Below are 275,354 nucleotides of genomic sequence, written 5' to 3'. Positions count from 1 at the left end.
ATAAAAATCGTGCTTTTTCCCTCATTACACATCCCATGCGAGCTTGTAATGATAAAACCTGATCCAAATCACACATTGCAGCTCAATGTTCAGTGAGGACAGGGCGTTTTTAGGTCGAAATGTACAAAAAAACATCCTCTCGCTCTGAAACGGCTGTTTTGCTCTCCACCACATTAACTGTCAGACTGGCCGAATTAGACCGATTCTGCCTCTTTCTTGCCTCTACATATGAAGAACAGGGTGCTTGTGAGCATATTGTGAAGTTTCAAGCAGGTAGCTGGCTTGGAACGGGACCGGTGGGGCAGAGCAATCCTAGCGGCTCGCCCGAGCAGTGGAAGCCGGCGAGGGTGCGCGTTCGGCCGGATGAATGGGGCGGTGTCAGGGCCCCTCTCGTGGAGGACAAAAATCATGCTTTTTCCCTCATTACACATCCCATGCGAGCTTGTAATGATAAAACCTGATCCAAATCACACATTGCAGCTCAATATTCAGTGAGGACAGGGCGTTTTTAAGTCGAAATGTGCAAAAAAGCATCCTCTCGCTCTGAAACGGCTGTTTTGCTCTCCACCACATTAACTGTCAGACTGGCCGAATTAGACCGATTCTGCCTCTTTCTTGCCTCTACATGTGAAGAACAGGGTGCTTGTGAGCATATTGTGCAGTTTCAAGCAGGTAGCTGGCTTGGAACGGGACCGGTGGGGCAGAGCAATCCGAGCGGCTCGCCCGATAAGTGGAAGCCGGCGAGGGTGCGCGTTCGGCCGGATGAATGGGGCGGTGTCAGGGCCCCTCTCGTGGAGGATAAAAATCATGCTTTTTCCCTCATTACACATCCCATGCGAGCTTGTAATGATAAAACCTGATCCAAATCACACATTGCAGCTCAATATTCAGTGAGGACATGGCGTTTTTAAGTCGAAATGTGCAAAAAAGCATCCTCTCGCTCTGAAACGGCTGTTTTGCTCTCCACCACATTAACTGTCAGACTGGCCGAATTAGACCGATTCTGCCTCTTTCTTGCCTCTACATGTAAAGAACAGGGTGCTTGTGAGCATATTGTGCAGTTTCAAGCAGGTAGCTGGCTTGGAACGGGACCGGTGGGGCAGAGCAATCCTAGCGGCTCGCCCGAGCAGTGGAAGCCGGCGAGGGTGCGCGTTCGGCCGGATGAATGGGGCGGTGTCAGGGCCCCTCTCGTGGAGGATAAAAATCGTGCTTTTTCCCTCATTACACATCCCATGCGAGCTTGTAATGATAAAACCTGATCCAAATCACACATTGCAGCTCAATGTTCAGTGAGGACAGGGCGTTTTTAGGTCGAAATGTGCAAAAAAGCATCCTCTCGCTCTGAAACGGCTGTTTTGCTCTCCACCACATTAACTGTCAGACTGGCCGAATTAGACCGATTCTGCCTCTTTCTTGCCTCTACATATGAAGAACAGGGTGCTTGTGAGCATATTGTGCAGTTTCAAGCAGGTAGCTGGCTTGGAACGGGACCGGTGGGGCAGAGCAATCCTAGCGGCTCGCCCGAGCAGTGGAAGCCGGCGAGGGTGCGCGTTCGGCCGGATGAATGGGGCGGTGTCAGGGCCCCTCTCGTGGAGGACAAAAATCATGCTTTTTCCCTCATTACACATCCCATGCGAGCTTGTAATGATAAAACCTGATCCAAATCACACATTGCAGCTCAATATTCAGTGAGGACATGGCGTTTTTAAGTCGAAATGTGCAAAAAAGCATCCTCTCGCTCTGAAACGGCTGTTTTGCTCTCCACCACATTAACTGTCAGACTGGCCGAATTAGACCGATTCTGCCTCTTTCTTGCCTCTAAATGTAAAGAACAGGGTGCTTGTGAGCATATTGTGCAGTTTCAAGCAGGTAGCTGGCTTGGAACGGGACCGGTGGGGCAGAGCAATCCTAGCGGCTCGCCCGAGCAGTGGAAGCCGGCGAGGGTGCGCGTTCGGCCGGATGAATGGGGCGGTGTCAGGGCCCCTCTCGTGGAGGACAAAAATCGTGCTTTTTCCCTCATTACACATCCCATGCGAGCTTGTAATGATAAAACCTGATCCAAATCACACATTGCAGCTCAGTATTGAGTGAGGACAGGGCGTTTTCATTCGGGATGTAAAAAAAGCGTTATCTTGCTCTGAAACGACTGTTTTGCTGTCCACAACATTAACGTGCGAGATCATGCTTTTTCCCTCACTACACATCCCATGCGAGCTTGTAATGATAAAACCTGATCCAAATCACACATTGCAGCTAAATATTAATGGAGGGCATGGCGTTTTCAGTCCTAATGTAAAAAAAGCGTTCTCTCGCTCTGAAACGACTGTTTTGCTGTCCACCACATTAACGTGTCAGACTGGCAGAATTAGACCAGTTCTGCCTCTTCCTTGCCTCTACATGTGAAGAACAGGGTGGTTGTGAGCAGATTGTGCAGTTTCAAGCCAACACAGTCTCACACCTTGTCGTCACATGCTGCCGTTTGGTCATTTAGCCCTGACGTCCTAAGCCGACGTCTAGGGGGCCCCCTCTTCGTCGCTTGACGCCGTAGAGGTTCATCCGATAGATTTGAATGCAAATCCCTCATCTTTGTATTTGACGGAAAAGGGGTTAGCCATCCAGCGGTTTGCCTGCGCTGGAAATATGTTTTTTGGCGATTGATTTTGTGTTACAAATGTGTATTTTGCAGTACCGTACGGCGGGCGCATATGCTGAACAATCATTGGTGCGGTGAACATTTTCGTGGGGCAGAAACCCTTGTCTTCGCTACCACGGTTTTTTTTTTTTTTTTTAAAAAGTATACATTAAAATGACATAATTACTGGAGTTACATGACTGCATATTTGCTGTAGGCTTAAAACATGCCTTAATTTAGGTGGGATATTTTGTCGATAGTATTTCAATTTACAATGGCTATTTAGTGTGCCTACTTTTTCCTTACCTTTTTTTTTTTTTTTTTTTACTTGTCTCTGCGATCTCATTTTCAACCTGCGACGCATAGCAACCGTTGCTATGGGTAAACAAAACCAGCAGACTCTGCCCTAGAATTCTGTGTTCTGTCTGGTCCAGTTTGCTCACTTATCTAATATTTTGTTGTGTAGTTGGGTTTTGTAACTGCAACTCAAAACACAGACTGTCCTCCTCAACAGAACGACCACAGTTGTCGTTTTTCCTGCACCCAAATTAAGACCCAGTGTTACGTTTGGGTGTGACTAGCCGCGCTAGTGCCCTCTAGTGGCATCGTAATAAGCAGGCTGAAAGCTGTTTTAATTCCGGCTCTATAGCTGTTAATACGTCACTTTATTAAGTTTTAATATTTTTTCATGCTAGAAAGTAATGCTGCAGATCCCCAATATGTGATCAGTTTATCCAAATAACGCCCGGTTGGAAGTTTGCTCCGATGTTTTCGGAGAAGTGAAGCGCCACCTGTGGAACAGGAGCAGCGAGTCATCTCAGAGACGAACGGCCGGCCTCCTGATGTGATCCGCCGGTCAACCTCCGTCGTCACCCTCAAAGTGAATGCTAGTAATGCCTTATTATTCAATGCATTCGTTAAACCTGGTGCATTTTGAACAGTATTATTAAAAGAAGACTTATAGTGACGTAGTTGGACTCATTCCAATCCTGTCTATAGCTGTCCGCCGTGGATTGGCTGCGTTCGGTTTCTGCCGCTCAACCAAGCTACAGCAAAGCTTCATAATATTTTCAAATAAACGACTCAAATGCAGTGTTGTGTGTCATTTCTTAACTTAAAGCAACTATAATCTCTGCCGTTACAAGTTCGGCTGTAGTAAATATTTCATGTGTTCAGCAGATAAACCAATCCAAACCCTGCCTACTGTAAGCCTATTTAAGCGGGAGAACCAAACTGCATTGCTGTTTGGCGTAAATCTATATTGCGCGGTTCTAAACACATCCTAAATAAACTCTCTTTACTTTTTCTTAACATATATCGACTTAAAGCAACGACATCGCTAGTTCGGCAATACTAGATATTCGATGTAATCAGTATATATATCTTTTTAAAACCCTATTTTAACATATGTTTGAAAACTGAAAAAACTACAAATATCACGTGACTTGGTATCAAGCTACATGTCGCAGCTCAAGGGATTTGTAGTTTCTACCACGATTAGTGATTTCCTTGAATAGGAGGTTATAAATAATAAAATGAATATATAGCCGGGGGTTTAAGGGTGTGGGAAACACATTTCTTACCAGAATTTAAGCATATAATTGTCAAGTGGGTGAAAAGATACCATTTTGGACAGCACTCCCACATTCTGTCTGTATCCACTAGGTATAGTCACACAGGCACAAAAGGCAGAGTTCATAAGCTTTCTAGAACACTTTGTCCTATGTCTATAGCCCCTTTTGATGCAGAATTACAGCCCTTCAGAACTTCTCAGAAGTCAAGGTTCAAAGGTCAATAGTTCAAAGAAGGAGCCATTTACAATCCCCTAACTAACATATGCTATTCCCCAGGTTGAGCCCTTTCCAATGATATCTTTATTATAGTCCTACAACAAAGTATGGATTTTCACATTTCATGGACACAGCTGTGCACAGGCTTAGATTCAGAGAGCCTTTTGAGGGCTCAGCCCATGAAATAAGGATTTATTATAATTTTTTTAAATAACAGTGAGAAAAATCATGTAAGGTAATCATATCTGACAGATTTACAACTGAATTAGTAATTTATATTGTATCTGCTCATTTGTTTTTGCCAATTAATTAAGTCCACCAGACATCTTGAACCCGTGTGTAAACTAACATCACAACAGCTATTTGTCAAGGGACTTTGAGTAAATCAGTTACACATACCGTTGTTATGATGTCCAATAGGTCATTTCTGACACCTGTGTGTTTCAATGAAAAAACAGCATCTCAACAAAACACTAATGAGGATATGCGACAGGGGCATTCCTTGATTTCAGAATATTGTAACTTCTATCCTCACCTATAGTGTAACTACAGATTCACGACTTATGCCTTTAACAATAAATGTTAATCAAAACTAAATCAATTCTTAGTAATTAACAAGCAATATAAGCACAGCTGATGGATGAGAATGTACTTCTTGATAACATGGGCTTGTCTTTTATGCTGGCTAAGCCACTGTATTGGGTGTGATTGGATGAATTTGTTTGTTAACCCCTCACCCTTTTTTAGTGAAAACAAACCTATTCAGGCTGCTAATTTATAAACTGTTAACAATCATGAAACTGAATTGAATGGAAATGAACACAGACAGAGACAGGTGGCAGGTATTTTATTTTAAAACATTACCAGACATTAACATTTATCATTCGTGTAGCCTGCCTCCTCAAAGATCAAGCAAAACAGATCATAAAGCAGTTATATCAAAGAATATATAACTGATTTTCACTCTTATCATCAATTTAATACCAGTCTGAATCAAACATTAAAAATTAATTATTAAAAAATAAACATGTCTATACTTGAACATTTTTGATTCCCACAGTATGGCATAATCCTCTGTCAGTCTCCATAACCGTCATACAACACAGCAACAATAACAAACAATACAACACAGCCACAACAACAAAATCAATATGACACAGTAACAGTCTATTTCAGGATGTTAGCTTTGAATGTTGTCTTTTGGCTCCCAGGAGTTTTTCCACTTTGTCCCACTGCAAGACAGACAGACAGACAGCATTAAGTATTACTGTTAAATTGTTTGAAAATTACTGGAAAATGTACAGTTTCCAGTGACACATTGATTCCTCAGTTATGCAGGCATTTTGTAATACCTGGTAAAATGATCCACATTCTGTATGTGTATGCAACAGCCTATATTTGAAGATAACGCGATAAATTAGTGTAGCCAAGTTAGATAAAAAAGTGCATTATGTAACACAGTATGCATGTAGTACACAACGTACGTACTATGTAGTCAGGCACCTACAAGATACAAACATGTCATGTTTTCAATTTGCAGTATAACTTTACTCATAATGCTTCTAACATCAGAAATATAATGTACTGCAGAAACTTATGTCAGAATTTAGTTTCCCAACACAAATCACAGAAGTTGTTCCTTCGTGAAATTGAGGGTCTAAGGACAGAGGATGTCACATACTGTATAGATTGTAAACCCCCTGGGACAAATTGAATTGATTTGATTTTGGGCTATATAAATAAAATTAGATTTGACTTTAAGTCCTTTTGATGCTGGATGACATCAGCAAAACTGTCTAATCAAGGGGCTACCTGTCTGTTTAACTTCATGTTTACCCCTTATTTTCCAGTCAGTATCTTACTATTATATGCATGTTATGTTCCTTTGTAGAAATCATGGCCAATCAAACAGTGATGCAGGCTATGGGTTAAGAGAAGGCCGGAATGAGACTGTTCTCACTGAAACAGTTTGACAGGTATACATATAGTGATAATAAAATTACTGATGACACACTTTTAAATGATCCAATGATCACTTTGAGCTACTCACCCTCAAACGTAACAGTGAGTCGTAATTTGGGTGCACGCAAAACGACAACTGTGACCGCAGTGTCGATATTTACTCGACCGCTCGGGGTCGCTTAAGTTTGAAACGTAACATGAGGTCGTAACTCGCAGTTCTACACACGACTCATCTGGTCGTTTTTTTTCGAGGAGGACAGTCTCAAATGAACAGAGACAGGTGGCAGGTATTTTATTTCAAAACATTACCAGACATTAACATTTATCATTCATGTAGCCTGCCTCCTCAAAGATCAAGCAAAACAGATCATAAAGAAGTTACATCAAAGACATATAATAACTGATTTTCACTTGTCATCAATTAAATACCAGTCTGAATCAAACAAAAATTAATTAAAAAAGAAACATGTCTATACTTGAACATTTTTGATTTCCACAATATGGCATAATCCCCTGTCAGTCTCCATAACTGCCATACAACACAGCAACAATAACAAAATCAATATGACACAGTAACGGCCTATTTCAGGATGTTGGCTTTGAATGTTGTCTTTTGGCTCCCAGGAGTTTTTCCACTTTGTCCTACTGCAAGACAGATAGACAGTATTAAGTAACCTTAAGGACAGGTTCGTTTTACTCAAGGCAAGAGACACATTTCACTTGTGAAGGAATTATGTATATACTTTATTACAAAAATGGTCTAAAACGCACAGTAAAAACACCATTCACTCAGGGGAAACTAACGGGAAAAAAATGGATGCTGAGGCTCCTGGTGTGTTGGAGCTAAGGGCTGGGACGGAGACACCCAACTAAAACAATAAGCACCCAGACACTCGTGCTAATCGCCCACACATGCACACACAAAATCGGTGAAGAGACCCAGAACCAAGGGGAGCACAGCACACCAAACGGGGGGAGCACAGCACACCAAACGGGGGGATCCCACCACCAGACCACCAGCGCCACCTCAGCAGACCTCAGCAACTAAAGAAGAAAAACAGGGAAATCAGTGGGGTTGCACTAACACACAAACATAACAAAAACACCCAAACTCTAATCAAACAGGCAGTTGGCAAACAATATCAATCAATAACCAAAACAAAAATACAAACGGTCAATTGCCAGGTCCAGAAAGGAATAATGAAAAAAAAACAAAGGAATCCACCAAACAGAATATCAAAATTAAAGAAAAATAACAAATCCAATAAACAGGCGGAATAAACTGAGTCAACTATAGAAAGAAAACAAAATAATCGAACATAAAGGGGACTTCACCCCACTATCAACCATTAAATGTGAATCTCCTTGATGCACGAAACGATCTACGGCCGAGCCGCCCAACGGGCAGCTAAACGCCAGGAGAGACAATAGAAAAGCAGCGAAAATGATGCAATACATAAAGCACAGCATCAAGCCAATAATAGTAAAGCAGCAAAGCAAAACAGCAGCGGTCCCCCGTAGCTCGTAACGATGTGTAGCGTGATTAGCGTCACACGGCCCTGTCAGCTGATGCTGACGTCACCCGTTCCCGAGATCCACGTTGACCACGGGGATCTGCGGACCCAATAAATCGGTTAATGATAGCTAGCATAGGTGTACCAAAGTGGTAAAGGTCAAGGGGCTACATACCAGTTAGCAGGGTTGGCTAGTCATAACACACCGCAGGGAGAAGAGCGTGCTGCACAGCTACCATCTACCTGTGATCATATGATAATTAGCTGCCGCTAACTAGCAGCAATCAACTGTGCAGAGAGAGTGAGACGCTCACCACCGAAGGCCGTTTAAGTAGCACACACACAGGAGTACAGGAGGCACCCAATCAGACGCTCTGCACGAGGCAGAAGTTCCGAACCGGAAATGACGTACCCAGTCGGGGAGCAGCGAGAGAACTGGCGGCGGGGAAGGGGATCACCCGTTTTATAGGTCTGTGCGCCCCCACTGGTTGGTTGTATTAATGTCAATTAAAACCCACAGATCTCTATACTGCTACACAGGCATTTTGTAATACCTGGTAAAATGATCCACATTCTGTTTTTGTATACAACAGCCTATATCTGAAGATATAGGAAGACGCGATAAGTTAGTGTAGCCAAGTTAGATAAAAAAAAAAATTTAAAAAAAGTTCATTATGTAACACAGTATGCATGTAGTACACAACGTGCATACTATGTAGTCAGGCACCTACAAGGTACAAACATGTCATGTTTTCAATTTGCAGTATAACATTACTCATAATGTTTCTAACATCAGAAATATAATGTAGCTACTGCAGAAACCTGTCAGAATTTGGTTTCCCTACACAAATCATACTAGTTGCTCCTTAGCGAAATTTAGGGTCTAAGGACAGAGGATGTCCCGCTTCCAGTAATATCTGGCCCGCCAGATGACATTGAAAATCTGATTTGAAAGAAAAAAGTTTTAAAATTATTTACTATCACAAAAACGACAATTCCATAGAGAATTCAGACCTTTTATTTAGAAAAGATAAAAAATAAAATAAAAGCGTAATTTTCTTGATTCAGGGCGCACACCGGCTTGTGGTGGGAACGTGGGACATATGCGCTCTTGAAATTACAGAGCAAAAAAGGAAAAAGCGAAAAAAGAAATTACTGTTTAAATAAAATAAAGCAACAATGAATATGACTAATAAAAACGGTAATGACAAGCTTAAAAGATTACTCACTTAATGGGACAACTGGCATCTCCCTTCAGTCACGATCTTTTGGATGTGACTTTCACCCGCAAGCAGTTATTCCAGATTTTTGTGCTTCAGGCGATCCCTCTCGTGCGTCTTAATGGCATTCATCGTAGAAAAGGTGACTTGTAGGTGGAGGGAAACATCGTCAGCACATAAAAGGCGAGTTTCTTGACCCATCTGTACTCATCTGAGCATGTCATCCAAAAGTCATCCACTGATTGAAATCAATAAGCTCCAGCTGAAATACGGCCTCACAAACTGCGGTCAAGTGCGGTCGTTCACAGAAAGCGAGTCAAGCCAGCCGCGTTCGGATTTTTCTTGCGCGTATATTTGTTTACTTACAAATATGCCGGGACAGGCCAAAATGCGAAATGCACACAAAAATTAATGAATAAATACAAGCTTTTTCATAACGCAGCCATAAGGTGGAGCTAAAGCAGTAACACCAATAACAGTCTGTAGCAAATTGAAGTTACTTTATTTTAAACGAATGACTTTCTTAAATTACTTTTTGTTCAAGATATAATAGTAGCCTATAGATGGGGGAAAACGTTTTGTTAAGGAGAAAAAAAACAGCATGTTTGAAACGAAGCACAGTTCGTTACCCGTAAATATTGCACATGGGTAATTTGCACAACAATAACTTGAGTTTTTGAAATAACTGCACATTGCACTGTAGTCACGATAGCACTTTATTTGCTAGATTTGCACAGTACATTTTGCACATTGCGGTACAGATACGTAAATTACTTTATTGAATGTTTAAAGAATTTTTAAGTAACCTCGTGGCCACGGGTGGTTACGTGCCGTCGGGCGGGTGCAAGGGTGCACACTCGGCTCAGCCTGCAAGAGAGGGAAGTTAAGCGCTGACAAAATTATGCATATATATATATATATATATATATATATATATTGGAAATAGTAAACGATAAGCGTGCAAATGTAATTTTAAAGACTTGTGGTGCATATTGTTAAGTGGTAAAGGTGCAATCAGTAGGGGTGTGACGCTCGAAGCTGACGTTTCGAAACAGGGTCGAGCTTCCGAAACGCAAGTGTTTCGAAAAGTGTTTCGAAGTGTGGTTCAAAACGCCCATGTCACGTGACCATGGCTAAGTGAGGCTTCGTGGTGTTTCAAACTGGTTTCACCTGGTGGCACACTTGCCGAGCCGAGTAATTAGCCAAGTCCCACAATGCTTAAAAGTCATTCAAACACATCCTATCTTCGTGGGTTTTTTGTGAGGAGAGAGATTTTGAGAGATAACGACATATAGAGACTCCAAAACAAGAAACAGATTAAATGCCAAGACGGCAGAACAACTGTTATTCTTAAATAAAAATTTATGTTGAACCCGATTAGTCTAACCTGCTTCATTCATTTATCCTTTATTTCCCTACAACATGTTCCCAAAAAAAAAAAAAAAAAAGCCTGGGCCATAAGCATACATTTTAAAACCACTGTAACATTTTTCTTGAGTATATCCCAAAGGATATTATACTATGAAACTGAAATAAAACATCTGTAACTGGCAGTACATTTCACTGTGCATTGTACTATGTATTACTGTGCATGTGACAAATAAAACCTATCTATATGTATAAAATGCTCAATTTACTCTAGGGATAAACTAGTTCAGACATTTTAAGCATCAGCAGTGAATCGAACCTCGGCCGTTTAGGCCGCGTGCATGTGAGTTAACCACTGAACCACCTGGCGGTTGACGAAACATCGCGTTCCATGTCGGTTATTTATATTCTTTGTCTGAAGCGGTTGTGCTTCATGGTCAAAGTGTGATGTTAGCAAAACAGGCCACTAGATGTCACCATGGAGTTACGTGTGTCGGATTGTTTCGAAGCCGCGACACAATTCCGGCGCAATTGCTTCGAACGTTTCGTTGTTTCAGAAAGCCTCGTTCTGCCCATCCCTAGCAATCAGGTGCAATAGCGAAATAAGCGAGTTGTTTGTGTTAACACTTACATGTCCAGTCCGTGTCCTCTCCAGAGTGCGCCGCCAAAAGAGTCCACCGGGCGCACAGGCACGGTCATATACGTTCCGGGAGAGACCAAGCGGCAGGACAGGAAGTGGGGGATTTTTAATTTTGGTGTTTATTTCTATATTTTGTATTTATATTTATATATGTGTATTTGGGTCAGAATGGCAGCAAATATTATTTATTGTAAATATTATGGATTATTGACAGGGGGAATATTTTGTCATTGGTAAGACAGCAAATTGATAATATTTTAACTTACCTCTGAATGGATGAGTCCAATGATTAAAGCCGGAGACACAGTACATAAGGCGCCATTTACAATCTGTCTGGATTGTAGGTCTGATCTCACTGGATATATGCCATGCTTGTTTGTTGCTGCCATGTTGCGTTTGGGTTTAAATAAATGCAACGGAAACTGAGAAACCGGAGTCTGCTACGTTTCTCGGCATCATCCAGCCGCTCAAGGGTCATCCATTTCACAATGTTTCTGATTGATGTGATGTTTTGGCCCGCCATTCAGTTGCTCGGAAAAAAATTGGCCCCAGGCCAAACTTACTTGCCGACCCCTGGTCTAGGATTTTTAACAGGTGGGTTACAGATCTCTGAGTCACTACTAAACCAGATTGGATGCATTTCAAATGCATGAATTTGTATCCAAGGGATGTGTAATGAGGGGAAAACCATTATTTTTATCCTCCACGAGAGGGGGCCTGCGGCCGTCCAATTGGCTGAACGCCCACTCTCGTGGAGGATAAAAATAATGGTATTTCCCTCATTACACATCCCATTCGAGCTTATTATAATAAAACCTGATCCAAATCATATATTGCAGTTCAATATTAAGTGAAGAACGGGCGTTTTCAGTCAAAATGCAAAAAAAAAAAAGCTTCCTCTCGGCCTGAGCTTCTTTTTTCTCTCATTAAAGTTACCAACGTTCTCCTCATGGCTTCAGACAGTGGACTTGTCTCTATACTTGTTCTGCTAGATCTCATTTTAGTTTGAGAGCCACATCTCAAGCGGGCCGGACCAGTAAGATAATAACCTGTTCCTCTCTCTGCACAGTTGATTGCTGCTAGTTAGCGGCAGCTAATTATCATATGATCACAGGTAGATGCCGGTAGCTGTGCAGCACGCTCTTGTCCTCTCCCTGCGGTGTGTTATGACTAGTCAACCCTGCTAACTGGTATGTAGCCCCTTGACCTTTCCCACTTTGGTACACCTGTGCTAGCTATCATTAACCGATTTATTAGGTCTTGCTGGGGAACGGGTGACGTCAGCATCAGCTGACAGGGTCGTGTGACGCTAATCGCGCTACACATCCTTACGAGCTACGGGGGACCGCTGCTGTTTTGCTTTGCTGCTTTACTATTATTAGCTTTATGCTGTGCTTTATGCATTGCATCATTTTCGCTGCTTTTACATTGTCTCTCCTGGTGTTTAGTTATTATTGTTTGTTATTGTTTTAGTTGGGTGTCTCCGCCCCAGCCCTTAGCTCCAACACATCGGTAAGCCTCAGCATCCATTTTTTTCCCATTAGTTTCCCCTGAGTGAATGGTGTTTTTACTGTGTGTTTTAGACCATTTTTGTAATAAAGTATATACATAATTCCTTCACAAGTGAAATGTGTCTCTTGCCTTGAGTAAACCGAACCTGTGTGTCCTTAAGGTGGCTGGGACTCAAAACTACTTCCTTGCGCGAAATTCCCCAGGTGGCGTTGTCGGTGACTGTTCTCTCCATGATAATATAACCATACACAGACTTCTCTATAACTCCCCCGACCACAAAACTGAGGAATCAATGAGTGATTGGAAATTGTACATTTTCCAATCATTTTCAAACAATTTAACAATAATACTTAATACTGTCTATCTATCTGTCTTGCAGTGGGACAAAGTGGAAAAATTCCTGGGAGCCAAAAGACAACATTCAAAGCTAACATCCTGAAATAGACTGTTACTGTGTCATTGATTTTGTTATTGTTGCTGTGTTGTATGGCAGTTATGGAGACTGACAGGGGATTATGCCATATTGTGGAAATCAAAAATGTTCAAGTATAGACATGTTTCTTTTTTAATTAATTTTTATTGTTTGATTCAGACTGGTATTTAATTGATGACAAGTGAAAATCAGTTATTATATATTCTTTGATATAACTTCTTTATGATCCGTTTTGCTTGATCTTTGAGGAGGCAGGCTACATGAATGATAAATGTTAATGTCTGGTAATGTTTTTGAAATAAAATACCTGCCACCTGTCTCTGTCTGTGTTCATTTCCATTCAGTTTAGTTTCATGATTGTTTACGGTTAAATTAACAGCCTGAATAGGTTTGTCTTCACTAAGAAAAGGTGAGGGGTTAACAGACAATTTCATCCAATCACACCCATTACAGTAGCTTAGCCAGCATAAAAGACAAGCCCATGTCATCGGGAAGTACATTCTTACCCATCAGCTGAATGTTTGTGCTTATATTGCTTGTAAATCAATCAGAATTGATTTAGTTTGATCAACATTTATTGTTAAAGGCATAAGCCGTGAATCTGTAGTTACACTATAGGTGAGAACAGAAGTTACAATATTCTGAAATCAAGGAATGCCCCTGTCGCATATCCTCATTAGTGTTTTGTGATGCTGTTTTTTCATTGAAACACACAGATGTCAGAAATTACCTATAGGACATCATAACAAAGGTATGCGTGTCATACAGGTTCAAGATGTCTGGTGGAATTAATTAACTGGCAAAAACAAATGAGCAGATACAATATAAATGACTAATTCAGTTGTAAAAATGTCAGATATGATTACCTTACATGATTTTTCTCATTGTAATTTAAAAAAAAAAAATTTAAAAAAATCCTTATTTCATGGGCTGAGCCTGCAAAAGGCTCTCTGAATCTAAGCCTGAGCATAGCTGTGTCCATGAAATGTGAAAATCCATATTATGTTGTAGGACTATAATAAATAATCATTGGAAAGGTCTCAACCTGGGGAATAGCATGTCTGAAAAATCTGTAAACTAGGTGTATCCTTATGTCGCTGATTCACTGAACATCAGATGTTGGGTGCACATTTAAACACAGGATCCGGACAGAGTTCCAAGTTCCAATAGTTTATTTTGATGAAGTTTAACAGTTGTTTGTTGGTGATGAATGGTAAAGCTGAATGGTAGAGGTGGATGATAAAGGTGGATGATTTTGTCAATACAAAAAATAATAAAGGAAATATTATAAATCTAGAGAGTATCAAATATATTATAAGAAATTAGGTTGTCTTTACACTTGCATCAGTAATGCATCCACAATCACCTTTTTCTACCGGTAAAGGATTAAACTTAGGAATCTATTATCATGAAACACAAACAATGAATAAATCAAACAATATGCAATATCAACCAAATGAATATCAGAAAGGTGAAAGCCCATACAACTCATATCCAGTATCTCTTTGTTCTCGTGGGATGGTTTGGAGGGAAAAGAAAGGGGTCAAAGGGCTGAAGGGCCGGATTATATAAGGTAGGGGGGTGTGGTCCAGGTAGGTGTGGTCAGTGATGAGGTGGGGACTTGGGATTTAACAATAGGCGTGTTCGACTTCATGCAGATCTGTGCAGATCTGACTTGACGTGATGCATGCTGGGTTGTTCATGCTCATAGACCTCGAATATGATTGGTTAAAATTAACTTGTTCAACCCAGCATGCATCACGTCAAGTCAGATCTGCACAGATCTGCATGAAGTCGAACACGCCTAATGTCAGTTAGGGGATTGTAAATGCCTCCTTCTTTGAACTATTGACCTTTGAACCCTGACTTCTGAGAAGTTCTGAAGGGCTGTAATTCTGCATCAAAAGGGGCTATAGACATAGGACAAAGTGTTCTAGAAAGCTTATGAACTCAGCTGTGTGACTATACCGAGTGGATATAGACAGAAAGTGGGGGCACTGTTCAAGATGGTAAACATATATTTTCACCCACTTGACAATTATATACTTAACTTCCGGTCACAGAAATGTGTTTCCCACACCCTTAAACCCCCGGCTATGTATTATTCATTTTATTATTTATAACCTCCTATTCTAGGAAATCACTAATCGTTGTAGAAACTACAAATCCCTTGAGCTGCGACATGTAGCTTGATACCAAGTCACGTGATATTTGTAGTTTTTCAGTTTTCAAACACATGTTAAAATAGGGTTGTAAAAAAGATATATATACTGATTACATCAAATATCTAGTACTGCCGAACTAGCGATGACATTGCTTTAAACTGATATATGTTAAGAAAAAGTAACGATAGTTTATTTAAGATGTGTTTAGAACCGCCCAATATTTACGCCAAAAAGCAATACAGTTTGGTTCTCTGGCTTTATAGAACAGTAGATAGGGTTAGGATTGGTTTATCTGATCTGATTAATATGAAATATTAACTACAGCCGAACTTGTAATGGCAGTGATTATAGTTGCTTTCAGTTAAGAAAGGACACACAACACTGCATTTGAGTCGTTTATTTGAAAATATTATGACGCTTTGCTGGAGCTTGGTTGAGCAGCAGAAACCGAACGCAGACAATCCACGGCAGACAGCTATAGACAGGAATCGAATGAGTCCAACTACGTCACCAGGCCTTCTGTCGATCTCATAAGCCTTCTTTTAATAATACAGTTTAAAATGTGCCAGGTTTAACGAATGCATTGAGTAACACGGCATTAGTAGCATTCACTTTGAGGGTGTGGGTAGTATTTTCACACTAATCGGCTCGTTTTCTACCCCGGGATGACGACGGAGGTTGACCGGCCGATCACCTCAGGAGGCCGGCGGCTCGTCTCTGAGATGACCCGCCGCCCCCGGTTCCACAGGTGGCGCTTCACTTCTCCGAAAACGTCCGAGCAAACTTCCAAACAGGCGTTATTTGAATAAACTGATCACATATTCGGGATCTACACGGTTACTTTCTCGCATGAAAAAATATTAAAACTTAATTAAGTGACGTATCAACAGCTCTAGAGCGTGAATTAAAACAGCGCGGCGAGTCACCCTCAAATGTAATTTCGGTGCATGCAAAATGACAACTGTGACCGGAGTGTCGATATTTACTCGACCGCTAGAGGTCGCTTAACTTTGAAACGTAACATGAGGTTAGAATTCACCGCTTGTACATACGACTCATGTGGTCGTTTTTTCGAGGAGGACAGTCTCTAATGTGGTGTGGACAGAAAAATAGACGCTCAGGCAGAGAGAGAGCTTTTCTTGCATTTTCACTGAAAACGCCCGTTCTTCACTTAATATTGAACTGCAACATAGGATTTGGATCAGGTGTTATTATAATAAGCTCGAATGGGTTGTGTAATGAGGGAAAAACCATTATTTTTATCCTCCACGAGAGGGGGCCTGCGGCCGTCCAATTGATCCGGCTGAACGCGCACTCTCGTGGAGGATAAAAATAATGGTTTTTCCCTCATTACACATATTCGATGTAATCAGTATATCTTTTTTACAACCCTATTTTAACATGTGTTTGAAAACCGAAAAACTACAAATATCACGTGACTTGGTATCAAGCGACATGTCGCAGCTCAAGGGATTTGTAGTTTCTACAACGATTAGTGATTTCCTAGAATAGGAGGTTATAAATAATAAAATGAATACATAGCCGGGGGTTTAAGGGTGTGGGAAACACATTTCTGTGACCAGAAGTTAAGTATATAATTGTCAAGTGGGTGAAAAGATATGTTTACCATTTTGAACAGCGCCCCCACTCTCTGTCTATATCCACTCGGTATAGTCACACAGCTGAGTTCATAAGTTTTCTACAGCACTTTGTCCCATGTCTATAGCCCCTTTTGATGCAGAATTACAGCCCTTCAGAACTTCTCAGAAGTCAGGGTTCAAAGGTCAATAGTTCAAAGAAGGAGCCATTTACAATCCCCTAACTAACATATGCTATTCCCCAGGTTGAGCCCTTTCCAGTGATATCTTTATTATAGTCCTACAACAAAGTATGGATTTTCACATTTCATGGACACAGCTGTGCACAGGCTTAGATTCAGAGAGCCTTTTGAGGGCTCAGCCCATGAAATAAGGATTTATTATTTTTATTTTTTTAAATAACAGTGAGAAAAATCATGTAAGGTAATCATATCTGACAGATTTACAACTGAATTAGTAATTTATATTGTATCTGCTCATTTGTTTTTGCCAATTAATTAAGTCCACCAGACATCTTGAACCCGTGTGTAAACTAACATCACAACAGCTATTTGTCAAGGGACTTTGAGTAAATCAGTTACACATACCGTTGTTATGATGTCCAATAGGTCATTTCTGACACCTGTGTGTTTCAATGAAAAAACAGCATCTCAACAAAACACTAATGAGGATATGCGACAGGGGCATTCCTTGATTTCAGAATATTGTAACTTCTATCCTCACCTATAGTGTAACTACAGATTCACGACTTATGCCTTTAACAATAAATGTTAATCAAAACTAAATCAATTCTTAGTAATTAACAAGCAATATAAGCACAGCTGATGGATGAGAATGTACTTCTTGATAACATGGGCTTGTCTTTTATGCTGGCTAAGCCACTGTATTGGGTGTGATTGGATGAAGTTGTTTGTTAACCCCTCACCCTTTTTTAGTGAAAACAAACCTATTCAGGCTGCTAATTTATAAACTGTTAACAATCATGAAACTGAATTGAATGGAAATGAACACAGACAGAGACAGGTGGCAGGTATTTTATTTTAAAACATTACCAGACATTAACATTTATCATTCGTGTAGCCTGCCTCCTCAAAGATCAAGCAAAACAGATCATAAAGCAGTTATATCAAAGAATATATAACTGATTTTCACTCTTGTCATCAATTAAATACCAGTCTGAATCAAACATTAAAAATTAATTATTAAAAAATAAACATGTCTATACTTGAACATTTTTGATTCCCACAGTATGGCATAATCCTCTGTCAGTCTCCATAACCGTCATACAACACAGCAACAATAACAAACAATACAACACAGCCACAACAACAAAATCAATATGACACAGTAACAGTCTATTTCGGGATGTTAGCTTTGAATGTTGTCTTTTGGCTCCCAGGAGTTTTTCCACTTTGTCCCACTGCAAGACAGACAGACAGACAGCATTAAGTATTACTGTTAAATTGTTTGAAAATTACTGGAAAATGTACAGTTTCCAGTGACACATTGATTCCTCAGTTATGCAGGCATTTTGTAATACCTGGTAAAATGATCCACATTCTGTATGTGTATGCAACAGCCTATATTTGAAGATAACGCGATAAATTAGTGTAGCCAAGTTAGATAAAAAAGTGCATTATGTAACACAGTATGCATGTAGTACACAACGTACGTACTATGTAGTCAGGCACCTACAAGATACAAACATGTCATGTTTTCAATTTGCAGTATAACTTTACTCATAATGCTTCTAACATCAGAAATATAATGTACTGCAGAAACTTATGTCAGAATTTAGTTTCCCAACACAAATCACAGAAGTTGTTCCTTCGTGAAATTGAGGGTCTAAGGACAGAGGATGTCACATACTGTATAGATTGTAAACCCCCTGGGACAAATTGAATTGATTTGATTTTGGGCTATATAAATAAAATTAGATTTGACTTTAAGTCCTTTTGATGCTGGATGACATCAGCAAAACTGTCTAATCAAGGGGCTACCTGTCTGTTTAACTTCATGTTTACCCCTTATTTTCCAGTCAGTATCTTACTATTATATGCATGTTATGTTCCTTTGTAGAAATCATGGCCAATCAAACAGTGATGCAGGCTATGGGTTAAGAGAAGGCCGGAATGAGACTGTTCTCACTGAAACAGTTTGACAGGTATACATATAGTGATAATAAAATTACTGATGACACACTTTTAAATGATCCAATGATCACTTTGAGCTACTCACCCTCAAACGTAACAGTGAGTCGTAATTTGGGTGCACGCAAAACGACAACTGTGACCGCAGTGTCGATATTTACTCGACCGCTCGGGGTCGCTTAAGTTTGAAACGTAACATGAGGTCGTAACTCGCAGTTCTACACACGACTCATCTGGTCGTTTTTTTTCGAGGAGGACAGTCTCAAATGAACAGAGACAGGTGGCAGGTATTTTATTTCAAAACATTACCAGACATTAACATTTATCATTCATGTAGCCTGCCTCCTCAAAGATCAAGCAAAACAGATCATAAAGAAGTTACATCAAAGACATATAATAACTGATTTTCACTTGTCATCAATTAAATACCAGTCTGAATCAAACAAAAATTAATTAAAAAAGAAACATGTCTATACTTGAACATTTTTGATTTCCACAATATGGCATAATCCCCTGTCAGTCTCCATAACTGCCATACAACACAGCAACAATAACAAAATCAATATGACACAGTAACGGTCTATTTCAGGATGTTGGCTTTGAATGTTGTCTTTTGGCTCCCAGGAGTTTTTCCACTTTGTCCTACTGCAAGACAGATAGACAGTATTAAGTAACCTTAAGGACAGGTTCGTTTTACTCAAGGCAAGAGACACATTTCACTTGTGAAGGAATTATGTATATACTTTATTACAAAAATGGTCTAAAACGCACAGTAAAAACACCATTCACTCAGGGGAAACTAACGGGAAAAAAATGGATGCTGAGGCTCCTGGTGTGTTGGAGCTAAGGGCTGGGACGGAGACACCCAACTAAAACAATAAGCACCCAGACACTCGTGCTAATCGCCCACACATGCACACACAAAATCGGTGAAGAGACCCAGAACCAAGGGGAGCACAGCACACCAAACGGGGGGAGCACAGCACACCAAACGGGGGGATCCCACCACCAGACCACCAGCGCCACCTCAGCAGACCTCAGCAACTAAAGAAGAAAAACAGGGAAATCAGTGGGGTTGCACTAACACACAAACATAACAAAAACACCCAAACTCTAATCAAACAGGCAGTTGGCAAACAATATCAATCAATAACCAAAACAAAAATACAAACGGTCAATTGCCAGGTCCAGAAAGGAATAATGAAAAAAAACAAAGGAATCCACCAAACAGAATATCAAAATTAAAGAAAAACAACAAATCCAATAAACAGGCGGAATAAACTGAGTCAACTATAGAAAGAAAACAAAATAATCTAACATAAAGGGGACTTCACCCCACTATCAACCATTAAATGTGAATCTCCTTGATGCACGAAACGATCTACGGCCGAGCCGCCCAACGGGCAGCTAAACGCCAGGAGAGACAATAGAAAAGCAGCGAAAATGATGCAATACATAAAGCACAGCATCAAGCCAATAATAGTAAAGCAGCAAAGCAAAACAGCAGCGGTCCCCCGTAGCTCGTAACGATGTGTAGCGTGATTAGCGTCACACGGCCCTGTCAGCTGATGCTGACGTCACCCGTTCCCGAGATCCACGTTGACCACGGGGATCTGCGGACCCAATAAATCGGTTAATGATAGCTAGCATAGGTGTACCAAAGTGGTAAAGGTCAAGGGGCTACATACCAGTTAGCAGGGTTGGCTAGTCATAACACACCGCAGGGAGAAGAGCGTGCTGCACAGCTACCATCTACCTGTGATCATATGATAATTAGCTGCCGCTAACTAGCAGCAATCAACTGTGCAGAGAGAGAGAGACGCTCACCACCGAAGGCCGTTTAAGTAGCACACACACAGGAGTACAGGAGGCACCCAATCAGACGCTCTGCCCGAGGCAGAAGTTCCGAACCGGCGATGACGTACCCAGTCGGGGAGCAGCGAGAGAACTGGCGGCGGGGAAGGGGATCACCCGTTTTATAGGTCTGTGCGCCCCCACTGGTTGGATGTATTAATGTCAATTAAAACCCACAGATCTCTATACTGCTACACAGGCATTTTGTAATACCTGGTAAAATGATCCACATTCTGTTTTTGTATACAACAGCCTATATCTGAAGATATAGGAAGACGCGATAAGTTAGTGTAGCCAAGTTAGATAAAAAAAAAAAAATAAAATAAAAGTGCATTATGTAACACAGTATGCATGTAGTACACAACGTGCATACTATGTAGTCAGGCACCTACAAGGTACAAACATGTCATGTTTTCAATTTGCAGTATAACATTACTCATAATGTTTCTAACATCAGAAATATAATGTAGCTACTGCAGAAACCTGTCAGAACAAATCATACTAGTTGTTCCTTAGCGAAATTTAGGGTCTAAGGACAGAGGATGTCCCGCTTCCAGTAATATCTGGCCCGCCAGATGACATTGAAAATCTGATTTGAAAGAAAAAAGTTTTAAAATTATTTACTATCACAAAAACGACAATTCCATAGAGAATTCAGACCTTTTATTTAGAAAAGATAAAAAATAAAATAAAAGCGTAATTTTCTTGATTCAGGGCGCACACCGGCTTGTGGTGGGAACGTGGGACCTATGCGCTCTTGAAATTACAGAGCAAAAAAGGAAAAAGCGAAAAAAGAAATTACTGTTTAAATAAAATAAAGCAACAATGAATATGACTAATAAAAACGGTAATGACAAGCTTAAAAGATTACTCACTTAATGGGACAACTGGCATCTCCCTTCAGTCACGATCTTTTGGATGTGACTTTCACCCGCAAGCAGTTATTCCAGATTTTTGTGCTTCAGGCGATCCCTCTCGTGCGTCTTAATGGCATTCATCGTAGAAAAGGTGACTTGTAGGTGGAGGGAAACATCGTCAGCACATAAAAGGCGAGTTTCTTGACCCATCTGTACTCATCTGAGCATGTCATCCAAAAGTCATCCACTGATTGAAATCAATAAGCTCCAGCTGAAATACGGCCTCACAAACTGCGGTCAAGTGCGGTCGTTCACAGAAAGCGAGTAAAGCGAGTCAAGCCAGCCGCGTTCGGATTTTTCTTGCGCGTATATTTGTTTACTTACAAATATGCCGGGACAGGCCAAAATGCGAAATGCACACAAAAATTAATGAATAAATACAAGCTTTTTCATAACGCAGCCATAAGGTGGAGCTAAAGCAGTAACACCAATAACAGTCTGTAGCAAATTGAAGTTACTTTATTTTAAACGAATGACTTTCTTAAATTACTTTTTGTTCAAGATATAATAGTAGCCTATAGATGGGGGAAAACGTTTTGTTAAGGAGAAAAAAAACAGCATGTTTGAAACGAAGCACAGTTCGTTACCCGTAAATATTGCACATGGGTAATTTGCACAACAATAACTTGAGTTTTTGAAATAACTGCACATTGCACTGTAGTCACGATAGCACTTTATTTGCTAGATTTGCACAGTACATTTTGCACATTGCGGTACAGATACGTAAATTACTTTATTGAATGTTTAAAGAATTTTTAAGTAACCTCGTGGCCACGGGTGGTTACGTGCCGTCGGGCGGGTGCAAGGGTGCACACTCGGCTCAGCCTGCAAGAGAGGGAAGTTAAGCGCTGACAAAATTATGCATATATATATATATATATATATATATATATTTATATTGGAAATAGTAAACGATAAGCGTGCAAATGTAATTTTAAAGACTTGTGGTGCATATTGTTAAGTGGTAAAGGTGCAATCAGTAGGGGTGTGACGCTCGAAGCTGACGTTTCGAAACAGGGTCGAGCTTCCGAAACGCAAGTGTTTCGAAAAGTGTTTCGAAGTGTGGTTCAAAACGCCCATGTCACGTGACCATGGCTAAGTGAGGCTTCGTGGTGTTTCAAACTGGTTTCACCTGGTGGCACACTTGCCGAGCCGAGTAATTAGCCAAGTCCCACAATGCTTAAAAGTCATTCAAACACATCCTATCTTCGTGGGTTTTTTGTGAGGAGAGAGATTTTGAGAGATAACGACATATAGAGACTCCAAAACAAGAAACAGATTAAATGCCAAGACGGCAGAACAACTGTTATTCTTAAATAAAAATTTATGTTGAACCCGATTAGTCTAACCTGCTTCATTCATTTATCCTTTATTTCCCTACAACATGTTCCCAAAAAAAAAAAAAAAAAGCCTGGGCCATAAGCATACATTTTAAAACCACTGTAACATTTTTACAGTTTGCATTTACATTTGCACGCTTATCGTTTACTATTGGAAATAGTAAACGATAAGCGTGCAAATGTAATTTTAAAGACTTGTGGTGCATATTGTTAAGTGGTAAAGGTGCAATCAGTAGGGGTGTGACGCTCGAAGCTGACGTTTCGAAACAGGGTCGAGCTTCCGAAACGCAAGTGTTTCGAAAAGTGTTTCGAAGTGTGGTTCAAAACGCCCATGTCACGTGACCATGGCTAAGTGAGGCTTCGTGGTGTTTCAAACTGGTTTCACCTGGTGGCACACTTGCCGAGCCGAGTAATTAGCCAAGTCCCACAATGCTTAAAAGTCATTCAAACACATCCTATCTTCGTGGGTTTTTTGTGAGGAGAGAGATTTTGAGAGATAACGACATATAGAGACTCCAAAACAAGAAACAGATTAAATGCCAAGACGGCAGAACAACTGTTATTCTTAAATAAAAATTTATGTTGAACCCGATTAGTCTAACCTGCTTCATTCATTTATCCTTTATTTCCCTACAACATGTTCCCAAAAAAAAAAAAAAAAAAAGCCTGGGCCATAAGCATACATTTTAAAACCACTGTAACATTTTTCTTGAGTATATCCCAAAGGATATTATACTATGAAACTGAAATAAAACATCTGTAACTGGCAGTACATTTCACTGTGCATTGTACTATGTATTACTGTGCATGTGACAAATAAAACCTATCTATATGTATAAAATGCTCAATTTACTCTAGGGATAAACTAGTTCAGACATTTTAAGCATCAGCAGTGAATCGAACCTCGGCCGTTTAGGCCGCGTGCATGTGAGTTAACCACTGAACCACCTGGCGGTTGACGAAACATCGCGTTCCATGTCGGTTATTTATATTCTTTGTCTGAAGCGGTTGTGCTTCATGGTCAAAGTGTGATGTTAGCAAAACAGGCCACTAGATGTCACCATGGAGTTACGTGTGTCGGATTGTTTCGAAGCCGCGACACAATTCCGGCGCAATTGCTTCGAACGTTTCGTTGTTTCAGAAAGCCTCGTTCTGCCCATCCCTAGCAATCAGGTGCAATAGCGAAATAAGCGAGTTGTTTGTGTTAACACTTACATGTCCAGTCCGTGTCCTCTCCAGAGTGCGCCGCCAAAAGAGTCCACCGGGCGCACAGGCACGGTCATATACGTTCCGGGAGAGACCAAGCGGCAGGACAGGAAGTGGGGGATTTTTAATTTTGGTGTTTATTTCTATATTTTGTATTTATATTTATATATGTGTATTTGGGTCAGAATGGCAGCAAATATTATTTATTGTAAATATTATGGATTATTAACAGGGGGAATATTTTGTCATTGGTAAGACAGCAAATTGATAATATTTTAACTTACCTCTGAATGGATGAGTCCAATGATTAAAGCCGGAGACACAGTACATAAGGCGCCATTTACAATCTGTCTGGATTGTAGGTCTGATCTCACTGGATATATGCCATGCTTGTTTGTTGCTGCCATGTTGCGTTTGGGTTTAAATAAATGCAACGGAAACTGAGAAACCGGAGTCTGCTACGTTTCTCGGCATCATCCAGCCGCTCAAGGGTCATCCATTTCACAATGTTTCTGATTGATGTGATGTTTTGGCCCGCCATTCAGTTGCTCGGAAAAAAATTGGCCCCAGGCCAAACTTACTTGCCGACCCCTGGTCTAGGATTTTTAACAGGTGGGTTACAGATCTCTGAGTCACTACTAAACCAGATTGGATGCATTTCAAATGCATGAATTTGTATCCAAGGGATGTGTAATGAGGGGAAAACCATTATTTTTATCCTCCACGAGAGGGGGCCTGCGGCCGTCCAATTGGCTGAACGCCCACTCTCGTGGAGGATAAAAATAATGGTATTTCCCTCATTACACATCCCATTCGAGCTTATTATAATAAAACCTGATCCAAATCATATATTGCAGTTCAATATTAAGTGAAGAACGGGCGTTTTCAGTCAAAATGCCCGTTCTTCACATTAAAGTTACCAACGTTCTCCTCATGGCTTCAGACAGTGGACTTGTCTCTATACTTGTTCTGCTAGATCTCATTTTAGTTTGAGAGCCACATCTCAAGCGGGCCGGACCAGTAAGATAATAACCTGTTCCTCTCTCTGCACAGTTGATTGCTGCTAGTTAGCGGCAGCTAATTATCATATGATCACAGGTAGATGCCGGTAGCTGTGCAGCACGCTCTTGTCCTCTCCCTGCGGTGTGTTATGACTAGTCAACCCTGCTAACTGGTATGTAGCCCCTTGACCTTTCCCACTTTGGTACACCTGTGCTAGCTATCATTAACCGATTTATTAGGTCTTGCTGGGGAACGGGTGACGTCAGCATCAGCTGACAGGGTCGTGTGACGCTAATCGCGCTACACATCCTTACGAGCTACGGGGGACCGCTGCTGTTTTGCTTTGCTGCTTTACTATTATTAGCTTTATGCTGTGCTTTATGCATTGCATCATTTTCGCTGCTTTTACATTGTCTCTCCTGGTGTTTAGTTATTATTGTTTGTTATTGTTTTAGTTGGGTGTCTCCGCCCCAGCCCTTAGCTCCAACACATCGGTAAGCCTCAGCATCCATTTTTTTCCCATTAGTTTCCCCTGAGTGAATGGTGTTTTTACTGTGTGTTTTAGACCATTTTTGTAATAAAGTATATACATAATTCCTTCACAAGTGAAATGTGTCTCTTGCCTTGAGTAAACCGAACCTGTGTGTCCTTAAGGTGGCTGGGACTCAAAACTACTTCCTTGCGCGAAATTCCCCAGGTGGCGTTGTCGGTGACTGTTCTCTCCATGATAATATAACCATACACAGACTTCTCTATAACTCCCCCGACCACAAAACTGAGGAATCAATGAGTGATTGGAAATTGTACATTTTCCAATCATTTTCAAACAATTTAACAATAATACTTAATACTGTCTATCTATCTGTCTTGCAGTGGGACAAAGTGGAAAAATTCCTGGGAGCCAAAAGACAACATTCAAAGCTAACATCCTGAAATAGACTGTTACTGTGTCATTGATTTTGTTATTGTTGCTGTGTTGTATGGCAGTTATGGAGACTGACAGGGGATTATGCCATATTGTGGAAATCAAAAATGTTCAAGTATAGACATGTTTCTTTTTTAATTAATTTTTATTGTTTGATTCAGACTGGTATTTAATTGATGACAAGTGAAAATCAGTTATTATATATTCTTTGATATAACTTCTTTATGATCCGTTTTGCTTGATCTTTGAGGAGGCAGGCTACATGAATGATAAATGTTAATGTCTGGTAATGTTTTTGAAATAAAATACCTGCCACCTGTCTCTGTCTGTGTTCATTTCCATTCAGTTTAGTTTCATGATTGTTTACGGTTAAATTAACAGCCTGAATAGGTTTGTCTTCACTAAGAAAAGGTGAGGGGTTAACAGACAATTTCATCCAATCACACCCATTACAGTAGCTTAGCCAGCATAAAAGACAAGCCCATGTCATCGGGAAGTACATTCTTACCCATCAGCTGAATGTTTGTGCTTATATTGCTTGTAAATCAATCAGAATTGATTTAGTTTGATCAACATTTATTGTTAAAGGCATAAGCCGTGAATCTGTAGTTACACTATAGGTGAGAACAGAAGTTACAATATTCTGAAATCAAGGAATGCCCCTGTCGCATATCCTCATTAGTGTTTTGTGATGCTGTTTTTTCATTGAAACACACAGATGTCAGAAATTACCTATAGGACATCATAACAAAGGTATGCGTGTCATACAGGTTCAAGATGTCTGGTGGAATTAATTAACTGGCAAAAACAAATGAGCAGATACAATATAAATGACTAATTCAGTTGTAAAAATGTCAGATATGATTACCTTACATGATTTTTCTCATTGTAATTTAAAAAAAAAAAATTTAAAAAAATCCTTATTTCATGGGCTGAGCCTGCAAAAGGCTCTCTGAATCTAAGCCTGAGCATAGCTGTGTCCATGAAATTTGAAAATCCATATTATGTTGTAGGACTATAATAAATAATCATTGGAAAGGTCTCAACCTGGGGAATAGCATGTCTGAAAAATCTGTAAACTAGGTGTATCCTTATGTCGCTGATTCACTGAACATCAGATGTTGGGTGCACATTTAAACACAGGATCCGGACAGAGTTCCAAGTTCCAATAGTTTATTTTGATGAAGTTTAACAGTTGTTTGTTGGTGATGAATGGTAAAGCTGAATGGTAGAGGTGGATGATAAAGGTGGATGATTTTGTCAATACAAAAAATAATAAAGGAAATATTATAAATCTAGAGAGTATCAAATATATTATAAGAAATTAGGTTGTCTTTACACTTGCATCAGTAATGCATCCACAATCACCTTTTTCTACCGGTAAAGGATTAAACTTAGGAATCTATTATCATGAAACACAAACAATGAATAAATCAAACAATATGCAATATCAACCAAATGAATATCAGAAAGGTGAAAGCCCATACAACTCACATCCAGTATCTCTTTGTTCTCGTGGGATGGTTTGGAGGGAAAAGAAAGGGGTCAAAGGGCTGAAGGGCCGGATTATATAAGGTAGGGGGGTGTGGTCCAGGTAGGTGTGGTCAGTGATGAGGTGGGGACTTGGGATTTAACAATAGGCGTGTTCGACTTCATGCAGATCTGTGCAGATCTGACTTGACGTGATGCATGCTGGGTTGTTCATGCTCATAGACCTCGAATATGATTGGTTAAAATTAACTTGTTCAACCCAGCATGCATCGCGTCAAGTCAGATCTGCACAGATCTGCATGAAGTCGAACACGCCTAATGTCAGTTAGGGGATTGTAAATGCCTCCTTCTTTGAACTATTGACCTTTGAACCCTGACTTCTGAGAAGTTCTGAAGGGCTGTAATTCTGCATCAAAAGGGGCTATAGACATAGGACAAAGTGTTCTAGAAAGCTTATGAACTCAGCTGTGTGACTATACCGAGTGGATATAGACAGAAAGTGGGGGCACTGTTCAAGATGGTAAACATATATTTTCACCCACTTGACAATTATATACTTAACTTCCGGTCACAGAAATGTGTTTCCCACACCCTTAAACCCCCGGCTATGTATTATTCATTTTATTATTTATAACCTCCTATTCTAGGAAATCACTAATCGTTGTAGAAACTACAAATCCCTTGAGCTGCGACATGTAGCTTGATACCAAGTCACGTGATATTTGTAGTTTTTCAGTTTTCAAACACATGTTAAAATAGGGTTGTAAAAAAGATATATATACTGATTACATCAAATATCTAGTACTGCCGAACTAGCGATGACATTGCTTTAAACTGATATATGTTAAGAAAAAGTAACGATAGTTTATTTAAGATGTGTTTAGAACCGCCCAATATTTACGCCAAAAAGCAATACAGTTTGGTTCTCTGGCTTTATAGAACAGTAGATAGGGTTAGGATTGGTTTATCTGATCTGATTAATATGAAATATTAACTACAGCCGAACTTGTAATGGCAGTGATTATAGTTGCTTTCAGTTAAGAAAGGACACACAACACTGCATTTGAGTCGTTTATTTGAAAATATTATGACGCTTTGCTGGAGCTTGGTTGAGCAGCAGAAACCGAACGCAGACAATCCACGGCAGACAGCTATAGACAGGAATCGAATGAGTCCAACTACGTCACCAGGCCTTCTGTCGATCTCATAAGCCTTCTTTTAATAATACAGTTTAAAATGTGCCAGGTTTAACGAATGCATTGAGTAACACGGCATTAGTAGCATTCACTTTGAGGGTGTGGGTAGTATTTTCACACTAATCGGCTCGTTTTCTACCCCGGGATGACGACGGAGGTTGACCGGCCGATCACCTCAGGAGGCCGGCGGCTCGTCTCTGAGATGACCCGCCGCCCCCGGTTCCACAGGTGGCGCTTCACTTCTCCGAAAACGTCCGAGCAAACTTCCAAACAGGCGTTATTTGAATAAACTGATCACATATTCGGGATCTACACGGTTACTTTCTCGCATGAAAAAATATTAAAACTTAATTAAGTGACGTATCAACAGCTCTAGAGCGTGAATTAAAACAGCGCGGCGAGTCACCCTCAAATGTAATTTCGGTGCATGCAAAATGACAACTGTGACCGGAGTGTCGATATTTACTCGACCGCTAGAGGTCGCTTAACTTTGAAACGTAACATGAGGTTAGAATTCACCGCTTGTACATACGACTCATGTGGTCGTTTTTTCGAGGAGGACAGTCTCTAATGTGGTGTGGACAGAAAAATAGACGCTCAGGCAGAGAGAGAGCTTTTCTTGCATTTTCACTGAAAACGCCCGTTCTTCACTTAATATTGAACTGCAACATAGGATTTGGATCAGGTGTTATTATAATAAGCTCGAATGGGTTGTGTAATGAGGGAAAAACCATTATTTTTATCCTCCACGAGAGGGGGCCTGCGGCCGTCCAATTGATCCGGCTGAACGCGCACTCTCGTGGAGGATAAAAATAATGGTTTTTCCCTCATTACACATATTCGATGTAATCAGTATATCTTTTTTACAACCCTATTTTAACATGTGTTTGAAAACCGAAAAACTACAAATATCACGTGACTTGGTATCAAGCGACATGTCGCAGCTCAAGGGATTTGTAGTTTCTACAACGATTAGTGATTTCCTAGAATAGGAGGTTATAAATAATAAAATGAATACATAGCCGGGGGTTTAAGGGTGTGGGAAACACATTTCTGTGACCAGAAGTTAAGTATATAATTGTCAAGTGGGTGAAAAGATATGTTTACCATTTTGAACAGCGCCCCCACTCTCTGTCTATATCCACTCGGTATAGTCACACAGCTGAGTTCATAAGTTTTCTACAGCACTTTGTCCCATGTCTATAGCCCCTTTTGATGCAGAATTACAGCCCTTCAGAACTTCTCAGAAGTCAGGGTTCAAAGGTCAATAGTTCAAAGAAGGAGCCATTTACAATCCCCTAACTAACATATGCTATTCCCCAGGTTGAGCCCTTTCCAGTGATATCTTTATTATAGTCCTACAACAAAGTATGGATTTTCACATTTCATGGACACAGCTGTGCACAGGCTTAGATTCAGAGAGCCTTTTGAGGGCTCAGCCCATGAAATAAGGATTTATTATTTTTATTTTTTTAAATAACAGTGAGAAAAATCATGTAAGGTAATCATATCTGACAGATTTACAACTGAATTAGTAATTTATATTGTATCTGCTCATTTGTTTTTGCCAATTAATTAAGTCCACCAGACATCTTGAACCCGTGTGTAAACTAACATCACAACAGCTATTTGTCAAGGGACTTTGAGTAAATCAGTTACACATACCGTTGTTATGATGTCCAATAGGTCATTTCTGACACCTGTGTGTTTCAATGAAAAAACAGCATCTCAACAAAACACTAATGAGGATATGCGAAAGGGGCATTCCTTGATTTCAGAATATTGTAACTTCTATCCTCACCTATAGTGTAACTACAGATTCACGACTTATGCCTTTAACAATAAATGTTAATCAAAACTAAATCAATTCTTAGTAATTAACAAGCAATATAAGCACAGCTGATGGATGAGAATGTACTTCTTGATAACATGGGCTTGTCTTTTATGCTGGCTAAGCCACTGTATTGGGTGTGATTGGATGAAGTTGTTTGTTAACCCCTCACCCTTTTTTAGTGAAAACAAACCTATTCAGGCTGCTAATTTATAAACTGTTAACAATCATGAAACTGAATTGAATGGAAATGAACACAGACAGAGACAGGTGGCAGGTATTTTATTTTAAAACATTACCAGACATTAACATTTATCATTCGTGTAGCCTGCCTCCTCAAAGATCAAGCAAAACAGATCATAAAGCAGTTATATCAAAGAATATATAACTGATTTTCACTCTTGTCATCAATTAAATACCAGTCTGAATCAAACATTAAAAATTAATTATTAAAAAATAAACATGTCTATACTTGAACATTTTTGATTCCCACAGTATGGCATAATCCTCTGTCAGTCTCCATAACCGTCATACAACACAGCAACAATAACAAACAATACAACACAGCCACAACAACAAAATCAATATGACACAGTAACAGTCTATTTCAGGATGTTAGCTTTGAATGTTGTCTTTTGGCTCCCAGGAGTTTTTCCACTTTGTCCCACTGCAAGACAGACAGACAGACAGCATTAAGTATTACTGTTAAATTGTTTGAAAATTACTGGAAAATGTACAGTTTCCAGTGACACACTGATTCCTCAGTTATGCAGGCATTTTGTAATACCTGGTAAAATGATCCACATTCTGTATGTGTATGCAACAGCCTATATTTGAAGATAACGCGATAAATTAGTGTAGCCAAGTTAGATAAAAAAGTGCATTATGTAACACAGTATGCATGTAGTACACAACGTACGTACTATGTAGTCAGGCACCTACAAGATACAAACATGTCATGTTTTCAATTTGCAGTATAACTTTACTCATAATGCTTCTAACATCAGAAATATAATGTACTGCAGAAACTTATGTCAGAATTTAGTTTCCCAACACAAATCACAGAAGTTGTTCCTTCGTGAAATTGAGGGTCTAAGGACAGAGGATGTCACATACTGTATAGATTGTAAACCCCCTGGGACAAATTGAATTGATTTGATTTTGGGCTATATAAATAAAATTAGATTTGACTTTAAGTCCTTTTGATGCTGGATGACATCAGCAAAACTGTCTAATCAAGGGGCTACCTGTCTGTTTAACTTCATGTTTACCCCTTATTTTCCAGTCAGTATCTTACTATTATATGCATGTTATGTTCCTTTGTAGAAATCATGGCCAATCAAACAGTGATGCAGGCTATGGGTTAAGAGAAGGCCGGAATGAGACTGTTCTCACTGAAACAGTTTGACAGGTATACATATAGTGATAATAAAATTACTGATGACACACTTTTAAATGATCCAATGATCACTTTGAGCTACTCACCCTCAAACGTAACAGTGAGTCGTAATTTGGGTGCACGCAAAACGACAACTGTGACCGCAGTGTCGATATTTACTCGACCGCTCGGGGTCGCTTAAGTTTGAAACGTAACATGAGGTCGTAACTCGCAGTTCTACACACGACTCATCTGGTCGTTTTTTTTCGAGGAGGACAGTCTCAAATGAACAGAGACAGGTGGCAGGTATTTTATTTCAAAACATTACCAGACATTAACATTTATCATTCATGTAGCCTGCCTCCTCAAAGATCAAGCAAAACAGATCATAAAGAAGTTACATCAAAGACATATAATAACTGATTTTCACTTGTCATCAATTAAATACCAGTCTGAATCAAACAAAAATTAATTAAAAAAGAAACATGTCTATACTTGAACATTTTTGATTTCCACAATATGGCATAATCCCCTGTCAGTCTCCATAACTGCCATACAACACAGCAACAATAACAAAATCAATATGACACAGTAACGGTCTATTTCAGGATGTTGGCTTTGAATGTCGTCTTTTGGCTCCCAGGAGTTTTTCCACTTTGTCCTACTGCAAGACAGATAGACAGTATTAAGTAACCTTAAGGACAGGTTCGTTTTACTCAAGGCAAGAGACACATTTCACTTGTGAAGGAATTATGTATATACTTTATTACAAAAATGGTCTAAAACGCACAGTGAAAACACCATTCACTCAGGGGAAACTAACGGGAAAAAAATGGATGCTGAGGCTCCTGGTGTGTTGGAGCTAAGGGCTGGGACGGAGACACCCAACTAAAACAATAAGCACCCAGACACTCGTGCTAATCGCCCACACATGCACACACAAAATCGGTGAAGAGACCCAGAACCAAGGGGAGCACAGCACACCAAACGGGGGGAGCACAGCACACCAAACGGGGGGATCCCACCACCAGACCACCAGCGCCACCTCAGCAGACCTCAGCAACTAAAGAAGAAAAACAGGGAAATCAGTGGGGTTGCACTAACACACAAACATAACAAAAACACCCAAACTCTAATCAAACAGGCAGTTGGCAAACAATATCAATCAATAACCAAAACAAAAATACAAACGGTCAATTGCCAGGTCCAGAAAGGAATAATGAAAAAAAACAAAGGAATCCACCAAACAGAATATCAAAATTAAAGAAAAACAACAAATCCAATAAACAGGCGGAATAAACTGAGTCAACTATAGAAAGAAAACAAAATAATCGAACATAAAGGGGACTTCACCCCACTATCAACCATTAAATGTGAATCTCCTTGATGCACGAAACGATCTACGGCCGAGCCGCCCAACGGGCAGCTAAACACCAGGAGAGACAATAGAAAAGCAGCGAAAATGATGCAATACATAAAGCACAGCATCAAGCCAATAATAGTAAAGCAGCAAAGCAAAACAGCAGCGGTCCCCCGTAGCTCGTAACGATGTGTAGCGTGATTAGCGTCACACGGCCCTGTCAGCTGATGCTGACGTCACCCGTTCCCGAGATCCACGTTGACCACGGGGATCTGCGGACCCAATAAATCGGTTAATGATAGCTAGCATAGGTGTACCAAAGTGGTAAAGGTCAAGGGGCTACATACCAGTTAGCAGGGTTGGCTAGTCATAACACACCGCAGGGAGAAGAGCGTGCTGCACAGCTACCATCTACCTGTGATCATATGATAATTAGCTGCCGCTAACTAGCAGCAATCAACTGTGCAGAGAGAGAGAGACGCTCACCACCGAAGGCCGTTTAAGTAGCACACACACAGGAGTACAGGAGGCACCCAATCAGACGCTCTGCCCGAGGCAGAAGTTCCGAACCGGAAATGACGTACCCAGTCGGGGAGCAGCGAGAGAACTGGCGGCGGGGAAGGGGATCACCCGTTTTATAGGTCTGTGCGCCCCCACTGGTTGGATGTATTAATGTCAATTAAAACCCACAGATCTCTATACTGCTACACAGGCATTTTGTAATACCTGGTAAAATGATCCACATTCTGTTTTTGTATACAACAGCCTATATCTGAAGATATAGGAAGACGCGATAAGTTAGTGTAGCCAAGTTAGATAAAAAAAAATAAAAAATAAAAGTGCATTATGTAACACAGTATGCATGTAGTACACAACGTGCATACTATGTAGTCAGGCACCTACAAGGTACAAACATGTCATGTTTTCAATTTGCAGTATAACATTACTCATAATGTTTCTAACATCAGAAATATAATGTAGCTACTGCAGAAACCTGTCAGAATTTGGTTTCCCTACACAAATCATACTAGTTGTTCCTTAGCGAAATTTAGGGTCTAAGGACAGAGGATGTCCCGCTTCCAGTAATATCTGGCCCGCCAGATGACATTGAAAATCTGATTTGAAAGAAAAAAGTTTTAAAATTATTTACTATCACAAAAACGACAATTCCATAGAGAATTCAGACCTTTTATTTAGAAAAGATAAAAAATAAAATAAAAGCGTAATTTTCTTGATTCAGGGCGCACACCGGCTTGTGGTGGGAACGTGGGACATATGCGCTCTTGAAATTACAGAGCAAAAAAGGAAAAAGCGAAAAAAGAAATTACTGTTTAAATAAAATAAAGCAACAATGAATATGACTAATAAAAACGGTAATGACAAGCTTAAAAGATTACTCACTTAATGGGACAACTGGCATCTCCCTTCAGTCACGATCTTTTGGATGTGACTTTCACCCGCAAGCAGTTATTCCAGATTTTTGTGCTTCAGGCGATCCCTCTCGTGCGTCTTAATGGCATTCATCGTAGAAAAGGTGACTTGTAGGTGGAGGGAAACATCGTCAGCACATAAAAGGCGAGTTTCTTGACCCATCTGTACTCATCTGAGCATGTCATCCAAAAGTCATCCACTGATTGAAATCAATAAGCTCCAGCTGAAATACGGCCTCACAAACTGCGGTCAAGTGCGGTCGTTCACAGAAAGCGAGTCAAGCCAGCCGCGTTCGGATTTTTCTTGCGCGTATATTTGTTTACTTACAAATATGCCGGGACAGGCCAAAATGCGAAATGCACACAAAAATTAATGAATAAATACAAGCTTTTTCATAACGCAGCCATAAGGTGGAGCTAAAGCAGTAACACCAATAACAGTCTGTAGCAAATTGAAGTTACTTTATTTTAAACGAATGACTTTCTTAAATTACTTTTTGTTCAAGATATAATAGTAGCCTATAGATGGGGGAAAACGTTTTGTTAAGGAGAAAAAAAACAGCATGTTTGAAACGAAGCACAGTTCGTTACCCGTAAATATTGCACATGGGTAATTTGCACAACAATAACTTGAGTTTTTGAAATAACTGCACATTGCACTGTAGTCACGATAGCACTTTATTTGCTAGATTTGCACAGTACATTTTGCACATTGCGGTACAGATACGTAAATTACTTTATTGAATGTTTAAAGAATTTTTAAGTAACCTCGTGGCCACGGGTGGTTACGTGCCGTCGGGCGGGTGCAAGGGTGCACACTCGGCTCAGCCTGCAAGAGAGGGAAGTTAAGCGCTGACAAAATTATGCATATATATATATATATATATATATATATTGGAAATAGTAAACGATAAGCGTGCAAATGTAATTTTAAAGACTTGTGGTGCATATTGTTAAGTGGTAAAGGTGCAATCAGTAGGGGTGTGACGCTCGAAGCTGACGTTTCGAAACAGGGTCGAGCTTCCGAAACGCAAGTGTTTCGAAAAGTGTTTCGAAGTGTGGTTCAAAACGCCCATGTCACGTGACCATGGCTAAGTGAGGCTTCGTGGTGTTTCAAACTGGTTTCACCTGGTGGCACACTTGCCGAGCCGAGTAATTAGCCAAGTCCCACAATGCTTAAAAGTCATTCAAACACATCCTATCTTCGTGGGTTTTTTGTGAGGAGAGAGATTTTGAGAGATAACGACATATAGAGACTCCAAAACAAGAAACAGATTAAATGCCAAGACGGCAGAACAACTGTTATTCTTAAATAAAAATTTATGTTGAACCCGATTAGTCTAACCTGCTTCATTCATTTATCCTTTATTTCCCTACAACATGTTCCCAAAAAAAAAAAAAAAAAGCCTGGGCCATAAGCATACATTTTAAAACCACTGTAACATTTTTCTTGAGTATATCCCAAAGGATATTATACTATGAAACTGAAATAAAACATCTGTAACTGGCAGTACATTTCACTGTGCATTGTACTATGTATTACTGTGCATGTGACAAATAAAACCTATCTATATGTATAAAATGCTCAATTTACTCTAGGGATAAACTAGTTCAGACATTTTAAGCATCAGCAGTGAATCGAACCTCGGCCGTTTAGGCCGCGTGCATGTGAGTTAACCACTGAACCACCTGGCGGTTGACGAAACATCGCGTTCCATGTCGGTTATTTATATTCTTTGTCTGAAGCGGTTGTGCTTCATGGTCAAAGTGTGATGTTAGCAAAACAGGCCACTAGATGTCACCATGGAGTTACGTGTGTCGGATTGTTTCGAAGCCGCGACACAATTCCGGCGCAATTGCTTCGAACGTTTCGTTGTTTCAGAAAGCCTCGTTCTGCCCATCCCTAGCAATCAGGTGCAATAGCGAAATAAGCGAGTTGTTTGTGTTAACACTTACATGTCCAGTCCGTGTCCTCTCCAGAGTGCGCCGCCAAAAGAGTCCACCGGGCGCACAGGCACGGTCATATACGTTCCGGGAGAGACCAAGCGGCAGGACAGGAAGTGGGGGATTTTTAATTTTGGTGTTTATTTCTATATTTTGTATTTATATTTATATATGTGTATTTGGGTCAGAATGGCAGCAAATATTATTTATTGTAAATATTATGGATTATTAACAGGGGGAATATTTTGTCATTGGTAAGACAGCAAATTGATAATATTTTAACTTACCTCTGAATGGATGAGTCCAATGATTAAAGCCGGAGACACAGTACATAAGGCGCCATTTACAATCTGTCTGGATTGTAGGTCTGATCTCACTGGATATATGCCATGCTTGTTTGTTGCTGCCATGTTGCGTTTGGGTTTAAATAAATGCAACGGAAACTGAGAAACCGGAGTCTGCTACGTTTCTCGGCATCATCCAGCCGCTCAAGGGTCATCCATTTCACAATGTTTCTGATTGATGTGATGTTTTGGCCCGCCATTCAGTTGCTCGGAAAAAAATTGGCCCCAGGCCAAACTTACTTGCCGACCCCTGGTCTAGGATTTTTAACAGGTGGGTTACAGATCTCTGAGTCACTACTAAACCAGATTGGATGCATTTCAAATGCATGAATTTGTATCCAAGGGATGTGTAATGAGGGGAAAACCATTATTTTTATCCTCCACGAGAGGGGGCCTGCGGCCGTCCAATTGGCTGAACGCCCACTCTCGTGGAGGATAAAAATAATGGTATTTCCCTCATTACACATCCCATTCGAGCTTATTATAATAAAACCTGATCCAAATCATATATTGCAGTTCAATATTAAGTGAAGAACGGGCGTTTTCAGTCAAAATGCCCGTTCTTCACATTAAAGTTACCAACGTTCTCCTCATGGCTTCAGACAGTGGACTTGTCTCTATACTTGTTCTGCTAGATCTCATTTTAGTTTGAGAGCCACATCTCAAGCGGGCCGGACCAGTAAGATAATAACCTGTTCCTCTCTCTGCACAGTTGATTGCTGCTAGTTAGCGGCAGCTAATTATCATATGATCACAGGTAGATGCCGGTAGCTGTGCAGCACGCTCTTGTCCTCTCCCTGCGGTGTGTTATGACTAGTCAACCCTGCTAACTGGTATGTAGCCCCTTGACCTTTCCCACTTTGGTACACCTGTGCTAGCTATCATTAACCGATTTATTAGGTCTTGCTGGGGAACGGGTGACGTCAGCATCAGCTGACAGGGTCGTGTGACGCTAATCGCGCTACACATCCTTACGAGCTACGGGGGACCGCTGCTGTTTTGCTTTGCTGCTTTACTATTATTAGCTTTATGCTGTGCTTTATGCATTGCATCATTTTCGCTGCTTTTACATTGTCTCTCCTGGTGTTTAGTTATTATTGTTTGTTATTGTTTTAGTTGGGTGTCTCCGCCCCAGCCCTTAGCTCCAACACATCGGTAAGCCTCAGCATCCATTTTTTTCCCATTAGTTTCCCCTGAGTGAATGGTGTTTTTACTGTGTGTTTTAGACCATTTTTGTAATAAAGTATATACATAATTCCTTCACAAGTGAAATGTGTCTCTTGCCTTGAGTAAACCGAACCTGTGTGTCCTTAAGGTGGCTGGGACTCAAAACTACTTCCTTGCGCGAAATTCCCCAGGTGGCGTTGTCGGTGACTGTTCTCTCCATGATAATATAACCATACACAGACTTCTCTATAACTCCCCCGACCACAAAACTGAGGAATCAATGAGTGATTGGAAATTGTACATTTTCCAATCATTTTCAAACAATTTAACAATAATACTTAATACTGTCTATCTGTCTTGCAGTGGGACAAAGTGGAAAAATTCCTGGGAGCCAAAAGACAACATTCAAAGCTAACATCCTGAAATAGACTGTTACTGTGTCATTGATTTTGTTATTGTTGCTGTGTTGTATGGCAGTTATGGAGACTGACAGGGGATTATGCCATATTGTGGAAATCAAAAATGTTCAAGTATAGACATGTTTCTTTTTTAATTAATTTTTATTGTTTGATTCAGACTGGTATTTAATTGATGACAAGTGAAAATCAGTTATTATATATTCTTTGATATAACTTCTTTATGATCCGTTTTGCTTGATCTTTGAGGAGGCAGGCTACATGAATGATAAATGTTAATGTCTGGTAATGTTTTTGAAATAAAATACCTGCCACCTGTCTCTGTCTGTGTTCATTTCCATTCAGTTTAGTTTCATGATTGTTTACGGTTAAATTAACAGCCTGAATAGGTTTGTCTTCACTAAGAAAAGGTGAGGGGTTAACAGACAATTTCATCCAATCACACCCATTACAGTAGCTTAGCCAGCATAAAAGACAAGCCCATGTCATCGGGAAGTACATTCTTACCCATCAGCTGAATGTTTGTGCTTATATTGCTTGTAAATCAATCAGAATTGATTTAGTTTGATCAACATTTATTGTTAAAGGCATAAGCCGTGAATCTGTAGTTACACTATAGGTGAGAACAGAAGTTACAATATTCTGAAATCAAGGAATGCCCCTGTCGCATATCCTCATTAGTGTTTTGTGATGCTGTTTTTTCATTGAAACACACAGATGTCAGAAATTACCTATAGGACATCATAACAAAGGTATGCGTGTCATACAGGTTCAAGATGTCTGGTGGAATTAATTAACTGGCAAAAACAAATGAGCAGATACAATATAAATGACTAATTCAGTTGTAAAAATGTCAGATATGATTACCTTACATGATTTTTCTCATTGTAATTTAAAAAAAATTTTTTTAAAAAAATCCTTATTTCATGGGCTGAGCCTGCAAAAGGCTCTCTGAATCTAAGCCTGAGCATAGCTGTGTCCATGAAATGTGAAAATCCATATTATGTTGTAGGACTATAATAAATAATCATTGGAAAGGTCTCAACCTGGGGAATAGCATGTCTGAAAAATCTGTAAACTAGGTGTATCCTTATGTCGCTGATTCACTGAACATCAGATGTTGGGTGCACATTTAAACACAGGATCCGGACAGAGTTCCAAGTTCCAATAGTTTATTTTGATGAAGTTTAACAGTTGTTTGTTGGTGATGAATGGTAAAGCTGAATGGTAGAGGTGGATGATAAAGGTGGATGATTTTGTCAATACAAAAAATAATAAAGGAAATATTATAAATCTAGAGAGTATCAAATATATTATAAGAAATTAGGTTGTCTTTACACTTGCATCAGTAATGCATCCACAATCACCTTTTTCTACCGGTAAAGGATTAAACTTAGGAATCTATTATCATGAAACACAAACAATGAATAAATCAAACAATATGCAATATCAACCAAATGAATATCAGAAAGGTGAAAGCCCATACAACTCACATCCAGTATCTCTTTGTTCTCGTGGGATGGTTTGGAGGGAAAAGAAAGGGGTCAAAGGGCTGAAGGGCCGGATTATATAAGGTAGGGGGGTGTGGTCCAGGTAGGTGTGGTCAGTGATGAGGTGGGGACTTGGGATTTAACAATAGGCGTGTTCGACTTCATGCAGATCTGTGCAGATCTGACTTGACGTGATGCATGCTGGGTTGTTCATGCTCATAGACCTCGAATATGATTGGTTAAAATTAACTTGTTCAACCCAGCATGCATCGCGTCAAGTCAGATCTGCACAGATCTGCATGAAGTCGAACACGCCTAATGTCAGTTAGGGGATTGTAAATGCCTCCTTCTTTGAACTATTGACCTTTGAACCCTGACTTCTGAGAAGTTCTGAAGGGCTGTAATTCTGCATCAAAAGGGGCTATAGACATAGGACAAAGTGTTCTAGAAAGCTTATGAACTCAGCTGTGTGACTATACCGAGTGGATATAGACAGAAAGTGGGGGCACTGTTCAAGATGGTAAACATATATTTTCACCCACTTGACAATTATATACTTAACTTCCGGTCACAGAAATGTGTTTCCCACACCCTTAAACCCCCGGCTATGTATTATTCATTTTATTATTTATAACCTCCTATTCTAGGAAATCACTAATCGTTGTAGAAACTACAAATCCCTTGAGCTGCGACATGTAGCTTGATACCAAGTCACGTGATATTTGTAGTTTTTCAGTTTTCAAACACATGTTAAAATAGGGTTGTAAAAAAGATATATATACTGATTACATCAAATATCTAGTACTGCCGAACTAGCGATGACATTGCTTTAAACTGATATATGTTAAGAAAAAGTAACGATAGTTTATTTAAGATGTGTTTAGAACCGCCCAATATTTACGCCAAAAAGCAATACAGTTTGGTTCTCTGGCTTTATAGAACAGTAGATAGGGTTAGGATTGGTTTATCTGATCTGATTAATATGAAATATTAACTACAGCCGAACTTGTAATGGCAGTGATTATAGTTGCTTTCAGTTAAGAAAGGACACACAACACTGCATTTGAGTCGTTTATTTGAAAATATTATGACGCTTTGCTGGAGCTTGGTTGAGCAGCAGAAACCGAACGCAGACAATCCACGGCAGACAGCTATAGACAGGAATCGAATGAGTCCAACTACGTCACCAGGCCTTCTGTCGATCTCATAAGCCTTCTTTTAATAATACAGTTTAAAATGTGCCAGGTTTAACGAATGCATTGAGTAACACGGCATTAGTAGCATTCACTTTGAGGGTGTGGGTAGTATTTTCACACTAATCGGCTCGTTTTCTACCCCGGGATGACGACGGAGGTTGACCGGCCGATCACCTCAGGAGGCCGGCGGCTCGTCTCTGAGATGACCCGCCGCCCCCGGTTCCACAGGTGGCGCTTCACTTCTCCGAAAACGTCCGAGCAAACTTCCAAACAGGCGTTATTTGAATAAACTGATCACATATTCGGGATCTACACGGTTACTTTCTCGCATGAAAAAATATTAAAACTTAATTAAGTGACGTATCAACAGCTCTAGAGCGTGAATTAAAACAGCGCGGCGAGTCACCCTCAAATGTAATTTCGGTGCATGCAAAATGACAACTGTGACCGGAGTGTCGATATTTACTCGACCGCTAGAGGTCGCTTAACTTTGAAACGTAACATGAGGTTAGAATTCACCGCTTGTACATACGACTCATGTGGTCGTTTTTTCGAGGAGGACAGTCTCTAATGTGGTGTGGACAGAAAAATAGACGCTCAGGCAGAGAGAGAGCTTTTCTTGCATTTTCACTGAAAACGCCCGTTCTTCACTTAATATTGAACTGCAACATAGGATTTGGATCAGGTGTTATTATAATAAGCTCGAATGGGTTGTGTAATGAGGGAAAAACCATTATTTTTATCCTCCACGAGAGGGGGCCTGCGGCCGTCCAATTGATCCGGCTGAACGCGCACTCTCGTGGAGGATAAAAATAATGGTTTTTCCCTCATTACACATATTCGATGTAATCAGTATATCTTTTTTACAACCCTATTTTAACATGTGTTTGAAAACCGAAAAACTACAAATATCACGTGACTTGGTATCAAGCGACATGTCGCAGCTCAAGGGATTTGTAGTTTCTACAACGATTAGTGATTTCCTAGAATAGGAGGTTATAAATAATAAAATGAATACATAGCCGGGGGTTTAAGGGTGTGGGAAACACATTTCTGTGACCAGAAGTTAAGTATATAATTGTCAAGTGGGTGAAAAGATATGTTTACCATTTTGAACAGCGCCCCCACTCTCTGTCTATATCCACTCGGTATAGTCACACAGCTGAGTTCATAAGTTTTCTACAGCACTTTGTCCCATGTCTATAGCCCCTTTTGATGCAGAATTACAGCCCTTCAGAACTTCTCAGAAGTCAGGGTTCAAAGGTCAATAGTTCAAAGAAGGAGCCATTTACAATCCCCTAACTAACATATGCTATTCCCCAGGTTGAGCCCTTTCCAGTGATATCTTTATTATAGTCCTACAACAAAGTATGGATTTTCACATTTCATGGACACAGCTGTGCACAGGCTTAGATTCAGAGAGCCTTTTGAGGGCTCAGCCCATGAAATAAGGATTTATTATTTTTATTTTTTTAAATAACAGTGAGAAAAATCCTGTAAGGTAATCATATCTGACAGATTTACAACTGAATTAGTAATTTATATTGTATCTGCTCATTTGTTTTTGCCAATTAATTAAGTCCACCAGACATCTTGAACCCGTGTGTAAACTAACATCACAACAGCTATTTGTCAAGGGACTTTGAGTAAATCAGTTACACATACCGTTGTTATGATGTCCAATAGGTCATTTCTGACACCTGTGTGTTTCAATGAAAAAACAGCATCTCAACAAAACACTAATGAGGATATGCGACAGGGGCATTCCTTGATTTCAGAATATTGTAACTTCTATCCTCACCTATAGTGTAACTACAGATTCACGACTTATGCCTTTAACAATAAATGTTAATCAAAACTAAATCAATTCTTAGTAATTAACAAGCAATATAAGCACAGCTGATGGATGAGAATGTACTTCTTGATAACATGGGCTTGTCTTTTATGCTGGCTAAGCCACTGTATTGGGTGTGATTGGATGAAGTTGTTTGTTAACCCCTCACCCTTTTTTAGTGAAAACAAACCTATTCAGGCTGCTAATTTATAAACTGTTAACAATCATGAAACTGAATTGAATGGAAATGAACACAGACAGAGACAGGTGGCAGGTATTTTATTTTAAAACATTACCAGACATTAACATTTATCATTCGTGTAGCCTGCCTCCTCAAAGATCAAGCAAAACAGATCATAAAGCAGTTATATCAAAGAATATATAACTGATTTTCACTCTTGTCATCAATTAAATACCAGTCTGAATCAAACATTAAAAATTAATTATTAAAAAATAAACATGTCTATACTTGAACATTTTTGATTCCCACAGTATGGCATAATCCTCTGTCAGTCTCCATAACCGTCATACAACACAGCAACAATAACAAACAATACAACACAGCCACAACAACAAAATCAATATGACACAGTAACAGTCTATTTCAGGATGTTAGCTTTGAATGTTGTCTTTTGGCTCCCAGGAGTTTTTCCACTTTGTCCCACTGCAAGACAGACAGACAGACAGCATTAAGTATTACTGTTAAATTGTTTGAAAATTACTGGAAAATGTACAGTTTCCAGTGACACATTGATTCCTCAGTTATGCAGGCATTTTGTAATACCTGGTAAAATGATCCACATTCTGTATGTGTATGCAACAGCCTATATTTGAAGATAACGCGATAAATTAGTGTAGCCAAGTTAGATAAAAAAAGTGCATTATGTAACACAGTATGCATGTAGTACACAACGTACGTACTATGTAGTCAGGCACCTACAAGATACAAACATGTCATGTTTTCAATTTGCAGTATAACTTTACTCATAATGCTTCTAACATCAGAAATATAATGTACTGCAGAAACTTATGTCAGAATTTAGTTTCCCAACACAAATCACAGAAGTTGTTCCTTCGTGAAATTGAGGGTCTAAGGACAGAGGATGTCACATACTGTATAGATTGTAAACCCCCTGGGACAAATTGAATTGATTTGATTTTGGGCTATATAAATAAAATTAGATTTGACTTTAAGTCCTTTTGATGCTGGATGACATCAGCAAAACTGTCTAATCAAGGGGCTACCTGTCTGTTTAACTTCATGTTTACCCCTTATTTTCCAGTCAGTATCTTACTATTATATGCATGTTATGTTCCTTTGTAGAAATCATGGCCAATCAAACAGTGATGCAGGCTATGGGTTAAGAGAAGGCCGGAATGAGACTGTTCTCACTGAAACAGTTTGACAGGTATACATATAGTGATAATAAAATTACTGATGACACACTTTTAAATGATCCAATGATCACTTTGAGCTACTCACCCTCAAATGTAACAGTGAGTCGTAATTTGGGTGCACGCAAAACGACAACTGTGACCGCAGTGTCGATATTTACTCGACCGCTCGGGGTCGCTTAAGTTTGAAACGTAACATGAGGTCGTAACTCGCAGTTCTACACACGACTCATCTGGTCGTTTTTTTTCGAGGAGGACAGTCTCAAATGAACAGAGACAGGTGGCAGGTATTTTATTTCAAAACATTACCAGACATTAACATTTATCATTCATGTAGCCTGCCTCCTCAAAGATCAAGCAAAACAGATCATAAAGAAGTTACATCAAAGACATATAATAACTGATTTTCACTTGTCATCAATTAAATACCAGTCTGAATCAAACAAAAATTAATTAAAAAAGAAACATGTCTATACTTGAACATTTTTGATTTCCACAATATGGCATAATCCCCTGTCAGTCTCCATAACTGCCATACAACACAGCAACAATAACAAAATCAATATGACACAGTAACGGTCTATTTCAGGATGTTGGCTTTGAATGTTGTCTTTTGGCTCCCAGGAGTTTTTCCACTTTGTCCTACTGCAAGACAGATAGACAGTATTAAGTAACCTTAAGGACAGGTTCGTTTTACTCAAGGCAAGAGACACATTTCACTTGTGAAGGAATTATGTATATACTTTATTACAAAAATGGTCTAAAACGCACAGTAAAAACACCATTCACTCAGGGGAAAAAAATGGATGCTGAGGCTCCTGGTGTGTTGGAGCTAAGGGCTGGGACGGAGACACCCAACTAAAACAATAAGCACCCAGACACTCGTGCTAATCGCCCACACATGCACACACAAAATCGGTGAAGAGACCCAGAACCAAGGGGAGCACAGCACACCAAACGGGGGGAGCACAGCACACCAAACGGGGGGATCCCACCACCAGACCACCAGCGCCACCTCAGCAGACCTCAGCAACTAAAGAAGAAAAACAGGGAAATCAGTGGGGTTGCACTAACACACAAACATAACAAAAACACCCAAACTCTAATCAAACAGGCAGTTGGCAAACAATATCAATCAATAACCAAAACAAAAATACAAACGGTCAATTGCCAGGTCCAGAAAGGAATAATGAAAAAAAACAAAGGAATCCACCAAACAGAATATCAAAATTAAAGAAAAATAACAAATCCAATAAACAGGCGGAATAAACTGAGTCAACTATAGAAAGAAAACAAAATAATCGAACATAAAGGGGACTTCACCCCACTATCAACCATTAAATGTGAATCTCCTTGATGCACGAAACGATCTACGGCCGAGCCGCCCAACGGGCAGCTAAACACCAGGAGAGACAATAGAAAAGCAGCGAAAATGATGCAATACATAAAGCACAGCATCAAGCCAATAATAGTAAAGCAGCAAAGCAAAACAGCAGCGGTCCCCCGTAGCTCGTAACGATGTGTAGCGTGATTAGCGTCACACGGCCCTGTCAGCTGATGCTGACGTCACCCGTTCCCGAGATCCACGTTGACCACGGGGATCTGCGGACCCAATAAATCGGTTAATGATAGCTAGCATAGGTGTACCAAAGTGGTAAAGGTCAAGGGGCTACATACCAGTTAGCAGGGTTGGCTAGTCATAACACACCGCAGGGAGAAGAGCGTGCTGCACAGCTACCATCTACCTGTGATCATATGATAATTAGCTGCCGCTAACTAGCAGCAATCAACTGTGCAGAGAGAGAGAGACGCTCACCACCGAAGGCCGTTTAAGTAGCACACACACAGGAGTACAGGAGGCACCCAATCAGACGCTCTGCCCGAGGCAGAAGTTCCGAACCGGAAATGACGTACCCAGTCGGGGAGCAGCGAGAGAACTGGCGGCGGGGAAGGGGATCACCCGTTTTATAGGTCTGTGCGCCCCCACTGGTTGGATGTATTAATGTCAATTAAAACCCACAGATCTCTATACTGCTACACAGGCATTTTGTAATACCTGGTAAAATGATCCACATTCTGTTTTTGTATACAACAGCCTATATCTGAAGATATAGGAAGACGCGATAAGTTAGTGTAGCCAAGTTAGATAAAAAAAAATAAAAAATAAAAGTGCATTATGTAACACAGTATGCATGTAGTACACAACGTGCATACTATGTAGTCAGGCACCTACAAGGTACAAACATGTCATGTTTTCAATTTGCAGTATAACATTACTCATAATGTTTCTAACATCAGAAATATAATGTAGCTACTGCAGAAACCTGTCAGAATTTGGTTTCCCTACACAAATCATACTAGTTGTTCCTTAGCGAAATTTAGGGTCTAAGGACAGAGGATGTCCCGCTTCCAGTAATATCTGGCCCGCCAGATGACATTGAAAATCTGATTTGAAAGAAAAAAGTTTTAAAATTATTTACTATCACAAAAACGACAATTCCATAGAGAATTCAGACCTTTTATTTAGAAAAGATAAAAAATAAAATAAAAGCGTAATTTTCTTGATTCAGGGCGCACACCGGCTTGTGGTGGGAACGTGGGACATATGCGCTCTTGAAATTACAGAGCAAAAAAGGAAAAAGCGAAAAAAGAAATTACTGTTTAAATAAAATAAAGCAACAATGAATATGACTAATAAAAACGGTAATGACAAGCTTAAAAGATTACTCACTTAATGGGACAACTGGCATCTCCCTTCAGTCACGATCTTTTGGATGTGACTTTCACCCGCAAGCAGTTATTCCAGATTTTTGTGCTTCAGGCGATCCCTCTCGTGCGTCTTAATGGCATTCATCGTAGAAAAGGTGACTTGTAGGTGGAGGGAAACATCGTCAGCACATAAAAGGCGAGTTTCTTGACCCATCTGTACTCATCTGAGCATGTCATCCAAAAGTCATCCACTGATTGAAATCAATAAGCTCCAGCTGAAATACGGCCTCACAAACTGCGGTCAAGTGCGGTCGTTCACAGAAAGCGAGTCAAGCCAGCCGCGTTCGGATTTTTCTTGCGCGTATATTTGTTTACTTACAAATATGCCGGGACAGGCCAAAATGCGAAATGCACACAAAAATTAATGAATAAATACAAGCTTTTTCATAACGCAGCCATAAGGTGGAGCTAAAGCAGTAACACCAATAACAGTCTGTAGCAAATTGAAGTTACTTTATTTTAAACGAATGACTTTCTTAAATTACTTTTTGTTCAAGATATAATAGTAGCCTATAGATGGGGGAAAACGTTTTGTTAAGGAGAAAAAAAACAGCATGTTTGAAACGAAGCACAGTTCGTTACCCGTAAATATTGCACATGGGTAATTTGCACAACAATAACTTGAGTTTTTGAAATAACTGCACATTGCACTGTAGTCACGATAGCACTTTATTTGCTAGATTTGCACAGTACATTTTGCACATTGCGGTACAGATACGTAAATTACTTTATTGAATGTTTAAAGAATTTTTAAGTAACCTCGTGGCCACGGGTGGTTACGTGCCGTCGGGCGGGTGCAAGGGTGCACACTCGGCTCAGCCTGCAAGAGAGGGAAGTTAAGCGCTGACAAAATTATGCATATATATATATATATATATATATATATATATATATATATATATATTGGAAATAGTAAACGATAAGCGTGCAAATGTAATTTTAAAGACTTGTGGTGCATATTGTTAAGTGGTAAAGGTGCAATCAGTAGGGGTGTGACGCTCGAAGCTGACGTTTCGAAACAGGGTCGAGCTTCCGAAACGCAAGTGTTTCGAAAAGTGTTTCGAAGTGTGGTTCAAAACGCCCATGTCACGTGACCATGGCTAAGTGAGGCTTCGTGGTGTTTCAAACTGGTTTCACCTGGTGGCACACTTGCCGAGCCGAGTAATTAGCCAAGTCCCACAATGCTTAAAAGTCATTCAAACACATCCTATCTTCGTGGGTTTTTTGTGAGGAGAGAGATTTTGAGAGATAACGACATATAGAGACTCCAAAACAAGAAACAGATTAAATGCCAAGACGGCAGAACAACTGTTATTCTTAAATAAAAATTTATGTTGAACCCGATTAGTCTAACCTGCTTCATTCATTTATCCTTTATTTCCCTACAACATGTTCCCAAAAAAAAAAAAAAAAAAGCCTGGGCCATAAGCATACATTTTAAAACCACTGTAACATTTTTACAGTTTGCATTTACATTTGCACGCTTATCGTTTACTATTGGAAATAGTAAACGATAAGCGTGCAAATGTAATTTTAAAGACTTGTGGTGCATATTGTTAAGTGGTAAAGGTGCAATCAGTAGGGGTGTGACGCTCGAAGCTGACGTTTCGAAACAGGGTCGAGCTTCCGAAACGCAAGTGTTTCGAAAAGTGTTTCGAAGTGTGGTTCAAAACGCCCATGTCACGTGACCATGGCTAAGTGAGGCTTCGTGGTGTTTCAAACTGGTTTCACCTGGTGGCACACTTGCCGAGCCGAGTAATTAGCCAAGTCCCACAATGCTTAAAAGTCATTCAAACACATCCTATCTTCGTGGGTTTTTTGTGAGGAGAGAGATTTTGAGAGATAACGACATATAGAGACTCCAAAACAAGAAACAGATTAAATGCCAAGACGGCAGAACAACTGTTATTCTTAAATAAAAATTTATGTTGAACCCGATTAGTCTAACCTGCTTCATTCATTTATCCTTTATTTCCCTACAACATGTTCCCAAAAAAAAAAAAAAAAAGCCTGGGCCATAAGCATACATTTTAAAACCACTGTAACATTTTTCTTGAGTATATCCCAAAGGATATTATACTATGAAACTGAAATAAAACATCTGTAACTGGCAGTACATTTCACTGTGCATTGTACTATGTATTACTGTGCATGTGACAAATAAAACCTATCTATATGTATAAAATGCTCAATTTACTCTAGGGATAAACTAGTTCAGACATTTTAAGCATCAGCAGTGAATCGAACCTCGGCCGTTTAGGCCGCGTGCATGTGAGTTAACCACTGAACCACCTGGCGGTTGACGAAACATCGCGTTCCATGTCGGTTATTTATATTCTTTGTCTGAAGCGGTTGTGCTTCATGGTCAAAGTGTGATGTTAGCAAAACAGGCCACTAGATGTCACCATGGAGTTACGTGTGTCGGATTGTTTCGAAGCCGCGACACAATTCCGGCGCAATTGCTTCGAACGTTTCGTTGTTTCAGAAAGCCTCGTTCTGCCCATCCCTAGCAATCAGGTGCAATAGCGAAATAAGCGAGTTGTTTGTGTTAACACTTACATGTCCAGTCCGTGTCCTCTCCAGAGTGCGCCGCCAAAAGAGTCCACCGGGCGCACAGGCACGGTCATATACGTTCCGGGAGAGACCAAGCGGCAGGACAGGAAGTGGGGGATTTTTAATTTTGGTGTTTATTTCTATATTTTGTATTTATATTTATATATGTGTATTTGGGTCAGAATGGCAGCAAATATTATTTATTGTAAATATTATGGATTATTAACAGGGGGAATATTTTGTCATTGGTAAGACAGCAAATTGATAATATTTTAACTTACCTCTGAATGGATGAGTCCAATGATTAAAGCCGGAGACACAGTACATAAGGCGCCATTTACAATCTGTCTGGATTGTAGGTCTGATCTCACTGGATATATGCCATGCTTGTTTGTTGCTGCCATGTTGCGTTTGGGTTTAAATAAATGCAACGGAAACTGAGAAACCGGAGTCTGCTACGTTTCTCGGCATCATCCAGCCGCTCAAGGGTCATCCATTTCACAATGTTTCTGATTGATGTGATGTTTTGGCCCGCCATTCAGTTGCTCGGAAAAAAATTGGCCCCAGGCCAAACTTACTTGCCGACCCCTGGCGTATACTGTCTCACAACCCCTAATCTGCTTTCCTGTGGTTTCATCAGAAGAGGTGCAGAACATCATCAGGAAGATGAAATCCTCGACCTGTCCTCTGGACCCTCTCCCAACCTCCCTGGTGAAAACCCATATCACTGTCCTAACCCCCCTGATCACCGCTATTATAAATCATTCCCTCCAAACTGGTCACGTTCCCCCTGCCTTAAAAAATGCCATAATCAGACCATTACTCAAAAAACCCACTCTTGATCCGGAAGTCCTATCCAACTATAGGCCCATTTCCAATCTCCCCTTCATATCAAAAGTACTTGAGAAAGCAGTTGCCACCCACCTTCTGGACCACCTCAAACATAATAACCTTTTTGAAAAATTCCAGTCCGGTTTCCGCTCCGCTCACAGCACAGAGACTGCCCTCGTCAGAGTCACAAACGACCTCCTCATGTCATCTGATGGTGGCTCTCCCTCCCTCCTCATCCTCCTGGATCTTTCTGCTGCTTTTGACACTGTCAACCATGGCATTCTTTTAAACCGGCTCCACCTCACCACTGGACTCAATGACACTGCTCTCAGTTGGTTCAAGTCATACCTCACAAACCGGACAGAATACATCTCCCTGGGTCACTCCAAATCACATCCACACACAGTCACCTGCGGTGTCCCCCAGGGATCAGTCCTTGGCCCCATCCTCTTCATCCTCTACCTCACCCCCCCTTTGGCCAAATCATCAGCCGTCACAAAATTTCATTCCACTGCTATGCTGATGACACACAGCTTTATGTAAATGCCACAGCTGCAACCCCATCCTCACTGTCATCCCCATCAAAACTCACCTCCTGTCTGGAGGAGATAAAGTCATGGATGGAGCACAATTTCCTCCAACTAAACAGCTCCAAAACCGAAGCCATACTGATTGGCACCCCTCACCAGCCCAAATCATCATCCATAACCAGCATCACCTTCTCTGGCTCCAACATCCCCCTTTCATCAACAGTCACTAATCTTGGTGTAAAAATGGACTTTCAACTCACATTTGAAGCCCATATAAATCACCTCGGCAAGACCTCCTTCTACCACCTCCGTAACATTTCCAAACTCCGCCCCATTCTCTCCCTCTCAGATGCTGAAAAGCTGGTTCATGCTTTTGTCTCCTCCAGACTGGACTACTGTAACGCACTTCTCATCGGGATTCCTAGCAAGAGTCTGCAGAGGCTTCAGTACATCCAAAACTCTGCAGCTAGGATCCTGATGAGAGTGCGGAAACATGAGCACATTACCCCCATTCTCCACTCACTCCACTGGCTTCCCGTCTCCACCAGGATTGAGTACAAGGTTTCCCTCCTCACTCACCAATGCATCCATGGACACGCACCCCCCTATCTCAAAGAAATTATCAATCCACAAAACACAACACGCTCCCTCCGCTCCACTCACTCAAACCTCCTCCACATACCCAGAACCAGACGGAGGACCATGGGAGATAGGGCCTTCTGTGCTGCTGCCCCACGTCTGTGGAATGCCCTCCCTGACACCTTGAGGGCACCACAATCCACTGACTGTTTTAAAAAAGGTCTTAAGACATTTCTTTTTAGCAAAGCTTTTGGTCCCCTTTAGATGTTTTTTTTTTTTTTCTAAACCTTTTCTTCTTCTTTTTAACCTGTAGCACTTTGAGATATTTGATGTAAAGTGCTTTATAAATAAAATTTATTATTATTATTATTATTATTAGAATTGTTTTAATTCCATCAGTCTGAAGCATCAGAGTGCCTGAGACAGAAACGACACGCTTATGTCGAGAGAAAGCGATTTTTGCATTCCCACTGAAAAGGGCCCGTTCTTCACTTTATATTCAACTGCAATATATGATTTTGATCACAGTTTATTATAACAAGCTTGAATGAGACGTTTAATGTCGGGAAAAACATGATTTTTATCCTCCGGCAGAGGGAGGGCTTGCTGTCCTCAAACTGACCCGGCGAAGAGCGCACAAGGCTCGGCTTAAAGTTCTGAGGCAGGCGTCGGGGTACTTCTATCCATTCAAGTCGATGGCTGCCTGCTGCAACCTACACAGACAGTTCAGCAGTTTTCGTCACATGTAGCATGATAAGTATATAAGTAGCATAATAATTGGTTTACACAGTGGCGAGGTGGTTAGCACTGATGCCTCACAGCAAGAAGGTCACCGGTTCAAATCCATGGGCCGGCTGGCCTTTCTGTGTGGAGTTTGCATGTTCTCCCTGTGTCTGCGTGGATTCTCTCCGGGTACTCCGGCTTTATCCCACCGTCCAAAGACATGCTCATTAGGTTAATTGGTGATTCTAAATTGGCCATAGGTGTGAGTGTGAGTGTGAATGGTTGTCTGTCTCTGTGTTAGCCCTGCGATGGACTGGCGACCTGTCCAGGGTGTACCCTTGCCTCTCGCCCGATGACAGCTGGGATAGGCTCCAGCAGACCCCCGCGACCCTTAACAGGAATAACCGGGTATAGAAAATGAATGAATAAATTATTCATGGTTTAATTCCATCAGTCTGAAACATCAGAGTGCCTTAAAATAAAAACTTAGTGGAAGAGATAATCATTTCATGTTTTTATTTCTTACCCAGTACATACCCACTCATACAAATCAGAAATTTGTTGTTAGGAGCCATCATCTGACTAAAAGCCTTTGAGTTCCCCATCTGGGAATACTGGGGAGCTTGTGCTTGTTGTTCTGGAGGTGTTAATGAAAGCTCAAATTTAACATCTGATAAGTATAAAACATATTCAGAGTCATCTGTGTCATTCATATCTTTAAATCCATTCCTAATCCATTGCGATTGAATCAAATCTGTCGCCTCTCTTCAAGTCTTAAATCCTGTAATCTTTAATACTGATCTGATTACCAAACCAAACACCCAATCTGAAAGATGTATTTTTAAAAATAAAATCAAAGATTACTAAACGTACATGTTTATGAAAATCACACAAATGTTCATAAAAATACTGATTTAATTATTCACTTCTAAGTTAAGAAAAAACACACAGCTGACACCCAGCCAGGGTGGACTTGAAAAGTTTTCAAATCAAACCAATCAACATTGATTGTCTGTTGTACAGTGTGTGTGTTACAGAAGACGTGGGTTGTCCTCTGAGTAGTCGTGTGGGTCTCCTTTAAAGGGCAGATGTGGAGGATGGTTGCAGATTCCCATCAGGAAGATGATGATGGTGCCGAGGGTCATCACTGGGGTGACCAGAAAGAGGCAGAGACGGTCCACTGTACGTGCAATTCCACTCCAGTTATCTTTCTCCTGTGAAGACAGCAGAAGGGTCAAAGTTTGTTTCCTAATTTAAAATCACATATTTGATTTAACAGCTGAAACATTACAGCTATGTGCAACATATGATTTGAATCTGAATCAGACTGCATTCTCCTTGTCTCAGTCTTGGACCAGATGTTGAAGGTGCTGCAAAGATTTTCTCACATTCAGCCACCGGAACTTGTAATGGACAGACAAACAGAAGGTTGAAGAAGCAGTGTCCAGTATAGCTGAGGCTAATTGTTGATAATACAGTTGATACAGTTTATTATCATGTAAATATAGGTACATTTTAAAAAGCAACAGTCTGCAACAAACAATTAAACAAGTCATATAGAACAAATGTATCATAATCTCACATACAGAATACTGGTTGATGTTATGGCTGCAGTTCTGGCTAGATTATAACTGGGACTCAGCTGTTGCAGAGAAAATTTTAAACTGTTCCTGAATGTTGGGCCTTTAATTTAAAATTCAGTTTGTACAAAGGAAATCTTACAGTGTCCCATTCTGCAGTTTAATTTTAGTATATTTGGGATTTTAACAACAGTATGTTTAGTTTAGTCTAGTTTTGAAAGAATTAAAAGCAAGTGGAGCTAAACAAAGGAGGCAATTTAAATGCAGTTATGCAGTTAGCATGGAAGCCACACCAGTCTCCCCCACGGACAATTTCTTTGTGGAGGAAAGTGGGTCCAGAGTCTCTTCACTGGGATGGGAATTTATAATTCTCTAGAAAAGATCTGCCGGGCCAATCAGATTGTTTTGGTGGGGCTTTATGTGGTGATGGACAGAAAAGCATTAGTCATACACCTCATCTGAACACCGTGGAGTTTGTTGAGAATGCCATAACATTTTAAAAACCTACTGTTTCCATTGTTTTGGTCCACTAAAAGTGTTAATAACACTCTGCTGCATAAAAAAGGGCTAGGTTAATTTCAGGGGTGATGAAAGTCACTGAAGGGTGGGGAAAACAGGGTTCCGCAGTGGCAGCATGGAGGGGGGTGACCACAGGAGAGCTGGAATTCACTGTTAAGCCTTCTTGAGGTGTCGTTGGGACTAACTTAACGAAACATCGGTGAAGAGAGGTGCCCACTTGAAAACCCCAATGACATGCCGCATACTGCCGTTGACTAGGCCAGGTATCTGATGTCTTCTTGTTGGTTGGTAGCTGGCCAGCTGGCTGCCATGCTGGTTGGGTTTCAGTCGAACTGGGATTCTAATTGTGTTTTACCTGGGATCTTGGCACAAGGAGTTGTAACATCTTATCCTGTGTATTAAAGCTAGCCTAGGCTAGTGACTGCTGTGAATAGTGCAGTTGACAACTAGGGAAAGACCTAGTGACAGCATGGAAAGACAGCTGACAGGAGGGAACAGCTTTTACAATGGGTTAGTAGCTCATTGTGGCAGTAGCCCAGGCTTTGTTAAGGGTTAAGGGTGTACCCCACTTAGCTATGAATCTGAACACTGATAGAATACCCCTAGAGTCAGCGAGAGCTGGGTCGGAAGATGGCTCACCCTTGACTGATACGGTTTTTGACTCTGGCACTGTGGGATCTTGACTAGGCAAATCATGTTAGTGGGAACCACTAGTTCAGATGGAGGTGGGAAGAAGCAGCAGGTTTGTGTGTGCAGCTGGCAAAAGATAACCACGGAAAAGTACCTCAGAGCGGATCCATTTAGATTTGTGAAGTCGCTACTTGGTAAAGAGAAGAATGGTAGCCTCACGGTACCGAGACAGAAGCTTGAAGAGTATTTTAAGGGGGCACATAAAGATAGAGAAAAGTTTAGAAAGTTGGCACTCCCCTCTGATATTCTATCTACTGGTGAAATAGTTAATCAGTGTGATGACAGTCCACCAAGGTGGAAAGAGGTCCAAGAAGTGGTATCTAGTATCTGGTATCTAGTCTAAAAGAGGAGTTTAAGTGTGCTAATGACTCTGGTGGGTTTTACGGAAGCATGCGAGCATGCTAGACGGTCTCCTCGCAGCTCCCGCTGAAATATATTTTATTTGTGCTTTTGCAAACTTTTATCGAGTTATCTTTACCCCAAAGTTGGAAGAGACTTGAGAGTCTGGAAATATGCCAGGAACGAGACAGAAGACTGAAAATATGCACTCACAGTCACCCACAGTCATGGACGCCGCTACTGATTTTCAAGCTGCCATCGACAAATTGAAAAACGAAAACCTTGAGTAACTTGCAAACTTTCAGAAAGAGTGTGGCGCTGCTATTTCAGCTCTAGAGCAGACGGTTGATGTTCATGGAAAAAAAGATTCAGGATGTGGAGGAGTCCCTAACCGACACTTGTGACCAGCTCACGGGGCTAGGTGAGATGGTAGCTCGGCTAAAGAAAGAAAAACGAGGCCATGAAGAAACAACTTGACTACCTGAGCAATTACACACGAAGAGAGAATATCCGCATTATTGGCCTGCCTGAATCTGTGGAGATGCCTAAACCAGCTGATTTTGTGTGTAACCTCCTCCGTGAAGTTTTTGGCCCCAATGCCTTTGAAATGCCCATTATCATTGACTGCGTCCACCGAACCGCCGCACCCAAACCACCAGCTGACGCCAAGCCAAGCCCACTTCTGGTTCGGATGCACAGCTACAGAGTACGCAAATTGGTGCTGCGTCTCGCCAGCAGCCACGAGGGGCCGATTCTGTACCGAGACAAGCGGATTCACTTTATGTCCCCGATGTCAGCCCGGAGGTACCCCGGCTCCGCTCCGCGTTTACCAGTGTGAAACGCAGACTTCACCAGGCTAACATCGCCTTCCGTCTCTACCATCCCGCCCGGCTCGTTTTCAAGTGGGACAACCAGAAGGTGAGCTTCACCGAGCCATCGGAGGCTCTCGGCTTCATTGACCACGTATATATGTAAACTTCCTGTCAGACTCCCACCACAGTCGGTCTGCACGAATAGCTGTCGATGGGTTATTCCCCATCAGTGACTTGGGTTAGCCGTGTTACAGTTTGTCAAAAGCGTACAGCAATCTGCAGTACAGAGAAAAGTGCAAAGCTACAGCTTGTAAAAAGGTCTGCACTTTGGGGGACGAAGACGGCCGAGGCCACCTGCTTGTTAATAGTGTACATTGGACTGTTTTGCGGCGGCACGTTTCGGCACGTTTAACATTTCCTTTTGTTCTCTCTCCAATATTAATTGCCGCCTCCCTATGGTGTTCTGTGCACATGTAAATTTGCAGTTCTTTTCGTTTAGATACTGGCAAGATAACGTCACTCTCTTCTGCTCAGATGAGCTTGGACTAGTACTATGTTCCCCCCTCTCCTTTTTCTTTACTTAAAATGGACTCTGTTTGTGATACTGGCACATATGTGTGGAGTGGGGGAAAAGAGGAGAAATTATGTGGCAGGAAGAAAAAAAGAGAAGCTCAACTGAGATTGGCGGCTATAAGTTTTATGCACTTTACTTTTATTGGCTCATGCTGGGAGTAGTTGTCCAATACCCATCCAGTGTGCTTTTATTTATTCTTTGTTGTTTTGTTATTCCACCTAATTTTACAGTGACACACAGTGTCTCAGTTCCTTTTGGATTGGTTTATTAAATTCCCATTCCCTTTGTAGAATTATTTCCAGCCTTAAATGTTTATTTCATTATTATTATTATTCATATTTTTATTAAGTGTTTTTCTTTTTTTTCTCTTCCACCTAAATAGTTGTTATTATTATTACTATTATTGTTTTTTGTTTGTTTTCTCTCACCTCTATATATTTACCTTTGAGCTCTGATTTTGGTCTTCAATGACCTTGATTTGTTATTTGTCTCTGGTTTAAAGATCGAGCTAATTTTCTAAAACATTAATCATATATATAAAAAAGTTTGCTATTTTCCTGTTTGTTTTCTATTTAGCCGGGATGCTGCTAAATAGGCATCGCAGTATGTATATACATACAGTTATGAAGTGCTGTAGGGTAGGTTGCCTTCACCCCATTTGGGGGGGTGAAGTGCATTCACGTCAGTTTAGTAATGTTTTTTTGTGTTTGGTTCGCCTTATACCTATTTTTTTCCCTTTTTCTTTTGATGTGTTCCTGGTTGTTGCGTCTCTGTCCACCCATCCTCTTCCCCACCCCATCCTCCCCCACAGGTCCAGTTACTGCTGCTTCCTCACCTCGGTGAAAGGTAAATACACCAATGAGCACTCTCTCTAGGAAATTGCATACGAATCTGGTCAGCTGGAATGTGAACGGTCTGAACAATCCCTTTAAAAGAAAGCGTGTACTTGACCATCTTCAACACCTGGAAACAGGCATTGCCTTTTTGCAAGAGACACATCTTCGTACATTAGACCACTTAAGGATCAGGAAGGGGTGGGTGGGGCAGATGTTCCACTCTAACTTTCATTCTAAAAGCAGAGGTAATGCAATCCTCATCCATAAAGATGTTCCTTTTTCTGTATCCAGCGTCATTTCGGACCCTAATGATCGCTATGTGATGGTCTTTGGCACCCTGTATAATGTGATGTTAATTTTTTTAATAACCTCTTTAGTTCTGTACCAAATTGCCTAACACACCGTCTAATCCTTGGTGGTGATTTCAATTTAGTTCTAGACCCTGTCCGTGATCGTTAAACCATATCCTGCTTCTAAGTCATCTAAGGTAGTTAAATCATTCCTGGAGACCTATAATTATGTGGACCCTTGGCGTTTCAAATTCCCTAACTGTACATACTTCATTTTCAAGGATTGATCATTTTTTTATTGATACTTTTTTACTGGGTTCTGTTAGAGCTTGTGATTACCAAAGTATTGTTGTTTCGGACCACTCACCACTCAAACTTGAGCTCGCTTTACAGGAAAGACCCCCAGATAGGTCGTGGCGCTATAATCCTCTTCTCCTCTCCAACCCCGAGTTTGTCACCTATGTCTCAAACCAAACTGACACATTTCTTTTGACTAATCCTGTGATTGATACCTCTTCATCTATCTGCTGGGAAGCTTTGAAGGCTTTTCTGTGGGGACAAATAATTTCTTATACATCCCATGTAAATAAGCTTTGCAAAAGTAGAATCTCTGACCTCACTTCCTCCATTCTCCGTCTAGATCAGCAATATGCAGTAAACCCTACTCCCGAACTCCTTAAAGATAGGATCGTTTTACAAACAGAGTTTGACCTCTTAACAACTCAGCGCGCAGAGGAGTCAGTACTTGTCCTGCCATAAATTGTATGAAGACGGGAATAGACCCACTAGACTTTTAGCCCATCAGCTTCATCAAAAAGCTGCCTCTCGCACCATTCCTTCTATGAAAACTGTCTCCGGCTCTATCACTTCTGATCACAAGCTCATCAACGATGAGTTCAAAAAATTTTACTCAAGTCTTTATGCCTCTGAATCTCAGATTTTTTCAATAATTTGAATATTCCCAAAGTAAGCCTATTACCCCCGAATTTATAAAAAAATCTATTGCTTCTATGCAAAGCAGGAAGGCTGCAGGGCCGGACGGCTTTCCAGCCGACTTTTATAGAAAAATTTCAGACAAATTAATACCCCTTTTGCATGCGATGTATACCGAATCCTTTCAAACAAAAACTCTTCCTCCGACTGTATATCACGCCACCATTTCGCTCCTCTTGAAAAAGGACAAGGATCCCCAGTGCTGTTCTTCTTTTCGACCTATAAGCCTCCTTAATCAGGATTTTAAGATTCTAGCTAAAGCCCTAGGTCTCTGTTTGGAGAAGATTCTTCCCTCCATCATTTCTAATGATCAAACTGGTTTTATCCGTGGTAGACAGTCATTCTGTAATGTACGACGTCTGCAATATCTTGCATACTCCTTCCCAGCATTTGGGTGCTGAGGCTGTAATTTCGGTAGACATCGCGGCGAATCGGATTATCTTTTCTTTGCTTTAGAGAAGTTCGGTTTCAGTCAAAATTTCATTTCTTGGATCAGGCTTTTATATGCATCACCCATGGCTTCTGTACTTACTAATTATCAAGTGTCTGACCATTTCCATCTCGGTAGAGGCACAAGACAGGGGTGTCCTTTAAGTCCCCTCCTGTTTTCGATTGCTATTGAGCCTCTTGCCATAGCTTTGAGACAAGATGATAGGATAGAGGGAATCATTCGGGGTAGTCAGACGCATAAGGTTTCCCTCTATGCGGATGACCTCCTTCTTTTTCCCTCTAACCCTGATACCACTCTCCCTCACGTCTTATCTCTGCTCAGTTCTTTCGGGGCCATCTCAGGGTATAAACTCAATCTGAATAAGAGCGAATATTTTCCCATAACACCCTTTCTGGCTTTTATCTTCTGACAGTGCAAACTGTCCGGCATGGGTTAATATTGAGGCCTCCCTTTGTCATCTGTACTCCCTCTCTGCTCTCTTAGGGGCATCACTTCCACTTCCAGTTTCAATCCCCAAACATAATGTTGTTGTGTGGCATTCTTTGAGAATTCTGAAACAATTTAAACTTTCCTTTGGCCTGCAGAACATCTCTCTTTTCTCCCCGCTCTCTTACAACCCCTTATTCCCCCTTCTAGCCCAGATCCCAGATTTTCCCTCTCTCCCGCCTAAAACTCATCTGGATCATATTATTAACATGCTTTTACACTCTCAAAGGGGGAGGATGGCCAAAGTTTATCAATACATAAATTCAATTACAGTTTTTTACAATCACTTTGCTACTATTTTCAGAACCTTGATGTCATTTCTCACAACCAATGATCAAAATGCACATTTTTCAAAACTCTAACCCTTTTCTCAATTGCTTGGATACAATACACATAAAACTTAGATCATTTGTTCATTCAAAAAAAATCACCTGTTCAGTATGATACAACTTAACATCAAAATACTACTATTTCAAAAGGCAATTCACACATTACATTTCAAATGTCTATTCATTTCCTTACAATGATCTAACTATCAATTGATACAACTGCTCAAAATGATAAGTAAATGTTGCATTACTCTAAATGCATAGTTGTATGGAAACAAATCCAAATCCACAACACAGAGTTGATGACAATGTAGAAGTACAGTAATCACTCCTGTTTTGTTTCTTACATGTACAGTACAAGCAAGCAAGTTGAGGAACACTGCATTTGATGTTTTACAGTACTGTCTTTTATTTTCTACTGTATTTCATAGCTAATCACAGTATTTTTGCTTTGATTCAAATACTGTAAACCTATGTTGTGATTGTACTGTCTTGAATTTCCCCTTGGGGATCAATAAAGTATCTATCTATCTATCTATCTATCTATCTATATCTAGTGTTTTGCATCAATATACTGTATTACAAACTTTGTTCAATGATTCCACTATGTCTGTAGTATTCTCTCTACTACTGCAGTACTTTTACAGAGATGTATTTACTGTACTGTACATGTAGTACCATAATGAAACCTGTATCACCTATTTTGTTCTACAATATTTAATGATTGTACGAACAATGACACAGTGAAACTATCGGTTGCTTGTGTGTGGGTGATCTATAGTTCTGTTTCAATGGTATTTCACAGTAAATTTGTTTTTTGAACCAATGATTGTGCAAGTGCAAGATTTATTTAAAGATGTGAATGCACAATGCAATGTTTTGAACATTAGACAGCCTGTGTTACAAGTGATAACCGTTTTGAGTTTTGTGTCTAGAGTTGTGAAAAATGACATCAAGGTTCTGAAAATAGTAGCAAAGTGATTGTAAAAAACTGTAACATGCCCTCTTTAACTATTATAAAACAACACTGGGATGAGGAGCTTGGCTTCGACATCTCAGATGATATTTGGGATGCAGCCTTGGATCGTGTACACTCTTCATCCATATGTGCACGTCACAGTCTTATCCAGTTCAAGGTATTGCGCCGCTTACATTATTGTAAGACTGCCCTGACAGACATTTACCCAGACATTGACCCCCTGTGTGACAGATGCAAAATGCTTCCTGTGACTTTATACCATATGTTCTGGTGTTGCCCTGAACTAGATTGATTCTGGTCATCTCTCTTTGATTTATTTTCTAAAATATTTTAAAAAAACTGTTACTCCCTGTCCCCTTATGGCCATTTTTGGGGTAACCTCAGGAAACATATCCTTGACCTCCTATTAGCGCAAGGCTTTGGCATTCTCCTCCTTACTAGCGGTTGATTTAGCTAAATTGGAAAAATTCTGCCCCACCCACCCACACACATCTCATCAAGAGTTCATGTGTAATCTCAAATTAGAAAAAAATTAGGTATACTGTTAATGGTGCTCTTCAGAACTTCCATGGGACGTGGGATGGCTTTGTTGAATGTGTGAAGCGGTTAGATGGGCTTCAGTTGGAGTGATAGGCTTTCAGCGGACCCACTGTAGCTATGCCCTAGCTGAGGACGAGTGATTGAATGCACAACTGGACCCCCCACCCCCAGTCCTTCCCCTCCTGTCTTTATTGTCCCTCCCTGTGTGTTTGTATTTGTATCTTTTTGCCCCCCCCCCCCCCATGTCTTTGTTTTACTTTTATTTTATTTTATTATTTTTTTCTATTTCTTTCATATGGTTATCTTATTTAACTTGCATTGTTTTGGTATGATTTGATTCTGTATGATCTCTTCTGAACCCCTTGTGCCCTGACATTCGCTGTTGAAATGCATCCAAGGAAAACTAAATAAAAAGAATTTTGAAAGAAAGTGTGCTAATGACTCTCAATCAGTCGAAGGATCCAGTTAGGAATGCAGCACCCACGGTTAAAACAGGGAGGAAGTGGACCCCAAAAGAGGCAGTACAGCAAACACAGGCAGTCATTAGGTATAGGGATATCATAGGCCACATACAGCAAGGGCGAAAAGAGGAAGATGGCAGTGGAAGAAATACATAAACAAGAGGAAGCAGTAAGATGTACAATGCATGAACTGGGTGTAGAGAAAGGAAGTTGAAGAGGAGAGAGCTGTGTAGCATGGGAGTTAGTAGGATAAGATTTATAATAGGGGCTACTTATGATGTGCTGCCATTTCTCCAGAACCTAAAATAGTGATTAGGTGAGGATGCTGCCTGCTCACTAGGTCCTTGTGTATGTACACAGCCATATTATAACAGGTTGTAGGGTTAGTCTTTCCCAAGGCTGATACATCTGGCGTCACAACCAGGTTCTGAAATGTTTAGCAGCTGCAATTGAGGAACAACGATTAAAAGTAAATTCCATAGCTGCTAACAAAGAGAATAGACACATCATGTTTGTACGTGAGGGAGAAAAGGCTAGACCATTGAGGTTCAGGCATAACGCAGGGCAGCTGAGTGTAGGAGAAGCATGCGAGATGAGGGCTGACTTAAACGAGCAGCTAATTATCCCAACCCAAATAGTGAGCACCCAGCTACGGCCTGACCTGCTATTGTGGTCTGAGCCAGAGAAGGTAGTCTATTTTACTGAACTTACTGTCCCATGGGAAGATAGAGTTGAGGAGGCTAATGAGCGCAAGAGAGCTAAATATGATGGCAGCAGAAGCAGAGCAGAGAGGTTGGAGGGCCTGTGTGCCACCAGTGGAGGTGGGTTGCTGTGGATTTCATTATCTACACTGCTTGTACAAATGTTCATCAACAGCTACCTGAGGAGGATCATGAGCATCCGCTGGCCAGACACCATAAGCAACAAAGATCTCTGGCGGAAAGCTGGTCTACCACCAGTGGAAGAGGAGATCAAGAGAAGAAGGTAGGAATGGATGGGCCACACACTCCAAAAGCAGCATTACGCGACAAGCCCTCAGATGGAACCCCCAAGGCAAAAGAAAGAGAGGCAGGCCTAAGAACACCTGGCGCAGGGACCTTGAGGCTGACATCAAGCAGTGTGGTATGACATGGAAACAGCTGGAAAAGAAGGCAGGATAGAGGACTCTGGCGGACTGTGATCAACGGCCTATGCTCCATGAAGGCCTATGCTCCCCTCCCCTCCCCTCCTCCTCTCCTCCCCTCCTCCTCCATCTTCTTGTGAGTGTCTCTGGCCTGGAGTTGTGTGTTTCCTGTGGAGCTCCATACTACATCTGTTGTCGTGGTCTCATCAACCTGCCCAGTCTTCTTGGCCTCCTGCAGTTATCCACTCCTACCTGAATGAACAATTTTTCAACCTGCCTGTGATTCCTCTTACATTTTCAAACTGTCATGTAACATCATCAGTTTGTATCATAAGATCCCACATGTACTCTTTAGTCAGATATGTGTATCTATGACAGATGTATGTTTATCTCGTTTTTGCTGTTCTCTTCTCTCTTCTCTGTCTCCACCAGGCTGGCCTTAGGCAGATGGGTCCCTCCATATGAGCTGGGTTCTGCTCAAGGTTTCTTCCTGTTAAAAGGGAGTTTTTCCTTGCCACCGTCGCCTTCAGGCTTGCTCTGGGGGTTTCAGGCTGGGTTTTGTAAAGCTTCTTGAGACGATTTGTATTGTTATTGACGCTATATAAATAAAATTGAATTGAAATTGAATTGAAGGAGCAAAAGAAGAGCTACACTGCTTAATGTATCTTAGGTATCTATAATAATAATAATTAATAAAATAAGAAAACAAAAATCTATACAAAACAAGCATGTCTCATCCAAGTGTCTTCAGTTCTGAAAGACTGGTACATACACTATATTACCAAAAGTATTCGCTCACCCATTCAAATGATCAGAATCAGGTGTTCTAATCACTTGGCCTGGCCCCAGGTGTATAAATTCAAGCACTCAGGCATGCAGACTGTGAAACAAGACATTTGTGAAAGAATGGGCCGCTCTCAGGAGCTCAGTGAATTCCAGCGTGGAACTGTCATAGGATGCCACTTGTGCAACAAATCCAGTCGTGAAATTTCCTCGCTCCTAAATATTCCACAGTCAACTGTCAGCTCTATTATAACAAAATGGAAGCGTTTGGGAAAAACAGCAACTCAGCCACGAAGTGGTAGGCCACGTAAAGTGACGGAGAGGGGTCAGCGGATGCTGAAGCGCATAGTGCAAAGAGGTCGCCGACTTTCTGCACAGTCAATTGCTACAGAGCTACAAACTTCATGTGACCTTCAGATTAGCCCAAGTACAGTACGCAGAGAGCTTCATGGAATGGGTTTCCATGGCCGAGCAGCTGCAGCCAAGCCACACATCACCAAGTGCAATGCAAGGCGTCGGATGCAATGGTGTAAAGCACGCCGCCACTGGCCTCTAGAGCAGTGGAGACGCGTTCTCTGGAGTGATGAATCACGCTTTTCCATCTGGCAATCTGATGGACGAGTCTGGGTTTGGAGGTTGCCAGGAGAACGGTACATTTCAGATTGCATTGTGCCAACTGTGAAATTTGGTGGAGGAGGAATTATGGTATGGGGTTGTTTTTCAGGAGCTGGGCTTGGCCCCTTAGTTCCAGTGAAAGGAACATTGAATGCTTCAGGATACCAAAACATTTTGGACAATTCCATGCTCCCAACCTTGTGGGAACAGTTTGGAGCGGGCCCCTTCCTCTTCCAACATGACTGTGCACCAGTGCACAAAGCAAGGTCCATAAAGACGTGGATGACAGAGTCTGGTGTGGATGAACTTGACTGGCCTGCACAGAGTCCTGACCTGAACCCGATAGAACACCTTTGGGATGAATTAGAGCGGAGACTGAGAGCCAGGCCTTCTCGACCAACATCAGTGTGTGACCTCACCAATGCGCTTTTGGAAGAATGGTCAAAAATTCCTATAAACACTCTCCTCAACCTTGTGGACAGTCTTCCCAGAAGAGTTGAAGCTGTAATAGCTGCAAAAGGTGGACCGACATCATATTGAATTCTATGAGTTAGGAATGGGATGGCACTTCAGTTCATAGAATGAGTAAAGGCAGGTGAGCGAATACTTTTGGTAATATAGTGTATGTGGGTGGTGCCCACCTGAAACTCACATGACTAGGGTCAGACAATGAACAGATACTCGCCTGCCTTTTCATTCATTCATTCATTCATTCATCTCCTGTAACCGCTTGTCCTGTGAAGGGTCGCGGAGGGGCTGGAGCCCTAGCTGTCGCTGGGCAAGAGGCGGGGTTTACCCTGGATAGGTCGCCAGTCCAGGGCTAACACAGAGAGACAGACAACCATTCACACTCACTTGCACCGATTTAAAATCACCAGTTAACCTAACGAGCATGCCTTTTGACAGTGGGAGGAAGCCGGAGTTCACCTGCTTTTTGTCTCAGAAAATTGGACCTCAGTTTACAAAAGGAAAAAGATTCACACTGTTTGGCTGTGGTCCCTTCAACTGATATCATATATCCATCATTTTATGACAACTATTTAAACCATTTTTCAGCGGTTGTACAGGAGATCTTCCTGCTCTCCATCCTCTGTCTCACCTCGTTGTAGTCGTTCTTGTTGCGCATGTGTTTGATGATGTAATTCGCTCCGTCCACCGCCGGCTTGATCTCTGCATACAGCTGATCCGTCACACCTCCGTCATCCTGCGGCTTCACCACTCCACAAACGCACACATACGACGTTCAGTAACCAACAATAGGATCTCAATGTGACTTTTTGTACTGCAGAAGTGTGTTCAAAATAAAACTGGACTGAATTTGGTTGAGGCAAGATACATTTTACATTTCTAGGTTACATACTGTATAATTCTTACTTTAAAGTGCAGTTTGGAACAAAACTGTATTTTAAATATATAAATACAGTACAATAAATAATTGAATTATCGTATGAAATCCAAATAATATCCAAAATAGGACTTGCTGTGTTCACTTTCGGTTTTTACGGCGCCAGTAGTGAGTAGTGAGTTTTCAGCTCTGACCTCAAATCCTATAATTAAAATGGCTACTATACAGATTCTTCACACAAGACATTTTAGCTTGTGATAGCAGGTATAGCACCTGTTGAAATTATTGGAAATGGCTGCATTCCATTTAGATGAGCTATGACAGCTAAAAATGCCTGTCTGTTGTGAATATAAGAGACATTTCTGGTAGTGTGAGAATTTCACTGAGTTTTATACCGAGTTTCAACTCAGTTGCCCTGTTTTCGTCCTCTCTCATAGTATCGTTTTACCCTCCATGGCGATGGTTTCAGACTAAATCTCCAAAACACTGCATGACTGACAGATACAGCTAAATTAAGTGGAGAATTTAGCAGCTAGAGAGTCTGATATTCCTCTTAGAAACTGGTGGAGAACAAAAACAGAGCTAAAAAAGTGACTCCAAATCATTAACTGAATATTAATATGGAGACATCCTTCTTAGTGTCATCCATATGTTTCCTGAAATGAAGTTTTGAGGCTCAGAGTGGTGTAATCTCCATCTTGCCTGACTCCACCTAACTAACTCCCTGCTAATTAAAAAATAGGTAAAGATGTGAAGCATGAGCTGAGGCTGAGGCTAGCAACCTGTGAAGACACCCACCTGTCTTGCACTCACACTGCTGATTATGCAGAACTTTAAACCTTGACATAATTTAAACAGGTGAGTATAAAGACCATAACTGTTTTTCCACCAGGCTGTAAACATAAATCAATATCTCGGATGTAAAGTTGGACATTTTAACATGGAGTTCTAGGATTACCAGTTGCGCTACAAGAATGATCATGTTGCAGTCCAAACAAAGCCTAGAATCTAGACGCGCCCCTAGCGGCAGCAAATTACATTTGCTTCCAGGGGCAGTCTAGTTACTCTCCGTTGACTTGAGATTTCGAAAAATCCAAGATGGACCAGGCCAATCACGAGTCGGTGGGCGGGCTTAACATGATGGCGACTGACCTGTGACCATAAGTTCCGTGAATTGAATTCCCCATCCTGCTAGAACTACCAGAGCGATGGCTGCTACTAGCGAACAACTTTCTTTCGAATCGGCTTTGGCCGCCACTCTGAAACACTTGAAGTTAAGCTTTTCTCTGAGAAAAGAACAAGAAACTGCACTGAGGTCGTTCTTACAAAAGAAGGATGTATTTGGAGTTTTGCCAACCGGATACGGCAAAAGTTTGATCCACAGCTTAAAAATGATTAATGCAGGAGAAACTCAACCTGTAAGCGACCTCATAAAAAAAAAAAAAACAGGATGCAACAAGAACTATTTAATATCTATTAGGATAAGTTTTTTCCACAACACATGCAAGGAACTCTCTTTTCCGTCGCTCTGACTACGTCACCTTCTTCGTTGCTCTGATTGGTTGTAGCGCTATCCTATTGCGTGGAGAGGGAGTTTGAAAGACAACCGTTTATCCCACCCCTCCAGTTGAGCCCTGTCTATGGAGAGTGCCCAGACCCTACATTTAATGTGGGTCTGGCTCGTCAGGCTAGTCCAACCATCACTTTGTAGGTGAAAATACAGTACGTAACTGTTGTGTCTGCTGCCCCAAAGTGGTCAAATAAAAAAATAATAAATGCTGATTTGCAGACATTTCTGGACATACCTGCAGCGTGTGTGGTTCGCGCAGTCAGTCCGTGTCTCTCCGACTGTTTCTCGAACATGAGCTCACTGCGGGATTTGATGCTGTAGTACTCCTCCGCGGTGGCAATGTAGCCCACCGAACTGGATCGCCGTGGCAATGCTCCATCCCAGTATGGCTCCGCCTCTGCAGGGCGGGACATGCGCAGGATCCGGGGCAACCGCTCAAGGAAAAACTGTAGTGGATTATATTTTATGTATATGAGACAGCACGTTCAAAACTGATGATTCTGAGCTTGAAACGCATTTGACTATTTGAAACACAAGTATATAGGAATTGGATCAAGAGGTCACATTGTTTCGAGGGTGTTACCTTCTTGGTCCACTCGGACATGACGTGTGTGCTCGGTGTCCTGAAGTGTAGGTTGAGGACGACCACACAGTTTAACACCACCACGGTAACCAGCACCATGATGAACATCAAATACCTGAGAGACACACAAACACATGGAAATCCTTGTATTTTTGAGCAATTCAAGAGAGCTTTTGTAGTGTAAGATTTGTGCTTGTTTGATTTCTTACATTTAATTTATTGTTTCTATGGTGATATTTCTTCTGTTTGTGAACAACAACAGCATACAGATGAGGACAAATTATTGGAACCCCTATGAAAATTTGATTCTTTTGAAAGTATTTCCCAAGTGCTGTAAAAAGAGCAAAGCTTTTTTAACAGTGTATTCAAACATCCTAGTTTTATTTTGGATGTTTACACTATTTTACTTTCCACACAGAAATTAAATAATTTCACAAAAAACTAAAATTACCAGGGTCAAAATCATTAGCCCCCCCTGATGTTAATAGTCAGTTTTGTATCCTTTTTGCTGGATAACAGCCTCCAGTCGTTTGTTGTAGTTTTCAAAATGTCTCTGACACATCTCCTGCCAAAAAGAGAGATTTACAATTCAGTGGAATTTCCCACTCTCTTTTTTCTGATCTAATTAGTCTTGAATTAAAAAAACATCAACACGATATCAGGAACCAAAAAGGATGAGGAGTTATCTCTCCGGCTTCGTATGGACAGAATCTATAAGCCTTAATGTTATATTCATTACGTTTTAAGTCTGTGATTCATTAAATCTTCATTTTCAGAGATACGCACATGCAAACATGCTGGACACTGTCTTTCTCCCCCAGAGTGACAAGGGGAGGATAAACAGATAAGGGTCGTAAATTCTTTTACCTCCCTGAGCAAAATCCTGGTCTTCACTTCCCTGTAAAAGCCAAAGCGTGATACTATGTATTAAGTAAATTATAACAACCTGGTAAGTCATATATTGTTTTTCAGGAAGTGCTTAGGGTCGCAATGAAATGATTTTGATCCTTGTACGATGAAGCTAGGCCAAATTCACATAATTTATCCTTAAAAAAAAAATAATAATATTTTTTTAAAACCATGGCTAAAATTAAAGTGTGTTGAACCTTAGGTATGTTCTTATACGAGTAGTAGCTATAACTATTGAAATTGTTATTTAGAAACCATAACTCTTCCTTTATTAGCAAAATATCACCTATAATGAAGAACCTGATAATTTACTGATGCTTTTGAGCTATTTTGATTTGGTCATTCAGATACGTCATCTTGTCATGTTGTAATGTTCAGACTAAGAACTGTCTACAGGCGTTCCCTTTCTCTTTCAGACCGAAGAATTTGAAAACCCGATCGAAAACACGCCCTGAATAATTAACAGATGAAACCAGAGGGACACGCTCTTCTCCACACTACTTTTTCTTTTACTTTTAACTTTCAACTTTCTTTTGATTTTTTTACTTCACTTTTCACTTCTTTTCTCGTCGGACCCTTTTTCCCAACGCGCATTCTTTGTAGTAAACTTTAATTCTTAAAGTGTATTAATTTTTCTATACTGCGCGCCGAAGTACTAATTAAGAAAGCCAACCAAGTTTATAAGTTAGCCAGCATAGTCAGTGGGGACTTCAGAGCAAGACCCAATTTCTTCTACAGATCAAGAAACCAAGAGGCTGTCACCATAGCAACGATGCTGAGAAGCCGTGATGACCCGGCTTCCTTCTTCAAATACAAAGACATTGTAAAGTTGCAATCTACTGCCTTCGGATGAACACATACACGCTCTCAAGCGAAGCGAAGGGTGTTGGAGTTGCAGACCACGCAACAAGAACCTGTCTACCGGTCCCAGAGAGACCTGGCCGTTTTGTCACCACCTCGTCACGCCGAGCACGCCAACCTTCGCCGTCGCCGTCCTCTGCTGAGAAACCTCTACAAAAAGTAGGCTCAATCATTCCTACTGTTACCGCTTAAGATAAAGCGTTGGTGTCACTACTTTGAAACTCCCTATTAACATATCCAAAAAAGGTTCAAAAAAGGCAACTGGACTTGTAGAGTTTTTTTGAGAAGACGTTTCACCACTCATCCGAGTAGCTTCTTCAGTTCTAGGGGACTTTTGGGAAGTCTGAGGAAGTCTGCAGATTAAATCTCAGTCCACCTCCTCTGTTCAGAGAAGGTTTTTCCAACCTGACATAGATGGCTTCCTTTACTCCTCTTTCAAACCATCGGTCTTCTCTGGCTAAGATTTGGACACTGTTATCTTCAAAGGAGTGTCCTTTGTCCTTCAGGTGTAGGTGGACCGCTGAATCGTTTCCTGATGAGCTGGCTCTCCTGTGTTGGTACATGCGTTTTATGGATGGGTTGTTTGGTTTCCCCAATGTATAAGTCTGTACACTCCTCATTGTACTGAACAGCGTACACCACATTACTCTATTTTTGCTTGGGTGTTTTGTCTTTAGGGTGGACCACTCTTTGCCTAGGTGTATTCCATGGTTTAAAATAAACTGGAATGCAGTGATTTCTGAAAATTCTCCTGAGTTTTTTGGATACTCCAGCCACGTAGGGGATGACGATGTTTTTCCTTTTGTTGCTCTCCTCCTCTCTTTTTGAGCCTTTGACAAAGGCCCAGTTGGGATATCCACATGTCTTGAGTGCCCGTTTGCCCGTTCTTGTGGGTAGTCTGTGCTCTTGTGTGTTGCACAGTTTGGGCTCTTTCCACAAATTTGGAAACTTCCTCCAGAATGTCCTCAGGTAGCCATGATGACAATTTGTTTGGTTTCTGATTTGAGAGCGTCGATGGTGAAGTGAACTTACCTCACTCTCTCGTTGAGCAGCTGCAACATTGAAGGCCTGAGCTCGTATAGACAGAGCCTAAATTAAATCACTCAATCACTATTGAATTAGTGGTTTTGTTTAAAACGTATACCTAACCCTCCTTGAGATATTGAAGTCACGTGTCTTACTAGATAGATAGATAGATAGATAGATAGGTTTTATTTGTTACATGCACAGTTATACATAGTACAATGCACAATGAAATGTATTCTTGTACCTGCAGCCAGTATTAACCAAGAAAAATAGAATAAAATACACACTGTAATATAGAATAAAATATAGACGGTAAAACACAAGTGTAAACTTAGAGGAGGGGGGAGTTTGTATATATACACACATTTACAGTACTGAGCAGCTATGTGAGTAAAGTGCAGTGGTGCAGTGGTATTTAAGTCCGGTTAAGGCTCAGAGTTGAGCAGGTGGATGGCATGTGGGTAGAAACTCTTCTTCAACCTCTCAGTCTTTGTCAGGCACTCAGGCATCGGAAACGCCGACCTGATGGCAGTAGAGAGAAGAGAGAGTGTCCGGGGTGACTGGGCTGTTTCAGGATCCTCTTGGTCCTTAACCTGCAACGTTTGGTATAAATGTCCTGCAGGTTGGGGAGGGGGGTTCTGATGATCCGCTACACTGAACGGACCACCCTTTTGAAGGCCAGGAAGTCCTGCCTGGTATAGTTTCCCATCCAGGTGGTGATGCTCCCACACAAGATGCTCTCGATGGTGCAGGTGTAAAAGTTCCTGAGCACCTTGAGAGGGAGCTTAAAGTCTCTGAGGCGTCTGAGGAGGTAGAGACGCTGTCTGGCCTTCTTCACAATGGTGTTCAAGTGATGACTCCATGACAGGTCCTGTGAGATCGTCACTCCCAGGTATCTGAAGGTGTCCACTCTTTCCACCTCAGAGCCACAGATAATAAGTGGATGGAAGTCCCTCTGCTGTTTCCTGCTGAAGTCCACAATCAGTTCCTTTGTTTTGCTGATGTTCAGCAGGAGGTGGTTCTCCCGGCACCAGTCCTCCAAGGTGGGAGGACTGTAGGCTGTCTCATCATCGTGGGAGATTAGTCCTACAACAGCGGTGTCATCAGCAAACTTGATGATGATGTTGGAGTCTGAAGTGGCCTCGCCGTCATGTATGGCCGCAGGCCGGTATGCGAACTGTAGTGGATCCAGGGTGGTGGGCAGTGTGGAGGTGATGAATGTCTTGATCAGTCTCTCAAAACATTTCATCACCACAGATAAGTGGTACTATTAATCCAATTTACTAAACTAAGTTTGTTTGATTACATGTTTGAATATTCATTCAAATTATCAATGTTATTTGGAAACTGTTAAACCCTAAACACATTATTTATGTGTTTACAGATTCTCATTTAGGCTAAAGCTACTGTGTGTCAACACACATACAGGCTATTGAAATTCAATTTGAAATTTCACAACCTAGTATCACATTAGGTTAGCATTGCTAAATTAGTTAGTGTAGGTTCACTGTAATACTTTTAGTTTAGTTTTGTCTGACTCTCCTTCTCAGTACAACTGTTGCCAGGTGTCTAGTGTTCCCCTTCAATACTCCTCCAGCCTTGATACATAGGGGTACTCGTCAATTGGAGGTTCCAATTTTGGTGGCCGTGGTACACGCATCTGTTCAATTGTGAGTTCTACCCAAAGCTGAACACTGTTCACAGGGGGGTTCCACTTTTGATCGTTAGCTGTCCAACTTTGAGTTCGACTCCTTTGAGAGCTAACCACCTTTCATTGCTTTGGGTACCGATTGTGAGACAGGCTTTACGGGACTGTATGACTGAGACTGCAGATTCAGGGTGACTTCTTTGGGTTACCGCAGTGAAGTGTTAAACTCTATGTGTTCTATGCCTGTGTTGTCTTTCGCTTTGATACTATAGGACAGGGCTATTCAATTAATTGGGAATTTGGGCCAGCTCATGAAACTGAGGCAAACTAAGGGGCCAGAGAATAAACGTAATCACGGTGACAAACAAAGAAATTACAACAACATACTGAAGGAGTCAGTGTATTCTATTTTGTAAATGCAGAACAACATATGCACAAAGGGTTGCCATCTCCCTGAAAAATAAATAAGGGACACATCATTGGCAGGGCCAGCCGACTCGATTGCCTTCACCCTTCCCGGCGTGGTGAATTTTTTTTTTTAGCTTTTTTTGTGTGTGTAAAACGATTTTTGAACTATTTGATTCGAACCTGAATTGAATTAGATTCATATTTCTGAGTGATATGAACACGTGCAAAACAAATTATTATTCAACAATTTATTTTTAATACAAAATAACAAAATTAACAGAAACCTGTCCTGCTTAACTTAAAACTGTATAAATTAATATAAAACAATAGAAAGCAGAGCATTCTTCTTGTAAAAGTGCAATAAGAAAACTTCAAACAGAAAGTGTGAGTAAAAGTTGTTTGTTTTGTTGTCTTCCGGTATCTTCTTCGCAAACAACAGTACCTCGACCAATGAGATGAGCAGAATTCTCGCCGTCAGCTCATTGGTCACAGAGCAGGAGACGGCCTGGGAATAAGTTTACTGTAAATTTTCACATAAAGTGCCCTGTTGTTCATTCATTCCATTGACATTTTACACACTATTTTTGATTCTCACGGTAAGACGGGACAAAGTGCGTCCCGTTTCAGCTCAATAAGGGACACGTACTTTTGTTTCTAAATACAGAACGATTCTGTTTTTCAAGGGCGGTTGGCAACCCCCTTCATATAGACAACTACTGAACTCATTATTTTTTTTTTTTAAAGTAGAGAGAGATATTTTGTCTTGTTAGCCAACCTTCATGCTTGAAAGAAAGAAGTCGGAGCGGTCAGAGCCAGGCATATATACAGTACAGGAAAGCGTTGCACTCGAGCGCGAGCGGCGAATGGCGACATTGATTGGTCATGTGCGGTCCCTCAAAATATAGGTCCGACGTCAGTATACCATCTCCTACTGCACGAGAGAATGTACAATTAGCCATAGTCATGCGCTGTATTAAACTATCCATATGTAATAACTACACAACACTGTAAGGGCCAGTACAAAATTCCTCACGGCCGGACCCGGCCCGGGGGACACCAATTGAATAGCCCGGCTATAGGATGTCCCCTCTTGGAAGTACCAATTTTGGCAGTTACCTGGACCTGTCACTGGTCACTTTTGAGTTCTACCTACGGGTGTTCCAATTTTGACAATACAGTAATGTGGGTTATGACTGTCTAATTTTGAGTTCTATCCTTCTGAGGGCCAACCGCCCTAGAGTTACTCACTGCTGTGACTTACTGGCTGAGACACAGGGTATTACTGAGTGTAAGTTTCACAGTTAGCCTCCTTAAGGGAGAAGATTTCTTAATTAATTTAGCTTCTAAGTTGATTAATAACTTTTCTAGTAATTGTTCTGTCTTCCTGTATACTGTATACTGTGTACTCCAAATAAAATAGGAAAGCACATAGGCTTAAATAATGTTCACGGGATAAACTGATTTCCTAAACTGGAGGGAAATAATCCGGTTGGGATCCTTTGTTATTGTTTGCGTCTTGAGACATTACAATACCTCTTTATAGCTCACTTAATAAAAGTAACTATATCCCAAATTACCACAACTAATCATGGAGGACCCAACCGGATCCTATATTCAGCATTGATGGATCTGACTAGTGAATTGATATCTGGATATGTAAACCAGATCCAAGAAACAAATCCCTCTGATGTAAGAGGAACAATGTCTGAGCTTGTGTGGCAAGCTTTAACTGAAAAACTTAAAGACAAAGATCTAACCAAGATGTTAGGAAGCTTGTCTATTGTGATGGCTGCGCAACTCAAACATTCAACGAAATTGTTGGAGCAGGCCCTAACTAAAATAAGGGTCCAGCGACAAGATAATGAAGTCCTCAAAAGGCAACTTGATGAGACTAAACAGTCTGCCACTGCGACAAAGGAATGCATCGACAACTTAGAGTCTCAACTTAACACCAAAAGGGGGGTAGATAATGAACTGCCGGACCGAGTTTGAAAGTAGGAATACTAGACTCAAACAAATCCTCGAAAACCGCGAGCAGGAGCTAGCGGAAACAAAAGATCAGCTTCAAGAGGTAAATGAAGTTAGAGGCCGTTCTGGCAACTGCCTCAAAGAAGCACTAAATGAAATAAAAGACCTAAAAATTAAGATCAAAGTTCATGACCGAGCTAGAGAAGTTGAGAAAAGTCACTTCTTTCACTTACAACAGGAACTAGAAGAAGTCAGGGATAATGCTAGAGAATCCCGACGGCAACAAGAAAGGACAGAGACAGAGGTGAAAGAGGTTAAAAGGGAGTTAGAATACTCTTTTGAGTTAGGCCTACACCAAGGAGAAACTTTGGGTGCAACGTCCCATGACAAAAGGAGAGGAGCAAGACACCACAGGGACACTCGGGTAGACTGGTCATCTCCTTATTCTCCGCCGCCCCCAGCTCTTAACCCTCACACTCGGGTCAGCGCAGCTATACCTGACCGGTTTAGGGAGACCCTGTCCCCTAAACCTTACTCATCTTCGGACGCTTATCACTCACGAGGTCCTTCCGACCTGTGTACCCGCTTTGCGCCCAAAGCTGGTGACACTCATGACACTGACGCTTACCTAAAAGATATAGAGTTCTACTTGAGGAAATTCCCAAATGCTACAGTTGATGACAGGATCTACCTAATCAAGGTAACCTCAAATCATGAAGTTAGACAAGAATTTCCCCAACAATACTATGAGAGACTCCACAAAGCTTATTTCGGTTCCAGAAATGATATACAGATGGAGGAGGAATTACACTTCAAATCTCTGTTCGTGCAAAACCTCCATCCTTCAACTAGCCATCACCTTGGGGTCATGGCATGTCCAAACAAACAAATCGGAAGCCTCCTGATTTCCGCCGAGACAGGCCCCCACCTAACCAGTGGAAGAACCGCCAACCTCATGCTAATAGAGGATATGATCAACGTGACTTTCGAAACACTCTCTTTAGGGACCAGCAACATCATGACCCACCTCATCAGAGCTCCTCTGATGAGGAAGCAACAGATCAGAACAGGCGAACTAGCCAACGAAAGAGAAACAACACTGACGGAAAGTCAGGTTGATGAAGTGTCAGAAGAAACTAACGACATCCTGCCAACACCCTTGTGGCCCAAAGAAGAACTTCTGTTTGAACCAGACACTTTCTTGTGCACATTGGTCAGTTCTCTTGAGGCACACAACAACGGCCCTCAGGTTGTAAAAAGTATCAGACTTGAGGATGCTAATGTCAAAGATGCGGCCTTGACCCTCTGGACTAATAAATCAGCCATCAGCCGAGAGCTGTATGAGTCCTTGTCACTGACCAATCCAAATCTTCGTTTGTGAAGAAATCGTTCTGCTTCCCTTTAGATCCCACACCTCAGGCGATATTGACCGCGACTGTGCCTTAAAACTGGTATGGAACCACAGGGAGCTGAATCATCTCTTTCTGGTTGTTCCTGACCTACTGCACTCTGTCCACATTGGCAGTCACGTACTTGTCAGACTTACTGTTCAGGTGGACACAATCAAGAACATTCCATGGTCTCAGACAGGAGTACGAGGTGAAACCACCCTTCCTGACCATGACTACATGAAATCAGGACAAACAATTCCTGAAGCGGGCCAGTTGCCCAACGAAGGCCACGTACACATACCTGCTAGGATGAAAGATGTGTCTATACGCTTAAACAGAAAACCATTCAAACACAAAGAACTGTTAGCAGCCTGTGACCACCTGGTAGACATGCATGAAATGCAAATCTACTGTAAGAAAGTTTGAGGACACTCACATGTCCCCAGCCAGGACAAAGAGCTCCATGACATTCAATTCAATTCAATTCAGATACTTTGGCCAATATGGGACTTGTCAGGGACTCCAATGTCCCAGTTAGGTCATAAACGATAAGAAACGTTTAAACACCCAAGGGTGCCAATCGATAGTGGTAAAATAAATTAAAAAAAATAAATAATATTGCTGTCAGTGTAAATTACAAAAATAAAGTGTAAGATAGGTGTCCTATCCTAATCCACCAACCTCGATTTACTTGCCAAGTTAAAATTGACATAATCAATTGGCTACAAGTGGGGGTCAAACACCTCACACAACATAATTCCTTTTAGGTCTCAACCCTATACATTTGACAGTACCCTAACCATGTGCGTTCTTTTCATAAAAATGATTTGGCTGCTCACTCTCTTGACCCTCGGCCTAGCGGCTTCCACTGCCATCTCCGATTGTTAAGCCAGGACAAAGTTCTGCGATTGTTCTTAAAGAACAAGCTGGGCTGCTGATCACCAATTATCGACTTCCCACCCAAAAAGCAGAGGTGTATAAAGTACTTGGAAAAAATAACTAAGTAAAAGTACAAATACCGTAACTGAAAATGACTTTGGTAAAAGGCCGTAAGCCATAAGAAAATCACTTGAGTAAAAGTCTTAAAGCAGCTCACATTAAATGTACTTAAGTATCAAAAGTATCTTGTGAAAAAATATACTCAAGTATCATAAGTGCAAGTACAAGTAAAGTACAAAGTATTTTTATAGTACGCTTAAAAAGAAGCAAAACAACCAAAAATGGTTCTCCCCTTGTTCTCTTTATTTCACTTTCAGGTGAATGAAATAGATGTGGTATGATAAAACAAGAACAAAAAAACACTTGTAGTGAGTGAATCAAGTGTCTCGTGTCTGCCTGAGAACAAAATAAAGTGTCTGTCTGCCTAAGAACACAAAAAAGTGCTTCCTATCTCCTAGTCATGGGTGACTGTCGTCTTCTACCAAAGGAGATGCTGTCAGTGTGGTAACGTCTTCCGTGTCTTCCTCATCAGCATTAACTGCGGAGATAACCATGTTGATGTCCCACGCTTTGCGCATCCCGCCCTTACCTCTAAACCTCGTGAGAGTACCATACGTTGTTCCTCTCATCCTCTCGGACACGCCCATTCCAGATAATCTTTCAATTATTCATTATATTTCTATTTTAATTTGTAACAAGTAACAATGTGGCAAACGTCACAGTAACAGAGTAAAAGTATATTTTTTAACTTTTAAATGTAGTAGAGTAAAAGTAAAAGTCCTGATTAAAAAAAAAATTAAAGTACAGATCCTCAAAAAAACAACTTAAGTAGTGTAACGAAGTACATTGACTTTGTTACTATACACCTCTGCCAAAAAGTATTTGTTAAGTTGAATCATAGCGAGGTATGTAGGAAAAACGTTCCTACCACCACTGATCTGACCAGCTGGGCTGGTAAGAAATGGAACAGGGAAGTTATAGAACATGCTGAAGCAGACACACATGTTGCTGCAGTTGCAGAAGTTCATTGTCATACAGTCGGAACTGAGTGGGTATGGTCGGAGATCTAAACGGTTCATTAAAGGCCTGCTGACCACAGCCGCTAGGGTCGGGTCTTTTCAGTTTGGGACTCTTCTCGGTCAATGCTGTCAGTCTGTCCACTGTGAAACATCACATAGGTGAATTGCAGACATAAGAGCACAGATGTAGACAACAAAACAAGTTGCAAACTGTACTGAAACCTTGAACAAGACTATCCATGTTGTAGTCTCTCTTCTCTCAATAGTGTCTGTTGACTTTGCTCATACACAACTGGTTAGCATGTTAATGGCAGATATGTTGCAAGACATTGGATCCTCAGTGGACAGCCTAGCCATGGGTAAGACTTCTCCATATCTCATCCTTCTATCTCTAGTGCAAAACAAGCTATTCCCCGCCAACCTAGAGCATACATACTAAATAGTTTATAAGTTAGCCAGCATAGTCAGTGGGGACTTCAGAGCAAGAACCGATTTCTTCCACGGATCAAGAAACCAAGAGGCTGTCGCCATAGCAAGGACGCCGAGAAGCCGTGACGATCTGGCTTCCTTCTTCGAATACAAAGACATCGTAAAGCTTCAATCTACGGCCTTCAGATGAACACCTACAACGCTCTCAAGCCAAGCGACAAGTACTTCTCCACCGGTCCCAGAGAGACCTGCATCGGCTTTGCCGTTTCGTCACCACCTCGTCACGCCGAGCACGCCGACACTTCACCGCTGCCGTCCTCTGCTGAGAGACCTCTACAAAAAGTAGACTCAATCATTCCTACTGTTACCCGCTTAAGATAAAGAGTTGGTGTCACTACTTTGAAACTCCCTATTAACATCTTTGAGAGAAGCTTGATTAGATTATGTATCTAATCCCTCTCCATCACAGAGAGGGATAGGAAGAAGCTGGATAAGATCATCAGGAAGTCCAGCTCTGTCCTGGGCTGCCCTCTGGACTCAGTGGGGGTCTTTAGACACATCTCTCACTAGTTTTCTTTCCAGGGTCTTTGAAATGTTTCACTTCCTACCTCTGTCAGGCTTGTTCTGTACAGTGTGGCTCTCTTTGAATTTCTTGATGATGCTTCTCGATCCACTTCTGGACGCTTGGAAACGCTGTGATAACTTTGTGTATCCTTCTCCTGCTTCGTGAGCATCTACAATTCTCTTTTGCAAGTCTAAACTGATTTCGTTTGTTTTTGGTATGATGCTTTCTCAAGTGCCAGCCAAAACCCTTACTGAAGGATTTATACTGTGTGTAAATTGGGAGATAACTCTTTAATTTACAAGTTTTGAGCATTACAAAGTCAAAGCATGTTATTGCACAACATTGGTTTGTGCTATGGCTCAATAAAATGGTCAGTTCTTAAGGGGGCTAATAATATTTACCCTGGTAATTGTTGTTTTTATTTATTTTTTGTTTGTTTTTTGAATAATTCCGTTATTGTGTGCAAATAGTAATTTATGTTTTCTAAAGAAAAGTAGTGTTTAGAAATGCTATGTTGACGATTCCATGCTCTGTTAAAAAAAGCACTTGGGAAATTTTTGAAAAAAGGAGGGTTAATAATTTCGTCCTCAACTGTAGTTTATACTGTTTTCATCTTGTATGTGAGTTAAATATTTTAGTTGTCAGTCGGTCTCATGCTGCCTTCAAATGGTGCTATGTCTCTCACGTTCACGAGTGTACTCGAAATGAACGGCCCTACACTTATGGTATAAAGGCTCAAATTCACAAGTCACATTCACACCTTCCCGCATCATAACCACAAGTTCCATTTGAAGTGCATTTTCTCAGCTCTTCATTAAGTGCTACCTAAATATGTGGTAGTACCAGAAACAAACATTCAATTCATGGGCAACTCAAAGTCAACAACAACTCCACATGTAATCAGTGGTTTTAGGTCAAAACACCAGATTTTTATCAGATGACTGGTTTGTATAAAAATACAGCTAAGCGTTCACCACACCACACAGGAGGTAACTAGTACAGATTGAAGCTGAAGTCAGAGCAAATGTACTACTTACCAAAGGCTCCAAATAATGTCCAGCTTTACCTCCTTCTAGAAATAAGTATCTTCAAGAAGCCGTTATGGTCACAGTTGCTAAATTTGGCTTTTTAATAAGTGTGCCTTGCCTCCTCCACTCCTCTTTGTGTGGTTAAAGTACTGAGCTGTTAGTTTAGTTTTGGTTAAAAGTATTGGTGTCAGTTTCTACAGTGTGAAAAGGCTACATCAAAATAGAAAAGATGGTATTGCGAGTTGCATCTACTTAACTGGCTCCAAACCAACAGGTGTCTTCAGTGTGTCACCTACTTAACAATAAGAGGGACAGACATAGAAGTCTCCGGCAGCCTCTGAGAGATCAGTAGCAAGAAGACAGACTGAGCCAGCAGCACGGAGATGGACAAGGTCATCTTCTCACCACCTTCACACAAAACACACATACAGTTTCTCTTAATGAACAGGTTTCTGTTTCACAATAAAACCCCAATGAACAAGAGTCCAGTTAGTACACATGATCTCTGTTTCTGCTGTTGTGCTTGTGACTTTCTGTTATAATGGCCGGGCATCATCTTACCTGTCATACCTACTTCATCGCCACACTCCAGCCAGAGCACTGCGATCAACAGACCAGCTGCCACTGGATCTCCCTAGATCCAGGCTCAGAAACAGGGGCGATAGAGCCTTTTCAGTGGTGACCCTCAAACACTGGTACAGCCTACCCTTTTATATCAAAGCTGCCCAGAGTTTGGAGTATTAAAGACTTGATTCACTGTCATGAGTTAGTGGGTCACAGTCAGTTATTCATTCCTCTTGTGATTTTCATGCTATGAAAAGCCCAAGGCCATTAAAATGTCTTTTAAGTCATTACTTAATGCAAATACAGTATTTCTTGTTTACAGTATATTGAAGGATGGTCTTCACCATGGGCATTTTTTACAGTCTCCATTGGGGCTTTTTTGACGCATGACATGTGTACAACAAGGTTGTATCAAGATATCAGTTTCTCTTCCAAGACTATGGACCGCCAAATAAAACAAGTTACTTGCACACCAGCACTTCCTCACTGCACCAGATTGCAGTTTGTTCACAGATTTTGGGTGACTCTTTTTAAATGTTGTCTTTTAATTAAAAAAAAAAAAAAAAAAAGTTTACCTGTTTGTTTCTATAAAAATTGGACACATGATGTGCAGTTGCTGATGATTTAAGTAAATTTGCATTTACTTTACACAAATGAGGGGTGGACAATATTTTACAAAACAAAAGCCAAAAATATCTCTATTAGTCCTACAACCAATCAGAGCTGATTTGTGGTAAACAAATTGCGTTTATAACAATGTGCTCTTGTCTGTACTTGTGTTGTTATAAAACGTCATCAGTTGCTACCCAAGTACTGTTCCAATTCAAAATATGCTTCTGACTAAGTACAGGCCAAATACCCAGATGTCTCCTTGTCTCACACATTTTATCAAGGACGCATCAGAAGGTAACTTATGTGGGCTTGAGACATCCCAAAATGCATTTCATGGACGTCATCAAGTGTGCTGCTGTTGCAGTTACAGAATGACCTGTGTCCTCCTGTCTGTACTTTAGATATAAACTTGTCAAGTCCAAATTACCAAGAATGCAAATCAGAAGTTAAGTCAATATTAACTGCCTATTTTAAATGGGAATGGTTTGTTTGAAGAGTTTCAAGTCAGGTTTTGGAGTTCATCATAGGACAGAAACAGCTCTGGTTAAAGTTACCAACGAGCTCCTCATGGTTTCAGATAATGTACTTGTCTCTATACAGTACTTGTCCTGCTAGATCTTAGTGCTGCATTTGACACTATTGATCACAATATTTTAATACAGAGACTTGAAATTGTGATCAAGATCAAAGGAACTACATTAGACTGGTTTTAATCCTATATGTAAGACAGATTCCATGTCAGCAATGATTCTTCTACTTATACAAAAGTAACTTATGGAGTTCCTCTGGGTTCGGTGCTAGGACCAATTCTCTTCACATTATACATGCTTCCCTTAGGCAATATTAAGCAGATGACACCCAGCTATATTTATCCATGAAACCAGATGAAACTAATCAGCTGGTTAAACTCCAAGCATGCCTTAAAGACATAAAGGCTTGGATGACCTGTAATTTACTACTCTTAAACTCAGACAAAACAGAAGTCACTGTATTTGGTCCTAAACATCTCAGAGATTCATTATCTAATCACTTAGTTTCTTTGGATGGCATTACTTTGGCCTCCAGTACTACTGTGAAAAACCTTGGTGTTATATTGAGTAATCAGGATTGCCTTCTTTCATCTGCGTAATATCATCAAAGTTAGGAACATCAGAGTGATGCTGAAAAACTTGTTGATGCATTTGTGTCTTGCATGCTGGATTACTGTAATTCATTACTGCCTGGCTCTTTAAAAGCCTCCAATCGATTCAAAATGTCACAGCAAGAGCATTGACAGGAATCAGCAAGAGAGATAATATTACTCCAGTTTTAGGGCCCGTCCACACGGAAACGCAAAAACGCCGAAACGCATAAGTTTTTCATCGTTTTGGCCTTTCGTCCACACGTATCCTGTAAACGCATTGCCCTAAAACGCACTTTTCTGAAAACGGGTCCCAGGGTGGAGAAATTCGAAAACGCAGCTCTTGCGTTTTCATGTGGACTGCGAATACGGGGAAAACGATGACGTCATCGCCACACTCCCGAGCAGCCTTCCACATCCCGCGAGACGTCTCGTAACAACATCAACAACAATGGCGGACTACATGCTAGTTTTCATGCTGGAGACGATATTGAGCCTATTAGGGTTACTAGGGCAAAATATCATGCTCCTGTGCCACCACGCTGAGCAAAAAAGGCAATTTGTAAACAGCGCTCATGCTTTATGCGCATGCTCCGCATCTTCCTCTCCATTTTTGGTGAATTTCTGAAACCGAAACAGCGCCACTTATAGGCCTGGAATAGGAAGTAGCGTTTTCGGTCGTGCTGAAACGGATCCGTGTGGACGCGGATATTTCTTGAAACGATGATCGAAAACGGAGAGGGAAAAGATCGTTTTCGTACGTGTGGACGGGCCCTTAGATTCTCTTAATTGACTCCCTTTATCTAGAATAGAACTTAGTATCCTCCTCCTTACATACAAGGCCCTTAAAGGCCTAGCTCCATTGTATCTTAAAGACCTCATTGTACCATATCATCCCAACAGATCACTTCAATCTCAAAGTGCAGGCCTGCTTGTGGTTCCTAGAAAAGTAAAAAAGTGGAATGGAAGGTAGAGCCTTCAGCTATCAGGCCCCTCTCTTGCGGAACCAGCTCCCAGTTTGGATTCAGGAGGCAGACACCCTCTCTACTTTTAAGGTTAGGCATAAGGCTTTCCTTTTTGGGAAATTTGGAAAGCGTCTTAAGACAATTTGTATTGACGCTATATGAATACAATTGAATTGAATTGAAATTTGATATTGATAAATAGTCAAATTCAACTCCACGGTGTTCTGAGGACATATATGACTACATCTCTGTTACTCTTCCGTTTATCATCACATAATGATTTGATTGGTCCACCAGATCTTTTTCAAAGCATAATCAATTCCCAGTGGAGAGACTCCAGACCAACTTTCTGACACAAAAATTTGTAGGCAGCAAAATTAGTTCCAGACTATTACATGGCATGATAGAACATGTGAACCACAGAATATTTACTTCGTAACACAACAAAGATCATTTCATCTCCATATACAAACAGAAACACCTGCATGGCCTGATGCCACTAGACAAGAGACAATGATTTTGAAATGTGCACTAACTGTCAGCGGGCAGGTAGTAGACGAGCGAGGCCAGGAAGGAGATGAGCACACAGGGTATGATGATATTGACGATGTAGAAAAGAGGCTTGCGTTTGATGACCAGGTAAAAGGTGATGTCCTGGTGCTTATTGCTCTCCATGGGAATGTGCTTGTAGGTGTTTCGCTTGGCCGGCCGGTGAATGATCTCCCACTCACCATTCTCTGCAGACAGAGGGAGAGAAACAGAGAATGAGGTCTGAATTATTAAGCTGCCGCCAGGTTTTAGTCCAGAAATTGATATACACTGATATTCTTCAACACACACCAGTGTTGGGTTCAATCAAGGTTATTTAAGATAAAATGAAGTAAACAACCTGGCAAAGCATACTTCTTCCATGATGAGATTTACAGAAAAATATGCACATGAATTTGTTTTGTTTTTGAGGCATGGTGGGTTTTGAGTCATGTTAATATTTCAGAAATTCTGATTTTATCCAGATCTTCAAGATCATTTGGAATCATATAACTTAAAGGGGAACTACAATGTTTTACAACCTGGACCTTATTTCTGTAATAAAATATGATCATTTTCTAACCCTTATAACTTTGGTGTCATTTGGAGTCGTTTGGAAGATATTTAGATACAGCGGAGCGCCACGTATATCCATATAGTGGGAGTGACTGGGGCACTGAAACGCAGCCTCTAAATAACGCATTATCTGACACGAAACTCGTTCATTTCACCAATAATTTGTTATCATACGCTGGTGCTATTCCCCCTTGAGTCCAGAGTTACCTGTTATCACCATCCGGGGTCTGTAGATTGACCTATTAACTTCTGACCTGGATGATGTCATTTCTGAGTGCCGTGCGCACTCGCGACAGTAGACTTGTTTACCTTACTACTGTTGGTTTTTTGCAACATGCCTGAATATTTTTCCGATTCTGAGGTTGTGGACAAAGACTTTGTTTATGATGAACATCCTTACCGTTTTGAGCCAGAGTATACAGATGAGGAGCTTGCTGAAAGGAGGATACGGAGGCAGAGAGAGGAACAGCTGGCCAAAGAACAACAAACAGTTTCTTGATCACTTGACCATCAACTTTTTGTGCAGCGGCAACCACAGCCTCCCACACACTGTTCACAGAGGTGTATTGTTATCCTTCATTGTACATCTCACGTTTAAGAAGGGCCCACAAGTTCTCAATAGGGTTTAGGTCAGGTGAAAAAGGGGGCCATGTCATTATTCTTCCATCTTTAAGGACTTTACTGGCTAGCCACGCAGTGGAGTACTTTGATGCATGAGATGGAGCATTGTCCTGCATAAAAATCATTGTCTTGTGGAGTGCGATAAGTGAGGAGACCAGAGATGGAGATGCATCGAGTCAGCTTTACTCTCCACTTCATATATCAATATAACACTGTACGATGTACTGTATGTGAGGTGAAAAACTGCCACACAACGTAAACCCTGAACTCGTACCTGGGAAAACACTGCCTTAAAGGTACAGTCTCTTGGTGAATGTCTCTTTCAGTATTCATTGTGGGTCACCACAGTCTCTTGAAAGATGCAGACTTTTTCCTGTACCACTGTGTGAAGAAAGTGTCTTCTAGAAACTGGAAGTAGGTTTGGGAGTTGAGTTTAAGTCCATCTTCAACCTGAAAGGTCCAACAAGCTCATCTTTAAAAATTCCAGCCCATACCAGTACCCCACCTCCACCTTACTGGCATCTGAGTCGGGTGGAGTTCTACGCCTATTGCTGATCCAGCTACAGACCCATCCATCTGGGCCATCAAGAGTCACTCTCATGTCATCAGTCCATAAAACCTTTGAAAAATCTGTCTTCAGATATTTCTTGGCCCAGTTGTGGCATTTAAACATGTGTGTCTTGTTCAGTGGTGGTCGGGTTTCAGCCTTTCTTACCATGTCTCTGAGCACTGAACACCTTGTACTTTTGGACACTCCAGGTAGTTTGCAGTTTGGGAATATAATGGGTTCCTTGTAGCTTCACGTTTGATTCTTCTCAAATCTTTGGCAGTTAATTTGCGTCTTTGTCTCTCAACACGTTTCTTGCCAACCTTTTGATTATTTGCAACAAAACATTTGATGGTTCTGTGGTCACGTCTTAATATCTTGGCAATTTCCAGAGTGCTGCATCCCTCTGAAAGATGTGTTAGAGTTTTTGACTTTATAGTTTCTGACTTTTCAGAGTTGTTATATCTCTTTTCTGGCCCATTTGCCCGAGGAAAAGAAGCTGCATAATAATTGTGCACACCTGATATAGTCTCTGGCCTGGAGTTGTGTGTTTTCTGTGGAGCTCCGTACTACATCTGTTGTCGTGGTCCTGGCCAGTCTTCATGGCCTCCTGCAGTTATCCACTCTTACCTGAATAACAATTCTCCAACCTGCCTATGATTCCTCTTACATTCTCAAACTGTCATGTAACATCATCAGCTGTATGTTGTATTTGTATTATCAGATCCGGATGTACGCTTTAGTCAGATATATGTATCTATGACAGAAGTATGTTTATCTCTTTTCTCCTGCTGGTCTCTTCTCTCTTTTCTGTCTCTACCTGGTTGGCCTTAGGCAGATGGGTCCCTCAATATGAGCTGGGTTTTGCTCAAGGTTTCTTCCTGTTAAAAGGGAGTTTTTTCTTGCCACCGTCGCCTTCAGGCTTGCTCTGGGGATTTCAGGCTGGGTTTCAGACCGGATGTTGTAAAGCGTCTTGAGACGATTTGTATTGTTATTGACACTAAATACAATTAAACCATCCCTCATTTCACAAATGCACATGAACTTGTATGCTTAAATCCAATAGCCTTGTTGTATAAGCCAACACCACAACCACCATAACCATTTTATTGAGTGTTCAGTGCTGGTATCTAAATTCTATTCAAATATTAACACATTGGTTAAAAATATCCACCATTCAACATATTGTTGAGGATTCAGAAACTGCTACCCGCAAAATAAAAAAGTGTAAAAGAACACGAACGCGGACAGTTACCTGTGAAGCTAGCTGGGTCGATAATGATCCACTCCACAGTCCATTTGTTTTCTTCATCTGCTTCTTCCTTAAGCAGCATCCTGATCTCTTTGGCATTGTACGTGAGAGAGCTGCAAAGCAACACAGAATATGTTCAACTTGTTTCCAGGAAAACATCAGGAAAAAAACGTGAATCACTTGAAATACTTAAGTTCCTATACACAAAATAACACATTGTTAGGTGTCCATGCAAATGAAGTTGCAGGATCCCAATTGATTTTGGTGCGATTTTTATTCTTCTTCTTATAGTGATTTATCTTTATCTATTCTTTTTCTTTTTCTTTTAACTTGGTAGAAATCCTGCCATGTTACTTTGCCGAGGTGTCAATACACATGCCTACAGCTAGGTGGCGCTATATTAAGCCAATTTACCCCCCCCTTCACAGAACAAGCGGTTACAGAAGATTTGTTTCAGATTCGGATCTCATTTTTACACAACTTTCAATCCTATTTTTTCAGTTGCAGATTTGTTTGCAAGCTAATAGCATAAAGCTTGCAATAGCTTATTATGTTGTTCAAGATCAAAATTTGAGCTATCAATTTAAAATCTTCTAATGAGACTTTTGGCCTGGCCTCGTAGGTTTCTGGCATACGTGAACTTGAGTGTGCAGTTCTGCCAGTCGAAGGGAAAGTAGTTGACGTTGATGGAGCAGGAGGAGCGGAAGATGGCTGGAGGCAGCCAGTAGCAAAGACCAGTAGGATCCACCAGTACGTTACTGTAATAGGCCACCTGGAACTGGGCATCGTTACTGAGGGGCAGAGAAAAGAAACAGGTACACAAACAAGTCTTTAAATTTCATCCAATGCCACATATACAGTATTACCTACATAGAAACATTAAGAATAGTTCTCTGTACTGTTCACAACAAACAACAAAATGCACATAATCATAAGTGCTTTTTAATTACTAATCGCTCAATGAAAAATAATTTCGAATTTGTTTTACTTTTGCTTTAAAAATAAAGAATTTAGTTGCATTTTTAATGGAAAATTAATTATTCAACTTAATCCAAAAAAAAATCTATGTCTGTGTTTGTTCTAGCTTTGATTTTAGATATAGAAAAGACACTCAACATATTGTCAATTTATGACATTAATACACTCCAATCATGCATATTTATTTATAAATATATTCATCTTCCACATTGGCTTCCTACATCTCTCAATGGATTCTTCACAGTTAACTCTCAGGTCCATTCCTACAATACAAGACACACTGATAAACTTCATCGTCTTTTTTGCCGCACTACACATAGTCAGTTTTCTTTTACCTACAGAGGTTCCTCACTCTGGAATTCCCATCTTCATGTATCAAAAATATCTTCATCCCTGTTAAATTTTAAGTCCAGACTGAAGGCCCATCTGATACATCAAGACTCCTAATAGTTTCTTTTCCTAATAGTTTCTTTTCCTAGCATAGTTTTGATTAGATTTATTTTATTTATATTTATACATGCTCACCCACTCACACACAATTATTTTTCACTTATGCATATTTATAATCTTATTTATAATTATATATATAATAAGACACGTGTATTGTTTTCTTTTTTGTTGTTGTGTTGTTGTTGAATTGTTTTTGATTCTTTGTTTATCTTTTGGGGAGGTGTTTTGTATAAGCCCATACAGGGTTGTTTTTTTTTTTACCTCTCCCGCACTTATTAGGGGTCCATGCAAACGAAGGATCAATAGGGATCCTGTTGCGATTTTTCTTCTTCTTATCATTATTATTAGTAGTAGTAGTAGTATAATGGTTTATCCTTTTCTGCGTAGCTATAGTGTCTGCCCAGGACAAACTGCAAGGGCAAAAGGCATCAAACCTGGTAACTTGGTAGAAGTCCTAGCATGTCATTTTGTTGTGACTTTTATTCTTCTTCTTATAGTGATTTATCTTTATCTATTCTTTTTTTTTTTTTTTTTAACTTGGTAGAAATCCTGCCATGTTACTTTGCCGAGGTGTCAATACACATGCCTACACCTAGGTGGCGCTATAATAAGCCAATTTACGTTTTGGCTCATATCTCAAGAACCATTTGCCCTAGAACTTTTCCGCCATTTTGAAAAAAATTGCACCTCAAAGCAAAATCAGCTCCTCCTAGTCCGTTCATTGAATTCTCACCAAACTTGGCATATATCATTTATGGACAAAGATAATGAAAAGTTCTCAATACTTTGGAAGTATTCACCCAATCCATATGAAACTTAGTAACCGCCATTATAATATGCTTGCGTGCAATCATACCAAGTTTCATGAAATTCAGGCTGTAGGGGGCGCTACAAAGACTACATTATTATATACTGTAGGTAACACTTAACCTCCTGTCAGGTCTTTTCCCAACTGCTTTAGCCTATTACTCCCTCTAGTGGCAGACTGAGGCAATGGCATCTGTGGAAGACTGCATACAAGCCCACCAAATTTGTTGCTTCCGACCCGTCTGACTCTCATTCACTTGTCAGCCAAAGGATTCCTTCGTAGACACTTTGCCTTCTTTCAGACCGTGTTCCACCCGCTTATGCCTCTGCGTCACACTCGGGGACGACTTCGCCACGGCATGGACCCCTTTATGATCACTTGCGATCATCTAGTTATTCATTCATTCATTCATCTTCTGTAACCGCTTATTCTTGTTAAGGGTCGCGGGGTCTGCTGGAGCCTATGCCAGCTGACATCGGGCGAGAGGCGGGGTACAAACTGGACAGGTCGCCAGTCCATCGCAGGGCTAACACAGAGACAGACAACCATTCACACTCACATGCACACCTACGGCCAATTTAGAATCACCAATGAACCTAACAAGCATGTCTTTGGATGGTGAGATGAAGCAGGAGTACCCAGAGAGAACCCACGCAGACACAGGGAGAACATGCAAACTCCACACAGAAAGGCCCAGTCGGCCCATGGATTCGAACCCGGGACCTTCTCGCTGTGAGGCATCAGTGCTAACCACCTCACCACTGTGCCACCCCATCTAGTTATTCTTGTTTCTTTTTTGTTCTTTATTACTGTCCTTGTTTTTTTTTGGTGCAAATCAAATAAATAAAAATTTCATGGACACATCAATCAATAGTTTGCTGCATGCTTATGTTTCACAAGGATAAGATAAGATAGCCTTTATTGTCATGTGACAGCTACAATTGAAGGTGAAAAGCGAAGGTAAAATTTTTTTTTAAAAAAGTTTGTCCCACCTAAATGTGTTATATTTAAATTTGTTTGATCTGACACAAAGATAATACAAGTAAACATAAAATGCAGTTTTTAAATGATCATGCCACATAGGATTCAGGTCAGGACTTTGACTAGCCCACTCCAAAGTCTTCATTTTGTTTTTCTTCAGTCATTCAGAGGTGGACCTGCTGGTGTGTTTTGGATCATTGTCCTGCTGCAGAACCCAAGTTCGCTTCAGCTTGAGGTCACGAACAGATGGCATTCTCCTTCAGGATTTTTTATTAGGGAGTAATATCACTGTCAACTGAAAGTACAAGCAAATCATAATAACTGATCATTAATTGTAATAATTTATTTATTAATAACAAATATGATTACTGTTATTCAAACAATAGTTTGAATAGGCTAACAGGCTAGCTATGTTGGGCACAAACAATAGTTTGAATAGCCATAATCTTACATTTAGAAAAACATCAATATTAAAGTTAACACATGTGGGCTGTAATAAGGAATCAGTGATGAAGTGAAGACCTTCAAATTGTTCTCTGCACTGACTAGAAGTCCTGTTAGTCCAGCTCTTCATCTCATGTTGAACGTCATTGCAGCCTGTATGTAAATAGTTATACTTAATATAACTCTTACCACTGTGCAACAGGGTATCATTTATTTAAGGAAAAAGTCAACATATTATATTACTATATATTAATATTTGATTGTAACAGAACACTGCTCAACACTTTATATCAAACCGAACATTTGGTTCATAATGGTTCGTTGTCGTAACATTGATGTTGTATGGAAAAAGTAACGTCAACAAGACAAACGTTTCCTACTTTACGTGGTGGAATAATATATTCCAACGGGACCAGAATGTTAAGGCGGACTTTTTCGCCCAAGTTTTTTTTTTCAACGTAACAACTTTTAAAACAACAAAACAAAAACTCTTCTAGCACGTGTATTTACCTGTGTCAGCTGTGTTGTCCATGCCTCGAGAAAAGAAAGTGCAGAGCGCGAAAGCACCAAAGCAGTGACTGAAGGATTGCCGTAAAGCAGTATCTCTGGTCGTACGATGTGTATGATGTCATTGACATTTAAAAATACTTTTTAAAGCAAATAAGTGACTCTAAAACATCTAACACCCAGCAACTTTCAAATACAATATTCAAATTACTGCACAAAAAATTACATGTTTACATGTTTGCAGCGTGTTTTTGAGTTTGCAGCGCATTTCTGTACTTGCAGCGGATTTTTGTATTTGCTGGTGTTTTCTGAAGTTGCAGTGCATTGAGCTCTCTCGGCCACCGTACCAGAACCCTAAAAGTCTCACAATCGTCCAGGTGTGAAACCTGATCTAGCTGCCACGACTGAGGAATCTGCACAAGTTCTATTAGCCACCAAACCAAAGATTTGCAGGCTAACCCTTCAAACAACAGGAGGTACACAGCTAGTTAGCACTGAGCTGCTAACAAACTACTTCAAAAGATGTAAAAAGAGTGGCCATTTTCCCTCCAACGAGTGTCATCAGGACCACACAGCAAAGACTGTCTTTCAGCACTGGAACACCAGCTTGGCCCTTCCACCAGGAACCACCAGCTAAAAGAGTAATACACCAGAGAGCAATACACCAGAGAGCGACTTTTTCCATAAAACTGACACTCTTATCATATTCCACACATGCACTCTGCCAGCACATGGTCTTAGTTCCCTACTGGGTTAGCCATCTTGTCTTCTTTGTTCAAGGCCTCAAGGCCTCAGCAGCCATTTACACCTGTATAAGGTACACTGTAGACAGAGTGTATGTTTATCTTTGTTAATAAATAATCTTTTTAACATACCTGTTGTCTGCTTAATGTTGCACAAGGGTGAATCCTGCCAACCTCTACACTGTCAAGAACTCCAAATTCCAGTTCAAATTGACAATTTAGTATATCTTATGAGACTGATTTAATGATTTGGTTATCTTTTCCCTTCTCAGAAGGGCGGTGCCCCGAGGTGATCTAGTGTATTTCGATAAAATTATTTTTGATAATTATTTATGATATCCAAACCCCAATATTTAATGCCTAAACACAGGCTCAACAGGATGTTGTTGTGGGGTCTTTTGTGACCTCTTGGATGAGTCATTGCTGCACTCATGGGGTAATTTTGGTCGGCTGGCCACTCCACTCCAGGGAAAGTTCACGACTGTTCCATGTTTTCGCCATCTGTGGATAATGACTCTCACTGTGGTTTGCTGGAGTCTCAAAGCTTTAGAAATAGCCATTTCCAGACTGATAGATCTCAATGACTTTCGTTCTCATTTGTTCCTGAATTTCTTTGGATCACAGCAAGCTTTTGAAGATCTTTTGGTCTACTTCACTTTGTCAGGCAGGTCCTATTTAAGGAATTTCTTGATTGAACAGGTGTGGCAGTAATCAGGCCTGGGTGTGGCTAGAGAAATTGAACTGTGGTGTGATAAACCACAGTTATGTTTGAAAACTTCTTCACACAGGGCCATGTAGGTTTGGATTTTTTCCCCTTAATAAAAACCTTCTTTTAAAAAAAACTGCATTTTGTGTTTACTTGTGTTATCTTTGTCTTATATTTAAATTTGTTTGATGATCTGAAACATGTAGGTGTGATAAACATGCAAAAAAATAAGAAATCAGGAAGGGGGTAAACACTTTTTCACGCCACTGTACATATATTGCAGGTGATATTACATATATAGTTTGAATTGCACAAATTGATTAGCAGCTGGGGTAACGTAGTGGCTCTTAGAGAGGTTTCGCGATAACACTGTTGAAAACACCACCGTTTTTCCTTGCCTGGACTTGGCACTTGTTCCAGGGGGATCTCGTGTTTAGGGTACTGTGAAGTGGCTTGAAGCCGTGTTAATTGTTTTTGCCACATTATGAATGACATTAAATTGAATGTGTCCAAATTAGGGGTGGGACTTTAACGCGTTAACGATTAATTAATTACAAAAAATTAATGCGTTAAAAAAAATTAATGCATTTTATCGCCTTTTGTATTCCAAACAATGCGGGGCTTTTGTCAGAGGTCGGCTAACGGCTACCATAATGGAGGAATCGGATGAAAGCACGTTGTTAGGACTCATGTAAGGCAAATTTTAGTTTATAAAACTACCTGATGGAAGCCTTGATAAAAGCGGGATTGTGTGCAAAGTACATACCATGTTGTAGTGAGCACAGAAACCATTTAAAGTCAATACTGTTCTGAAAATGGCACTTTAACTTTAGGTCTGTTCAGTTTTGGCCAGGGATATTTTCTTTCTTTTTCGACTGTTTTGAATTGAAATGCATTAAATGCATTAAAAGAGCTTGAGATTACAATATTCATGTCTGTGTCTATTATTTGATTCGGTCGTCCACTTAAATCCATTTAAATTAAATAATGTCGCTTTTTGGGGCAAATATTGTTATGTGATTAAAATGTAATTAATTGAAATTAATTAATTACAAAGCCTCTAATTAATTATTATTTTTTTTTAATCGAGTCCCACCCCTAGTCCAAATTATGGTATTACTACTCACCTTTGACACAAAAACATCAAACATCGACACAGTTTAGTCTGACTGAAGCATTTTCTGTGTCCATAAATACATAAAAACGAGCCTCACTTGTTTTCCAGGACAATCTCTGGCAGCCACACCATGCTGGATGGCAGACGCAGCATCTCAATGCCATCAAACTCGGTCATGTTCCACGTCAGTCTGTAGTCTGTCCACATCTGCCTCAACACACAGACAGATGCAGTAACTTAAAGATTCCTATGAAAAAATTTTGTAAAATATTACGCTTTACCTACATGATCTATCCAGACATTGGTTAGCAGCGTTTCATCAACTTCCTTCTACAAATGGAAAACAAGGAAATGTTTTAATTGAGTTTTATTGCACTTGTCTGGCAAAGACCTATTTTAGATATTTTGGTTTAAAGTATAACTTTTGTTTCAACCATCTAATAATCTTAAAGAAGTACTGTTAATGTCATGCTTCACTTCACAGAGACCAGAAAATAACCTTCCAGTACCAAAGAGATGAGGTTGGAGAGCGTGAGGGCAAGGTAAACATCAACGGCATCCTGCTGCCTCTCGACGGGACGCAGTTCTTTGTTGTAGCCTTTCTCTTTGAACAGGTAGTTGATCAGACGCTCCTCCTCGTTCCTGCCCTTGCATTCTAATACACATACAATATGCATTTTCATGTTTTCATATAGACATTGCAAACTACAAGAAACCCACTCATGCCAGCATACATTTGAGGATATGAGAATTAGCCGCATGAGGGGCCACTGTGCGAAAATATGCTCTTGGCCCCCCTTTAACTCTAATTACTATCATTCATGCATTCATTCATCTTCTGTAATCGCTTGTCCTGTGAAGGGTCACGGGGGGTGCTAGAGCCTATCCCAGAGCAAAATCAACTCCTCCTAGCCCGGTCATCCAATTCTCACCAAACTTGGCATTCATTTATGGACAAAGATAATGAAAATTCTTCAAAAGAATTTAGCAGGGTTTTTGATTACAAAGCGAATGGCTATCTCCAAAAAAGGTTCAAAAAAGGCAACTGGACTTGTAGATTTTTAGTAGACTTGTAGATTTTTAGATAAAATCTAAAATCTAAAAATCTACAAGTCCAGTTGCCTTTTTTTTTTTTTAACCTTTTTTGGATATACCATGACCTGGATGACTTGAGAACCTTCACAGACAAAGTTAATGGCTAATTATTTTTTAAGGTGTAGCAGAGTATAAGTCCAAAGCTAATATTTTGTGAAGTATATACCCAAACTTAATCAAACTTCATATCATTGATAATAATATGATTCTGTACAAGCACCCCAAATTTTGTGACCCTAGGTCTGTAGGTCTGTAGTTTGGTGAAATTCGGGCTGTAGGGGGCACTACGACGACTACATGTTTATATGTCACAAACCACCAGGCAGCCAAAGGATTCCTCCGCAGACACTTTGCCTCCTTTCAGGCCGTGTCCGACCCGCTTATGTCTCTGCGTCTCGCTCGGGGACAACTTTGCCACGGCATGGACCCCTTTATGATCTCTTGCGATCATCTAGTTTTATTTTATTTTATTTTATTTTATTTGTTAATGCGTAATGGGTGCCACAACACCAAAACAAATTCCTTGTATGTACAAACATGCTTGGCAATAAAGTATTTTCTGATTCTGATTCAAAGAAGCTCTAACAGCGTCTGTGAAGGTTCTCAGTCATCCAGGTCATGGTATATCCACGTCTATGTCAGACTGGAAAAACCTTCTTTAAACAGAGGAGGTGGACTGAGATTTAATCTGCCATCTATTTACAATACAGTTTTAACTTCTGTCCTGTAAGTTTCATCCTCATTCACACCTTGACACTGGAGCCTCTGATGGACAAGAGTCGTTAGAGCACCATTCATAGGGAAGAGGACGGGGACAAAAACAATGCCCCCTTAATGACAGGTAAGTACACAATCGTTAATGGAAATTAGCTGCACCGGTTTCTGGTTGTTAACATAACAAGCAAGTTTCAGGAGGAGTTCCTATTTAAACCTCAAACTTCCCACCAGTCCCCTAGAACTGAAGAAGCTACTCGGATGAGTGGTGAAACGTCTTCCCAAAAAAACACTACAAGTCCAGTTGCCTTTTTTTTTAACCTTTTTTGGATAAGCTCTAACAGCCAACATTGTTTGGAGATTTGTCTCAGATGGAGTTTTGACCCAGGTTTTTTGTGCTTCAGATAACTGAATCTCCAGCTCTTTCTGACATTCTAGCTCCTTTCGCCGTTTACTTTTAACGTACGAAATTATTAAGCCTCAACAATATGTCTTACATGTTTCCCAAAGGGTTGAGGGGGAGACCAGGGGCCTCATGTACGAAAGGTGCGTGCACACAAAAACGTTCTTGTTCACGGAAAAGTTCAGATGTATCAAGAGTGACCGCAAACATGTACGTGCCTCACGCGAACCTCATGGCTGGCATACGCTGGCTTCTACAGCTGTTGTTCCTTTGGCGACACTTAGAGGTGATACTGGGGAACTGATCGGGTCGACCCTGAGCAGAGCCATGCAAGCCGTATGGGATGGACTTATCGCATGTCAGCCAGGTATATCAAATTACATATCAAATACAATGCATCTGAACAGCTCAACATTAAAGCTGCAATTTGCAGCTAGAGACGGTTTTCCGAATGTAATCAGAGCTATCGACTGCACACACTTTGCTATAAAGCGCTAACACATGATGAATTTGTATATGCTGATGCACTCTACAGGAAGGGACAGAGCAGGCTCTACCTTCTGAGGCGACTGAGGTCTTTTGGAGTGAAAGGGGCATCCCTGAAGACCTTCTATGGCTCTGTAGTGGCATCAGCCATCCTGTACGGAGTGGTCTGCTGGAACAGTGGCATCACAGAGAGGGAGAGGAAGAAGCTGGATAAGATCATCAGCAAGTCCAGCTCTGTCCTGGGCTGCCCTTTGGACTCAGTGAAGGAGGTGGGGGACAGGAGAGTCCTGGCTAAAGTGTTATCCATGCTGGACAATGAGTCCCACCCCCTGCACAGTGACCTGACAGAACTGAGGAGCAGCTTCAGTGACAGACTGCTTCACCCTCGGTGTGTAAAGGAAAGATACAGAAGGTCTTTCCTTTCTGCTGCTGTTAGGCTCCACAACGAACATACCTGATATACACTGCCTGGCCAAAAAAAAAGTCACATACATTCGCCGTGGCATTGTTTCGATAAGCTTCTGCAGTGTCATAAGATTTATTTCCATCCACTGTTGCATTCATTTTTCACCAAGATCTCGTATTGATGATGGGAGAGTCTGACCACTGTTCAAAGCCTTCTCCAGCACATCCCAAAGATTCTCAGTGGGGTTAAGGTCTGGACTCAGTGGTGGCCAATCCATGTGTGAAAATGATGTCTCATGCTCCCTGAACCACTCTTTCACAATTTGAGGCCCCATGAATCCTGGCATTGTCATCTTGGAATATGCCCGTGCCATCAGGGAAGAAAAAAAATCCATTGATGGAATAACCTGGTCATTCAGTATATTCAGGTAGTCAGCTGACCTCATTCTTTGGGCACATAATGTTGCTGAACCTAGACCTGACCAACTGCAGCAACCCCAGATCATAGCACTGCCCCCACAGGCTTGTACAGTAGACACTAGACATGATGGGTGCATCACTTCATCTGCCTCTCTTCTTACCCTGATGTGCCCATCCCTCTGAAACAGGGTAAATATGGACTCATCAGACCACACGACTTTCTTCCATTGCTCCAGAATCCAATCTTTATGCTCCCTAGGAAACTGAAGCCTTTTTTTTCCAGTTAGCCTCACTAATTAGTGGTTTTCTTAAGGCTACACAGCTGTTCAGTACCAATCCCTTGAGTTCCTTTCGTATTGTACGTGTGGAAATGTTCTTACTTTCACTATTAAACATAGCCCTGAGTTTTACTGTTGTTTTTCTTCAATTTGATGTCACTAAATGTAAAGTGATCACAGATCACGATCTATCAGGATTTTTTTCTAACCACATTGCCAATGATTTGACACTTCTCAAACAGACTAACATCTTTTCCACGACCACAGGATGTGTCTTTCAACATGGTTGTTTAAGAAATGTGGAACACCTCCACCCCCCTTTTAACTAAAAACCAAAAGTTGATTCTGATTCTGATTCTGATTCTGAAATGAGAAGCTACTCATTGCAACGGTTAGGGTTAAATAACTTGTTCCAGCTGAAAGATAATCACCCATGCAGTAATTATCCAATAGGAGGCTCCTACCTATTTGATTAGTAAAATCCAGGTGGCAACTTTCTTTTTTTCTTTTTTTTTTGGCCAGGCAGTGTATGTGCAATAGTATTACACCACAAGGTGTAAAAACTTCAAAACACCAGTTTGACACCAGTCTGTGCAATGTTTTACAATTCAATCTGTGCATTTTTTTTTTTGATGTATTGTATTTAATTACTTATCTTTTATACGCTACTCATTTTGCTCTTGTTATCTTTTATTCTGCCCTTTCTGTATGCTGTTGCAAACTGCAATGCCCCCATTGCAGGACAAATAAAGGTTTTTCTTATTCTTATACACTACTGGTCAAAAGTTTTAGAACACCACACCTTTTCCAGTTTTTTACTGAAAATTATTCAGTTTAGTGTCTCATTGCACTCTGAAATGAAAGCATAGCACAAATAAGCAATCTGAGTTGAAAAAGAAATCATAGAATCAATTTATAGACCAAAATGTATTCTAAACTTTTGACTCATCAAAGTAGCCACCTTTGGCAGGTATAACAACTGAACAACTCATGGCATTCTTTCTACAATAGAAATCAAATACTCTTCAGAAAGTTCTTCCCAAGTCTGTTGCAGAAGTTCCCATACATGTTTGGCACTTGTAGGTTGCTTGGCTTTCACTCTTCTCTCCAGTTCATCCCAGACCAGCTCGATGGGGTTTAAGTCTGGAGACTGAAATTTTGATTCATCAGTCCATAATACCTTCTTCCAGTCTTCAGTAGTCCAATGACGGTGTTTCATTGTCCTGTCAAACCTGCAGCTCGAAGTCTTCTCTTCACAGTTGAAACTGAGACTTACTTACTACGACCACTATTAAGCTGTGCTTGAAGATGTTGTCCTGTGAGCTGCCTATCACGCAAGCTGTTAACTCTCAGAAACTTGTCCTCTGATTCAGTTGTGGTTTTGGGTCTGCCTTCTGCAGTACAATACTGTTCACCTGATGCTCATGAGGGTCTGGTACCACAGTGTGTTCCAACACTGCTTTTATGCAGACAGAGAGGGTTGTAAGTAATCAAGAAAAAATGGAACACCTTTAGGAATTAGTAGCACCAGCTTTCAAGGCTGATTCAACTTTCATTGCTGCAGAACAGCTTTTAATTGTTAACCCACTTCGAGTTCCTTGAAAGAGGCCTTTTTGTGTTACTCTGAAATGTACATTATTTTTCAGTTTTGGGTAACCAAACCTGTTTTTTTAACCTCTGGCTGTTCAGTACTTACCTTTGTACCATTTCAAGCTATTCATTGGACTTGCACAACTTGAATTGCAATAAATGGAAAAATTAGGGTGTTCTAAAACTTTTGACTGGTAGTGTCTTTCTTCATTCTTATGTTTTCATTTTCTGATCTGAGAGGGGAATCTCAGGTGCAGGGTCAATTTAAATGTGATTTGCATATTTAAAAGGGGGCGCGGACAGGGAGGGGTTGGGTGCAACATGTGGCTCAATTCCAAATTGATTGGGATGTACAAATGAAATGTGCTTCTGGATCTGAGCGTGCGCCACATTTCAGTAGAAAATCTACACAAGTCTTTGTACATGAGGCCCCAGATGTATTATTGGCTGTACAAAATATTTGAAGTTCTGATGAAAAATAGAGACAAATTTAGGATCACTAAGCAAGGAAGAGTTAAATCTCCATATCTTAGAGGGGGAGACATTCTCGTCATGTGCGAACTGAAGAAATATGGGACTATGATCCGAGGTGGTTATATTTCCAATAGAACAGGAGGTTATCAGATTCAAATTAGATTTTGGAACAAATAAGTAATCTATTCTTGAGTAACTCTTATGAACACTTGAAAGAAGGAAAAATTCTTTTCTTCTGGGTGTGTAATTCTCCATACATCAAGGTATCCCATCTCTTCACATAACTCAATCATTGCTCTGGCTCTTGTAGTAGGAGGTCTTGTTTCTGATAGAGATTTTTCCAGCTCAGAGTCTAACAAACAATTAAAGTCCCCTCCAATTAGTGACTGTTCACATTCTATATTGGCAAACTCTGTAAAGGCTTTAGTGTTTAACTCTGTTGGGATTAGGAGGAGCAGCACAGTGGCGTGGTGGTTAGCACTGATGCCTCATAGCAAGAAGGTTTTGGGTTTGAATGCATGGGCCGACTGGGCCTTTCTGTGTGGAGTTTGCATGTTCTCCCTGTGTCTGTGTGGTTGTCTGTCTCTCTGTGTTAGCCCTGCGATGGACTGGCGACCTGTCCAGGGTGTACCCCGCCTCTTGCCCGATGACAGCTCCAGCACCCCCCGCGACAGTTCACAGGACAAGCGATTACAGAACTCACTTTGGCAGTGATTTATGAATTAAGATGCACACACCTCTACTGTTGGAGGTAAAACACGAAAAAAAGACTTGTCCTACCCAGGTTTCAAGTGTTCTTTGTCTTTGAGGTGTGTTTCTTGTAATAATGCAACCATAACCCCTTCTCTTTTTAAAAAATGTTAGTATTTTTTTCGTTTTAACAGGATGATGCACACCTCAGACCTTCCGAGAGCAGAACTTTGTGTCAGCATTCATCATACATTAAATTTAATCTGTGCCCACTACCGTTTGTTATCTCAGCCATTATCCCATAAAAGACGTATGCTGCTCCATAAGTAATATTTTCAGACATCCAGTAAGTAAAGAAAAACCGTATCCAAAACCCTGAAAGAAGTATATACAACCAACTCTACAAGGTCCTGAAGTCCCAAACCTCCATTAAGCAAAACACCCTCAGTGGGAGTGGGAGTGGGAGTGGGGTGGGAGATCTTCGACCAAATGTAAATGTTAGCTGCATGAATCTGGTTAATTCAAAAAGATGAGATGAGGTAATCAAGTCTTAATTGCTGACTCAACAGAGTCTGACTTTTTTAAATATGTTATGTTATTTATCAACCATGTTTCCATTTGCAGTACGACCTCACTCTTCTACACGGGAACATATGGAGGTTTGTCAGTTTTCAAAATCTTGAGAATTAACCTCTTCATTTCTGTCAGCTCTGGAAGTCAACACAAGGATAAATAGTTGTGGTCTGTGATGTCCCCCTACAAGGAATTTATGATCATTACCACATCTAAAAACAGCAACAACAAAAAAAAGCTAAAACAAAGGCAATGTGACGATATACTCTGACACAATGACAGCCTCCAAAGACAAATACTGTATAGGTAACAAGTGGTATGTTCGTCAAGAGCTCAAAATGTAGTTGTTGTATAACTTGATAGTCACTCGAAGTCAGGCTGTTAAAAACACTTCGATAAATCGACCTTTAAATTCTGTTTTCAAGGTCAGTCATAAACTTCAGTCTCCTTTTCTCAGACTAAAGCTCTTCAACAATGATAAAAATAGACGGTAAACAAAGCATTCCCTGGCATTCACACACAAATGGGATCCAAGTATGTGTGTGTGTGAATGCTTTCATGCTGATCATATTTCACAGTATCGCAGCTGCTCTGCTCTTCACATGAGACGACTTCCACTGCTACTGTGATATCAGTTGTCTGCTCCACCAGCAGACATTTCCCATGCGAAAGTTTAAAGTTTACCACAGCCATGTTTGTTTTTAATTTTACTGATCGAATACGATGGCAGTTCCTCACAGCTACAGTATCTCTCTACCTCTCTATCTCTCTATCTCTCTATCTATCTATCTATCTATAACTATTAGTTTATTAATCAGTGGATCTAGTCTACAGAATTCCCCATGGGATAGATAAAGTATCTATCCATTTATCTGTCTGTCTGTCTGTCCATCTATCTATCCATTCTTTCATCCAACTATCTGTCTGTCTATGTATCTGTCTGTCTATCACTCTGTCTATCAATCTGTCAATCTATATGTCTGTCTAATCTGATTAACAGATTTACCGTATTGACATACACTGACAATTTTGTGTAACTATTTTTAAAAAATATTTATTTTTAAAATATTTAGGTTTGTTTAATTACTTAAAATGATTAATCAGTAGCTATAATTGTTACTGATTAATCTGTTGATGAACTGAGAAGTAAATTCATAATTAGTTTAAACTACATACTATTGATCATAGATAAGAGTAAGTACTGTTCCATGTCACATGCATTTAAAGAGGATTAAAGAAGACTTTTTAGAGTGAAAATGAAAATGACTGAAGTTTATAGACAAGAACTCAACGCTAGCTGCTTTAATACTGGAAGTATAAATCAGCGTAGGCATTAATGGACCCCTAGTCATGAATCTTTAACACACGTGATGCTTCTAATTTGGATAAAGCATTTTTAATTCAGATTAACCACATAAATGATAACCAGTAACTCACCAGACAAGAGCAGAGAGAGCAGGAAGACAATGGCCATAGCTGCATATTGAAGCTCCATGTCTTGTGTGGTAGAGAGAAGTCCTTTTACACCTTTTACATCGACCTTCTGCCTGAAGACTGAGTCACTGACTGACAGGCGGCAGCTGCAGACACATATAGAGTAGAAAATAGAAAAGAGACAGCAGGCCTGCGCTGCCGGCTCCTGTCACCTCCACCCTGTATGGGAAACAGAGAGAGAATCGAAACATCGTGACATCTGATCTGAATCTATACTACAGATTTACACATGGAAGTCTTTTCCATTTGTGCAAATAATAATAATAATATTAATAATAATAATAATAATAATTACCTCACTAAATTAAACCATGGACATCAGTTTAATACAAATAGTTGCATACATTCATAACTAAATTCAAAACTAATTTTTTTTAGTAATTTGTGTTTAAATATCCAATAAAAAGATAAGACAGAATAAGAAATTACACATTTTACATCATTAATAAATAGGACTAAATACAGTGCCACTTGAAAGTATTGACACCAGTTTTATTTTCTGCATAAAAATTATTCAAAACACCAGCAGATTTTCCTGAAAATAAACAAAGAACTCAATCAAACACATGAAACAGAAATATTATGCTTGTGCAAAGGTTAGACTCTTGCTTGTAACTATTTATGAATAATGAATAATTGTACATATCTGTGAGGTCTGCAGCTGCTGGGAGTAATTTTAGTTCATCCCTAAGTATGGAACCACTTTAGTTCTGACATGTTGGTCGGTTCCCTCACATGAACTGCTTGCTTCAGTTCTTGCTTCAGTCCTTCCACAACATTTCTATTGGTTTAAAAATAAAAGTCTCAACCAGTCTTTTAGAATTGAATAAATTACTTTGATGAAAAGTCTTCAAGAAACTCTACAAGTCCAGTTGCCCTTGATTCAACTTGTTTTATAGAGCTCTGGGTGTCACGTGACTTTTTTTTGTTGACACCGCCAGGAAAAATGAATGGTGCCAACACTGATTTCAGGGCATCAGAGTTTACCTCGCACTTTAAACAGGTAGAAATTGACCAGTACAAGGCAAAACTCAACAGATTATATACGGACCCTTATCATGCCCTTGGTGTGCTTTTTTCGAGGATTGAAACAGCTGGAGTGGACAATGTTCCTGAACTGCAGTATCCAGATATACATTACTACCGCCTTCAAAAAAATCAAAATGTATTTATTGGATTAATTCTTAAAGTGTAAAAAATAGTTCAGGAATCTGAAGACCTTTGAGTCAAATAATTAAAGTTTGCCCCTATTAAAAATTAGAAATTATACAGTATAACATAAGATACCATATATTAATTTTTAATAGCAGACGTTTTGACAGTATGGAAAGCACAGGTGTAATAATCAAGTAAATGTCCCAGTGAGCCATGACAGGGAACACAAAAGCCAAAATTCAACTTAGGTGGAATGCAAATATTCACACAGGTGAAAGTCTGCCATCACAAGGTCTATTGAGGAGGTATTAATAGTCTCCATGCTTTAAAATACCTTTATTTCCATTTTTCTTTGGATTATTTCTGCATGAGATCAACTTTGGATTCAATCTGATCTATTCTGAAGTTGCTGACATGAAGAAATGTGTCTACACGAATGAGGGGCAGACAAGACTTGGAAACATCAATACATAATTTATTTAACAAAACAAGGTGAAAACATGGACAAACGAGACACAGACATTGTAATAAAGACATTAAAACTTGAGGTTTTGGTTTAATATAATTCATTAAGTGTGTTTTATGACATGTTAAAAACTAAAAGTTGATCAAACGTTAAAAATGTACAGTCCTTAAACTTTATTAAGTGGAGCTTTTTTTTTTTTTTTTTTTTTTTTTTTTTAAATCTAGTTGTTCTTTTGTCAGTCATCTTGAAGTCGTGCACTTCTCAGAGCGACAGGTTGATGTCATTCTTTGGCTTGCCACTGCTGAGGCTGTGGATCATGGCAATCATCGCAGAGTGTTTGTTCAGCTCGTCCTCTTTCTGTTTCAGCTTGGTCTCCAGCTGGCTCTTCTGCAGCTCTAGAGACGATGCCTGGAAAACAGCCAATAGTTATAGAGTAAAGAACAGTATCAGATTTATTTTCTCTTTTAGGACAGGAGCTCTGAGACACACGGAGCAACTAAAGCAAGACACTGATGCTATGAATCATCGCTTTGGATATTTTTCCATTCCTTTTACTGTCGCAGTAATATATACTTTTTATCTTGATGACCAGAGTCTCAGACAGAAATACACTGCCTGGCCCAAAACAAAAGACGCCACCTGGATTTAACTAAGCAAATAGGTACAAGCCTCCTATTGGATAATTACTGCATGGGTGATTATCTTTCAGCTGGCAACAAGTTATTTAACCCCAACTGGTGCAATGAGTAGCTTCTCATTTCATAAACAACCATGTCAAAAGACACATGCCGTGGTCGTGGAAAAGATGTTAGTCTGATTGAGAAGGGTCAAATCATTGGCATGAATCAAGCAGAGAAAACATCTAAGGAGATTGCAGAAACTACTTAAATTGGGTTAAGAACTGTCCACCACATTATTTAAAACGTGTTAACGTAAAAGGATAGTGGGGAACCATCGTCTTTGAGGATGAAATGTGGTCGGAAAAAAATCCTGATCATGATCTGTGATCACTTTACATTTAGTGAAATCAAATTGAAGAAAAACAAACAGTAGAACTCAGGGCTATGTTTAATAGTGAAAGAGCATTCCCAAACGTACAATGCGAAGGGAACTCAAGTGATTGGGACTGAACAGCTGTGTAGCCTTAAGAAAACCACTAATCAGTGAGGCTAACTGGAAAAAAAGGCTTCAGTTTCCTAGGGAGCATAAAGATTGGACTCTGGAGCAATGGAAGAAGGTCATGTGGTCTGATGAGCCCAGATTTACCCTGTTTCAGAGTGATGGGTACATCAGGGTAAGAAGAGAGGCGGATGAAGTGATGCACCCATCATGTCTATTGCCTACTGTACAAGCCTGTGGGGGCAGTGCTATGATCTGGGGTTGCTGCAGACTACCTGATATACTGAATGACCAGGTTATTCCACCAATGGATTTTTTTCTTCCCTGATGGCACGGGGCATATTCCAAGATGACAATGCCAGGATTCATCGTGCTCAAAAGAGTGGTTCAGGGAGCATGGGACATCATTTTCACACATGGATTGGCCACCACAAAGTCCAGACCTTAACCCCATTGAGAATCTTTGGGATGTGCTGGAGAAGGCTTTGCACAGTGGTCAGACTCTCCCATCATCAATACAAGATCTTGGTCTTTGAGATCTTTGATGTAAAGTGCTTTATAAATAAAATTTATTATTATTAGTGCCGAGTGCCTATGACACGAGGCCACTCCTCCCATAGCAAGCTATGGGAGGAGTGGCCTCGTGCCATAGGCACGAGGCCACTATTGATCTTCTGCGTGTTTCTTTGCAGTTTTATTTTTACTTATTCATTTTCCGCCCTTTTTCGCCGATTAATGCGGCCCGAACCGGCGAGAGGACCCCAACACATGATATATCAAAACGTGTGTTTTGATCCCGAATCCCGTGCTATTACTTTTATAAGGGATTGACGAGTTTTTCGCGAATTTATTCGCGGAAAACCGCGAGAAATTTCCCATTGAAATGAATGGAGAAGCCCGAAAAAAAAAAAAAATCAACAGACATTTTCAACAATGAACTGCTCTGGCATACTTTCACCGAGAGACTCCATTTAAATTTTAAAACGTAGGTACTCTTGCCTTCTCTTCAGCGATTCACTTCACTTATCGACAACTTTTACCGTTTTTAAACTATGAAGCCTCAGAGTTGTGTAGGTTTTTACTCAAATTTCAGGGTTTATAATGGGTGTGTATTGCGCGGAATGTTGGTGCTAGAGTGGCAGGTAGAGTGAGGAGGAGAGAAGAAAATAGGCAAAAAATAAAACAGAAACTGCTCCCGTGGCCACAAATTTCACACCTCAGACATAATTTATACATAGAAACGTAGGAAAATTTGTCTTCTCGCTCAAATTCGTCTGCTAAAGCTGTAAAGTCTTATAGTTTTGGCGTGAGACGCAAAGATGCGCCAGCAACACCCATCCACAGCTTCATAGACTGCCATGTTAAATTTTTGGAGCAAAGCAGAAGCAATCCTTTCTTTGAATCGCTCTTTATAGCTCACATTTCTTCATTTTACCCACAAACTGCATATCTAGACGTTCAGGAAAGACTCAAGATGCCCAAAGTGAAGTCGGTTCAATGATTGGAAACACGGTTTGGCCACAAGGCCTTCCTGTTCGAGGAGGTTTGTTTCAGCATTTTCTCTCCCTCTAGCCATCTTCTAACTGAAATTCAAACTGGTAACCGTGACAACAAGGCCCCAACGGGCATACACACGCTCACACGCAGCAGAAGAGGAGGGTCTCCACAGAAAGAGGCGGGAAACTTCCAACTGACATAAGTAACTGGTATGTGGGGCAGCCATTTTGGCTTTTGGCACCTAAGTTGAACAATGACAGGTGTCTGTCTGTCATTGGCTAGCGCGTCATGTTAATTGCTAACATTAGCGGCTAATGCTACTTTTTAGTGGCAAGAAATTGGTGGTAGCATTAGTGGCAGCATTAGCATGTTAGCGAATAGCATATTAGCAATTAGCATGTTAGCAATTAGCATGTATTTAATTTTTAGTGGCTTAAAAGACATGCTAACACTAAACCAATGTTAAAATTAGTGGCTAGCGCGTCATGTTAATTGTTACCATTAGCGGCTAATGCTACTTTTTAGTGGCAAGAAATTGGTGGTAGCATTAGTGGCAGCATTAGCATGTTAGCGAATAGCATATTAGCAATTAGCATGTTAGCAATTAGCATGTATTTAATTTTTAGTGGCTTAAAAGACATGCTAACACTAAACCAATGTTAAAATTAGTGGCTAGCGCGTCATGTTAATTGTTACCATTAGCGGCTAATGCTAATTTTTAGTGGTAGAAATTGGTGGTAGCATTAGTGGCACCATTAGCATGTTAGCGAATAGCTAGCCACTAATTTCTTGCCACTAAAAATTAAAGACATGCATTAACCTAATGCTAACATTAGGCAGCCATTTTAGTAGTTCTTAGCACTTAATTTGAATCTGCGTGTGTAAAATGACAGACAGAGAAAGCAGAGCAGCTAGCGCGTCAGCGCTAGCCACTATTTAAGCTCCCAGTGGAAAACAGGATCTGCCAAAACATTAAAACCCCCCAAACCATCCCTGTCTCCCTTGGTGCTTTCACACAGCTGCTGGGCCTCTTAGCTATTGCTCTTCTCATTGACTGAATGACAACTTCTCAGTCATGTTTGACCTTTTTTCTTTATTTTAAACACAAATTATATCTGGCTGCTTTGCTGAAACTCCTGACACAACATCCCTGACCCGTTTCCTTCATCTTATTAGGTCAGTGAATAGCTAAACTGCTAACAGACGCTAACGACTAGCCGTCCACCATAGCTCATGTATGTTAGCGAGCTAGCGGAGCTAACGGAGCTAGCTAGCCGCTACCTTAACGCCGCGGACTCAACCGCGGAGTTAGCCTCGAGCTAACCGCTAGCTAACCGGGATTTAACCGCAGACCCGCGGGAGTTAAACACGAATTAGCCGCGGTGGTTAGCCGTGAGCTAATGCGGAGGCTAGTGGGGTTAGCCGCCGGCTAATTCGCCGCGTTGCTCGCGGGAGCTTATCACAGTAATAATGTTGACGTTTTACAATTTAAAGGGAAGATATTTTTAAATTAAACTGTGTCAAACTGAAAAATATATTATTCCACCACATAAAGTAGGAAACATTTATGGCTTGCAACAACATTAATGACAGTATATATATATAATTGGAGTAATTTAATATATGATGTTTTTAATTAAATAAATAATGAGCTGTTGAACACTCATAAGAGTTATATTAAGTATGTTACATAACATTATTTGACAGGTCTATTTGTCTGCGTATAGTATTCCTCCAGCTGATCCAGACAGACTGCAGTGACGTCCAACGTGAGACGAAGAGCTGGACTCACAGGACAATTTGAAGGTCTTCACTTCATCGCTGATTCCTTGTTACAGCCTGGATGTGTTAAGTTTAATATTGATGTTTTTCTAACTGTAAGACTGTGCCGTGAACTGTTAAACTATTGCTCAGGCAGGAGTAATGAGTTTTATTGTTAAAATTATTATGATTAACGATCAATTATCACGATTTGCTGTTCTTTGTCTGGGGATCCTAGTGAGGACACCCCTCTTAAAGGTGGGGGTGTGACGATCCGTCTCGCTCTCTTCCTTATTTGATGCTGGCTTTCAGGTGGAGCTGGGAGGGGTCTGCTGCCTGTACCTGTCCTTCAGTTTGTAGAAGGCGAAGCATAAAGGACGACCCTTATCAGTGTCTCTCTGTCTCTCAGCCAGACCTACTGCATCCTCCTCATCCTGTTTGGTTTGTTGTACCCTGCATGACATCAAACTCACACCCATCCTGTCAGTAGGAACCAGGCCTTAAATGACTATTTGAGTTGTGCTTTTTGTTATAGCTGCTGCTCATGGTAGTAAAGACATGCTACTTAGTAAAGACATGCTAATTGCTAACATTAGTGGCTAATGCTTTACTACCAAGAGCATCCAGCGTGCTAGCTGCTCATGGTAGTAAAGACATGCTAATTGCTAACATTAGCGGCTAATGCTTGACTGCATGTAAAGACATGCTAATTGCTAACATTTGTGGCTATTTGAGGTGTGCTTTTTCAATACAGAACCCCGGCAACAGCCCACTCGGCACTTCAAAAATTTCCGCGGGAATTTTCTAGTTATTATTATTATTTATGCAACACTGGATGGAACTAAATCTTGTGACACTGCAGAAGCTTATTGAAACTATGCCATAGCGAATGCATGTTGTAATCAAAGCTTAAGGCGAAAGTGTGTGACCTTTTTTTTGGTGGCGACTTTTTTTTTTTTTGGCCAGGCAGTGTATGTGCTAGCTTTAACTTTTGTCAAAATATTCTGGGTGGGAAAGAAGACTCTTTTAGAGGGAAATTATTATATTCTTTTTTTTTTTAATGTATTTAACTAAAAAATGAACTAAAAGGTGAACAGAGGACAAGTATTTTTTCCTGCTCATTTTTTATAAGGCTTTGAAATCAAAATCCTTGAGTGAAGCTAGATTGAAGAAAACATGAAATTTTTTTTAAATTCTCATTTTCCTGGTACTTTGTCCGTTTCGGGCCACATTTATTTTAACTTAAGGTATCAAATTAATGCATAGATAATACTTTCCTCTAATTGCAAAGCAGAGACTGTGTAATAATGAGGAAGTAAACAAACTTTAGACATAACCTGGCTCAGACTAAAAGCAAGCATTTATTTCGTCTAATTCCTTCTTCATTACCTTGATGCTGGCGTCCTTCCTGGCCTGCTCTGTTTTATTTAGCTCCTTCCTCAGAGCATCTACTGTCTTCTCCAGGTCTCTCCTCTCTTGGTCCTTTTCTTTCACCTTCTCCTTTTTGGCCCGCAGTTCAGTCTGCAGACCTGCCACCAACAAAATAAAGCGAAGAATGAATACAAACGAAAGGAAAGGATGAGGTGCTACTGAGAAGTTTCAAAGAACATTAATACTCTGATTAAAGTATTCAGAGAAGAGACAATAAGTATGTAAGGATGTATTTAAAGCAGCACTGAGAAGCTGAATGAGGCAGGTTTCGGACCAACCTGAGATGTCGCTGTTTCTCTTCTGTAGATCTAATTGCAGAGATTTGATTTCTACTTCTCTCTCCTCCATCACCGACACCATCCTAAACAAAAAGTTAGAGTTCACTTCATGCTTTCGGATGTATGTCCTGCATTAAAATGTGTGCGTAGATTACTTGTCTTGTTGCAGTTGGAGTGCTTCATGGTTCTTCCTCAGAGTGTCATTCTGTTTGGTCAGAGAGATGTGAACCATCTGCAGCTCCTTCAGCAGCTGCTCAGTCTCGTTAAACCTAAAAATACAACAAGCTCTTACACACCTAAAGAAACCAAATATGCTTGGACACATATGATAAGGAAGCCTCAGAGTGTATTCACCCCTAAAAGCTCCACAGAATGAACCTTTACAGATAATAATAATAATAATAATAATCAATTTTATTTGTATTGCACTTTACATTTAAAGCAATCTCAAAGTGCTACAGGGCAAACAGTTTAAAAATAATGTAAGTTAAAACAACCAGGGTCAAAAATTAAAATTAAGGTTAAAAAACATAGAAGAAAGAAAAAAATACATTTTAGTTGTAGGCTTTTTTAAAAAGATATGTTTTTAAGTCCTTTTTAAAAGTATCTGTAGTCTGTGAGGCCCTCAGGTGGTCAGGGAGGGCGTTCCACAGCCTGGGGGCAGCAGAAGCAAAGGCCCTATCACCCAGGCTGCAGAGCTTGGTTCTGGGGGTTTGAAGGGTGTTTGAGGTTGCAGACCGGGTGCATGAGGAAGTGTGGGGGGTGAGGAGTTCCTGTAGGTAAAGGGGGGCATTTCCATGAATGCACTGGTGAGTGAGGAGGGAGGGATGATTGATGACACTGGGCAGCAGGATTGTGCGTTTTGGAAAAATATATTACTGTGATCTGGAGGAGAATGTTGCTTTCAAGCCACAGAATTCCTCTCCTATTCGGAGATTAATCATACTATATTTATAAACTGCAAAAAGACTGAAACAACGGTAGAAAGCTTGAAAGGGGTCTTGAAAGTCTAAAATAACAATTCAAATGTCCTAGAATTTTACAGAACAGTTTTCCTCCTTCCCAGCTGCACAACTTTTGTTACAGAGATACAGACATGACTTTACAGGTTTGAAACCTTGCAAATGGTGGTCTGAAAACTGCTGCACAAAAAAAGTTCAGAAATCTTAAAACTTTATTTTTAAATTGCATTATTTGTTTTGTATGGGGTAGCGTAGCCAAGTTCTTAGATTACTCCATAAAATGCATTGTATAACATAGGGTCATTGACTGGATTAACAGACTGGTTGTCTGATAACACACATGTGCCCCTCCGAGTTTCTTTAAAGTAAGGGTACTCTACCAGCACAAAGTCTGTACAACAGTCTCTATGTTTTGGTGCCATTTTGGCTAAAAGACTTATTTTAAGACATTGGAAGACGGATAATGTACCTTCATTTGAAATGTGGATGAGGGAGCTTAGTGATACCCAATGTATGGAGAAACTTAGATATAAAAATGCAGACAGACAGACAATTTTTGATAAAGTATGGGAGCTAGTCTTAAAATACCTGAAGGACTTGAGAGAGACCACTGTCACAATAGGAACAATTTCCTAGGACGACTCTGTGATAATACTGACAGTATTCAGTACCCAGGTTGTGTGGAAGTCCGTCAATTTGTCATTTCCAGTCCAGTTAAGATTGATGATGCTGCTGTGTTTGTTTTTTACTTTATTTTTGTGTAATACAAAAACATGTAAAATTAAAGATGCGAGCAGCGTTGAACAGGCCCTCGCACCCCACGCCCGTCGGGGACCGGCAAGGACGGGGTCACTGCAGTTCTCAGGGGATACACTGGAGTAACAATGCACCGTGGCACGATGCACAGTCTGTGCAATTCAATATTTGTCAGAGCAAATCATCTGTGACAGCTGTAAGTCTTGACTGTTTTGAATGAATTCTCTCTGCGGCATCAAAGTATGTTAAAACAGTTTCTCACACACACAGACACACACACACACACTGACAGACAGCCACCAGAGAGAAATGCTATGGTAAATGGTAAATGGCCTTGCTTTTATATAGCGCTTTTCTACCTATTGGTACTCAAAGCGCTTTACAGTTAGAGACACATCTACCCATTTGCTCACACAAGCACTCACACATTCACACACCAGTGCCACGCACTGGGAGCAACTGGGGGTTCAGTGTCTTGCTCAAGGACACTTCGGCATGTGGCACATGCTAACCCTCTGGTTCGTGGACAACCCGCTCTACCTACTGAGCCACAGCCGCCCCATGTCTGCTATGTCTCCATCTGCTGGACTGTCAACATTTGAAGTGAATCCAATCACTGACAGTAACAGTAGGTCACACTACAAAATAAGAGATTTGCTGTTCTCAATAGGTGGCGCTACAATAATTGTATAATTATTCTCTATGTGGCATCAAAGTATGTTAAAACAGCTTCACACACACACTCACAGACAGCCACCAGAGAGAAATGCCATGGCTGCATCTGCTGGACAAAGTAGCACACTACTTGAAATGATGATGGAATCAGTAAGACAGTGAAAGTCTTGGATGTTTTGAATGTATTCTCTCTGTGGCATCAACAAACAATTGTATAATTATTCTCTCTGTGGCATCAAAGTTAAAACAGCTTCACACACACACTCACAGACAGACAGACAGCCACCAGAGAGAAATGCTATGGCTCCATCTGCTGGACAAAGTAGGACACTACGTGAAATGATGATGGAATCAGTAAGACAGTGAAAGTCTTGGTTGTTTTGAATGTATTCTCTCTGTGGCATCAACAAACAATTGTATAATTATGCTCTCTGTGGCATCAAAGTATGTTAAAACAGCTTCACCAACTATTACAGGTTAAACAACTAGGGATGGCTCGATCCGATACTTAGGATCGGTATCGGCCCGATATTGGTCATAATTTCAGGATCGAACATCGAAAAAAATAACTATAGCCTGTCCAATCTGATACCTAAGCCCAAATGCTCAACTTAACTTAGTGAGACATGCCGTAAACAGAGAGCAGCTGCTGCAAGCGTGTGTAAACAAACAGAACGTAGTGAATTAGCCTAGCGCTCTTATCATGTCAGCTGTGTGGAGTTACTTTGCACGCAAGGAAGAGAAATGTAAAACAGCCGAATGCAACTTGTGCAACGCGAGTGTATCAAGGGGTGGCAGCAGCACTGGACGCAAGTGTTTGTGACAGTTATTTAAAGTTAGCAGTCACTTAAAGCAGCTATATGTCCTATAGCAGGGGTGCCCATTACGTCGATCGCGATCGACCGGTGCGGGTCGATCGCGTGCCATTGGAAAAGAAAAAAATGTTTTAGATGTTAGTCTGGCTTAACAATTATCTGTTGCACCTCCAAAACAAACAGCAAGACAAACGGTCATGTTTATTTATTTTACTTTATATTTGCAACATGCCCTCAGGTCAGCGGCACACATCCACAGCCACGCACAACTTCAACCACAACAACTCAAGACTACCGTCTTTCTTAAAGAGACAGCGCTATTTTTCTAAAGGTGCAGTGCACCAATTTTTCTTGATAAAAATAAAAACAAAGATGGATAGAGCTTTTAACACTGTAGCACCAATCAATATGACTTAGGATAGGTAGATCACTTTGACTTGGTCATTGTAAAAGCAGCTCGCAAGCCAAAAAAATGTGGGCACCCCTGTCCTATAGTCTTCAATGGAACATTGGAACTGAGTCCATTCTATATCTAGTTTGATATGGGTGTTTTACATACAGTTCAACCCCAGGGGTTACATGTGAAAGAAGAAACATTCAAGTTTGCAGTTTGCACTGATTTGAAGTTTAAATAAAGAGCTTATGGCTTGAGGCACATCGTGGGTTATTTTATTTCTTCCCTTAGGGGAGCAGAATATTTGTCACACAGTTTGACCATGGTGTTTTTAGATGTCCATATTAAGCAAAGTACATCTATACAAACTACATGTATTTTATAATACATGTAGTTTGTATAGATGTACTTTGCTTAAGTACAACAGAGGAGAAAAGAAGGTATCAGATTGATATATCCAAGTTGCAGTATCGGTATCGGACATGAAAAGTTGTATCGAGCCATCCCGATAAACAACACACACACACTGGCAGACAGCCACCAGAGAGAAATGCAATGGCTCCATCTGCTGGACAAAGTAGCACACTCCTTGAAATGATGATGGAATCAGTAAGACAGTGAACAATTTCACTTTCACCACCACAACAGGCCCAAAGTTTAACGATTTTCGCAGTAAGTCATCATGATGGCTATTAGTCTGTCCTGACAAAATTTGAAGAGAATCCAATCACCCTGACAGTAACAGCAGGTCACATTATAAACACGGTCCAAAATCAGACATTTCCTGTTCACAATAGGTGGCGTTACTATAATTGTATGAATATTGACATATGCATGTGTGCAGTTAGGCACCAGTAACAATACTGTAAAGTTTGATGCACTTTGGACTGAATTACAGCCCGTTTAATGCAACTTCCTGTTTCATGGCGCGTCATGAAACTTTGAGGGGCCAGAACACCCACGCCACTTCAACGAAAAGTCAATAAACATATGTTTTTATCATCTATCTTTCGACTACCTAATTCCAAATTTTGAAGTCAATCTGATAAGGTTTAATGCCTGATTTACACATGCTACCAAAAAAACTTTTGTCCAACTTTCACTGTTTTATCGAAATAACAGACTTCCTGTTGGGTTTAGAATATGGCTCCAATTGACTTTTTTGTGCATCCTGCTATGTTACATTTATGTGACACATTTCCAGATTTTTAGATGCAACAGGCTTCAGGGGCTGGTCCGTAGATGGCGCTACAGAGCCATTTTGCCACGCCCGTGCTCAAGGCCTTTATACATTAAATTTTTCGGGCAAACTCATTTTCCTGCAAATTTTCAGGACTTTTCGTGCATGTACGACAGTATGAAAACAATAGGGTCCTTGCAACTCTGTTGCATGGCCCCGTTGGGCCCCTGCACTTCGTTGCTCGGGCCCTAATAATAATAATAAACAGTACGAAAACAATAGGGTCCTTGCAACTCCGTTGCATGGCCCCGTTGGGCCCCTGCACTTCGTTGCTTGGGCCCTAATAATAAACAGTACGAAAACAATAGGGTCCTTGCAACTCCGTTGCATGGCCCCGTTGGGCGCCTGCACTTCATTGCTTGGGCCCTAACTATGATTACTTCATAAGTAACATGTATTCTATTCAATGCGCACTTGGCAATAAAAAGAATATGCAAAAAAAAAAAAAAAAGTAGGACTTTTCTGGTAGGGCCAGAGCTGGAGTCCCTGCCAATCAGTGGCAGATGCAAGGACCTTGAACAAAATCCATACCATTATGAATAATGTCCACTACCCTCTACTCGACACCATAGTCAGGCAGAGAAGCTCGTTCAGTGACAGGCTGCTGCCTCTGTCCTGCTCCATGGATAGGTTGAGAAGGTCATTTGTCCCTCAGGGTATACAACTGTACAACACCTCCCTGTGAGAAACCAACTTGACCGTGGTCATTGCGGATACTACTGGGATAAATAAAGTATCACCTAAAGAGCCAAAATCCCCTCATTTTGACTCTCCAGGCATCAAAAGGTGCTGACTGACATACATTTATATCAGTTTCTTAAAACCAATAACTTTTGGCAAAAATGTTGGACAGGAACTACATATTATTTGGTGTTACTTGGGAAACATTTTAAGTGGCAATGAGAGGATCAGTTTTGTGTTTAAGAGATAACATTTTGGATTTATTTTTTTATTAAAAACACTTTTCTCTCCTGCCTTCTCTGACCTATTGAGCAAGGTGTTGTAGGCTCCTTTGAGGGCCTGGTGTTCTTCAGAGTCGTGCTGTAGTCTGGCATTGTGCTGCAGCAGCTCCTCCATGTCAGCCTTAGAGCGCTCCACCTCCAGCACCTGGCTGCTCAGCTCGCCCTGCAGTTCCTCCCGCCGACGCTCAGCGTCCTTTAGCAGAGATCCCAGTTTACGAGTCTGTAGACACACAGGAAGGAAAAAGGAAATCAAATGTTGATTTAGGTTTGTGGCATTCATCATATCAACATTCTACTCAAACAACATTCACAATTTAAATCTGAGAACCTCAATGTGTGACGGTTTTAAGGGCAACTTATTTTATTTTATTTGTGGGGTGCCAGTCAGGACTCAGCCTGATAATTTAAATAAAAGTTTTTTCCTTAGTTAAACCAACACAAAGGATGCATAAATTCAACTCAAACTCATACAACCTTAAATAAAATTAAAACAAACCAAAACACCACTTTGTCCTTTTTCTTTTAAATGTATTTACACAACAAAACAAGAAACAATGTCCACTTCTTTTCAAGTTAAATTCAGTCCCACATAAAACACAAAACACAAAACAATTGTTCTTTGAGTGGTTTACTTTTTCTCTCTTTGTACCCAATGCAAAATTAGTTAGTTTTTAGTTAGTGTTTTATTTTCAACATCCAAAACGAAAAGAAATGAATCCTCCAAGATCCGTCAACCGGAAAAAGAAGAGGAAAAAGAGTCAAAAAAAATATATGGTTAATCCTGCTCACACTTGCCCTTCGTGAATCATCCACAACTTTAGTGAAATTGTTGGTGCACTTATGGTCCGGTTTTGATTTATATCCTTCATGGCACACGATCGCAAAAAAAATTTAACGGGCCCTCGCACCTCACGCTCGTCGGCGACCGGCAAGGACGGGGTCACTGCAGTTCTCAGGGGATACAGAGGAGTAACAATGCACCATGGCACGATAGCTAACAGTTCTCCAATGAGAGGCAAAGTCTTCTTGCTTCAAGGATTTATTTTGTCACTCCCAATTGAAGTTTACTGTAAAACTGAAATACATACAACAAAAGATGATTAAATATAAAATTAAGAATATATCTTAAGTATATCTTACTTCTCTTTACATCTAGTAAAGACTGACAAATACTGTAAATTTATGTACATATACAACTACCCCCCCTCTAAGTTTACCAGTCTATATTTTTATTTTTATTTTATTTTATTGCTCTTTCAGTGTACATTGCACTTATATTGCTTACCTTGTGTGCAAACTACTGTTTACTGTAGTACTTATATATTTTTTTTTTACTACTGGCTGCAGGTAGAACAATACATTTCACTGTGCATTGTACTATGTATAACTGTGCATGTGACAAATAATATATCTATCTATCTATCTATCTATCTATAACAACGAAGAATAATCTCCGCTAGCTTAATGCTAATGTACAATGCGAAACACCATAGACAGGCTAACGGAACTAGCATCGCCATAGCGGCGGCAACATCAAACGACCGCGACCTTATACAAACAGCGGTTACAGCAACACACATAACTATGCATTTATAATACTCACAGACGCACTGCAAAAAACGAAAATCTGTTCTAGTTTAATTTCTTTTTATTCAGTATATTTATTTTGTCACACTAGTTTTTGGGTTTATTTACTCATTAAGGATGGTGATATTTGACTTGTTTCAAGAAAAATTATCTTGAGTTACCTTAATTAGGTAATAAAACTAGTTTTAAGCAGATTTATCTTAAATTACTGTCGGAAAAGTCTGTAGCCATATCAACGACTATGCCTTAAGCACATTTTACTTGTTTCTAGACTTACTAAAACTTGATTTAAGAATGGAGGCCAACTTACTAAGACAAAATGTAAGAATTAAGGGCACACAGAATGAGAGCCCTGCAAACTCTCCTGTGCACATAAACCTGCATCCTAATTGACCTCTTCTCCGTGTCTGATCCTCCTGCTTGCACTTTGGGCATTCTCAATACCACCAACAACCAGCCAGTTCATTACATAAAATTAATGTTTTGGTCTCTGTTTTAATCGCAAGCATTTGTACACCACAACAACATATCAGTGAGTTCATATTTTCTCAAAACATACATCTTGTCATTGAATAATACAGTGTGATACGCACTGTAATGGGGTCATTTCTCTAAATCTATTAACTCTGTTGTCAGTGCAGCATTTGACACAGAAGTTTTGTATGACAGTAAATCTTAAATTCCAGTGTATTGTAGGCTTGATAGTCACAACAAAATATTAATGAATCAACAACAAAAATGATTTTTACAAGTCCAAAAACTGGCAGCCCATCGTTTGAGCCTGTGACCATGAACATCTTCATACTTATGTATTTATTACCATTGAGTGAAATCCAATTTGTAATGATGATATGGTTGAAATTGTCAGTATTTAAGAAATCTGGAGATTTTCAAAAAAGCTTTGAACTTACATATTCTAAATTTGATACTTCGATACAAAAGACAATTCTTTCTCATGAGTAAAAAATGTAATTTGTTGTATTTTGAGTACTTTCTATAACTTTACTCTAGTATACAAGTGATTTACAAATATTCTTGTAGTTTATTTTACAATTCCACAAATTGCAAGAAAATTCTCCTTACGTCCATGTGTCGTGTTAATACGATTTAGTACTGTACTTTCAGAGTATATGCAATGAATACAGAGCAACTGACACAGTGCCATCCAGCCATCCTTCACGATGTCAAATCTTTATCAGAGACGTTTCGGCAGGTGCTGTTTAGCGCGTTAGACTGTTCCATACCAAAAAAAAAAAAAGGGGGGGGGGGGGCAGTCATAATGCAGGCTTTCCCTGCAAGGTATCTAATTGAAACAAACATTTAACTACGGTCATTTAAGTTATTGTCCACTGAGGTCACAGCAATATTACCCCCGTTAGTTGTAAGGCTTATTAAAGTAATTTAATGCACGCTCTATTCAGACCTACTTGGATTCGCCCACTGGCGACCGTATTGTTCAAAAAACCACGTTCGTTAATTTGACGGTAAAGCGGCACAGGAGAAGAACACAGACGGAGCAGAACATTATTTTCAGGTAAGGTACAAAACATCTTATGCATTCCCATGGTCTTAAAAGTTTAGAATGAACCGCCGTTTTTGTTAGTCCAAGTATGTTTAAAAATTAACGGCTTACCCAGTTTCAACTTAGCCAGTGTTAGTTTATGCTAACTAGTGCTAGCTCGTGCATTATTTTATTGGTAATACCCTTTCCCCCAGAATGGATACAAGTAGATACAGTAAAATTGATTTTAAGAATATATTAGTTAGTTTTCGCATTTTCTTCCCTCAACTTGAGTTGATAAGTACCTCGCAGTCCTCTGCTGGTCATTATCATTTTGTAGAAAATTGCCACGTTTTATTTTGTGTCACCATACTTATTGTGTAACTACTCATATAACCGTCTCTAAATGAGGAAAACATGGAAGTGTTTGGTCGCTTCTAAGTTCATCCCTGTTTGGATCCCAATGAATGAATGGTGCTAAGCTAAGCGCTACCATAGTGGCGCCTCGCGCCAGAGCAATCAAGTGCAGCACTGAGGCACATGTCAACACGTCAAGGTTGAGGAAAGAACATAGTCGAATATAGGAAAACAGTGATGACCCCCTACTCTACTCACCAGTTTCAGCTACGAAATTCAGCCAAGCAATGTCTTTAACACCTCTTTGTTTAGTTATTTGAGTATGTATGCTACATGATTCACCATATGTCATGCATGTATGAGCTACTTTACTTAGTTATTCAGATTGATTTATGAATTGCAATGACACGTGTTTTTTTTTTCAAATCCAATAGGAACAATAATAATAATAATAATAATATATTCAACAGAACCACGAATGCCTTTGAGAAGCTAGATGATGTGGCTGTCAGCATTTTCACAGGTAAGAGTGATGACCCTTGTTGATGACTCTCACTGGACTCTTAGTGACCACTCTATTAGAGACAGTCAAGTACCTTGTTATTAGGGTTACTAGGGTATTCATTCATTCATTCATTCATTCATCTTCTGTACCCTCTTATTCCTGTTAAGGGTCGCGGGGGTCTGCTGGAGCCTATCCCAGCTGTCATCGGGCGAGAGGCGGGGTACACCCTGGACTGGTCGCCAGTCTATCGCAGGGCTACTAAGGTATTGTATTTTGGTTTATTTCTGGGCAAATCTCTTTACTCCGCTGTCATATAGATTAGTTAGTGCAATTAAGTGTTGATGTTACTTATTCACTGACATTTTGTGTTTCTGTTTAGCCCACAGAGGACCCGGACACATACCTGACCAGAAAACCACTGTCCACACCCCTCATTTTGGTTTCCCAACAAGAAACTGAATGCTTTCTGTGTGTGGGTATAACTGCAGTCCAGTTCCAAAGAAGTTCCCTCAGCGAAGCTATGCTGTACATGATGGCTTACTACTATGTAAAGTTTGTAATTGCTGTTTTATCAGAATAAAGTTCAGTTTTGCATTCTAATCCTGTGCATTTGACTAATTGTAGATTTCATGGATGCTAGGAACAGGATAATTTCTCTAAACAAGTCTTATATAAGAATTATCTACTTATTATGAGATTTTCAATGTACTTAAACAAGAATCTTCATCTTGTTTTAATCCTCTCTCTGACTTAATTTGAGCAATTTTATCTTACCTTTTACCTAACCTATACTGAAAACAATAATAAATATCTTATAATTAGTCCAAAAATCTTAACAAGAATGCTCAAAACAAGTAGTCCAGGCTTATATTGAGATTTTCAACAGTCTTATTTTCTGGATTTCTTTTTCTTGTTTCAAGAAATCTTAACAAGTGTGATTTATCTTGCTGCACTTGCAGATAATTTTGCTTGTAAAAGGAACATTTTGCTTATTATTGGCTATTTTTTCTTATTTTTCCAAAGTCCCTTTTTGCAGTGCGTATGTTCTCTTAACTCTTTAACGATCGGCAAGGCTGATATTTAGCTGAAAAACGACTTCTTCTCTTGAAACCACTACAATCGCAATCGCCACACTGCCACCCTCAGGTGGAGACGTGCATGCCAGAAGCGGCAGCACAGATAGTCTCGGCTATTTTGAATGTATTCTCTCTGTGGCATCAACAAACATTTGTATAATTATTCTCTCTGTGTCATCAAAGTATGTTAAAACAGCATCACCAATCATTAGAAGTTTAACCAACACACACACACACTGACATTCAGTCACCAGAGAGAAATACTTTGGCTCCATCTGCTGGACAAAGTAGCAAACTACGTGCACTGATGACAGAATCAGTGAGACGGTGAAAAATTTCACTTTCACTACCATCACAGGCCAAAGTTTAACGAAAACTCACAATTTTCGCAGGGAGTGATCAGGAAGCTCATAAGTCTGTCCTGATAAAATTTTAAGAGAATCTAAACATCCTGACAGGAACAGCAGCTCATACAACAGAAAATCAGACATTTCCTGTTCACAATAGGTGGCGCTACAATAATTGTATGAATATTGTCATATGGATGTGTTCAGTTAGGGACCAGTAACAATACTGTAAAGTTTGATGCACTTTGGACTGACTTAAAGCACGTTTAATGCAACTTCCTGTTTCATGGCGCGTCATGAAAATTTGCAGGGGCCAGAAGACCCACGCCACTTTGACGAAAAGTCAATAAACCACCGTCAGGATCGTTTGCCTGGCTTTCAACAACCTATTTCTCAAATTTTGAAGTCAGTCTGATAAGGTTTAATGCCTGATTTACAAACTCTTCCAACACCATTTTTTGTCCAACTTTCACTGTTTTAATCAAAATAGCAGACATCCTGTTGGGTTTAGAATATGGCTCCAATTGACTTTTTTGTGCGTCTAAGTGACATATTTCCAGATTTTTAGACGCTTCAGGGGCTGGCCCGTAGATGGTCCGTAGATGGCGCTACAGAGCCATTTTGCCACGCCCGTGCTCGAGGCCCTGCTACTTTAAAGTTTTCGGGCAAACGAATCTTTCTGCAAATTTTCAGGACTTTTCGTGCCAGTTTAGAGGTCATTTTCATTTTAAAAAGACACAAAATAATAATAATAATAAGAAGAAACAGTACGAAAACAATAGGGTCCTTGCAACTCCGTTGCATGGCCCCGTTGGGCCCCTGCACTTCGTTGCTCGGGCCCTAATAATAATAATAATAATGAACAGTACGAAAACAATAGGGTCCTTGCAACTCCGTTGCATGGCCCCGTTGGGCCCCTGCACTTCGTTGCTCGGACCCTAATAATACACAATACGAACACAATAGGGTCCTTGCAACTCCGTTGCATGGCCCTGTTGGGCCCCTGCACTTCGTTGCTCAGGCCCTAACAAGGGATTAACTACCTCAACTTTAACTTTTTCTCTACACTGCCGCAGTTTGCGGACTACAACGCCGAACGGAGCTGTCGCTCTGACTGTCCGTCGTCGCAGGACTCCGGAAACGCTGCTAGAGGCTGCGTGACGTCTTTTTATAAGGGCCGGCGACGCCAGATGAGGGAGGCATTTTTTTTTTCAGCTCGTTACAAATGGATATCAGGAACTGCTGTTCCTCCCATTATCTGAAACGGGCTTGTTATAATCAATTACAGTGTGGTTTGAACTAAATTCTGGAAATTGATGGCAATCAAAATTAAATCTTTCATGGTAATAAAAGTTGTAATTAAGGCTTATTTTATGATTCATCTCGGGAGTCCTATGAGATCAAAATGATGTATTCAAAGATCTAAAAAGAACAATATATCAAAAAAGAATGTTTGACATTTTAGTTTAAGTGTCTCTAATGATTCATTACTTATTATTTTCCTAAGTCACTGATTTTCTGTTGACCTGCCAATTGCGCAATTAATCTACAAAGGTTAAACTCTGGGTCTCAATGCAGACGTTTGTAAGGAAAAGAATAGAATAACCATATTTATGTAGCCTAAGAAATCCTCTGTGGTTACGTTACCTCGGCCTCAGCCTGAGCTCGCTGGAAGCGGTACTGAGCGATGAGACGGTCAGCTTGAGAAAGAGCCAGGGCTTTTGCCTCCAACAAGTCCTGCAGACGGCTCTCCTTTGACTGATGGAGACACAAAGAAATACAAATTGTCAGAACTCAAAAATCAGTAAAGTCTCATCAGTATGCGTATCGAGTATTAGAAACCAGTTATTGAAATACTTGTGCAAATAAACTAGTAGCTAATTGTACAAATAACCAAAAAGCAGGAGAGATGAGACTTGAAATACAGCTTCATCAGAAATGAATAACTCATTATATACTCACTTATAACTATCAAAATTCATCAGATAAATGTACTCACTGCAAATGCAGACAGCTTTTGTTCATAAACATCGATGATCTCAGACACATGGGAGTTCTTGACCTGATCCTGCAGCTACAAACAACAAACACACAAAAATGAAATACACTGTGAAAACTTAAAATGCAGTTCATTTTAATACCTTATACTCCTATATGAAACTGTAGTTAAAATAGTTTTTTGAACGGCTACACTAGATGTTGCCAATCTTTTTGGCTTGTAAAAAGTTTCTACCACAAAGTATGACTTTAAATAAACAGGAATCACCAGAATGTTGTACTATGTTTTTCATTTCTTTAAAGAGCTAGTAAGACTGTGACAATGTAAACATAACACATGGCCCCATGCACAAGACTTTTATATTTGTACAATGTGATGACATGAAACTGCCAATCTATGCATACTGTACCTCTAAGTCAGTCTGTATCTTCTCAACCAGTTTGTGGATGCTCTTAGAGGAACCAGTGGAAGAGTCCAGTACACTAGTATTCATCCTTGGAGGCGCGACTTCCTGCACAGCAACACGGTTGACAGACAGCTCTGCCTCCCTCTGACGATAGGAGTTGTTAGCAGCGATACTTTCTCCCAGACTAAACAGTTTGATAAAATGAATCAATAACAGCACAGTGGGAAGTTGTTTACTATTTTTGATGTTATTTCCAACTCACACCAGCATGGGGAAGTCAGGGAGGGGCGTGGCTTCAAACAACAGCGAGAGTCCAGCATGCACATGCGCTCTGTGGTGGGATGTCAGAGCCAGGGAGAGTGGGGTCACGATCCTCTGGTCCTGAAGCATTAACACAAAGAAAATAACACAAAAAAAATTTAATTGGAGAGGAAGTAAAAGACGAAGCTCAAGAGGTGAATAAAGTGATGAGTGAGTGTGTGCACACCTGTAACATCCTGTAGAAACTGGTCTCCATGTTTTTCACCTGTTGCCTCAGTTTGCTCATTAATTCCAGAGTCTTCAGCAGAGCTTGTGCACACACCTGACTGCAAGAAAAAGCACATAATACACAACCTTACATATGTGCACAAAGGCAACAGTCACGGAAGAAGGATTCTAATTGCGGGGTTAAATTTGCAGTAAATCGCTAAAAGTTATTTCACCCATTTTACATATTTTATTTGTATAATATACACCAATCAGCAATAACATTACAACCATTATCATGGCTCATGTCAGTGGGTGTGGTATATCAGAAAGTGAACATTTTGCCCACAAAACTTATGTTACAAGAAGGAAAAATGTTCAAGCGGAAGGATTCCAGAGACTTTGAAGACAGAACATCTCCAGAATCTCAGTTGTTATGGGGTGTTCCAAGTCTGCAGTGGTCAGTACCTATCATGTTTTCTTTTACATCACAAGGCTTTCCATGGCAATAGGATGCACTATGGCAAGAAGGCAAGTTGAAGGATGCAGTGTGATGCTTTGGGCAATGTTCAGTTGGGAGACCTTGGGAGCCATCCATTAGGATGTTACTTTGATATAGTATTGAGCTGAAACGGTACATATTCTCTCCCGTATTACCGTAAGAATCAAAAATAGTGTGTAAAATGTGAATGGAATTAATGAATAACAGGGCGCTTTATATGAACATTTATGGTAAACTTATTCCCAGGCCGTCTCCTGCTCTGTGACCAATGAGCTGACAGCGGGAATCCCAAATGCTTCCAAATTCCCCAGATCTCAATCAAACCCAGCATCAGTGGGATGTGTTGGACAAACAAGTCCAATATGAAGGCCCCTCACAATCTGCAGTACTTGAAGGATCTGCTGCTGATGTCTTGGTGCCAGATACGACAGCACACCTTCAGAAGTCTAGTGAAATACATGCCTCGACGGGTGAGAGATTTGTTGGAAAAAGGTGGACCTACTCAATATCAGGCAGGCTTTCATAATGTTATGGGTGATCAGGTTCATTACACATTTGGTGAGGGCTTCTGTATGAGTGACTCTGTAGCCCGATAAATGACTATCGTAACTAGGGGCCATTTTCATTTTCCATTCATTATTCATTTGATTTTTTTTGTAATTAACTGAATAATCCTTTACGTTTTAAAATCTCCAGTACCCAAAAAATTCCAGTACCCAACAGACTGTTGTCTTGTTTTGTCTAACCAACAGTCCCAAACAATATTAAAAATTGAAAAAGATGTTAAAAAAACAGCTGAAATTTCTCACATTTGAGAAGCTTGAACTATAAATCTTTCTGCATCCTTGTCTGTAAAACAACTGATAAAATGCTAAAATAGTTCCAAGACTTATCAGTAAATCAAATGATTATTCCAACAGTCACTGTAAGTGTGGCACAATTCCGTTGACAATGAAATATGTCAACAATCATCAAATTGCCTCTTTCATCAGAGCATGTACTGTAACTAGGGCTGCAGCTATCGATTCTTTTTGTAATCGATTAATCTAGCACTTTATCGATCGATTAATCGATTAATCGGATATTTTTTTTACGTTTTTAAACAACCAAAACAAATGATGCATAACGAAAATTATGTGGCTGTAAAAATGATCAAGCATTTGCCTTTTATTTCTCAAAAAAACAGAACTCCAACTCCAACATTTGGCTCCAAAACTAAGCCCATGTATTGCAATTTACCCATTAAAAGTGCCAGTGCCAACAATTACATAACAATACAGTTAAGCGAACTTACTGTAAAACAAAAAGCAATTTAATTTATTAATATGCACAGCAAGTTTCATGCTGTAATCTAGCCCTGACATCAAAGTAAATATCCGTTTTATGTAGATTTCTACACCTGCAGCATTTACCATTAGGCTACTAACAAATAATACATAATTTCTGGGGTGAGCCTATTTGCTATGGTAACCTAGCAACCTGTGTGTTTGTTTGTGAACGCGTGCTGTGCGTGAGGAAGAGTGAGAGAGATGAGGGTGCAGAGAATTTAGTAACGTCAATGATTCTGATAAGCTCAGGCCGGTCGCGTTCGCCTCGCGGCCGCTCAATTTCTGATCCGCTGCATAAATCCTTCGGCCGGCCCGGTCGTCCCGATTGCCACTCCGCCCCTGAAGCTAAACATCATATCTAGTCAAACCGCATCATGACATCGCTACATACAGTATGCGATTAAAATCAGCGAACATTAATTAATTACAGGTTTAGGTTACGTTACCTTGTTTCAGCGACGCTTGGTGAAACAGCATGTGGATGTTTTCTGTTTAGATGCTGGATCATTGAGCTTGTACTGCTGTGGTACGCCAGGTCTACTTTGCAGTATATATACTGCACTTTGTTCTCTTCCTTTTTTAGAATGTAATGATCCCAAACTTTAGACATTTTTTGCCGTTTATGGGCATCTTTACTCTCCGCCATCGCGCCAACTAAATTCAAAATGTATCGCGCTGGTGGTGTGCTTGCATAGGTGCTTCCAAAACAACGGTCCGTGTGGAACAATCAGATCCCTGCGCGTATAGTGCGCGTCATAGGAATTTAACAAGGCTTCGAGGCAGAGTTTTTGCCTCGAGCAATTTTTGTAATCGAGTTAATCGAGTAACTCGACGAATCGTTTCAGCCCTAACTGTAACGTGACGATCACTCACCTGAGATCATTCTCAGAGCCAGGAGACAGGCAGATGAGGGGGCTGTTGCTATAGCAGCAGGAGAGGAGGGATTCAACCTGGGAGAGGCAGAACAGAGCGCTCACCTGTCGCGACACCAAAGATCTGGTGGAGTCCTCAGTACACAGGAGTGGAAGAGTTAAAGATTCAGAAACAAATAGTAAACAGAAACAAATAAAAAGAGCAGAACTCCAGAGGCATGTGAAGGATATTGAGCAGCAGACTAGTAATGTGTGTGATGCATTGGCAGTGTTTTCTCAGGTGAACGTCTCCCTGTGCAGGATCAAGGCCTTTCAGTAGCCCTAACAGGGTCGGAAGCAACATTTCCACAAAGCTTAGCATGCAATCAGGAACAATGTCTGCTCCCAGTGCCTCCTGGTTGGAAAGAGAAAAACATCAGGACACAAAGACACTCAAATATCCACTCACTTGCCAGTTCATTTGGTACACTGGTCTAATATAACAGTGCTGCACTACAGTTTTGAAGTTTGGTATTGAGCATTTGTTTCAAATAACAGAGAGTTGTCGATTCAACTGTGTGTTTACTTTGAAGGCGGTGGTTTGCAGTACTATTTAATTATACACCAATCAGCCACAACATTAAAACCACTGACAGGAGATGTAAATAACAGTGACCATTATGTGACAATGCAATGCAAGCAAGGTTTCTGCTGGGAAACTTTTGGACCTGGCATTTGTGTGGATGTCAGGGTCTTAGACATGTATGACCCACCTAGACCAGACCAAGCACCCACCTGTCTGACACCTTTCTACATCAACATTGATGAAGGAGGATTTAGTGCAGGACTGTTATATTAGAACACATTCACTTGTGTGTCTAATGAACTCGCAAGTGAGTGTGGAATGCATTTACATGCTGTTCTAAAAGTCGCTAGGAGTCGCTAAATGACGTCATCGGCTAATTTGTCTGTCATTTGGAAGTAATTGTGACGGACGCTGTAGGAGAGAGGAATAACTAGAACTGCAAATTAACATTCTTCTGTTCATTCTTATTTTTGTTTTATTTTGCCGTTGAAATAGGCAATCACCTCTCGAAATAACTTCATGACTTATGCTTTGCCCATTTCATTTTACAAAAGAGAACCAGTTACAACCCACAATCAAATACGTTGGAATCGCTGCGCTCCGCATAGTGTGAGAAGATCTCCGTTAGGAATTACGTAATGAAATCGCCTAGGCCTGCAGGTAATGCATGTATAGCCTAAGTGTAGCCTAAATTTCCGAGGCAACCTCAGTGATTTGACAGATGGGATGGGAGCAACAATTGATTCCCGTGTCACCCTCTAGTCCAGGGTGCCCAATACGTCGATTAAGTCCAAACACCATTCCACTTTGACCGATGATCATTTGGAAGTGTGCTTGAGGCTGGCTATCAGTAGCTACTGTCCAGACTATGCATCCCTGGCTGATTCCATTCAGTGCAAGTCATCAGCGTGAGATAAAGACAAACAATGTACAGTTATATTGTGCAATATAAGTAAAAAAAAAATATATATAAATAAATGTATGTTTTGCATTTTTATAGTAGTTCTGACTTGGTCACTTTATAAGTAGCTCGCATGCTGAAAAAGTGTGTGCACCCCTGCTCTAGTCCATGCAACGAAGTTGCAGGATCGGTATTGATTTACGTCGAGAATAAAAAAAACAAAGAGAAGCCAGGAGACTTGAACTGGAGACTGAAATTATCAGGTTAGAAAAAGAACACAAAATATCAAGAAAAAGGAAAACATTGGAATTATTAAAACAGGAGAGACAAGAATTAGATGATTTACTCACATATAAAGCAGAGGGAATGCTCAGATTTGTGAAAAGAAAATATTATGAAATCGGGAATAAATCAAGTAGGTTATTGGCTTTTCAGTTACGGAAAGCTCAATCGAACCGTGTGGTACCTAAAATTAAACCCCCGACACAAATAGAATTACCTCCCAACCGAAAGAAGTAGCAGAGGCGTTTGCTGCATACTATAAAAAATTATATGAAGGTCAAGAATTAATAGGGAAGGAGGAGAAAATAACAAAACTCCTGGACTCAATCCAATTGAATAGATTATCACAGGATGAGGCTGAGATGCTATCTTCTCCCATAACAGTACAGGAAATAATAGTATGAGTAAACTAAAGAACAGTAAATCCGGGTGTCGATGCATACTCTGGGGTATATTATAAAGTTTTTGCTCACAAACTCGACCTCTATCTTGGCAAATAGAATACAAAGATACATCCGGAAATTAGTTAACTCTGATCAAACGGGGTTCATAACCGGACGGCAGGGCACCAATAATGTCAGACGAGCTCTAAATCTACAATCTATTGCTTCTGGTAGAAAGACTCCATCAATGCTTCTCAGCTTAGATGCTGAGAAAGCATTTGATAGACTGGACTGGACATTTTTGGACCAAACAATGGCTCATATGGGCTTTAACGAAACCTTTTTGAGTTGGATTAGAGTGTTTTATATGAATCCGCGGTCAAGAGTCAGAGTTGATGGCCAATGCTCCGATTTCTTTGATCTGGGACAGGGGACAAGGCAGGGGGACACGCTCTCATCAGCCCTGTTCGCTCTTAGCATTGAGCCCCTTGCAGAATTGATTAGAAGTAACCCTCTTATACAAGGAATAAGGGATGAGAGTGGAAACCAACATAAAATAGCCCTATACGCGGACGACATATTATTATTTATTGAAAATCCCGTCCACTCAGTCCCGGTTCTTCTACAAAAGTCTTAATGAATATGGTCTAGTAGGGTTGGGCGGTATGACGGTATTATACTGTGTGACGGTATAAAAGTGTCAACCGGTAGAGATTTTGCAATACCGTTTACACCGGAGAAAGAGCAGATGTCTGCGGCATCTCTCTGAGTCACTGTAATTACACCGCCTCGACACACGGGGCACTGCAGGCATTGCAGCAGACTGCTTGGCGTGGTTGCATGAGCACGACGAAGAAGAAACAGCTTTACCTGAGTGATAACTAGGGCTGAACGATTTGGGAAAATAATCTAATTGCGATTTTTTTTCCCCCAATATTGCGATTGCGATTTAATATGCGATTTTTTTATATATTTTTTATTTTATCCTCTTCTTTTCCCAACAAAACATAATGCATGATTTAAATATGAACAACAAAATATTAGATACATTCAGTGTAAAATGTTCTTTCTCATAGGCTGGGCCTATTTGTTAGAATTAAATTAAAAGATGTATGACTTGAAATAAGTTAAATTTTTATTTAACTGCTCATTACAGAAACATTTGTGGCTTTGTCACTGTGCATTTGAAGGGGAACTACTGTTTTTTTTTTATATCTATATATCTATCTATATATCTATATATATCTATATATATTATGGCATGCCGTTCAGGAAATTAATCTTTGAATATATGGAATGAAACCTTGAATATATGGAATGAACCTTTGAATATATTGAATGAACCTTTGAATATATGGAATGAATCTTGAATATATTTAATGAATCTTGAATATATTGAATGAAACTTTGAATATATTGAATGAATCTTTGAATATATTGAATGAACCTTGAATATATGGAGTGAACCTTTGAATATATTGAATGAATCTTGAATATATGGAGTGAACTTTGAATATATTGAATGAATCTTTGAATATATATTCAAGAAAAATCTGAAGGCCAGCTGTCATTTTGACAGATTGCAATTCACACCCCTGACCACTTGGCGGCGAGTGACGTTATTAATTGGCTCTCATCTCTAATCGCAGTTTGTATTCTAAACATCGCAGAACTTTTGTCAGTGCACGATTTCCTGGTACACCGATTACACTGATGCACACGTCAGAGCTCGGCTAACCATAGACATATATACAATATACTGTATATGCATATTTCAGTGGTATGAGTTTGCATACCACCGAAGCACTTCAACCCTACGGCGCCATCTAAGAGCTGTTACCAGTCCTGGTCCGAGTACGGACTACTGACTGTACTTTTTTTCTTTTTTTCTTTTTTTTTTTTTTTTAACCATTTAAAGTCAATACTGTTGTGAAAAGTACTTAAAGTTAATGAAAATTTAATGCTATTGAATATGTCATTATTATCATTTTAAAAGTAAAAATTAGAAGGGGTGGGAGTTCATAAGTTATTCTTCTTCTCACTCCTTTTCGAATATGTATTTCTATGTTTAAATGTTTTGCCCAGACCAGGTGAGCCTCCTCGTCTCAGCCCTAGACCATCTACTTCGGTTTCAAGATCGAGAAAAAAATACTGACCCTAGCTAAGAAGAGGGGGAATATTTGCATCAAACAACTCTTCCCATATAAGAATAAGAATAAGAATAAACTTTATTAGTCCCGCAATGGGGAAATTGCGGGACTAATAAAGTTATATGAGCCAGGAATTATACAAACATCGTAAGCAGTTCGTCCCGGCGCTACAGCGATTAAAGCGGAAACATCGCCTGCTAACTCATCTGTCCTGCACGCCTGAAGGTCCAGACAGATGTCGGAAGAACCCACTTTTTCGACACCGTGGGAGGTGCCTTTGGCAGCTGACTCCCACGGCTGATCAACGCGGAGCATCAACATCAAGTCCTGATAAATGAAGAATACTCGTCCATATTACTAATGAGATCGTTTCACTGGCCCATTTTGATGGTTTATAAATGGAAGAACTGATTATTTAAGTGACTGACATGACTATTGATGTGACCTGCTCAGGGCTACTGCCCCTGAGACAAATTAATTGAATTGACATTAGTGACATTAGATTGGCATTAGAGTGAACCGGACTGGTCCTTCTGACCGACTATGATTTCATTTTCATATTTTATTTGTCTCATTTAATTTGGTTTTGTACCAGGGTGCTAGTGAGTACAACTATAAATACAATGGTAATTAATTAGTTAATAACTGAGCATGTTATTACAGTACATTTATTTTATTTTATGATAATCTATAATCATCCAGCCATCCGGGCGGCCAGGGAATGTATCTCTGTGGGCTGAAATGTCTTCCCCAAGTGGGATATAAGAGCGTGTGTTTTTACTCTTTTTGAAATGTTATGAGAGCTCGCAAGTTCAGTTCATGTCTGAGTTTAGGAAGAAGGGAAGACGAGCACGTTAGATTCTTCACACTAGGTTCGCATTTGGTTGTCAGGATGGTAGACTGGCAATTGAGAATAGTGGTGTATATGTTTTGTTTGTTTGTTTGGATGGTTGGCTTTGTTTTGTCAAATATATCTTTATTCCTTAACTATCAGAGAGACATATGCTTAGAACATATTTTCTCCATAGTAGCAGTGGTTGGCATAAAAGGGATAATAGTGCGGTTACTATTCAAGGATTGAATAGCCCTATCAAAAGAAAAAGTGTCCATACTTACCTCAAAAAAATTAAAACCTGACATTGTTTACCTACAAGAAACACACCTAACAGACAGCGAGCATAAAACGCTGAAAAGGGATTGGGTAGGTCAAATTTTCTTTTCATCATTTAGTTCAAAGTCGAGAGGAGCAACGATTTTGCTTCATAAAAATGTCTCCTTTGTTGCTACTAAGAATGTATCTGATCCTTCAGGTAGATATATCATGGTAAAAGGGCAGATATATTCAGAATCCTGGACTTTTATGAACATTTATGATCCTAATTTTGACGATCATCTATTTATGCAGGAGGCCTTTCTTCAGGTATCCCAAGTGCCTGGGTTTCATTTGGTAGGATGAGGAGGAGTTGATTTAGTTGGAGCAGATGCATCCACAGGACATAGACTATTCATTTTATTCGCACCCTCACAACTGTCATACCCGTAAAGATAATTTTTTGATTTCTAGACATTCAATACCTTCCGTGATCACTCTCCTTTGGTGCCTGTATCCATCTCTGACAAGGTAACTGAAATGTACAGATGGAGGCTTAACCCTACATTTTTGAAACACCCCAATTCTGTACTTTCATCAGAGAACAGATTGACTTTTTCACTTTAACAAATAGATCATTTGCTCCTAATATTTTCATTTTTTAGGGACACATTAAAAGCCTTTGAGGGGCCAAATTATATCCTATACGAAAGGGTTAAGAAGAAACACAGTGCTGAGCTTAATACTCTGGAACTACAAATTCATGCACTTGAGAAAAATGCCCCAACGAAGGGCATATACAGAGAACTGATGAATCTGAAATTAAAATACAACACTATAAATACATATCAAAGAGTGGAAAATAACTAGGTCAAAACAACAATTCTATGAACTTGGGGAAAAAGCACATAAAGTGCTAGCATGGCAACTTAAAACTGAGGACAGCAAACGAACAATTAATGCTATAGAAACACCGTCCAAAGTGTTAATTTATAATCTCACTGAAATTAATTACGCCTTAAAATTAAAGGTCCATATAAAAGTATTATATGGACCTTTATACATCACAGTGTCAGTCTTTCTTATCCTCCACTGACTTGCCATGTTTATCAGAGGAAGACAGGAAGGGTATGGAGAAGCCCTTTTCTAGTGCTAAATTGTTGGACACTATTAAATCACTTCCTGTACATAAATCACCTCCTCTACATAAATCACCTGGGGATGATGGCTTTCCATCTGAATTTTATAAGGAATTTCAAGACCTTCTTATACCACTGTTTAGGGCTGAACGATTTGGGAAAATAATCTAATTGCGATTTTTTCCCCAAATATTGCGATTACGATTTAATATGCGATTTTTTATTTATTTTTTTATTTTATCCTCTGCTTTTCCCAACAAAACATAATGAATACATTTAGTGTAAAATGTTCTTTCCCATAGGCTGGGACTATTTGTTAAAATTAAATTAAAAGATGTATGACTTGAAATAAATTACATTTTTATTTAACTGCTCATTACAGAAACATCTGTGGCTTTGCCACTGTGCATTTAAAGGGAAACTACTGTTTTTTACAACCTGGACCTTATTTCTAGCATACAATATCATAGTTTACTCACTCATATCACTTTTGTTTCATTTGCACTTGTTCAGGAAATAATTAGATCAGCGTATATCCACATAGCGGGTGTGGTCAAGGCATCGAAATGCAGCCTCTAAAAAATCTGCCGCGAAACTCGTTCATTCCGCCAATACTTTGTTATGATACGCTATTGCTATTCCCCATTGAGTCCCCGAGTTATGTTAACAGCATCCTGGATAATGTCATCTCTGAGCAGCGCGCGCACCCGCGACGGTCGGTTTGTTTACCTGTAATGTGCTACGATAAGGTTCGTCCACAACCTCAAAGTCGGACAAATATTCAGCCATGTTGCAAAAAACGAGCAGTAGCAAATTACAGGTAAACGTCTGTAAAGCGTCACGTGACCACCTTGTAATCGCGCAAGTTGCGGTTAGAAAATCGCGTTTTATCATATCGAGATATTATTGCAAATGCAATTAATCGTTCAGCCCTACCACTGTTGATAGAGGTGCTCGAGCAAAGCAGGAGGGATGGGTGTTTTTAGGGCTGCTCGATTATGGCAAAAATCATAATCACGATTATTTTGATTGATATTGTAATCACGATTATTAAAGACGATTATTCATTGATTTGAGAACAAGCATTTATTGAACTTTTAACTCTGGTATTTCTTTTAACACGATAAGTTTGAACAGAAAAACAAGAAAAATACAAATAAATAAGAGAAAAAATATATTAATAAATGAATTAAATAATATATATAAAAAAAAAAAAAGAAAAAAAACACTATCCCAGACTTGAAGGCTTATATGTGGTATCCGTTATTTCTTTATTCCTGCAGGAGCACTGCGGTCGTGTTCCCTTGAGTTGCAAACATGGTTGCGTGACATATCTTGTACAATATCTTTGTTTGTTCCGAGTCAGACTTCTCAAAACCAAGGTGTTTCCACGCCACAGAATTCGCGTTACCTTTCTTCCCGACCAATGGCTGCCTTTCTGCCAACTTCTATCGTCTTCTTCTACACTTTTTCCCCCCCAAACACTCACTGGCAATACGCACCGGCGTCGCTGAAAGCGAAAATTTTCAGGCGGTGGCGGGGCACAGTGCACAGGTGGAGATGGAAGGGTTCGCTGCATTTACCACACAAGACACAGCGTGCGGTAGAATTATCGTTTTATTACGATTATCTTGTTTTCATGATCAAGGGAAGCCAAAATCGAAATCGAAATTCAATTAATCGCCCAGCTCTTGGTGTTTTCCACACTCTTTCTGTCAAGCTGTTATTACAATTATCCAGGAAACGGGACTGCGGGACTGCAACATCATCTGCAACATCATCTGCCTCACCGAGACATGGCTGACTCCTCTCGTACCGGACCTCGCCATTCAACCTGCGGAATTCCTTACAGTTCACCGCATGGACAGAACGAGTGAGTCGGGGAAATCAAAGGGAGGTGGAGTATGCCTTATGGTTAATAACAACTGGTGTGACAGCAGGAACGTTGTCCCTCTCAAACGCTCATGCTCGCCTAACCTGGAGCTCCTAACCATTAAATGCCGTCCCCACTACCTGCCCCGCGAGTTACTTCGGTCATCATCAGCGCCGTCTATATTCCACCCCAGGCGGCCACAGACGCTGCACTGTCCGAGCTACATGAGGTGATTTCCACCCTTCAGGCTAACCATCATGAAGCGGCCCTTATTGTAGCCGGGGACTTTAACAGTGCTAACTTGAAAAAGGTGATACCGGAGTTCACTCAATACATCGACTGCCCCGCCAGAGGAGTAAGGACTCTAGACCACTGCTACTCCCCATTCAAAGAAGGCTACAAAGCGAAACCTCTCCCCCCCTTTGGAAAATCGGATCACGGCGCTGTCTTTCTCATGCCTAAATACAAACAAAGGCTGAAGCAGGAACCCCCTGCTGTGAGAGAAGTGACGCGGTGGACAGATCAATCGGAGGCCGCTCTGCAGGGTGCGCTGGATTCAGCCGACTGGGACATGTTTCACAGCAGTGCGGGTGGAGATATCGAGGAGTTTACGGAAGCGGTTGTGGGATTTATCGGAAAAGTTCTGGATGATACCACGCCGAGGAGAACCATCAAGACTTTTCCCAACCAGAAGGCAAAACACCGCTACGGCCAAAGACTGGACCAGACGGGATTAGTGGGCGTGTCCTCAAAACCTGCGCTGATCACCTGGCACCTCTGTTTACAGTGATATTCAACCTCTCACTCAGACAGTGTGTGATCCCAACCTGCTTCAAGAAGTCCATAATAGTCCCTGTCCCAAAGAAACCACACCCCAGCAGCTCCAATGACTTCAGGCCCATAGCCCTCACATCTGTGGTGATGAAATGTTTTGAGAGACTGATCAAGACATTCATCGCCTCCACACTGCCCGCCACCCTGGATCCACTACAGTTTGCATACCGGCCAGACAGATCTACAGATTACGCCATAAACCTCCTCCTCCACAAGACCCTCTCCCATGTGGACACTGGTAAGGGAAACTATGTGAGAGTGCTGTTTGTTGACTACAGCTCAGCATTCAATACCATAGTCCCCTCCAGACTGGCCGCTAAGCTGCATGACCTGGGCCGGGAGAACCACCTCCTGCTGAACGTCAGCAAAACAAAGGAACTGATTGTGGACTTCAGCAGGAAACAGCAGAGGGACTTCCATCCACTTATCATCTGTGGCTCTGAGGTGGAAAGAGTGGACACCTTCAGATACCTGGGAGTGACCATCTCACAGGACCTGTCATGGACTCACCATCTGAACACCATCGTGAAGAAGGCCAGACAGCGTCTCTACCTCCTCAGACGCCTCAGAGACTTTAAGCTCCCTCTCAAGGTGCTCAGGAACTTTTACACCTGCACCATCGAGAGCATCTTGTATGAGAGCATCACCACCTGGATGGGAAATTGCACCAGGCAGGACTTCCTGGCCCTCAAGAGGGTGGTCCGTTCAGCGGAGCGGACCATCAGAACCCCCCTCCCCAGATCCTGAAACAGCCCAGTCACCCCGGACACTCTCTCTTCTCTCTACTGCCATCAGGCCGGCGTTTCCGATGCCTCAGGACAAAGACTGAGAGGCTGAAGAAGAGTTTCTATCCACATGCCATCCGCCTGCTCAACTCTGAGCCTTAACTGGACTTAAATATCACTGCACTTTATTCATGTAGCTGCTACCTAATGCATGTACCTAATCATTTTGACTATAATGCATCGGCAAGTTTTATCTGAGTTGTTGTTTTTTTTACCGGACTCTTTGGATGAAGTCGACACTGCTTCTGCATCGTTGCGCATTTTCTGGCTTTCTTCATATTCTGGTTTGTGTTTGTGTTTGAGGTGGTGGAACAAATTAGTGGTGTTACTGTCCTTTTTATGCACTATTTGTTTGTAAACCTTTCATGTTGTAATTTGCTGCGCCGCATCAGACTTTTTAACCCCTTCATGCCTAGTGTCGCGAATTCGCGAAGCACTGTTTCCGTTCAGACTGCAGCCGAAATAACACATGTAATACTCCAATGTCGGTTTGTGCACATTCCAAAAATTCCTTGGAACCTTTTGCAAGCACTAGTTTCTCGTAGGACCTGCCGGAGTGGTAAGCAAAAATACAAATATTTAATTTCTTTATATAATTGAAAAATCAGTTCAGGCGTTAGGGGTTAAAACCAAACCGGTTCCAGATAACGGAGGTGGAGCCTCGTTTAGGAACAAGCTCCTCGCTGCCCAGCGTATCTGCTTCGCCTTCCGCTATTGTCAATTTGTCAATATTCCACACGTGTTGGGCTGCGAGTGTGTCGCGCACATATATACACGTCATCAATGGGAATTTATCGTTTTTATCGCGGGATGACATATTCTTACCGTTTGGAATGTTTTTGACGATATATCGTAAACGATGAAATATCGCACATCCCGAGGCACGTACACACTATACTCTGAGTCTGACTTAAAAAGGCATTTTATATTTTGGCAGATTTCTGTGATCACAAACATCAACCTGAAGAACCACTTCTATGCCAGTTGGATCAACATGCCACCCGTTTTCAGAGCTTGTTCAGGATGGGCAGAGTAGTTTTGGATAGGCTCTTAAGTGCTTATGACCTCCAGGTGAGTTGGTTACGCTTCTTGATGCTTGATAGTGATACTACAGTGCATTATATTTGTTAGAACTCTCATCTCTGCAGTTATGGGAGGCTTTTTCTTGTGATGTAATATGTTGTCACACTCAGGAACAAGTTGACAATCCACGTCAAACGTGCTGCTGTCCTCCATGCGCTCCCTGCATATCTACATGATGACTCCAGGTTTCTGAAACTGTGGAATGTAAGTCAATATTCTAATTGTTCATCATAGAATATAATTGTGGTTGTGTTGGTGAGGAATAATTAATGAAAGTCTCTTCTTTAGCTCAGAAGTCATTCAGTTTCTTGTTGCAAGTTTTGAATAGTACCATAAGTACTGTAGTTACTCTAGGGCAGGGGTTCCCAAACTTTTCCATGCCAAAGCCCCCCAAACAGCATTCTTCTGGCTGAGGACCCCTTTTTCAAACCTACAGACAGTGCTACAAAATATGTAAAGAAAAATCAACTTTTAGAATGTTTTGTCTTACTTTTATTCATTATTCAATAGCTATTACATTTGTCGAGCATAAGTGCGCGTCATATTTTCCGATTTTAGTTGGCCAGGAGTTCTTAGTTTTTTTTTGCAGCAATGTCCTCCACAGCAGGACTGTTGGTCTGTTCATTCGGTCGCTTTCTTGTCAAAAACCTGTCCATTTTGCACTAGCTACTGAAGAAGTAAACTTCGAAGAGACATTAGGAATTGACATGTCTGGGGCAATTCCAACCATATGTTGATCTCTCCTGTCTCTGTTCCCCTGCCAATCAGAGCCTCCTTTGTCTACCCTCCCCGTCTCCTCTCCCCTGCTGATCAGAGCCTTGATCATACTACCTGAGTGTCGCTCCTTTGTCCTTTTGCCCTTTGTTCTGACCATGTCTGGGAGCCACCTCTGTCCCCTACTGAGTTCACCCTCCTGTGTAAAGTTGCCCTCGACTGACCAATATACATCCACTATACAATCTAATCAGGAACTGTCTGCAACCACACCTAGGGACAGGGTATATGTGTGCTCTGGCCCTGCATTCAGGGTCAGTCTCTGGTCTCAGAACCACTCTGTGTCGGTAGGCTCACCATGACCTGAACTCCAATAAATCTCCACCACTTCAGCAAACTTGGAACTAAGACTTGGATTGTTTTTTTCCTTCAACAATATGGTGCCGTGACCCGGATGGCAACATACTTCCACGGAGACTCCTTCTTCCAGACCAAAGACATGCCACTGGTGAGGTACCTTTTTGAGAACCCATTTAGTCTTGCCGTGTGCTGTTAGAAAGTCTGTCGATCAAACTTGACTATCTAGAGGAAGTAAAAGTCGTAACAAGGTTTCCGTAGGTGAACCTGCGGAAGGATCATTAACGGTCTGGCGCAACCACCTCCGCCTGGCGCGAGGTTGGTCTGCTGCTGATGCCTCCCTTCTTCGGCCGAGGGCCGCGGCGTATCTCCCTCTGCCCCGGAGGAGAGCTCGACGCATCCCGAGGCGCGCGCAGGCAGGCAGGCAGGCAGGCAGGCAGGCTCCTCTCAGACAGTTAAAACTCCACAGCTGATAGGTGAAGTTGTTGCGTATCATATCGGTGTTGTAGACCCCCCCCTTTTCTCTTCGGATCTGCACCGATCTCATTTTTAGCCTTTTGAGACCCGAGTTGACGGAAATCCGTCGTAGGACGGAAAACTTTAATCCATGTGATCAGAGCCTTGATCATACTACCTGAGTGTCACTCCTTTGTCCTTTTGCCCTTTGTTCTGACCATGTCTGAGAGCCACCTCTGTCCCCTACTGAGTTCACCCTCCTGTGTAAAGTTGCCCTCGACTGACCAATATACATCCACTATACAATCTAATCAGGAATTGTCTGCAACCACACCCAGGGACAGGGTATATCTGTGCTCTGGCCCTGCATTCAGGGTCAGTCTCTAGTCTCAGAACCACTCTGTGTCGGTAGGCTCACCATGACCTGGAACTCCAATAAACCTCCACCACTTCAGCAAACTTGGAACTAAGACTTGGATTGTTTTTTTCCTTCAACACTACACACCAGCTTGAGGAGCAAAGCAGCTTGATAAATGGCGCAAACCACCAGGTCTACTAAGATTATGAGGTTATGAACGATGTTTTGACTGGCAGGGAATCAGAAAGATGAGCATGGCAAATAACATTTCAATATGATATATTATTAATAATTATTTCAAAAATAATTATTATTATTTTATAATGATGATTAAGAATACACTATATTTTTGCAATTTTTTTTCTTATCTTCCCTCCAATTGTCTGAGGCCCCCCTAGCCGCGGCCCCCACTTTGAAAACCACTGCTCAAGGGTATAGAATGAATACAAATCAGAAAACAAGTGATGAGCATTAATCATAATTTAATCATCTCTCCTAACTTTTTAAAAAGCATTGTTTATGATGTCCACTTACGGATGTCTTTGAAATTAGGCTAAAGTGTCACAGTGAAAATGGGCTTTATTTCATGCATACTCTAGTGTACACCATTTGTATTTTCAGCATAGTAAAAGGAGATTAGTTAGCTAGTTTGGGTGGAGTCTACACTCTGGATTAGACCTGTAGTATTAGCTTTAAAATGTGTAGCCGATAAGCATAACAATGTGATCATCACACTACAATACAATAATAATAATAATGTGCCAAATGTCTGGATGTATGTATGAGTAGGACTCATTATTACTCTCTAAATTGCACTACAGTTTCATAAGATCTGTTCCAAGTGTTAAATTAGAAAAATCAGCCAAGCTTGAATGGAAGAACGCCAGGTGCCAGACTTGAAGCTACAACTTGAGTGAATTCTGACCTGCAGATATAAAATGCTGCCACATAACAAACTATATTTATGGAATGTGATTAATGTTTGACTATTTGACTGTCTTCTGATATGTTACTGACACATTTTTCAGCAAACTGCTTTTTTTGATCGCTTAGGCAATCTTGGGTAATGGGTAACTTTTCTCTGTTGTCCAGGCATCCGAGTCTAATGAACCAAACATCAGTGACAGTGACGTACCAGTTGGACTCCTCTTGAGGTCTGCAAAAGTTGAAGATGTGTAAAACTTCTTGCCATATATATTCTTTGTTGTTTATGGCTTCTATAGTTACTAAAATTACTGTAAGTGTTTTTAGGCAATTTTTACTTACTGTTAATAAAACAGGAACTTGCATTTTGTCTGTTCATGTGTTTTTAGTGTTACTGAGAATATTTGAATTTTGGGATTTTGAGTTAAAGAAACGTAAAAATATTTATGTAATCTGTTTCAAAAAAAGAATTAAGTTCTGGAACATCTAATTTTGAGTTGAAATCAAGCTAAGTTTTTAACTATAGAGGAGTTTGAACAACTTAATTAAACTCAAAAAGTTAAGTAAACATAGCATGAATAATTTCTTACAGAGAAATGAAGTATGTTATTTTAAAGATAATAAGAATGTTTAAGTTTCTTATACTTGATTTTTATTTGTATTATGAAAACAAAATACCTAGTAAAATGTAATTAAACAGGAATGTTTCTCTCACTCACAAAATTAAGTTAGTGTTACTTAAAATTACTAGTATAGGCTACTTAATCAATAACTATTCTTATACTTACAAAATCTAGTTACTTTTACTCAAAATCTTCGATGTAATCAGTTTCAATTTTTTTTTGAGTTGAATTAACTTATCGGGTTTTACAGTGTTCCAATTAAAATGTGTTTGAAATCAACAGCTGTGTGCCCCCAGAGAAAATAACTTATTGGATGCAGAAAAGAAGTAAGACTTTTTACAAAATATGGCAATCATTTTTAACTTGCATTCCCAGCACACCAGAAAATCTACCAGCACACCAGGTTGACTAATCTCCCTGTATTCGAGCTTGGCTTGACATGATCTGAATAGTGATACTAGCCTTTGCCTCTCTCTTTGTCTCTATCTGTACCTTTAATTACTGAATAATGTATTTTATTTATTCAATTATTACTATTATTATTATTTATTTATTTATTTTTTCATTTTTTATTCCACTTTCTCTTTCCTGTCATTGTGAGTTTTTACTTTGCCTCCTTGTGAACCCTCCGCACACTCCGCAAACATTGTTACGCCCCTCCTCTGTGCATGAAAGAGGAGGGGCGGGTTTCACGGGGAGCGCTGCAGAGAGCTCCGGGCCAGCAGCTTACCTGGAGCAAGGATCACAGCGCAAATTTAAACTATATCGATATATCGCCCAGCCCTATTTGTAACTGTAACTTTGTTCTTGAAAATATCAAAAATCAAATATTCAAAAAAAAGAAAGTAAAGCTGTAAATATTATTGTAGTAGTCTGTCTATTATTTTTAATGGTAATATGGAAGATCAGCATTTGCTGCATTTCAAAGTGAATCAGTGAGAACCTGGTACACGTTCATTTTTCAGTTCGTTAGGTACACTAAACAAATGCACTAATCCTAGATTCATGAAGGTTATGTTTCAAATAAGCTGAGCTGTTGATTCAACTGTGTTTCCATTATGGAGGCTGTGGTTTGTACTACCTTTATATAATGCATTATTTACACTGCCTATTGTTTTGGTAAGTGAGTGTAATTCGTGTCACTCACAGCTGCTTCTGAGTAGAAATCTTTTTAATGTTAAACCACACAATCGCACCCCGCCTCCACACTAGGAGAATAAAACCGCTGAACAATGTGAGAGTCCGAGTGGGGAAGCCATACCTCCAGCAGCTCATGCAACAGCTGCATGGCGTGCAGAGAACAGGATTCTGCGCCCTCCACAGGCGAGCTCAGCCACTGCACCAGAGCCAGCCCACACTCTGCCCTGCGTCCACCTTCCAGTCCTGCCCCCTGCTTTCTGCCTTCAGCTCTGAGTTGGGGGCTGAGCGGTTTGAAAACCACCTCGCACAGCATCGAGCGCAGACCTGACACACTGCACATGGCCAGGAGAAGCTCCAACACCTGCGAACAGAACACACCCATCAACATGGAGGCCCCTGGACTGTTTTAATTCAGCACAGTTTGTATAGTTCAAGGTAATTACCAAAATAAATGCCTAAAACATCTTATTTAGTATTTTACTGAACTTAGCTAAATCTACATTGACCAATATTTCCAGAAGCTGAGAAGCCCCGATACACCATTCCAAACTAGTTTTGAATGCAGATAACTGCTATTATTTAAGCCCAAACTTCATGATTCAAGTTCGAAATTGACATTAAAAAGAAATTAGAGCCACTGGTCCTATTGCACATCATTTCATTTCCCCGGTCTCTTTTTGAAAATATACTCAGAAAAAGCACAGAAAAAGCTTTTTTGGGGGGTTATTTGGGTGTTTAACCGTAGGCAAAATTTTATAAGTGGCTTTGATAACATTAAAAACTAATTAAACCAGGCACTAATCTTATTACACAATCGGTCAATAAGAGATGTGAAGAAGTCACCTTTATAGTTTAAATTCTTTTAGCTATGCTTCTCTGGTCATATTTATTGGGCAACATCAACAGTTGCTTGCAGTCTTTTTCTATCTGCTTCTTATTTACTTGACACATTTACCACAAAATGGTCAGAGGCAAATGCAGCTGCAGAAACTCACATTAGGCCTTAACGTGACACTTGACACAGGAAGGTTTCAATCTATATTTGTACAGAATAATGTGCTACATGTGTGGTTCATATGGTGTGTGAAAGTTTATCTCATCTCACCTTTGCCGCAGACTCTGGGTCTTTTGAATGTAGCAGTCCTAGAACTTGAGACACGCACGCTGAGAAGTGCTCATACCTACAAATGGAAAAATGGTTTTCAACAGCAACAAAACATAAAAAAGAGGTTTGAGGCAACCTCTGAGTTTAAATGCCCTGTGTGAGACTGTGAGAGCTGTGTGAGATTAAATGTCTGTGAATGTACCTAGTGAGGTAATCTGCTATTTTAGGGTTCTTCAACAGGTCAACCAAAAGGTCCACGGAGTATTTTCTTGTCAGAGTACCGTCGCCGTTCACGATGATGTTGAACACCAGCTGGAAAGTCTGGTGGATGTTCTTTGCATCAAAGAGCTGACAAGAAAATACACAAATATAGACATGAATGAAGCTTGTAGTTTGATATTACAAAAGTCATCAACAACAAGATTTTTATGTTCCTGGAATAAAAAACTGAAGTGAAAAGAGGAACAAACTAAAAAGGAAGAAACAGCTATTCTGTTGAGATAAAAACAAACAAACTGCAGTAATGCTGTTTAAAAATGTTTGTATAATGTGAAACTGTTATTTGGTCATTTTTAAAGCCTAACTTAATAATCTGCCCCATTAAACCTCGTGCAGACCTAGCCCTCCTGAGTGTGATGATCTCATGTACTGTTGTTCAATGTATGGTTGTGTTCGCTCATGGTGCGTTTGTTATGGTCTTTTTGTATGTATGTATATGTTGCTCATGTCTGCATTATATGCACTGTTTCGTGTTTTTCTGTGACAGACTGTGAAAACAAATTTCCTTATGGGACAATAAAGGTTATCTATCTAACTTTGTATTATGAATGTTGGAGGCTGTGTGTATTCACCAACACTATGGTTTGGCTTAAATAATGAATGAATGAATGAATGTGAGTGTAAAATTAATAATAAAAAAAGTTGTGTTAGTGTCCAAACATATATGGACCTAACTATATGTGGTCTTATTGAATAATGAATAGAATATATTCATTTCTCATATGTGTGTGCCCACCAGTTACTTTAACGGGTGACAAAGTGTACTACTGTACACTACATGAAACAATGTATTTTTAAATACTGCATATTTCTGCAAAAATGAATGCATTAATTCACATTTAAAAAGTGAGGACCAGAATCCTCAGATTCAGCATGTTTTAAATGCACACTGATCGCATCAGATTTGTTTTTTCTATTTACCTTCTCGCCAACTTTCTCATTCAGAGTGAGACTGGCCAGGATGGACAGCGTGAAGACAACTACAGTCAGACTGTTGTGAGCCAGGAAATTGATCAGTGTGCGGTAGAACGGCTTCACATTGTCCTGCAAAAAAATACACACAGTATTACCCACAAGGTAAGACATTGAGAGACACTTAAAAGAAACCACAACCTGAACATGTTCATGCTGTGGGTGTCTCGTTTGTCTGCCATCTACAACAGGTTCCGTCAATTGATTTGTCACACAAGTAATGACTAGTCTTGCCTATTAAGGATGAACTAACAGCTTTAATGATAAATATTTAGATTTTAAAGCTTAACATAAGATTTGCTATTGTGGGCTCACATAAAACTTACAGCACCAAGACAGTAAAAAAGCAACTTTAAACATATTTAAGCACCAAACACAAGGTTTGAGGATGTATAGATGAAGGTAGATGTTGATAATGAACTAAAGAGTTTAGATGAAACTAAGAAATAAACACCTTGTTTTCAAGTATTTATGAAACAATTCAAAAGAGTGCACTTTAAAATAACATTTCAATGGAAAAATAGCAGAATTCAAGGTTTTAAAATTTCTCAAACATTATTTTTTTACAATTATTACAATCAAGAATTTGCGTTGATCAAACTCTCATCCTATCATGTAGAGGCATCTTGAGTGATTTAGCAGAGACTCACCAGCGACTTGATGTGGCTCTGCACTGAGTGGTTGTCACGACAAAGGTTGGCCATGAGGCCCAGGCATGGCATGACAACAACATCATTTCGAGAGTGGCTGTGGAAAAAGACATAAAGTTGCACAGTTAATTGAAAAACAATCAATTACATTAAATGCATAACACTGGGGCATATGAGGTATGGTTCTCACATGTTGTTCATGAGAAAAGCTATGAGCTCATGGATGTAGTTTGTCGATTGGAAGATGCGAGTGTTGTATGTCAGTTTCTGTAGCACCTGTAAGGACTGAAGACATGAACATTACAAATCAGTTACTTAAATTAAGATGCACAGGTCTGGCTCTTTACTAGCTAAAAGACAGAATAATTATAATGGTGAGTTGAGAAGTTAAACTGTGAATGTAGATAACACATCATATACATAGAATTTTCAAACTCGTCCTACTTGACAACAGCTTGTTGTTTTTGCCCCTTGCTGTGTAGAATGCATTGATGGACTAACCTGCAGCACCAGAGGCTCTCCTGGTGTGGTACTGTGGCAGTGGATAACAGCTGCCAGTGTACTGGTGAGGTTATAGCTGCTGTGAAGAATCTCCCGACTCTGATCATCCGAGGCTGTAGAGGACAGTGTACCAGTGGGAAAAGAACATGTTTAATAAAGGTAGGTCATTTTTTTTGTCAAACACTGCATTAACGCATGTTAACGCAAAATAATCACACCTATTTTAAAAGTCTCCTTTAAGTGTAACTGTAAGGAATATTTTGCAAGTTTGTATTACTCTTAAAAAGAAAAATCCAGTAGTTCATGGTGCGGTACAGTGTGTACTGCATGTATATACAGGTAAAGTCTACCTAGCTCCGCCAGCAGAGATATGATGGAGCTCGTCAGGACAGGGCTGGTGTTTGGGTTTCCCGCCAGCTCCACCAGACCACTCACACACTCACTGGGAAGAACCTGGCCTGACGACAGCAGCTGGTCACATCTCACGCCTTTAATCTCCTACAAACACACAACATTCATATGCTTAGGCTACACAAATATAACTGAGATATTATGAGCACATTTCAGCTTGTAACCACAAGTCTGAAACATATTTCCTCTTTTTATCTAACACCTGCTATATACAAGCACAGAACAGAGTCATGTTCTATAGATATACAGCTGGAAAACATATCTCAGGTCTTTTTATATCACTGTATAATCAAGTGAAGAAAACTCATTTTGTCAGCCCCTATATTTAATTCATCCCCAGTTGTTGTAACTAGCACCCGAGTCTTAATACTAGTAACAATATTTACATTTAATGTTTTTAAGGAACAGTGCAAGTATACTGTTTCCTTTTTCCTTTACTTATAATTTCTGTCTCATTTCTCTTCAAACTGTAAATATAAAGATAAGAATGAAAAGTTTGCCCAAATTTAGAATTGTGGCATGCTACATTAAGTCATGTCTTGTAATGCAGGTTTTACTCTCATATTTTAACTCTAGCTTAACTTGTTTAATGTCACTATTTTTAAGCCATATTTATGTTTTATGATATTTGGGCTTCTTTCTTCTTATGAATGTCTTATGTAAAACTAAATTACCTTGTTGCATTTTTCATTACCTTCTCATATGCATGATGTGTATTTCTTTATCAGGAAAAGATAAATTAATTAGTTTGTATATTTTAGAACACACATCATTCATAACGGCAATTCAACTATCATACCGCAAGCAAACACAGTTGTGGGGTGTATCAGTGAAGGACAGGAGCAGGAGAATCTGTTGAACAACTCTGTCTCATGGTGCAGACAGAACCATCTTCTGATCAATACAGCTAAAACCAAAGAGATTGTAGTGGATTTCCGAGGTCCAGAACTGTGCTCATTGCTGCCACTACTGTGTGTGTGTGTGTGTGTGTGTGTGTGTGTGTGTGTGTTTACACATATATATATATATATATGATCGTAGGAGGCTTTCACGAAGGATTACAGTCAGTCTAAAGTATTTTTTCATTCTTTATGGATGAATAGAATGAGCCTCTATTCATTAGATGCAGACTTAACGTTAGAACGTACCTCCACTTGTTTCTGTATCTGCGCAGCGTTCTGCGCTGTTCTGCTGTCTCCGTACTGCTGGATGGCCAGCAGCAGAGACTTCAGACACGTTGTCAAGTCCATCCTGTAGGATAAAACTACAGTCTATATCAGCGAAACAAAACATTAGTTCACAAAACCAACGTCCATCTTGATGCTGAAGGAAGCTAATGTTTGCTAGCATTTTTTTCTCACAGGTTCGTAACAGCAGAAATGAAACACATGATTAAAATATTGGATCAAAATGTTAACCGCTGCTCACGTATTTCAAAATACTGGAACGTTTATGCATTTGATAGTTGAAGAATACCTGTGATGCTTTTTCTTTTTTCGAAAAACATCAACAACCGGCAACACAACAGCAACTTCCTCCCGCTTCGAGTTTTGAACGGGTAAGGAACATACCATGTACGAGAAAGGGGAAAAAATAAATACTCAACCTAAACTGCAAAAGTTAATATTTGCAAGTGTACGAAATAAATACATGGCTTTCACTGTTACGTTGTTTAGAAATAATAATTAAAAAAATAGAAACATGGATGTATGGATTTTAAATAAATTAAGGCAATTAAAATTGAATACCCTCCTACTATGTTTCTGGAGGGCGCTGCAACGTGAGAATTCACGTCGCATGAGCACATGACGGGGTGGAACAAATACCAGCCGTTGCATTTGAATTATTTTTTGATTTTTTGATTTATTCATTTATTTTGGGTTTGGACTCAATGTACTGTTGGTTTTAATGTAAATTTAATTAAAGGTATCTATTTGGTTCGCCTCTGGTCTTTGTGCTTGCTTAAAAAGTGTTGCTTAGTATTGGTTAACTTTCTGCTGAACACAGAAGACATTTATACACAACATGCAGCTTTGAACGTTGAACATCAACGCATTGTGGCCAACATGAGGTGGAAGATTTTACAATAAAGATGTCTAGGGTGAAATTATTCGTAATCATTTATTGTGTTTATTGCATTTTTATTTTGTTCGGATATTTTAGAGTTGCAGACAGGACAAAAGAAGAGAGCAACAGCCCTCATGCATTAAAACCCACACTGATGTGCATGTGGTGAATGTGGCTAATACTGGCCTATAAGAACAGCCCAACCCCTATGAGCAAAACTTTAACATAACACAAGATCTTTGATGATGAGTACAAAGTGTGTGTTTGTGTGTCTGTGTCTGAGTGGTGTGTAAATGTAGCTCTGCTGTCTCTGTGTGTGGAAACTGTGGTCAGACTATGCAGCCTTAAGGCCCATCAGACTTGTTCCGCTTTTTTTGAGTCTTTTTTTAAGTTGTTCTCCTCTCTGTATTATACATATCTACATTAAACAAAGATATGAATTTGCTTCAGTTTTTTTATATTGCACACCTTTTGCACAAACTTAAAGTGCAGAAAGTACATTCCAGCTGGACTCAAAAGAAATGAACTCTTGAAAACCATCAGTGAGAAGACAGCAGCAGGAGGGGTGTGAAAACAGAGACAGGATGTTTGGTTATGTTTTGTCCATGCAAACAAAGGGTGCATTAAAAACCACACACTTTTCAAGGCCTAAGCTTCTTTTTAACAAAACAGAATAGAACAGAACTTTTTTGCATCTGAGAGAATAAAAATTGCACGTATGTATTGCATGTATTAGAAAACTTAACATCGAAAGGATTCAAAGGTTTTTTTTCTTTTTTACAGAATACATACAGTTAATGAAGAAGTGAAATTAATTCCAACTTCCTAAAATTCCTAAATTTAGAAAAAAGTTCAACAACTATCATGTCTTTTTCACAATAACTGTGAGCCATCATCTCACAGAAGCTGAACACATATTTTCCTCATAATTTACTTACATTATCCTATCTTATAAGATGAAGCAGAGATTGCCTCACTGTTTAAAAATAACTAAAATGTAGTATCATGGACACTGTGATTTCTAAACAGTGTTAAAAAATAAATCTTAAGTCCAGAGCAGACAGACAGCATCTGAAAAGCTTGCATTAATGCAGAGACGATACCAGATCTGATAAGCAATCTGTGATGTATATTGAAAGAGCTGAATGGTCATATTTGAGAAGTTCACATACTATACACTAGATATAACTTGTTTACAGTCCTTGTGTGGGATAACACCAATGTTTTTTCCTGATACTGACCTCATTGCTTTCAAAGTTTAGTTTATAAGTTAGCCTGAGAGGAAGAAATGTGAGAGTAAAACACATCTGGTTATAGTTCCTTAACAGCACTGTTCTGATCTGTCAACAAAGATCACCCAGCTAACTGAGTATCTAAACCCAAATAAAGCAACTAGAATTGTATGAGTTTTCTTAAAGATGTTATCTATCATAGCCCTAAACCCAAATTTATGTTGCATGTTTAAATCATCTACAACTATGACAGGAACATAAAATGAGAAAGGCTGTCCTGTTTGAAAAGTCATCACAGCCAATATACACCAATCAGCTGTAATATTATGACCACTGACAGGTGAAGTGAATAACAGTGTTTATCTGGTTGTCATGGCACCTATCTGTAGGTGGGATGTATCAGGCAGCAGGTGAACATTTTGACCTCAAAGTTGATGTTAGAAGCAGAAAAGGTGTTCAAATGGACTGTAAACTGTTGAAAAAGGTGATACTGGTTCTGATAGAAAGGTGTCAGAACACACAGTGGATCACAGTTTGTCTGGTTTGGGACTGTGTAGCTGCAGACCAGTCAGGGTGTCCATGCTGACCCCTGTCCCCTGACGAAAGCTCTTACAATGGACATTAGAACAGGACCACAGAGGCATGGAAGAAGGTGTTTTGCATTAATGTCGCGGTTTCTTCATAGCATTATACTCATCATGCATCATATACTGTATACTCTGTCAACTGATTCAAACAACTGACAGTGTAAGTGGGATGTGCCCTGGCAACATAAGAAAATGACAGTCAACTAAATCCTGATCTGGGTATGGAAGCAAATGGCAATAAAAGTGTTTTTCAGACCCATTGATTTTGATACAAAGGCCATTACAAAGAAAAGTTTTCCTGGACTTTTAAGCTTTGATTTACTTCTACTGCAACATGAGCTTAAACAACAGCCTGTGGAACAAAAGTCACTTGCATGACCAGGATGTATCTTCATTTTAGTTACACACCTTTTGATTCTGGCAATCAAAAAAAGCAAACGACAATCCAGATTATTAGATTTCTTTTAAAATATTATTGCTGATAATAGTTGTAATTTCTCTAAAACAAAACCATCAATGAATGTGTCTAAGTCCTAAGAGACAGAGGCTGTGAGCACACGTTCAACCATCTGGCACCTCAAACCCTTACTAATGAAGCAAATGTATTTTCCTGCCCCCAAAACCATGCCCCCCAAAACAACTGTTCCTTTATTGTTCAAAGCAGTGCTTTAGGAATTTATGGAACCTTTTGTTTTAAAAGTAAAATTATATTTTAAAGAACCAATGAGCTTGGAGCTGAGAGTCAAACATAGTGGAGACTGACACACTGCTGGTTTCAGACTTTCAGTTGTGGTTAGAGCATTTAGACATATGCAAAGCTTGTTCTTCAGTACAGAGAAAAATGTAAAGCTGCAGTTTGTAAAATACAGTATCTCTCTGTCATTTGTTTGATTGGGTTCAAAAGCTTTTTATTTGCTCATTTACTTTCCATTGAAGTGCCTCAATCAGATATTGTATTTAAAAAAAAAAAAAAAAAAACTGTGAAGCCCTGCTCTATATGAGTGTCGATGATGGTAAACTGCATGTTAAAGTTTTCACAGCTGAGAAATAATGAAACTGTCTGTCTGCTGGATGACTGGATGTTTAGATTTTGATGTGCCAAAGTCCTTCTTTACCCGATCAAGCGTTTCCATATGCACATGATTAATAAAGACCATAATTAACCAGATGTGTAAAAAGTCATGTGATCATCATTTTCCACAAACAACAGCTTACTGTCGTCAACAGGTTTCTAAAATATCACAGTATCATATGTTCTTGATCTCAATCGGAAAGACACAACTCCCACATACTGCACATGTGTAGCCACAAAAAGTAACAAAGTTAATAGAAGAAAGTAATAGACTGATTATTGCTTGACATCATTTGAGGCACGCTGGTGGATCTGTGAGGCTGTACTTGAGCTAAACATGACAAAAACTGACCGGGCTAACATGCTAATGGGACATGTTTTGCAGGTAAATACAGATAAACTAAATATTCAGATATATTTTGACCAAATAAATGGTGCATGATAAGAAAAGAGTTGTAGCTCTTTGGAGAGTTGCACTTGTGAACACTTGGACTACCTTTGGCTGGAGTTTCGCTAAAATTGGTGTACATGTCCAATAAATTTAATGATAATCCATCAGAAGGTAGTTGAAGACTCCACAAGTGCAAACCTCCTAAGACCAGCTCAAAGAATTCATTCAGGATCTAAATGGTCTACAAACAGACCAACACAGAGATGCTCAGGGCATCAGCATGACAAAAAAAAAATAAAAACAGAAGAAAAAAAGAAACTATATATAACATATATATAACAAAGAGATGAGGATGTGAACAGGGTAGGTCCAAGTCCATAAATCATGATCCAGTCTGTGAACATATTGTCCTTTGTTCCCACACAATGTCTCTCTTTTTATCTGTGCAATGCTAAATGTCAAAGAGCATCAGGAAGCACTTCCACATAGTCCGATGAACAAGGATCATCTAGAGGAAAAACAAAGGTCAAATATGGTCAAATACAAAGCATCTCCTTTGATTTGATACTGTAAGAAAATATATTTATGACATACTCTCATAGTCATGATCTCCTTCGGGTGAGGGGTTTGCTTGTTCATGTGGAGCTGTGGACAGATTTTCAGGTGGTGCGGCAAGTGTGTTTTGGGCCTTGATCAACATGGCTGTCTTCCTTTTGACGGAGTGCCGCAGATGCATGGCCAGACCCTGGTTCTTCTTCTTATAGTGACGGATGAGGTCGTCCAAATTCTTAAAAAACACCTCCTCCAAACCTCCTGCCGTCTGAAGAAATAGGGGGGAATACAATATTTAATTATAACATGGACTTTTAATCATGTATAATGCGTATGGAATTGAGTTTGCCCGATCAATTTCTGTAGGGAATAAAAAAAAATGTCTTTACAGGAATTTTGGGGAAAGAAATTAGGTGCATATAATGCAGTCAAGGTCCAGCAGGCCGGGATATGCTGCCGCCATTTACACCCATATGGACCCTAACAACTTCGGCCTATTTATTTCACCTCTATATGTCGGACCCCAGGAAGAATAGCTGCAGTTCTGCTGCAGCTAATGGGGATCCAAAAAAAAAACAATAAAACAATAAACAATAAACAATAAACTATGCTGATGACATACCGCCTTTTGTGGGTGAAACGACATGGTTAACGGCGTTTTAATTTTGAGGAGTTGTGCTTTTAGAAAGAAATCTTACTTACACAGGAACAGGATCTTACGCCATTTTTTGATTTTAGATAACATTAACTGGATGTCACAAGTCCTTAAAAAACACAATCAGTATCAACTGTTGTGTTGATTATTCTAATCAATTAATTTATCAGAAAATAAAGTCTTGGTTTCCAAGAGGCCAAGATGATGTCTTAAAAAGTTTGGTTTTGTCCAACCAGCAGATGTAAGCTCAAAAATATTCATATTAAAAAAAAAGTTGAAAATGAAAACAGAGATTATAAAAAAACACACGTAGGCAGGCTACTTCACAACCAATGCCAGGACACTTAAATCTATTTATTCAACACCCCAAAATGACAGATGATTGTCTGTAAATATTGGTTAAATTTAAGATATTCAGCACTGTGACACTCAAATTGACCTGACATTTAATTTTCACATCATGGCTGAACAGCTCAGACTGAGTGGGCAGCTTTTCAAATGTCTAGAAGCTAAAACTTGACTATTTGCATGTGACTATTAGTGCAGATTAAGCAGAAATGTCATGCTTTGAGTGAGGTGGAAAAAGTGTTCCCCATAAAAGTCCATCAGTGTGGTGTGTGGTGTTTATGTGTCTTAAGTACGTCAAGGGAGTTTCCTGTGCCATGGGGGTGAGCTGATATCAACTGAATGTTTCCATTATGGGGGTGAAATATTCCTCTGTAGATACACATGTTAATAAAAGGTTAAAAAAAACAGAAACTGCACTCAAATCTGATATACATAACATTTACAGAGGTAGGTTGTGTGAAGATCAGCTAATGCTAGTAACAGAAGGGAAATTGAAGTTTAAACATTTAAACCATTATTTTACTGTGTAAATAGAGATAGTGTGTATCTACACATGTTGGTATTTCATAATGTTTAACACTGATTGAATGTTAAGGCTTTGTGCTTTAATTTTATTTGTTGTCAGAATAGATGTCATCAAACGTACATCAGCAGAATTGTATTGAGGCTTGTATTGAGGCTGTTGAGGGTTAAGGGGTCCATCTTTGCGTGTACGCGCTTAAAGAACACCATTGACTCTTAAGGCTACAGTCTTTCAAAAGATGAGTAATTTCAGAATGGATACCATTAAAAAGATAGGGCCAATGATCTGATGCCATGTTTTAGGTAACGGTGACTGGATGTCACAAATTCCATCAACAGCTCAACCAGGATAAAACTAAAATTACAGTTTAAAGGTTCAGAGAGATCTTGTTCACTAAATTCACAATGACATGTAAGACATCTTTGTGGCCTTTCTGACTCAGATTAACAGCAGGCTTTGTAGCCAGGTTTGTCCTTTTACATCTTAATAATCAATAATCAATCAGTCTTAATAATCAAGTTAACGCGGAAATGACTGACTGAGATATACTAAATCAGACTACTGTATTGAATCGACGATGAATTTAGAACTCTGCTACTTGACTGTTATCTAGGAACAAAAGGAGGGAATACACGGTGATTTTAAAATAATTTTACTGTCTTTAAAAGAAAAGAAAATCTTAAAGCAACTTCTTTGTCTGAAATGAAGCAGGACAGTCTCTCAGGTTTTCTGAGGCAAATATCTCAGAACATCTGAAAATACTGATATTGTTAAACACAATCAAACTTGTCAGCCTTGATTTGAATGTTCTGTGGACATTTTATATAAAATTAATCACATATTTTTATAATGTAAAATTTTTCTTTTTACTCTTTTTATTTTTTTGACTTTTTTGTATTATTTTCTGTGGCGGTTTAATATATTTCATCGGTTTCTTCTGGTATCATTTATTTTGGGGATTTGTTTGAGCTTGTCAGCCAACTGTGAAGCTTTTCGAGTTGCATTCCCTGATTTTAAGATGCTGATTAAAATGTTACGTATCTTCATATCTACTGTAGACCATTTATGTTACTTATTTTTAGAAGGCGACAAGTTATATGGGATATTTACATATTCCTGTCCTTTTCCAATAAAGGAATGTGTTATATAGTCTTATATTTTGTATGGATTTTAGTTTGGATGTGTACAACTGTAAAAATATAGGTTAGAAAACTAATCTTCCCATTCATTCTGTTGCATTTGCTCTCTCTCTTGGCTTGATCATGATCGATCGTGTGAAACTTAAATAAGTTCAGACTAACCACTAATTTTGATTTCTTTTTCCACACTAGAATAGTGGCTTTCGTGTAACTATTTCTAGGGACAGTTTCCTCATGTTGCTGGCATTTTCTCACAAAAAACCCTCATGCATGGCTAATTTCAGCAACTTCAGATTTAATACACTTACTTTTAACATTTCCCCAACACAGGATGGATTAATAAAGATCTATTGGGAATTAACAATGGCGACGAATTTGGGATAAACAAACAAGTTTTAGGTTTTCTGTGAAATACACCAAATTGCTTAAATGCACTGAAACATTTCTACAAACTCAAATCTTAAGTTTGATGAAATCAGGAACCTTCAGTGTTTCAGTACTTCAGTGCCTATTTCAGAGGGATCCAGTTAATTATGCATGAAATCCTGACTACAGCCAAGAGTGTTTGTATACAGTAGACATAGTGTTTGTGTGAGTTTTTACCAGGAGAGTGTACTGTCCGGTGTGTGTCTGAAGCAGCCTGTAGGTATACACCACCCTCTTTTTACTGCAAAGAAAAATAAAATGTTGGTACATGCTGTTTGCTGAATTTAGATCATACAAGGAAAGATGATTCAGACTATGTGAAAGCAGCTTCTGCTTCTGTTACTGATCATTATCATGTTTTTTTTTTCTGTGTATCAAAATAAAAGTGGTGGTTTTGGTGAGAACCAGCATTGCATGGCCAACCATCTGAACAAAAACACTCCTTTTAATCTTATCTTATTTCATCTAACCTGCAGGACAGACAGCAGGATGAGCCTTTAAAAGACGTTTTCTACACATTTACACAGAAAATATTATAACTGGTACATAAATGATCTAGCCTTGTGCCTAAATGTGCACACGTCATTTCACACAGAACGAACACAGAGAGGGACACCAAGGACATAATTTGACCGCAGCAAACGTTGAATTTGTTGTAAGAATACAAATGAAACAACCTTTCTCATAATTTTTTATAATTCTGTTACGTTATAAGACTAAAATTATTTACATTGATATGTATTGGCTTTATTAGTGCAGATATTTTGGACATTTCAAATGCTTATTTGGAAAATGACAAGTTGCTCCTTGTTGCTCCAAAATAACCACATTTAAGTTTCTAGAAATTACTAAATCTAATAAGATATTACTCTTATTATACCTCAGAAGGATTTTTAATGTAGAACTTTTAGTTGAAATTGACGCAAATGGTTATGCAACACTGAAAGTTCTTCAATTCATCTCATCCCTTGCATAACACGTGATGGAGTTGAAACTCTTTCACTACTATTTGGAATAATACTTAAATGATCATTAGAAATATAAGGAGTATAGCAAACATTAGTTGTTAAATTACAGGAACTAAAAGACTTCTTGTAAAGGGGAGTGTGCCTTGTCAAAGCAGAGTACTCACTAGACACAAAGACACATGGCTCCCTGGATGGTCTCGCTGTCTCGGATCAGGTAAGCTCCGTCCTTGTTTTTCTTTCCCAGTAGCTCCTCACACTCCTTCCTGGTGATGGCCCCATGGTAGCACACTGGCAAAGCTGCTGCCATGGTGAGGAGAGACTGACAGGCGGCCGACAGACATCCACCACACCGGCGCCAACTTCTGCTTTCTCGAGTAATTTCCAAGAACTATGCCTTCGTTTTGAGGTTGCATACAGCTGACTTAGAAACCTGATCTCTGGAGGTTCAGGAGAAAGACGAACAAGAGAGAGGTCAGTGCTAAACAAAGAGAGGTGAACGGAAGAATGCTCTCTGGAAACACAAAATCACACCTTTAAATCTGCCTGACAGCTTCACAGGAAGTGTGTGTGCGCATGTGATAGAACGAGAACAGCAGAAAGAAAAAGAAGTGAGACATCTACTGCGCGCATTAATAGCATCAGTATTTTAAGTTTAACCAGAAGAAATTCTATTGGTAGAGGCAGGAATATACTGTACAATATTGGACTGACCCACACTAATCAATACAGTATGATCAGAAGAATGAAATAATGAACAGACTGATAGATGGATGAAAGAAATGATTTAAAAAACAGATTACATATTAGATGGCACTGTCTATGCGTTCCTTTTGTACAGGGTACTAGTATTTTTGGATGTTTATTTATATCTGAATAGGCCTATACTTAAATAAAAAAGTGCTAACTGTGCCAACTATCCAGCAAAGAGGGCTTTAAAAGTATACAGAAAGAAAAATAAGAACACGTTTTAAATATATGAATTAACTGGATCGATCTTCTACTTTGCACTAGCAGCAAACACGCTTATTATATAAATAAGCTTGGTCGTTGTTGTTTTTTTTTTAAAACAAAGGGGCGTGTCCACGTTGCAAGGTACTACCCCAAATACTCAGCTAAGCTAAGCTAAACAAAGCTAATTCTTTCCGTGACTCATTAATGTTCATAAAATATGAAAACACTCTCTGTTCTTGTTCAGATACTGACTGTAGCTGTGACAGGAAGGATAATGCCCAGCTTTAATACAGTTGGAACCCTGTGTGTGGATTAATTTGATGCTGAAAGTGCGAAACACAATGGTGAGCAAGATAATTAGCTAAAAGCGTTTAGCTAAAGGTGTGACCTAACACTGTCACACATCAAGCTGAAGCTTTGTTTGATCCCTGCCTCTGTGGGCGGTGGTAGATTGAGGAAGGAAGAGCGGCAATGTGTTGAAGTTCTTTGGGGCGGTGCTAACCCTGCTGTCGGCTGCCTTCATTCTGATAACCTTCCCTGTCACGCCCGTAGGTGCAAATATCAGCATTCCCCAACTTGTTAATGCACATAAGCTAATTTGATTTAAGAATTATCAGAAAATGTATTGTCAGCAGTTTGATGCAACTTTTCTTTTTGTTTTATCATTGAATTAAAATGAATTTTGGACAAAACAACATTAATTCATTCATTCATTCATCTTCTGTAACCGCTTATTCCTAATCCCAGCTGTCATCGGGCGAGAGGCGGGGTACAATCTAGACAAGTTGCCAGTCTGTCGCAGGGCTAAAATAACATAAATATGACATATGACAGAGGGAACAGGCAAGACAAACTCCTACGTTTCAATAATATATAGAAAATATCTGCTTGACAACTCATTATGGAGCTGGGAACAAGCTCAAATAAGCAATTACACTTTAGAAACAAGCCCCCAATAAAAAACACGACACGCAACTACCAATATTTGTAAGCGACTTTACAGAAAAACATGTCACTTATAATAAGCAGACTTAGCAGTACTGGTGAGGAACCAACTGGACTGATTTGATGAACTGGCTTTATGTTTCAATAAGCTTCTGCAATGTCACAAGATTAACACAGAAGCTATTGCATCAGATGTGGTTAAATAACTTGTTGCTAGCTGAAAAATAATTGCCAGTGCAGTAATTATACAATAGGAGGCTTGTAAATATTTGCTTCCAAGGACATTTTTTTGGCCAGGCAGTGTATGTTTCTGCCTCTGTCAATAGAATTTCTTCTGGTTAAACTTAAAATGCGGATGCTATTAATGCTTATTGCTTAATGTACTTATTTGCTTAGTTAAATCCAGTTGGTGACTCCTTTTGGCCAGGCAGCATATATAATATACAGTCCAAAACTCACCAACACTCAATTTACAGGAATGATCGGGATTAGTGATATCAAGATCACTCAAGGTACACAGTCTCTCACAGGCCCGGAGTGGCTAATTGGGAGGACCGGGACAATTCCCAGTGGGCCGGTCTGACTTTCGGGCCGGTGTTCAATTATTATTTTTATTTATTTATTTATTTTGGGCCGGTGTTCAGTCATGGCACTGAGTGGGTATCACGTGTATGCTGTTAACACTGTCGCTGGGCCGTCTCCGCTTGCAGCTCTTTTCTTTTTCTTTTTTTTGCAGACGCAGCCTGACGTAACACGCCCGTGCACACCGCACACTGTCAGTGGTGTTTGGAGCCTGGCTCCAGCCCCAGAAGTGCAAGGGTGTTTGCAAAATGGAAAATAAAAAGAGCAAGGGTGGCGCAGAAAAAGCGAGAATTAAAAAGAGAAAAGCACTGGAGACAGATGCAGCCAAATGTGCAAAAATCAGCAGCTTTTTCAATAAAACGTGCTCGCGGTCTGAAACGACCAATGAAGGTGATGAAACGGGTAAGACAAGATGTTGAACAAAATGCAACTTTATCTGCAAGTTAATTAATTAGCCTATCAAGTCAATGAATTGCAAGGCATTGTAACATATAGCCTGTCTAACCTAACGTTACATAATTTAAATAATAGTATGATGCAACGCCACATAACTGGCCACAAACTTTGCCTTGCAGCCCCTCAGACGCAAGATGCATCACCCAGCACCAGCCATGAGCCCGCAGGTCCAGAGTGTGCAGGATTGCTCATTGAAGTGAATATTATTTTGGTGTATGGTGCTGCTCTATATGATAAATGCCCTGAGATAATTGATGATGATAGATGATTCAGCACTACAATAATGAAACTGACTTGAATTTTTGACTTGAAAAATTATTTAGAATAAATCCACATTGTGAAGCAACCATTACTTCCACTGAATTGGAATTATTTTAGAAAACATACACAGAATTACAAGGCTTTAGAGAACAGTGCGCTATTGTAGGCTTAACATGTAAAGTTATAATTACATTATTTTAATATAATAGGTCGTGATCTAAAGTGGGCCGGTCTGAGGCATCAAACTCCAGAGCTGAAAATGAGTCCCACTCCGTCCCTGACAATGTCAGTAGCGGGTGTTTCCATCATTTGCCGCAATGACAGCTTGACAGCGACGTCTCATGCTCCTCACTAGCCTCATGATGTTGTTCTGAGGCAATGCGTTCCACTCTTCCACAAGTGCTGCACGCAGTTCTGCCAGGTCACGTGGGGGTGGGGTACGATCATCCAGTCTCTGCTTCAGCTGGTCCCAGACGTGCTCTATGGGGTTCAGGTCAGGGGACATTGCTGGTCATACCATATGAGGCACTCCGACTTCCTGAAGTCGAGCTGTGACAATTCTGGCACGACATTCTTACCATGAACAGAAAGTTGGGGGTGTGCTGGCGGAATTGGGGGATGATGATGGGTTCTATGATGTCTCTGAGGTAAGAATGTGCAGTGACTGAGCCATCTACAATAACCAAATCTGTTTTGCGCTGACTGGTGATGCCTGCCCAGACTGTTGCACCTCCTCCACCAAAGCGAACCCTGGGGACCATGTTGACCTCGGCGCATCGCTCACCTCGCCTTCTCCAGCAACGCTGACGACCATCATTTCTGTGCAAGGTGACCCGACACTCATCAGTGAACAGGACGGTAGACCACTGCTGCATTGTCCAGGTCACATGATCTTGTGCCCACTGCAAACGTTCACGGCGGTGTCTTGGTGTCAGTGGAATAACCTGCAACGGTCGTCTGGCATTTAAGCCAAAGCGGTGGTTTGCGAATGGTTTGTCTGGAAACCCTAGTACCCCTCACATCTCGTAAACGGGCCTGCAGCTGTGTGGCAGTTGCATAACGATGTCTGAATGCACAGGTCCTTAGGTACTGGTCATCGTTGCGGTCTCTCACTCGTGAGGCTCCACTCCTCGGTCTGTCACAAACTCTGCCAGTAGTTCTGTGTCTTGATGCAAGTCTGCTGATGACACTTTGAGACACACCAAGTTCACGAGCAACATCTGACTGCCTGCCACCGACCCAAAGGCGCGCTATGGCCAGGTGGCGCTGCTCGTCCGTTAAATGACGTCGTGTGTTCATGGCTGTTTGAATGATCAACTTGGAATGACTTACTGACAATACCAGCTTTTTATACCCACAGAATGTTGAAATTGATGCCACATTGAAAAGGGTTGTCTTTCAGTATTTTTTGGTATTGGCCCCAATATGTAAGGCACACTGTACACAGTGAGACCATTAGATGGAAAACACAAAATGAGGTGTGTCTATCACCCCAATACAATTACCTCCCTATCCCAAAAATCTCTGAAGTGAAACAAACACTGTATGTATGACATCCACTGAGTCTCTCACAATATCCCTAACTTATTGTGAATAGTGTAAGTTCATATGTTTGACAATAGGATGCTTTAAGCAGTGTGGACTAAGGCCCACCAGGTGGAAATGTCTGGCTATATACAGTAGATTATTTTTAGAAGAGTTTCACTCAGTACAGCGGGCTGTAGGACAATAACAAAAAGTTTCATGTTAGTCAAGAGATGTCTCACACTCATATTCTTTTTCGAAAACACGACAGGTGGGGCCCAGGTAACCCACCGGGCCGGGTACATGGACTCTTTTTCTTTTTTTCTTCGGCATTTAAGGTCTTCTGAACCGTTCTTTGACTGGCCCTTCGCCTAGACAATCTGCATTGGGAGACCCTACCAGGGGCAAATGCTCTGGACAGCATAGCCCCTAAGGTCATTAAGGCACTCAAACACAAACTTTGGCTCATCCTTTAACAACCGGGCCCAGTCTAAAAAAGACAGCCCTCTCACAATCCTTAGCAATCTGTCAGTCATTCAGATAAAATCAACGTTAATTTTGATAAATTAATATTGCAGGTGGGCGGCACAGTGGCGAGGTGGTTAGCACTGATGCCTCACAGCAAGAAGGTCACCGGTTCGAATCCATGGGCCGGTTGGCCTTTCTGTGTGGAGTTTGCATGTTCTCCCTGTGTCTGCATGGGTTCTCTCCGGGTACTCCGGCTTCCTCCCACCATCCAAAGACATGCTCATTAGGTTGATTGGTGATTCTAAATTGGCCGTAGGTGTGCATGTGAGTGTGAATGGTTGTTTGTCTCTGTGTGTGGCCCTGCGATGGACTGGCGACCTGTCCAGGGTGTACCCCTGCCTCTCGCCCGATGACAGCTGGGATAGGCTCCAGCAGACCCCCGTGACCCTTAACAGGACTAAAACGGGTATAGAAGATGAATGAATGAATAATATTGCAGGTGGCATGTTTAAAAATGTGGAATAATTTGTGTTATGGCTGGTTTGTACAATTTTCAGTGCTACAATCAAGCTGCGACACGACTCCTGTTCACTGGCACCAAACTTCTCACTCAAATTCAGTTTATGTAGTGGCAAACAGCGTTCTGGTTTTAACCTGCACTCAAACATAGTGAAGCTCAAACATTCAAAATTCCCAAACACATTCTGTGACAAACATTGTGTGACCTGCTTAACAAAACTGGGATCCACTCATCATCATCACTATCTCAGTGGAGCAGAAGACACCTCTTGCAAATATGTTAACCCTTTCTCATTGGATTGACACATTTTCCCCACCCTTTTGCAAAACAGTTAACATGGATGTCATTCAAGCAGTACAAACTCCATTGTTTTAGCTATGTAACCAAACAGAAACCATCTATACCTAACTATTAGAAACTTTGTAGATCAGTATGAAATCACTGAAGCACCTGTTTAACACTCCTTCACACAAATCTTCAAGTAGCAATCAGTCTGCAGGCCTTCCCTTAGCAAAAAGTAGTATACTTGAAGTTCATTTTATTAAGTATACTTGAGTGTAAGTATAGTAAGTATACTACAGACCATGTACTTGTAGTGTACTAGAAAGTACACTAATTTAATACTTCTTTGGACGTTTTTAAGTTTATAAAAGTATACTTTTTCAAACTAAAATGTGGACTAGAAGTATAACTAGTACAATGGCAGTATATAGAAGAGTGTACTTGTGGTATACTTGAAGTATACTTCTATAAACTAAAATGTGGACTAGAAGTATATACCTAATACACTAGTAGTATATAGAGGAGTGTACTTGTTGTATACTTGAAAGTGTACTTTCATAATCTTAAAATGACCTTATAAAGTATCCTTAAAGTATACTTTTATAAACTTAAAACTGTTCCAAGTGTTCCAGTATACTTTCTAGTACACTACAAGTACATGGTCTGTAGTATCCTTGCTATACGTATACTTATTCTCAAGCATACTTAATAAAATGAACTTCATGCATAGTTTTTGCTAAGGGTAAGTATGAACTTAGAATTACTAAAACTGAAAAACACTATTTTTTGCTATTCTACTGGTTTACAGTGGAGATTCAGTTTTTGGTCTAAAATGCATGAATTAATAACTTGATCCTGTAGTTTTCATTTTGATAACCAGGCTTTGAAATAGTTGATATGTTCCTCTCTCCATGTGTCTTTACAGTTTTTTCAAGTTGCTAACACACTAAAATGACATGGATAGCACTAATATTTAAACTGACACATAGGGAGCAAAACCTCATCTAAAATCTCCAAAACTTTAAACACATTTTCTGCTTTACACACATTTTGCAATTCGAAATGGCACTTTTTAAGTGTACTGAACGCGGTTCTCTGCATAAGACACAACAATCTGACATAAAGTCACATGTTTGCGATTTCAAAACACTGCCATTTAAAATGACGCACTACATGAGCTCATTGGCCACTATATGTGCTACCTGGCCAAATAGGTGTTATATAATTGTTAACACTTCAATCAGGAAGTAAGCAATAAAAGACCACAGGTGAGCATCTTTTTTTCTTTTACAACAACAATGGAAGACATTGCTGAGAGAGGAAGAGGAAGAGGGAGGGTGAGAATGTGATGTTGACGGGGCGTTGTGGCCAGACCTAATTGTGCAATTATATTGCTTTCCTCTTTATTTATTTTTTTTTTATTTTTTCTGCAATTGTATTTTTTAGCTTACTGTTTTGTGAGCACATTTTAGTTCACTCCAATGTAAATATATCTGCTGTGCATATGTTGCACTGACTTGTTTGGTGAAAAATAAAAAAATAAATATTTCAATAGCACGTGTGTGTATCTGCAAATATTTCTGTGCATGTGAACAATCTGAAGAATTCTCTACAGTTTGAACTATTTTAGCATTATGGCAAAGCATACTAAAGATGAGAGTGCTTTTCATTATGCCCAACAGTGTGTAGTTGGTTCGACAAAAATCTGTAATACGAATGAAGTGTGTGCCATCTGGTGCAAAAGTTTGATTTTGGTTACAGTGCTTCATTTTGCAGGATATATGAGGTATTTTGGAGTTTGGGTGTGTGGTTTGGTGAATTGTGTTAGTATTTTGATAAAACCAACCTAGTTTAGAAAATTGTGTTTAAGCAATTGGAAAAAACTGTAAGCAGTCAAACCAGGCTCCTGTCATATTTTCCTCCACTAATTGTATGTTTTTAGCATTCACTCTTACCGCAACCTTCTGCTCAGTTTCACTGCTGGGCCTCTGCTCTTGGCAGTTGTTAAATTACATGTGTTTATATTAAACACAGTGAGTACAGGGCAGGATGGGCTGGGTACAGTGTGGTCAGAGTCTGTGGAGCTTTTAATAAACTTCACTGATGTGACTCCAAGTCCTAAGGGCCACAATCCTCAATGTGTGAGGACGCACAGTTTAGGGCCACCTACCAAGATTTAGCCATTCTTTTACTCTAATGTACTCATATTAATGTCACTTTGTACAGTTGATGCAAAAAACATCTTACTTTTTATTTATATTCTGAATGCTAATTTGCAAGATCTTCTTTAAAAGCAGTTATTGTTGGAAAGTTTTGTCAGGTGACAATAAACAAGCTTTGTTATCTTCAGCGAACGCAATAATTAATCTGATATATAAGATAAGATAATGTTGAAAAAAACAAAGTCCAGTTCCAAGTTTGCTTAAGTGGTGCAAGTTTATTGGAGTTCCAGGTCATGGTGAGCCTACCGACACAGAGTGGGTCTGAGACCAGAGACTGACCCAGAACGCAGGGCCGGAGAACAGATATACCCCAGCTGTGGTTGCAGACAGTTCCTGAATAGATCGTATAGTGGATGTATATTGGTCAGTTGAGGGCAACTTTACACAGGAGGGTGAACTCAGTAGGGGGGCAGAGGTGGCTCCCAGACATATTCAGAACAAAAGGACAAAAGGACAAAGGAGTGACACTCAGGTAATATGATCAAGGCTCTGATCAGCAGGTTGAGGAGACGGGGAGGGTAGACAAAGGAGTATGATCAGGAAACTCTGATCGGCAGGGGAGCAGAGACAGGAGAGATCAACATATGGCTGGAATTGCCCCAGACGTGTTAAAGCCAATGTCCCTTCAAAGTGTTCTTCTTCAATCCACCCTTTTTTTTTTTTCCAAATAACAAAAGATAAATATAAAGCAAACCAAACAACGTAAGAAAGATAGAGCAAAGTTGATACACCACTTTAATGCCTCTGGAACAACTGTGAGGACCAGAGGGTTAGGAAGTTTGCAAGACAAACAGTCTGTATAAGGTTGTTCGCAGTATGACTGTCTGTTTTTTTTTGGTGGGTTAGGTCACAGTGTTCAGAGGTGACCCGAAATTAAGTGGTGTTTTGTTTTTATACTATCGCCAATAACAACGCATGATCAGGAGAAGAGAAAAATTCCACGCAAATTGTAAAACGTTTCTTCCTGTACGGCGGAAGCAGGCTCGACGTTGGACAGTACATTTTCGAGATGGACACACTCTCATTATTTTCAGTTTGTCAGAGACAAAGATACGAGGAGCATAGTAGTTAAGTGCACTTTATGTGCGAAACCAAAAGATCTGATACGTTCCAAAATAGCACAAGTAATCCAACGAAACATTTGGAGCGGTGCAGCGCTAACATTAAGTTAGTGAAAAGAAAGCAAACTGAGGACGAAAGCGGAGACAAAGCAGTTAAAGGTCTGTTTTTAACTAAATTCTGGCTATGATTGTTCCTTGTATAGGGAAAAAATGGTTGTTTTATTTTAAAAGGGTTTGTGTATGATAAGATGACAAAAATAGCACAATCGAATAAAGCTTGTGGTTTAAAAGTAATATTGTAACGAGCCCCCCCAGTGGTATGATCCACCCCTCTCGTTTACACCTCCGTCCGCCACGCACGCAGCGTGCACACACCTTAGGTTTGGCTGACCACCTGAGGGGCATGGCTCCTCTAAGTTACCAAACGATCTATTTACTTTATCACTCAGCACCAACACTTTACAGTCATTAGCAACAGCCCTAACTTTTACTGTTGTTGTTATTGTTCAGTAGGAGTTTACTAGCTGACGTTTTTTTTCTCTCTCTGGTAAGCTAATAGTGCAGGTTGTCAGTCAACCACTGTCCACAGTTTATATTAGACTTTTGGTTTGTGCGTATGTGTTGATGTAAGACTAATACTGCCTATCTACAGACATTTACAGCTTTTGCAATGATAACAAATGTAAAGGAGTGGGGCTTTCAGCATTCTAATTATCTTACAAAGATTGGGGAATTAAAAAAAAAATTGTGATTGGATAATATTTTTTTTCCTGGTAGTCAGGAGGTTAGGCGGGGTTGCTTTTTTGACATTTATTGACCTGAAGTTTGTTTTGCACTTATTGTTCCTACCTCATCTTCTCATTTAAATGCAATTTCTTTTCTTAATTTTTTAAACCAAATGATAGCTTTGTGACACAGTAGTTTGACATTAAAGGAAGATGTGTTCTCTCATTTATTGTTGTCTTTCCAGTCTTTGGTGAGGGGTGCTCAGCACCCCTAAAGATCTGACCCTAGAATCACCCCTGACTGCGCTTATTACATTCTTCTGTTGTTAGCCTTAAGCCTAGGAGCATAATAAGATACATTTAGAATAAGTATATATATATTTACAGTTATTTTGGTGAAAGTAACTTAAAAGTAATGCAGTAGTAGTGTAATGCCTTACAATTCAGAGACAGTAATATCATAATGTAACGAATTACTTTGAAATGACAGTAACAAGTAATACATAATGTATTACGTTTTTGAAGTAACTTGCCCAACACTGCTGGTCAGCTTCCCTAGCTTCCTTTTTTTCAGTGTTCCTTTGGGTGTTTAAGTTTCGACTTGGTTTGACCTTGTTTCATGTCTTTTTAATCATACAAAAAATCTTGACTGTCAAAGTGGGAACAGATTTCTACAAAACAATGTCAGTTGATTAAAAATATACAATGTAAAAGAAGTACAAAAGTAAGCACATCTGGACGCAATCACAGCACTGAGTCTGTGTGATGAGGTCTCACATCTGGATGCTGCTCCATTCTTCTGTGGAAAACTGCTCAGGCTTTATCAGATTGCTCAGGGATCAGGCTTGAACAGAGCTTTTCAGGTTCAGCCACAAATTTTCTATTGGATAGAGGTCTGAGCTTTGACTCAGCCACTCCAGAACATTCATCGTGTTGTCATTAAACCATGTCTGTATAGATCTTGCTGTATGCTTTGGGGCATTGTCCTGAATAAGACTGCCCATCAGGATTTCCCTGTATATTGCTGGATTTATTTTACATTCTATTTTTAGAAGCTGTCCAGGGTCTGCTGCCAGAAAACATACACACAGCATGACGAACCACCATGATTTGCAGTGGGGATGGTGTGTTTGTGGTTTATTTCTCCATTGTGATTCCTTTCCTCATTTCATTAGTTCACCCTCCTGTCATTTACTTCATTTGTTAAATCTTACAAGTGATCACTCTGCCGTCTTCTAGAAACTGATCCTTACTGTAACTGAAGACACCTCCTCCTCCTCCTCCTCCTCCTCCTCCTCCTCCTCCCTCCTGACTTTTCTCTTACAGCAGTCTTTCCTCATTTAGTCAGTCAGTCCTTCCTTCTCTCTGTTCTCAGAGTGTCTCCTCATCTCCATCATTTCCTTTACAGCTCTGTGGTCATAGATAGTATGCTTCCCTGCAGACTCCTCGGTCTGCTAGGAGTCCTCATGCTCTGCAAAGGTAAGAACATTACCATTTATCACTTTAAATTGATTTTCTGGTCACTGTGAAAGCTTAAATCTGCTCACTGTCCAGTTCTTGTCTATGAGCTTGGATTGATCCTGTGTGAAATCAAGATTTTCTGGGGATTTTTATAGCCCAGATCTCCAGAAACGGCGTGTAACTGCAGACAGGAACAGCTTTGTGAGGCACAGGAACATCAGATTATCTAATGTCCCATCTGCTCCAGAAAAGTTAAAATTCTATCTGGTTGCATTAGATGATCACATAATCTCTTTCATCATCCATATTTATGTGCTCCTAATGTGTTGTTGTATTGGTCTGTGTCCCCTCCATAAACGATGCCCCTGTTGTTTGACGGGCAGCTGTAATCACGTCTTGCATGGAAGGCGGGGCGGCTGGGGACAGGATGAAGTGTTTTTTATAGCAGCCTGATCCTATTAAAGCAGTGTCGCACTTGTGTGTGCTAATTGCAGAGCGCTGGACTCCAAACAGCCGGCTAGCTAAATGCTAACTGACTAATCTGTGCAGTCAGTGTGAAGCTACAGCCATTAGCTTGGCTTGGCTTGGCTTGGCTTGGCATAATGAATGGCTGTGTCTAAAGTTTATAAAAAAACATAAAAAAATGCATTCTACCATCACAATTAAAACCATTAATCAATCTTCATATGGTGGTGGAGAGAACTGTCTCAGTAAATTATGAAACCAATTAATCAGAGATAAAATGGGATGATCTAGCCAATAAAAGGATAACATGCTACCTTGACTGACCCAGAGGTATTCCATTAATCTACTCTAATACTTAATTTATTTTTGCTGATTTAATGAAACACTGATAGGTTGGTTATAATGTCCCTGAGGTAGAGGACTGGACTGTTGGAGAAAACTAATAATCCACTCTGACATATGTTTGAGAAAGTTCTTAGTCATCCAGGTAAAAAAAAAAAAAAAAACAAATCTGACACAAGGACAGCTGGACTGGTATGGTTTCTGGAAGACATTTCATCCATGTCTTCAGTTCTAAAAGACTGGCTGGGTCCAAAATGGCTGCTTTAATGGGTTGACTTTCGGTTTTGTTTTGCTTTTGCAGGGAAATTGTTTGTAATTATGAAAAGGTTATAGTAAAAATATCATTTGTCATTACTATTTCATATGAATATTTACATTATTGAAGCATTCTTAAATTACTTCAGTACCTTGGTACATATTTTCAGTCTGGTGTCTTCATGTCCCAAAGATCAGGATTCTGTGGGTTCAGACTTTTTGTTGCAGGACTTTTTCTTTCCTTTTTTCTTTTTCTTCTTGTAGCTGAATAAAGTTTCTCATGATCCTGGGTGGATGTTTGGGGTTGTTACCCTGCTGCAGAACACGTGAACCTGTGTGATGGAAACAAATCCAAATTTTTTTGCACATCCATTACCATGAAAACAAAGAGCTGTTCCTCTGTACACTTGGACAATATAACATTTTCCTCTTTTTGAGGAGATTTCAAGTGAAAAGATAAAATTGTCCAGGTTTGTTTTATCTGTTTTTGAATCTTTACAATTTAGGTGCGGGCGGCACAGTGGCGAGGTGGTTAGCACTGATGCCTCACAGCAAGAAGGTCACTTCCTCCCACCATCCAAAAGACATGCTCATTAGGTTAATTGGTGATTCTAAATTGGCTGTAGGTGTGTTGGCCCTGCGATGGACTGGCGACCTGTCCAGGGTGTACCCCTGCCTCTCGCCCGATGACAGCTGGGATAGGCTGGGATGACAGCTGGGATAGGCAGGTCTCAGCAGACCCACGCGACCCTTAACAGGATTAACCGGGTATAGAAAATGAATGAATGAAATGAATGAATTTAGGTGCTCTCTCAGTTGTCTTCTGTCCACTTGTCAGACATCATTTTGATTTCAGTGATACAGAGGAAAAAATACCTCAATCCATCAATTGGATTGTCCTCCAACCAATCAGAGCCTTTTAGTTGTAATCAAATTGAATTCCACTGTGCTCAACTGAAGTGTATGACTAGGTCATTGGTAATCTTCTGTCCATCACCACATAAAGTCCACCCAATGGAGGCTTCTAGAGAAACTATTGTTTAAATCCAACATTTACAGAGACATGAGTGCAGTGGCCATCAGAGGTTGTGAGAATGTTGGATCTAAATGTTGGTTTCATTTGAGAAACATTTGATCATCTGTGAGATGAGAGCAGGGAACATAAAAATGTCCCTGAGTATGATTGACTCTGTTTCTTGCTCCCATGGATAAACCAGCATGTCGAGCTTCTTTAAAATAAGTTCTGTCCTCTGTGCCTCCAGGTGAGGATGAGAGTGAGTCCTGCGATAACTTTACAGACCTCAACCTGTCCCACTGCTTCATGGGAACTAGCCTGTACGTCCGGTTGCTGCTCTACACCCGGTCCAACCTTGACTGTGGCCGCGAGCTTAACCACCACCACCCCTCCTCCCAGCAGCTCTTCGACCTCTCCCGTCCCACTGCCTTTGTCATCCATGGCTACCGGCCCACTGGGGCACCCCCTATCTGGATCGACCATATAGTGCACCTGCTGGCTGAGCAGGAAGACGTGAACATCATCGTGGTGGACTGGAACAAAGGGGCAGCCAACCTCAACTATTTCACTGCTGTGACTTACACCAGGGAGGCTGCTCACAATCTGACTGACTTCATTATGACCATGAAGGTAAAGATGTTGGCTGCTGTTTGACTCCAAATAAACCCACTGATATCCAGATATTTTATTAAAAAATCATTTGAAACCAAACACGAGGCAAAAAGAGCGGCATCCGTTGATACTTCAAATGATCCATGTCCACCTGATTGACGTTAGATGGGTTCTTCAGGCTGATGTGCTTGCTTTGCTGAGTTCAGGTCACAGTGAACAGGCTAAGCACGGAATTTCAGACGTCTCCAACCATTCATAATGGTTCTGCAGCCTTCTCAGGCCATTATGTTGAAAACAGATTCAACTCTTGATTGACAGCATAGCTTTGCTAGACCATAATCAGTTCCCAACGTGGAGACATGTATCCCAAATCTTTGTATGTAACGTCCTCCATATTAACACAGCCATGAAGCAATAAACTTGTTTGTCTTTAATTTGGTGTTTTCCGCCTGTTTTTAGATTTAAAAGTCTTGTAGTATCTAAAAGTAGATCAACCAGCAGAAACTGAAAGTTAAATGAAAAGACAATAGAAGCAGGTACCTTGACTGTAACGGTGGGTTTTGAACATTGTGTGTCTGCAGGAGGAAGGAGCCCCTCTGAGCTCGATCCATCTCATCGGCGTCAGTCTGGGAGCTCACCTGGCCGGATTTGTAGGAGCAAACCTGAAGGGGAAGATTGGCCGCATCACAGGTGAAACAGATGTCCTCAGTACACCCACAGTACAGTGTAATTAAACATGCAAACATGCCTGTCAACTTTTTAAAGTTTTAGTTCAACTAAAATAGTAAATTGTCTGCACTTCATGCTTGACGCTTTTCATGTATGATGAAAGGGTCTGTTAATGAACAGATACTCACATGTAATTACATGTAATAATTTTATCCATCAGCAACTGGTCTCTCACATCTCTCACAATGCATTCCCTCCTGTTCCCCCACCCCCTTTCTTTCGACCATTCTCTAATTTCCACCTTCCCTCTGTTGCTGATGTATCGGAACTTATCAGAAAACCTAAATCATGCACCTGTCAGCTTGACCCCCTTTCCGACACCCCTGGTCAAAGCCTGTCTCCTCCCCCTGTCTTCTCTGATCACCACCATCATCCACTCCTCCCTGCAGTAACTCCGATTCTCAAGAAACCTGGTTCAGACCCCAGCAATTTCAGTAACCTCCGGCCTATTTCCAATTTGCCATTCCTTTCTAAAATCCTGGAAAAAACAGTTGCATCCCAACTCCACTCTCATCTCTCCAACAATAACCTTTATGAACACTTCCAGTCCGGTTTCCGTCCCCGTCAAAGCACTGAAACAGCTCTACTCAAAATAACCAACGACCTCCTCCTGGCAGCAGACTCTGGACTCCTATTTATTTTCATCCTCCTTCACCTGACCTCAGCTTTCGATATTATCTCTCACTCCATTCTTCTCCATAGATTGGCATATCTGGCACACCTCTGGACTGGTTCCACTCATATCTCACTGGCAGGGCCGCCTTAACCTAAAGTTAGGCCTCGGGGCTGAGAGGTTTTGTAGGCCCCCCATCCCCTCGATTTATGGGAATGGCTAGTGTGACGTCATCATGTCCAAAAAAGCCACTTCCGTGTCCATTCGCTAATATTCTAACGGTTACGGTGCTCTGTCAAACTGGACTACAACGGCATTAAAATGGTGCAGTGCTGTGTCCCGTGTTGCAATAACAGAAACGACGTGAACAAAACGATCTCTTATTACCGATTTCCCCTCGACGAAAAAGAGAAGAAGAGATGGCTGAAGTTGATACGGTAAGTTGGATCTCAAATGATGAACATTAATAACAAAAATAATAATAACCGGCTAGCGATTACTAGCGAGCTAATGTTACTAGCTAGGTACTACTAGCTACTGCTAGCTGTTTGTTTTGTCAGCACTTCGACGTGTTTTCAAGGTTATCGTTATCGTTCTTGAACTGCTCCCAGTAATGTTGCACAGCCAGTGTCTGTGCTACATAGGAAATCGTTAGACTTTGAAGTGAAACTGACTTTGACTCTAGTAGACCAAGCTAAACAACACATCTGATAATAGAAGTTGGTTCTGCAAGTTGGAGGGAGCCTGAGATGTAAGATGTCAATTGCCACTTAGTTATTTTATTTTATTTTTTTCCATTTTGCAGGCATGACAAGTTCACCCCGAACTACATGTGGGTGGCATTTTCCTGATGGCAAAGCAGCTGGGCCAACACGGTTCGCATGGAATGACGGAAAGGCTTTCCCTGACCACATCCCCACCAAACGTAAAAAAGGAATGGTCCCTGCGAGCGTGGAGGATGAAAGAACAGCTGGACCAGGCCTAACCCACCTTGACGTTGCTACAGAGACCCCTGGTACTTCAAGTGCTGTGGTGCTTGAAATTGAAAATGATATGCTTAAAAAAGCAAATGAACAACTGAAACGAGAATTGGACAAACAAAAACAAACATTTTCATTCAGTCAAATCTCCTCCCACCCTGACAAAGTCAATTATTACACTGGCTTGCCAGATGCTGAAACTTTCCTCTTTTTAGAAGCCCTTCTCTCCTCGCATTCTGTCAGAAATGTCAGAAATGTAAAATGGTTAGTGTATTGACCCTGCATTCATGACCTATTCTAGTGCAGGATTTCATTCTGCTGCCGCTTGCCGGGCCACCAAGGTATTTCTTCTGTTTTGTTGCACATTCTCATCACACAGTACATAACACACTACACATAGTCAGATGCCATTTACACTGATAGCCCTAGTCTCTTTAAGGGTAAGGCCTCATTTTATCATCATTCATGATATAATTTTATCAAATCACAATTTATATTGTTCTACTGCGTGGTCTTCCATATTTTGTTGTGCTTGCTTTGAGCCAGGCGCGTGTGGTATCAAGAGCAATCAAATGGAAATGTTCACAGTTAACAATAAACTGACTGGGAGTGGGAGCAACTGTGTGATTTTTTTGTATGCTAGTTCAGCTTGTTTTGCACATAGCCTGTCAAAGTGTATGTCCAAGTAATTCCCTCAATTATTCATCCCACTGATGGTGGCTTAAACTCAATGATTTTGATGTGACAGACAAAAATATAAACATGAGTAAAACAATAACATTTATTTTTCATGCTATTTTTCATGACAATTCATGCTATTTCACGGAGAATGGGCTTCTGTAAATTCGTAAGACAAACATACTTTCAGGATCTTGTTGGCATGCTTCTTATACTGGTATAGGATGTAGGTCAAAATGTCAAACGATTTTCCAGTCATTCCATGCGAACCGTGTTGGCCCAGCTGCTTTGCCATCAGGAAAATGCCACCCACATGTAGTTCGGGGTGAACTTGTCATGCCTGCAAAACGAAAAAAAAAATAAATCAAATAAATAAGTGGCAATTGACATCTTACATCTCAGGCTCCCTCCAACTTGCAGAACCAACTTCTATTATCAGATGTGTTGTTTAGCTTGGTCTACTAGAGTCAAAGTCTGTTTCACTTCAAAGTCTAATGATTTCCTATGCAGCACAGACACTGGCTGTGCAACATTACTGGGAGCAGTTCAAGAACGATAACGACCTTGAAAACACGTCGAAGTGCTGACAAAACAAACAGCTAGCAGTAGCTAGTAGTACCTAGCTAGTAACGTTAGCTCGCTAGTAATCGCTAGCCGGTTATTATTATTATTTTTGTTATTAATGTTCATCATTTGAGATCCAACTTACCGTATCAACTTCAGCCATCTCTTCTTCTCTTTTTCGTCGAGGGGAAATCGGTAATAAGAGATCGTTTTGTTCACGTCGTTTCTGTTATTGCAACACGGGACACAGCACTGCACCATTTTAATGTCGTTGTAGTCCAGTTTGACAGAGCACCGTAACCGTTAGAATATTAGCGAATGGACATGGAAGTGGCTTTTTTGGACATGATGACGTAGCGCCTAGCCATTCCCATAGAGTCTCATTTAAAAAAAGTGTAATATCTAGGTAATCTACTTCACAAAATGCATTAGTTTCTTTCGAGACATACAACAATGAGTTTACCCTCTTTGAGCCAGAAAATACCATAATATTGTTATTAACATATCACTGAGCCCACTTGAGCATAAACGCAAGACACTTTATTTAACAACCACACACAGCAACTTATGGTGATAATAAAACCAAAATATGTGAAAGTATGATTTCAAACGATATTATGAAAAACATCACCAACCATCACCTGTCTGCACAAACACTGATTCCTCTTACATTTTGAAACTGTCATGTAACATCATCAGTTTGTATCATAAGATTCCACATGTACGCTTTAGTCAGATATGTGTATCTATGACAGATGTATGTTTATCTTGCTGTTCTCTTCTCTCTTTCTTCTGTCTGTACCCGGCTGGCCTTAGGCAGATGGGTCCCTCCATATGAGCTGGGTTCTGCTCAAGGTTTCTTCCTGTTAAAAGGGAGTTTTTCCTTGCCACCATCACCTTCAGGCTTGCTCTGGGGGTTTCAGGCCGGGTTTTTGTAAAGCGTCTTGAGACGATTTGTATTGTTATTGATGCTATATAAATAAAATTGAATTGAATCGATAATAACTAATGACAGCATAAGCAAAGAACAGCAACAGATCAAAGTTGGACCCACTTTTCTGGCCTCAGCGGGCCCTGTGAACCAATCACATGCACCTCCACAGACACACAAACATACTCCATTCAGCATCATGGATAGCAACATGGCCTAATGCCAGGTACCAAAAAGATGAAACTGAGCAACATTTATAGAAGGTTTGCAGTATAATCTAGACAAACATCTAAGCAAATGTGCATTTCTCTTAAAACAATGCACAACCACAACAATGTATAACCTGCACAAGCTATAAATGCAGCACTTTCTTACGTCGTCTGGTCTTCTTTGAAGAAAAGGCCCTAATTGTGTCCTTAAAATCCAAATCACGAAGGATAAAGATGCTGACGTATCGCGCACTTTTAAGTCAGTATTGTTTCCCCAGCCTGGTCCTCTCTCTGGGGCTCGTGTGTCTCAGATCAAAAATACGAAATGGAAAAATGGGAAACAGGACTGAATTTGATTTTAATATTTAATTGGTCGGGTTTACGTGACCCGGAACTTTTGTAATGAGCGTAAACATACGTTATAATGTATAGCTTGAAAGCCGCCATGATAGCAAATAACAGCAAATTTGCACGTTTACAGTTGAACCTGTAAAATCGAGCACAACACAGTTGTATTGCCATAGATTCTGTCCTTAAAATTATAACTGTTAAGGCTTGATTGACAATGACAGTTAGCCACACTCATATAAACCTATCAGTTGGGGTCGCTGTTGTCAAAACATTTGCTTTCTCACGATAACATCTCAGGAAAATATTTAGGGCCTGTCCACACAGAAACGCAAAAACGCAGAAACGCAGAAGTTTTGCTTCGTTTTGGCAGATCGTCCACACGTATCCTGTAAACGCATAGCCCTAAAATGCACTTTTCTGAAAACGGGTCCCAGGGTGGAGAAATTCGCAAACGTACCTCTTGCGTTTCTGTGTAGACAGACAGAAACGGAGAAAACGATGACGTCATCGCCACACCCCCGAGCAGCCGTCCACCTCCCGCGAGACGTCTCATAACAACATCAACAACAATGGCGGACACATGCTAGTTTTCCTGCTGGAGAAGACATTGAGCCTATTAGGGTTACCAGGGCAAAATATAATTTCTCCTTGAGTTTGGTTTCTTCTAAAGCCGATTTGTAAACAGCGCTCAAGCTTTATGCGCATGCTCCGCCTCTTCCTCTCCGTTTTTGGTGAATTTCTGAAACTGAAACAGCCCCACCTACAGGCCTGGAATATGAAGTAGCGTTTTCGGTCGTGCTGAAATGGATCTGTGTGGACGCGGATATTTCTTGAAACGATGCCATCGAAAACGGAGAGGGAAAAGATCGTTTTCGTACGTGTGGACGAGGCCTTAATGTTGCTTGTCTGTTTCTCAGTTGTTAATTTAATCCCACGCGTGAGGTATCCACGTGGTTATCATTCAGCATCACCTGACGCCGGAAATTCATGACTGGCTATATGTTTACACTGGGGCTGCATGCGGGAGAAGGTCGGGTTGGAAGAACCCTGCGAGAGCTCCATCAGCCACACCATGAATTCCAACTTCAGGTGATGCTCGTACTTTAAAAAGTGCAAGTGCTAGTCAAGCTCCAGATCGATCGATCCATAGACATAATAAAGAGTAGACGCCACATCGACCGCTACTGCCTATTGGTGCTGACAACCCGTGGGGCCGCCATCTTGGACCGGCGGTCACCCACTCCTCTCAGTGTAATCTGTTTGGCAGGCGCAGTGAAGTGTCAGCGCATTTAAACAATCATAACTCGATGAATACTTAACTGATTTTCACGCAGTTTTTTTTTTTTTGCTGCAAACGTCATCCATGTAGCTATGATACAGGACACATGGTTTGGCGTATATTAATATTCATAGTGGGCTTAACAGTAATAGAATATTCTGATATATGATATATGTGATGTATGATAGGTATTTTGCAAAACACTCAATGTAGTGTATATATATATACACACTAATATATGATAGAGATGCAGAAGCAGATAGTGGCAGTAAAAGTACTACTCAGCTTTTTTAATGAGTTGAAAAATGAACAATATATACATTATTTATAGATAGATATAGAGATATATAGATAGATAAAGATAGATGATATACAGATAGATATATATAGAGATGACATATAGATAGATAGATAGATAGATAGATAGATAGACTTAGACTTCTTTAATGTCCATAAAACTTACATAAAATGGAAAATTGTCTTTGACAGTGGCATAAAGACATACAAGCAACACACACACATCACAGACAGCACTATGCACAATAAATAGATGAATATAGTATATAGGTAAAAAAAACCTCTAAAATCAGTCCAGTTTGCTCCATAAAGAAGTAAATATGTAACTAAATAATGAGTAAAATACATAAAGTGCCTAACTGCATACATCTATCTGAACATGGGCAGTTCTTTGTTAAGGATGGTCACGGCTGATGGAATGAATGACCGCTTGTAGCCATTCTTCCTTGCCATTGGGACTGCAAATCTCTGTCCTGATGGCAGCAGCTGGAAAGCACAGTGGAGGGGATGAGTGGGATCTTGATAAACCTGTAATGCCTTTTTTAATAAAATCTGTGAATACAAGTGTGAGAGTTGATGTTGTTTGTGTCCAATGATCTTTCCGCCCTGGTTGACGATTTGTGCCAGTGTGTTCTTTTGTTTGACCGAGAGGTGCCCATACCATGACACGATGTTGAACGTCAGCACACTCTCGGTCAGTGATTTGTAGACCATGGTCATTGTGCGCTGGCTGGTGTTAAGGCTCCTGAGTTTCCTCAGAAGGGCCAGGCGCTGTCTCCCTTTTTTGAATATGTAGTCCACATGGTTTTGAAATTGTAGTTGGTGATCTATAATAGTTCCCAGGTATTTGAATTGAGTGACCAGCTCCACTTCCTGACCCTTTATGCTGATTGGCTTGAAGGTAGGCCCAGAATCTTTGTTACCTCCTCTCCTGCTGCTTCTCAGCCACATCTCCTTGGTCTTGGAGATGTTGAGGTCCGGGAAGCTGCTGTCGAACCATGAAGTCAGGGTGTTGATGTACTGCAGGTAGGGAGAGCTGTCTGAGTCCGGAAGACAGGCAATTAAAGCCATGTCATCAGCATACCTAATGAGGGAGAGGTCACTACTGTTGCACTGTATCTCGTTTGTGTATATGGAGAAAAGCAAAGGGGATAATACACATCCTTGCGGAACACCTGTGTTCAGGACAAGAGAGTCAGAGAGGCAGATCTTAATACAGACTCGCTTGGGCCGGTCTCTCAAAAATTCCCTGATGAGGAGGATCAGGCCACCACTGACTTGTGTGGCGTCCTCCACCCCTCTGTTGGTTTGGTAGGCAAATTGCCTGGGGTCCAGTGATCCTGCCACCTGGTGGGTCAGTTCATTGCGTATGAGGCGCTCCATACATTTGCTAAGGATGGGTGTAAGAGCAATGGGTCTGAAGTCATTATTTATTTTGGCGTGAGGGGTTTTTGGTACAGGTATGATGGTCGCTGTCTTCCAGGCCTGGGGGTAAAAGTTGGAGTTCAGGAACAGCTGGAACACTTTGGTGATAATTGGTCCCAGTTGGGCTGCACATTCCTTTAATACCCACCCTTTGAGCCCGTCTGGACCAGGGGCCTTATGAGGATTAACCCCTTGCAGTATGGAGATCACTCTATCCTCCTGAATAATCATTGGGTCAGAGGTCAGTCCAGAGCAGACAGCGTCACACTCACTTTGGAAATCATATTTGTCAAATCTGGAGTAGAATATGTTCAGACTGTTTGCAAGTTGGACAGGGTCATCACAATGAGAGGTCTGTTTCTGCTCCCTACCCATCATTTTGTTCAGCCCTCTCCATGCATCTCTAGCATTACCTGTCTTCAGTTTCTCCTCAACTTTGTCCTTATAGTCCAATTTGGCTTTTTTAGATGACATATATATAGATGACATATATATATATAGATGACATATAGATAGATACATATAGTATATATGACATATAGATAGATATATAATTGTTCTAATTGATGTAAATCTCCACGCAGTCCTGCCCCGCTATGTTCAGGCTCCGTTGGTGCCCATTTTTGAGCCTCTTCAGGCACAGTCTTATTAGTATCTACCCAGGTCCACACTCCAGACACTTTCTGAATCCCGTAATATTTTGGGTGAAACGGCAGCAGATTGTTGAGGAACTCAGTCTCCTCCATGTCGGTGAAGTGCGTCATGGCACCACTGGCAGGCCTCCGGCCACCTCCGGTTTGGACTTGCGCGGCTTGTCATCCACCGAACACAGCCACCTGTAAAAAAAAAAAAGAAAAAAAAAAAAAAAAGAGAAGTAGCTATTTAACGTATTTGCATCAGTAATTTCCAAAAATTCAATCGGACAACATTAAGACTACCTTTGTAATGTATGTGGATGTGGGAGGGGAAAATGTCGAGTCTCTCTCAGGTATTTGTATGCCTTTGGACCATGTAGATGGAGTGTGAGGGCAAACTCTCTGTAGGCCTTTGTGTACTCATGGCCCTGCTTTACCATGAAGTCTATCTGAAGATCTGAAATTTTATGATCAAAAATTAATAAGTCCCCTTCAGATAACAACTAAGGAGTTTAATAAAGAGTATAAGAATAAGATGTAGATGAATTTCAAAGTGCTAATTTCGTCTTACCTGAGTAGAATTCAAGCCTCTCTTTGAGCTCTCCATTAATAAGGTTGTTTTCCCTCAAATCTAACAAAAGACTCTTCACTGTGGTCTTTGCCCTCTTTTCTCTGGCCATGGCGTTCTTCTTCTCTCGCTCCAGAGTTTCCACTCTTGCTAAGGCTTCATTGAGTCTGGCCTTAAGAGAGGTAGGAGAAGCAGGCAAGGCATAGCCATGATCCTAGTAGAAAGAGGGATGAACATGGTTTGACTGTCTCACTTCACACACATCAATTTGACACCACTAGAGCATGACCCACAATCTTTCTTATACTCATCACCTGTCAAAGCCACTGCCAGCACTGTGTGTGTGTGTGTGTGTGTGTGCCAGGAATGCATGTTCAACATGTCTTCAATTGTGTGTGTATGGGTTTATTTGTGAGTGTGTTAAATATGAGTGGCAGCAAATAAGTGAGATTTTAATATGTCCAGGACTATTATGATATGATGTTTAAAACAGAAATACTCACATCATTAGGCTGAGGTTGTGGGTGTGAGGTTGCAGTTTTTGGGGCCTCCTGAGAGGCCACAGACAGGCTCTCTTCAGTTCTGCTGGACGTAGTTCCTGCCCTTTTCCGGCTAAAATGATACTTGAAAAGAAATATATATATATATATATATATATATATATACATATACTGTATATACATACACTATATTACCAAAAGTATTCGCTCACCTGCCTTTACTCATTCCATGAACTGAAGTGCCATCCCATTCCTAACTCATAGAATTCAATATGATGTCGGTCCACCTTTTGCAGCTATTACAGCTTCAACTCTTCTGGGAAGACTGTCCACAAGGTTGAGGAGAGTGTTTATAGGAATTTTTGACCATTCTTCCAAAAGCGCATTGGTGAGGTCACACACTGATGTTGGTCGAGAAGGCCTGGCTCTCAGTCTACGCTCTAATTCATCCCAAAGGTGTTCTATCGGGTTCAGGTCAGGACTCTGTGCAGGCCAGTCAAGTTCATCCACACCAGACTCTGTCATCCACGTCTTTATTGACCTTGCTTTGTGCACTGGTGCACAGTCATGTTGGAAGAGGAAGGGGCCCGCTCCAAACTGTTCCCACAAGGTTGGGAGCATGGAATTGTCCAAAATGTTTTGGTATCCTGAAGCATTCAATGTTCCTTTCACTGGAACTAAGGGGCCAAGCCCAGCTCCTGAAAAACAACCCCATACCATAATTCCTCCTCCACCAAATTTCACAGTTGGCACAATGCAATCTGAAATGTACCGTTCTCCTGGCAACCTCCAAACCCAGACTCGTCCATCAGATTGCCAGATGGTAAAGCGTGATTCATCACTCCAGAGAACGCGTCTCCACTGCTCTAGAGGCCAGTGGCGGCGTGCTTTACACCATTGCATCCGACGCCTTGCATTGCACTTGGTGATGTGTGGCTTGGCTGCAGCTGCTCGGCCATGGAAACCCATTCCATGAAGCTCTCTGCGTACTGTACTTGGGCTAATCTGAAGGTCACATGAAGTTTGTAGCTCTGTAGCAATTGACTGTGCAGAAAGTCGGCGACCTCTTTGCACTATGCGCTTCAGCATCCGCTGACCCCTCTCCGTCACTTTACGTGGCCTACCACTTCGTGGCTGAGTTGCTGTTTTTCCCAAACGCTTCCATTTTGTTATAATAGAGCTGACAGTTGACTGTGGAATATTTAGGAGCGAGGAAATTTCACGACTGGATTTGTTGCACAAGTGGCATCCTATGACAGTTCCACGCTGGAATTCACTGAGCTCCTGAGAGCGGCCCATTCTTTCACAAATGTCTTGTTTCACAGTCTGCATGCCTGAGTGCTTGAATTTATACACCTGGGGCCAGGCCAAGTGATTAGAACACCTGATTCTGATCATTTGAATGGGTGAGCGAATACTTTTGGTAATATAGTGTATATATATATATATACATCCCTCTCTTTTTCATTTTTTGATTTTTGATTGCCATTTGAAAATGGGAAGAACGAATGATACACGGATTCTTACAGTACTCATAGGATATGGTCCTCTTCTCGCATGTCGATCAGTCCGTAGCTAGATGTGACTCGATGTGACAGTCCTTTTCTCAGCAAGCGTCTGAAGCGGGAAAATCTAAATGTTGCCCGGATACAGCAATGCTATTTTTTGATTGGCTGTTCAGTAGCTATATTCTTTTTATTTGATTGGCTGGTGCGTTACAGGCGCCTTCTGAACTCTACAGGAACCCGCTTGATTCCGACCTGTTCCACTGTTTTAAAAAATAGCAGCGCAACTTGGAGGACGTTATCCTGGTAATTTTTCTGCGTGAGAAATACAAAGCGTGGCGTCTGAGCGTTTGAACGGGTTGAGAGCCCTGCTACTAGCAAACGTGGCTAAGCTTCTCTCCAACTTCACCTTACAAACCCAGCAATCATTAAACTTACATTTTGCCCATTTCACAAGTTAGAAACGAGGTTGATGTGACAGAAGAAGTATTGAATCCAAAAGCAGGCCAAACTCCATAACGCTAACAAACGTTACGTGACGAAAAAAATCTCCCCGCTTCGCCAGCGCCGTACTGCCATACCATGCCCGGTGCAGCAATACATTCCAAACAGGGCTGAACACCGGATTCCGCTTCCAGGTCTCATTTGTAGTTTAATTTCGGCGTACTGCTAGTAGTTATAGTTAATAAAGAACTACACAGAACACATGGAACTAACTGTGAATTTCACCGACGCACTGGACGAAATGCGAATGAAGTGGTAAATGGATGTAAGGATTTAAGACTTGACGAAATGTAATTTAAGACCTACAATGTAAAATATGCTCGTATTTAAGACTTTTTAAGGCCTTAAATTGGCATTATCAAATTTAAGACTTAAGACTTTTTATGACTCCGCGTAAACCCTGGAAAGATAGATAGTTTTTTTACTTCTATCCTCCCATGTCATCTTTCCTCGCAACTACTCGCTCCCTCGCTTCGCACCACTCGGTTTTCCGAACAATAGCCACCAAAGAAGACTCATAAATCATGAATCTAGACGTCTACTGAATCGGCTCAGTTGATTAATATATAATCAATAGACGGCACCATTCAAACATGCGTACATTTTGCTTTTCTGCCGAGTGAGATCACAAAATATACTATTTGACCTGACCACTAGCAGCGCCACCTGCACTCAGCCAGCAGGGATTCATAAGTAGGAATCTGTAGCGGATCCGCCACTCATGGGTCCGATCCGCCACTCATGAATCCGCTGCGGATTCGCCACTCATGAGTCCGATCTGCCACTCATGAATCCGCTGCAGATTCGCCACTCATGAGTCAGATCCGGAACTCATGAATCCGCTGCAGATTCGCCACTCATGAGTCCGATCCGGAACTCATGAATCCACTGCTGATTCGCCATTCATGAGTCCGCTGCGGATCCGTCACTCATGAGTCTGCTGCGGATCTGCCACTCATGAGTCCAATCCACCACTCATGAATCCGCTGCGAATTCGCCACTTGTGAGTCCACTGCGGATCCGTCACTCCTGAGTCCGATCCGCCACTCAGGAATCCTCTGCAGATCCGTCACTCATGAATCCGCTACGGATCCACCACTCATGAGTCTCTGCTTAACCGAGAGCAGGGCGTCAACAGCCATTCACTCGGTCGGCAGAGAAACGGAACTTAACGTTGTGAGTGAATTGCCTCTGCATTCACTCCACATACATTTTAGACCATAAGAAAATAAAATATTATTTCGTAGTAGTGACCCTGTCCTCATTCTTTTTTTTCTTTTCTTTTTTTTTAATTTTGAGCTTTAGGTTTAGGCTTATGTAAGATACTTGATATGATTATCAGTGGCTATGTATTACAACTGATAAATGGCAATAACAGGTAACTGTAATAATCCTTTATTAGGTGTTTACTATGCTTTATTATGTCTCGAGTGAATGTACTGGAAACACTTTCTTTCGCAAACGGACCATTTTGGGTCAAGTGACTCAAGTGACTTAAGTGACTCGCAAAACCCGGCTCATACAAGTGAGTGACTCAGACCGATCTGAATCCCTCAAAAGATCCGGGTTTTACACTTCTACCGAACAACACAGTCTCTTGCCGCTCCAGCATTATCTCGTGCTGCATTCACAGCAGTGGGACATTGGAGATTCACGCTCGTAAATGTCAAATTGGCCATAAGTTTTCTTTGAATTCAGTGCTGCCAACTGGGGTGGCAGCAGGGGTGGCAAGGCTTTCTTTTAGGGTGGCATTTGCCACCCTATGCCACCCCGGACACCCCTTGGACACACCCCAAAACTAACTATAGACATTCTGATAGGTAAGTCCATGGGCCATAGGCTATGGGGCCACGTGGGTCACTCCTAATTTGCATCAATCAGCAGCCACTTAACGTGCGATTAGAGTGATTGACAGAAAACCTGACAATTTACAAAACAATATGACCTTTTCAGCTCATCATGAACCTGAACTTGGGAGGCCCCTCGGCTGGGAGGCCCCTGGGCTTCAACCCAGGTAAGCCTGTGCGTTAAAGCGGCCCTGCTCACTGGCCAAACTCAGTTCATTCAATTAAAAACTTTTGCATCCCACCCATCTCCCATCTCCTCTGGTGTACCACAAGGTTCTGTCCTCGGTCCAGTCCTCTTCATCAAGGGGGAGGAGGTAAATACCTCCTCCCCCTTGGTCACATATTCCATAAAAACAATATTCACTTTCCTTGCTATGCGAACGACACCCAGCTCTACCTTTCATCTATCACCAGGACCCCTTCTTCTCATCACATCACCCCTGTTCTCCAGCAGCTTCACTGGCTCCCCATCACACAGCGCATCACCTTCAGCTTTGTAATTAATTAATCTCGATTAATCGCATTTTAATCGCATAACAATATTTGCCCCAAAAAGCAACATTTTTCAATTTAAATGGATATTAGTGGATGACTGACTCTAATAATAGACACAGACGTGAATATTGTAAACTCAAGCTCTTTTGATGTCTGGAAAAATGCATTTAATTGCATTTCAATTCAAAACAGTGGAAAAAGAAATGGTTTTAAATGGTTAAAAAAACAAAACAAACAAACAAAAAAAAACAGTGCTAACAGCTCTGACAGTTTCTGTGCTCACTGCAACATGCTTTCCATTTAGATGGCACCGTAGTGCTGAAGTGCTTCGGTGGCATAGACATATATACATACAACGTCTGATTACATTCTGAGTAGTTAATGTTACAGACGTTGTTTTTGGTTCCTATCGGTTTCCTCAATATATACGTTCGTGTGTGAACATGTAAATGAGAGGCATTAACTTACAGCACTTTGTAGAAGACGCTTAATAAAGTTCACTCCATTGACTCGTATTGGTTCGTGGGACAGAGCTGCCTCCTCCAATATGGCAGCGACGTTGACGTATCGCAACAACGGACCAACCCGCTCAATGAGGCGTCTGTGTATATATGTCTATGCTTCGGTGGTACCTTCCATCAGTCCTAGCAATGTGCTTTCATCCGATTCCTCCATTTTGGTAGCCATTAGCCGAGCCCTGACGTGTGCATCAGTGTAATTGGTGTACCAGGAAATCTTGCACTACAGTTTTTTACAATCACTTTGCTACTATTTTCAGAACCTTGATGTCATTTTTCAGAACTCTAGACACAAAACTCACAACCAATGATCAAAATGCACATTTTTCAAAACTCTAACCCTTTTCTCAACTGCTTGGATACAATACACACAAAACTTAGATCATTTGTTCATTCAAAAAAAATCACCTGTTCAATATGATACAACTTAACATCAAAATACTACTATTTCAAAAGGCAATTCACACATTACATTTCAAATGAGTGTCTATTCATTTCTTTACAATGATCTAACTATCAATTGATACAACTGCTCAAAATGATAAGTAACTGTTGCATTACTCTAAATGCATAGTTGTATGGAAACAGACAAACAATCTTCCATGTCCAATCATGAAAGCTTCAAGATACTTTACGTAACGAGATTCATTGTCACCAATTAGCGTGGAGCATGAACCAATTAGACTACAATATCCATGGATGACGCCTGCAATGACATCACAGCAGACCACTGTCAGGCCTGGATTTGCCATGCCCGAAGTTTTTTTCCAAAACAGGAGCGATTACTGTGCTTCTACATTGTCATCAACTCTGTGTTGTGGATTTGGCCACAGGTTCTCGTCTACATCACAATGGGTGTTTTCATTAGCCAAACATCTTGGAAAAAACCTTCGGGCATGGCAAATCCAGGCCTGACAGTGGTCTGCTGTGATGTCATTGCAGGTGTCATCCATGGATATTGTAGTCTAATTGGTTCATGCTCCACGCTAATTGGTGACAATGAATCTCGTTACGTAAAGTATCTTGAAGCTTTCATGATTGGACATGGAAGATTGTTTGTCTGTTTCCATACAACTATGCATTTAGAGTAATGCAACAGTTACTTATCATTTTGTATCAATTGATAGTTAGATCATTGTAAAGAAATGAATAGACACTCATTTGAAATGTAATGTGTGAATTGGCTTTTGAAATAGTAGTACTTTGATGTTACAGTAAGAGTAATGCAACAGTTACTTATCATTTTGAGCAGTTGTATCAATTGATAGCTAGATCATTGTAAGGAAATGAATAGACACTCATTTGAAATGTAATGTGTGAATTGCCTTTTGAAATAGTAGTATTTTGATGTTAAGTTGTATCATATTGAACAGGTGATTTTTTTTGAATGAACAAATGATCTAAGTTTTATGTGTATTGTATCCAAGCAATTGAGAAAGGGGTTAGAGTTTTGAAAAATGTGCATTTTGATCATTGGTTGTGAGTTTTGTGTCTAGAGTTGTGAAAAATGACATCAAGGTTCTGAAAATAGTAGCAAAGTGATTGTAAAAAACTGTACATGTACAGTACAAGCAAGCAAGCAAGCAAGTTGAGGAACACTGCATTTGATGTTTTACAGTACTGTCTTTTATTTTCTACTGTATTTCATGTGAATGCACAATGCAATGTTTTGAACATTAGACAGCCTGTGTTACAAGTGATAACCATTTTGAGTTTTGTGTCTAGAGTTGTGAAAAATGACGTCAAGGTTCTGAAAATAGTAGCAAAGTGATTGTAAAAAACTGTAACGCGTTAAAGTCCCACCCCTAATTTTTATCTTATCTTTTAGTGTCTTTGTAGCAGAGGTGTATAAAGTACTTGAAAAAGTGACTTTGGTAAAAGTTAAAGTCACCCATAAGAAAATTACTTGAGTAAAAGTCTTAAAGTAGCTCACATTAAATGTACTTAAGTATCAAAAGTATCATGCCATTCAAAAGTTCACTCCATATATTCAAAGTTCATTCAATATATTCAAGATTCATTCAATATATTCAAAGGTTCACTCCATATATTCAAAGTTCATTCAATATATTCAAGATTCATTCAATATATTCAAAGATTCATTCAATATATTCAAATTTTCATTCCATATATTCAAGATTCATTCAATATATTCAAAGGTTCACTCCATATATTCAAAGTTCATTCAATATATTCAAGATTCATTCCATATATTCAAAGGTTCATTCAATATTCAAGGTTTCATTCAATATATTCAAAGATTAATTTCCTGAACGGCATGCCATAATATGTGTATATATATATATATATATATATATATATATACAGCGCCCTCCATAATTATTGGCACCCCTGATTAAGATGTGTTCTTTAGCTTCTAATAAATTCCTTTTTTTTTATAAATAATAAGGGGACCACAATGAAAAAAAGAGTAAAATCCAACCTTCAATTCAAGTGCATTTATTCAGAAGGAAAAAAATCCCACATTAAGAAATAATTATTTTACATCAAATCATGTGTGCCACAATTATTAGCACCCCTGATGTTAATACTTTGTACAACCCCCTTTTGCCAACAAAACAGCACCTAATCTTCTCCTATAATGTTTCACAAGATTGGAGAAAGCAGAAAGAGGGATCTTCGACCATTCCTCTTTGCACAATCTCTCTAAATCATCCAGCGACCTGGGTCCTCTCCTCTGCACTCTCCTCTTCAGCTCACCCCACAGGTTTTCAATGGGGTTGAGGTCTGGGGACTGAGATGGCCATGGGAGGAGCTTGATTCGGTGTCTGGTGAACCATTTCTGTGTAGATTTGGCCATATGTTTAGGGTCATTATCTTGCTGAAAGACCCAGTGACGACCCATCTTCAGCTTTCGGGCAGAGGCCACCAGATTTTGATTTAAAAAGTCCTGGTATTTCAAAGCATTCATGATGCCATGCACCCTAACAAGGTTCCCAAGGCCTTTAGCAGAGAAACAGGCCCACAGCATCACCGATCCTCCCCCATACTTCACAGTGGGCATGAGGTTCTTTTCTGCATACTCATCTTTTTTGTTACGCCAGACCCACTTAGAGTGTTTGTTGCCAAAAAGCTCTATCTTTGTCTCATCTGACCAAAGCACACGGTCCCAGTTGAAGGCCCAGTACCGCTTAGCGAACTCCAGACGTTTGCGCTTATGATTTTGAGTGAGAAAAGGTTTTTTCCGTGCATGCCTCCCAAACAACTTGTTGGCATGTAGATAGCGCCTGATGGTTGTTTTGGAGACTTTGTGACCCCAAGATGCAACCATTTGATGCAATTCTGTAACAGTGAGCTTTGGAGATTTTTTTATTTCTCTTACCATCCTCCTCACTGTGCGTGGTGGCAAAATAAACTTGCGTCCTCTTCCAGGCTTGTTTACCACTGTTCCAGTTGTTTTAAACTTCTTAACGATTCCTCTGACCGTAGATATGGGCAGGTGTAGGCGAGTGGCTATTTTCTTGTAGCCATTGCCTGACTTGTGAAGGTCGACACACATCTGCCTTACTTGAACGGTGTGTTCCTTTGTCTTTCCCATGTTGAAGAGAAATGGCCTCTGTGTCACGTCATATTTATACCCCAGGGAAACAGGATGTTTCTAATAACTAATTAAATGTTCCTACATACTCTGATCAACTTTGTAAACTACTGTAGAAATGACAGAAATACTTTAATTACATGTATTTCCTAGGAATTGTTAGGGGTGCCAATAATTGTGGAACAGGTGATTTTATGAAGAATAATTATTTCTTAGTCAGGGTTTTTTTTCCCCCCTTAAAAATTCACTTGAGTTGAAGGTTACATTTTTCTACACTTTTCAGTGTGAGAGTATGTTTCTACAATAAAAATTGAATTTATTTTAAGGCTTTTAACACATATTACCCAGGGGTGCCAATAATTATGGAGGGCACTGTATATAGGGCAGGACAGTCCTAATCCTGAAGGACCCCCAGAAGGGGCCTATCCCATCCAACTACCGGCCAATAACCTGTCTCTCCACAATATGGAAGGCCCTGTCAGGCATCATTGCAGCTAAGATGAGTAAGCACGTAGCTCAATACATGAGCGGGGCTCAGAAGGGAATTGGTAGTAACACCAGAGGAGCCAAGCACCAGTTACTGGTCGATAGAGCAGTCGCCCGAGACCGTAAAAGCAGACAGACCAACCTGTGCACCGCCTGGATCGACTACAAGAAAGCTTACAAGTCAGTGCCACACACATGGATACTGGAATGTCTGGAACTGTATGAGATCAACAGGAACCTAAGGGCCTTCATCCAGAACTCGATGGGAATGTGGAAGACAACCCTAGAGGCCAACTCAAAGCCAATTGCCCAAGTCAACATCAAATGCGGTATATACCAAGGAGATGCACTGTCACCACTGCTGTTCTGCATAGGCCTGAACCCCCTCAGTCAGATCATCACAAAGAGTGGTTACGGGTACCAATTCCGAAGTGGAGCAACAATTAGCCACCTGCTCTACATGGATGACATAAGGCTGTATGCCAGGAATGAGCGAGAAATCGACTCACTGATCCACACCACCAGGATCTACAGCAACGACATGGGGATGTCATTCGGATTGGACAAGTGTGGCCGGATGGTCTCAAATAGAGGCAAGATGATCAGAACTGAAGGGGTCGACCTACCAGAGGGCAACATAGGTGATATCCAAGACAGCTACAAGTACCTTGGTATCCCACAGGCTAACGGAAATCATGAGGAATCCGCAAGGAAGTCAACCACAACCAAATACCTCCAGAGAGTGAGGCAGGTCCTGAAAAGTCAGCTAAATGGCAGGAACAAGATCCAAGCCATCAACATGTACGCAATACCAGTCATCAGATACCCTGCTGGGATCATAAGCTGGCCAAAGGAGGAGATAGAAGCCACAGACATTAAGACAAGAAAGCTCCTCACCATGCACGGAGGGTTTCACCCCAAATCCAGCACCCTGAGACTATACACTAAGCGGAAAGAGGGAGGCCGAGGACTAGTGAGCATCAAGGCCACTATCCAGGATGAAACATCAAAAATCCAAGAGTACATCAGAAAGATGGCCACAAAGGACAAACTGCTAAGTGAATGTCTCAGGCAACTGAAATCCGATGAGAGTGCAGAGGAAGAGGAGCAGATCACCTGGAGGGACAAGCCCCTACATGGCATGTACCACCGCCAAATTGAAGAAGTGGCTGATATCGAGAAGACCTACCAATGGCTGGAAAAGGCTGGACTCAGAGACAGCACAGAGGCACTGATCATGGCAGCACAAGAACAGGCCCTAGGTACAAGAGCCATAGAGGCCAAGATCTACAAGAGTAGATCAGATCCAAGGTGCAGACTATGCAAAGATGCACCTGAGACAGTCCAGCACATAATAGCAGGGTGTAAGACGCTAGCCGGGTCAGCGTACATGGAGAGACACAACCAAGTGGCTGGAACAGTGTACAGGAACATCTGTACCCAGTATGGAATAGAAGTACCCAAATCCCAATGGGCCGCACCACAGAAGGTGGCTGAGAACAACAGGCCCAAGGTGCAGTGGGACTTCAGCTTCCAGACTGACAAACAGGTCCTGGCTAACCAACCGGACATAGTGGTGGTAGACAAAGAGCAGAAGAAGGCGGTGGTGATAGATGTGGCGATAACAGCAGATGCCAACATCAGAAAGAAGGAACACAAGAAAGTTGAAAAGTACCAAGGGTTGAAAGAACAGCTGGAGCAGATGTGGAAGGTCAAGGCGAGCGTGATCCCTGTGGTAGTAGGAGCACTCGGGGCAGTGACCCCCAAACTGGGGGAGTGGCTCCAACAGATCCCAGGAACAACATCAGAAGCCTCAGTCCAGAAGAGCGCAGTCCTGGGAACAGCTAAGATACTGCACAGAACCCTCAAACTCCCAGGCCTCTGGTAGAGGACCTGAGCTTGAGGATGACACAGATACCACCCCAAGAGGGTGAGAGGGACGTTTTATATATATATATATATATATATATATATATATATATATATATATATATTTATTTATATTTAGTCACATTAATTGTCATATCAATTGTTGCTACAGTGTTAAAAGCTCTATCCATCTTTGTTTTTATTTTTATCAAGAAAAATTGGTGCACTGCACCTTTACAAAAATAGCGCTGTCTCTTTAAGAAAGACAGTAGTCTTGAGTTGTTGTTGAAGTTGTGCGTGGATTTATGCCGCTGAACTGAGGGCATGTCGCAAATATAAAGTAAAAATAAATAAAGATGAACGTTTATCTAGCTGTTTGTTTTGGAGTTGCAAGGGATAAATGTTTTAGACTAACATCTTAAAAAAATGTCAATGGCACGAGATCTACCCACACTACCTTCGCGATCTACCGGTCGATCACGATCGATGTAATGAGCACCCCTGACCAAGTTTCTCGTGTCTGCCTAAGAACACAAAAAAGTTCCTCCTATCTCCTAGTCATGGGTGACTGTCGTCTTCTACCGAAGGAGATACTGTCAGTGTGGTAATGTCTTCCGTGTCTTCCTCATCGGCGTCAACCATGGAGGAAGCTATGTTGATGTCCGCTGCCCCGCTCATCCCACCTCTACACCTCGTGAGAGTACCGTACGTTGTTCCTCTCGTCCTCTCGGACACGCCCATTCCAGATAATCCTTCGACAATTAATTATCCATGTGATCATACATTTCCACCAGCATGTGTTGTGAAGATCAGACTTAAATAAGTCCAGTTTAATTTTATTTTGCTCAGTTGTTTTTAGACAAACCATTACCTGGATGACTGAGAACCTTCACATGTTTCCTTCCTTCCTGTCCTCCAGGTTTGGACCCAGCCGGGCCCATGTTCACCAGTGCCACACCAGAGGAGAGACTGGACCCCTCAGATGCCATGTTTGTGGACGTGCTTCACACCGACATGAACTGTAAGTTTTTAAATCAGACTTTGTGACAATAATTAGACACAATATTTTTGTATCATGACTATATATAAAGATATAATATAAATCATTCTATTATAAATTAGATATTCATCTCCAGATGTGACAGATTCTTAACTTGTGTTTTCTACATGGAGCATTTGGACTGAAAGGAGCTCATGGACATATTGATTTCTATGCCAACGGTGGAGCCGACCAACCAGGATGTCCTAAAACCATCTTTGCAGGTGAACGTGCACACACACACACACGCACCCACACACACACACACACACACAAATTCACTAATAAACACACATTCTCACTGCACTGTCATCTGATGTCCCACAGGTAAATCTTACTTTGTGTGTGACCACCAGCGATCTGTGTTCCTGTACCTGTGTGCTCTCAACCGAACCTGCAGCCTTACTGGTTACCCCTGCTCATCCTACAGCGACTTTCTGGACGGTCACTGTCTGCAGTGCGAGGCTTTTAAACCAGCTTCCTGTCCCATGCTCGGTATGTGCTGGAAGACACTGTAAGCCAGGAAATCATTTGTCACATAATGCACTTTCACAAGCCAGACAAGCTAATAAAGGTCACTGACACGTTGTACTATGTATTCCTGCACAAAAATACCAATTACTCCTGTTAAGAAGAACTTACTAAACACTTTTTTCCACTGCCTCGGTGAGATCTCATTCAGGAAAAGTACATCTGAGTTTAAATGTGTTCTGTAAGTGATGCAGTGAGAAAGTAAAATTTTAAATTAAAATAATCCTGAATGTAAACATGTCTTTTTAGCCATGGGAAGTCATTTGGAGAAAATATGGTTCAAGTAAAAAAAAAAAATAAAATGGACTTACTAATCAATTTTAACCAACCAGATATGGAGCAATGGAAGCAAAAATTAAAAGTACAAAACCATTAATATTGCTAAAACATTACCTATACTTGTAAAATCATTCTAATGTAAAAGTCCTGCTTTAAATCTTTTCTTCATGAATGTTCTGGCTGTTGATTCACATGTTCCATTTATTTTGACATTGTAGTCAGCAGAGGTGTATAAAGTAAAAAGTATAAAGTTTACTAACTAAGTAAAAGTACAAATACCGTAACTGAAAATGACTTTGGTAAAAGTTAGTCACCCATAAGAAAATTACTTGAGTAAAAGTCTTAAAGTAGCTCACATTAAATGTACTTAAGTATCAAAAGTATCTTGTGAAAAAATATTCTCAAGTGTCATAAGTACAAGTACAAGTACAAAGTATTTTTACAGTATGCATAAAAAGAAGCAAAACAACCAAAAATGGTTCTCCCCTTGTTCTCTTTATTTCACTTTCAGGTGAATGAAATAGATGTGGTATGATAAAACAAAAACTAAAAAACACTTGACTGAGTGAATCAAGTCGCAGGGGTGCCCACACTTTTTTGGCTTGCGAGCTACTTTTATGACCAAGTGATCTACCCGTGTGTGTGTTTAAATAAATATATATATATATATATATATATATCACATTTATTGTCATATCAATTGTTGCTACAGTGTTAAAAGCTCTATCCATCTTTGTTTTTATTTTTATCAAGAAAAATTGGTGCACTGCACCTTTACAAAAATAGCGCTGTCTCTTTAAGAAAGACAGTAGTCTTGAGTTGTTGTTGAAGTTGTGCGTGGATTTATGCCGCTGAACTGAGGGCATGTCGCAAATATAAAGTAAAAATAAATAAAGATGAACGTTTATCTATCTGTTTGTTTTGGAGTTGCAAGGGATAAATGCTTTAGACTAACATCTTAAAAAAATGTCAATGGCACGAGATCTACCCGCACTACCTTCGCGATCTACCAGTCGATCACGATTAGCGGTGGAAAAAAGATTCGGGATCCGGCTCAAGAAACAAAATGTACTACCCGACTTGGCCACTAGCAAACTACGGCACTCAGCCACTGGAGTGGAGTGGCGCTACTGAGTCCCTTCGCCACTCATGAATCCCTGCGGATTCGTCACTCATGAATCCCGGCGGATTCGCTACTCATGAGTCCCTGCGGATTCGCCACTCATGAATCCCGGCAGATTCACCACTCATGAATCCTGGCAGATTCGCTACACATGAGTCCCGGCGGATTCGCTACTCATGAGTCCCTGCGGATTCGCTACTCATGAGTCCCTGTGGATTCACTACTCATGAATCCCGGCAGATTCGCTACTCACTCGGCAGAGAAACGAAACTTAACCGACTCATGGATCCACGTATATTTTAGACCATAAGAAAATAACATATTCTTTTGTAATGGTGACCCTGTACTCATTCATTTTTTATTTATTTTTATTTATTTTTTCTTGCACAGCGTAATTTTAAGCTTTAGGCTTATGTAAGCTACTTGATATGATTTAGTTGAGATGATTTTCAGTGGCCGCGTTTACATGATTGATAAATGGCAATAACATGAATGTAGCTCGAGTTATGTACTATAAATAATATAATATAATATAATACAATTATGTAATAGTAATAATAATAACAATAATAATAATAATACATAATATTAAGGGGCCTACTGTAGAAATAGTAGCAAAACACTGTCAGAACAACTCATTCCTCGCACAGCTGACAGGTCACAGCACAGGTCTATAAAAACATGTGCACTGTGATGAAGACCAGACTTTGCATCGTCGCCACCTCAGTGCGCCTCAGTGTTTTCTCTAAAACAGGACAAATTGTGTCAGACAGGAGGGGCCACTTCACCACTGACAAGGTGTGTCAACTTACATTTTTAAATGCCAACCTCAAAAAGTCCAGTAAATAGTCTCACTGTCCATTTCTCCGCCAGCTTTTTATTTCCATTGTCTTTATTCTTGGATTATTTTCTTCATATTTTTTATATTTTACCAAACTGTAGTAGACATTTTTGTTGGCATTTTGGATATCGTATTGTAGTTTATTCTAAGTTAACTCCCAGACATTGCCATGGCCATTTTAGGTCAAGTGACTCAAGTGACTCAAGTGACTCGCAAAACCTGGATCATATCAGTGAGTGATTCAGACTGATCCGAACCCCTCAAAAGATCCGGGTTTTACACTACTAATCGCGATCGACGTAATGAGCACCCCTGACCAAGGGTCTCATGTCTGCCTAAGAACACAAAAAAGTTCCTCCTATCTCCTAGTCATGGGTGACTGTCGTCTTCTACCGAAGAAGATACTGTCAGTGTGGTAACGTCTTCCGTGTCTTCCTCATCGGCGTTAACTATGGAGGTAGCCATGTTGATGTCTTCCACCCCGCGCATCCCGCCCTTACCTCTAAACCTCGTGATAGTACCGTACGTTGTTCCTCTCGTCCTCTCGGACACGCCCATTCCAGATAATCCTTCGACGATTAATCAATCAGAATCAGAATCAGAATACTTTATTAATCCTTCAAGGAAATTGTTTTGTTGCTGTTGCTCCCATAAAGTGACAGTTGCTAGTTAACAGAGCAAATACAATAGAATAGAATAGAATAAAAGTTGTACAAAAATATATAAAAATAAGTAAGATGCATTTAAAGTAAAAGAACAATATTGCACAAGTATTCACAAAATACAGAGGTAAGAGGTTGCAAATAAATTAACGGCATCTGAAATGTTAAAGGTGAGTGACTAACACTCAGCGGGAGGAGTTATAAAGTTTGATGGCCACAGGCAGGAATGACCTCCTGTGACGTTCTGTGGTACATTTTGGTAGGATGAGTCTGTTACTAACGGTACTCCTTAGACTGGCCAGTGTGTTGTGGAATGGATGAGATGAGTTGTCCAGGATGGTCTCCACTCTTGCCAGCATCCTCCTCTCTGACACTGTGTTCAAAGAGTCCAGCTCCACCCCGACAACATCACTGGCCTTACGGATCAGTTTGTTGAGTCTATTTGCGTCTGCCGCTCGCAGCCTGTGCAACGGCGTACAGGAGCGCACTGGCAACCACAAACTCATAGAACATCCTCAACATTGTCCGACAGATGTTGAAGGACCTCAGTCTCCTCAAAAGGTAGAGTCGACTCTGTCCCTTCTTGTAGAGTGCCTCAGTGTTCTTTGACCAGTCCAGTTTATTGTCGATGTACACTCCCAGGTATTTGTAGTCCTCCACAATGTCCACCTGGGCCCCCCGGATGGTATCAGGGGTCACCGGAGCCTTTTTTCTCCTCATGTCCACAACAGTTCCTTTGTCTTCGTCACATTCAGCTGAAGGAAGTTGTCCTCACACCATGTGACAAAGTTTCCCACCACAGTTCTGTACTCAGCCTCCTCACCATCACTGATACATCCTACTACCGCAGAGTCATCAGAAGATTTCTGAAGGTGGCAGGAGTCTGTCTCGTAGTTGAAGTCCGTGGTGTAGACGGTGAAGAGGAAGGGGGAGAGGACTGTCCCTTGTGGAGCCCCAGTGCTGCTGATCACCCTGTCAGACACACCGTGTTGCAGCCAACAATCCAGGACACCAGGGGGGCATCCACCTGCATAGCTTTGAGCTTGTCACCCAGAAGAGTCGGCCTGATGGTGTTAAAAGCACTGGAAAAGTCAAAGAATGTGACCCTCACAGTGCTTGCCGGTTTATCTAGATGAGCATATGCACAGTTGAGCAGGAAGATGATGGCATCCTCTACTCCAAGTCGTGGCTGGTAGGCGAACTGGAGAGGGTCCAGTTGAGTGTCGACCATGTCTCGCAGCTGTTCCAGAACCAGTCGCTCGATGGGAGGTCAGGGCCACTGGTCTGTAGTCGCTGGGGCTTCAGGGGCATGGTGTTTTTGGCACTGGGACAAGGCATGATGTCTTCCACAGCACAGGTACCCTCTGTAGGCTCAGGCTCATGTTGAAGACCAGTTGAAAGACTCCACACAGCTGGGTGGCGCAGGCCCTAAGCACTCTGGGACAGACGCCATCTGGGCCTGCAGCCTTTCCTGCATGGAGTGTCCTCAGCCGTCTCCTCACCTGGTCAGCTGTGAAGCAGGTCGTCGTCATTGTTCTTGGTGGGGGGTTGCTGCCATGCCTCTGGAGAGGGCTGATGGAGGAGGTAGTGTAGGTGGGAGCAAGGCCATCAATAGGAGCAGGAGAGCTGTGAGGTGGGGGAGGGTATGGTGATGCCATCGTTGGTGTTGATGATGATGATGGGCAGCTCACAAGGGGGTCTGTGGGGGGTTGGGTAGGGTCCACTGTGTCAAATCTGTTGAAAAACAGGTTTAGTTCATTGGCCCTGTCCACACCTCCCTCTGCTGCACTCCCAGCTGGTTTGAAACCAGTGATGTTTCTCATGCCTCTCCATACCTCCGTCACATTGTTCTGCTGGAGTTTCCCCTCCAGCTTTCTCCTGTACGACTCCTTAGCCTCTCTGATCTTTGCTTTCAGATCCCTCTGAATAACTTTCAGCTCCTCACGGTTACCGGTTCTAAAAGCCCTCTCTTGGCATTCAATATGTCTTTGAGGTCACTTGTTACCCATGGCTTGTTGTTTGAGTAACAGTAGACAGTCTTTGTTGGGACAATGGAGTCCACACAGAAGTTTATGTAAAAAGTTATACACTCCGTAAGCCCGTCAATATCCTATCCATGTGGCTCACTGAGTGCATTCCAGTCCGTTAGTTCAAAACAGTCCTGCAGTGAGTGGTAGGCCTCCTCAGACCACCTTTTCACTGTTTTGGTGGTGACTGGTTGTCTCCTAACCAGGGGCACATAGCAGGATTTGAGGTGAACCAGGTTATGGTCTGACCTGCCCAGGGGGGGAAGGGAGGTAGATCTGTGTGCATCCCTTACATTAGCATACAGCAAATCCAGTGTCCTCTCCTCTCTGGTCGGGCAGTCAACATACTGTGTAAAATTAGTCAGTGTATTTGTCATTGGGACATGATTGAAATCACCAGAGACTACTATCAGGGCATTCGGATGTTTGGTCTGCAGTTTTGCAATGACGCCGTGAGTGACGTCACATGCCACCATTGGGTTCGCTGATGGTGGGATGTAAACCGTGACGGCGATAACATGGGGAATTTCCCTCGGCAGGAAATACGGCCTGAGCCCCACAGCCAGCAGTTCGATATCCGGGCAGCAGACTTGTTCCTTGATGGTGATGTGGTTTGTTGACAAAGATGGCAAGCCCCCCTCCTTTCCGCTTACCACTTGCGGTGACGTCCCGATCTGCCCGGACAGTCTGGAAGCCGTTGATGGTGGCGTTCTGGTCAGGGATGTCCCAGTGCAGCCACGTCTCCGTAAAACACATGATGCTGCACTCACGAAACTCCCGCTGGGTCTTGACTAGCGCTTCCAGCTCATCCACTTTGTTAGCCAGCGACCGGACATTTCCCATGATGATGGGGGGAAGACACGGCTTAAATCTCTTTCGCTCCCTCCTCGCCACTGCCTTCTTCTGCCTCGTCCTCCATCCCCTGCCTCTTCTCCCCCGTTGCTTTCTCTTTATCTCCTCAGGGATGAGGTCTGTGATGTAGCCATGGTCTGTGCCGGCGTGTCTCAGGTCAAACAGCTGATCCCGACTGTAAACAATGAATGCTCTCCAAACAATAGTCCGGCTGTGAACAGGAAAGTGAATAAAAGTCCTCTGAGAAGCATCTTTATAAAACAAAGAAACTAACAAATATAATGGATATTTGTGTGCTAAAGAAGAAAAAAGTTTCGAAGAAATATTTACAAAAGTTGGAAACTCGGTCAGAAGCACCAGCAACAAGCGGCCGCTCAAGTCGGCGCCTGCGCACTAAAAAGTGCGTAAAGTAATTATATTTCTATATTAATTTGTAACGAGTAATGAGGTGGCAAACGTCACAGTAACGGAGTAAAAGTATATTTTTTAACTTTTAAATGTAGTAGAGTAAAAGTAAAAGTCCTGAAAAAAATACTCAAGTAAAGTACAGATCCTCAAAAAAACTACTTAAGTAGTGTAACGAAGTACATCTACTTCGTTACTATACACCTCTGGTAGTCAGTGGACTAGGCTACATAACAGAAGCACTTTAGTGTTAAATCCGTTTTAACAGCGCCACAAACTACATCCTCCAAAATGATCATACTGTTGAATTACCATCTTTCTGATGCCGTTTCAACATCAACTGAACATTATAACATTCATGAAGGAGGATTTAATGCATGACTATTAGAACTGATTCACTAGTGTACCTAACCTTATAGCAAGTGTCCATAACTTTTAAGATTTCCTCTGATACCTGCTGAAATCCTATACCATGACAACTAGAACAAGATGTTTACTAAATTGAACTGTATAACTGTGTATATAACTGTCCAGTTGTTGCTATAATACCAACTTATTTTTTGATGAAAGAAAAGTTTTTAAATGGTTTTTAATGTTGTTGGGCCTGTGTACTAAGGCACTCAATATTGGGGTTTGGCTATCATTAATAATTAATAATTATCAAAAATAATTATTTATTATTAAATAATTGGATCTGAATTGTGGCGAGGTGGTTAGCACTGATGCCTCACAGCGAGGTCACCGGTTCGAATCAGTGGGCCGGCTGGGCCTTTCTGTGTGGAGTTTGCATGTTCTCCCTGTGTCTGCGTGGGTTCTCTCTGGGTACTCCGGCTTCCTCCCACTGTCCAAAGACATGCTCATTAGGTTAATTGGTGATTCTACATTGGCCGCAGGTGTGAGTGTGAGTGTGAATGGTTGTCTGTCTCTGTGTTAGCCCTGTGATGGACTGGCGACCTGTCCAGGGTGTACCCCCGCCTCTCGCCCGATGACAGCTGGGATAGGCTCCAGCAGACCCCCGCGACCCTTAACAGGAATAAGCGGGTATAGAAGAATGAATGGATCTGAACTACTAGAGCACCACCCTTCTAAGAAGGGAAAAGATAGCCAATTAATCAAATCAGTCTCATAAAATATACTTAATTGTCAAGACGGATTTCTGATTAATAAGTAACTTAAAAACTATAACCAAAATTACCACGTTAACAACTAGTTAAGGTGAAGGAATTTAGAGTTCTTGACAGTGTAGAGGTTGGCAGTATTCACTCTTGTGCAACATTAAACAGACGGGTATGTTTTAAAAGACATTTATTAGCAAGAATAAAAGTCAAAACATATGATCTAACTACAGTGTACTTTATACAGTGGTGTGTATGTGTGTGTGGGTGTGTGTGTGTGTGTGTGTGTCTTTGCGCGTGTGGGTGTGTCAAGATGGCCGCTGGGGCCTTGAGGCCTTGAACACAAAGGAAACAAGATGGCTGCTGAGTGGGGACACTAATGTCAAGGTCAAGGTCAGGTTTATTTATATAGCACCTTAAACCAAAGTGCTTTACAATAAAAACAATCACAATTAGAACATCAGATTAAAAAACACAACAAAGCAAAATAAACATACAAGCATAAAATGTGGGAAACAATAAGAAACACTAAAACCAATAAAAACACAATAAAAACTATGATGATAAAACTTTCAGTCATGGGTTAAAAGCCAGGGAGAAGAGGTGGGTTTTTAGTAGAGATTTAAAATGTTCTAAATTTGGAGCTGTTTTAATAGAGAATGGTAAGTCATTCCAAAGTTTAGGAGCGGCGACCGCAAAGGCTCGATCGCCTCTTGTTTTTAGCCGTGTCTTTGGTATGCTGAACAGGAATTGGTCGGATGACCGTGATGTTGTGCACGGAGTGTAGGGAACAAGCAGGTCACCCAGATAGGAGGGAGCCAAGCCATTCATGGCCTTGAAGGTCAGCAATAAGATTTTAAAAGTTATCCTCTGGGAAACCGGAAGCCAGTGGAGAGACCTCAGCACTGGGGTTATGTGCTCTGTTTTCCTGGTACCTGTTAAAAGGTGAGCGGCCGCATTTTGGACCAGCTGGAGACGCTGGATGGAGGACTGTTCTAAGCCCACATACAGGGCATTGCAGTAGTCCAGCCGGTTTGTAATGAAGGCATGTATTACTTTCTCTAAGTCACCCGGGGGAATGTAGGCTTTTATTTTGCTAATTAGTCTCAGTTGAAAGAAGCTTGAGCTGACAACAGATGAAATTTGTTTTCTAAATTTAAAGGAATTGTCAAAGTGCACTCCCAGACTTTTCACAGAGCTGAGCATATTTGAGGAGATGGGCCCGAGGATGGATTCCTCGCCCAGTGACAGTGGGGGGCCAAACACAATCAATTCTGTCTTGCTCTCGTTTAGTTTCAGAAAGTTTGATGACAGCCACAACTTGACTTCATTTAGACAGTCAAGCAGAGGTTGCAGTGCACCTTTGCTTTTAATTTTTACAGGCATGTATATCTGCACATCATCAGCAAAGCAATGGAAGAAGACATTATGCTTTTTAAAAATAGAACCTAGAGGCAACATATATAATGAAAATAGGGTGGGGCCCAGAACAGAACCCTGGGGGACACCACATATGACCGGGGCATGTCCAGATGAATAATCTCCCAGGCGGATTGAGAAAGTCCTGTCCATCAGGTAGGAATTAAACCATTTCAGAGCATTACCGCTGATCCCAACATAGCTCTCAAGGCGGGACAGGAGGATATTGTGGTCGACTGTATCAAAAGCAGCCGTTAGGTCGAGGAGAACAAGGACTGCCGAGTGACCAGAGTCAACTGTTAAGATCAAATCATTAAAAATCTTTAAAAGAGCTGTCTCAGTGCCATGTGCTGGCTGAATGCCTGTGTGGAATGTGATAAGAGTTTATGAGGTGCCAGGTTAAAGGAAGAATGGTTAGTTTAGTGTTGCATAACCTAAACTAACATCAAATCACTATACTATAACCCAATGATCACAACAACTCAGTAAAAACAAACGTCACATCAAATCAACATTTCTAGTTCTATGCTTAGCTTAGCTTAGCTTGACTAGGCCCAGGTCATACTACCAGATTTGGTGAAAAAGTCAATTTCTGGTGTGTTGAGCAGCTGGGGGTCTTCACCGGGGAGGTGTGGAGATGAGGAGAAGGGGGAAGAGAGTAAGAGTATGATAAAAATGTATTCAGCTTTAAAATACCCTGAATAAAATAACTGCACAAAATGTTTCCAAATTTAGTTGAGAGGGATAAAACACCAGATGACTGTTTTCACTGTCATCTTCTCCAATATCCAGATAGTGTTGGTCTCACCTGCAGGTTACGATGTCAGCCCGTGGAGGGACACTCTGCTGAGACTTGGACAGACTCGAGTCTTCTTCAGCACCACGGCCATGCTGCCCTACAGGAGTGAGTCCAAAATACACTAACACAAATTCAGTCATATATTGATAAAAAATGCCGCAAAACATGTTTTGCAGCATCTGCACCATGAGCTGAATCTGAAGAGAAACAGGGTCATGCAGCAAGACAACAAGCCCAAGAACACAAGTTGTTCTATGAAAGAATAATTAAAGAACATAATGAATGATTTGAAATGGCCAAGACAAACTCCTTACCTTAATCAGTGAAATGATTTTAATCCGCTGCTTGCAGGATTTCAGCTGATTTTAATATTTTAGGACTCACTAACAAAAAAAGATCTTATACATCAACAGTAACACAGTCTATTGCCTTGTGTGTGGCAGAGCTGAGCTACAGAGTGGACATGGTGACATGGAACCAGTACCTCCGCTGGGGGGTGGTCTACATCCGGCTGCATAGTGGCAGAAACTTCACAGAGGCCCGAATAGATCAGTGAGTCTTTATACTGTTTAAACACAACACAGTGCAGGAAGGAAATCCACACATCTGGTTTTATAAATAAATTAAAACTTTAAATGTAAATGTTAATTGGTAGATTTATACCTGCAAATTAATTCTCAAGAGTTGATGTGTTTATCTCCTCCTTTGTTTCCAGTAAGCTTCTCCGGTTCGAGCAGTACACCTCCACGCGGCTGCTGGCTCAGTTCGATGAGGACCTGCAAAACGTCCAAAAGATCTCGCTGAGAATCAACACAGGGAATGTCATCGGGCCTCGTTACAAAATCAGGCTGCTACGAATTCGTTTCACACCACTGGAACGTCCTGAGAGGTCAGTGTTTTGCTGCAGTTGGTTCAGATCCACACTCACATTAATAACACTTTGTAAGGGTTTATAAGATGTAATAATGATCGACTAAGAGTTCATAAATCTTTATTAATTTACTTAAGCTTAAATAAGCCATTAATAAGAGCAACTTTTCTTTGTTGCTTCCAGGTTGTGTAAAATCCTACTCTGCAGTTTATGAATGGATTTTAGTAGTACTAAAGTTAGCATTACAACATTATTTAATTAAACTAATCTGTGTGCAAATTAAATTAAATTAAATTAAATTAATTATCTGGTTATCCTGGTTCCTGATAGTGGAGCTGGAAAAATAGACAAGTGGAAGAATCTGATTGACAAGGACCAGACTGTGATGGCTAGATGACTGGGTCGGAGCATCTCCAGAACTGCAGCTCTTATGAGGTGTTCCTCGTCTGCTATGTTGTGGCTGATGTTGAGTAAAAAAGAACCCATGAGGCTAAGATGGTTCTGTAAAGTAATAAAAGCATCTTCTTCTCAGGCCTCTCATGTGTCGGTTTGACATCATCATGGAGGAGAACATGGAGGTTGCGTTTCGACCTCTGCCCTGCAACTCTCGCCTTTGAGACCTGGACCAGACATCCTTCTCCTAGTATGGAAACACCTCTGACTCACCCACCACCCTACTGAAGGACTCCCAGGCGTCCTCTGGGTGCCAGCAGCAGCCTCCTCGTCTGCTGATCAGCAGCCAGGGATTACTTCCTGGTTACTGGAACCAGGAACTATAAAGCTGACAAGAGTAAAGAGATTCTGGAGAAAGCTGCTGCACAAGACATTTGATACAAGCCAAGATCACTCTTGAACTTTGGCTCCATTTTCAATCAGACTTAGGTCCTCTGTCACTACGTACAGCTGACTGAAGTTTAAGCATTCAGTTTTATTTAACAGAATTTAGGTACAGAAGATCGACAGGAATTCATAAATAGATATACCTTCTACGAAACATACGGTATGAGCAAGGTTTCATTTTTTCTGTAAAGTTGGCACATAATATAAAGACTTAATTTTTCCTTTATAAGTGGAGAAAATTGCTTTCTTTGTGCAAAATAAAAACAGGGCTATGTTTTGCTCATAGCAACAATAACCAGAATTGATTTGTGCAGCTAACACAAAATAATTTACTCAAATTTTGTCTTATTTTTCTTTGTTTTAGTTGTCTTAGCTTTAAATGCTGCACAAGAGACAAACTTTAGAGTGGAGCTTTAGTATGCTTTACTTACAAAACTAATGCAGCATGCTTTATTGCATAAATTGGACATTTTACAGGATAAATAAATGTGTTATACTGAAAAGAAACTTTCCTCCGAGCTCTCGGAGCAATTATTTCTTAACAAAATCTTTGCTGCCATGATAATATTTCTCTGCAAAACAGTGACAGCTAGCTTTTTCATCTTCAGATCTGTGAATTTACAGAATTTAAATCAATGAATTCCCATATGCAGCAAACACTAAATGAAGACATTTTTTTATGTAAACAGTTTTAGTGACGTTACAAACTGAAATGCAACTTCTCTTCTCTGTGCCTTCTACCAGAAGCTTCTCATCCTGCAGTGCTCCTCAACCACAATGAAATTATCTCCCTTCAATTGTTGATATCATTCTGCAAATACACAAGTGTAAAAAAACAAACAAATGAACAGATTTCCAGAGGAAAAGGTGTGACATCAGGCTGAGAGCTGTTACCTGGAAAGTGAAGCTGTTATCCCACAAATAAGCTGTTGTGTTACACTAGCTCTGTTATTACGTGACGCTGTAGACTGTGATGGCAAATGAGTTTACCACAATAATAATCAGCACGTTTGTTGTTTTAAACCAACCACTCTGGGCTCAGTAAATGTATGAAAGTGTCTTTAATTGTGCATTTTCAGTTTTAAATAACGAGTGGGCAGCACAGTGGAGAGGTGTGCTGGCCAAAGGTTGCCTCGGAAATTTAGGCTACACTTAGGCTATACAGGCTATTGCAGGCCTAGACGATTTCATTACGTAATTCCTAATGGAAATCTTCTCACACTATGCGGAGCACAGCGATTCCAACGTATTTGATTGTGGGTTGTAATTGGTTCTCTTTTCGAAAACGAAATGCCTCACAATCTTTGGGCACACTCACCGCACTGCAGCATCATTTTTAAATTTTTAAATTTTAATCTACGGCTCTGTCCCGCTCCCGTTGATTATATGCTCTATCCCGTCCCTATCACGTTACCAACAGTGCAATTGACTCCCGTACCGTGGGACTCTCGCGGGTCTTGAGTTAATCTGAAGGCCACATGAAGTTTAGAGGTCTGTAGTGATTGACTCTGCAGAAATTTGGCGACCTCTGCGCACTATGCACCTCAGGATCCGCTGACCCCGCTCTGTCATTTTACGTGTCCTGCCATTTCGTGTCTGAGTTGCTGTTGTTCCCAATTGCTTCCACTTTATTATAATACCACTGACAGTTGACTGTGGAATATTTAGTAGTGAGGAAATTTCACGACTGGACTTGTTGCACAGGTGGCATCCTATCACAGTACCACACTGGAATTCACTGAGCTCCTGAGAGCAACCCATTCTTTCACAAAAGTTTGTAGAAGCAGTCTGCACGTCTAGGTGCTGGATTTTAAACACCTGTGACCATGTAAGTGATTGGAACACCTGAATTCAGTTATTTGGATGGATGAGTGAATACTTTTGGCAATATAGTGTATACCCTGTCTGGTCAAAACAAAGTTGCCTCCTGGATTTAACGAAGCAAATACACGCAAGCCTCCTATTGGATAATTACTGCATGTGCAATTATCTTTCAGCAGACAACAAGTTATTTAACCCCAACTGATGCAATAAGTAGCTTCTCATTTCTTAAACAACGATGTCGAAAGACACATCCCATGGTCGTGGAAAAGATGTTAGTCTGTTTGAGAAGGGTCAAATCATTGGCATGCATCAAGCAGAGAAAACATCTAAGGAGAGTGCAGAAACTTCTAAAATTGGTATTGGTATTTTAAAGAGAGCCAATGAAGAGAAGCTAAAACTGGAGTAATATGATCTGTCTTGCTAATTCCTGTCAATACTCATCACGTTATTTTGAATCAACTGGAGGCTTTTTAAAGAGCTATTTGGACAGCCAGTAATCCAGCCTGGAAGACACAAATGGATGAACTGTTTTTTCAGCATCACTCTGAGACAGGATGTTCCTAATTTTGAAAATATTATGCAGGTGCAAGAAGGCAGTCCTGGTTACTTGCTTTATGTGCAAATTAAAGGACATATCCTCGTCACATATAACACCAGGGTTTTTCACAGTAGTACTGGAGGCCATGGTAATGCCATAGCAACTAGAAACTAGGTAAATAGATAATGAATCTCTGAGATGTAAACAGAAGTTACCAGTGGCGGTTCTACATGGAATTACTCTCCAGAAAGAAATAGCACAAAATTTTGCACAAACAACCATGTTGTATTATAACAATATAAATCAAACAGAAACTTATATTTCTCAATTACACAAATACTTCAATAGAACATTTGAAAATCACACTTAAGAGAATCCAGTTATTCAACTATTGCAATTACAACAGGAAACACACTTTTTAAGGTGCACAATCTCCACCTCCAACATAGGTAGGTAGATGGCAGGTCTTGTCTAGCAGGGGGTGGCTCATCCTGACCAGTGGGAGAGGATGCTCCAAAATATTCCACCTGAAATTGCAATTGGAACGGACATCAAAGAGACCGTAGACTACAATATAACTCTCATACAAAACATCCACAATAAAAAAACATTTTTTTTGTACATAACATATTTGTCTGCTGTATTCTATTCTTTTTTTTTTTTTGTATCTTCTGCATCTTGCACTGTTGTTTCCTGCCACTGTAACACCCTAATTTCCCCACGGGGATGAATAAAGTCTTATCTATCTTATCTTATCTTATCCATGAATTGCAAATTTAAATAAACATGCCCTTACATGCTAAATGTCTGTCATTAGACGCTATATTAATCTATCTCTCAGGGAGGAACAATTAGCTCCTTGGTTACTGCCTCGAATTCTATGCTTGGCACACTTTTAGTTATGACTGGTTAAACTATGTTTGACATGAAATGTAGCAGATGGCAAATGTTCATCTTTGAAACTGCCTACAGATATTAAAATTCTGTTGGCGAATTGCAGGACCCAACGTGATGGAAATAAATAATAACTGAACTTGTAACAGTTTTGTTGCAAAGCACAATCTTACGGTGAAATTAGATCAGGTGTTTGTTAAGACAAATAACTGTTGTATAAGCACTGCAAGCATCATAGCAAAAAGGCTAACAAACGTATACCACCAATTAACATTAGCCCTTCATTCATGACATGGATACTGTAATCATGGGCGTCACACCGTGGGGGATGGGGGTGTTGCAACAAGGTGATTTCACCTTTCACCTTTCACCAGGTGGCAAACAAAGTTAATGCAAGCCCAGTAAAGTTAATGGTAACTGACAGTTTTCTAGAGCCATCCACTGATTTTGATATTATTAGGGCCCGAGCAACGAAGTGCAGGGGCCCAACGGGGCCATGCAATGGACCCTATTGTTTTCGTACTTTCTGCATCTTTCCTCCAATGAAATCACGCTTAAACATGCACGAAAAGTCCTGAAAATATTGCAGACGCCTTTGTTCGCCCGAAAATTTTAATGTATAAGGGCCTTGAGCACGGGGCATGGCAAAATGGCTCTGTAGCGCCATCTTCGGACCACCTCCTGAAACCCGCTGCGTCTAAAAATCTGGAAATATGTCACATATATGTAACATCCCAGGACGCACAAAAAAGTCAGTTGGAGCCATATTCTAAACCCAACAGGAAGTCTGTTATTTTGATAAAGCTGTGAAAGTTGGACAAAACTTTGGTTGTGTCTTGGTTGCCCTCAGGCTTGATGCCTTATCAGCCACGAAACAGGAAGTTGCATTAAACGTGCTGTAATTCAGTCCAAACTGCATTAAACTTTACAGTATTGTTAATGGTCCCTAACTGCACACATCCATATGTCAATATTCATACAATTATTGTAGCGCCACCTATTATGAACAAGAAATGTCTGATTTTGGAGCATATTTGTAGTATGACCTGCTATTACTGTCAGGGTGATTGGATTCTCTTCAAATATTATCAGGATAGACTAATGGTCGTCGTGATGACTTACTGTGAAACTTGTGAGTTTTCATTAAAATTTGGGCCTGTTCTGATTGTGAAAGTGAAATGAGTCACTGTCTTACTGATTCCATCATCATTTCAAGTAGTGTGCTACTTTGTCCAGCAGATGGAGCCATTGCATTTCTCTCTGGTGGCTGTCTGTCTGTGAGTGTGTGTGTGAAGCTGTTTTAACATGCATTGATGCCACAGAAAGAATAATTATACAATTATTGTAGCGCCGCCTATTGAGAACAGGAAATGTCTTATTTTGTAGTGTGACTTGCTGTTACTGTCAGTGATTGGATTCACTTCAAATGTTGACAGTCCAGCAGATGGAGACATAGCATCAGTGTGTGTGTGTGTGTGCACTTGTCAACCAGCGTAACAGTGGACTTTGGCGTCGTTACACATTCACAAACAGGGGACTTGCAGTTGAACAGGGGACATTTTTTAAGTCCCCCTGTTAGTCATGCCTTTTGTATTGTGTGATACAGTCTATCGTGATCAGAAAAAAAAATTAACTAAAGGTTAGTGTATTTATACCCATGACAAAAATGGAGATGGATAGTAAGAAACAGCAGCAGATCTAATATCTTATGGTGGTAAAACATAATCTTGCAGTATTTCATCAGTGCAAGTCTTGGGGTTAATCTAGCCTCCATCTGATTTGTCCCATATATCATCTCTAATAAACTTATAACATACTGGTCTTCCAAGGCAGTACTTACTGTATCACAGACTATATCAACTTATGTGAGGATACAGCAGTCCCTACAAGGACTGTCCGCTGTTATCCTAACAAAAAGCCTTGGATCACCAGCCAGATGAAGGGTCTGCTGAACAAGAAGAAGCAGGCCTTCAGATCTGGAGATGAGGACAAGCTGAAGAGGATACAGCAACTCAAGGTCAAGCTGAGGGAATGTAAGGACGACTATAGGAGGAAGCTGGAGGCCAAGCTCCAGCAGAACAACACCCAGGACGTGTGGAGGGGCATGAAGTTGATCACCGGCTTCAACATCAAAGCCAAGCAACAGATTCAGCTCTGAACCCCCTGCTGGCCCTCCACCCCCCACCACTCCACTCAAGTCTTTACACCCTACCCCCCACCCCCAGACGGTCAATCAACAACTCACCAACTGAATATCCTGCTGAATGCAATCCAAATTCAGAACAATTTCAACAAGTTCAGAAACTTCAAACAAATATAGTCCTCTCTATTTTTAGGGAAATGTTTATTCCCCTCAGGAGACGCAGAGCAGGAAACACAATAATCAACAATACATGGTTTTCTGTCCTAAAGTATACATGGAGGAGTATGAGTGTTCCACCATTTCATAGGCGACCTATGTCATTTTGTTCGGACAAAGAGTTGAATTTGTTGATCAGTGCATATTTCTGGGAATTTCTTTAGTTTTATAGCATAAATAATTCACACATATAGTAATTTGCACATACAGGGCTGCAATATTTGCTCATACACATTACCAAAAAAAAAAAAAGGACACAAGTCTACTGTTGGCTGGCGAATTATGACACAAGTGCCCTCTTGGATAGCACGGAGCGACAGTCACACCCCAGCATGGGTGAAAAGAAGAAATAAGCAAGATTATTTAAAACATAACTCAATATCTCAACTAAATTATTCAAGAATTAAACATGATTTGTTATTATGTTCTTTGTTTTTTGTTTTTGTCCTAAATACAGCATGATGGCTGTATTAAAACAGAATTTAAATGAAGGGCTACCCAGAGGGCAACGGAGTACCTGAAAATCTAAAAATGGGCAAAGAAAAGAAAAGAAAAACAACTAGGAAAAAATAATAAAATGGTTTATAGCCAGATCTTCTATACTTATAGAAATAAATTTTATTTGTTTATGTGCATTAGAGCAAAAGGTCCACACTTAAATAATGACACAAGTTCCCTCTTGGATAGTATGGAGCGATACTTACAACAAAAAAGCTAAATGAATGATAGTTTTTTGTTTGTTTGTTTTTTTCCAGCTTAATAGTCTCTTGAGAGATGATTTAATATGTTTTTTGGTAACAAAACACACAGACTTCCTGACCAGTTTCAAGTTTGAGACTGTTTTAAATGAAGGGCAACCCATGAGGCAGCAGAGCATTTTTAAAGCTTAGAAGAAAACAATTACAGAAAAGACGACCATGAACAATACAAATAAAATGGAACCTGTAAATCTATGGAATTATCCGTTTAAGCATTGATGGAAGCATCCGTAAAAGGTACAGCGAATAACCTGCAAAGCGATGGAATTATCCATTATCAGGTTGACTGAAGCGTCCGTAAAGGGTACAGCGAATAACCTGTAACTATACGGATTATCCGTTATCAGGTTGACGGAAGCGTCTGTAAAAGGTACAGCGAATAACCTGCAAAGCTACGGATTGTCTGTTATCAGGTGAACAGAAGGTGTCCGTAGAATTGAGTGCCAAATAAACGCAGAGATGGACAGAGAAAGGTCAAAGCCATCAGGTGCCCAATTTAGGAAAAGAAGAAAAGAAGAAGAGGAGAAACGAGCAAACGATAAAGGTATACTATGCTCTTTTTATATGATTGCAGTATCCATGTCATGAATGAAGGGCTAATGTTAATTGGTGGTATACGTTTGTTAGCCTTTTTGCTATGATGCTTGCAATACTTATACAACAGTAATTCGTCTTAACAAACACCAGATCTAATTTCACCGTAAGATTGTGCTTTGCAACAAAATTGTTACAAGTTCAGTTATTATTTATTTCCAATAAGGGGTCTCACCCGTGCACTAATTCATTAATTGAGAGTCTCAATTAATTGTTGTGTTTGGATTTTGTTTGATTTCATTCTATAAAAATATAGAATTTCTATGTATCTAGGCATGTTCTTTTTTATTTTAGTCAGACGAAGAAGCAAACAATTTAATTTTTTCCCCCTTTTTCTGAGTCAAGGTTTTAATAATTGTTGATACTATTTTCTTCATTTTATGACGAGCAGGTTAGCAGCAGCTGCTCTGGAGGAGCTGTTGGTCATCAGCAGAGTCCAGTATAGACAGCTCCTGGTCGGGACAACATGAGTATTGTGTTTGCCCAACGTTCTCAAAGTGACGGAGGAAGCTGTGAGGAAGACAGCTGAGCTCAACAAATACCTGGAGACTCAAGTGGAATAGACGATGGGGAGGAGGGTTTTCCTGACCCGGTAACGGTGATGAGTTCACCTTCTTTTACTTTCCTTTTCATTTTCCATAACTTAATATCTATATGGAATTAGAACCCTGCCGTAAATTGTGCGCGCGCAACGAGACTCGCGCGCGCGCAAATCAAACATCCGCGCGCGCAAACCAAACATCCGCTAGCGCAAATCAAACATCCGCGAGCGCGTTTTTCCCCCCCGAGCGCTTTTCCAAGCACTCGCGAGCTATTTTGTATCCTGTATCTATGCCCCCTCGCAAAACTGTCCCCTGCTCGCGCGCGAGTTATTTCTTTTAGTGGGCGTTTTTGTCAGTGAGGGGGACGGGCCTGGGGGCATGCCTGGGGCAGTGCCATCGAGTGAGAGAGTTGCGACACTCCCATAGACCTCCGTTGTAAAAAATGGCGGCGCTTTTAACCGCCTACTTCCGGATTTGAAAGTCGGATTAGTTCCAAACACTGTCATTTGGGCGTTCGACCTCATTCATTTACATTGCTGCGAGTTGAGTTGTTCCAGAGGTAAGCTGCTGAAATATCGACCTCTTTTGAATTGTCAACTGTCTATATTGTATCAGAGGCCCTTTGTGATGCTTACACTGGTCTTCATTTGTATATGCACAGCGTAATTATTTATATTTTATCTTGGTTGTTTCAACCAATTTTCTAGCATTGCCTGCTAGCTAATTAGCCAGCGCGACTTCCCCTGCTGTGAAGGTAGTTCGGTGATGAATCGCTACCACCTTTATAGCAACTTTTATTTAATTGAATTTTGGGTTAACTTTTCATTATGTGACGTGTTGGCTGTACTTAATTTGTTGTACTGTTCCTGTTCCATGTTCACTTGGCTAGTGTACAATTTGCCCAGCGCTACTTGCTGATGCTTGATGAGATGCTGATAGATTGCTATCCCGTATGTCAAGGCATTGTGGTGACTCGTGATTTGAGAGAGGGTTATTTAATTAGGAATGACGGGAATTTTAGGACTGGCGAGTTTGGCGTTGTGGTCCTGGGGGTGGCCACTCATCAGAAGAAGTGAGCTAGCTTCTAGGCGAATTCTGAACGGACCGCCATGGCAGACCTCTTTGCGTTATCACGAAGGTAGGCTAATAGCTGAATCGGAATTTATAAGCAAAATCACGGGAATCAATAGCCTAATACAGCCCAGTTGTGCTCAAATGAATATCACGAGACGTCTACCATCAGATGAATGATATGGAAAAATTAAGTTAGAGCCTCTGAAGCCAGTGCTACTACCCATGCGAACATGAACACTAAGCTTTTCCCTCCATGTAGCCTAAAACTTATCTAAGTAAAGTTTTTCGTTGTCACCCTGCCTCTCCAAATGCAAAACTGACATTAACAAAAATGCAATAATGTAATAACAGCTGAAAAAGTACTTGGGTGTGTGTTTTATTTTATATTTACCGTTCAATAATGCAATCGCTGCTGTCTGTCCCATAGAAGAACATGACAGCCAGCGCATGTTTAGGAACTAATTGGGTTTACATGAACCACGTGACAGCCATAGCGGCGACATCAAAGAGTGTTGCAACTCCCTCTCTCTATGGCTCTGGCCTGGGGCATTGTATCTCCGAATATAATTGGTTGAGCCTACTGGCCAGTCGAACAGCAGGGTACGGCAACACTACTAGGACAAACGGGACAAACCACACTTATTCACACTTCAGAACAGAAGGTGGCGGTAATGCACCAAAAAGCTGGTTGCCGAACCGCCATTCAGGTAACGTCAAAGACAGTAGTATCAGATAACTTCATAGTTAACGTTATTATCATCAAGAGCTATGGCTGTGGAAACGCCTCACGTAAGAGAGTTGCTGACGCCTATATAAACTACAGGCCTTCTATCTTTTTTATTTATTTATTTATTTTTAGAATTTTTTAACATTACATTTATAATTTTCAGGGAGAAAGAAGTAGCCTAGATCGAGAATATGAACAAAACAGTTTTACCAAAATAAAAAATGTCGTTGTGCAACAGGATCCAAGTTACAAAAAATGATCAGCATTTTATCAGATTAATGTCGACGATGGAGGGAAGGAAAGACAGCACTCAGTCAAACATACTGAAGTTCATTGCTCTGTGTGACATGTTGCAAACTTTCAAGTCAAGACACCAAATCACAATGCATGTCATTCAGGCATTCGGGGCTGTGTCCCGTTTGTCCTAGTAGTGTTGCCGTACCCTGCTGTTCAACTGGCCAATACGCTCAACCAATTATATTCGGGGATACAATGGTGATTGGCATGCCCCCAGGCCCGTCCCCCTCACTGACAAAAACGCCCACTAAAAGAAATAATTCGCGCGCGAGCAGGGGACAGTTTTCCGCGCGAGGAGAGGAGAGTTTCGCGAGCGAGCAGGGGAAAGTTTTGCGAGCGGACTCGGCGCGCACGCGAGCTGTTTTTCTCCTCGCAGGCTACAATATTGCTCCAGGGGGCATAGATACGGGATACAAAATAGCTCGCGAGTGCTTGGAAAAGCGCTCGGGGGGGAAAAATGCGCGCGCGGATGTTTGATTTGCGCTCGCGGATGTTTGATTTGCGCTTGCGCATGTTTGATTTGCGCTCGCGCGAGTCTCATTGCGGGCGCGGATGTTTGGTTTGCGCGCGCGGATGTTTGGTTTGCGCGCGTGGATGTTTGGTTTGCGCTCGCGCGAGTATCGTTGCACGCGCACGATTTATGGCAGGGTTCTAATTCCATATATCTATTAAAAGGAATGGATGGGCTAGCCGCGGGGCTAGCCGCGGGGCCGACCGCAGGGGTTTGGTGTTATGTTTTTCTGTTTTCAGTTTTCAGTTTTATTTTGTTAAGTTCTTGGTTTCCTGCCTTGTGTCCCTTCCTGTATCTTCCTGCCTTTGTGATTGTCATTCCCATCTTGATTTGTTTCACCTGTTTCTCATCACCCCTCTGTTCTGTGTGTAGGTGTCCATGTGTTGGACTTCAACACCATGTCTGAGATCATGGAGAGCGGATACATGAGGATACCCATGTATGAGGACGAGCAGTCCAACATCATGGACATCCTGTGTGTCAAAGATTCGGACCCCGAAGACTGCACCACCTTAAAGGCCATCACCAAGTTCTACAACTACCCGGTCCACTTTGTGGAGAGGAGAGAAGTCCACGTATTACCATCCCGACATTTGGACTACATAAACTACACACAAATACCCTAACCCTCAACCTAACCCTTCGATGGAGGCTATGATGGGAGGCCTGAGAGTTCAGCTGGAGTGAGAGGAGAGAGAAAAGATGATGGTTCCCTGGGATGGGACTGTCAAACCAGCCTGTTCATATTTCTGATCGTCGGATCGTCCATGACACAAAGCTGGACTCCCTGCTGGAGGAGTTCAAAAAAGGAAAGTCCCTGTAGAGCTAACTGCGGGGTTAGCCCAACTAGCTCCTGCTAGCCCTGTTAGCTCCCACTAGCGGGGGCTAGTCCACTAGTGGGTAGCTTGTCATGCCATCTCAGAACAGTGCCACCCAATGAGGTGGTGGCAATAAAGAAAATCTCCTACAGCGGCAAGCAGACAAACGGGAAATGGCATCAAGTGAAGTTGATGCAGAAACTTCAGCACCCAAACACTATCGAGTACCGAGGCTGTTACCTGAAAGAACAGGCCACAGATCTCCTCAAATGAATAAAAAAAAATCCTGTGACGATTTAGCCTAAAAGTATGGGACCCCAAAAATCAGTCTTCACCATCGGTACCAGTCAACTCCAAATTTAAAATACTTCAAGTAGGAACATCCTACATTCACACCCACTACTATGACTAATTTTAATGACGACTGGACAGTGTGGCAGACAACGCCTGCGGGCCCGCCAGGTGTTCTGGGACCGAGGGAGATGTTGGATTGAGCGTGCATTCCCCCATTTCCACCAGGAGATAGGATCAATTCCCCTATCCTAACCCTCCACCAACTCTGAATTCGCATTAAATATGTCTGTCTATGTCTATGTATGTTTGCTGTCAAACTCCTCAGGTTATAATGTATGACCAACACAGAATAAGTACACGTCTATAGCCAACGGGATCCTGAGGACTTGATTACAGTCGCTTCAATCCTAAAAGTTGTTCAGTCCGTGTTTTTTGTCTATATAACAGCTTTACCTTAGCCTTAACATTAGTTCTCTCCAGAACTGCAGACAAATGTGAGTGGTGCTGCTGCATTATTAAAGTCCTCCAATATGAAGATGATACTGCAATCCAGAATTCCCCTTCACCCTAGTCAATCGACTGAGGTGGAGTTACCTAACTCGACAGCAGCAATGTGGAGAAGGTCGAGCCGCCTGCGAAAGAGAGTTCCATACGAGGACTCTGATGAACCAGACTCTGAGTCTGTCCAGAGCCAGAGCCAAGTGAAACTCCAGTGCACCCGTTGAGTTGGACTCCACTTAAAACATTAGAACGGATACACATAAATCTACAAATCATGGAGGCCCGTCTGGAGGGGAGATGCTATATGCACTGAGAGCCATCATTCAATACATGATTGCCTAACTACTCAGAGAGGCACAAAGTTTAAAACCTCTCCGCCGGTACAGAGAGATGGAGACATGGGACGAGAGTGGCACTTTTAAGCAGCCTTATACCCTAGGCCTAAACCTAACCACCTGTAAGAAGTTCTCTGCATAAATGATAAATAAGAAGAACTTTCAGTCTGAGGGGACGGCGACACGGAAGGTCCAGACGGAGATAGAGATCCTGAAGAGGGCTGACCACCCTTATCTCATTAAGACGGAGGACTTCTACCAAACTGAAGACAGTTACTAAAGTGTGTTGGAGCTGATGGAGGGAGGGTGTTTATCCATCACCATCTAGCAAATTATTTGGTGAGTAGCAGTTTTATTTAATTTGTAAATTGGTGCAAAGTATATTGGCAATGTTTTCATCAGCCTACTGAATATGTGCATGGCCTGACAGAATGATTCAGTAGCTAGCTAAATTTTCACAGATGATAGTGAGTTATACAACTTGATTTTTACAATGTCTGAAGAGACACTACAATTTTTCAGGCGCTTCATTGGTATAAATCCTGAGTGAGGCACCAAGGCTGGACATGGCAAAGTCTTGGCCTGTTTCTGAACATTCTAAATTCATGTTAAAATAAAAGTCAAAGTGCATTAAGAAGCTCTGTTTTTTCTTTTTTCCACAGTGCAATTACATGCTGATCTGTTCTTTCACAAAGCACAGTTTGTAGATTTTGTTAAGACTGATAATGGATTTTTAAACAAACCAGTTGACTGCAAAGTATTGTGAAAGTAATCTTTTTTTTTTCAAATTTTAGTGACAGTAAAAATACGTTAATTTTACAGTAACATAATGGCAACCCTACAGGAAAATACTTAACAGTGTGGTAATTGTCTGCCAGTTCATTGTCTGTTATTCTACGGATGCTTCCGTCAATGCTTAAACGGATATTTCCGTAGATTTACAGGTTCCATTTTATTTTTATTGTTCATGGTCGTCTTTACTAGGGATGTGCGATATTTCATCATTTACGATATATCGTCAAAAACATTCCCCACGGTAAGAATATGCCATCCTGTGATAAAAACGATAAATTCCCATTGATGACGTATATATGTGCGCGACACACTCGTAGCCCAACACTTATGGAATATTGACAAATTGACAATGGCGGTAGGCGGAGCGAATACGCCGGGCGGCGAGGAGCTCGTTCCTAAATATAAATATAAAGAAATTAAATATTTGTGTTTTTGCTTACCACTCCGGCCGGTCCTATGAGAAACTAGTGCTTGCAAAAGGTTCCTAGGAATTTTTTGAATGTGCACAAACTGACATTGGAGTATAACATGCGTTATTTCGGCTGCAGTCTGAACGGAAACTCGCGAATTCACAACACTAGGCATGAAGGGGTTAAAAAGTCTGATGCGGAGCAGCAAATTACAACATGCAAGGTTTGCAAACAAATAGTGCATAAAAAGGACAGTAACACCGCTAATTTGTTCCACCACCTCAAACACAAGTCAGAATATGATATGATTCAATATGAATATTGAAAGTATCTATCTATCTATCTATCTATCTATGAAGAAAGCCAGAAAATGCGCAAGGATGCAGAAGCAGCGTCGACTTCATCCAAAGAGTCTGGTAAAAAAACAACAACTCAGATAAAACTTGCCGATGCATTGTAGTCAAAAAGATTAGGCTGAATTGGTGTGTATTTATCGTCATTTTTATTGTTACCGTGATAAATACCAGAAATTAACGGGATACATTTTTTAGTCCATATTGCCCATCCCTAGTCTTGGGTTGCCCTTCATTTAAAACAGTCTCAAACTTGAAACTGTTACAAAAAAAGCATATTAAATCATGTCTCAGGTCCTTATCACTCTGTTGCCCTCTGGGTAGCCCCACTTTAATAGAGCCATCAAGCTGTATTTAAAACAAAAAAACAAAACAAAGAACATAATAACTAATAATGTTTATTCTTTTATTATTTAGTTGAGATATTGAGTTATGTTTTAAATAATCATGCTTATTTCTTCTTTTCGCCTATGCTGGAGTATGACTGTCGCTCTATGCTATCCAAGAGGGAACTTGTGTCATTATTCGCCAGCCAACAGTGGACTTGTGTCGTTAAACACTATTTAAGTGTGGACCTTTTGCTCTAATGCAAATGAACAAATAAAATAGATTTCTATAATTATAGAAGATCTGTCTATAAACCATTTTATTATTTTTTCCTAGTTGTTTTTCTTTTCTTTCCCTATTTTTAGATTTTCAGGTCCTTATCACTCTGTTGCCCTCTGGGTAGCCCCACTTTAACAGAGCCATCATGCTGTATTTAAAACAAAAAACAAAACAAAGAACATAATAACTAATAATGTTTATTCTTGAATTATTTAGTTGAGATATTGAGTTATGTTTTAAATAATCTTGCTTATTTCTTCTTTTCGCCCATGCTGGAGTATGACTGTCGCTCTGTGCTATCCAAGAGGGAACTTGTGTCATAATTTGCCAGCCAACAGTGGACTTGTGTCCCTTTTTTTTTTTTTTTGGTAATGTGTATGAGCAACTATTGTAGCCCTGTATGTGTAAATTACTATATGTGTGAATTATTATTATAAATTGGAATCCAGGGCTTGTAAAATCTCAGCAGCAGTTTTTTGAGATTTGGATTAGACAGCTTTGAAGGTCTAATAAAAGTGATCAGAGTGATTAAAAATAAAAATAAATTATGTTACACCCGCCCATATTATTTGTAACTTTATCCTGGTTGTTTTTCCTTTCCCTCTTGTTTAGTTTTTTTAAATGGTGACATCCTCTTTACAGTTGTGCCTCTTGTTGTACTAGCTCTGACAGAGATTGTAATTGATTCCATAGGAGGACAGATCAGATCAGGTTGGAAACATGTTCTAATGCAGGAAAGAGTGATTACTATATGCAAAGACAGATCTACCTTGGCTCAGCGTAACTCAAAATGACTGCCTATTCCACATCAATATATTATGGCTTCTCTTGCCTGATGTGTTCTGGCACATTTTGTACACAAATTTGGGTACATTACTACTCTGCACCAGTGGTTAAAACACCCCAGATGAACTGCACACTTATGTTTAGTAACTTTGAGAATTATTTTTAATTATTATGAATCCCAGATAAAAGTCAATTTTCCTGCTAATACTCCAGCACTTGAGATTAGTGCATGCAGCGAAATTACTCCTAATTTGAAGATAAACATTTTTTATTCTCAGAATTCCAGTGGCCATGATTATTTAATATTTGTATCACAGAGAAAGGTTTAAATGTTGATAACATTAAAGTTAAATTATCATTTGAAAGAATCAAAGGCTTGGCAGTAAACAGACACTCATTAGGTGAAACAATGGCTGCAGATAGTGTTACTGTAGTAGTGGGAGGTCCCCTGCTTGATAGGTAGAGATCGCTCAAAGATGCAAGTCCCCTCTTTGCTTTTTCTTCAAAAAAAGATTAAAAAGCACATTTTAAGTAATAATGTGGTAAAAGGCCTTTAAAGTAAATTTTCTATGCAATTGTTTTTGTTTAAAAATGCCCAGAAACCCAAGTCCCCTGTTAGCCAATGAAGAATGGCAGTCCACTGTTAGCCTGGTTCACGTGTAATGGTGTGTGTGTGTGAAACAGTTTTAACATACTTTGATGCCACAGAGAGAATACATTCAAAACAGCCAAGACTTATAGCTACCACAGATGATTTGCTTTGACAAATATTGAATTGCACAGACTGTGCATCGTGCCACGGAGCATTGTTACTCCAGTGTATCCCCTGAGAACTGCAGTGACCCCGTCCTTGCCGGTCCCCGATGGGCGTGGGGTGCGAGGGCCCATTCAACGCTGCTCGCAGCTTTAATTCAACATTATCATTATTCTTTTTGTTAGGAATGCCAAAAAGGAAGAGGCAGCAAGTTGTCATGTAAGTGGTTATGTTACAGGAGGGACACAGAAATCTAGCTGTCAATCCATAAATGCACTAATTCAGTTTTATAGTAGTACATATTCTTGAATGAATGAATGAATCAATCAATCAATCAACTTTATTTGTCACTATAACAAGTACAGCGAAATTGCGCCACTTGACCCGTACATATACAGACAATCATCGGCGGACACTCGTGGTCGAGTATGTCGGTCCTCCTTCTTGGTCCTTATGGGTCTTCAGGTAGGCGAAGAGGCCAATCCTGGACCCGCATATTTTGGGGCAATGTGAGCATGGGTGGGCAGTAACGATTGTGGGTTTGTGTGGAGCCTTTTTGATGGAGGCGATTTCCTTTCTGCGTCTGCGTTTGTCTTCTGCAGCACTAAGGAGGTCGTCGTTATACTGTGCAGCTCCGTCTCGGACAAGTTGTCTCCAGGCCGCCCTGTTAGTTGCTGTGGCCTCCCAGGTATTAAGGCCTATGTGGAACTTCTTGAGGTTTGCTGTACATATACAGACAATACATACAATAAGACAGACATAACAGGATGAGTGTTTGGTAATAGTGTGGGTAGGAAAAGGGAAGAGACAAGAGGAGAGGGTAGGAGAAAAAAAGCAGTTCCCAGACTACACTCCTGGGGAAGTACAGTGTGGGACCGGGAAAAAAACCTCAGCAACATAAGCACATCTGAGCACAGTATACAACATAAGAACTCAAAGACAACTTGCACCGGGGGAGGGGGAAGGGGGGAGGAGGTGTTCCAGTGCAGACAGGCAGCCTTCTGCAGCCGCTGTCCCAAGGGCGCCGCCATCGGAACCCGCCTGTTGCACTGGGTGGTGAAAAGCGTGGGTTTGGGTTAGGGAGGTGTATTGCATATGTGCATGTGTGTGATTGTCCTTGGGCGTGTGTGTGTACATAAGCCTGGAGAGTTGCTTCGACTAGCCTCCCAAACAGTGCCTCAGTTCACAAGATGTCAGCGCGATAACACAGCATGGTTGCCATGGAGACGTCCCTGATTGGGTCCAAGACGGAGTCGACCATCAGCAGGTGTCCTTGGAGGAAGGGAGTGAGGGATGGGACAAAGCGTCTCTCTGCAGCGATCTCGTGGGGGGTTGTTTCAGCAGCGGCCTTGGCCAAGGTCGGCTGGCCCCGGAATGCAGATTGGAATATGATTGTTTGGGTTAGGGCGAGTAGTCGCATTTCAATGGACACGACTTACTCTGTTTGTCCATTCTGGTCTTCAAATCTGTTCGTCCGCCTTGCAGGCCGAAAGCTTCTCCAAGATGTTTTCCATATTGCGGGTACTGACCGCATTCAGAGCACGAACAGCCCTGTCCAAGGTGTTATCAATGTTGCGGTTTGTAGTCAGTGCGCTAATAGTCTGAGCGCTAACAGCTCTGCTCACTCCATCAATCAAGTCGGGCAGCTTCATGGGGCTTTGGACTGCTGACACCGTCTTCAGAATTTTCCGATACACCAGGGCAATGCCTAATCCAATCAGCAGAAAGCCTGTTATCATGGTTCCGAATATGTAGAGATCCTCGATGTCCTCTACGGAAAGAATCGCCAGGCACACGACCCTCCACTTCTCCCAGGAGTCTATCGTGTATCCAGCGGCAAACAGTCCGTCAGGGCAGACAGGTTCCCCCGAACCTGAGCTTCTCGTCGAGAAGATTCTGTCAATTGCATTGAGAGACCAGTTGACCAATTCCATGATTTAAATTTAGAGAGCAGTGCTGAGAGAGGCTCTTAAAGTTTGAGACAAAACAGGAAACAAACATTTAACATTTAGGTGTTCATTTACATAACTTAAAGCTATTTGTTGGAGCTTAAACCCTTCTTGATGTGTGCAGTTAGGGACCATTAACAATACTGTAAAGTCTGATGCAGTTTGGACAAAGTATGGCTGAATTACAGCAATGCAACTTCCTGTTTCATGGCGAGTCATGGATCTTTGAGGGGCCAGAACGGCCATGCCCCTTCAATGAAAAGTCAAAAACTTATGTCAGTTTCCTTCGCCTATCTTTCAACAACTTATTTCCAACTTTTGAAGTCAATCTCGTAAAAGTATCAAGCCTACAGGTTTAACAACCAAAACAAGAAACATGTCCAATTTTCACTGTTCCATCAAAATAACAGACTTCCTATTGGGTTTAGAATATGGCTCTAATTGACTTTTATGTGCGTCCTGGGATGTAACATATGTGTGCATAATTTTCAGATTTTTAGGCGCAACAGATTACAGGGGCTGGTCCATAGATGGCGCTACAGAGCCATTTTACCACACCTGTGCTCAAGACCCTCACACATTAATTTTTTGGGGCGACCGGAGGCATCTGCAAAGTTTCAGGAGTTTTCGTGCATGTTTAGGCAATAATGTGGCCTTGTGAAGAGTCTGAAAGAGAAGGAAAAAAATTAAGAAAAAGAAAAAGAATAATAAACAGTACGTTGGGCACCTGCACTTTGTTGCTCGGGCCCTAATAATTATAATAATAATAAACAGTACGAAAACAATAGGGTCCTTGCAATGCCGTTGCATGGCCCCGCTGGGCCCCTGCACTTCGTTACTTGGGCCCTAATTAAAGCTGCGAGCAGCGTTGAACGGGCCCCACGCCCGTTGGGGACCGGCAACAGCGGGGTTACTGCAGGTCTCAAGGGATACACTGGAGTAACAATGCACCATGGCACGATGCATAGTCTGTGCATCAGTCTGTGCGTCCTTTCGTATATACACGAGAGCAACTGCTATTGCTGTCCATACCCCCTGCGCTGTCCGGAGCGAGGCCTGAGATTCCTGAGGAACTTAGGAAGAAGCACCGGGGATGCCGTGCTGGAGCGAAAGTGAAAGAGCGGAGACGTAAATTCAAACCAGCGGTACCATCTATCCTTATGGGGAACGTGAGGTCTCTGGTAAAAAGATGGACGAACTGTGTGCGCTTGTTAAGACCCAGAGGGAGTACGCCGTGAGCAGTATTTTGTGTTTTACGGAGACCTGGACCACAGTGCGTTTATACCCGGCTTCAAGACTCTATGGGTGGATAGAGACACGGTCCTGAGCGGTAAGAAGAATGGCGGCGGGATTGCCATTTGTGTGAATGAGAGATGGTGCAACCCCGCTCATTTGACTATGAAGGAGCGTGTCTGTACGCCGGACATTGAACTTTTAGCTGTGGGAATGCGTCCATATTATTTACCGAGGGAATTCACGTCTGTCATCTTTGTGGGAGTTTACATCCCTCCCTCAGCGGACAAGGCAGCAGCGAGTGATACCATCCACGCCACTGTTGCCAGGCAACAGTCCAAACACCCGGAGGCCCTCGTTATCATTTCTGGGGATTTTAACCACATCACCTTGGACACTGTTTTACCCACTTTCCACCAGTTTGTTCATTGTGCGACCCATGGAAAATAGAACTCTGGACCTACTGTGTGCTAATTCAAAGGATGCATACAGTGCCACTGCCCTGCCCCCACTGGGACGGTCTGATCACAACTTGGTGTTGTTAACACCTGAGTATGTCCCTGCAGCGAAGAGACAGCCTGTCTCCATGAGGACAGTTAGGAGGTGGAGTGAGGAGGCTTGCGACGCTCTGCAGGACTGCTTTTTTACCACCAACTGGGATGTGCTCTGCCAGCCCCACGGGAATGACATAGACAGCATGACAGACTGCATCACGGACTACATAAACTTCTGTGAGGATACAGTAATCCTTACAAGGTCTGTCCACTGTTATCCAAACAACAAGCCCTGGATCACCAGCCAGCTGAAGGATCTGCTGAACAAGAAGAAGCAGGCCTCTGACCACTCCAGTCTTTACACCTCCCCAGATGGCCAATCAACAACTCACCACCGACTCCTTCCTGCTTATCACCTCTGCTCTCTCCCCTACTCCCACCCCCACCGAGAAGACCAGCCCGATGACTGTGACTGTGACGCCTGGCCAGGTGAGAAGACAGCTGGAAAGAGTCAAGCAAGGCAAGACAGCAGGCCCGGATTGTGTCAACCCCCGGGTCCTGAGGACTTGCGCTTCACAGCTGTCTGGCATCCTGCACTTCATCTTCAACCTGCGTCTGAAGCTGGAAAGGATACCGGTGCTGTGGAAAACATCCTGCGTAGTGCCGGTGCCCAAGAAGCCCATCCCATCTGGCCTCAACGACTTCAGACCGGTTGCACTGACGTCACATGTCATGAAGGTCCTGGAGAGACTCGTCCTGGCTCGTACATTTATACCGTAATTTCCAGACTATAACCTGAATATAAGCTGCACCAGCAAAATTTTAGGGAAAATACAGATTGTTCCATATATAAGCCGCACCCGACTATAAGCCGCTGGTGTTTTAATGTTTAATTACGGTAAGGGTTTCTGCATGGAGGGGATTGTCGGGACAGAAATGACTGTTTGGAAACGCAAAGCGTCCCATTTATTTACATTTGAGAAACACAATAAATCTTTCAATCAATCAATCAATCAATCAATCGATCAAACTTTCACATCTTTGACATTACAAACAGCATTCGTGCAGTGCACAAATAATACAACGGCACACTTCCTGCAGTCATAGTACCATAGTAGTGCAGTACTGTATAACAAAAAACAAAGTTTACAACGCTTGACGAGGCAATAACGTTAAATGGCTAAATTTAATTTGTTTTTAAAAGTGCTTGCCTGTAACACGGCAGCAAAAGTGCAGTAACCCGGCTGCTCAACAAAATAACCAGCATCTTTTTCGAAAACAGCCAACACAGCAGTAAAGGTGCAGTAACACGGCCGTTTACTGTATCAAAATAACCAGCCTACTATACCAGAAATGTCAGCCAGATCGATCGCCTATAACTTAAAAGCAGCTCTTGTACTGCATTTGGGCTCACTTGGTTTGTTTTGCTCTCGTTACCTGGCGCGAACTGTCTGTCTCGCTCTTGCGCTTCCATGATAGTGCTCCCCTGGTGACCGTTAGCTGTAAAAATCCATACATCCGTTGTATAAGCCGCAGGGTCCAAAGCAAGTGACAAAAGTAGCGGCTTATAGTCTGGAAATTACGGTATATACTAATATGCTAATTTGTACATTTTGCTTATACTATTTTATTTTATTTTATCTTATTTAATCTTTCTTTTATCCGTGGTTCTTAAGAGTATTACTGCTACTGTGACCAAGCAATTTCCCTTGGATGAATAAAGTTTATCTAAGTCTAAGTCTAAGAGACTGTATGTCATTTCACTTTCACAGCCAGAACAGGCCCAAATTTCAACGAAAACTCACAACTTTCGCAGTAAGTCATCATGACAAGTGTAAGGCTGTCCTAACAACATTTGAAGTGAATCCAATTACCCTGACAGTAACAGCAGGTCACACTACAAACACACTACAAAATAAGACATTTCCTGTTCGCAATAGGTGACGCTACAATAATTGTATGAATATTGACATATGGATGTGTGCAGTTAGGGACCAACAATACTGTAAAGTTTGATGCAGTTTGGACAAAGTATGGCTGAATTACAGCACGTTTAATGCAACTTCCTGTTCCATGGCGAGTCATGGAACATTGAGGGCCCAGAACGGCCACGCTCCTTCAATGAAAAGTCAAAAACTTATGTAATTTTCCTTCGCCTATCTTTCAACAACTTATTTCCAACTTTTGAAGTCAATCTGGTAAGGCATCAAGCCTAGAAGTATAAAACCCCAAACAAAAAATATGTCCAATTTTCACAGTTTCAATCAAATAACACGCTTCCTGTTGGGTTTACAATATGGTTCCAACTGACTTTTTTGTGCGTCCTGGGATGTTACATATGTGTGCAAATTTTCAGATTTTTAGGCACAACAGGCTTCAGGGGCCCTAATAAACAGTACGAAAACAATAGGGTCCTTGCAACTCCCATTGGATGGCCCGTTGGGCCCTTGTTTTTTGTTGCTCGGGCCCTAATTATACTATTGATAAAATAAATCATCAATGATATAAATGGAATTTCTGTATGACTCCCGTCATTTCGATCATTTTTATTGTCAGAATCGCTGAATTTACGTATTTGTTGTGTTAATACAGGGAGCGACCATATAGGGAGTGACGCGAGTTGAAGCAGCAGGGAGCCTCACCTCACCTCGGATTGCGCAATTTCTCACAAACCAGGTTAGGCTCGTGTCCTTGGCGCGTGCCTGTGGCTAACTCTCTGTATGCCAACAGTATATTGGTTGTGCACATTTTTATCATGTGTCCTAATCTTCCACAGCCTGTATTTCATGTATGAGTGTAACATATTTAGTCTTGTTTATCTGACATTAAACCGCACTGAAAAACAACCAGATGAGGCAGCCAGTACTTCAGACTCATGGAAGAGGGCGCTAGTGAGCCCCTGGTTCATGCTGTTGCTCTTCTTCTACGCTGAGTCAACTGCACTGTCGCGGTCCATTTATTGGGGTCTTTTCTCTGTGTGAAAGCCAAAAATAGAAGATTGTAAATCTAAACTCCTCAGTCAAAACAGGTAGTGGTAAATATGATATTTTGTTTAACAAAATGTATTAAAATGGATCAGATCATCAGAAGATTAAGGTGACGATTTTGGTTTTAAATTCAAATCTATATTTCCATTTGTGTTTATCTTTTTCTCACTGGTTACTCTCACACTGAATGAGTATGTGTAGTGACTAGTCCTGTAGCCACTACTGGATGCTGATTGCTTTTGTTTTGACTAATGCTCGAACAGGCAGTAAACCAACGTAAACTTCTTTGTGTTTGAAATAATAATATTCATTTAATTCTTTGATGAAGACACTTGTCATATATAAAAAATAAAAAAATAAAAAATGCTCAAACACGCTCAAGCACCTTGAAGCACCGTCAAAAACAGTTTGCTCCTTCATTCATCAGCAACACCTGGGCTCAACACTGAGCAACATCAAATAACCTGCCAGACACCCCACCACATCTGGTTCAGGTCAGAACACAAAAGGAAATACTGCCACCTAGCAGTTTGGTGATACAATGTTTATAAATAAAACATGGCGCCTACACGCCAGCCCCTAATTGCATCTGGCAGAAGTCAAAGCAATTAAAAAACATAAATTAAAGTAGCTGTACAAATATGAATCAACTTCAGAATATATATGCATAAAAGCATAACCCAAGCCATTACATAATAAATCAAACTGTGGGTTCACATAACAGACATATTTTTGTTACAGGTCTTTCTATCACAATTGTTTTGGTTTGAAGACAAACCACACTTACCAGACCTTTCTTATCTGGAAAGGTTTGAAGTACACTTCCAAACATCCAAGACCTACGTGGTGCTGGTCCATCACCATGACAACATCTCCAGGCATAAAACTCCCTTTTTCCTTTGTCCATTTTTGACGCTCTTGCAATAATGGTAAATACTCTGGGATCCACCATTTCCAAAAGAGTTTGGAGATGTATTGTACCTGTTTCCACCGTCTCCTAGTGTACAGATCTGTCTTGTCAAAAAGTAATGGTGGAAGAATTGGTTTCCCTTTCATGAGTATTAAGTGGTCTGGTGTTAAGGCTTCAAGGTCGTTGGGGTCCTCTGACAGTTTTGTGATGGGGCGATCATTGAGCATTGCCTCTGCTTCACATAACACAGTATGAAATCCTTCATCATCTAATGTTTGTTGACGAAGCACAGAACTCGTATGAGACGCTCCCAGGCGTCACCGTGATTTGATCCAGATGGTGGGTTAAAACTCCACTTAATTCCTCTCTGTGATAAGGCCTTTTCAATTTGGCTATGATTTAAAGCAGCCAAGGCTTCTTGTAGCTCTCTCTCTGCTCCCACAAAATTGGTGCCATTATCTGATCTCATGTGTGAAACTTGTCCTCTTCGAGAGATGAATCTTCTCAATGCGTTGATACATGAATCAGTATCTAGAAAGTAAGCCACTTCCAGGTGCACGGCTCTACTTGTCATACAAGTGAACACAACTTATAATGACCTGTGTTTGGATCAAATGCAACCTCATTTTTTGACAATGGCTCAGCGCCTTGTGGTGAATGATGAAACACGTGCTGCTGAGAGGGCTGAGGCACAAATTGTGAAGCATGTGGATTGAGAAAGACAGGCCTGGCCTTAAGCTTAGACCCTGTGTTGAAGTAAGACTACATTCCGTCAGAGTGCTTCGATGCAATGCTGCCTCTACTGCTGGTGGTGTTACAGGCCACTGGCCACAGCTTAACACTAGCGACAGCTATCTCAGTGTGCAACTCAAGCTGTGCTTTTTGTCTCTTTAACAGATGTTCCTGGTCCTCCAGAGTGTGTTTATTCTTTAAAGCAGCAGCACGAGCCAAGAGTCCAGCCCTTTGCGCCTCCGCTTTTATTCGTCCAGAAGCTGCAGAGGATTTGCTGCTAGAAGAGGAACTGGCTGTTGAGGAACCTTTATGACATGATGACTTCCTGGAAGACTTTGAAGCAACATTTGAAATGCTATCATGAGGTTCAATCTGGATCTCCTCCTCCTCATTACCATCACCAGCAGCTTTATTTTGAGCCTCCACTCCATTTTTATTTTCATCATCCTTTTTTACGTTCTGTTTCCTTGTTGCCCACAGCTGGGGTTTCACCTTTTTCTCCATGATTGTCAACTGCAGTTTCACCTTGAACCTATTCCTCGATTTGCTCAGTGTCATTAACCACAGAGTCTGGGCAACTTTGAATTTCAGCCAACCACTTCGTTGTACCAGCAATAAAATCATGGACATTCAACATTTTAGCTCGAAACCATATATCATGCTTTGTTGCATCATCATGAGGCAATAGACCCAACAAAACCTTATGCACTTGGTGTATTTCTTCAGACAAACCCACAAAATTGTTGAATTCACCTTTAACCTCATTTACACATTCTTTATCACCCATCAATACAACAATAGTTTGTTTTAGTTTGGACAGCTTATTTATTTTAGCCTTTCTTTCTTTTTCTAAATTGCCTATTTTTTCCAATAAAGCTTTGGCTGTTAATTTCGCTTCATGCTTTTCCTTTTTCTCAGTTTGGGTTTTTACCTCTTCTGCCATGTTGGCCAAAAGTCAATGCTTTATTTATTAGCACGCAAAGTTAATACTTTGTATCAGCACAAAACGCACACTCTGACGCGAAAAGTTTATTCAAGGCAGTTGCAAGTCCGCTACCAATGCACTGGATTTATGCATATTGTACCGTTTTGCGTGCACACACTATCATCAGATAGATCAGCGCTGAACCACATACCCCAAGGGTGTATTGGCCGGCATTGATGATCTGACGTCCAGATGTCTGACGCGCGGTGTCCTGGTGCAGGGGCAGATCTAGAAAAATATTTATGGGGTGGCGAGAGGAGGGCAGGAATTTTTGAGGGGTGGCAACATATGGCAGACGTATATATACTGAATTTAAATGGAAAAGAATGAATGACACACGGATTCGTGTATCATTCGTTCTTTCCATTCAAAAATCAAAAAATGAAAAAGTGACAGGTTATTTTGTTATTTGTTTTTTAATCTAACACAAAACGAAAACATGCCTGGTTTTTCATATTTCAATTTTAGGCTCAGATCAAAAATACGAAATGGAAAAACGGGAAACAGGACTGAATTTGATTTTAATATTTAATTGGTCGGATTTACGTGACCCGGAACTTTTGTAGTGAGCGTAAACATACGTTATAACGTATAGCTTGGAAGCCGCCATGATAGCAAATAACAGCAAATTTGCATGTTTACAGTTGAACCTGTAAAATCGAGCACAACATAACACAGTTGTATTGCCATAGATTCTGTCCTTAAAATTATAACTGTTAAGGCTTGATTGACATTGACAGTTAGCCACAATCATATAAACCTATCAGTAGAGGTCGCTGTTGTCAAAACATTTGCTTTCTCACGGTAATATCTCAGGAGAATATTTAATGTTGCTTGTCTGTTTCTCAGTTGTTAATTTAATCCCACGCGTGAGGTATCCACGTGGTTATCATTCAGCATCACCTGACGCCGAAAATTCATGACTGGCTATCTGTCTACACTGGAGCTGCATGCGGGAGAAGGTCGGGTTGGAAGAACCCTGCGAGAGCTCCATCAGCCACACCATGAATTCCGACTTCGGGTGATGCTCGTACTTTAAAAAGTGCAAGTGCTAGTCAAGCTCCAGATCGATCGATCGATCGTGGCAGCTAACGTATGTTTGTTAATGCTCATTACAAAACTTCTGGGTCATGTAAACCTGACCAATTAAATATTAAAATCAAATTCAGTCCTGTGTCCCATTTTTCCATTTCATATTTTTGATCTGAGCCTAAACCTGAAATATGAAAAACCAGCCATTTTTTCGTTTTTTTTTTTTTTTGTGTGTTAGATTAAAAAACAAATAACAAAATAACCAGTCACTTTTTCATTTTTTGATTTCTGATTGCCATTTGAAAATGGGAAGAACGAATGATACATGGATTTTTACTGTACTCATAGGATATGGTCCCCTTCTCGCATGTTGATCAGTCCGTAGCTAGATGTGACTCGATGTCACAGTCCTTTTCTCAGCGAGCGTCTGAAGCGGGAAAATCTAAATCTTGCCCGGATACAGCAATGCTATTTTTTGATTGGCTGTTCAGTAGCTATATTCTTTTTATTTGATTGGCTGGTGCGTTACAGGCGCCTTCTGAACTCTACAGAAACCTGCTTGATTCCGACCTGTTCCACTGTTTCAAAAAATAGCGGCGCAACTTGGTGGACGTTATCCTGGTAATTTCTCTGCGTGAGAAATACAAAGCGTGGCGTGTGAGCGTGTGAACGGATTGAGAGCCCTGCTACTAGCAAACGTGCCTAAGCTTCTCTCCAACTTCACGTTACAAACCCAGCAATCATTAAACTTACATTTTGCCCATTTCTCAAGTTGACAACGAGGTTGATGTGACAGAAGAAGTATCGAATCCAAAAGCAGGCCAAACTCCATAACGCTAACAACCGTTCCGTGACGAAAAAAAAAAAAATCTCCCCACTTCACCAGCGCCGTACGGCCGTACCATGCCCAGTGCAGCAATACATTCCAAACAGGGCTGAACATCAGATTCCACTTCCAGGCAGTGGTGTGCAGTCAGGTGAGGCAGGGTAGGCAGTGCCTCACCCAGGCTAATGAGAAAAAAGAAAAAGAAATAAAAATAACATATATTTTTTTAAATATTTTTATAATTTTTTGATTGTTGATTTGTTGTTTTTAAATTAAAAAATGAAAACATGAAGTGTGTTGTTTTAACGGTATAAGGAATGCCACTACTTAGGAGAGCTTGTTTTCAAAGCTGGCGTATGTGAATGCAGGAGGCTGAGGCAGACTCAACCTCTGCCTCTCTGCCCTGTGTGAAATGAACGCAAACAGTTTAAGAGGTTCGCGCATGCATAGTCTGTTCTCACGCTGTCTTCAATGGGCTTCATTGAGGCACAACGCTTCTCTGCCTCCACAGTCCGAGTCGGCACATGTCGGGAATCTCGGCGGGAATCCCGACATGTCCCGAACCCCCCCAAGGTCTCGCGATGCTGTTGTCACCGCTGTGCAGTGTTTTCGGCTAGCGAAAATGGAGTTCTTCATAATATTCACTCGGTGTCTCGCATATGGGATGCAGCCTCCTGCAGCCCTGATAGAAGCTGCATCCTGTGGTCCTGTGGACACTGCAAAGTGTTCACGGTCAAGAGCCTCAGACGCAGGCTAGCCCGCCAAGTTAGCCTCACGGACCGTGACCCGTTTCTCCCCACCGCTGACCAAGGCGCATCCGCGGAGGAAGGCGAGGACATGGCCGGGGAAGCTCTGGAGACTGGCTACGACTGGGCCGCCCAGTGCGAGCAACTCCAAGCTCCCCCATGAGGAAGACATTCTGGAAATTGGCCCCACGGAGGATGACGATGACGCCTCGTTCCTCATATCAGAGGACGAGGAGGAAGACGACACCTTTGTGGCCCCAGCCCTGGCTGAAAAGCCGAAGCTGACCAATTCTACCAACAAGGAAGAAGGCGAGGTGAGCTCTCCAGCTCCTTCCCTCCATGTGGACCTGCTTAACATGTGCAAACGTCCAGCAGAGAAGCGGGAGGTCCCCTGGCTGGTTGCAATAGCGGAACCCACCCGGTCCCACTACGAAGGCAAGCGGCTTCCCCTGGCCCGTAGTGCGGTGAAACAGCTTCTTCCTGTCTTCCCCGAGTTGCTGGCCGAGCTGTCCAAAATCTGGAGTAATTGCCCGTACAGCAACAGGAGCCCCATCCTGGGCGCAGCATCCCTCGACTGCGAGGCGATGGAAGCCCATGGTCTCCTCTCGATGCCTCCGGTGGAAGCCCCCGTAGCTGTGCATCTCTGCCCGGGCAGCGCGAGCCAGCTATCTGCGGCCTCCTCCAGGCGTCCGACGCTGCCAACTAAGCCCGAGCGGTTCCAGTCTGTACTGGCCGAGAGGGCATACAAGGCAGCCGCCCTCTCGGCCAGAGCTCTCAGCGCTCTCTCCATCCTCACTGCCTATCAGACAGAGCTGTTTGGGGCATCCGCTGACGAGCAGGACCCTGACGCGTGGTAGGAAATGGCGATCATCGCTGATTTGTCCCTCCGCATCCAACGCGTCTCAGTCCAGGCCACGGGCAAGGTGATGGCGACCCTCGTCATTCAGGAGCGAGCGAGATGGCTCAGCTTCGCTAACTTGACTGACAGGGAGCGAGATGACATACTGGATATGCCAGTCGTCCCGGGGGGAATCTTCGGCTCTGCATTGGCCACCATGCAGCAGAGATGTGAGGCGAAGAATAAGGACAACGAAGCCCTGAAACTTTGTCTCCCCCGAAAAGCACCCACCCCTTCACCTCCAGTGCAGCGCAAATCATTTGCTCAAGCTGCTTCCCAGCCGCCGCATTTCAGGATACCGAAGCGGCCGCAACAGCCAGGCCCGCCGCCCCCCCCGCCGAGGAGGGAGCCCGGGGCCGGCTGGCACAGAAAATCTCCCGCCCCGACCGCAACCCCACCGCCTACTCCAGCTGCCGCAGCTTCGGTCCCCCAGGCGAGAAAGAAAAAGAGGGCGGCCTGACAGCCTTCCTCTCTTTGGGTGGAGCATCCGACCGTTCCCCGTTACGGAGGCCCACCGTGGCTTGTTCGTGTGCGTCCCACGCCGCCGCTGCCCACTCCAGAGCCGGTCCGTGGGAGGAGAGACATCGCCTCGGAGGTTGGCGCTGTTGCGCCCCGAGCAAAATGTCCACAAGCACACACATACACACATGTCCCCAAACGTGACTGGCTAGCGGAGATATATCAGATGCTGTGCGCCCAGCCGTGGCAGCTGCCGGTGCGCAGGGATTTGCTCTCGCAGGGGCGGGGAACGGTGTTCCACCTGCACCCGGAGCGACTGCAGCTGTGGGCCTGGCCCGTGAGTGGCTCAATTTGACCACTGCTGGGCTCCCTCAGAACATGGTTAACACTGTACAAAATGCCAGAGCTCCATCCACTAGGTCTCAGTACGGTTCCGAGTGGGAAGTGTTTGAGCGGTGGTGTCTCGAACGGGGCCACATACGTTTTCAGTGCTCTGTGCCAGCGATACTGTCGTTTTTACAGGACCTGATTGATAAAGGAAAAGCCTTTTCCACGGTTAAAGTTTATCTGGCAGCTATAGCGGCTTGCCATATAGGATTTGGGGACAAAACAGCGGGCCAACACCCTTTGGTGTGCCGGTTTATGAGGGGCGCGTGCAGGCTTCTCCCTGTCTCCAGACCACTGATACCTCCGTGGGATTTAGCGGTGGTTCTGGAGGGGCTTAAAGGCCCCCGATTTGAGCCATTGCTGGGAGCGAGTCTCAAATACCTGTCCCTTAAGACAGTGTTGTTACTGGCTCTCGCCTTTGCAAAGCGAGTGAGTGATATCCATGCGCTCTCTGTGAGCCCTGTGTGCGCTCAGTTCGCCCCGGGGAATACGCGTATGGTTCTGAAGCCCAACCCGGTCTTTGTACCTAAGGTGGTGGGTTCATGTTCTCCGATTGAGCTCGCGGCGTTCACCACTTCTCCGGGTGAGCAGCGAGCGCACATGCTGTGTCCGGTTCGAGCTGTGCGCTCTTATATGGACAGGACACAGAGCATCAGGAGGAGCGATCAGCTGTTTGTCTCCTGGGCTGAACCCCGAAAGGGGCAGCCGATCACAAAGCAGCGCCTCGCCCACTGGGTGGTGGAGGCTATAGCTTTGCTGTATACGAGCAGGGGACTGCAGCCACCGGCGGGTGTGCGTGCGCACTCTACCCGCGGGATGGCCGCATCCTGGGCTTTGTTTAGGGGAGTGTCTGTTCAGGACATTTGTTCAGCAGCGAGTTGGTCCTCGCCTCTGACTTTTGTTCGGTTCTACATGCTTGACGTGTCAGGGCCGTGCGTGGCAAGCGCGGTCCTGGAGTCCTAACTGGAACCCATGCCCCCCCACACTGGCCGGTACTTGTTCGATAAGCTGTCTGGCAATACGGGAGCTACCATATCCCATAGCGAGACACCGAGTGAATATTATGAAGAAGAACGTTTGGTTATCTAACATAACCTCAGTTCTTAGAATAATATGAGCGAGGTGTCTCGCCAGACGACCCTTCTTGCTGGGCGGTGAGAAGAGGTTTGCTTATTGAATTGAGGGAGTGTTATCCGCGCACACTATATATAGTAGGTGGGACTACTGGATGAGGCGCGGATGAACACCTTCACCGGCCAATCAAGATTGGCGGATTGAGATAAATGCTTCTATCAGGGCTGCAGGAGGCTGCATCCCATAGCGAGACACCTCGCTCATATTATTCTAAGAAGTGAGGTCATGTTAGATAAGCAAACGATTTCTGAGCTGAGAAAAATTTCAACCTTGACTTTTGAGGGAAAAAAAAAAAATAATTAATTTTAACTGGGAAACCAATCCCTAAAGTATTTAATCCAAAGGAAGGGGCAAAAAAAATTTGAGGACTTTCCAAACAGACTGGTATAAAAACAAAGACTGGTTGAGCGAGCAGTGTTTATAATGTTGGTCTTATAGATGCGCCGGAGCGGTTTCTTGTTGTGCTCTTGTCTTTGGGTGCTCCTATGTTCAGCTGTAAATCCTGTAGAAATGCAGGTGAATGTACGTCTCTGAAAATTAATTGGCAGTAATTGTGTGCGTGCTATAATCTGCTGATGTCAGTAATTAGCTACATTTCTGACAGCGGCATTTGACTGACTTTGTAGTGGTTTTAATATTGAGTTCTACATAATATATATTTTTGTATGCGATTTAAGCTCTGGCTGATCCTGCCTACCCAGCCATGGACCTCACTGCACGTTACTGCTTCCAGGTCTCATTTGTAGTTTAATTTCAGCGTACTGCTAGTAGTTATATTTAATAAAGAACTACACAGAACACACGGAACTAACTGTGAATTTCACCGACGCACGAGACGATATGCGAATGAAGCGGTAAATGGACGTAAGGATTTAAGACTTGACGAAATGTAATTTAAGACCTACAATGTAAAATATGCTCGTATTTAAGACTTTTTAAGGCCTTAAATTGGCATTATCAAATTTAAGACTTAAGACTTTTTATGACTCCGCTTAAACCCTGGAATGATAGATAGTTTTTTTACTTCTATCCTTCCGTGTCATCTTTCCTCGCGACTACTAGCTCCCTCGCTTCGCACCAGTCTCTTGCCGCTCCGGAGTTATCTCGTGCTGCATTCACAGCAGTCAGACATTGGAGATTCGCGCTCGTAAATGTCAAATTGGTCATAAGTTTTTTTTTAATTCAGTGCTGCCAACTGGGGTGGCAAGGCTTTCTTTTAGGCTTTCACCCTATGCCACCCCGGTAGATCCGCCCATGCCTGGTGGCTCCAGTAGCCCGCTCCGATACCACTCCGATGCGCGGCTCCAGCAGCCGCTCCGCTCCGATACAACTCCAAGCCCGCTGCGCCTCCGGGCGACTGCAGTAGCCGCTCCGATGCAGCTCCAAGCCCGCTGCGCCTCCCGGCGACTCCAGTAGCCGCTCCGACGCGCAGTATCAAACCATGGTTCACTGCAGACCTGAGACGACTACACCAGGACAAGGAGGAGGCCTACAGGAGTGGGGATTGGGACTTGTAAAAGCAGGCCAGGAACAAGCTGACAAAGGACATCAAGGCTGCAAAGAGGAACTACACTGAAAAGCTGAAGGACCGTTCTTCTGCCGACTTTTCTGCAGTTTGGAAAAGCCTGCAGACCATTACCAACTACAGGAGACCATCCCCCCACCCTGTGGGGAGCCCCCGCCTGGCTGAGGACCTCAGTGACTTCTACTCCAGGTTTGAAAGTACTGTCACACCTTTCACTTCCCCCACCATCTCCATCACAAAAGGCCTAGCCGCACCCCAAACCACCCCTGTACCCAACCCCCTGCCTGCACCGAGGATCTGCGAACAGGATGTGCGTCAACTCTTTCAGAGACAGAGGATTAGGAAGGCCCCAGGACCCGATGGAATGTCTCCGTCCTGCCTGAAAGTCTGTGCTGACCAGCTGGCTCCCGTCTTCACCCAGATCTTCAACAACTCCCTGGAGCTGTGCGAGGTCATCATCCCAGTTCCCAAGAAGTCCCTTGTCACAGGATTAAACGACTACAGACCAGTCGCCCTGACATCTGTGGCAGGGCCGGCGCTAGCCATTTGGGTGCCCTAAGCACAAATGCTTGGTGGTGCCCCCCCCCCCCAACCAACCAACCACCCACCCACCACCAAAGGAATAACAAACATTCAGAATTTCTTAGTTAGGTTCTCTTTATTTCCAAAATAACTGGTGCAAATAAATACTTTTACATTAACAATGGCACCAAACATGAAAAGAAATATATATATAATATATATATATTCTACTGAAATGCATTTTTGATTGAACCATCATACAAAAATATTGCATACATTAGTCTTTTATATAGGCCTATGTGTCACTGGAACATTTAAAATTCAAAACTCTATTTTACCTTTAAAAGAGGGCTGATGAGGCACAATATAATAATTCTGTACATAATTTGACAACTCTGTGAATATGAAAATATACAAACACTGAGATTGTGGGTTTTTTTCTTCTAATTGCAGTTTCACCAACAGATGTCGCCCTTGGCCTATGAACCTCTTGAAAATGACCGCATAGAACAACAACGAAACTTATCTAAAGCGGTCTAATTTGGCAAAATCACATCACGTTCAGTTGCAGGGTTTTTCTAAAGTTCACCTTACCAAGAGCCGTTTCCCACTCATCATTTCATTACGTTGTGAAAGTGTCACTTGTAGCGTTACCTTTTCACTACACATCGTTTGATCATAATTGATAACAAACGCCAAACGAAATGCAAAGCAAACTAGGCTAATAGGCTAACGTTACTTACCTGACTATATCTCTGATGGCTAAAAGAAATAGCAAGCCCAGTTTAAGCATAATCAAACATAGCATTGCTAGCTGACTAACTGATAAGTCTACTGTGCAAAAACGCAACACAGGTTCTTTTTTATTTATTTATTTATTTATTTGTGATCGTACAGTAGACAGTAACGTTACAGTAGCCCATGCAGCAGCACAGGTTCGCGTGGCCGTCGTCAGATTTGGAAGTCGCTGAAAAGGCTCTTTCGAGGTTGTAGTCGACTTCAGTGAGGCGCCTCCAGTGAGGCGCGGTGGTTTATGGGATGAGTAGTTCCTTCTCTCGGAAATGAAAATATGTACACGTCTTGTACCTTTGACTTTTTTTGGACTTCCTCTTCGTTTTTTCACTCGAAATGATATGTTATATGTTTATGAGTTCAGCCGTAGCTGGTTATCCTAAGACATGCTCTAAAACTCTTTAGACACACACCTTAGGCACCTCCGCTCTCTTTGCCTGTGGGCGGGACTGTGACGCTCTATTGAGGCATAATCGAACAGACCACTGGGAGGTGGGGAAGGGGGCCACCAGAGGGAGACTGGAGAGAGGGCCGCACAGGAGATTCACCTTTTTCTCGACTAATTTGGTCTAGGCCTATATTACTTTCGTATTGCTTTGTATATTAACATGCTTTAGACATATTTTATTTGTTATTTATACTAGTAGCCTATTGTGATGATTTTTCACGACCCAGATTTTTTGGTGCCCCCCCAGGCACTTGGTGCCCTACGCGCAGCGCGTGATGTGCGTGTGCGGAGCGCCGGCACTGATCTGTGGTCATGAAATCCTTTGAACGACTGATGCTGGCCCATCTGAAGGACATCACGGATCCCCTGCTAGACCCCCTGCAGTTTGCCTATAGAGCAAACAGGTCAGTAGATGACGCAGTCAACATGGCTCTCCATTACATCCTGCACCCCCTAGACTCTGCAGGGACCTACGCACGGGTCCTATTTGTGGACTTCAGTTCTGCGTTCAACACCATCGTCCCGGAGCTCCTCCACCAAAAACTGTCCCAGCTCACTGTGCCCCCCTCCACCTGTCAGTGGATTACCAGTTTCCTGACTGACAGGAGGCAGCAGGTGAAACTGGGTAACTTCACATCCAGCACCCGGTCCCTCAGCATTGGCGTCCCCCAGGGATGCGTTCTTCTCCCTTTACACTACTAACTGCACCTGGTTTGGATCCGCCACCAGGCATGACAGGGACAGACTGCAGAGAACAATCAGGTCTGCAGAGAAGATCACTGGCACTGACCTTCCCTCTATCCAGGATCTGTACCGGTCCAGGGTCAGGAAACGGGCCAGTAAAATCTCCAGAGATCCCTCACACCCCGGTCACAATCTGTTTAGACTCCTCCCCTCAGGCCGGCGTTACAGAGCACTGTGCGCCAAAACAACCCGCCACAAGGACAGTTTCTTCCCCCGGGCTGTCGCTCTGATGAACTCTGAGCAGTCACAGAGTGTGAGACCACTCACACGAACAAACAATAACTCTGCACTACTGTATATAGTCACTGTACAAATGGTTTGGTGTATATATCTGCTCTTGCTCTTATTCTATATTTTATGTGTATAGATTGAGATTTATTTTATTTTATTTTATTTTATTTTATTTTATTTTTAATTTTCTTTCACTTATTTAAGTTTGTGTGTTTATGTATAAGAGAGCAAAGCTACCGGAGTCAAATTCCCTGTATGTGCACATACTTGGTTTATTGCCTGTTTGAGTACCAGTCAAAACAAAAGCAATCAGCATCCAGAATCAGAATCAGCTTTAATGACCAACGTAAACTTCTTTGTGTTTGAAATAATAATAGTCATTTAATTCCTTGATGAAACCACTTGTCATATATAAAAAATAATCAAAAAAAAAAAAAAAAACGCTCAAACACCCTCAAGCACCTTGAAGCACCGTCAAAAACTGTTGGCTCCTTCATTCATCAGCAACACCTGGGCTCAACACTGAGCAACCTCAAATAACCTGCCTGACGCCCCACCAACATCCGGTTCAGGTCAGAACACAAAAGGAAATACTCCCGCCTAGCAGTTTAGTGATACAATGTTTATAAATAAAACATGGCTCCTACAATGAATGAACTGTGGAACTGCAACGGCAAATGCACTCTCTTTCTTATTTTCTCTCTTAACTGGCGTATACTGACATTAGTCCTTTGGCCAAATGTGTACCTTATACCCGTGTAAAGAATACTCATTTGAGACATGAAACGTAACCAATTAGCATGGGCATGGTAGTGGGGGGAAAAGGGGACCTGACTACCCAGGGCCCGAGTAGGGAGAGGGCCCATTTTTTTTTTAATGAATGAATTAATTAATTGGGCCCTCCAATTAATTGGTGTCATAATGTCTTTCAAATATATTGATAACATCAACTGAGAGAATGAACTTTGTGTCACAGCCCTCTCAACATATTGGACATTCTGGGGGCCCCCTCTTGTAGACGCAAAATGGTTTAGTCTGCCCATAGACAGCGGCCGGCAACAAGTACATCAGTGAGCCCAGGTTGAATGACCTGGAGGCTATCATGCCGCCCAAAAAACACAAATCGGGGTACCAGAAAAAGAAAGAGTGGAAAGAAAAATAAATAAGGCAGAATGAGGGGAAGCAACTGTTAACTGCTTTTTTTCTGAAAGGTGAACCGAGTTAACTTGTTGTGTAACTGCATCCAATTAACGTTAATGTTGTTGTGGTCCAGAGTCAGTGGGCATTTACTGGGATGTAAATTACATCCTTACATCTCGTGTAAGGCTTTAGCAAAGCTTTATTTCTTTTTCTACAAGCTGAAGAACAATTTTATTGAAAAATGAGATAGTTTATTTGATTTTATTCTCTGTGTACAGTTGTTGGCTCCTGTTCAAGAATAAATGTTTTTAAATCAAAATCTGTCATGGATCAAAACGTTAATACACAAACCAGATGTAGCCTAATGTTTATAGGTGTTTGAGCACAAGTAGGCCAAATGTATCAATTCAGGTGGTGAATAAAAGAACCAGTCATCAGTCTGTGAAGGTTCTCAGTCATCCAAGTCATGGTATATCCGACAAAGGTTAAAAAAAGACAACTGGACTTGTAGAGTCCAAAAAAGTTTACGTTGGTTTATTGCCTGTTCGAGTACCAGTCAAAACAAAATTCTACAAGTCCAGTTGCCTTTTTTGAACCTTTGTTGGATATAACCAGTCATCAGTATAATCTGATCTGATTTTAGCTTAAAACCCTATTTATGCTTGTTTATTTATAAATAAATGCCCCAATTTTTTTCCTCATGCGCTTCGTGCACTGGCATGGATAGGGGCCCACTGACATTAACAGTGTACAGGGCCCAGAATTTGGTGCTACGCCCCTGCCAGTTAGTATGAAAGTAGCCAATTGAATGGTGAATTTAACCTGTTCCATTGGGTTCATAATTGTAAATCTGTGCCACCCACGAACCTCACTGCACATTACTGTGGGCACCTGAGCTGAGCCAGTTGGCTGCACTACTCTTGAAAATTCTCAGATGGATCCTCTTTTTTTACATCTGTTCATGAGCCTATGCTCTTATTTATGTTGTGGGTCCAGTGTAACTTTATTGCAATTTAATTAAAATTACTGGCGTTTAGGGCTGCTCGATTATGGCAAAAATCATAATCACGATTAATTTGATTGTTGTCGTGGTCTCATCAGCCTGCCCAGTCTTCATGGAATCCTGCAGTTATCCACTCCTACCTGAATGAACAATTCTCCAACCTGCCTATGATTCCTCTTACATTTTCAAACTGTCATGTAACATCATCAGTTTGTATCATAAGATTCCACATGTACACTTTAGTCAGATATGTGTATCTATGACAGATGTATGTTTATCTTGCTGTTCTCTTCTCTTCTCTCTTTGCTGTTCTCTTCTCTCTTTCTTCTGTCTGTACCCGGCTGGCCTTAGGCAGATGGGTCCCTCCATATGAGCTGGGTTCTGCTCGAGGTTTCTTCCTGTTAAAAGGGAGTTTTTCCTTGCCACCGTTGCCTTCAGGCTTGCTCTGGGGGTTTCAGGCCGGGTTTTTGTAAAGCGTCTTGAGACGATTTGTATTGTTATTGACGCTATATAAATAAAATTGAATTGAATTGAATTGAATTGATACTGTAATCACGATTATTAAAGATGATTATTCAGTGATTTGAGAACAAGCATTTATTGAACTTTTAACTCTGGTATTTCTTTTAACGCGATAAGTTTGAACTGAAAAACAAGAAAAATACAAATAAATAAGAGAAAAATATATTAATAAAATTAATTAAACAAAATGTAAAAACAAAAAATAAACACTAGGGCCAGCATGTTGATTTTTTTTTTTCAACAATTTACTTTTAATACAAGATTCGCAAGCAACAGTACCTCGACCAATGAGGTGAGCGGGATTTCTATGGAGCAAGATATGTCTCAATATTATCTGTACATACAAACACCGCAATCCACATGTATGATAGAATTTGCAAGTCAAAATTCGTGTCTTGTAAATTTAATTTGCAAGCGCAAAGCCAAACTTTGTGACTTGTAAGTTGGTATTTGCACAAAGTTGTAATGATTTATTCAAATGTTGGAAACTTGCAAATTAAATCATACCAATTTGTACAAATATATCACTTCTCGCATTTGCATCTATCTTGAAATTTCATTTGTGACTCTTACTTTCCGTGTGTGAAGTGTTGAATCAGCATTTGCGATTCATCCAACACGCACATTCATCCCTGCTTCCGCTTGCGTAATTTTGAGACTTTCCTTTTGCATTTTTCCAATCTGATCCGTAAGCGAAGGTCTTAACCCATGCAAGAGTCCCCCCCCCCCCCCCCCCCCCCCCCCCCCATAAATATACCAGTAGGTGGCGGTGTTGATCCTGCTTTATCGATGTACATTTGTTCCCCACTCTATGAAGTGCTGATGGCTGCCCATGCACTCCGGCAAGACAGACAACAAAGACGTGGTGAGTAAAATGCATCAGTTTTATGTTTACGATAACGTTTGTTTTTGAGACAATGCGTTGGCAGTTGGCATACAAAGACCATTTCTGTCTAGAGTCTAGCCTGAATGTTAACAAGGGGCGCTAATGTTTAGCTTTGTGCCTAACGGTTAGCATTAGCTAACAATTAGTGTTAGCCTAAAATGCGGCTCAGGAAAGGATGGACTGCACTGTTTTGCTGTTAAACTTGCTTATTCATTTTGACTAAATGATATAGACGAACCTAAGAAGTAGATGTAGGGGAAACACTTGAGATCTGACATCAACGGGGACGCTGGCTGCTCAAGCCGCTCCGTCTGACGTGTTTTTGTTCGGATTATTTATATTTACTATTTTATTCCTGATTATTCTTCCATAATTTCTTGTACTTTCGTTTAGTTTAGCTGCACAGTTATATATAGCCTTTTATTTCAATTGTTTATTTCGTTTTTCCATACTTTTACTGAGTTTTTTCACCTGAAGTCTGCCTCTGCGTTCCTTCTGCGCTGCCTGGTGATCAGCTGTTTTTGTCAAATGCCGATTGCCATCATCGAGAGATCTGACTGGTCTACACTGTTGAAGCTACTCACTAGCCTAACAGACAGTGGAAGAACTTACTGCCTGCTAGTGTCTCTCTCCCTTTCCATCCTGTCTGCGCTGGGTTTCTAGGTCGGTTGACTGTCCAGCTGGGAGATTGAGGCTTTGTGCTAGCTAGGCTAGGCTTGTTTTGTGTTGGACATGAAGGCCTTACGGTACACTGCCGCTGAACTCTTGCGATTTTGCTCCTGTAAAGCCAGCGTCTGCGCTGAGGTTCGCAGTGTTTGTCAGGCAGTGGGATTTCCTATCGGAAGCCTTATATACATCGCGGCTCTGGTCGCATCTCCCGGCGGGCTACAGACACTAGCTCTGGCCTGCTACTGCCTACCAACGGCCTTCTACACAGCACAGCACCTTCCAGCAGTCTGCTCAAACATCGCTCTCAACGTCAGACAGAGAAGGAGTGTCACCTGGATCCCGTTTCATCACACAACTCCCTACGCTACGGATGCTTCGCTCTCATCGCAATGGACTGCATGCCGCTGGAGTTAATGCTGCTAATCTCCGTCAGCGACACATCCAGAGCTCTTCCGCAGTCAAAGCCGCTGTAATGAATGTGAGGTCTCTTTCGAACAAGACATTCATTCTCCAGGACAACTTTACGTCTCGTCAGCTGGGCTTTCTATTCATCACGGAGACTTGGCTTAACAATGGTGATGTCATTCCTTTTGGTGAACTTTGCCCTCCCAAGTGCAGCTTCTTCAATTCCCCAAGGTCTACTGGTCGTGGAGGTGGTTTAGCAACTGTGTTTAAAGACTGTTTTAATTGTAGAATTGAACCAACTGATGTTTACTCTACTTTTGAGGTTCAACTTTTAAAAATTCATGCTAATCCCCCTGTCCTCTGTGCATTAGTGTACAGACCACCTAAAATTGCTTCTAATTTTATTCAAGAATTCTCTGACCTTTTATCAGTCATGGCCACTCATTCTGACAAATTATTGATTCTAGGGGATTTCAACATTCACATCTGTTGCCCATCAAAACCTTTAGTTCATGAGTTTTTATGCATAGTGGACTCTTTTGACCTCACTCAATCAGTGATGGCACCAACACATCAGAAAGGCCACACTCTAGACCTTGTACTTTCCTCTGGTTTCTCTGTGTCTAACTTAGAAATTGTTGATATTGGTATCTCTGACCACTCTATGATTTTGTTTGAATGCTCTATGTTTTGTTCCCCTGTCTCTCCCCCCAAGTCCCACTCCTTTGTCCGAGCCATAAATTCAACCACATCTTTAAATTTCTCTAACACCTTTATGCTCACTCAGTCACCTGCTATCAATGATGCCCTGTCCACCTGCTTTGATACAGAAGAATTAGTTAATCTCTTCAACACTTCCTGTTCCGCTACTCTAGACTGTGTTGCCCCTTTAAAACTAAAACGATCTAAAACCAACTCCACTCCCTGGTTTAATGATTCTACCCATTCTCTTAGACAAGTGTGTAGGAGAAATGAGCGAAAATGGAAAAAAGACAAACTCCATGTCTCTTATGATATTTTTAGAGATTCTTTAAAGGTGTACCAAAACTCTGTTAAGTCAGTTAGAACAGAGTATTACTCTAAATTGATTGCCAATAATGCTCACAGACCAAAAATATTGTTTAGTACCATCAACTCTATTTTAAATCCTCCTGCTGCTGTTTCCATTATCTCTCCCACCACTGAAAACTGTGAGAAGTTTCTCAATTTCTTCATTGATAAGATTAATAACATTAAATCTCAAATTCCTTCCCTAAATTCTGATCCCTCAGTTATAAAACTCTCACCCAGCTGCCTTCAGCAGTGACAACCTGTGTCACCCTCCCAGCTATTTGAAGTGGTCTCTCATATGAAATCCTCCTCTTGCCACTCAGATGTTTTACCTTCACACCTGTTTAAGGAAGTCTTTAACATCATTTGCCCTGTTGTTTTGGCTATTATCAATAGCTCCCTATCTACTGCAGTGGTCCCCTCTAGTTTTAAGCATGCAATTGTCCAACCTCTACTAAAGAAGCCCAGTCTTGATTACAGTGACCTGAAAAACTATAGGCCTATTTCCAAATTACCTTTTGTTTCAAAGATCCTGGAAAAAGTTGTTCTCTCTCAGGTCACCTCTTATTTGAATGCTTTCAGTATCCTAGATAAATTTCAGTCAGGTTTTAGAAAACTTCATAGCACTGAATCTGTTCTACTTAAGGTGCAAAATGATATTCTTTGCTCAGTAGATAATGGCTCTTGTGCCCTTTTAGCACTTCTTGACCTTAGTGCCGCTTTTGACACCATTGACCATAGCATCCTTTTAAAACGTCTGGAGGTTGAAGTTGGTCTGCAAGGGGTGGTGTTGAATTGGTTCACATCTTATCTGAAGGATAGAACATTCTCTGTTAGATTAGGTAATTGCTCTTCGTCCATTGCTCCTATCAAATGTGGTGTCCCTCAGGGTTCCATTTTAGGCCCGTTGCTATTCTCCCTATATATGCTGCCTCTTGGCTCCATCTTTAACAAACATAACATTCAATATCACTGCTATGCTGATGACACTCAATTTTACCTGCCATTAGCAGCTGAAAGTTCTGGCACTTTGGAAAGCCTGTTTAACTGCCTTAATGACATAAAGAGTTGGATGGCTGCAAATTTCTTACAATTAAATGAAAAGAAAACAGAGATAATTATTTTTGGTCCACACAGCTCTGTTCCTAAGATAAGAAATGCACTTGGGCCACTGGCTGTAAATTGCCACAGTGAGGTCAGAAATCTAGGTGTTTTCCTAGATTCCTCTTTGAATTTTCAATAAGCAAGTCAGTAGTGTGGTTAAGGGAAGCTTTTTTCAACTAAGAACAATAGCTAAATTAAAGCCCTGGCTGTCATATACTGATTTAGAAACTGTAATCCATGCTTTTGTTACATCTAGGCTGGACTATTGTAACTCTCTGTATTTAGGTCTGAACCAATCTACCCTTGCTAGACTTCAATTAGTTCAAAATGCAGCAGCAAGGCTTCTTACTGGAACAAAGAAACATATGCACATAAGTCCTGTGCTGGCCCAACTCCACTGGTTACCTGTCAAATACAGAATTCATTTTAAAGTTTTACTTTTTGTTTTCAAAGCCCTAAATGGAATGGCACCACAGTATATCTGTGACCTTTTAAGTCCCTACTGTCCTTCTAGGCCACTGAGGTCTTCCTCACAACATCTTCTCTCAGTCCCAAATGCAATCCTAAAAACTAAAGGGGATAGGGCTTTTTCTGTTGCTGCCCCTAGACTCTGGAATAATCTCCCTATAGAAATTAAGTCCTGTCCCACCATCACTAGTTTTAAATCAAATTTAAAGACCCATCTATTTTCTTTGGCCTATAATGTCCATTAATTTCTCCCCTTGTTTGTTTATTTATCTTATTTCTATTTCTTTTCAGTATTATATTAACTGGCATCTTTAACTTTACTGTACATCTTTCTCTAGTAGTATTAGTTTCAGTAACCATATGTTCTTTTATCTACAATCATAATCTGTTTATTATTATTATTATTATTATTATTATTTTGTATTTCCATTTATTTATGTTTTATTTACTTTTTTTTGTCATTTATATTTTTGTTTTTATTACTGTATATATTTTATTTCTGTGAGCACCTTGGGTCAATTACATTGCGTTTAAGTGTGCTATATAAATAAACGTGACTTGACTTGACTTGAGAATATTGTCATCAGGATCAGTTTTAATAGAATTACAGTAGCCATATTACCTAATGACACAAAAATTTTAATTTCCAATCATTTGTGCTTTGTGTGTGTATGTTTCAGCTGCTGTAAGATGTAACCGCCTCACATCTGGTGCCACAGACTAGGGGTGCACCGATCCGATATTGGGATCGGATATCGGCCCCGATATTGACAAAATAGCTGGATCGGGGATCGGGAAAATTAACAGATCCACGGGCCGATCCAGTTTTTTTTTTTTTCCTCCGTCGCAGCAGATCCTACGTCATTCGTTAGCAGCACGTGTGTCGCATGCTGGAACGAGTTGGAGATCCTGTGTAGTAGTCCAGTAGGTGGCGGTATATGTCGTGAAGATATGATCCGCCATTAAACAGAAGGAGAAGAAGAACGAGTTGGAGCGTTTAAGCAACATGGAGCGAGCCAAAGAGTCGGCTGTGTGGAGATACTTCACGCTTGCCACGCCAACTAGTTCGACGGCTGTTTGCAATGTCTGCAAAGTAAATGTTTATTTATTAAAATTTATTTTAAGAAGTTTGATTACATTCTATTTTCGATTTGGATGCACAATTGCTCTTTAAATAACAAATAAATAAGTATTCAATACATTACATCTATGTTATTTTGTCTTAGTTAGGAAAGTAATGTTTAGTTAGGAAAGTCTGGTGCCTTTAGTTTCTTCTACATGGTGGAAGGAAGGTATAAGGTGGAAGGTATGCAGTTTATTATTAATTCAACAATGGTATCGGATCGGTATCGGGTATCGACAGATATACAAAGCCCAGGCATCGGTTTCGGGACTGAAAAAGTCGGATCGGTGCATCCCTACCACAGACCAGGAAATCCACTCGACCATCAAAAGATGGTTACATCTCAATTCCAGGTAGAGGCAGACTGAAGAGGATGAAGAGAAAGTAGGGAATGGACAGCACCATATCTTAAACTCGTGCTCAGAGTGGGGAGAATCCAATTTATCCAGTTTATGGACATGTGTAGAATCATAAATGTGCAGTTTTTAAATTTGTTAAATGTTTGTTTGTTAAAAAATAAATAAACATTTGCTTATTCAAGATTCAAGATTTCTTTATGGTCAATTTCTCAATACGTTCAGAACATAGAAAAATCGAAAAAACGTTTCTCTCTTTCTCACATAATAATAAAAGAAAACCTGAATAGACAAAAGTGAATGAACTTGGCTGTGAAACAGTTACTAAGTAAACAGTTATCATACAGTTATAATACTGTACTTGTTGATTTTTTTATATATATATTTATATAAATAATGTGGATCAAATATGGCACATAAATTAAGTGGCTGAGTTAAGGTTGAATTAAGGCTGACATCAGGAACCACTTCAGAAAATAGTTTGGCCCACCATAGGGCCAGATTAGGGCCAGCTCTGGTTGCAGTTTGGTTGAGTTGTGGGCCTAATGTGGCACACATGTTTGATGCCAGATGTGGGCCACATAACGGCCGCAGTTTATTCATGCATGTGGGCACTGGGCCACACAACCCACTTGCACTTGGCCCACATGCATGCAGGGGCCCAACGGGGACCCTATTGTTTTCATACTGAAAAATATGAAAAATATATAAAAATTTTATATATAAGGGCCTCGAGCACGGGCATGGCAAAATCGCTCTGTAGCGCCATCTACGGCCCGTTGCGTCTAAAAATCTGGAAATATGTCACATATATGTAACATCCCAGGACGCACAAAAAAGTCAATTGGAGCTATATTCTAAACCCAGCAGGAAGTCTGTTATTTTGATAAAACTTTGAAAGTTGGACAAAAGTTTTTTTTGTAGGGTGTGTAAATCAGGCATGATACCTTATCAGATTGACTTAAAAATTTGGAAATAGGTTGTCGAAAGACTGGCAAAAGATCCTGACCGGGGTTTTTTGACTTTTCGCTGAAGTGGCGTGGGTGTTCTGGCCCCTCAAATTGTGAACAGGAAATGTCTGATTTTGGCATGTGTTTGTAGTGTGACCTGCTGTTACCAGTGTTGTGGGTAACGCGTTACAAACTATCTAACGCATTAGAGTACTCTAATTACTTTTTTCTTGTAACTTGTAACGTAACGCGTTAGTTTCGTGCGTTAAGCAATCAGTAACTTCGTTATTTTTTAAAAAAAAGTAATCTGTTGCTTTAAGAATTTCTCCGGATAAGGAAAGAAAAATTCCGACTGCAGCCTGCTTTTTGTCAGACAGTACTGTGCCACCTGCGGATGTGTCAGCGAAGGCGCAGCGCTGTGATGATGCGTCTGTGCCCTGCTGACCTATGTTACCTGTGTGTGTGTGAGTGTTTTCGAAACGGCTGGCGGAGATGATGGCAGAGAGGACAGCTTTTGAATCGTGTAAGTACGCACATTATTTTCAATTTGCCAGCGAAAAGGACAAGAACAACATAACGGTAAAATGCACACTGTGTTGGTGAAAAGCTTCTGTCGACCGCAAAAAATTTCACTTACAATTTAAAAAAAGATATCTTGTATCCAAGCACCACTCTATCACCCTGGTATTGTTATCCTGGAGTTAATTTGGTTGGATGAATGACGTTATTCGACCTGTCCAGGGTGTACCCCTGCCTCTCGCCCGATGACAGCTGGGATAGGCTCCAGCAGACCCCCACGACCCTTAACAGGAATAACCGGGTATAGAAAATGAATGAATGAATGACGTTATTCATTGTCAGGACTTCTCGGTGCATTTAAAAGAGGCTGTGTGTCTGTGTCAGTTAAGTTGCAGCATGTGCGAGGCGCTGCAAACGGCTTTTAATTTTTGGTAACGCATGAGTACTCTAACGCGTTAGAGTACTCATTAGTCATAGGTAACACTTTAACGTAACAGATTACTTTTAATTGATGGTAACAGACTTATGGCGGTCGTGATGACTTACTGTGAAAATTTTCGTTTTTGTTAAACTTTGGGCCTGTTGTGGTTGTGAAAGTGAAATGGTTCACTGTCTTACTGATTCCATTAACATTTCAAGTAGTGTGCTTCTTAGTCCAGCAGATGGAGCCACAGCATTTCTCTCTGGTGGCTGTCTGTGTGCGTGTGTGTGTGTGTGCGTGAAGCTGTTTTAACGTACTCTGATGCCACAGAAAGAATACATTCAAAACAGCCAAGACTTACAGCTGTCACACATGATTTGCTCTGAAAAATATTGAATTGTACAGACTATGCATCGTGCCACGGTGCATTGTTACTCCAGTGTATCCCCTGAGAACTGCAGTGACCCTGTCTTTGCCGGTCCCCAACAGGCGTGGGGTGCGAGGGCCTGTTCAATGCTGCTCGCAGCTTTAATTCCTTCTGTGTTTGTCTTCAAGGAGCAGAAACACTTGATCTCAACAGAGTGAGGAGGCTGTTGTTCTGGCTATCTTCTTGGCCTTGGTCCAGCACCACTCATCGTGTATTGACTCCAGGTCTCTGTGTAATTTGTTTTGTCATAATTATCATATGAATCCTTGGCCAAAAACATGTTTAGTGTGGTCGCAAGGACCTTGGCCTTTGACCCTTGAACACCTATTTCTGAGATATCGTGGTCATAAGAATGGAGCTGACTGATGTAGAACTAAACTAACTTTTTGTCGATTTCCTGGTCTGTGGCCCCAGATGTTAGGCGGTTACGCCTTACAGCAGCTGAAACATACACACACAAAGCACAAATGATTGGAAATTAACATTTTTGTATCATTAGATAATATGGCTACTGTAATTCTATTAAAACTGATCCTGATGACAATATTCTGATGTCAGATCTCAAGTGTTTCCCCTCCATCTACTTCTTAGGTTCGTCTATATCATTTAGTCAAAATGAATAAGCAAGTTTAACAGCAAAACAGTGCAGTCCATCCTTTCCTGAGCCGCATTTTAGGCTAACACTAATCGTTAGCTAACGCTAATCGTTAGCCACATAGCTAAATGTTAGCGCCCCTTGTTAACATTCAGGCTAGACTCTAGACAGAAGCTGTAAACATAACATAAACATAAAACTGATGCATTTCACTCACCAAGTCTTTGTTGTCTGTCTCACCGGAGTGCATGGGCAGCCATCAGCACTTCATAGAGTGGGGAACGAATGTACATCGGTAAAGCAGGATCAACACCGCCACAACCACCGAGCCAGCCCGCTTGATCAGCTTTTCCAACCTGGAGAGGTCTGCCTTTGAGGTGCTCCCACTGTTGTTTCAAAATGTGTTGGAGCTTCTAAAGAAACGACGATTATGAGTGCTTCTCATTCAAGGCGATCATATTTACCGATTTAAACATATAAACACTGTTACAAGCAAGAAAACAACAACGGCGACATAAAAAGACAAAGAGGAAAAAGCCTAGATCCGTTACCTAGCAACCAGAAGATTCTTTTGTAGCAACTTAACGTCTAAACGCTACACTGTTGGCAGACAACACAACACATTTCTATTTCAAAATAAAAGCATTTGTAACCTACTGCTATTATTATTAATCTATTGTCAGAGAAAAATATTTACAACATCCGCCCGCCCAATGAACAGTTGTTCATCACTATCATGTTCATCACATCACAATGCAATCACTTCAATTAATTAATCTCTAATGGCTAAATTAGCTGAACAGGTCTTCTTAATAAACTGTCTGTGGATGTATGAACTATACAGGGGCGAACGAATCCATCTCTCCCTGGAAACAGTTGAGTTATGCTGCCTATTTTCCACGTCTGTCGGGGTGTGTTGTCCTCACCGACCAGGATGACATCTCCCACCTTCAGTTCAGTGAGTGTAGGTGTCTCACATTTGTGGGCTGATTTCAAGTCCATCAAGTAATCCTTTCGTCAGCTGTTCCAAAAGCTGGCTAGGAATCTCTGCATCTCTGTATCTCCATCTCTTGCCCATGTCCTCTCTACTCACTGTTGTTATCTCATCGGCAACAAAGTCCTCATCTATACTTGCTGCTTCATCAGTTGGTAACAGTGAGGGAGGGCCTCTCCACCACAGCTCACTCTGGATGAGGTTGTCGACATTCTGGCCCCTGGTGGGTAAATCAGCGGGGTTGTTTTTTCCACTGCAGTGGGACCATTGCTCTGGGTTTGTCAGACTCTGTATCTCAGTCACTCGGTTTGACACAAATGGTTTCCATTTTTGTGCTGTACTGCGTATCCAATGGAAGACAATCATTGAATCTGTCCACATGTGCAGGTGATTCTTCTCCGTGTTTAGTGGCTTGAGTAGGCTATGTGGTAACCTTGCTCCAATCAGTGCACCCATAAGCATAAGACGTGGTAAAGTCATGTTCTTTAATGGTGCTACTTTTGACTTGGATGCCACAAAACGTGTTACAATGTCTCCATCTTTGTTTGGTCCTTGCAGGTAGGCAACAGCACTGTATGCCTTCTCACCAGCATCGCAGAAGATGTGCGGTTTCAGTGTCTGTGACTTTGGCTGGATTTCAATGTGGTACCATCTCAGAATGGCCACAAGATGTAGCCTTGGAAGCTCTGCACACCACTGATCCCATTTTCAGCCAAATCTGTGGGTAACTGTTCGTCCCAACTGATTCCTCTCTCCCACAGTTCTTGAAACAGGCATTTTACCCGTATGGTAAATGGAGTGAGGAATCCTGTAGGGTCAAAGATACGAGCTGATGTCTGTAACACACTTCTCTTTGTGTTTTCTTTGCCCTTTACAATGTCCAGTAGTCCCTTCAAGTCAAACACAAACTCGTCTTTCTTTGATCTCCACACTAATCCCAGCACTTTCAGCACATTTCCACCAGCATCTGTCTCTGGCGTGTGCTCCACTGCATGTTAAGTCCACTTGGCTCTCAGATGTGGTGAATTTGTCACCCATTTGCACAGGTTCATGCCAGCATCCCACACGGAAAGAATCTATATAACATATAGGTTTTAATATAGGTATGTGACACATAAAATTGGCCGTTTTTATATATACGGGATACTTTTTAGCTGCCCGACGAGGTGTCCATTAACAGAAATTAATGGACGACGCGGAGGCGTGAACCGTCCGATTTCTGTTAATGGACACCTCGAAGGGCATTATCCCGCTTATACCATGGTCACTTACGAAAGAAATAATTATTTAATCAATTAATAATACTTTAACGTGTTTTAGAGTTAAAATCGTGAGCGTTTTTTTATTTTTACAAGTCGAGCGCACTATTTAATATCTCCCGTATGCAGGCGTTGGCCATAGCGACCCAACCGCAGCAGTTGATCAGTGATGGGAAGTGAGATGATGGCTTAACCTTACGTTATGTGATACGAAGTATCATTTCAGAAGGCCAGTGCTACTTGTGTGTGTCCAGAGAATGATGCGAAATTTTGTTTCAAAGAATCAAAGTTCACAGATAGTTTCCTAAATCGTTTTCTTTGTGTTTATCTCGTCCTTGTCATCCTCTGATTCGTTCAATTCCTCCGGTGTCACCTCCTTGTGTCGCTTCCCCTTTTTCTTTTCATATTCTCTTCTCTCTTTTTCTTCTGCTGCATTCCAGTCTTCAAAGTTGTCAAACTCACCAAATAAGTTAAAAGAAATGATAAAATCACTCATGTTTTGTCTGTCTTGCTGTTGCAAGTTCATTTTAACCAATCATATTCGAGGTCTATGAGCATGAACATCCCAGCATGCATCACGTCAAGTCAGATCTGCACAGATCTGCATGAAGTCGAACACGCCTAATGCCGAGCTAAACATGGCTCTTTCATGACGAAAACATGACGAGACGTGTGTAAGCTGTCGTTGACGAGACGAGACTGGACAAAAATGTTAGTGGGTGTTTTCATCAACAATGACGATGACGAAATTATTTCGTTGACGCCCCTTTTTTGCCTATTGTCTGTCAAAAGCTAAAAAGTATCAGCAATGGTGCTGCATCCTATCCTTATTTGGTCACGCCCACCACATGGCATCACGCCAGCATCTGTGCACATTCTGCACAACACGCCTGCCATCACAGTCACACTAAATGATGGACCTTGGTGGCAGCGGCAAGGGCCTTGGTGGTCAGAAACGATGAGATGATCTATGGCAGGGGTGCTCATTACGTCTGAAAATTGTTTTTAGATGTTAGTCTAAAACATTTATCTGTTGCAACTCCAAAACAAACAGCAAGACAGTCGTTCATCTTTATTTATTTTTACTTTATATTTGCAACATGCCCTCAGTTCAGCAGCAGTGTCAACATGGCCACAGAAATCACACAGAAAATATGCAAACTAAAGCTGCTGCAAAATGTTTGGATTGAATCCCTATATTGTGGAGTGCAATAAGTGATGGGACAAGAGACGGAGGCGCGTCGAGTCAACTTTACTCCCCACTTTATATATCCAAAAAATACTGTACAGCAAGTTAGGTTTAAACTGCCACCAAACGTAAACCCGGAACTCATACCTTGAAACCACCACTCCCTTAAAGGTACAGTCTCTTGGTGAATGTCTCTCAGTGTTCATTGTGGGTCACCACACAGGCCCCCCCCCAGAATTCACCCATAATAACATGAGCAGATCGAACAGGTACCCCAGATAGAACTGGCACCCACCCACTAGTGCAAAACAGAACAGACCAGCCCATAACAGTCCCCAGAAAAGTCAACGTGTAGGGGAGCGGACCATGCGGCCATAACGGCTGCACTTAATAGGAGAAGGGCAAAGGGTAAGGGGTAGGGCCGGGGCTTGGGCCAAAGCCTGAGCAGGGGCAGGGGCAGGGGCAGGGGTCGAGACTGCCGCGGGGGGGGGGGCCCTCGCCGTAGGGCCCTCGCTGTGGGGGCTGGGCCAGCTGAAGCGGTTCGCCAATATCCACATGAGCAGGCTTGAGACGTCTATAGCCACCCGCTCAGGCCTGCCCCCAATATCCACAACAAAGACTCCCCCATCAGGACACGGAAGAGCCCATCGCAGGGGGGCTGCAGCAGGGAACGATGGCCATCGTGGCGGATGAAGACATACTTGGCTGACGGTAAATCCTTGGGAATGTAGGACTGGGGGAGGCCATGGTGAGATGTTGGAATGGGAACGAAAGCGTCGGCAATGTCCCGGGACTAGGGCTGTCACAAACAATTTGTAGGAGCCGCATTTAGGGCTATTTAATCTATTTCTGTTTACAGGATATATTGATTATTTTGGGATGACATTGATTAAAAGCAATGAATGTGTTACATGTTCTTCTAACAACTAATGATCATTTCTGCTTTGTCAAGTACACATAGGTGGCAGTAAGGTGCGCTCTCCTCGCTCCTCAGGTGGCGAGGGCAGGGCTTAACCTTTAACTTTAGAGTTTGAATGGAGACGGGGGTTCCTGGATGGCAGCGATACTGTCATTGACCGCAGCATCATGTTTTGCTTCATGTTTTTGTTTTTCTTGTTTTCATAATAAATTTCTTTTTATTGGAGAACATCACGGCTGACTGGATTTTTTGTGGCTGCGCGTCAGACACACTGCTCATCCGCCTAAATAAAAAAGGAATAGGACAGACGCACAGGACATGCATCTGAAAGTTTTTTGGCCACTACACTTTTGATAGCCACTACACTTTTGATAGTCGATTAATCACCAATTATTTTTGCGATTAGTCGACTAATCGGATCATACGTAAATTGAATGTAAAACATACAGCTTATCGCACCAGCATGAAGCTGCTCTTATATAACCATCATTAGTTTTCAGCTTGAAGTGTTTAAGGTATATGCTAACTAAAAATAAAGACAATTAAGATGATAGTTCATTAAACCTTTAACGTTTACAGCTATATGAGTAAGTAGTAAGTTACCTCTCTGTTCACACTAATATTTGCAGCTAACTAGCCAGTTAGCTTCCCGAGACGATGGTCCCTCTTCATCGTTGTCACAAATAGATTTGTCACAATACCAAAATGAGTAACCATGATACTATACCAGACAAAGTATCACGGTTCCAGGTATTATTGCGATACTGCGGCCTTTTTTATTATTATTATTTTTATGAACTGCAATGTACTGTATTTGTACAAGTTATAAATACTTATTAATTACTTATAAGGCTGAGCAAAATTAGTGGTGCCACTGACGACGACGCCGCGGCAGACTCACCACTCGGGCCCGGTGCTTCTGCCGTGGTGAGTGTGTTGTCTCGTGTTTGTGACTGTAAGCTGTGCGCGCGTCTGGGTGCGACAGAACTTTAGCTTGTTGTTTGTTTTGAAGAGAATTTCTATCGAAGCGGAGCTGCCTTCATGGAGTTCGTTCTTGTCGGCAGAAACACACGAACAGCCAATCAGCTAACAGACGGGCGGACCCAGCGTGCGGACACAGCCTATTATATCCCCGGACGTCACCAGTAACAGGCAAACAGCCAATCATTCAGCAGCTGTGTAGTTCGGTTGCAGTAGTCACCATGTGGGTTTGTTTACAAGGGAGTAGTATGCATTGAGAAGCCGGGAGGATAGTAAAGCCGGCCGCTATGTAGCGGAAACTGGCACCAGTATATAGTAATCCATGGCAGTACCGTCGTGTAGAATTTCTAGTATAGTAGGAACCGTTACGATTTGGCACCGCGGGGTACTTTGGGTATCGTGCAACTCTAGTCACAAGCCACAACGTGCTTCCTTTTCAGGTGCTCGTGCATCGCAGTTGTGCTGCCGTGGAAGGCAAGTTCTGTCTTGCAGATATTGCATTGCACACTTTTATCTTTTGTTTTCTTAAAATGATCCCACACTTTTGGGCTCCGTTGCCCCCAGGTAGCCATGATACCAGAGCCCGTCTGGTATAACTTCCGGTGACATCACGGCTGACCCCGATTACCACCACTGCGCATGTGTGTCAAGGACAGAAAGGCAGACGCGGCAGCAGAAGGTGCCGCAGCAGTTTTGAGAGAAAAACAAAGATCAAAAAAAAAAAAAACGACGCGTTGACTATTAAATTAGTTGTCGACGATTTTAATAGTCGACATAATCGTGACTAGTCGACTAATCGTGGCAGCCCCGGGACACAGCACAATGGGAGGCAACCGACCACGGGGCTGTGGCATGTGGAAGAAACTCCCCCGGGACGCGCAGAGGCTGGTCGTACACCAGCTCAGCCGATGAGGCCTGAAGATCTTTCCTGGGGGGGAGCGAAGGCCAAGCATAACCCATGGGAGGCGGTCAGCCCAATTGCTGCCCGTAAGGCTGGCCCTGAGCGCAGCCTTCATGTCACAATGAAACCGGTCGCAAAGTCTGTTGCTCTGTGGGTTATAGGCTGTGGTACGGTGGACCTTCACCCCCAGGATCTCTGCGACGGCAGTCCAAAGCTCCGACGTGAACTGCGGACCTTGGTCCGAGGAGAGGTCAGCCGGTGTGCCGAAATGGGCCACCCAAGCCAAAATGAACGCCCGAGCCACATCAGCTGATGTAGTAGCTGACAGGGGAACAACTTCTTACCATCTGGTGGTCCTGTCCACCATGGTGAAGAGGTAGGTGTAACCACGGGAGGGGGGAAGTGGGCCGACCAGGTCCACATTCACATGATCAAAACGTCTCTCTGGCACTTTGAAGGGTGCCAACAGGGCCTTGGTATGACTTTGCGTGCACGCCACACAGGCACGCCATATACTACTCTGTAGTAAGAGCAACTGGGGAGGTTGGAGACGGGTGCGCTAGCAGAGCAGCGTTGGTCAGTGCGGTTTTGGTAGCATCAAAAGCATCAGTCATCCTTGGGGACCCATCCAACACGTCTGCCGGCCTCCTACCTCGCAAGGCATTGTACAAGGGCCGCATGAGTTGGGCTGCATGGGGGAGGAAACAGTTGTAGAAATTCCATGCCCAGGAATTCCTGCAGGGACTTCACAGTGCGTGGGTGTGGGAAACTGGTGACGGCGTCCACCTTGGCAGGGAGGGGGACGGCCCCTTGTGGGGTAACGTGGTGGCCCAGGAAGGTGATGGATGACCGGCCAAACTCGCACTCGGCCGGGTTGATGATGAGACCATGCTCACTGAGCCGGTTGAACAGCTGCCAGAGATGTGTCAGGTGGTCTTCTACGGACGTGCTGGCCACGAGAATGTCGTCCAAGTAAACAAACAAGAACAGCATGTCTCGCAACACAGAGTCCATGAGGCACTCAAACCCTTGATGCCCACAGACTGTTGGAGCAGCGCACAATGCTGAGGTGCTCCACGGTGGCGAACTGGCGATCACGAGCCTGGCAGAGTCGAGGTGCCGGGCTGGTACATAGATTGTGGGACCAACCGTGGCAATGTAGTGCTCCACGCCATGTTTAGCCACCGCTGATGAAAACGTGGGCGTGGTGAGGTTAGGGAACTCGGCGAGCAGGCGTTGATACCGGTCCCCGGTGGCAAGTGTGTTCGACAGACAAAGCACCCCCACCCCTCCCAGCATGCAGGGGTACGTAGCAAAAGAGAGAGCGTCGATCAAGCGGCAGTTCATAACATCTACCAACAGTCTGTAAGCACAGAGGAAATCCACCCCCAGGAGCGGTGTAGATATGGCGGCCATGGCGAAGTCCCAGCCAAAACACCGCCCGCTGAAACACACTTCCACATATCTCATGCCATAGGTACGAATGGGTGCTCGATTGGCAGCGTCCATCGGGGGACCATGCCCGCCAGGCATGGTGTCCACAGGCTTCGCCGGCAGGGTCCTGCGCTGAGCCCCACAGTCGACCAGCAGCCGCTGGCCGGACAAGGTGTCAGTGATGAACAACAGCTTGCAGTCATGGCCAGTGCCCATAGCTGGCCATGAGCGCCGGCCCTGGCTTTTCCCTGGGCTCCAAAACTGCATGGCTTGCGACACTACTCGGCCTTGGCCCCAAACCTGGAATGGTAAAAATACCACCATCGTGCATCGTACTTGCCGTCAGCCGGAGGAGCCTTAACAGTACCATAGCCCTGGCTGTCGTCGAGGCATCTAAGGCTGCTACCACATGGAAATACCTGGTAACGTCCTGTGTTATTCCTCTCAGCTGGAACTGGGCCTCGATGTGGAGATTGGAAGGGGCGTGGAAATGGGGTGTGGAAGTAGGCGAAAGGGGCGGAGATATGGGAGGATACGGAAATGACGTTATGGAGTGTAAAAGTAGGAAGGGGGCGTGGAAATGGGGTGTGGAAGTAGGCGAAAGGGGTGGAGAGATGGGAGGATACGGAAATGATGTTATGGAGTGTAAAAGTAGGAGGGGGGTGTGGAAATGGGGTGTGGAAGAGATAGGAGGATACCAGAAATGTGTGTAGTGTGAAAGGATAAGTCGATGGAGGTCAAAGGTGAGCATATGGGAATACTTAGTCTGGCCCTCTGCCAGACAGGCAGACGTGCACGCACGCATGCACACACACACAGGCAGACACGCAGGCAGACACACATACTCTCTTCTGAGAAACCGCCACACACGCACGCGCGCACACCTCTTCTGAGAAACCGCCACACACGCACGCGTGCACACACCCCCCATACTCCCCGGGAGATGTCCAAGGACAAGTCCGGACATGTTTAAGCGGGAGAGGATGAGTCCAGACATATTTAACAGTATACAGTCATGTTATACAATCACGTGATGCCAACCGAGTCCGCCCATGTTCTGAGCGCGGTGAAAAGCTAACGTTAGCTAAAGATAGTTTCAGTCGATGAGATCGTTTCGGTGCTTCATGCTTCAGTCCGAGCCAGATTTAAAAAAAAAATTAAAAAAAATGAGCAAGAGAGCGTACACGTCCACGATCATTAGTGAGACGCCTGTGAGCGTCCTTCAGGAGGCCTCAGTGTGGAAGTGTGGTGTTTAAACGTAAATTTCAGCAGCCTCCAACGGATGGTGATAGTCAAAGGTCATGTTTAGGAACACATATAGACAGTTAATCTCCTCCACCCGTCTATGGAAGAGACCCTCCCGCCATAAATACATTCGCGGGTTTTCAGTAGACAAAGTTTTTCATAAAACTGTGGGGCACCGAGCGTCAGACGTGCATTTCATCTTGCTACGGTGTGAAACTATCAGCTATTTGAAAGCCTCCCAAGAACCATAGGCCGTCAAGCATCTTGTGGTGTCGACTATCTGAAAGTCTCCAAAGAAGCACATCAGAGGGTAAGTCACGCCTATCGATTTAATTCTGTTTATTAGACCTAACATAGCCTCCCAAATTTGTTTTTCAGACACTGAGAAATATTTTTTTTGAAAGCAGCGATAATGGATTCTTGTACGTAACCCCCTTTAAAACCTAGATGTACATATTTTATGGATACGGTAAAGGGATAACATCAGGCCCTTTCTTCCAGACACTGAAAAAAGAGGTTTCTTTTTCGGTAAATATGATGATGATGATGACAGCCAGAGCCTCTTAAGTAAGACAGTCATTTGATTCGACTATATATATATATATATATATTAAAAACAAAACAAAACAAAAAAACTGCTGCATGACAATTTTCTTTTTCTTTTTATTTAATGCAAGACACCCCTGACGTAATTCCCCGCTACACCCTCCATAACAGTGCGGAATGGTTAGTTAAACTATCTTATCCTAGTTTAGAAATAGTTAGAAATAGTTATAGTTATTTTATTTATATATAAACACTTTATTTTTTTTGTTTGTAGCTTTTCCTGCTCAGACTGTAGCCTGGTCAGTGCCTCAGACTGCTGAAGGTAGCTGACTCTTTGTCACACACACACACACACACAGAATTTATATGTGTATTGTATTTTATTGGTGTTATAGTTTTATTTGAATTATACTTTAACAGAGGTTGAACCTGCTCTGGTGATTGGCGACTCTATTTTGCGGAACGTGAAGATAGAGAAACCAGCGACCATAGTTAGATGCATTCCAGGGGCCAGAGCGGGCGACACTAAATCTTACCTCAAACTGCTGGCTAAGGCTAAGGTTAAATACAGTAAAATTGTTATTCACGTCGGCAGTAATGACACCCGGTTACGTCAATCGGAGGTCACAAAACTTAATGTGGAATCGGTGTGTAAGTTTGCTAAAACTATGTCGGACTCCGTAGTTTTCTCTGGTCCCCTGCCCAACCTGACCAATGATGACATGTTTAGTCGCACGTCGTCATTCCATCGCTGGTTATCTAGGTGGTGTCCAGAAAACAACGTGGCCTTCATTGACAATTGGCACACTTTCTGGGGAAAGCCTGGTCTGATTAGGCGAGATGGCATCCACCCAACTTTAGCGGGTGCTGCTCTCATCTCTAGGAATATGGCCGATTTTATTAACCCCCCGAAACCATGACAACCCAGAGTTCAAACCAGGAGGCGGAGTCGTAGTCTTACACACTTCTCTGCCGCTTCTCAAGGACTGTCTCACACCCTAAACTCTATAAACTCTATAGATGTTCTGTCTGCTCCCAGATTATTTAAACCAATAAATAACAAAAGAGGAGTTTCTCATAGGAACCTTATTCAAATCAGTACAAGTTCATTGGTAGAACAGAAGAATAGGAAAATTAAATGTGGTCTTTTAAATGTCAGATCTCTCTCATCTAAATCTCTTTTAGTGAATGATCTGATAACTGATCATCAGATTGATCTTTTTAGTTTGACTGAAACATGGCTACAGGATGATGAATATGTTAGTTTAAATGAGTCTACTCCACCCAGTCATAGTAATTATCATATTCCTAGAAGCACAGGTAGAGGAGGAGGAGTGGCAGCAATCTTCCTCTCTGATTTATCTATTAATCCTAGACCTAAGGAGAGCTTTAATTCATTTGAAAGTCTTACTCTTAGTCTTCCCCATCCAAGCCAGAAAATACCAAAACCAATTCTTTTTGTTGTGGTGTATCGCCCACCTGCTCCTTATTCTGAGTTTTTAGCTGAATTCTCTGAGTTTTTATGTGATTTAGTTCTTAGAACAGATAAAGTCATTATAGTAGGTGACTTTAACATCCATGTTGATGTTGTCAGTGACAGCCTTAGCTCCTCATTTACATCATTATTAGATTCAATTGGCTTTTCTCAGAATGTAAACGGATCAACTCACAGTTTTAATCACACCTTAGATCTTGTCCTAACATATGGCATAGAAACTGAAGGTTTAACAGTATTTACTCATAACCCTCTTTTGTCTGATCATTTCCTCATAACCTTTGAATTTACAATAATGGATTACACAGGAACTGAAAAGACATTTCATTACAGTAGATGTTTGTCTGACAATGCTGTAACTAGATATAAAGAATTAATTCCTTCTTTATTTACCTCAGTGCCATGTACCAATGTTGTGGACGACAGCAACCACAATTTAACCCCTGCACTAATAGATTATTTTGTCGATGGCACTGCAGCATCGCTTAGTTCAACTTTAAACTTAGTTGCTCCTCTGAAAAAGAAGGTCATAAATAGGAGGAGGCTAGCTCCATGGTATAATTCACAGTTGCGCTGTTTAAAACAGGCAGTCCGAAAGCTAGAAAGAATTTGGCATTCCACTAATTCTGAAGAAGCTCGCATAGCCTGGAAAGATAGTTTAACAACTTATAAAAAAGCTCTCAGTAGTATTAGAACAGCATATTATTCATCATTAATAGAAGAAAACAAGAACAACCCCAGATTTCTTTTCAGCACTGTAGCCAGGCTGACAAAGAGCCACAGCTCTGTTGAGCCATCTATTCCTTTAGCCCTCAGTAGTAATGACTTCATGAGCTTCTTTACTAATAAAATTGTCGGCATTAGAGAAAATATTCAAGGCATCCTTCCAACAGCTGTTAAAGATGCAAGTACAGCGACATTAGAAACTTTTGTACGACCTTATCAATATCTGGAATCCTTCTCCCCAGTAGATCTTCTTGAGCTCTCTTCAACAATTACAGCATCTAAACCATCAACCTGTCTTCTAGATCCAATCCCAACTAAATTGCTCAAAGAAGTTTTTCCATTAATTAACACCTCCATATTGAACCAGATAAATTTATCTTTATTAACAGGATATGTGCCTCAGTCTTTTAAGATTGCTGTAATTAAGCCCTTACTTAAGAAAGCCACTTTAGATCCAGATGTTTTAGCCAACTATAGACCAATCTCCAACCTTCCCTTTATTTCCAAAATTCTAGAAAAAGTTGTTGCCAATCAGTTGTGTGACCACTTAAACAAGAATGGTCTGTTTGAAGAGTTTCAGTCAGGTTTTAGAGTTCATCATAGTACAGAAACAGCTCTGGTTAAAGTTACCAATGATCTCCTCATGGCTTCAGACAGTGGACTTGTCTCTATACTTGTTCTGCTAGATCTTAGTGCTGCATTTGACACTATTGATCATAATATTTTACTACAGAGACTTGAAAGTGAGGTCAAGATTAAAGGAACTGCATTAGACTGGTTTGAATCCTATCTATCTGACAGATTCCAGTTTGTTCATGTCAATAATGATTCCTCTACTTATACAAAAGTAAGTTATGGAGTTCCTCAGGGTTCTGTGCTAGGACCAATACTCTTCACGTTATACATGTTGCCATTAGGCAAGATTATTAGAAAACATGGCATAAACTTTCATTGCTATGCAGACGACACCCAGCTATATTTATCTATGAAACCAGATGAAACTAATCAGTTGGTTAAACTCCAAGCATGCCTTAAAGACATAAAGGCTTGGATGACCTGTAATTTCCTACTCTTAAACTCAGACAAAACAGAAGTTATTGTATTCGGTCCTAAGCATCTCAGAGATTCATTATCTAATCACATGGTGTCTTTGGATGGCATTACCTTGGCCTCCAGTACTACTGTAAAAAACCTTGGTGTTATATTTGATGAGGATATGTCCTTTAAATGTCACATAAAGCAAGTGACCAGGACTGCCTTCTTTCACCTGCGTAATATCGTCAAAATTAGGAACATCCTGTCTCAGAGTGATGCTGAAAAACTAGTTCATGCATTTGTGTCGTCCAGACTGGATTATTGTAATTCATTACTGTCTGGCTGTCCAAATAGCTCTTTAAAAAGCCTCCAGTTGATTCAAAATGCCGCAGCAAGAGCATTGACAGGAATTAGCAAGAGAGATCATATTACTCCAGTTTTAGCTTCTCTTCACTGGCTCCCTTTAAAGTCTAGAATAGAATTTAAAATCCTCCTCCTTACATACAAGGCCCTTAAAGGCCTAGCTCCATCGTATCTTAAAGACCTTATTGTACCATATCATCCCAGCAGATCACTTCGGTCTGAAAGTGCAGGCCTACTTGTGGTTCCTAGAATTTCAAAAAGTAGAATGGGAGGTAGAGCTTTCAGCTATCAGGCTCCTCTCCTATGGAACCAGCTCCCAGTTTGGGTTCGGGAGGCAGACACTCTCTCTATTTTTAAGGTCAGGCTTAAGACTTTCCTTTTTGATCAGGCTTATAGTTAGGGCTGGACTAAACCATCCCTTAGTTATGCTGCTATAGGCCTAGGCTGCTGGGGGACGATGCACCAAACACATGTCCTCCTTCTTTCTTCTGTCTCCTCTCTCGCATCCTCCACTTTCTTTTCTCTGGCACAGAGTTCTTGCCCTCTAATTTCCTATATACTACTAGTCATACAATTCTGAGCTATTACTATGTAGAATGTTTACTGCTGTGTGTGTCCCACCCCCCTTCCCCCCCCCTTCCCCCCCTTCCCCCCTCTTCTTGTGAGTATCTCTGGCCTGGAGTGGTGTGTTTCCTGTGGAGCTCTATACTACATCTGTTGTCGTGGTCTCATCAGCCTGCCCAGTCTTCATGGAATCCTGCAGTTATCCACTCCTACCTGAATGAACAATTCTCCAACCTGCCTATGATTCCTCTTACATTTTCAAACTGTCATGTAACATCATCAGTTTGTATCATAAGATTCCACATGTACACTTTAGTCAGATATGTGTATCTATGACAGATGTATGTTTATCTTGCTGTTCTCTTCTCTTCTCTCTTTGCTGTTCTCTTCTCTCTTTCTTCTGTCTGTACCCGGCTGGCCTTAGGCAGATGGGTCCCTCCATATGAGCTGGGTTCTGCTCGAGGTTTCTTCCTGTTAAAAGGGAGTTTTTCCTTGCCACCGTTGCCTTCAGGCTTGCTCTGGGGGTTTCAGGCCGGGTTTTTGTAAAGCGTCTTGAGACGATTTGTATTGTTATTGACGCTATATAAATAAAATTGAATTGAATTGAATTGAACCGACATTAGAAGGTGAGCAGGGACTTGATGAGCAGGACCCATCTTACCCCATAATCGTTATACCGGACACTCCGGAGAAGAGTGAGGTGACTGCCGGTAAGAACATTTTATCAATGATGCAATGATAAAATGTTAAAGTAAGTGATGTTACTCATCATGATAGTTTAACATGTTTTTTGACTGTCTGATTTTAAAAGACGAAGAAGTCCGTAAATCCTCCAGCGTCAGAGACCTGGCTCAGGCCTTAATCATCATACCGGACACTCCGGAGAAAGAGTCTCAGGCCTTAATCATCATACCGGACACTCCGGAGAAGAGTGAGGTGACTGCTGGTAAGAATATTTTATCAATGATGTTTTATTTTTTAATTTTTATGTGATGTTACTCGTCATGATATTTTCAAACATTTTATTTGGAAAGGTGAAGAAGGGAATGACAGCTCCAGCACCGAGGATTTGCCTTACCCCATAAACCCCAGACCGTCAGAGAAACAAGAGAGCGATCCGGCTGTCGGTAAGAACATTTTATCTGAAAATTTCATTTTAAATGACGTCGGTTATGTTTAAAATCCGTCTCTCACCATTCAGAAGACTCCAGCCCCCAGCCGCTCCGAATGGTGATACGGAGGATTAGAAGGACAAGAAGGACGAGAAGGAGAGGACATCTGCGTCGAGCAAGAAGAAGGGCCCTCAGAGAATTCTGGAACATAGTTTCTTCGGCCTGGAATCTGGTCTCAGCATCGCTCGGGTAGAGTTGTATGTTTTAATGATGAATGACAATAACCAAGGGGAAAATTCGGTTCCGCTGTCAGTTCTTCAGTTATTTCATGCAGAAATTGAATCTTTAAGAGAAATCCCTCATCAACGTCTTGATCAGCCGCACTCACAAACTTTACCTCCATTAAACGATTTACAGCATTTAGAGAATTTAAACGAGGCCCTGGCTCGCCTTGCACCTTCTGATTTACAGTGTCTTGACAATGTGAACGGAGCCCTCGAGAGTTTAAGAGAACCTCCTACCAGTCAGCCATCCCCCGAGCATGTACCTCACCCCTCCAAAGCGCGTGCCGATCGTTCATCCGAAGAGCCGTTACCCGGGGCGTCTACAACCAGTCAGCCGTGCCCCGAGCATGTACATCCCCCCTCCGAAGCATGTGCCGATCCTCCGTCCGCTGAGTCATTACCCGGACCATCTACTAGCGGCCTACCTGCAACACCTGCCTCCCAGAGGGGTGCGGGACAAAATCCTGAACCCCCCAGGGTGATTTCCAGAGACAAATTTAACAACGTTGAAATACGACAATTTCTAAATTTTCCCTCTCCCGGTCCTGTGCCTGATTATGCAGAGGTTTAGTGTAACGTGATGGGTTCTGTCCAAGAATCGGTAGAAAGAGCTCTATCATATGCCAGACAGGGGGATGTGGTGCAGTTAGAATTAAGGGGGGAAAGACTTTTAAACGACGCCTCTGTCATTGCCGCTCACGACGGTGATATAGATCTAAATGAATTTCAGAATCTTCTCGACAGATTAGTGCAATCAAACATGGCCATTATGACGGATGAGACGCTGGAATTAGTCGTGCAGGTGGTACGTAGTCCTCGAGGGGGTGTTAAAAGAAAGATACAAACCATTCTCAATGATGAAATCTGCAGGAAGAAAGCACATTGCTTACATATAGTCGTTAACCCTACCGATCAATTATGCTTCACCACTAACCTCGCGCTCCTGTTAAATCAGGAATTAACCACAGCCGAGGCCACCGTACAGGCTAGAGTGTTACAGAATCAGGCGGGGTTATCACACGACACTCCTGTGACATTTAATGACATTATTAAATTTGAACAGGCTTTAGACTGTAAAATCGTCGTCTTCTTCAGAGCGGAAGGTGAGCGAGCCCTATCTAAGTTTCAAACGTGTGAAGGAATGCACCCCAAAATTCTTTATCTCTTCCTCCATCAAAACCGCTACTACGGTATTACCAGCCTGAAAACATTTCTGGGTACGCCTCACGTTTGCAATTATTGTCACACAGGTTATGGTCACTTATGGATGCACCACTGCTCGGGCCACTGTTCTGTATGCTTTACATCAGATTGTACAAAAAACAACATGGTAAAACGGATCAAATGTTCTGATTGTAATATGACGTGCCGATCCAACGTCTGTCATGTCAAGCATAAAATGTCTTACCACCGCCCTATGGCGGGTAAAGCTGCCAGCAATTGTCAGATGATTAAAAAGTGTGATACTTGCAAAGCGGTGTATTACAACGCTATCAGCGGCACCACCCAGCACAGATGTAGAGTAAAAACATGTCCCGTGTGCTCCGTAAAGGAACCAGCCGAAGACCATCTGTGTTACATGACTCCTTTGAGAGTTGAGACTGACTATTCAAAACAAGTAGTGTTTTATGACTTTGAAACACTCGTAGACGCATCAGGAGAACACAAACCCTTCTACATCAGTACACAAACACTACTAGGTAAGAAATGGGGCTCCTGGGGCTTAACATGCGCAGGAACCTTCTTTAAGCATTTCAGAAAACAGGAATACAAAGATTACATCTTCATCGCTCACAACGCTAAGGGTTTTGATAGTTATCTTCTTCTCAACCATTTAATTCATCAAGGTATGACACCCCGCATAATTATGCAAGGCAGTAAGGTGTTGCAGATGGTGGATGAGGCATTCCATCAAACATACATCGACTCACTCTCATTCTTAACCATGCGCTTAGCAGACATGCCTGCAGCCATGGGTCTGGATGCTGAGATCGGCCTGCGCGACGACGAATTAAGTAAAGGTTTCTTCCCGCACCTTTTCAGTTCAGAGGCCCACATGCATTATGTAGGATCTTACCCACCTCCAGACCCCTACGGCGTAGACAGAATGTCGGCGGAGACGATGAAAAAATTCATAGCCTGGTACGCCACCAAGGATGATTGTACATTTGAGTTCAAAAAAGAGGCCGTGCTTTATTGCGATAAAGACACAGAAATCCTAGCAGCGTCTTGCTTAAAGTTTCGGGAAGAATTCATCAAAGAGACACGCGTCGACCCTTTCACCTGCATTACGATCGCTTCCGCGTGCATGAAAGTTTTTTAAAACAAACTTTCTCCCTCCCCACACTCTGGCTCTCCCACCCACTGATAACTACAACCGCCAATTCAAAAACTACTCGAACGCGGGGATTCGGTGGTTAGAATGGATTTCACACAGCGAAAACGTCGCTATTCGACACGCTCCCAACGGAGGTGAGAAGAGGCTGGGGAAATATGTTGTAGACGGGTATGCAGAAATTGACGGTGTAAAAAAGGTGTGGGAGTTTCTCGGCTGTTTCTTTCACGGGTGTCCCAAGTGTTTCTCGCCCCATGAAGTTAACCCCCTGACAAAGATTCCCTTTGAGCAGCTCCACTCGGCCTGGCAAGAAAAGCTGTTAAACCTGCGGCCTAAGCTAAAGGTCTCGGTACAGTTCATATGGGAGCATGACTGGACCCGCATGACAAAGTCTGACGATCGAGTGAAACAGTTCCTGAGTTATCATCGCGCTCCGCAGCCTTTAAAGCCTCGCGATGCGCTGTTTGGAGGTAGAACTTCTCCCATCCACCTGAGGTACACGGCGAGTGACACTGAGCAGGTTCGTTACGTGGACGTCACATCCTTGTGCCCCTATGTCAACGCACACTTTGAGTACCCTCTCGGCCACCCCGAAATTATCCGTCGGGATTTTAAAGATCCGCGTATGTACTTTGGTCTGATCAAAGCCGTCGTGCATCCTCCTCGAGGGTTATTTCTGCCGATTCTGCCTTACAAAACCGAGCGAGGTAAACTGGTGTTTACTCTCTGCCGCGTGTGCGCTGAAATAAACAATCAAACCGGCTCGTGCATGCATAGCGAGAAAGTATCCTCCCATCTTTATCCGGCACCTGGCCGACCCCCGAATTCACAAAAGCCCTAGATGCCGGATATCACGTCGCTGAAATAACTGAAGTCTGGCATTTTGACAAAAAGAGTGACACTATCTTTAGGGGTTACATCAACACCTTTTTGAAAGGGAAACAGGAGGCTTCAGGCTACCCCTCTGAAGCATCGGATGAGGCTAGCAGGGACAGGTACATCAGAGACTAAGCGGCTAACCAGGGTATCCAGTTAGATCCGACTAAAATCCATCCAAACCCTAGCCTGGCTGACGTGACTGCACATCTCAATGAGATGCTGGTCTGGAAACTACGTGTTTATTTTCTCGTATTTGAGGCGTGGTTTTACAAATGCCTAGAGCCGTTTATTGGGCGCTATGAATGTCTATCAAATGCGCCTGGTAATTCCCATGGTGCCTTGCGCGCGATTCATAGCCAAAGGCCAAAGCCTGTTGGTAGCAGAGCAAACACATCCTTCTTGGCAATGAAGTCTTTCAACGCCAAACGTTGCTCTTTTTTTTAAAATAAACTTGCGTTCTAAGCTACTTAAAACACTGTCTAAGGCTGCATCGAACGGTAACGTTAGTTCCGCTGCCATGTTGGATTAACACACTACAAGCTTCGGTGTCGCGCATAGACGTCGTCATCGTCTTGCTGCCCCCCCCCCCCCCCCCCGTTCTGTGATTGGTTCCCTATCTCAGGAGAAAATATGGGCGATGGTTTCCAGACTGCTTTTGCAGCGAGAATGAAATCGCGCGCAAAGCAGTATGGGAACACCCAGGCTATCCAAACCCCGCTAAAAGACAGATAGCCAAATTATGTCTCAACAGCTTTTGGGGTAAGTTTGCCCAGAGAACCGAGCTGGCTCAGACCAGCCTCGTCAGAAAACCTGAAGAATTTTTCAAGTTTCTGTTTTCAGAGCAACATGTTGTCAAGCATTTCGCCTTTCTGAACGACGAGGTGGTGATGGTGCAGTGGTGGTACGGTGAGTGTTACATTCTCCCTCCCGGGAAAAGCAACAACATTTTCATCGCTGCATTTACCACTGCCTATGCTCGTTTGACTCTGTACAGTTTCATGGAGAAGGTACAGAATCCTGAGCGGATTCTGTACTACGATACGGACAGTTTAATCTACACCGTCAGAGAGGGAGAGACCCCGCTTCCCACGGGTAACTACTTAAGACAGCTGACCGACGAGCTGGGTGGGGATAGCATCCAAGAGTTTGCAGCGGCGGGGCCTAAAAGTTACACCTATTAGACCAGAGGGGGTAAAGTGTCCTTGCGTGTTAAGGGAATCACGCTGACTCAAGAAAGCTGTAAAGAAATCAATTTTGACAGCATTAAACAGTTGTTAGAGGGTTACATTCAAAATCCTGACCACGGCGCCGTCATCACGGTGCCTCAGCAGAACATTGTGAGAGATAAAATAGGCTTCCGTCTGAAAAATTCCTCATTCCAAAAGAAGTTCAGGGTGGTGTATGACAACAGGCGTCTTTTGGCTGACGGACGAACCGAACCCTTTGGTTATTGAAAATAAAAATAATAAAAATTAAAAATAAAAAAAATGTCAAAACCCCTTGGAGAGGAGATTGAGTTTGACCCCAGATTGCAGTTGCCTTTTTCATGTCTGGTGGTGGGGCCTAGCGGGTATGGAAAAACTGTTTTTGTAAAAAATGTTTTGGAAAACTGTGAACATGTCATGAATGATGTACCTGACAATATTGTGTGGATTTATACTTCTTTTCAACCTTTGTATGTGGAACTGCAGAAGAAAAATAAAAAAATAAAGTTACCTGATTCTTTTGAAGATGAGACTCTTTTTCCAGCCAATCAAACACACTTGGTTATTTTAGATGACGTCATCTTTCAAGCTTCTGATCATCCGGAGGTGGTGAGAATTTTTACCCAGTACCGGCATCACCGAAATATAAGCGTCATCATGCTCACTCAGAATATTTTTCATCAAGGTAAATTCAGCCAAACCATCGGTCTCAACACAAATTATTTAGTACTGTTCAAAAACCCGCGAGATAAACTGCAGATGAATATATTAGCTCAACAGATGTTTCCCTCCAGAAAAAAATACTTTTTAGAAAGTTTAGAGGATGCCACTAGTCAGCCTCACTCCTATTTATTACTGGATTTAACTCACCGGTGCCCAGACCGGTTCAGACTGAGAGCGGTGTTACTACCCCACGAGTGGCCTATCGTGTACTTGCAGAAAGAACCATGACAAATGCTCGTCTGAAAAGAAACGGCCCCATACTTAAAGTTCTGGCCAGGGCCACACAAAAGAAACGGCAGGATATTTTAAGGAGCTGCTCCCCTGATCTTCTCCAGTCGTTGTGTGAGATTGCATTCAATCTTTTGAAGGGAAATATACCCCTTTCTCCACAGCAATATCAGAAGTTAAAAAGACATAAGAACTATATCAGAATCATCGCCGATAAGAAAACCTGCGTGAAGCGCAAACGCAGGGTGTTACAACAAACAGGAGGCTTCCTTTTACCTCTGCTAGGAGCGGCGATTCCTATTATAGGGGAATTAATAGGAGGTTTTGCTAGACGACGATAGGCCTCTTTTCTACTCCCCATGGCTCTGAAGACGACGCAGAAAATGTTTCTGGTGTCGCCGCATCAGTTAAACCGGCTGAGTCAGCCGACAGCGGCTACAGGCAGCACCATCAGACAAACGGCCCAGCAAGATTTGGATGAAAAGATGAGAGAGATATTAGAGGATAGAGGATTGAACCCTTATGAAAAAATTAATAAGTACAATGCTCTGCTCCAACGCTATCTCAGCCTCTCCGGACAAGGGGAGAAAGAAGTTCAACCTATAACTCTGAGTCTGCCACGAGAGGAGCTGCATCAGGGGGAGAATGTGGAGCTGCAAGGAGGGAGGGGGGAGGAGGAGGAAGATGTTTTAAAAAGTCTGCCGACTCGCAGTCGTAAAAATGCAGAGTATGTGATGAAAAAACTATCCAAGAGCGACAGTGGCTGGACGCTGAAAGGTGAATTTATCTACAGAGGGAAAACTGTGAGAGGATCTCATATGCTCGATCTGGTCAAACATCTGACCAGCTCCTATAAGAAAGTGAATGAACAGCCTCCCGAAGGATGGTAAGAATTTCTCATGACTCTGTCAGAGCTTAATATTCCCGAGACCTCTGTGACTAACCCGCGAGCCCGTGAACAGTTTAGGAGACTCAAAAACTTTGGCCCGCTGCAGACAGATACTGCTGCTGCTGCTGCTGCTGAACCCCCCTCTGTTCGTCGATCAAGGGGTAGAAAAAAGAGACAATACTCGCCTGTGGAGTGGGCAGAGTTTACGCCTTAATATCCTCATTTTAAAAAATAAATAAAATGTATGGCAAGAAAGAGTCTGTCATTCAGTTTGTGATTAATAAAGCTTTATTGAACCCGTACAATGTGGCTGACTTTTTCATTCTAATATCACAAGCGGTAGCAGTCTTTAAACATTTGTAGAGAACAGGCTAACTGGTTACAATTTCCCCGGCAGGGGACCGCCAGACATTTATGACATTTTTTAACAAATTCAGATACCATGACATCGTTTCTGACGACATTGTCGGTGTAGTGAGATAGCACGCTGGCGTAAGACAGGCCGCTTCCTCTCTGGCACAAGTAATACGCGCAGTGTTGACCGCAAACGTCAGATAATTCATGCTGGAGCTGACGACCGTGGTATAAGATCTTTTTTATTCCGCGTTGACGTTCCAGGAAATGCATGATGCTCTTAGGATAATATTCAAAATTCGGGCTGAATCCGAAAGAGTCAAAGAATGTGGCCTTTCCGTCTTTTTCCAGAGTGAGGGCCAGCCAGTGCTCGCCTGGCAGATGACGAGGGTGGGTGTTCACGATATAGTAGACGGGTAGCGAGGGTTGTAGGGAAGGTAATCCGTCCGAAGCCCAGACACCGCGGAACACACCGCCCAGTAACCCGCTCAAGAGTGTTTCCAGTTCCGTAGAATTCATTGTTTCAGTAATAATCCACCAGCACTTGTCGTTTTGAATTGATTTCCAGAATGGAATCATAACAGGCGTAGACGATGAGGGTGAGGGTGTGAGGTAAGGGAACTCAGAATCTCATTTCCAGCCTCAAACTACCGCTGGATACTGGGGAGAGAGCCCCGACGTCCTCGTCGGCGCTCAGATTGAAAACAAATAAAGTATAACCTCTTTCAAAATCTTCGCGGTTGATAGACAGAGGTAAATCCTTCAGATGTCTCCCGGTGGCGGTGAACAGATTATAAAATTCTCTCACGGAAATGCCGCTGTTAAATTGGGGTTGGAAAGCTTTGGATGGGATCTGCCTGCCGTTATGACACAGAGCCAGGTACTCCACGTCGTGGTGGGCAAAGTTGAAGGGCGAGAGATCTTTTCTTCCGGTGAAGACGTTGTGGTTCACCATGCCTAAAACAATGTATTTAGGCATGATGCCCAGAAACAGGTTCTCCTGATTGCATAGTCTGGAGTTTTGAGGAATAGAGTAGGTTTTCACATTGATTCTCAACAAAGGGTAAAGGGCGTTGCCTTTCATCAGAGCCGCTGAATGACCTAAACGTACTGCGGGGGAAACAGTTACTTTTTTCACAAACAGAGAAGCTCCCAGTATTTTTAGACGGAAGTCGGCGTTGGGCTGACTCATCAGACAGAAAGCGTCGCTCGACGTTGTTCAGAAGAAGTTTCTCGCTGAAGAAGATGTCCGCGTGCAGGGGCCCCAACACTTGAAACTCGCTCGAGGCGGCTCTTAACTGGGCCCTTTTAACCAGGCCCCTATTGGGACCGTCGGCCGCCGTCACGGTTGAATCCATAAAACCGGCTGTGTCTTTGTAAAACAACCCGGCGCTGAACTGACTTTTCAGCGAATCGTCTGAAAAGTTGAGCAGAGTTTCGATCATAGCTCTGTAGGGGTGTGTGGCGCTGGATTGGGAGATTAATCTATCTCCCAGGGTCACATCGACCTGCGAGAAAATGGTATTGAGGGGATAGTTGATCACGGCCACACGAGCATCCTGCGCCAAGTGTGTCCCGTCCTCGTTAATAATTTGCAGACGCAGGAGAAGCAGAGTGTTGGTGAGATCCAGGTATTTCTCTCCATCACCGGGAATGAAAAATTCAATGGGGCCGGCGTCTGTGAGAGCCGATAGAGGGGAAATCTCTGTATACTGGCTCTGCTCAATGGACATCTGCGTGGCCGGAGCTGCGAATAAGTCCAGCTCCGTCATGCTGCATTCCGGCGATTTGTGATGTAAAAGAGCCATGATCTTCAGGAGAATATATCTTCGGACTTCCTTCTGTTAGCCCTTTGTCTCCGCACTGATTTAGTACGAGCGGCTGGCTCACACTTTTTATGAGCTGCTACGCGACGTCCGGGGGGTCTCTTTCCGGCTCGTCGAGCGAGAAGCATAATTCCCGATCCTTCTTGATTTTCCCCCTCTGGACCTCTCACGCGCTGCACGACCCTGCTGACTACATCCGATGCGATGTTTTTGGCAGCGTTTTTAAGATGAGGTTTGGCGATGGTAAAACCTTTTTTGACCAGCGGAGTCACAAACCTAAATAGTTTGGAAAATATGGATCCCAGCCCCTTACCGTACATCACGGGGGCCTGTAACACCGCATTATGTAATAACACCGCATTATGTAATAATGTAATAAATTTGCACACCATTATGTAATAATTGCCGCATTTTGTAATAATCTGCCGCATTATGTAATAAACTTCTTGAACGCAATATGTAATACATTTTGCTGCATTATGTAATAAGTTATTACATATTGCGGTTGTTACTACATAATGCGGGTGCTGCCATTTTTTTTTTAGCAAAATGTAACAATTGGTGTATTATGTAATAACCAACCGAAATTGACATTTTCATTGATTAAAAACAGCATGATAATGTGTATTTTACTCAAAAATGAAAATTAAGAGGACAGTATGTCAACTATTGCTCAGCTTACATTGTAACAATCCACCTTTTAACTTTGGTTGTGCTCATTTAAATGCACAAGGGGTTCTTTTCAATTAATATTTGCAGTCAGATTAGTCATGAGATCAAGTTTGGAGGTAAGTGCTTCTGATAGTTAACCAATTTATAAAATTGTCAACTAAATCTCTGTCTATGCTCAAGCAGCAGTAAAGAAAAGACATACAGCACCAAATAATTAAACAAGGGCTGTGCACAGCAGCACCATGTAGTCTAGCCTATTCAATAAATGTCATGTTCCATGTAACCTTAACATTCCTTCCAGAGGCGATTGCTCTAAGACTACAGGGGAAGCTCAGCCTCCCCTAAAATATCAC

The 275,354-nt window shown here is 41.4% G+C and overlaps 4 protein-coding genes and 2 long non-coding RNA genes across 6 annotated transcripts; 1 reads left to right on the top strand and 5 right to left on the bottom strand.

Annotated features, from left to right (window-relative positions):
* Positions 1-32,420: 32,420 nt before the first annotated feature.
* Positions 32,421-37,069, bottom strand: LOC311503655. The gene is made up of 2 exons (XR_014699599.1): positions 33,832-37,069; positions 32,421-33,756 (listed from the first exon to the last, which is right to left on the bottom strand). It is a non-coding gene; the product is annotated as an uncharacterized lncRNA (long non-coding RNA).
* A 7,908-nt stretch (positions 37,070-44,977) lies between these two features.
* Positions 44,978-50,234, bottom strand: LOC311503654. Its single transcript, XR_014699598.1, has 2 exons — positions 46,378-50,234; positions 44,978-46,302 (listed from the first exon to the last, which is right to left on the bottom strand). It is a non-coding gene; the product is annotated as an uncharacterized lncRNA (long non-coding RNA).
* Positions 50,235-52,757: 2,523 nt separating this feature from the next.
* Positions 52,758-102,916, bottom strand: chrnd (cholinergic receptor, nicotinic, delta (muscle); the record flags this gene model as incomplete). The annotated part of the gene is made up of 12 exons (XM_084566350.1): positions 52,758-53,899; positions 66,185-66,303; positions 68,236-68,446; positions 68,584-68,698; positions 81,071-81,182; positions 84,572-84,772; positions 87,563-87,672; positions 88,195-88,350; positions 94,391-94,500; positions 94,579-94,623; positions 94,803-94,948; positions 102,859-102,916. The coding sequence occupies 12 exons, from the start codon at positions 102,914-102,916 to the stop codon at positions 53,717-53,719; spliced, it is 1,566 nt and encodes a 521-aa protein (XP_084422476.1). The 3' UTR covers positions 52,758-53,716.
* A 1,354-nt stretch (positions 102,917-104,270) lies between these two features.
* On the bottom strand, positions 104,271-148,517 carry cip2a (cellular inhibitor of PP2A). The gene is made up of 21 exons (XM_084565956.1): positions 148,098-148,517; positions 146,889-147,036; positions 146,539-146,651; positions 146,228-146,322; positions 146,038-146,134; positions 145,337-145,459; positions 144,339-144,484; positions 144,137-144,212; positions 143,153-143,392; positions 127,606-127,768; positions 127,376-127,523; positions 124,692-124,791; positions 124,467-124,585; positions 124,208-124,388; positions 123,799-123,873; positions 123,447-123,557; positions 116,450-116,646; positions 110,778-110,891; positions 110,623-110,705; positions 110,303-110,442; positions 104,271-104,944 (listed from the first exon to the last, which is right to left on the bottom strand). The coding sequence occupies exons 1-21, from the start codon at positions 148,197-148,199 to the stop codon at positions 104,798-104,800; spliced, it is 2,718 nt and encodes a 905-aa protein (XP_084422082.1). The 5' UTR covers positions 148,200-148,517; the 3' UTR covers positions 104,271-104,797.
* A 2,847-nt stretch (positions 148,518-151,364) lies between these two features.
* On the bottom strand, positions 151,365-157,630 carry LOC311503221 (SH2 domain-containing protein 1B). The gene is made up of 4 exons (XM_084565803.1): positions 157,074-157,630; positions 156,119-156,182; positions 152,893-153,118; positions 151,365-152,806 (listed from the first exon to the last, which is right to left on the bottom strand). Exons 1-4 carry the CDS (start codon positions 157,214-157,216, stop codon positions 152,757-152,759), a joined length of 483 nt encoding a protein of 160 aa, XP_084421929.1. The 5' UTR covers positions 157,217-157,630; the 3' UTR covers positions 151,365-152,756.
* Positions 157,631-168,275: 10,645 nt separating this feature from the next.
* Positions 168,276-204,479, top strand: lipib (lipase, member Ib). The gene is made up of 10 exons (XM_084565780.1): positions 168,276-168,385; positions 170,692-171,074; positions 171,638-171,746; positions 192,518-192,619; positions 192,772-192,861; positions 192,965-193,132; positions 202,706-202,795; positions 203,134-203,242; positions 203,406-203,579; positions 204,094-204,479. The coding sequence occupies exons 1-10, from the start codon at positions 168,334-168,336 to the stop codon at positions 204,176-204,178; spliced, it is 1,362 nt and encodes a 453-aa protein (XP_084421906.1). The 5' UTR covers positions 168,276-168,333; the 3' UTR covers positions 204,179-204,479.
* Positions 204,480-275,354: the final 70,875 nt, after the last annotated feature.

Source organism: Chelon labrosus (genome assembly GCF_963514085.1).
Source record: "Chelon labrosus genome assembly, chromosome: 18".
In the NCBI taxonomy this organism is placed as follows: domain Eukaryota; kingdom Metazoa; phylum Chordata; class Actinopteri; order Mugiliformes; family Mugilidae; genus Chelon; species Chelon labrosus.
The sequence above is the reverse complement of the archived record's forward strand: the minus strand, read 5'-3'. Positions and strand labels throughout refer to the sequence as shown.

What these genes read in the sequence shown, in the direction of transcription:
- lipib (XM_084565780.1), top strand. Translation starts at nt 168,334, where the DNA reads ATGCTTCCCTGCAGACTCCTCGGTCTGCTAGGAGTCCTCATGCTCTGC. An exon ending in GGCCATGCTGCCCTACAGGA is followed by an intron (nt 202,796 to 203,133) that starts GTGAGTCCAAAA and finishes TGTGTGTGGCAG; the next exon opens with AGCTGAGCTACAGAGTGGAC. An exon ending in CCACTGGAACGTCCTGAGAG is followed by an intron (nt 203,580 to 204,093) that starts GTCAGTGTTTTG and finishes TCTTCTTCTCAG; the next exon opens with GCCTCTCATGTGTCGGTTTG.
- cip2a (XM_084565956.1), bottom strand. Translation starts at nt 148,199, where the DNA reads ATGGACTTGACAACGTGTCTGAAGTCTCTGCTGCTGGCCATCCAGCAG. An exon ending in ATGAGAAAGTTGGCGAGAAG is followed by an intron (nt 144,485 to 145,336) that starts GTAAATAGAAAA and finishes TTTTCTTGTCAG; the next exon opens with CTCTTTGATGCAAAGAACAT. An exon ending in AAAAGCTGTCTGCATTTGCA is followed by an intron (nt 123,558 to 123,798) that starts GTGAGTACATTT and finishes TGTCTCCATCAG; the next exon opens with TCAAAGGAGAGCCGTCTGCA.
- LOC311503221 (XM_084565803.1), bottom strand. Translation starts at nt 157,216, where the DNA reads ATGGCAGCAGCTTTGCCAGTGTGCTACCATGGGGCCATCACCAGGAAG. An exon ending in GCCATGTGTCTTTGTGTCTA is followed by an intron (nt 156,183 to 157,073) that starts GTGAGTACTCTG and finishes TTTTCTTTGCAG; the next exon opens with TAAAAAGAGGGTGGTGTATA. An exon ending in CCGGACAGTACACTCTCCTG is followed by an intron (nt 153,119 to 156,118) that starts GTAAAAACTCAC and finishes CTATTTCTTCAG; the next exon opens with ACGGCAGGAGGTTTGGAGGA.